The sequence below is a fragment of the Bubalus bubalis genome, chromosome 2 (genome assembly GCF_019923935.1).
Source record: "Bubalus bubalis isolate 160015118507 breed Murrah chromosome 2, NDDB_SH_1, whole genome shotgun sequence".
In the NCBI taxonomy this organism is placed as follows: Eukaryota; Metazoa; Chordata; class Mammalia; order Artiodactyla; family Bovidae; genus Bubalus; species Bubalus bubalis.
In genome coordinates, this window is record NC_059158.1 from 172499955 (window position 1) to 172783474 (window position 283520).

General features: G+C 46.0%; 3 protein-coding genes and 1 pseudogene across 9 annotated transcripts; 2 read left to right on the forward strand and 2 right to left on the reverse strand.

The window, feature by feature from the left end:
- Positions 1–28083: 28083 nt before the first annotated feature.
- On the reverse strand, positions 28084–30478 carry LOC102402891 (annotated as a pseudogene).
- A 12264-nt stretch (positions 30479–42742) lies between these two features.
- Positions 42743–162794, forward strand: PHC2 (polyhomeotic homolog 2). Of its 4 annotated transcripts, none has more exons than XM_044937967.1 (15): positions 42743–42836; positions 113891–114100; positions 116700–116858; positions 117952–118029; positions 118476–118640; positions 120960–121112; positions 122141–122453; positions 134495–134907; positions 135173–135338; positions 152837–153039; positions 154730–154859; positions 155674–155788; positions 156857–156998; positions 157941–158217; positions 161380–162794. In XM_044937967.1, exons 2-15 carry the CDS (start codon positions 113945–113947, stop codon positions 161532–161534), a joined length of 2625 nt encoding a protein of 874 aa, XP_044793902.1. In that variant the 5' UTR covers positions 42743–42836; positions 113891–113944; the 3' UTR covers positions 161535–162794. The 4 variants fall into 4 exon arrangements, with proteins under 4 accessions (XP_044793902.1, XP_044793901.1, XP_006054736.2 ...); XM_044937966.1 differs by lacking the exon at positions 42743–42836 and adding an exon at positions 43535–43672; XM_006054674.3 differs by lacking the exon at positions 42743–42836 and adding an exon at positions 43535–43672 and having other exon boundaries at positions 121026–121112.
- Positions 162795–167684: 4890 nt separating this feature from the next.
- A3GALT2 (alpha 1,3-galactosyltransferase 2) lies at positions 167685–173790 on the forward strand. Its single transcript, XM_044925323.1, has 5 exons — positions 167685–167766; positions 169585–169693; positions 169899–169988; positions 170256–170393; positions 172975–173790. The coding sequence occupies exons 1-5, from the start codon at positions 167685–167687 to the stop codon at positions 173660–173662; spliced, it is 1107 nt and encodes a 368-aa protein (XP_044781258.1). The 3' UTR covers positions 173663–173790.
- A 5508-nt stretch (positions 173791–179298) lies between these two features.
- Positions 179299–219875, reverse strand: ZNF362 (zinc finger protein 362). 4 transcript variants are annotated; one of them, XM_025278473.2, is made up of 9 exons: positions 219754–219875; positions 205513–205637; positions 200099–200162; positions 199674–199920; positions 195989–196310; positions 195099–195323; positions 184605–184683; positions 184345–184503; positions 179299–181127 (listed from the first exon to the last, which is right to left on the reverse strand). In XM_025278473.2, the coding sequence occupies exons 2-9, from the start codon at positions 205548–205550 to the stop codon at positions 181011–181013; spliced, it is 1251 nt and encodes a 416-aa protein (XP_025134258.1). In that variant the 5' UTR covers positions 205551–205637; positions 219754–219875; the 3' UTR covers positions 179299–181010. The 4 variants fall into 4 exon arrangements, with proteins under 4 accessions (XP_025134258.1, XP_006054735.1, XP_044793904.1 ...); XM_006054673.3 differs by lacking the exons at positions 205513–205637; positions 219754–219875 and adding an exon at positions 200899–205481; XM_044937968.1 differs by lacking the exon at positions 219754–219875 and having other exon boundaries at positions 181080–182592; positions 205513–206420.
- Positions 219876–283520: the final 63645 nt, after the last annotated feature.

The following is a 283520-nucleotide window of genomic DNA, read 5'->3' on the forward strand; positions in this document are numbered from 1 at the left end:
CAGGGCCCAAGAGTTCCCCACTTTGCCCCCAAAGCCTCTCAAAGTGTTGCCTAAGCCTGAAAAAGATAAAAAGTTTTTTAAACAGTGGAGCTTTTAAAACAGACTGCATGCACAATATGTAAAGGTGCTCCTTGGAGAAAACCCCCTCAGGGGGGTCTCACCCAGGCTAAGAGAAAAGCAGAAAGGTAAGGGGATTTAGCAACAATATTAACCCTTGACAAGCCGGTTACTCCAATTCCAATGGGAGTGGCTGGCCCCCTACCTGAGGGCATTGTAGGACTTGTGCTAGGGCGTAGCTCGCTTTCTGGAAAAAAAAAAAAAGAGAGAAAAGAAAAATTTCGGTGGTGCATGGTGTAGTAGATTCTGATTATATTGAGAAATTAAAATTTTGACCTCACCGCCTACTAAAACTGTGCAAATTAATAAAGGTCAAAGAGTAACACAGCTTTTGCTTTTACCTTAGTATCAGACAGGAAAAAAACTTGACTTCTCAGGCTAGGAGCCACAGAGTATTTGGATTTAGTGATCTAGCTTTTTGGGTGCAGGAAATTACAGCTCCAAGGCCTTTAAAAGATCTTTTAATTCAAGAAAATAAAATGTCAGGGCTATTAGACACAAGAACAGACATCTCTTAACATTGCTGGAAAAAACTGGCCCAGTTCCTGGCCCACGCATACTACTGAAAATAAGTTGGTGAGATTAGAGAAAGTGGTATGCAGGGTGGGAATGCTGTAGAAAAAAAGGTGAGGGAGAGTTTAAAACCTTGAGGAGTAGTGAGTTCCCCATTGCTGGAAGTATTCAAGCAAAGATTAGATGGTTGCTTGTCATATAAAAAGCTATTGACCAGATTTAGTTTACAAAACGATAATTGGAGAAGCTTATAAAGATGTTGTGCAACACCTCTTTACTTGCTTCTCATATTTAGGTGCCAAAAGTTTTGAAAATTGATAATGCCCATTTGAAGATTGTTTACTAACTTTAAATGATTTCCAAAAATTATTAGGGGACATTAACTAGATACGCCCACATTTAAAACTGACTACTGCAGATTTAAAGCCTTTATTTGATTGCTTAAAAAGCGATCCTAATTCCAGTTCTAAGGCTCTTGTTAAAGTAGATGAGACTTTAAGTGATCAGTTAATTAGGATTAATAATACCAAAAGATGAGATTAAATTATTCTTGCCACAAAACATACACCTACAGGGTGCTTGTGACAAAAAGGCCCGTTGGTTCCATCTACCAGTGACCCCAAGAAAAATAGTTTTATCTTATCCCAGCTTGGTGGCACAATTAATTATAAAAGGAGGAAAAAAGAAGTGTGGAACTTTTTACAAAAAGAAGTAACAAATATAGTAATTCCATTCAATAAGGATCAACTGCAAGTCTTTTACAAAATAGTGATGATTGGCAAGTTGCCCTGATAGATTTCAGGGGTCAAATTTTGTTTCATTTGCCCTCAAGCCCCCACAGTAGTTAAAAGTTCAAAAATGTTAGATTGGCAGTTTGAGGATACCTGTGGAACTTTCCAACCCTATGTAGTTCCTACGCTCCCCTTTACCCTATGGGAGAGGGACGTGCTGTCTCAAATAGGAGATACTCAGAGAAGGGTTTTTTCAATTTCTTATTTATCAACAGGCGGTACAATTAACAATACTATATATATTATTATTATAAATACATAATATAAATATATTTGCCTAATTACAGTTTGCCTAATTAGATATGGGTATACATAATTCTATTTATAGATCTATACTTAACTAATTTGTATATAAATTAAAATGTATACTATATATGCATATTATATATATACTGTATAATTAAATGTATATTGCAGTAATATAATGTGTGTGTGGCTGATATTAATTGGTATGGATTGATGCTGTGATGATATATGTTCTATATACTGTATAATTATATTATATATGTGTGACATGTATTATTGCAGTACATTGGTTTGTGTTGGTTGGTATTAGCTGTGTACGTGTTGTATTGCTGTAATATATATTAATTAACATATTATAAAGATTAATTCAAGTATATTGATTATGTCAATAAGTTTATACTTGTTGCCATATATAAATACATATATAAATACATTTTGCATTTAGGCATATCTATATACCAAAATGAGATAAGGAGTTTATACATTTATTATTTAAATTTATACAGAGACCTAAACTAAACATTAGACCTAAATTAACATATCCCTAAATTTATGTTGTTAAAATGTAAATTTTAAAAATTTAAAAAATTAAATTGACAACTGCTTGACAATTCCTTTACCATGAAACCCCCATAGGTGTAATTGGGGTAGCCAGACAAAAATTGGTTTTATGGCAAAACGGCCCCCTAGAGTGGGTCCATCTTCCCGCTCAAACTAAAAAAGTAGTGGCTTCTTATCCAGGATTGATAGCTACTTTGATATTAAAAGAAAAAAGCGGAACATTAAATTATTTGGTAAAGAGACATCAGAAATTGTAATTCCGTATAATAAGAAACAACTTGATGCTCTTCTAATGTTTGAAAATTGGCAGATTGCTATAGGAAACTATTTTGGTCAAATTTTTGCATCATTTACCTTCACATGTTTTGTTGAATTTTATATCCAGACATCCAGTTATTTTTCCTGTCAGATGTAAACAATCTCCTATTCCAAATGCCCAGATAGTTTTTACTGATGGGTCAGCAAATGGTAAAGCCTCCATAGTCACTAAAAATCACCAAAAGGTTTTAGAAACATGGGAAACTTCAGGTCAAAGAGCTGAAATAACAGCAGTCATAGAGGCTTTTGCTATGTTTGCAGATGAGGAATTTAATCTTTACTCTGATTCTCAGTATATTGTCAGGTTGTTTCCACACACTGAAACTGCGGTTTTGCCTGAAAATAAAACTACCATATTTCATTTGTTAAGTAAATTACAGCAACAAATTTGGAAAAGAAATAAAATATTTTTTATTGGACACATTTGGGCTCATTCCGGATTGCCTGGCCCTTTAAATGCCTTTAATGATTTGGCTGACTTGTTAACCAGAAATACAGTGGCTGCTGTGATTGAGGAAGCCAGAGCCTCCCACTTACTTCATCATCAAAATGCTACTGCTTTAAGATATCAATTCCAAATTCCCAGAGAGACTGCTCGAGAGATTGTGCGTTCTTGCTTACACTGCCCCACTGTTTATAATAGTTTACCTATGGGAGTTAATCCTCGCGGTCTCAAACCTAACGTACTCTGGCAAATGGATGTTAACTCATGTCTCTTCATTTGGAAAACTGTCTTTTGTTAATGTAACTGTAGATACCTTTTCTCACGTTATTATTGCAACTGCTCGTACAGGGGAAGTAGTTAAAGATGTGATACAACATCTCTTTACTTGTTTTTCATATTTGGGCCTGCCAAAAGCTCTGAAAACTGACAACGCTCCTGCTTACACTTCTAAGTCTTTTCAGGAATTTTGTATAAAGTTTCAAATTAAACATAATACTGTCATCCCTTATAATCCCCAGGGACAGGCCATTGTTGAAAGAGCGCATCAAACATTAAAAATCCAAATTCAAAAACTAAAAGAAGGGGAGTTTAAGTATAGCTCTCCCCATCAAATCTCCCCATCAAACATGCTCTTTTCGTAATAAATATTCTAAACACTGATCTGGCTGGAACTACTGCAATGCTTCGTCATTGGTGCCTAGAGCAATTAAATGCAAAACCATTAGTCAAATGGAAGGACCTCTTCTCAGGACAATGGGAGGGTCCTGACCCATTATTAACTAGCGGTCGAGGATGTGCTTGTATTTTTCCACAGGACGCAGATTCACCAATTTGGGTTCCAGACAGGCCAGGTTCGCAGCGCGCGCTCGCTCGCCCCGCCCACCAGGCAGCTCTCGCCTCCGCGCCTCCAGCCTCGCCCTGCACCCTCCTCGCTGCACCCCACGACCTAGAGCAAAGAAGTTTGTGCAGCAAGTGAGGGCCAGAGAGGAGAGCTCACCCGCAAAGTGCCATCCAGACCAGCGCAGCGCCCGCCAGCAGGGGAGACAAGATAAACATCGAGATCCCGGCGAGACTGACAGGGCTGCTGCAGCGTGAACTCCAACCAAAAAATAATTCTACTTATTCTGTTTTAGCTTGTCTACCCTTGCCTTATGTTTTCCTTTTTACTAATGACTCCAACAAACTTAATGTATTCATGAATTATTCAGGTGGACCTAACGTGGTAACTTGTGAACAATGTATGCTTTCATCTTGTTTAAACCCTCAATGTAATGTTTGCTCCTTTGTGGTGTTACAATGCCCATCCTATCTTATGGTGCCTATATGAAAGCTACGGTCTCTCTGTGTTACAACTACAGGATTTAATGCGATCGCGACGGTTTGTGGGCTTACTTATTTTAGGAATATCAGCTTTAATAGCAGCAATTAGTTCTGTTACTGCGGCAGCAATATCATTGACTCAACAAGTGCATACTGCCCAATATGTTGATACCATGTCTAAAAATGTTTCTTTAACTCTAGCGACTCAGGAAGCTATAGATAGGAAATTAGAGATGAGAGTAGACGCCTTAGAAGAAGCAATTATGCATATTGGGACTGAGTTACAGGCTTTAAAGGTGAAGATGGCTTTGACATGCCACACTGATTACAGGTGGATATGCGTGACATCTTTGAAGGTAAACGAGACAGATTATGAATGGGAAAAGATTAAAAATCATATCTCAGGTGTTTGGAATAGTTCTGATATTGGCCTGGACTTAGGGAAACTTCATAATCAAATACAGACCTTGGAACACTCTCGACTGGATTTTACCGCCGCTGGAGCAGCTAATGACTTTTTTCACACCTTCTCTAACTTAATTTCTGGAAAAAAAATTCTGTCTAATCTTCTCATAATCATTCTTCCTTGTATTGTCAGGATTCTTCGGCAGAACATTCAGAAGCTCGCGACTGAGCTGCATCTGGCTGTTTTAAGAAATAAAAAAGGGGGAGATGCCGGGAGCCGGCATATTGCATATTGAGTGAGGATCTGTAATAGCTCAACTGGAATTCTATCACTGCCTGGAGCCAGCGTGAGGCACTCCGCCCATGACAAAGGTCATGAGGAAGGAGGCTCGGCATACGCAAAGGCGGGATCGAGCCTCAGGAGTCCCCCTGGAAATCCTCGAGCATCTACCCCCAAAACCAGAGTCTGCCTACTTTCTGCTTTGTGCTTTCACCTACACCTCTGACTTTATGGGGGGCTGTCTCCCACTACCTCTCTCTGAAAAAAGAGTTAGCTTACAGCTCCAGTTAATAATCCCTGGGCGTGACAAGAGTGTTTTAATCTACAAACTCCTCTGAAGGTTCTCTAGCCTGCCTGACAGGCTTGTCCGGCCACATGTGATTGCTCACAGCCTCCCAACCATGAGAGGCACAAGATGCTTTAAACCTTCTAAAAACAGGTTCTTTAGAAAAGTTAGAAAATTATTAGTATAAGTGTAATGGGCTGATTAGAAATCGTATTGGTGAAGGGTTTTTCATTTGTTGAGCCAATGTTTACTGCTAAGTCTCCACATCCCCTGCCCTTATACACATTAATGAATATATAGAAGACATAAGTATTAACCTTTGATATTAATCACGTTAGACCTTAGGCTAAGTAAATTCTTTCCTTAACTAAAACCCACTACACCCTCACCCTATAGGAATGTAACTTTATTTGGGTGGCGTCTGTTTTAAGAATAATCACCCCTGGAGAAATAAGTGTCCTGGTTGACTGACCGCTGTCACAAGGAGAGGGTCGTAAATTGTCAGCAGGCCCCCTGGCCAGAAGATGATGTAACACCCCTAAGACCTCTGTATACATTTGTATGAAGCACCTGACTTTGATAAAAGTCAGGACTGCTGACCCCGCGTGACTTTTGCATAACACCTCAGTGTATAAAAGTAGACCATGGAAAATAAAGAATTGGGATCAGTTCCTCGAAAGACTGGTCTCCCCATGTCTCTCTCTCTCTCACTCTGGTTGAGTCTCCATCTGGAGCGCGGAACCCACCATGCTTACTAATTATGCCTGGGCTTCTAAGATCCGACCGGGGAGGCCTCAGTGTCTCCTCTCCTTCGGGAGAACGGAAGGACGCCTGCGGCCTACGTAAGTGGTGCAAGCTTCTTGTCTTGAAGTTTTATTGGTCCCCCGCGTAAACCAAGCTACTCAGCCTCTTTTCTCCACTGAATTTTCCTCACTGAGCTATCCTTATTCTATTCCTTAATTAACGTTTAATTAAGCAGTTGTTCCCCGACCCTCGCCTAGCCGTCTCTCCTTCGAATACCCTGGATCAGCTGGGGCTGGACCCCGGCAGGTAACCTTAGTGAATGTGGGGATCTCAGCTTGGCTCGTGAGGGACTGCTTGGCCTTGCAAAATGCACCAGGCAGTGCGGGCCTCGTGGTGGGATGACATACCACCACGTGTGCATAGTCTTCTTAAGTCTGATCAGATATCTACATCCAGCCACCAATTTACATGAAATGCAGAGAGCAGAGAAACGTAGTAAACTATATCACAGGGATAAAGTTAGCAAAATCCAGACTTAAAGAAAAACCTATGTCTTTTAGAGATAACATTCTGAAATATTTAGAGGAAATGATAACTTTTCTTAAAAGAATTTTCTCCAAACTTAAAAATAATTTCCTTTAAAAATCTTGAAAGCCAAAGAGCTCCTTTGGAATAACATTAAAGGAGGGTTAGATGGGGCTGTAGAAGGAGTCAGATGGACTGTAGACTGGGTTGATGGGTATAGGGGAGTTTCTTCTTGGTTGTTTTATATATGTTCAAAATTGTCCATAATAAAACATTAAAAAAAGTAAAACATTGAAATAAAAAAACCTTGTTTGTCTTACTGTACTAATACATACTCCTTTTTTTTTTTATTCTGGTATTGCTTTCTACATGTAAACACATTCTGTATATTTACTATGAATATGATACTTTTTCTGCCATTGTTGAATAATTTGCAAGTATTTATTGTGCTTAGCCTTCATACTTTTTAATGTACAAGTTGTAGACCAGTCCTTTCTTTTTTTGTTTTTGTCAATACAACTTAGCAATTTTGGGGACATATTTCAGTCGGTTCAGTTCAGTTGCTCAGTCGTGTCCGACTCTTTGCGACCCTATGGACTGCAGCACACCAGGCTTCCCTATCCATCACCAACTCCCAAAACTTGCTCGAACTCATGTCCATAGAGTCGGTGATGCCATCCAACCAACTCATCCTTTGTTATCCCCTTCTCCTCCTGCCTTCAATCTTTCCCAGCATCAGGGTCTTTTCCAGTGAGTCAGTTTTTTGAATCAGGTGGCCAAAGTATTGGAGTTTCAGCTTCAGCATCTTCCAATGAATATTCAGGACTGATTTCCTTTAGGATTGACTGGTTTCAGCTTTTTGCAGTTCAAGGGACCCTGAAGGGTCTTCTCCAACACCACAGTTCAAAAGCAGCAATTCTTCGGTGCTCAGCTTTCTTTATGGTCCAACTCTCACATCCATACATGACTACTGGAAAAACCATAGCTTTGACTAGATGGACTTTGTTGGCAAAATAATGTCTCTGCATTTTACTATGCTGTCTAGGTTGGTCATAGATTTTTCTTCCAAGCAGCAAGCATCTTTTAATTTTATGGCTGCAGGCACCATCTGCAGTGATTTGGGAGCCCAAGAAAATAGTCTGTCACTGTTTCCATTGTTCCCCCATCGATTTGCCTTGAAGTGATGGGACCAGATGCCATGATGTTAGTTTTCTGAATGCTGAGTTTCAAGCCAGCTTTTTCACGCTCCTCTTTCACTTTCATCAAGAGGCTTCTTAGTTCCTCTTTGCTTTCTGCCATAAGGGTGGTGTCATCTGCATATCTGAGGTTATTGATATTTCTCCCAGCCATCTTGATTCCAGCTTGTGCTTCATCCAGCCTGGCATTTCACATGATGTACTCTACATACAAGTTAAGTAGGCAGGGTGACAATATACAGCCTTGATGTACTCCTCTCCCAATTTGGAACCAGTCAGTTGTTCCATGTCGGGTTCTAACTGTTGCTTCTTGACCTACATACAGATTTCTCAGGAGGCAGGTAAGGTGGTCTAGTATTCTCATCTCTTGAAGAATTTTCCACAGTTTGTTGTGATCCACACAGTCAAAGCCTTTGGTGTAGTCAATAAAGCAGAAGTAGATGTTTTTCTGGAGCTCTCTTGCTTTTTTGATGATCCAATGGATGTTGGCAATCTGATCTCTGGTTCCTCTGCCTTTTCTAAATCCAGGCTGAACATCTGGAAGTTCACAGTTTATGTACTGTTGAAGCCTGGCTTGGAGAATTTTGAGCATTTCTTTGCTAGGTTGTGAGATGAGTGCAGCTGTGCGGTAGTTTGAACATTCTTTGGCATTGCCTTTCTTTGTGTTGGAATAAAAACTGACCTTTTGCAGTCCTGTGGCCCCTGCTGAGTTTTCCAAATCTGCTGGCATATTGAGTGTAGCACTTTAACATCATCTATAGTATTTGAAATAACTTAACTGGAATTCCTCACCTCCACTAGTTTCTTTCATAATGATGCCTCCTAAGGCCCACTTGACTTTGGACTCCAGGACATCTGGCTCTAGGTGAGTGATCACACCATCATGGTTGTCTGGGTCATGATCTTTTTTGCATAGTTCTTCTGTGTATTCTTGTCACCTTTTCTTAATATCTTCTGCTTCTGTTAGGTCCATACCATCTCTGTCCTTTATCAAGCCCATCTTTGCATGAAATGTTCCCTTGGTATCTCTAATTTTCTTGAAGAGATCTCTAATCTTTCCCATTCTGTTGTTTTCCTCTATTTCTTTACAATGATCACTGAGGAAGGCTTTCTTTTCTCTCCTTGTTATTCTATGGAACTCTGCATTCAGATGGGTATATCTCTCCTTTTCTCCTTTGCCTTTCTCTTCTCTTCTTTTCTCAACTGTTTGTAAAGCCTCCTCAGACAACCATTTTGCCTTTTTGCATTTATTTTTCTTAGGGATGGTTTTAATCACTGTCTCCTGTACAATGTCACAAACCTCTGTCCATAGTTCTTCGGGCGCTCTTGTCTATCAGATCTCACCCCTTGAATCTGTTTGTCACTCCCGCTGTATAATCGTAAGGGATTTGATTTAGGTCATACCTGGACGGTCTAATGGTTTTCCCTCTCTCTTCAATTTAAGTGTGAATTTGGCAATAAGCAGTTCATGATCTGAACCACAGTCAGGCCCTGATCTTGTTTTTGTTGACCATATAGGGCTTCTCCTTCTTTGGCTGCAAAGAATATAATCAATCTGATTTCAATATTGACCATCTGGTGATGTCCATGTGTAGAGTCTTCTCTTGTGTTGTTGGAAGAGGGTGTTTGCTATGACCAGGGCGTTCTCTTGGCAAAACTCTGTTAGCCTTTGCCCTGCTTCATTTGAATTTCAGGGCCAAACTTGCCTGTTACTCTAGGTATCTCTTGGTTTCCTACTTTTGTATTCCAGTCCCCTATATTTCAGTGCTTCTGTTGAATTTTCCTTTGGGCTAAACTACTGACTTGCAGTACTTTGGCTCCTTTTACCCTTGTTATCAATTACTTTTTAGAACTTTGGGCCACTCCTCGATAATCAGCTACTCTTGATGGTAGTTTTCCCAGAAGGAAAGCTTGCCATTTTTTGCTGAAGCTTAGCTCCTTTTAAAAATGGCAACCCACTCCAGTGTTCTTGCCTGGAGAATCCCAGGAACAGAGGGGCCTGGTGGGCTGCCGTCTATGGGGTTGCACAGAGTCGGACACAACTGATGTGACTTAGCAGCAGCAGCAGCTCCTTTTAAAAATAATAACATGTTATAAAATTGTGTTCCTCTTTTTCCAGTTTCCTTCCTTTGAGGTAACTTCTGTTATCAGTTTGAAGTATATTTTTACCTTCTTTTTTTCCTTAGCAGTAAATATGGGTTTTATATATTTTTCTCCTTGTACTTCACAGGTTTTTATTTTTTTCACTGCATTTTCAAATTCTCTACACTCATCATTAATTGCTTTTATTAAAAGTGAATTATCAAATATTGTGGGCATATATAAAAGTATCATTTTCTTTACAAGTATCTGTATTTTGCATTTTCTTTTGGGGAGCAAAAGAAATATTTTAAAAAATAGTTCGTTAAATATTAGGAAATCATTCTTGGACGTGACTGTTCTAGTTTATAATTCCACAAGTACTACTTGAGAATTTGCATTGTTTTACATACTTGCCAACAGCTGGCACTGTCAGATTTATTAATTTCTATTAATCCACTGATGTAAGTTGCTGTCTCACTTTTAATTACGTTTTAGTTTTATAGTTTGGAAAAATGTATCCCCTCCTCACTCCCTAAGCTTCTTAGGGACATGCTACGATCCTTTTTAAGTTAAGGAATTTCCACATGGTTGTCTACTTATTTCTCAATGAACTCAGTAAACTATTTTCTTAGTGAGCTATTACAGCAGATTGCATTAGAACTAAAATCTTGGATTCCTTGACATGTGACTTTTCCTTTCTGTTCTTTTGAAGAACTAAAGTCAAAATATTACGGTATATTCCTTTCTGTTCTTTTGAAGAACTAAAATGAAAATATTATAGTATATAGTATAGAGGAAATAAAAGGTCCTTACTGCCAGCACATTTGACGCTTTGTTTTTCTATTCTGTCTACTGTTTTAGGCTCTGAGCTCTGTCCAGCGGTGAGAGTATTACATCCCTCCCTTTCTCCAGCATTGCTGAAGTATGTGTTAGCAGACTATCATTACAGGAGAGAAGAAATGTTAGCACTTTTCCTTAAAGACAACAAGGTAAGAACGTAGGAAAGAGTTCAAAATTGCAAGTGCGATTTCAGAGTATGTACAGTTACGTGTTGATACATGAAATATCTATGGTTTTTCTCTCTTTTCTTCCTGTGTTGAAGCCTGCAGTAGTTCACAGAGGTTCTTCTAAATGATGCACTCTTTATGTTTCAGAGAAAACCTAAGATTTCATCACAGAAGTAGAAAGCTTCATGGAAGCAGGAGAGTGGTCAGGACTTAATGCTTTGTCTAACTGATTTCCAAACAGCCTTTATTTTTATCCCACTGTGATGGCTGAGAAATTTTTCTCTTCTCTTTATTGCATCTGTCATTCTTCTTTCCAGTTAGACCTTAGGAGCCAGAAGGGCAGATGCTTCTCTTGTTCTCCCCATTTGAGTTAAATATAAAATTTTTAGTGGGGAGAAAATCTTAAAATATGACACCTGATGTGAGTTACTTATAAATGATCAAAACTCATACAGTATAAAGTACACTTCTGTCATATGATTAGTGAGAAATAACATTTTCTACTTAAGTGTACTTTGTTTTTAACTTTATTAATGGATTAAGAATCAAATTTTAATGATGGTTGCTAAGGACAAATATGGTTGCTTGTAAAACTCTCCTTACCACCTTGTGCTTTGAGTTAAATGTGCACTCTGGAGTATCAGAGTCAGTGAAAGTGAAAGTTGCTCAGTTGTGTATGACTCTTTGTGACCCCCATGGACTATACCTGGAATTCTCCATGGAAGTCGTGGAATTCTCCAGGCCAGGATACTGGAGTGGGTAGCCTTTCCCTTCTCCAGGGGATCTTCCCAACCCAGGGATCGAACCCAGGTCTCCTGCATTGTGGCTGGATTCTTTACCAGCTGAGCCACAAGGGAAGCCCAAGAATACTGGAGTGGGTAGCCTATCCCTACTTCAGTGGATCTTCCCAACCCAGGAATCGAACCAGAGTCTCCTGCATTGCAGGCAAATTCTTTACCAACTGAGCTATCAGGGTCACTTTCACTTTTCACTTTCATGCATTGGAGAAGAAAATGGCAACCCACTCCAGAGTTCTTGCCTGAAGAATCCCAGGGACGGGGGAGCCTGATGGGCTGCCATCTATGGGGTCGCACAGAGTTGGACACGACTGAAGTGACTTAGCAGCAGCAGCAGCTGTATATCAAATCTGAGAGTGGTAGTCTGAAGGGAGGACGAGGTGAGTGACTGGGCTTTTTAATGTTTGACCCTGTCAGAATATTAATTGTGACTGAATAAGCTTTTATTCTGTATTTTGATAATTAGCAGCAGATAAACCAAACAATATTTTCTTGTTCTGACTTCTTAGAATCGCAGGGAGAACATTAACCTCATGGTCATGTGTTTGGTCAAACAGATCCCAGTGGGTATTGCCCTCCCCACCAAGGCCCAGAGCATCCCGACCCCCAGACCTTCTGGATAAGGATTTCTGCCTATCCTACAGGAGGAGCCCCTGCTGCCACTGGATCTGTGCCCTTCCCAGAAAAAGAACAGATGTGTGCGTAGCTTTGAGCCTCAGGTCCCACCCTTGTTCCTTCCCACTGAGACATAAAAATAGGAAGTTCCCCCATAGGCTCTCAGGAGTGTCCTTCCCCAGGTCTGCTTCCTTCTTACTCTTCTTGGCATATGGATGCCTCTTAGTTGACTGTATTTTGCTTTAGATCTGAGGCTGTTGAGTACTATGTAGAGATAAGGACGTGTGTTAGAATAGAGAGAAAAGGGTATTTTTCAAGGAAGAGGAGCTTCTTTTCAGAAACATGTAGTTTTTCAGAAGTGATCTGCTAAACCTGAATTCACACCAGTTTTTACCACTGAAAGAAAATATAAATATTCAGACCACAGTGTGCTTAAAACCATGCTTTTCTGTCACAAATGTTTTTTTTTTAACTTTTATTGAATTCGTTACAATATTGCTTCTGTTTTATGTTTTGATTATTTGGCCTCAGGGCATGTGAGATCTTTGCTCCCCGACCAGGGATCGAACCTGCACCCCCTGCATTGGATGGCGAAGTCTTAACCACTGGACTGCCAGGGAAGTCCCTGTCACAAACTTTTTAAATGATATTGTGAGAAAAAGTTTTGGGCTGTAAAGTAACAGGTTTTGTGTTTGTCCTATTATAGTATATGATGTCCATAGATAAATAATAGAGTTTCTGATTTTAAGGAACTGTGGTGATTATAGTAAAATAGAGATATAAAGAGCTTTGTTAGAATACCACTTTAAATGAGGAATCATCATTACTCTTTTTAAAAAAAAACTGCTTTATTGGGACCTAAGTTACATGCCATAAAATTTTACAATTTTGTAGTTTTTAGTATATGCACAGAGTTGTATAACACATCACCACTATCTAATTCCAGAACTTTTTTTCATCTTTATTTTTTTGTGACAATTCTGGGTGTTTTTCTGCACCCTTGCCATGCTTCACATGGTGAAGTCAGGCTATTAAGAAGGAAAAGTCTATTAAAATAACTCTCTTGAGACTTCCCTGGTTGTTCAGAACTGATGGGGAGCTAAGATCTCACAAGCCACAAGGCATGGCCAAAAAAATTAGACCTCTATTAACCTGCATTAAGTTTTAAGAAAGGTATATTTATTTGGTGACTTGGAGCATCATACTTTTATAAGTAATTTTGTTTCATTTGTAATTTCTCCTAAATCAGGTTTTGCTATATGCTTAGTTCCTCAGTCATGTCCAAATCTTTATGACGGCTTGGACTGTAGCCCACCAAGCTCCTCTGTCCATGGGGATTCTCTAGGCAAGAATGGAGTGGGTCGCCATGCCATCCTCCAGGGGATCTTCCCAATTCAGGGATCAAACCCAGGTCTCCCACCTTGCAGGTGGATTCTTAAACATCTGAGCCGCCACGGAAGCCCAAGAATACTGGAGTGGGTATCCTATCCCTTCTCCAGGGGATCTTCCTGACCCTGGAAACCAACTGGGGTCTCCTGCATTGCAGGCGGATTCTTTACCAGCTGAGCTACCAGGGAAGTCCAAAATCAGCATGGTAATTCTGTCTTTATTCATGAAACCCAGTATCATCTAGAGTTATCAGAAAATATTTTCATTGATCAAAAGGTGTTACCGTTATAAATAATACACGGGAAAGGAAGGGTCCTATCTCCAGTAATTGCTAGAAAGTTCCTTTTCAAAAGTGGTAAATTTCCTTTAAAAAAAAAATCTGACATCTGGTTTAATTTTTCTCAAAAATATTTTTATTTTGAAGCATGTCAAATAGTATAGAGAATATTATTACAAAGATCTGAATATTTTCAGCTCAAATAAATCTAATCTTAAAATAATCTGTGTATACCTTTGAAAAAACAAAATTTCTCATCCAGTTGAGACTGCCTGGGGTGTGCCCCTCTTTGCATTCCCAGGGATTACTATGAATCAGATTACTTTCATCATTCATGGTTTAATATTATCATTACATATTTGTGTATCCATATGCTCCTAAGAGTTTCATTTTATAGGGTTATAAATTTTACATGGACTGTAGCCTGCTGGGCTCCTCAGTTCACAGAATTCCTCAGGGAAGAATACTGGAGTGGGTAGCCATTTCCTTCTTCAGGGGATCTTCCCAACCCAGGGATCAAACCCAGGACTCCCTCATTGCAGGCAGATTCTTTAATACATAAGCCACCAGGGAAGGCCATACTGAAGATAGCTTACTGTATATTATTTCCTGCAGCTTGTTTTTTCTTTCAGTAATGCTTTTTAGATTTCATCATTTTTAGATTTCATATTCATACACATGGCTTCAGTTTGTTCATCTCTGCTATATAATGTTTCATATATGAGAAAAATCAGTAAAATACTTACTCTTTGGCTATAAAAGATATTCATATTGGTTGTAGAAAATACAGAAAATATGAAGAGGGAAATCTTAACCTATAAACTTACCATGTAGAAATAATTACTTGTTAACATTTAGTATTTTTAAGCAATTTATTTTTGTGTGTGTATCTTTAATTGTCAAAATACACCTGTAATACAGACTGAATCCATCAGCATATCAAAAGGATTAAACACCATGCCTCAGATCAGATCAGATCAGTCGCTCAGTCGTGTCCGACTCTTTGCGACCCCATGAATCGCAGCATGCCAGGCCTCCCTGTCCATCACCAACTTCCAGAGTTCACTCAGACTCACGTCCATCAAGTCAGTGATGCCATCCAGCCATCTCATCCTCTGTCGTCCCCTTCTCCTCTTGCCCCCAGTCCCTCCCAGCATCAGAGTCTTTTCCAATGAGTCAACTCTTCACATGAGGTGGCCAAAGTACTGGAGTTTCAGCTTTAGCATCATTCCTTCCAAAGAAATCCCAGGGCTGATCTCCTTCAGAATGGACTGGATGAATCTCCTTGCAGTCCAAGGAACTCTCAAGAGTCTTCTCCAACACCACAGTTCAAAAGCATCCATTCTTCGGCGCTCAGCCTTCTTCACAGTCCAACTCTCACATCCATACATGACCATAGGAAAAACCATAGCCTTGACTAGACGAACCTTTGTTGGCAAAGTAATGTCTTTGCTTTTGAATATGCTATCTAGGTTGGTCATAACTTTCCTTCCAAGGAGTAAGTATCTTTTAATTTCATGGCTGCAATCACCATCTGCAGTGATTTTGGAGCCCAGAAAAATAAAGTTCAACACTGTTTCCACTGTTTCCCCACCTATTTCCCATGAAGTGATGGGACCAGATGCCATGATCTTCGTTTTCTGAATGTTGAGCTTTAAGCCAACTTTTTCACTCTCCACTTTCACTTTCATCAAGAGGCTCTCTAGTTCCTCTTCACTTTCTGCCATAAGGGTGGTGTCATCTGCATATCTGGGGTTATTGATATTTCTCCCGGCAATCTTGATTCCAGCTTGTGTTTCTTCCAGTCCAGCGTTTCTCATGATGTACTCTGCATATAAGTTAAATAAACAGGGTGACACCATGCCTAAGTGGGGTTTATCCCCAGAATTCCAGGGTGGCGCAACATAAAATCAATATAACATACCCCGTTAATAGAATGAAGAAAAGAAAAGCACTTGATCACTTCAGTTGCCTCAGAAAACGCATTTGATGAAATTCAACACCCTTTCATGATAAGCAAACTTAACGAACTAGGAATAGACGTAAATTTAGTATAATTAAGGAAATTTATGAAAAACACATAACCTACATTATACTCAGTGATAAAAAATTGAAAGCTTTTCTTCTTAGATTGGAAACAAGATAAGTATATCTGCTTTCACTGATATTGAACATTGTGTTGGAAGTTTTAGCCAAGCTCTTAGGCTAGAAAAGGAAATAAAAAGGATCCAGATCTGAAGGGAAGAAGTAAACTTATCTCTGTTTGAAGATGACATGATATAGAAAATCCTAAAGAATCCACAGAGTAGCTATTAACACCAGTAAGTGAATACAGCACCGTTGTGTGCTTCAGAATCAGTATACAAAAATCAGTTGTATTTCCATATTCTGTGCACTTAGTCACTCAGTCATGTCCGACTCTTTGCAACCCCATGGACTGCAGCCTGCCAAGCTCCTCTGTCCATGGCAGTTTTCCAGGCAAGAATATCCGAGAGGTTGCCATGCCCTCCTGCAGGGGATCTTTGCAACCCAGGGGTCAAACCCAGGTCTCCACATTTCAGGCGGATTCTTTACTATCTCTGCCACCAGGTAAAGATAAATTCCAAGAATTTTTGAGTTTAAAACTCTCTTGTTAAATTGTTTCATGTGCCTAGAGTTTTGATATTTCATAGATCATTTTCCAGTATTTTTGTAATTGCTTCGTGCTTTACATTTTCCTAAGCTCTGTGTGTTCCATTTATCCAGAAGTATCAACTAAACATATTTTTGAATCCCAGACCTCCTGTCTTCCTGTGTCCCCTTTTCATGTTTGAAGGACGCCCACCCACTACTGTTCTTGTCATATTTGACCCTTTTCCACATTGACTGTGGGTGCAAATGTAGGCTAATGACTAAGTGATTGGGATATTGCTTATTCTTTTCAAGCATTCTCTTCTCCTACCCACTTCTTACTTTGCCCTTCCCCATTTATCCCTGATACCTGTCATTCTATTAAACACTAGTTGGAGTTCCTGATTCACATTGGTCAGCAGCATGAGGCAAAATGATCAATTTTTTTTTCTTTATCCTGTTACTATTGATTCAGACCTTTTGTGACTCCTGCTGATTTCCACCTTTCAGTAATTAAAGGACCCTTTCAAATCAGATTTCTTTTACTGTGTATTCTCTGTTTATTATGATGATGCATACATATCTTGCCTCCTTCTGGGTACATACAGAGCCTAACACGGTGTAAGGCATTGGTTGTTAATGTTTGTTGATCTGAAATGTTAATTTAACATTTTCAGCTAAAATCAGGTTTTGGAACATCTTGGTGTGTTGTGTGGTGATCGTTTCCCGTCGCTAGTAGTCATTAGATGCCATTTTATTGATGCAGTGGGAGATGGTGAGGAATAACATGCAGTTTTATCTGTTTCATCCATTTTTTTTTCTTTATTTTCTTTTTTTGGCAGAGAAACTTTTCCATGTCCATAAATAGTGCTGCTGTCCTGCGGTTGACAGGACGAGGAGGAGGAGGAACAGTGGTGGGGCTCCTAGAGGTCAAACTTCTTCGCAAGGGTGAGGTGAGCTTTCACGTGAAAAGAAAGTAATAACGGAACGGTGGAGACAGAGGAGAGGGTAATAAATAAATCACTTTAAAAATATTTTGATATTTGATTTTTAAAAACTGCCCTTTGACATTAACTGCATAATAAATGTCCTGAACATTTGTTTTCAGAACTATTTCTCAGTGTATCTACTCCACAACCGCTGGTTTGGAGTAGAAGAGGGTAATTCAAGCCTAGAGACTTGAGTGTGAATGATTCTAGATGGTCCTAATTCTCTTTGGCAAATATTCGTGATCCACATTCCTCACCCCCAGAGGACCTTACGCTGTGAGAGCCAGAGCTCCCTGAAGTGCCTTGGCTGCTGGAGTGGCACCCAGGGCCCTGCAGGCCTCTGTGACTCGGGTCTCCATATAAGGCCAGGTGCCAGGAGTGTCCCCAGCCAGAGAGAGGCTTTTGTAAAAGCCGTCTCCTCAGTATGAGACCTATTTTAGGGTGTAGAAGAAAGAAAAAATTATGCAACAATCCTTTATATAATCTGTACTTTTATAGATTTGTGTCTTTTCTTAGAAGAATAATTGATATTACTTGTTCTTTGAAATCTGCTCCCTACTTGGAGTTTGTTGATCTTCTGCTACTTAAGGGCATTCTTAATGTTTGTAATATAAATATTTACTTGGGCTTTTACTTCTAAGTTGGCCTAATCATAGCAGAAGTCTGACCATACCTTGCAATTTTAAGAGGTGCTTTAGGAAGAATTGGGTGTCTGCGAAAACAGAAGTGATTTTTGCCACAGCTTGCACTGTCCAGGTTGGCATGATCATGAGTGTGGAGTATCTACATTCTTTTTTCTTAAAGTTATGCTTTATGAATAGAGTGATGTATACACACTCTTTATAGAGACTGTATTAAATTGTGCATTCCTGTGGAGGGGTTTCATTCAGAATGTGGGAAAGCAGCTGTTGTGAATAATGAAGAGTCTACCTGCTTGTAGGTCAAGTGCTGTTACTGAGTTGTCCATGTTTCCTTCTGAATTTGTCAGTCTCTAGAATGGTGGTTTTTAACCTGGGGAGTTGTTAGAATCATCTATAAAACTCAACAAGAAATAATATCTGCAGCAGAATATACTGGGTGGTGAGATTTAAGCATGTGTGTTTCAGAAGTTTCACAGGCCGTTATCGTCTGAAGTCTGTGCTTCTTGGAGGCGTGCTGATGGTGTTTTGAGGATGGCTGTGGCCCGCTCCTTGGATGTTGCCCGTGTTTTTCTGCAGTGGGCTTGCACTGAGAAGAAGTTGTCCTTGGGGAGCTTTTCCCCCAGTGCTTTTCAGGGCATGACGGTGAGACGTCTTATTAATTAAGAAGTGTGGGCTGTTCCTCAAGTGAGCACCAATGTTGTATGTTGCAAGTACCAACCAATCTCTAAATAGGTGTTAAACAAAAAATTCCAGGTCAAGAAACTGAGGAGGGGTTGGTAAATTTCTTCCTGCCTTCTAGTTTCTTTGAAGCATATATTGTTATCACATAGGATAGAACTCTTACATTCAGAATTTAAATGAGACATATATGAAAGATAGATGCTGTGATAAAAACAGTGACTTAAGTAACATTGATATGAATGGATGACATGAAACTACTTAAATGAATGAACTGACTTAGTGAGAAATACTTCTGACACCATTGTCCCAACTGTGATTCTTAATGCTTTCATGAGACCTTTAATCTGTGGTTTTGTTTTCTTCGCTTATTGCTCAATTTTGACCTGTTAGTTAAATAAATAGTAATTAGTGTAGCTTTATTTTTTTTGGCATGAGCAGACCTGACATCAGATGACTGGCCTGGCTCTTTTCAACTTGAGAGAAGTTTGATGTGAAAATCAATTGACTTTCATACTTCTGAATATCATGAAACAGTAAAATGTAATAAATGAACAGGGAAATAACATGAATTTGTCTTTTTATTTTATCTGGTGAAGATGTTTAAAAATAAAACATCTACACAATTGTCAGTACTGTCTTCATCATTATTAAAGGAAATATATTTTAATCCCCCCAAAGAAGAGGGTGATCAGGGCAGTCATTTAAATTTAACTTTGTGAAAGATTCTCCATGTTATATTTACTTGCTTCTTGTCATATGGGAACTACTTTTATAGATGATTATGGGCCTTGCACTTTGAAGAGTGTTCCTTACATTTGACAAGTGGAAAGCTCTAGAATTAGGTTCTTTTTTTGTGCCCACTTATAAAGCTTTGGGCTCATAAGGATGACCGGTGCCAATGCTAGTCATAACTGGCAGGAAACATTTTGTGGTTTGCTTATTTTTCTGGCAAATTTTGAACACTGTTTTTCACAATCACATGTTTCCAGAATAAAATACTTTTTCAGGGTGCTTTGTGCTTAATGGTTTTCTTGAGAAAATTGTTCTCTAAAAGGACAAGGGAAATTTTTTCTTTCATCCTAAAAATATCTTTGTAGAGACCACCACAGTGTTACATAACAGTTTATATTAGACTGTTTTAAGATAGATCTTAAATAATACATCTGTATTTCCTAAGGATAGAGGTAGAAAACTGGACATGAAGTTCAAGTTAAGTTGGTACAACTGGAAGGTAACTTTAGGATTATATAGTTCAACTCTAGTCCTCACTTCCATTTTACAAGTGAAGATATTGAATCTTGGACTAGTTAAGAGGGTGCTCATTATTCTAAGATTACATACATAAAATTCTATGCATTATTCTTATATTCCATAATAAGGTCATATAGAAGTATTATTGTATTTGGAGCCAATTCTTGATAAATGATGCTAAAAAGTAGAAATGCTGTATGGATATTTGAAACAGGTATTCAACTCAGCTGTATTTAGCTTTGGAATGCATTCATACTTTTATTCAAGATTCATCATTTTTCCTTGGGTGGTTTTAACTGTTGGAGAAGTTGAGGTGGGGATAATGGCTAAGATTTTATCTAGGTATAAATACATGCCTCAGTTCACTTCAGTCACTCAATCGTGTCCAACTCTTTGCGACCCGTGGACTGCAGCATGCCAGGCCTCCCTGTCCATCGCCAACTCCCAGAGTTTACTCAAACTCATGTCCATTGAGTCGGTGATGCCATTCAACCATCTCATTCTCTGTCGTCCCCTTCTCCTCCTGCCTTCAATCTTTCCCAGCATCAGGGTCTTTTCCACTGAGTCAGTTCTTCACTCCAGGTGGCCAAATTATTGGAGTTTAAGCTTCAGCATTGGTCCTTCCAATGAATATTCAGGACTGATTTCCTTTAGGATGGACTGGTTGGATCTCCTTGCAGTCCAAGGGCATCCCTAAGCACAGTTCTTACCCCCCTCCCCCCAGTTTTCTAACCTATGTGTTGGATACAAATGTCATACATTAGTTGGGAAATCCTCACACTACACAGAAAATAAAAAGCTGAAAGTGCATACTGCCTTTTGCCCCCAGATGCAGCATTTGGATTTATATCCTTCTTGATCCTAACCATTCAATCATATCATTTATATACATGGTTATTTTTTTTAATATGTATTGCTCTTTGGCATGCTTTAGTCATTCAACAGAAAAATTTAGATTTCTTTTAATGATGGTACTTTATCTTTTGTGGCTTCCTAGTATTCTACTGAATTGCTTTATCAAAATTTACTTAGCCAGTCCTTTAGTGATTATGTTTCTGTTTTTTAAAAATTTGCAACAAAGATCTCCATATATATATATATATTTGCATATTTGTGCAAATATTTCTATTAGGATAAATTCTAATTAGAATGTTGAGTCAAATTTTGATAAATCTAACCAGATTGCCTTCAGTAAAGGCCAGTGTACATTTGAGCCAATGGAGCCTTTATAAATTCCTACATCCACACTTTCTTACCAGCTCTGTGGTTTGAATTTAGTGCTGCCTGATATTTTTCTCCAAGATTTGTGCAAATGGGAAAGAGTGCCTTTGGTTGCTGTGGAATATTCTTTAAGGAGTTAGTTCACAAAATTGATAGTTTAGAGTTGACCCTATTAAATTATCCTTTCTCTGGAATTAAAGAAATTAACATTTGTGCCTTGTTTTTGTACTTTATCTGTTCTCTTCTCAAACTCCTCACATTTTCCATTTTTATTGAAAATAATCCAATAGAAGGTTTCATTTGTCATAATGGTTTACTGTTCTTAGAATTCCACTATTGACTTTTCTGCTAAGGAGCTCAATGTTTTTTTTTTTAACTTGTTAGGAAATTTCTCTTTTTGATTTTTTTATTTTTATTTTTAATTTTTATTTTATTTATTTATTTTTAATTTAAATTTCTTTATTTTAATTGGAGGCTAATTACTTTACAATATTGTATTGGTTTTGCCAAATACCAATACAGTATACTAACGCATATATATGGAATTTAGAAAGATGCTAACGATAACCCTGTATGCGAGACAACAAAAGAGACACAGATGTATAGAACAGTCTTTTAGACTCTGTGGGAGAGGGAGGAGGGGGATGATTTGGGAGAATCGCATTGAAACATGTATAATATAATATAAGAAATGAATCGCCAGTCCAGGTTTGATGCAGGATACAGGTTGCTTGGGGCTCGTGCACTGGGATGACCCAGAGGGATGGTACGGGGAGGGAGGTGGGAGGGGGGTTCAGGATGGGGAACACGTGTACACCTGTGGCAGATTCATGTTAATGTATGGCAAAACCAATATAATATTGTAAAGTAATTAGCCTCTAATTAAAATAAATTTTTAAAAAAATGATATTCACTTTAGCTTATTAAAATATGCTAATGAATCAGCAAACTAAAATGGACTTGAATGGGTGAATTTAACTCAGATGACCATTATATCTACTACTGAGGGCAGGAATCTCTTAGAAGAAATGGAGTAGCCATCATAGTCAACAAAAGAGTCTGAAATGCATTGCTTGGATGCAATCTCAAAAACAGAATGATCTCTGTTCGTTTCCAAGGCAAACCATTCAACATCGTAGTAATCCAAGCCTATACCCCGACAAGTAATGCTGAAGAAGCTGAAGTTGAACGGTTCTATGAAGACCTACAAGACCTTTTAGAACTAACACCCAAAAAAGATGTCCTTTTCATTATAGGGGACTGGAATGCAAAAGTAGGAAGTCAAGAAACACCTGGAGTAACAGACAAATTTGGCCTTGGAATACGGAATGAAGCAGGTCAAAGGCTAACAGAGTTCTGCCAAGAGAACACACTAGTCATAGCAAACACCCTCTTCCAACAACACAGGAGAAGACTCTACACATGGACATCACCAGATGGTCAACACTGAAATCAGATTGATTATATTCTTTGCAGCCAAAGATGGAGAAGCTCTATACAGTCAGCAAAAACAAGACCAGGAGCTGACTGTGGCTCAGATCATGAACTCCTTATTGTCAAATTCAGACTTAAATTGAACAAAGTAGGGAAAGCCACTAGACCATTCAGCTATGACCTAAATCAAATCCCTTATGATTATACAGTGGAAGTGAGAAATAGATTTAAGGGACTAGATCTGATAGATAGAGTGCCTGATGAACTATGGACGGAGGTTCGTGACATTGTACAGGAGACAGGGATCAAGACCATCCCCATGGAAAAGAAATGCAAAAAAGCAAAATGGCTGTCTGGGGAGGCCTTACAAATAGCTGTCAAAAGAAGAGAAACGAAAAGCAAAGGAGAAAAGGAAAGATATAAACATCTGAATGCAGAGTTCCAAAGAATAGCAAGAAGAGATAAGAAAGCCTTCCTCAGTGATCAATGCAAAGAAATAGAGGAAAACAACAGAATGGGAAAGACTGGAGATTTCTTCAAGAAAATTAGAGATACCAAGGGAATATTTCATGCAAAGATGGGCTCGATAAAGGACAGAAATGGTATGGACCTAACAGAAGCAGAAGATATTAAGAAGAGGTGGCAAGAATACATAGAAGAACTGTACAGAAAAGATCTTCATGACCCAGATAATCACAATGGTGTGATCACTCACCTAGAGCCAGATATCCTGGAATATGAAGTCAAGTGGGCCTTAGAAAGCATCACTATGAACAAAGCTAGTGGAGGTGATAGAATTCCAGTTGAGCTATTTCAAATCCTGAAAGATGATGCTGTGAAAGTGCTGCACTCAATATGCCAGCAAATTTGGAAAACTCAGCAGTGGCCACAGGACTGGAAAAGGTCAGTTTTCATTCCAATCCCAAAGAAGGCAATGCCAAAGAATGCTCAAACTACCACACAATTGCACTCATTTCACACGCTAGTAAAGTAGTGCTGAAAATTCTCCAAGCCAGGCTTCAGCAATACATGAACTGTGAACTTCCAGATGTTCAAGCTGGTTTTAGAAAAGGCGGAGGAAAAAAAAAGAAAAGGCAGAGGAACCAGAGATCAAATTGCCAACATCCGCTGGATCATGGAAAAAGCGAGAGAGTTCCAGAAAAACATCTGTTTCTGCTTTATTGACTATGCCAAAGCCTTTGACTGTGTGGATCACAATAAACTGTGGAGAATTCTGAAAGAGATGGGCATACCAGACCATCTGACCTGCCTCTTGAGAAACCTATATGCAGGTCAGGAGGCAACAGTTAGAACTGGACATGGAACAACAGACTGGTTCCAAATAGGAAAAGGAGTACATCAAGGCTGTATATTGTCACCCTGCTTATTTAACTTATATGCAGAGTACATCATGAGAAACGCTGGGCTGGAAGAAGCACAAGCTGGAATCAAGATTGCTGGAAGAAATATCAATAACGTCAGATATGCAGATGACACCACCCTTGTGGCAGAAAGTGAAGAGGAACTAAAAAGCCTCTTGATGAAAGTGAAAGCGGAGAGTGAAAAAGTTGGTTTAAAGCTCAACATTCAGAAAACGAAGATCATGGCATCCGGTCCCATCACTTCATGGGAAATAGATGGGGAAACAGTGTCAGACTTTTTTAGGGGCTCCAAAATCACTGCAGATGGTGACTGCAGTCATGAAATTTAAAGACGCTTATTCCTTGGAAGGAAAGTTATGACCAACCTAGATAGCATATTCAAAAGCAGAGACATTACTTTGCCAACAAAGGTCCATCTAGTCAAGGCTATGGTTTTTCCAGTGGTCATGTATCGATGTGAGTTGGACTGTGAAGGAAGCTGAGCGCTGAAGAATTGATGCTCTTGAACTGTGGTGTTGGAGAAGACTCTTGAGAGTCCCTTGGATTGCAAGGAGATCCAACCAGTCCATCCTAAAGGAGACCAGTCCTGGGTGTTCTTTGGAAGGAATGATGCTAAAGCTGAAACTCCAGTACTTTGGCCACCTCATGTGAAGAGTTGACTCATTGGAAAAGACTCTGATGCTGGGAGGGATTGGGGGCAGGAGGAGAAGGGGAGGACAGAGGATGAGGTGGCTGGTTGGCATCACCGACTCGATAGACGTGAATTTGAGTGAACTCTGGGAGTTGGTGATGGACAGGGAGGCCTGGTGTGCTGCAATTCATGAGGTTGCAAAGAGTCAGACATGACTGAGCGACTGAACTGAATGATTCTGAACTTTCATAAGTAATGCACTTTTATTGAAAATATTGTAGATTAAAAAAAAAATCGCTCATGCTGTGTCTTACTGTCTCCCAGAACAGCAGTACTTAACTAGTTTGTTGAGACTCACTGACATACTGATCATTGTGAGGTGTCCTATGGCAGCAAATTAAAATAATTTAAATACTGAAAGTTCCAGAATGATTTGTTCTTTTTAAAGTTAGAGAGAGTTCTTATCATGTATTTGCTTCTTATAAAGTAAAGAAGTAGAGAAGTGGGTGCAATTATAGAAATCTGAGTAAGAATTGTGCATGACCCTTGTGAATACCCACAGGAGGATGTAGAGGCATCAAAAGGCCTGTAATACTCAAATTATAATTTCTGTTCATTAGAAATCATCTTACAGTATGATTCTGTGAGGATGAAATTAAAAGATCATTAAAGTAAAATCTAGGTGATATGGAAAGGTTCAACTCAGTGCATTTTGAAATACTTTGAAGCAGGCATAGCAATTTTTGGCTGTTAGGTTGCTGCTGGCAGTTGGTAATAAGGGTTTGTACATATATAAGGCACTTCCCTTGTGGCTCAGATGGTAGAGAATCCACCTGCAGTGCAGGATACTGAAGTTCGATCCCTGGCTCGGGAATATCCCACATAGAAGGGAATGGCTTACCCACTCCAGCATCCTTGCCTGGAGAATTCCATTGACAGAGGAGCCTGGTGGGCTAAGTCCATGGGGTCACAAAGAGTAGGACACAATTGAGCGACTAACACAACAACACACACATATAAAAGTGGGCTTTATGGGTTTTGGTATCTACTTGTCTTCAGTTTATTGGGACTGTTATGCTATCTGTATTGGTTTCCACAAGCACTTTTTAACATTCCATTGTGGTCTCCTGGATCATGTATCCGAGATATTGTCACTAACTTCCCAGGTGGCCCAGGTAAGTGAGCTATAGAGCTTAGTGTTAGAGGTGCTGGTCCCACCTTCTAGTAAATTTCTCCTCTTTCAGTTTGCACTCCATTCACCTGAAAGGATAATGGGGCCTTTGCAGAAAACTTAATCCACTTAACACAGAAGGTGTGATTCTTTGAAGTGAAAGAATCATTCTCTCATAAGCTTTCAATCTCCTAGACAGAAGTATTTGATTGCATTTTTTAGCTGTCTGTTATTGTATAGCATTAGTATACCAATGGAGTTTTACTGGGGGGAGTCCATATGTGTCTAAGGAAAGTCATATCTAATTTTCAGATGTAAAGTTTATGTATAAATAGTATGGTAAAAGATCCCTGTGGCTTGAATGGAGAAGGTACGGCATCTGTGCTGAGACTGAGAGCCCAGATAGGCCTGTTCACTTCCTAGTTGTGTTACTTTGGGCATCCTCTTTGTGTGACCTGTGTAAGTGATGTGGAGCTCTTAGGAAAAAACATACCATGTAAATCTTAAATACTACTTTATTTTAACAGGTTAGGTGAATCTTGTTACTTTATTATAGAAATAAGAATTCCTGCTGTCTGTCTGTGTTACAACAGTCTTGGGTTGGAAAAAAATCTGTCGGTCTAGCTAGTACTTAAGAATGCCTAAAATTTTTAAACCGCAAAAGTACTCAATAATTAAGTTTCTGTGTGATTGATATACTTTGCCATTATCAATCTTAGAGCACTCCAGAGTTCTTTATTTTCTTCTCCTTTTGGTCAAAGAATAGGAAAATGTGACTTCCTGCTGTGCCCTGCTTTTCACAACTGCTTGCCTTTACTGGCTAGTATTTACTTCAGGAAATGATTCCTGCGTGGGTCATCACCAGTGGGGAGGGTTCATCTTTCACTTTGCCCACATAGGCCCGGATGGGGGAGATTTCAGAAGAGCAGCAACAAATCTGTTTGAAATCTGATAGGGTGAGTTTTTTGGGTCTTGTTTTGGTTGAGGACAGTTTAAAATTTTTTTTTTAATGGAAATGACAAGTATACAAAGGATAGTCTTAAGTTAAACCAGAGGTAAGGGAAAGGGTTCGTCTTAGTATATGTAAAATTAAAACAGCAGAGAAAGCATAATTTTCATGGAGTATTAGATTTGGAAAGAAATAATAGTTTATCTAGTCCAACCTCCTACTGGTGAATAAACACTCATTTTGTATTTATAGAAAAACCTGTTTTAAGTTTGAAACAGAAACTTGGATTTGAAAATGCTTCATTGCCTAATTATTTTTTGCTTTTTCTAGTGGAGGTTTTTCCCCTGGAGCTAAATTATATCTAAACCTTTATATCTACAAAAACATAAATATATTTGCATCTATGAGGTTTTGATACTATTGAATGGATCCTAGGTAGAAAGGGAAGGTTTTTACTTTGATCAGAAGTCATTCAGGTGAATAGTTGTAATATTTAAATCACTATTTGATTAATGTGCACAATAGCTTTATTTCATTTTTTTTTTTATTTAATTGGAGGCTAATTACTTTACAATATTCATTCACATGAATCAGCCATGGGTGTACATGTGTTCCCCATCCTGACCCTCCCTCCTACTTCCCTCCCCATAAAGTAGATAAAATTTTGCATCTTTGCCTAATAGTACCCTACAGTTTCCATCAGGCTAGTGCTTGTTTAACTTGCTCTGATCGCTTTCTGCCACAAATATATGAATACGTAAGTGTGTTTGAGTGTCATGCCCAAATGCTTTTAGAGTTATGGTTAAATCTATTTTTTTGGTGTTTTCTTGTGAATTTTTGTTCTTAGCTGTTAAAAATTAAGGGAGGAATATTTGCTCCAGTTTGGTTTTATAAGGAACCAAAGGCATGATCTTTGTTGTCTTGAAAAAAGAGCAGTTTAAAAAGGATGTTCACTAAATATTGTGAAATCATCATTTTACCCAGGAAGCTAGGTTTGAAACTAGACTGTTGCTCTGACTTGCAGATGAAAATGAGAAGTTTATGACTGATTTTCCTGGAGTTCACTGTGTAAAGTGTGTCCATTTTTACCTTCATTACTGGTATCATACCACATTCATATAAACTCACCAATAGCATTTCTGTTGTTATACATATCTGTTACCGTCACAAGCATTGATTTCAGCAGATAACCATAGATAGCAACTTTGTATAATGTTGTATTTCCACAGTGTGTATTGTTAGCTCAGCCATTTTTTAATGGGTGGAGACTTGATTATCATGATGTAATCAGAAAGATGTAATCAGCATTGGAAAAAAACAAACAAACATGAGATACAAGGAGGAAAAACAGCTACATAACTGGCTGAGTGTATTCAATACATTAAAAAATAGGGTGCTAAAATGGATACTTCTTACTCTATGAGTCCTGTTTCAGAGATCTGAAAATTGTCAATGCTTTGTCCATTGATGTGGATGTCCAGGTCCGTCCTGTTTGGGCTCTCGGAGACCAAAGGAGTTTGAAATTCAGGAATAGTCTTGTCAAAATTCTCCATCTTGATTTGATATTCACCTTTGGAGCCTTTGGTCAACAGAGATGCAAAACAGCGATGTAACATGATCTCAGGAGGGCAGGTAGGTTGTCCTCCTCTGGCATGTTTCTCCAGTGCCTTCCTGCGCTGCTGAAAGGAACACAACTAATTCAAAGTGGGGAGGATTTTCATACTGGAGCAGAGTAGCCAGAGGACTTGATGGTATAATAGAGTGGTAGTAGGTGAGTGGAAAGGTAAAGAATGGGCATTCCTCAGAACTGATGCCGTCAAGGTGGAAGTCCACACTGGTCTGGTAGAGTTTGCCATTTCCTGATAGAGCATAGCTGAGACCCGAACTTTGGTTAGAGGGCTAGGCTGAGTGCTGGCCACTTGGAAAATGAGATTAGGTTTACCATCTAGGTGAGCTACTACTGCTAAGTCAGTAAAGCGAATTGAGGAAGCTCGATTTTTTGGCCGGGCAGTCTTCGCCACAAAGGCACGTAAATTAGAAACCATTGAGTTCTTTTTTTAGAATGAACACTAGAAATGTCATTACTTTTTCTGTATGACAAGGATCTAGCAAATTGTTATACATTTCTTCGTGTCATGCCTGCCAAATAAGTCAGGAATTGAACTTGTTAATTTCTCATTAGCCTGAAGCGTTTTTCAAAACAGTACATACATTCTTATTTTAAAACTGATTTCAAAATGGATAAGAAAAATTCATTTGTCACATAGAAATGTAAAACTTTCGAAGTTTGTTAGGAAGTCAGAGTCGTCATTGCCTATATCCCTACCCCTGCTTAAAAAAAAAATACAACAGAAAATAAATGCAATTTAGTTGCCATCAGATTACTTCAAGTTGAAATAGAGATTAGATTCATAGTAGAATGGTTTGGGGTAGGGAAGGGACCAGTGGACAAGTGGTCCATTGAAGAACTTTTAACTTTGAAATTTATAGAAACCTTTTTTCTTTTAAAAAGGCTCTGGCTCTAAGGGGATTTCAGTGTATGCTTTAAGTGCATCCTCCTTTGAACCCCACCCCCACCCCCACAACTCTAGATCAGGGTTTCTTAACTACTAATGTACCACAGATATTGGCAGGCTGGTGAGGTCTATGGACCTCTTATCAAAATTATGCTTTAAATGCATTAAAGTAGAATACATAAAAGGATACCAAATATATATATATTTTTTGCTGAGGATGTGCATTCTTGTTCTCCATCATGCAGTACTGACTGTGGTGCCCTGGGCTCACTAGTATTGAGTGAATGTTGAAAAAAGGAACTCAGGAGAAAATTCTAACCCAGTAAATGTTTAAAAAAAAGAACAAATTCCTCTGCTAGGTAAAATGACAGTAATATGCATTGAACATATTTATTCACTTATTTAAGAAAATATTTAGCTCCTTTGAAAAATTCCTTTTAGATTTTTTTGTTCATATGTTTTTGGCTAATATAGAATCAAGTTTTTAAAAATTTCTCCAGTTGTTTGACCCTTGACTCTTTCTTCTCAGTCTCAGGCATTACTTGTCAATAATGCAAATGAATTGTTCTGTAGTATGATTGCTTATAACTGATTATACCCATTCCAAAATATTCCTGTGTTTTTTTAAAGAACAAAGACAATTACCTGTGATAAAAGCCTCTAGCATGAGGCCTAGGAGCATTTGTATGGCAAGGAGGGCGACTGCACTTGGACAGTCACCACTGGGGAACATGGTGCCGTAACCAGTTGTGAGCTGTGTCTCCAGGGAGAAAGAGAATGCCACTGTGAAACTGGTGATGTACTTGACACAGATAGTGTGGTTTTCAGGTGGGGCATCATGATCTAGTCCCCGGTCACCATTCACCTCAGCTAGAACATACCAGAGTACTGCAAAGACAAGCCAGTGAATAACAAAAGAGGCGGAGAAAACCAGCATTATCTAGCGCTAGCACATGTACATTAGGATTCCCCAAGCGTCTCAAAGATACGCAAGACCTCTTGAAGCGTGCTGTGACCATCCCTGGTAACCATCCTCTGAGTCTCTGACTCAGGAGAGGAGCAGTAACTTTGCAGTGACTGCCATCCATCTCAGGCGATAATGCTCTGAAATCGAGGGTGCATTAGTAAACCCTTAACTGTTTCATAGTTAATATTAATAAATCCTGGTTTCGTAATTTTTTTTGGAATGCTTCCCCAACTACCCTGCAGGCTTTCCCAGTCTGATAGCTCTTTCTGTTTTCAATAAGGGAGCATTCACTGACTTAGTCATTTGTTTGATAGCTCATCATGGATTGCCTTGAGATATCCCTTACTGGTTCGTTTATGCTATGCTATGCTATGCTAAGTCACTTCAGTCGTGTCCGACTCTGTGTGACCCCATAGACAGCAGCCACCAGGCTCCCCCATCCCTGGGATTCTCCAGGCAAGAACACTGGTTGCCATTTCCTTCTCCAATGCATGAAAGTGAAAAGTGAAAGCGAAGTCACTCAGTCGTGTCCAATTCTTAGCCACCCCATGGACTGCAGCCTACCAGGCTCCTCCATCCATGGGATTTTCGAGGCAAGAATACTGGAGTGGGCTGCCATTGCCTTCTCCGGGTTCCTTTAAGGACTGTTAAAATACTGTTTGGCATTTTAACAAATCTCTGAAGGCTGGGGTTACCATTAATGTCTTTTCTGGTGCTTTTGTATCTTTCTTGCTCAAGTCCAGGCTTTCAGTGTGTATTGATTTGACCAAATGTTATGTGTAAATAACTTTTTGTAATTAAACTTATAACTGAATATTGAAAAGGAATATTAAATATGTGTTCCTTTGTTTAAATAAATGGAAATCATTTAGAAGTGTAGTGTTTAACTGAAAATGTTTTGAAGCCAAACTCAGTGCTAGCATAAGCTTTTAGACATCTGTAGTTCTATTGTATCTTTTATAATTAGCCTGTTGAAATTTTATAATTAGATTTTATTTGTTTTTGTTACTTTGTGGCCATTTTCATGGCGTCTTTCCTTCTATGGCTGGTGAATTGCCACCCTTTTGAATATTCTTGGTTCTGACTACATACTAGAGAGGTAAGAAATTCCAAGTAGAGATTTCAAGATAATATTAATTTTGAAAGTAAATGAACCGGAAGAAAAAGTTTTAAGTTTAATGAACTAAAATAATCATTAAGACATCAAATGGCAATTTTTAAAACATATTAATAAAACTAGTTTTTAACTGTAGTCAGTTTTCATCTATGTTTATGTTTTCTCTGGTGAATAGAAATCTAACATGTGCTTTCCATGTGGCCATCCTTGCATACGACAAAGGTGCGGAGGACTTAGGCAGAGGCAGCCAGAACAGAGTGGGAGATGCGGCTTTGCTTCCCTTGAGTGCTCCTTTCTTCTCTGCCTCAGTCCAGTACTTGGGGTTCATGTGTGATTCCTTTTGTTTTGGGTTGTTTTTTTTTTTTTTTTTTTTGAGGATTCTTCCTCAGAAGTAGATGCCCTCGGAAGTGTTGTGTATCACCTTCCTACCTTCTGAATGACAGTGAGGCACGTGGAGCTAGGTTATTGCTTGAGTTTACTGGACCCTCCTCTGTTTAGGAACTTTGCGGTTTTGGAGACTGCCTTCCCCTGTTGGAAATGGACCTTAGCAGCTGGGTAGATACTTTCCCTTTTGTCGTAAAGCTGATTTAACATTGCTTGCTGATATTAGAGACATTCTCTTAATTTTCTTTAGGCTTGAGCTGCTGATGGAACACTGGGATGACTGTTAAATTTATTTAGATTAGATGGTCATTTCAGTTTCATATTATAAATTGAAAAAAAATCTTAGGACCTTAATGTTTTATAATTTATTATCCTAACAAGTTGTCATTATCATTTTATTTAGTGTTTTTTTTTTTCTTGGCACAGATATTTAATGACTCATTTTACTAGATTTTTTGATGTTTTAGAAGACCTGATATCCGCCCTTTTGTAAATAATAATAACAATAAGAAAATATTCATAAGCATTGTGCTAGGTGCTTTCATATTGCATTGTCTCTAATTCTTTGGATCTCAGCAAAATAGATATTCATATCCCATTTTTCAGATGAGATCACTGAGGATCCACAGTGAAATTTTCACAGGGCATATGGATTATTTTCCAAATCTGGCTAACTTTATAGTTGTTGTTGTTTTTTTTTTTTTATAACTACAAGAAGCTGTCTCATTTAGAGAGTTTGGTGAGATAAGTCTTCTCAAGGTAATTGATACTGCATTCACAAGATAGTCTTTGACAGCCTAATTTTTAGCATCTTTAGTAATGCTTTAACGTCTCAAGTATCCATTTAAAATCATTGTTAGCTTTATTCATAATTTTTATGTCAATACTGATTAATTATATTAGCTAATATAAATTATTTATTATTTGCCAGGAGTCATACCAAACACTTCACATGTGAAGCCAACAGTAGTGCCAGATACAGAATAACCTCTTGGGCTATTTGTTGCTTTATTGGTATTAATAATACTTATGTGCACATGAATGCTTGGTCACGTCTGACTCTTTGCGACCCCATGGACTGTAGCCGCCAAGTTCCTCTGTCAATGGGATTCTTTAGGCAAGAATACTGGAGTGGGTTGCCATTTCCTCCTCCAGGGGATCTTCCCGACCCAGGGATACAACCTGTGTCTCTGTCTCTTGCACTGGCCACCAGGTTCTTTACCCCTGAGCCACCTAGGCAGACCAACGTTTCTTAACTTTCATAGTAATAAGTGCCATTATTAATGCAATTTTATAGGTAATGAAGCTGAGGTACAATGTGTTTCTTAAGATCACAAAAGTAGTAAGTGGTGGTGAATTCCTGCTCAGTCTGTAGACCAGAATCAGTACTATATTGCCTCAAAAATAGACATTTTGACCCTAGTAAGCCTAATTTTGTCCAAGAGCCCTACTGATTATTCTTCAGAAATGCTTAGGCTAAGACCTGTGATTTGTAGACAAGAAATATATTTTCAATTAAGGAAGACATCTTGCATGATTTGAAAATTAGTAAGGAATCTTCCATAAGGTTCTTATCCTTATCCATCAGAAGGCAGACAGAATGAAAACCACAGTCACAGAAAACGAATCAAACTGATTACATGGACCACAGCCTTGTCTAATGAAACTATGAGCCATGCCATGTAGGGCCACCCAAGACAGATGGGTCATGGTGGAGAGTTCTGACAAAATGTGGTCCACTGGAGAAGGGAATGGCAAACCACTTCAGTATTCTTGCCTTGAGAACCCCATGAACAGTATGAAAAGGCAAAAAGATAGGACCCTGAAAGATGAACTCCTCAGGTTGGTAGGTGCCCAATATGCTACTGGAGAAGAGTGGAGAAATAGCTCCAGAAAGAAAGCCGAGATGGAGCCAAAGCAAAAACAACACCCAGTTGTGGATGTGACTGGTGATGGAGGTAAAGTCTGATGCTATAGAGAACAATATTGCATAGGAACCTGGAATGTTAGGTCCATGCATCAAAGTAAATTGGAAGTGGTCAAACCAGGAGATGGCAAGAGTGAACATCGACATTTTAGGAATCATTGAACGAAAATGGACTGGAATGGGTGAATTTAACTCAGATGACCATTATATCTACTACTGTGGGCAGGAATCCCTTAGAAGAAATGGAGTAGCCTTCATAGTCAACAAAATAGTCTGAAATGCAGCACTTGGATGCAGTCTCAAAAACGACAGAATGATCTCTGTTTGTTTCTAAAAGTGGGTCTCTGTGTCATTCTCTCCCATGGCACCCTCATCTTTCGTTTTATAGCACTAATCGGGCTTTTATTGTATGTTTATCTACTTCCCTCCCAATTCTGTCTCTGCACTACCCTGGATACTCCATGTTAGTTTTATTCAGCTTATATCCTCAGCACTGAGTCCAGGCCTGGCATAAAGCTGCCATTCAATAAAAACATGTTAAATGAGTAGGTGAATGAGTAAAAGAATGACCTACTTTAGTTAACTTCTCTAAACTTCACTTTAAACAAGGCGGGTATTTAAAATATCTAACTAGTAAGGCAGAGGGCAGGAAAGCATCACAAAGCATGCCAAACAACAGAGTACTACTGTATAACACAGGGAACTAAAAATACAGTATCCTGTGATAAACCATAATGGAAAACAATATGAAAAAAATGTATATGTGTATATATGTGTGTGTGTGTATATACAGCTTCCCTGGCTCAGTTGGTAAAGAATCTGTTTGCAAAGCAGGATACCCAGGTTCGATCCCTGGGTTAGGAGATCCCCTGGAGAAGGGCATGACAACCCACTCCAGTATTCTTGCCTGGAGCATTTCATGGACAGAGAAGCCTGCCCAGCTATAGTCCATGGGGTCGCAAAAGAGTCGGACACAACTTAGCAACTAAACTAAACTGGGTTCAAGGTTGAGTGTCCTCAGAGGAAGACCCAGGCAGAAGCTTTGCTAACGTGGCCTTGGGAGTCAGATTCCTGGACTTTCTCTGCACTCTACTTGTTAGCAGCTAGACACTAAGTTCTGCCCAAGTGCAAAGGGGGAGAAATGAGATTGCACATTTGGTTGGGAGGAGAGCCCAAAAATTGTGGGCATGTTTTTATTTTTACTTATTTTTTAAAAACGTTTTGTTTTGTATTAAGATATAACTGATTAACAATATTGTGATAGTTTCAAGTGGACATGACTGAGCAACTAACACTTTAACTTTTAATGTGCATATATATGTGTGTATATATATATATGTGTGTGTCTGAATCACTTTGCTGTACCACAGAAATTAACACAACTATACTTCAATAAAATCAAGACTTTACTTCAATAAAATAAGTTTTTTAAAAAAGTAAAATATAGATGTATTTTAAAACAGAGAAGAAAGCATCCCAAGTGTTCAAGCCAAGTTCTAGAGCAGTGAGTATGCCAGAGGTCCCTGCTATGCTAAGTATTAACCTTTCAGTTGCCAGAAGGTGCAGAGGTCTGGGGGATCCCAGGGGAGAAAGTGGGGGTGATGGGAAGCTGGAGGGGCACTTAGGGGATTTGCAGCAGCAATCAATACAAACATTTCACTAATTTAGCAAGCATTTGAGACTGCACTGGTGCAAACCAGCTAAATGTTACCCCCGTCTGTGAAATGGAAGAACTGACAGCCAGCTGATCAAAAGGGGTGCTGGGAGAGGTAACATCAACCAGCTCCATGACATGCTAGGAGAGGCAGGCCTGAGGCAAAGAAAATAGCAACACCTTAGGAAATACTAGGACAGAAATGTCTGCTTTCACCTTCTTGCTTCCCACCCCAGAGACAGACAAATCCTAACAACCATGCCAAGTGTGGGGGGAATCCAGCTGCATTTGGAAAGGGTGCCTGTGTTGAAGAAACTGCAAATATGAAAAAACAGAACACAACCAAGTGGCAGGAGAGACTGAGGCTCTCCAGGAGTTTCCTTCTTAACAAAGGAAAGTTAGAAATTGCAGTCCCTCCATGAAAAGCCTCACCGGCCCCCTGACTAGTGTTCAAGACCCTAGGCCCTTTCCTCCTCTCTCTGCTTCTAAAGTGCTCTGACCCAAAAGCTCGTTCAAAGTAGGGGCAGAAGCTCCAGAGCTCTTTAGGTCTTTGGTCTTATCCACACCAAGACCTTTGAATTTGCTTCTCTTTTGAGCAGCCCTTCAGAAGCGGACTTCTTGAGCATGACAGAACCAGCTGCTGGAGGTAAACCTGCCTTCCTGGTGAAAACAAGAGATACCTCACATCTGCTGTCCACAGAAAGAGGACTTTACTATAAAGCTAGAAGTCGTGTTGCAGAATCCAAAGCTGGGGACTGCGAAAGGGAGACCATCAGAAACTTCAATCCAAGCACTGGCTTTGCTTTTCTTCCCAACGTCAGGCTGACTGGCCTTGTTTCTTGGTATGCCTCGTGGAAAATGCCCATTGTCAACATCTCCTTCGATTATAGGACCTCCGTTCAGAATCAGGCAAGGCAGCAGGGCTTCAGCACCATTCCAGGGTCCTGGAAATGGGACGTGATTGGTTGGCTTGAGTTAGGTGCCTGCCCTTGACCAGTCATCAGTGGCTTGGGTGAGAGGTGGACTCACAGTTACGTTTGGCTGTTCTCCCCAGTTCTGTGCACACAGAAGGGGTGTGGTGTTGCTAGATGAGGAATACTGGGCAGGCAGTAGATAGAAAGTACCCTGTAAATATGATTTATCCAATGTCAATCAGCTAGAAAATGGCATGCCAGGTTTAAATGACTCTGTGTTCTTCCATTTTGCTCTATTTTGGGGGTATGAAATGAAGGTTATTTCCCTGGGAGGTGGGGAGCATTGTTGGAGGGACACCAGAAGTGAAGCCCGCAGTCTCAGACTCCAGTAAGCGTTCAGAGAGCTGAAGTTAGTGAGTACAACAGTGCTTGCCAATCCCGGCTTCCAGGCTAGACTGTAAACTGAAGAGTATTGCATGTGTCTAGCTTGGGTCCTGGTAGGGAGGTGTTTTTTTTATGCTAAGTCACTTCAGTCGTGTCTGACTCTTTGCAACCCTATGGACTGTAGCCCACCAGGCTCCTCTGTCCATGGGATTCTCCAGGCAAGAATACTGGAGTGGGTTGCCATCCCTTTTCCAGGGGATCTTACTGACCCAGGCATGGAACCCGCATCTCTCTCTTACATCTCCTGCACTGGCAAGCAGGTTCTTTACCACTAGCACCACCTGGGAAACCCTGGTAGGGAAGAGTCCTTGGTAATTGTTTAGGGAAGAGAGGGAGGGAAGGAAGAAAAAAGGAAGGAAGGAAAGAAGGAAGGGAGGGAGGGAGAGAAGGATTGTGATTCTAAATCACTCATAGAGCTTGGTACAAAGAAAGATAATCTTAAGTAACATTTATTGAGCACTTAGTATTCTAAGACTTCGCATGTGTTAAATCATTAATCCTCACATACTATCAATTGACTGAATATTATTGTTCTCTTTTATTCTATTCTTTTATCCTATTCTCTTTCATAGATAAGATACTGAAGCTCATGAAGGTGAAGTTCACCCAGGTTCACCATGTTAATGGCAAAACCATTGCAAATCTAAGCAGTCTGGCTCCAGAGCCTCCACCCTGAACCACTGCACCACACAGTCTCTTTAGGTGTCAGTAGACCACTCAGAGAATCAGAATCTTTGGGGGTGAGACCTGGGGATCTGTATTTGAGCCAGGGTTCCCAGCTGATCCTGATGCATAACCAGCATTAGACCTAAAACCATAAATTTAAAAATTAGCAGCAGGCCTGGGGCCATGTGACTAAAACAAACAAGACTGCTTCCAGGCTTTTAAAGTTTATCTGATCATATGAACATGAGGCTTGCCAAATAATGTTGATTGATTGTATCCCCTTTGTGAGGAGGGAACCCAGACCCAGATCAATTACAAAGAACCCTCCAGGGACCTTTGAGCAGGCAGCCAGCTCAGGGGATCTGCCTATGAGACATTTTCCAAAGGGGCTCCAGTCACAGGCCACAGTCCTTGGGAGAGCCAGGATTGACTGTGTACCTGCCTAGTTCCTGGACTTTGATCTCCCATCTGACCTCCTTCTCACCCCTGCTCTCATCTGACAACTCCTGCTGGGTTGACCCCATCTCTGACCCCAGCCTGCCCCAGTTTTCAGCCTCACTGCTCCAGGCTGCGATCTCACATGATGACAGCTTGAGGCAGGACAATATTTGTATCAGCCACCAATAATAGGAGCAAAATACCATCTCTTCTAATAATGTAGTGACAAATGGAATATTCATGTCAAAAGAACTGTGTCTTTCAGAGTGGAATTCAGGTATCTTAAACCAACTCTGCAACTGTCACTGAAAATTAGATGCAGAAACAGTGAGAAATAAATGACCCTTGGTACTAACTGGAGCAAATGTTCTTTCATTGATTAAACAAATGGTTATTGAGAGCCAATTTTATGATGGTTTTTATGTTACCACTGGGGGCAAAAAAGATGAACAAGACATTGTGTCTGCCCCCAAGGAGTTCCCTCATGCTCATCTGCTGTGGGATTCAGAGAAGTGATGCTTCCAAGATTAGTCAATGGATGTGACTAAAGAGAAGAAAGGCTGCAGGATTGCACTGTCAGAGAGGGGATGGTTCTAGATTTGTCTGAAGTTCCAAAGTCCCTCAAATACTGGACCAGCCTATGAAAACTTGGAGGAGCCAGTAATGAGCCTTGGAACACAAACACCTTTTAAAAACCTAGTGTCTTTGTAGATATAACCAAGTTAAGATGAGGTTTTAGAGCTTCATTGTGGGCTCAGCTGGTAAAGAATCTGCCTGCGATGCGAGAGACCTGGGTTTGATCCCTGGGTTGGGAAGATCCCCTGGAGAAGGAAAAGGCTACCCACTCCAGTATTCTGGCCTGGAGAATTCCATGGATTGTATAGTGGACATGGCTGAGTGACTTTCACTTTCACTTTACTGGATTAGAGTGGGTCCTACTCCAACAGGACTAGTATCCTTATAAGAAGAGGGCAAGTTGGACACAGACATACAGGGAATGCTGTGTGATGATGGAGGCAGAGATTGGAGTGATACACGAATAAGCCAAGGATTGCTGGCAACCACTAAAAGCTAGGAGAGAGGCACTGATTAGATTTTCCCTCTTCACCCACAGGAAAGAACCAATCCTGCTGGCACTTTGATTTTGGACTTCTGGTCTCCTGAATTGTGAGAGTAAATTTTTATGTTAAGTCACCTGGTTTGTGGTATTTTGTTACAGCAGCCCTAGTAAACTAATATACTTATCCAAGGCCTTTATTTGGAAATGATCCCACTGATGGATATTAACAGAGCCTTTAAAAGCACCAGCGGCCCTGACATGTCTCCAAATGTTCATTGAAGATGAGTCATCATTGTGTCTCTCGTAGATCTCTGGGGAAAAAAAAGGCAGCAGCAGCCTGATTCCCCCAGGGAGAGGGAGGAAAGCCTTCCACATGATTATTTAGCAGGAAGAGGATGCTAGGAGGTAGGGAGGAGGGTTGCCAGCTGCTTCTCTTCCCCAATGGGGACAGTCCAAGAAAAAAAGGAGGCTTTCATCACTATAAGAGGATGTCACAGTCATTTACTTTCACCCATTCAGTAAACACACATGGAGCACTTACTGTGCTGGGCACTGCTAGCCACCAGGGACAGTGTGTGTCTGGATGGGAGAGGAATGCTAAAGAAAGAGAACTGAGTTCCAAGAGCTGAGCTGGAGTGGAAAGCCTGTGGCATGGAGGGTCATTAGCATGGACTTGGGTATTAGACAGTCCAGGCTTGAATCCTGGTTCCACCACTGACTTCCACTGTGTTTTTGGGCAAGTTCACATCTTGGACTGCAGGTGTTCATTCTACTCTAAGTATATATGATATATAGCACAGGGCCAGTGTAAGTGCTCACTAAATATTAGTTCATTACTGTAAAGTGAAGACATCACTAGAAATATCTCAGTAAAAGAGAAACGTGATTATGATTAAGAAGGATCTCTGTCCTGAGAGTAGGAGGCTCTCATCACCTCCTACCAGATACGATCTGACTGAATGCTCAGAACAACTCCAGGAGGAAGTAAGTCTCATTCTACAAATAATGTAACTCTGGTCTGAGGGTGTAAAATAACTTGACCAATTTCACAGAACAGAATGCGGCAGAGTCCATATTCAAAGTAGAGCCCTGAAGCACATCTTCTTCCTATTGCAAGTCAGAGGGGAAAGGGGCAGTATATAGTTAGGAGAGGGTCCAAAGCATTTTGCTTAGGGCTGCGGTCCCCTCTACAGAAAGTATACTGTTGTATTGGACTCCATGTTTATTTTGTTGAATTAGCAAACATATCTCCAGGGCTTCCTATTGGGTGTTCTAGGCACCTTATGTTAGTCACTCATTTATCTTCACAAGAGCCTGTAAGGTGGACACTGTATTTTTCCCACTTTGCAGATGTGGAAATTGAGACACAGAGAGGTTAAGTTTCCCAAGGACACAGAGATAGAGAATAATGGAAGCAGGGTTCACACTTGTTTCTTCAGCTGCAGAGACAATGCTCTTAAATACTGTCTATACCGCTCCATCTTTCAGGATGGTGGCAGATTGGCTGTTGAAGTGTGTGCGTGGGGGGACGGGGAAAGGATTAACATCCACCCCTGCAAGCCACCCTTTGGTGCTATTGCTGCAATAAGCCCTGAGTAATTTGACCCTATAAGGTGAATGGCAGGATGGGGGCTGTTTAGCCCTGGGATTCTCTGAGTCAACAGCTTCTCATCACTGCCCCACTTCCTGAAAACTCTTTACGCCTCAGCTTTGGAAACCCTTTGAGCACAAAGAACTCATTTCCTGTGGCCAGGAAGGTCGGGAAGAGTTCCTGATGACAGCTCATCTCCCTCATTAAGGCGCTCATAAAAGTGTTTCAAGAAGCCTGACTTATGGCTCCACTGTTTGTCAAGATCCTTTTCTGCAAGGAGCCACTCCGGTAATTTGGTGCTAGGAGATGTACAGGAGAAACCAGCTCCTTTGAGTCCAGGAATTATTTATGATCCTAAGAAGAGAGGATGTCATTTGGAGAGATAACAAGCCTTCACCAGCACAACAGGCTGTTTAATATGCCACAAGGGATGAGAGACAGCTCCAGAATTCCAAAGCCAGCTAGGAAACCTTGAGAGATTCTGTACACGTGGGTTGTCTGTTCCTGCGAAAGCTCCTGTGTCAATAACAGCTAACAATTATGGAGGTTTTACTTCTAAGCCATAGCTTGTGCTAAATACTTTTTGTTCATTAATTCATTTGATTCTCACACCATTCCTATCCTATTTTATAAATGAGGACATTGAGGCAGAGCAGTTAAGTAACTTTCCCTAGGACACACAATTAGTGAGTAGGCAAATTAGGATTTTAACCCAGTTAGGTCTGCCTCCAAGTTTGGGCTCTTGAACACTAAACATCACAGCTTAGGAGGAAATTGGGTTTAAAGTCAGCCCAATAAGGCTAAATGTACTTACAGACAAAATTACATTTGCTAATCTCTTAAAATGCCTATAAAGTTTAGTATATTTGGTTTGAGGTATTACTATTTTGTCCAATAATTAGTTAGAGATCCACTGAGCTAAACTAGGGGAAGAAGTAGAGGAAAGCCTAAATGGAGGTGCCTATTCTTTTAAGCTATTCTGCCTTCACCAAGCTATCAAATTCCCCAGGGGTAAAATTGAAGCACTGAGAATTATAGAGTGTCCTTAACCCACCTGCAGAGGTGACTCTGTTTTCCTTTAATATTTAGCCTCTGTGACCTTAACACATATCACCTGTCATGTAATATTTTGCAAGATTAATAGAGAACATGGTCACATCTTAAGAGGATAGGAGAGAAAGTTCTGTTTGAGAAGGAGTTCTGAAGTCTGAATCTAAATTAAATGAGCCTAGTCCCAATGAGACTCTAGGAGACTAGCTTTCGAGCCGGATAAACCTGGATTTGAACCCTTATCTGTTACTTCCTAGCTGTGTCACCGTGGGCAATTTACTTAACTTCCCAAAGCCTCAGTTTCTTAATATGTAAAATAGTCATAGCAATACCATCATATTTGAATTAAAAAGTTTATAAAGTAGCAAGCTTGAGTGTAAATCATAGTGATTAAGCACTAGTTCTTAATAGCTGTTTGACCAAAGATAGATCACTGTCACCTCTCAGAGCCTCATTTCTTATCTGCAATTTGGGCATCATTGTTCTGCCTACGAATCTCAAAGGTCATTGTAAGGAAACATTAAAGCCCTGTACAGAGTTTCTATGAGGATTCTTCCAGCTGCTTGGTATACCTGGAATTGTGAGGAGGTTCTGGGAGACCCCTACTGGAGAAAATAACTCGGGGGCCCTGAAGTCAGAAATGGGCTTCAATCTCTAGTTTTGTCATTCAGTGTGCCTCTGTGACTTTGGGTGAGTGACCTACCCTCTCTGAGCCTCCTCTTTCCCTTCTACCAAGTGGGGTTACAGACATCACAGGGTTATCCAGGGAATCATATTCTGCAGAAAAGTGTTAGACCCGTGGTAAACGCACGATAAATGTCTGCTGAATCTGAATACTTCTGAGAGGAGCCAAAGGAGCCAAATTCAGCCCCTCGCCTTCCACGGAGTGGAAAATGTGGGGATGCCTTCACACCAGCTCAGGTAGTGAAGATGCTCTGTGCCTCCCCTCTTCACACCCTCGCTCTCAGACGTTGCCATGGCCACCGGTTCAGGCCCGGAGCAGCACCTAGGCGTGTTCAACCCAATCCCCGCCTCTCCACAGTGCCAATTGGCTGGAGAGGCCACGTGACGCACGCTGGTATGCTAATATATGGTAATCGCCCCCACGCCCCTCCTCCCCAGGCCTTGGCCGAGTAGCCAGCAGGGTACGCGGCGCCGAGCCGAGGGGGCGGGCTGAGGGGCGGCCCCCGGGAGAGAGCAGCCAGGTGGAGGAGGAGCGCGAACGCGACCGCAGGTAACGGGCGGGCGCGTGCGCGCTGGGGCCAGCTCGCGGCGGACTGGCAGCGCGCGGGGCACTCCGGCCGCCGCGCTGCCGGCTTAACCCTTTGGGCACCCAGCTGTCAAGGCCGGGCCGGGCCGGGCTGCGCTGGGCGGGGCATTGCCGTGGGCACCGGCAGGCAGGCGGCGGCGGCCTGACCTGGGATCCGCGCCGTGGGGCCCGCGTGGGGGCCGAGCAACCCGGGCGAGCGGATCGACCGGCCGCCGCACGCCCTGGGGGTCGGGACGCAGCCGGGCGAGGACTGCGGGGCAGCTCTGGGGCCGGGACTCGCGGGGGGCTGCGGGGAACCGGCTGGAGTACCCTCACTCGCTTGGTTTCTCTGGGTGGGGGGGCCGAGTCCCCCACCCCCCAACCCCCACCTCCCAGAGGCCCGCGCCTGAGTAGCCCGTGGCCTTGCGCGGCCTGCGTCTACTCCGCGCGTCCCGCGGAGTGCGAGGAGACCTGGGGGTCGGGCCTGACCTCGGCGCTCCCTCCCAGCCGCGGCCTGACAGCCCAGCCGCCGGCACTTTTGACCCGGAGTCAAGCTGGGGCCCCGGTGGGACGAAGGCAAGAGCGGTGCTTGGGGGGCACCAGCCAAGGGACCTGGGGATTGTCGGTGCTGGGAGGAGCTGACAATCCCCTAAAGGAAAAGCAGGCCCCCCAAGATTTGCCAGGTTTCAGAAGGAGGGATGCCCAAGAAAGGCACTGGGCCCTGGTTTTCTGTGCTGGGTGATGGCCTGACACTCATGGGAAAAGGTCACTGCTGGACACCTGGATCGGGTCTGTCATGTCCAGAGGAAGCGGCTGTTTGCGTGAGTTTCTAACAAATTTCTTATTAGGCCAGGATTAAATTTATCTTCCTCCCTCACTCTCCTATTAGGTCTGCTAGAGAAGTGTGTTTTTTTAATTACCCACCACCACCAGTTCACTAAGAATGGTGGCAGCTTTAGGCTTACAGTGTAATTTAGCTTTCACTACAATGGAAATGGTAGGATGGGCCCTGTGCCACTAATACTAAGCTTGCCCTGGGAGCTTCTTGGAAGTGGTGGGGGGGTGGGGAGGGTGGCGCGGGGAAGACGGCTATTTCTCTCACCAGTGCATATGACCGGTGATATCAATAGAATTTCTTTATGAGTCTAAAGTCCTTTCTTCTGAATCAAGGGAAAGTGCAATTACACATGAAAAGTACCAGGACCCAATTTGATTTTTGCATGTGAAGTGCAAATTTCACTTTCATGTTGCTCTTGATGTCTTTTATCACACAATAACAAACTCTTGCTGTTTGCCAGGCACTCTGCTATGTCTTGGGGATGCAAAGATGAATAAGATAATTAATCTTTGTCCTCAGAGAAGTAGTAGGAGAGACAGAAATAAAATTGGCAGTTGAAGTGGTAACAGCATAATATATGTGTCCATAAAGAAGCACAGAGGAGGGAACAGATAGCTGTGTGAGATGATCTGGGAAGGCTTCCCAGAAAATAACACGTTTAAGTAAGGTCTTGAAGGATGAATAGGAGTTTGCCTTGCAGGGAAGATTGGGAAGAACAGAAAGAGCAGCCAAAGCAGAGGAAACTGTGAATATAGATGCTTTAGTTTAGTCTAGTCACTCAGTCGTGTCCGACTCTTTGCGACCCCATGGACTGTAGCCTACCGGGCTCCTCCATCCTTGGGATTTTCCAGGCAAGAGTACTGGAATGGGTTGCCATTTCCTTCTCCAGAGGATATTCCCAACCCGGGGATCGAACCTGGGTCTCCCATATTGTAAGCAGACGCTGTACCGCCTGAGCCACCAGGGAAGTCCTAGAGGCTTTAGGAGTATGGTATCTCTAGGCAACGGCTTTAATGCAGCCATAGCCTTTTTCCTTTCTTGACAAAGTAACCTCGAGTTTCTAATTCCCACCACAGTTACCAGTGATAGATTCCATCTTGTTGATCTTCTCCCCCACATTTTTCCCTCATCATTTTTTTGAGCTTCACTCCTGGTCTTTATCACTCATATCTTTCCAAGAAGGGTCCAACCATATGAAGGTGGGAAAGGAGTCATTTGCTATAGCTCCAAGGTGGAGGATTGGAACACTGGGCATAGATGTGATGCTAGAGGCACCATCCCAGGAGGGCAAGTCTAAACTATACAGTAAGGGAGCAATACGGGTCATACCCAGGGAAGCCATGCTGAACATCCAGTCTGTGAGGTCAGATTTGTGAGACCTTGAGAAGTGAGTAATCAGATGAGAGGCTGGAAGGAGCTGGACTGTGATGTGGGTCAGGACAAACAGTTTGGGACTGAGACCATAAATCATGCAGAGATGATAGAGCCTGCTGTTAGTGGTCCAGCCCTGGAGAACAGAGTTGGATCTGACAGCTTCAAGCAACTGAAGAAAAGGGCACCACCATCTCTTCAGTAGAATATTTCCAGTACTTCCTTCTTTCTGTTCTTACTTCTTTTTACTATTATCTTACTATTATCCTCTTTGATCCAGTTTCCACTCATGATTCACTTTCATTAGGCTTCTTTTACTGAGGTCTTTGCTACCAGAGCAGAGAAAATCCTGTTCTGCTGCCTTAGCCTCTGCTTCTAGAACCGTAAATAGTCCATTTTTCTCTCATAAGCCATCAACTTAGCCAGCCTGTTTTTACTTCCTGCTCCTTTGGAAACAGAGGAAGGGTGGACCCAGAGGTGGTCAAGTAGACCTCATCCCCAAAACTCACCTAATGTTTGACTCAGAGATGGGGCCTTTTAGCTTTGCTGAAATCAAAATTTATTTTTAGAATGGAACATGGTGAATTTTTGGCAAATCCCCCTCTTGAACTCAAGTACAGATCAAGCCTCATAAAGAACATGACACTGGGTTGATACGCTGAATTTGCTCTGCTGAGATTGACAATTCTGTAAGTGCTGAGACTCACAGGTGCTACTTAAGCAATCTTCTCAATCAGCATGTTTACTGAGCACCTGCTTGTGTGTAAATACTGTGCTGTATATGAGCTTTGGAGGAGACAGGAAAATGAGAGAGGTGGTATAGTCCAGGGGTTACTTTCAGCTAAACAAGGATTTGGATCCCAGTTCTAGTAGTTACTTGCTGTGTGGCTTGTGCATGTTATTTGACCTTGTTTCTTTGTGTGTAATAATGCCACCTACTTTATAAACTTGTGAGAATTCAGTATAAAGCATACTTCCGTAAATTTTCAAAGTACTAAATGTATGATATTATCAGAATTGTAAAAAGAGATAATTGTGGACTATGATTATCAAGGAAGGCTTTTTTTTCAGAGATATGGTGGATTTTGTTATATACAGAGAAGGAAAGTGGGAGGGATTTCTAGACAGGAGAAAATATGTTTATAAAACACAGGACTGGAGCATGGAGGAAAGTTTTCAGGGGTCAGTTGATGACACTGACCAATGTGGCAAGATCATAAGATTTAACTGTAGAAGTTGTAAGATTGGAAGTGTTGATTGAAGCCAGATTTTTAAAAATTTATTAATTTTTTAATTAAAGAATAATTGCTTTACAGTATTTTGTTGTTTTCTGTCTGAAACTAGATTTTAACAGGCATCGAATGCCAAACTAAGGAGTTAGGGCTTTATCCTGTATGATGGAAAGTCTGAAGGTGTTTGGTTAAGGAAATGGGGGTTATAAAAGTAGTATGTTAAGAAGACTCTCAACAACAGTGTATAGAATAAACTTTAGAAGGGGTAGAAAGAGAACTGTATAGCCAATTAGCTGGTTATTTAAATCGTTTAGATGCGAGGGGAGACGGAATTAAATTAGGATGATGGCAGTGAAAATAGAAAGAGGTAGGTTCAATAAGTGTTATAAAGCAGGGGTCCCGAGGCCCTGGGCTGTGGTCTATTAGGTCAGCTGCACAGCAGGCAGTGAGCAGCAGGTAAGGGAAAGAAGCTTCACCTGTGTTTACAGCCACTCCCCATCACGCACATCACCGCCTGAACTCTGCCTCCTGTCAGATCAGTAGTGGCATTAGATTCTCATAAGAGCTTGAACCCATCTGTGAACTTAGTATGTGAGGGATCAAGGTTGTGTGTTCCTTATGAGAATCATCCTGAAACCATCCCCTGACAAGCCCTGGTCCATGGAAGAAGTATCTTTCATGAAACTGATCCCTGATGCCAAAAAGGTTGGAGACCACTGTTATAAAGGAAGCATGAACAGTACTCTGACTGATAGATATGGAGAACAAGAAGGAAGGAAGAATCAAATATAGCCTTGAACTTGAGTGACAAGATCAACAGAAATAAGGCAGATGGAAAGAAAAGTCAGTTTGGGGGAGAAGAGGAAAAGCTAAGTGCTAGATATCTTGAGGTGATATTGGAATTTATAAGCGGGTACATCCCCTAATTATTTGGAAGCTGGTGGGGGAGGCACTAGTGTTCAAAAGAGAGAAGTCAGGGAGTCTTATATGTAGGAGATCATTAAAGCCATGTGATTAGTGTAGTTCCCGCTTGATTCTTAGTGGCGTGACAGCATAGAAATAGAGGCGTAGAGGACCAAGGCTAAGCATGGAGATTGCCCGCATTCAAGGAGGTAAGAAGAAATGGGGTCAGTATGGTGGAAAATAAGGAATATCACAGAAACAAGAGAATCATCTAATTTATTCATCCCACAAATGCATCCTCTTCATGGCCATTTATTTAGGTACCTGATAGATACCTATCAGACATGCTGTTGGCCATGAGGGTATAGTACTGTAGAAATGAAGCAAAAAGAGGGTTTCAAGCTGAAGCGATTGATCAGTATGAAATTTTACATAAAAAGTGGGAAATGTCCATTCTATTTAGTGAACAAGAGTCATTAGTAGCTTTTTAAAAATAACCTCAATTTTGTGGAGGATAGCCATAGGGCTATTAAATACCTGATTAAAGAGGATGGGGGCATGAGATGTGGGTAAGAAATGGAGACAGCATGTATTTACCTTCTGCATGTTTGGCAGTAAAAGGAAAAAGAAATAGGGAAGAGATTAGAGAAGGCAGAAGAGTCAAACAGATTTGCTCTTCCCTGTCTACTTCATTATTTTAGTTGTCCTGAAATATCATTTTCATTCTTTCATATCTTTAACAGCAGTTCAGCAATTCATTTCTTAAACTTACTGCTTTGAGAATTACCTGTACCTTTCATTGAACAATAATAGATAGCTAACATTTATTGAGTGCTTACCTGTGTTAAGCACCTTGTATACATTCTATTCATTATCCCATTTAATCCTCACAGTACTGGACTGTAACCATACAACCTACTAGAAGCACAGAGAGGCCAAGTGAATTGCCTGATCGCATAATTAACGAGGGGCAAAGATGGGATGTGGACCCAGCTTTGACTCTCAAGCTCTACGAAAGGACCATACTATACCGTCCCTGAAGGCCAGGCTAGCTTTACGGGTGTGTGACCTGTGCAGTCTCCCAGGGCCCTGAATTTATACAGACCCCACACTCAGTTGAATGCTCTGTTGTTGCTCTCTTGAAATTCTTGATAATTTTTTAACAAGGAGACCTGTCTTTTTATTTTGCACTGGTATGAAAGTGGTTCTACCCAAATGTATCAATACTCCTTCCTAAAGCTAGGAAAGCATTTTGTCCTGATAATTCCTTTTGCTTGCATAACCTGAAGTCCTTGCTATGTCATGGTACGCCATCACATTTTCCTGTCTTTTCATTTTGACTCCTGATATAAAGGGCAAAAGGGGGGTATTTTGAAATTCAAGTATTAATAGATATCCAGTATGAAAAGAAAAAAGAGGCAAGGAATTATTTGCCCAGAATGGCTTCTGGAACCTCATTCATCATATCATGAGAGTATGATTAGATCGAGTTACTGTCCTGATCTTCTTGTTACTCCCAATTTAAGTAAGAAATAGTTAATTTATATTTCTTGTGTAGTCAGAAGTTCCCAACTGCTAGGAAGCTGGGAAGACCATTTCATAACCTACTGAAACAGAAATTGGGGTCGAACAGGTATTTGCCCTGATCTGATAACTTCTTAACCAGAGTGGAGCCACTGGGGACTACCCAGCAGGTTTGAAACATGTGGCCCTGTTCCCCACATTTATCATGAATGTTACTATCCCTTTCTTGGCTTTTTTGCCCACTCTACTCCTTCATCTACCTGTAGGGATCATGAAAACCAGAAACACTTAAGTTTTGGTATTGTCTTTTGTCTTAGGCTTTATAATCACTACTTGGAACTGACAACAAGTTAAGTTTTTCTGGTTTTCATGGTTATTGCTCTCTAGAAAACAACATTTACTCATTCTCAGGCTCCTCCCACTCCCAGTCTCTCTGAGTAATCATTTGCCCAGGTACTGGCCAAATCCTGACACCACTTGACACTAGCTGACCGCTTGACCGAGCCTAGCACCGGCCAACATAGATTCCTTTGTGAAGGATCTCAGGCAGGATTTTGCAGTTGGGTCGCTTTCTCTATCACCAGCGTCATTCCCATTCCACAACAAGCTACTTCCTTTCACTGCACTCCCATCATGGGTCAGGTGAGCCTAAGAATCTGTGAAATGAAAGCCATGAAGAGATTTAGAGTACAGCCTGTAGTGCACGTCAGGCAAGCGTCTGGGTGGCCCGGTGTTCTCCACGGTCTCCTGCTCGTGCTGCTCACAGTCTCCATAAGGCACTGCAGTAATTATCTGTTGCTTAAACAAGCATTCCTGAATGTATCAGCTTAAAACAACAAGCTTTTCTGTCTTTTAAGATCAAAGTATTACATCTCGGAAGCATCTCCCAGTTTACTTTTCATGAGTCGTATCCTTCCTCTCTGGTCTTCCTTTGTGCTGCTGCTGTTCAGTCGCTCAGTCACGTCTGACTGTTTGAGACCCCAGGGCGTACAGCACTCCAGGCCTCCCTGTCCTTCCCGTCTCCTGGAGCTTGCTCAAACTCATGTCCATTAAGTTGGTGATGCCATCCAATCATCTCGTCCTCTGTCATCCCCTTCTCCTGCCTTCAATCTTTCCCAGCATCAGGGTCTTAATTCTAATGAGTCGGCTCTTCCCATCAGGTGGCCAAGCATCAGCCCTTCCAATGAATATTCAGGGTTGATTTCCCATAGGATTGACTAGTTTGATCTCCTTGCAGTCCAAGGGACTCTTCAAGAGTCTTCTCCAACACCACAGTTCAAAAGCATCAATTCTTTGGCACTCCGCCTTCTTTATGGTCTAACTCCCACATCTACACATGACTATGGAAGAACCATAGCTTTGACTATACGGACCTTTGTTGGCAAAGTAATGTCTCTGCTTTTTAATATACTGTCTAAACCTAGACCTGTTTGTAACATCTTATTAATAGCACTTAAAACATTGTTATAATTGCTAGGGACTCAGTCTTTTTCATACCTATAGCTTCAGTTCCTAAAACTCTTTCTTGAACATAGAGGATGCTCAATAAATGGTTGCTGAGTACACTTAAGAATGGCTGATAACCTTTATATGCTTTTTATTCATTTAATTTTTTATGTGCACTCTCTTCTTTAGTATGTATACTACAAAGTACCTAACTTTGTGCCCTATGATAAATACATTCTTCTTCATCTCTCTGTCTAGAGATGTGTCATTGTTGTTGAAGATATAAAGAAATCATTGTATATGTCAAAGATTTGGCTTGTCAACTCACCTTCTCCAAAGAGAACTTTTTGAGCTTGTTTCTGTCGGGAAGTTCCTGCTCCACTCTGAAACTAATTCTGGCCCTTGTAGGAAATCATATAATGAGCCCCTAGCCCAGAGATACTTGGTTCAATAACAAAGCCATTGCTGGTTCACTATTGAAATATTTGACTATAAACTTTATGAAAGCAAGACCTGGGTCTGGCTTATCCACTGCTATATTCCCAGCACCAAGCACTGTTAGATGTTTAATAAATACTTGGTGATTGAATTAAGGACACTTTATTCTTAATATTCATATCACATTCCTTTACCCAGGTCCTGAGCTCTGATCACCCAGAATCTTAGGCCTGAATTCATCATTTCACAGGGCCCAGACGTCTTTGTCTTGGTCCTTGACTCGTCTCTTCTAGCTCTTTATCATAGCTGATCTCGCTTAACTTAGAAGTAAAGTACATCCTCCTCTCTTGATCTTCCTTAACTAATAATATTGACCAGATGCCATTAGGAGAATTTTCTTTTCTTTATCTATAGCCAGAAATATCCAGCATACATATTTGAAGTGTTTTAAAATATTTGAACTGAACAGAATTACAATTCAGATTTCAAAAGAAAGGGGACAGTCCCCGCAAGAAGCGAGCTCTGGCTAGAAACCAAATTCTAACATTTTGTGAGTCTGTTAAACTGATTAACTTATAAGCTTCAGCGATTCAATGCAAATTAATTTTTATACCAACCAGCGAATCAGAGGAGGGGAGGGAATTGAGTGTGTAAATATGGTTGCCAGGGAAACTTTTTGTAACAGAAGAGAGAACCTCCCAGGAATTTATACAGGCCCAAGACACCAATGTAACCTGATCTTCCTGTGTTCTCTTTCTAATGGGGGAAGAAACCAATGTAGAAACTGTGGATACAGAGAAAGGTGGCTGTAGGCTTTTCTAAAGACTTGAGGAGTTGAGTTGTCCCTCTTGAAGTGGGAATGAATATTTTCTCTAGGGGAAAGATGACTATTATAAGGCACCCATTCCTTCTGAAGAAACATCTGGAAATGCAGAGCTTCTCTGAATCCATGTGTGAAAGAGTTTTCATTTATTCACATATTTATTCAGCAGGAAATATGCTTATAAGAGATTGGTAGTAATTTGATGTATTCTACTGCACATAGTGGATGTTCCTTAAATTTTGTCTAAATTAATCTTTTGAGGGTTGGGTGATGTGGACTTACATATTTAATGCTTTTTTAAAAAAAGTAAAATTATGTTTTTGTAGAAAAAGCATAAATCCAATTGTATCCTCAGAAAAGTGAAAGTGTTAGTCACTCGGTCGTGTCTGACTCTTTGTGACCCCATGGACTGCAGCCCGCCAGGTTCCCCTGTCTATGGAATTCTCTAGGCAAGAATACTGGAGTGGATTGCCATTTCCTTCTCCAGGGGATCTTCCCAACCCAGGGATCAAACCCGTGTCTCTCACGTCTCCTGCACTGGCCGGCGGGCTCTTTACCACTAGCCCCACCTTCACAGCCCTCGTCAAGTCTTCACCCTCCCTGTGCTCCGTCTTCTTGTGTGTAATGGGGATGATAATAGCACCTGCCTCAAAGGATTGTAGAATTAAATGGGTTAATACCTGTAAGGTGCACAGGAACACCTTTACTATTTCCTGTGACCTCCTGGAAATACTGTCAATTGCATTTTAAGGAGGAGACTGTTGCAATGTAGAGGGGTGTGATAACTTTCCTAACTGCTAAGTCACTTCAGTCACGTCCGACTCTATGCGACCCCATAGACGGCAGCCCACCAGGCTCCCCCGTGCCTGGGATTCTCCAGGCAAGAACTCTGGAGTGGGTTGCCATTTCCTTCTCCAATGCATGAAAGGGAAAAGTGAAAGTGAAGTCGCTCAGTCATATCCGACTCTTAGCGAAAGGGAATTTTCAGTACAAAATTAAGGATGAAAATATTCTGAGCCCAAAGTTAATGTACAACTATAACTTCCCTAAAGTTGTACATTAACTTTGGGCTCAGAATATTTTCATCCTTAATTTAGTACTGAAATTTCCCTTTCTATTCAGTAAGAGACAAAGAAACTGAGAGCATGACAGAGGAACTTGGCTTTTGGAACATTTTGAAATGGTGACACTGAAGCATATGAAAATGAAATTGCTTTCTCAAAGGCAAAAGGCGTGTGAGAAACGGTTGGGGAAAATATAAGATAAGAAGTACCATGCTGGGCCAGGCCTCCAGTATATCCAGCCCCAAATTCTGTCTCTGATCAGTAACAGAGACAATTGGAGGGGAGCACTGTAGCTGCCAGCCATGGCACAGCCTTCTAATTATAGGGAGGGACTTGTGCATCCCTAAGTGTCTCTTGGGCTTCCCTGCTGACTCAGCTGGTAAAGAATCCTCCTGCAGTTCAGGAGACGTGGGTTCAATCCCTGGGTTAGGAAGATCCCCTGGAGAAGGGAAGGGCTACCCACTCCAGTATTCTGGCCTGGAGAATTCCATGGGGTAAAGAGTTGGACACAACAGAGTGACTTTCACTTTCAAGTGTCTCTTAGTAGTACTGCTACATCTTGTTCACCCAAGTACTTAAGCTTTATTTCTACTTTTGGCCTTTAAAATCTGTTCTTTCCTTTTTTTGTTGTTCAGAAAACATTTTTGAAGCTTCCATACCCCCATACTAGTAGCTAGGGATGCAAAGATGACTCGAACCCAGTCCTGGCAGTCTGAAAGTTTCTGAAGGAAGAGAGACATGGAAACGTCAATCATGGTATTGTACTTAGTGCTCTAATAGACGTATAGACAAGGTATCCCTGATAGCTCAGTTGGTAAAGAATCTGCCTGCAATGCAGGAAACCCTGGTTCAATTCCTAGGTCAGGAAGATCCCCTGGAGAAGGGATAGGCTACCCACTCCAGTATTCTTGGGCTTCCCTTGTGGCTCAGCTGGTAAAGAATCTGCCTGCAATGCGGGAGACCTGGGTCCAATTCCTGGGTTGGGAAAATCCCCTGAGGAAGGGAATAGCAACCCACTCCAGTATTCTGGTCTGAAGAAAATTTCATGGACCGTATAGTCCACAGGGTTGCAAAGAGTCGGACATGACTGGGCAACTTTCACTTTCACTTTTTGAAAGGTTAGAGGAGGAATCACTTAGTGCTGCTTAGAAGTGTTACCATCTGGAGGAAGAGACATTTGAAATGAGGAGTGCCTCAGGCAGAGAGAGCACCTCAGAGAGGAGAGCGGCATGTGCAAAGGTGGGGGGTACATGTGAGACTGTAGTACATGTGGGGGATTTCAGTAGTCCTGTGTGATGGGAGCATGACATATGTTGGGCAGGGACACAAAGCTGAAAAGTAGGCCAGCGTCAAACACAGAAGGCTGGTTTTCAGGCCAAGGAATTTGGACTTCGTGCTGAAGGCCACAGGGAGCTGTTGAAACACTTTAGAAGAAACGTGATCAGAGTCTTCTTTTCAAAGGATCACACCCCCAGTGTGGAGGCTGGTTTGGACAGTAGTGAGACAGGAGGCAGAACCCTGGGATAAAGAGGAATTCCACTCCAGCTCAGCTTCTCTACTGCCAGTAGTTTTACTATCGAATATATATATTCACATCTGTTCCTTCAACCCGAATTTATTGACGTCATGCAGGGTGCTGGGCTAACTGCTGGGGATGTAAGACAACAACCGTCTGTATCTTGGAGTTGCTTGCGGAGTTTTGTTTGCCCTGAACCAAAGCTTTCCTGAGTTTGGAGCTTTTCTGGTCTATCTGCTACTTCATCTCAGCCCCAGTGCTGGTGTCTGGGGTGTAAAAGCATCTGGTGTGTGTTTGTCTTGTCTGCACTCTTCATGACTTACTATCCCCATCATAACTCCTACCTCTCCACCTTCATCTCTCCAGAGTGCAAGATGCCAACCATTTAACGAATTCCTGTAGAAAATGAATAGATTGTATCCCTTTTTTAGACTTTGCTGTTTAAGTCCTTAATTTTCTTTCATTTCCCCCAAATCTCCAGTGCTGTATGTTAGCACTCTCAGTCACACACTTGACTCTTCGGGCCCTACTTCTTGTCCTTTCCTGGCTTATAAAATCCTTACTTTCTTCGCTCTTCTTTTCTTGTTTCCCCAAAGATATGCATCTCAGAATTGCAGATTGCATTATTGTCTTTGCTTTTTTTATATGGTGTTAAGGCCTTTTACCCATGAGATTATAGTCCCCAAAGGAAAAACCCTTCTATCCCCAAAAATTAATAAATGAAGATTTACATTCTATTTACAATAGAATGAAAGAGTTTTATGAGAATAGTATTTGTTACATAAAAATAAATCATGATTACAGTTTATCAAGTACCTAATATATGTGCTCATCTCCATACTGGGACATAATGTGAGTTCTTATTTAATTCTTACAACTGTGCAAGGCAAATACTCTTCTTATTACTCCCACTTTACAGATGAAGAGACTAGCTCTACGGAGTGAAATGATCTGTCCACTATAATATTACTAATATATAATGGAGACAGAAACTCAGGCCTCAAACTCAGGCCTGATTCCGAAAGTGAAGTTCTTCACTATTCCCTGGAAGAGTTTATATATTATTGGTATTATTTCTTTTTTGAATCTTTAGTAGAATTCACCAGTAAAACCATCTGGGCCTGGAGTTTGCTTTGTGAAATGGTTTTAAACCAAGGAGTCAGGCTCTTTAATAAATAAAGGGCTATTCAGGTTATCTGTTTTTTCTTGAGTGTGCCTTCCAAGGAATCTGTCTCGTTCACCTAAGTTGTTTACTTTGTTGGCACAAAATTGCTTGTATTCCCTTATTACCCTTATAATATCTGCCAGATCTTTCATTCCTATTATTGATAATCTATGCCTCCTCTCTTTTATTTTTCTCATCAGTCTGACTAGAGGCTTATCAAATTTTATTAATCTTTTCAAAGCCAGCTTTTCATTTTGTTGATTTTTCTCTGTAGTTTTTCTGCTTTCAATTTCACTGATTTCCAATCTACTTAAGGTAGAAGCTGAGATTAATAATTTGAGATGTTTCTTCTTTTCTGATATATATGTTTAATGCTACAAAATTTTCTCCAAGTTGTGCTTTAGTTATAGTCTATAAATTTTGATGTGTAATGTTTTTCATTTCATTTGGTTCAAAATATTTTCTAATTTCCCTTTTGATTTCTTCTTTAATCCATGGATTAGTTTGAAGTATGTTGTTTTGTTTCCAAATATTAGGGATTTTCTCAATATCTTTCTATTATTGATTTCAACTATAATTCTTTTATGCTCAGAAAATGTACCTTGTATGGTTTTGATTCTTTCAAATTCATTGAGACTTATTTTATGATCCAGAATATGTGTATTCTGTTGTCATTAAGTGTAGTGTTCTAACTAAATTAGACTGGTAATGTTGTTCCAGACTTTTATACCTTTATAAATTTTTCTGTCCACTTGTTTTATCGGTTACTAAGATAAGAGTATTCAAATTTCTATAACTGTGAGTTTTTTTCTCTTTTTGGTTCTATCAATTTTAACTTTTATGTGTTCTGATATTCTGATGCTGAGTGCATACACAGTTAGGATTATAAGCCGTCTTGATGCGTTTGACCCCATTATCACTCTGAATTGATCTTCTTTTTCTCCTGGTAATATTTCTTGTTTTGAAGCCTACTTTGCCTGATATTGATTTGGTCATGCAGCTTTCCTGTGCTTTTTGTGTGCCTGGTATATCTTTTCCATCCTTTTACTTTTAACCTATATATGTTTTTACCTTTAAAATAGGTTTCTTTTAAAAAGCTTATAGTTGGGGGCTTGCTTTTTATCCAGTATTAAAATTTCTGCCTTTTAATTGGAATGTTTAAACAATATACATTTATTATAATTATTGATATGGTTGCATTTAAATTGACTATCTTGCTGTTTTATTTCTATTTATCTCATCTGTTCTTTTTTCCCCTCTTTTGCCTGAGTTTGGATTATTCAAGTTTCTTATTTCTTACTTCATTGTATCTTTATTATTGACTTGTTGCCTATGTCTTTGTTTGATCTTTTTTTAGTAATTGCTTTCATGTTTATAATATACATCTCTAGGTATCCTTGTTTATCCTCAAACAAGATTATATCACTTTATGTCTAGGGTAGAACTTTAAAACTGTATCCTTCCATTTCTCCCTTCCTGTCATCTGTGCTGTTATCATATATTTTATTTAATACATTACTACATTTGTCTTAAATAATTATCTTTTTTGAGAAACAGCTTTTATATTTACCTACTTATTTACTGTTTTGGACAATCTTTTTTCCTTTGCGTTTCCATCTTCTATCAATTTCCTTTAGCCTAAAGAACTTCCTTTAACATATTCGGTAGTTCAGGTATGCTAGAATTAGTTATTTCCATGTGTTTCTGTTTTAAAAGTTCTATTTTACATTCAGTTTGAGAAATTTTTCACTGAGTAAAGAATTATCAGTTGACAGGTTATTTTTTCTTCTAGTGCTTTAAAGCTGTCTGACCATTTCCTACGGGCTCGAATACTTTATGATAAGAAATATGCTGTAATTCTTATCTTTGTTCCTCTGTAATGTGTCTCTTTTCTCTGGCTGCTTCTAAGATTTTCTTTTTTATCATTTCCACCATTTGATTATGATGTTCCTTGGAACTGTTTTCTTTATATTTATTCTGCTTGGATTTGAGCTCCTTGGACCTATGGATTTATAATTTTCATCAGATTTGGAAAAATTTTAGTTATTATTTCTTCAGATGTTTTTCTGTGTCCCTTTCCTCCCAGATCTCTTTTCCTTCTAAAACTCCATGAGTGTTACATTGCTGATATTGTCTCACAGGTCACTGGTGCTCTGTCCATTTTCTTCTGTCTTCTGTCTGAGCTTCATTTAGATGGTTTCGAATGTGGTGTCTTTACATTTACTTCTGAGGTTCCTATTCTGTTGTTAACCTAATTCACTGCATTTGTAATTTCAGATGGTATGTTTTAATCTCCAGATGTTTGTTGTTTTGCATCTCTTTCCTCTGGTCCTCGTGTTTGTCTCCCTCCACTTCTTGAGCACGTGGAACATATTTATCATAGGTGTTTCAACAACCCCGTCTGCTAGTGCTTTCATCCTCGTCATTTCTGACCGTGTTTTTATTTATATTGTTTTCTTCTGGTTCATGACTTTTTTTCCTGCCTGGTTGTTTTTATTGGATACTGGACATTGTTAATTTTATATTCTTGTTTGCTATACTTTACTTTGGAATGTAGTTAAGTTACGTGGAATCAGTTGGATCCTTTCAGGGACTGGTTTTAAGCTTTGCTATGGTGGGTCCAAAGCAGTCTTTATTCTAGGACTAACATAGCTCCCACTACTCTGGCAATACCCTTCTGAAGATTCTCATTCCTTGTATTTTACAAGGTCTTTCTTTTTTTTTTTTTAATTTAATTTTATTATTTAACTTTACAATATTGTATTGGCTCTGCCACACATCAACATGAATATGCCACAGGTATACACGTGTTCCCCATCCTGAACCCTCCTCCCTCCTCCCTCCCCGTACCATCCCTCTGTGTCATCCCAGTGCACCAGCCCCAAGCATCCAGTATTATGCATCGAACCCGGACTGGTGACTTGTTTCATATATGCTATTATACATGTTTCAATGCCATGGTGGGATGATTTGGGAGAATGGCATTCAAACATGTACAAGGTCTTTCTACTCCGATGTGAACACAGCTATATCCAGCCCTGTGTGAACTCTGAGAATGGGTCTCCTAACTCGTTCACATAGTGGAATTGAGTAGTTTCCTCTCATGCCTGTGCAGATCTGTATTCAGCCAAAGACTCCAGGGAGGCCTGTCTATAAACAGAACTGCGGAGTGTGTGCCTCTCTCTCTTTCGCCTTCTCCAGTGTAGCACCCATCTCTCTGGTTCTCTGTTTCACAAATTCTAGCCACTGTGCCCTCCTGGATCTCTGATCTCGCTCTCTTCAGCCCAGCGAGACCACTGAGCTCTGTTTGGGTTCCCCATCCTTGGGACGTTCTCTGGAAACTGCCTCCAGGCAGTAAACTGATGCAGCCTCAGGGCTCACTTTCTCTTTTCTCTGATCACAGGCCCGCACTGTCTGTCAGCCAGTGTCTGAAAAACATTGCTTTATGTACTTTGTCCACTTTTTTAGTTGTTCAAGGAAGGAGGGTCCTTGTTTCTCCAGTTTTTAAGTAAAAGTCTCTTAACATCTTTCCTAGGGTCTTTACATGTTGATTGTTGAGTTCCTTTCTTTAAAGAAACTCTGTCACTTCAGACTTGGTTTCTGAATGGTCAAAAAGAAGATCTATACTTAAAGTAACAAAGCCATACACCAAGGTAAATCAAAATAGGGTTTGGGGGATTGAGAGACTAATTCATTGTTATTGAATGGCAGAGAGTCAAAAAGGAATTTCGAAATAGAGCTGAGACTGCCCAGATGGTGATTTACTGAGGTTCCATGGTTGTACAGAGCTGTAACCAGCTCCATCTTGGCTTTAATAAGCTCCTTAACTGCCCTACTATCTGTTTAAATTCCTTCTTTGTTGATGGTCTTCAGTGTTTAAATGTTCAGTTCCACAGCTCATCCCAACAGTCAAACAAGGAGTGAAACATTCAGAACCGTTGAGATAAAGATCAAAAGTGTAGTGAGGTCAAAGAAAATGCTGATGGCGTTTGAACTGTGGGACCTTCCACCGACTACTGACTGTCTGGCCCCAGAACTAATATTTTTCTCCAAGTTCTTACTGGCCTCACTGAAAATAAGTGAAGCCAATTATAGCAGTCTATCCTTGGGCCACATTATGGCCAATAAATCAACCTCAAGTATTAACCTTTGCACATGCATGAGTGTGTGTGTGTGTGTGTGTGTATGAGAAACAGAGTTAGTGAGTGTGGGTGTGTCATGGTTACATTTTTATTTAGCATTTTATATCTGCCAGGCATCTCATTTAATCTATAATAACCCTATAAATTCTGACTTTTATTGATGTTATACATTAGGTATTCAGTGAAAAAGCTGAGATCCAGAGATACCAAATGACTTGTTCAAATTTTCGCACCACACCATGCTACCTCTCACAATGCCACACTGTATTCCCCTCAGTAGCACCATAATTCTGTTGTCAATAGACCATAAACAGAGCCTTGGGCCATTCATGTTGCAACCATGTACTCTGGGCCACAAGAGGCACAAGACAGAGTTGGATAGACAATAGGTGTCTTTCATTAGAAGAAGAATTCAAAGTTCATAATTTACATGCAGTGAAACAAAGCAACAATAAGGCAATGAGGACAATATGTTATTTTCCACAGAGGCCAATTTAACTGAAAAAGCTGATCCATTCTTTGTACCATACCACTTGTCACTCAGAGACAGACATTTTAGTTTGAGGTTGCAGTCACTATTAGCAAAGCCCGACAGTGTTGCAACTCTGTATTTTAAACTTAGGATTTTCATAAAGAGCCTTCACATTTGAGATTGCTATCATGGAATGGTTTTTCTGTGGTTGTTTTCTAGCTACACCAAATTCATACAATCTTATCTACTTTCCTGGCAGTGATACTGGCTTAGAGGAACACTTGAGAGCCAGGCTGCCTGGGTTTGAGTTCTGGCTTCTCTCTTACTATTTGAGTCAGCTTGGTCAAATTACCTCTTCCTGTTATTGTATCCTGTGACTTTGATAAATTCACTTTAATTCTAATAGGTTTTTTTGAGTAGATTCCTTAGGATTTTTCTACAAACACAATCATGTTGTCTGCAAATAAGTACAGTATTACTTCTTCCTTTTTAATCTCTATGCCTTTTTCCCTAACTTTGTCAAGGACCTCCAGTATCATGTTGAATAGACTATTGAATCATTCCCAATCTTAAGAAGAACATATTTGGTCTTTAACTAAATAAATGTGATGTTAGTGGTAGGTTTTTGTTACATGGCCTTTATCAAATTGAGGACGTTTTCTTCTATCCATAGTATGCTTAGAGCTGTCGAAATTGGTTATTGAATTTCGTTAAGTGCTTCATCTTCATCTATAGGGGTCATCAGATCTTGAGTATTAACCCGGTGATTTCTTAATGTAAAAACAAGAAAATAGAGCTATTCCAGCACATATTTCCTTGCATTTTTTTTTGGAAATAGGCAATATCTTAAAGTAGTTTAACATCTCTAGGCTTATTCCCTAGTTTTCTCTCAATTATAAAGCTATATGTTGGGCTTCCCTTGTGGCTCAGCTGGTATAGAATCTGCCTGCAATGTGGGAGACCTGGGTTCAATCCCTGGGTTGGGAAGATCCCCTGGAGAAGGGAAAGACTACCCACTCCAGTATTCTGGTCTGGAACATGGATAATTTTCTCTCAGTTATAGAGCTATATATTAAAGACATAATAATAAACAGTAATACATTTTTCTGGAGAAGGAAATGGCAACCCACTCCAATATTCTCGCCTGGAAAATCCATGGACAGAGGAGCCTGGCGGGTTACAGTCCATGGGGTCTCAAAGAGTTGAACACAACTTATTGACCTTACAACAACAATACACCTTTCAAGGGATAAACAAATGATTATATTGAGTCTTCATAATTAATAATTTAAACACATTTTAGTGAAATCTGAATCAATGTCATGATAATGTATCAGTAGTATTTACACAGACTTCCTGCTTCCCTGATAGCTCAGTTTGTAAAGAATCCACCTTCAATGCAGGAGACCCCAGTTCGATTCCTGGTTCAGGAAGATCCTCTGGAGAAGGGATAGGCTACCCAGTCCAGTATTCTTGGGCTTCCCTTATGGCTCAGCTGGTAAAGAATCTGCCTGCAATGTGGGAGACCTGGGTTCAATCCCTGGGTTGGGAAGATCCCCTGGAGAAGGGAACAGCTACCCAGTCTGTTATTCTGGCCTGAAGAATTCCACGGACTGAGCAACTTTACTTTCACTTTCCTGATCATTTATTTCTCCTATAATCCACGGAAAAATAATCTTAACTCTATCAAGATCTTATATTTTAAATGAATATACTAGATAATGAAGCTAGCTGGGTAACACACAATTGTTGAGAAGTAGTTCTGTGCATATTTAGAAATTATTTTGGAGTAGTAATCATAATAAGCAGAAGTTTCCAGGTAAAGAAAGTCTTGGTTCTTCATCTGGTGATAAAGAAAAACAGGAAACCCCCCCTGCATAGTTGGGGCCTTGATTTTTCATTCTTGCTTTTTAACCGTGACCATTATATGATGTTCATTCTCTTTATAGGAAGATATCTTTATTGTTTGTTACTAGGTATTTCTGGGGCTGCTTTTTTATAGCATCTGCTAATTTTGTAAGGAAGCCTCTCAAATATAGTAAGAGTGATTCATCGCCTCCTTCTGCCAGTTCCAGTCCCACAAATGGAAAAGCACTGAAGGGGGACCTCAGCTGACTTAATCTTCCATTAAGGTTCTATTTGCATAGCCCATGATCTCGAAAGGCTTAGTGTGTTTTTGCCTGAGTCGACCTTTTGTACAAATAAAATTGAATCAAACAGATGAGTGGATAAGTGTGTCTGGAGAGCAGCCCTGGGTCTCACTGCCTGCCTCACGTGCATAGCTGCGTTTCCCAGACCTCTCTGTGCACACACAGCCCCTGGGGTCAGACCCAATGAGGTGCTCTCATCGACTCCTTTACAGGATTGGCCTTTTCAGCCTCAGAAGCAGCATGACCCGTTCCATTCAGCCGCCGCTCTCAGCCCATTCTTCAGTTTCTCCTCTCCTGTTCCCATGGAGGGAGGCTCTGGGCTTCTCCTGCACATGCTCCCTGAGCCAGTCATTCACAAAGACCAGTCTGCTCTCCAACGCATAGCAGCAGAGCCAGGGAGGAAGCAGACAAGGAGTCATGCCAACCAGGGTGGGAGAGGAAGGTTTAAAATGGCACTGAAATGGCATCAGTGCAGTTATCCTACAGGGGCTTGAACTGAGCTCAGACATTTCTCCTGGAAATTCCAGTTCATTCCAGGCATTTATTTTTCTTCTGTAAAGGCATGGGGGCAGGTCTCATCCGCTCCCCCCGACTGCCCCCCACGCAGGAGAGACCGTTAAGCCTTATTGAGCAACTCTTCACAGAATGGCCAAGTACATAGAACAGATTCACCTTCCAGGGACAGTGCATGAAGTCATCATAACCATAACTTTCCCCGTGGTGATTCTGTCAAAACATTTTTATATAGTTTGGGTATAAGAGAACATATAATGCTATAAGGATAGTATAAAATGCAGATTATTTGGTAGAAAATGATCATATTTGAAATATGTGATATTCTGTTACCATTATGTGGATAAATTTCTGACTTTAGCAATCTGTTTTCAGTTTAACAAATATCTATTTTATGAGCCACCTACCCACTCCTGATTACAAAATGTTCCTCTTTATTCTGGGCGGCCCAAAAAGCTGAGAAAAGCTGTATTTGGACTAAGCGTGGTAAAAGGATGGAATTAGGGGAATATAGACTTCTCTGCTAATTTGATGGACTGGACCCAGAAGTAACTGGTCTGAGGTGGTGGATTAGATGTATCCGTAAGCGAAAAGAACTCTATTTTATAATCAATCCATTTTTTTCTTATTATAGAATCCATTTTCATTATAGAAGGTGGGGGGGGGGTGGGTAGAAAGCAAAGCCAAGGGGAAAAAACCCTGCTATCCTACCACCCCAAAGTGATGCTGCTAACGTTTTATTTTAGATCCTCCAATGAGTATATGAGGAAAGTCATGGAAGCTGGACATCATTGTAAGCTGGACATCACTGGACAGCATCAGACTCTGTATTTGTATTTACCTATTCATGCATCCCTGCACTCTGATTAAATCCTCAGACTTGATGTGCAGTCATTTTCATTGCTCTCGTTATTCAGCTAATGCCCAACCACAAGTAGGTAGGAGATGAGGGAAGAGATGAATTGGAGAATGTAGTTCTCCTAAGGTGGCCTGAAGGCCCAGGAGGGTGACAAAGAAGACAAGAAGACTGGCTTTTATTTTGTCCTAGATCCTAGAGAAAGGAGTGGATGCTCACGAAACAAGGTCTTTACTTTTCAAGAGCTTACTTTCTAGTCTGGAGAAAACACACATTCCTGTAAAGCAGACGTGCAAATACCAAATTCACACAATTCAAACTGTTATTTTCTTTTCTTGGTTAATGTTTAAATATGTTATCCCTTCTGCTTATAAACAGAGTCTGACAAAATGTGACCAAAATAAACTTAGTTGATTACTTTCCTCCTTTATTTCAAAGTCCTCTATTGGCTTCTCGTCTCACTTAATCTAGGAATTTTCATATCTTATAATGGTGGGCTAGGTAATTAGGACCACTGAGGACAACTATAAAAGTTGAAAGAAATATTCTTTTTAATTTTTTTAAGTGTACTGAAGAGCTAACAAAATAGCAAGATTTGTAGACCTGAGTCAAAATCTTGGGTACAGCAAGAACTCAGAGATATAAGCTGAGCACTCAAAGCCTCTTTTTCTTTAAAAACATTTGCTAGTCTGGGAGGAATATCTGTGAAATCAAACTGGGTTGTTGGTAGCCTTACAGGACAAAGGAGACAGGAATCAAAACTTAAAATCTAATAAGCCCTTCCCTTCATAAACTGGGACCATGAAGAGCTATACCTTCAGTGTAAGAGTAAAGTGGAAGTAAACCAGCCCTGGAGCAGTTCAGATTTGTTGACGCAGGTGACCCAGGGAGCCTCACACTTTTATTAACTTAGGCCAGAATGAATACTAGTCATCTCCCCTGATGCCCAGCAGAAGTAAAAGAAAATCCTTTATAGAAGTCTGTACCATTATCCTAAGGACTCAACCTCAAAAATGATTTTTTCCAAGTATAATGACCAGCAGTCAAAGATAATCAGTTCTAAAACATAACAGGCTATGCTGAGTAATAACCAATAGAAATGGCAGACAACATAAAGTCCCACAAAAAACTTCAGATATTGTGGTTTTTAGGCAGACTCTAAAGCAACTCTGCTGACTACATGTAAATAATTTTTTTAATGGGCTTGAAAATATCTGCAGGAACTGCAATCTATAAAAAGTGTTGTAACAGATTGGAAAAATAACTAAATAGAACTTCCAAAATTGAAAAATACAATCACCAAAATTAAGAACTCAGTGAATATATTAATCAACACATTATACATGGCTGAGGAGAGAACTGAATGATGGTTCTGAAGAATTTACCCAGATTGCAGGAGAGAAAATGGTAGAACATATAGAAGATAGAATAAGAGACTAACTAGACTTAACATGCTTTTAGTGAGAGTCCCAGAAGGTAAAGAGAAGCAGCTGGAGACAGAGGCATATTTGAAGAGATGATGGCTGAGAATTCTTTCAAACTAATATAAAACAACAATCCACAGATTCAGGAAGCCTAATGAGTCCCAAGCTGGTAAATGAAAAGAAATACACACTCAAAATACATCATAGTAAAACTGCAGACAACCAAAGACAAACCTGTGATAAATAAATGTTATCTTCAAAGAAGTAGCAGACAGGCTGATGGCTAATTTCTCAGTATCGACAGTGGAAGCCCGAAGACCAAGACTTCCGTAATTGTTTCTGCAGATGGTTTGCTTTACAAGGCCCTCCTGCCAGGGAGTTAATGGAAGCAAAAATCTAGTCCTCATTCCAGTCATCAGAACCCTGCCTGGCTCTGAGCTGCTTCTGCCCAGAGAAAAAGGGTGCCTTTTTCTCATTCCTACAAGGATATCTTCCACTTGCCAAGCCATGTGCCGGGGGACAGCAAATGCCCGAAGGAGATGTTTTGGCTTGTGTAAAATCACCAGATGGCCTGGCAAGTGCTCTGCAGCAAAAGTAAAATCACATTGCCGTGCCTCTGGTAGTTTTGAAGATTTGCATTCTTTCTGTTCTCGCTGTCAGTAGACCAAAGCAGAGGAAAACAGCTCAGGTGAACATCCCAGAAGGAAACTGAAAGATATTTTGAGGCAAACAAAAGCTGAAAATTTACTAATATGACATTAAATGTGAATAGACTAAATGTTCCCATTAAAAGACAAAGATTGTCACTCTGAATAATAAGTGAGTTGTATACTGTTTACAGAAGACTACCTAAAATATCAGTATCAGCCAGTGTTTCTCAATGGAGGGTGATTTTGCCCCCAAAGGGACATTTGGCATGTCCGGAGATATTTTTGACTGTCATAACTGGAAAGAAGGGCGTGTCCTGTGGACAAGCAGTAGCTCGGGGTGGTGCTAGACTACAGTGTGCAGGGCTGCCCCCGACCACGAGGAGTTATGTGGTCCAAAGTGGCAACCGCGCCAAGGAAACTTTGACATAAGTAAACAGAAGGTTTGAAATTTTAAAAATGGAAAAAGCATATATCACGAAAATATACTCCAAAAGGAAACTGATAATGCTATACCAGTAATGAACAAAACTATCTTAAGGCAGGAAACATTTCTAGAGATAAAAGTCATCACTTCAAAAAAATAAAACTTTCCATTTACCGGGAATATATATAAATTTAAAATTTGTAATTACCCAATAAAATGACTCAAAATACAGAAACCAAGAATTTGCAAAACAAAAATTCACAATTGAGGTGTTTTATGTTTACATTTCTCTCACAGTATTTGATATACAAGCAGTCAAAAAAACAGGATATAGGGACTTCCCTGGTGGTCCAGTGGCTAAGACTCCATGCTCCCCAATGCAAGGGGCCTGGGTTCAATCCCTGGTCAGGGAACTAGATCCCACCTGCTACAACTAAAGATTACACAACGAAGGTCTTACATGCCACAACTAAAACCCAGTGTGGCCAAATAAATATATTTTTAAAAATAGAATATATAAGATTTGAATAACAACTAATTTCACTGATGGACTTTGATAGAATCCTGTACCCAACAGTGGTGGCTCAGTGGTAAAGAATCCGCCTGCCAGTGCAGGAGGCGCGCGGTTCAGTCCCTCTGTTGAAATCTCCCCTGGAGAAAGAAATGGCAGCCGGCTCCAGTATTGTTGCCTGGGAAATCCCATGGACAGAGGAGCCTGGTGGGCTGAAGTCCACAGGGTCACAAAAGAGTTGGACACAACTTAGCGACTAAACAACAACAACCTAACATCTAAAGAGTACGTATTTTCTTCAAGAGCACATGTGGAGCCTTTATAAAGTTGACCATGTATGTCCTGGACGTGGAGCTAGTTCAGCACATTCCAAGAGATTAAAACTGCACATAATTATGCTCTCTGACATCAGTGTAATTAAGAACAATAAGAAAAGGGTGACTGAAAACACATACTCTGCCCCAAATATTTCAATGTTAAGCAGTCCATTTCTATATAACCCCTGGGTCAAAGAACAAATCACAGTAGAAATTAGAAGTAACTAAATGATAATGAAAAACTCCTGGGGTACAAATAAAGTTGAGTTAAAGAGAATTTTATTCCTTTAAACTCACCCATCTCAAGAAGTAGGAGAAAAAACCAGCAAATTAAACTCCCAAAAAGTAGAAGGGAGGAAGTAAGGCAAAAACAGAAATTAATGAAAAAGGAAACATTCATAGAGAGGGTCAGCAAAACCAAGAATTGGTGCTTTGTAAAGACTAATAGGGCTTCCCTGGTGGCTCAGGTGGTAAAGAATCCAGAATGTGAGAGTTGTGGGTTCGATCCCTGGATCAGGAAGATCCCCTGCAGGACAGCGTGGCAACCCATTCCAGTATTCTTGCCTGGAGAATCCCACGGGCAGAGAAGCCTGTTGGGCTACAGTCCATGGGGTCACAAAGAGTCGGACACGACTGAGCGACTAAGCACCCAAAGACTAATAGGATTCAAAATCCTTATGCAGACTGATGAAGAAAATTAAAAGGCAGAGATTTACCAGTATCCAGTGGTTAGGACTCTGCACTTCCACTGCAGGGGGTACAAGTTCTAGCCCTGGTCAGGAACCGAGATACCACATGCTGCGTGGCATGACAGGGTGGTGGTGGGGGGGATGCAGAGAAAGAAAGCAAGAGCATCCCTATAGAACCTAGAGGCATAAAAATAATATATTTCTAAAAGAGTGAACCCCAGCTTCTTACCCTGGTTGTACACAGCCCTGTGTGATCTAAGCCTTGCATTCCTCTCATTTTGTACCACTGGCCCACTTGTCTTGTCTGCTGTGCAGTCATCAGTCATGCTAAGTCTGTTTCTGCCTTAGGGACTTTGCACCAACTCCTCACTTTTTCTGGAACACAATTTCTGTCTCCTTGTAGTTTGATCTCAATTTTAACCATAACCCTCCACAGGGCCTTCCCTGACCACTAGCCTAATGAAGCCACTAATCATTCCCCATCATGTGCTGCTAAGTTGCTTCAGTCATGTCCAACTCTGTGCCACCCCATAGACAGCAGCCCACTAGGCTCCTCCGTCCCTGGGATTCTCCAGGCAAGAACACTGGAGTGGGTTGCCATTTCCTTCTCCAATGCATGAAAGTGAAAAGTGAAGTCGCTCGGTCACTCAGTCGTGTCCAATGCTTAGCGACCCCATGGACTGCAGCCTACCAGGCTCCTCCGTCCATGGGATTTTCCCAGCAAGAGTACTGGAATGGGGTGCCATTGCCTTCTCCGACCCCAGCCCGTGACCCAGTTTTAATTCCCTAATGAGTGCATTACTATCTGGCTTTTTAATTGTTTGCTTTCTGCCCCAGATAAAAACACATGAGAGTAGGAATCTTATCTTGCTCACCACTCTGTCCCAGAGTGCACACAGTAGGTGCCCAGTAAATGTTTATTGGTTGAAGTAGCATCTTCTTATTCAGTCAGGGAGAGGTGAGCTGGGACAAACAGGAAAAAAAGTAGAAACAGATAATGAAGAAAAATCAAACTATTTAAGAACTTATTATGTACAAAACTATAGTGTTTTTTAAAGAGAAAAAGAAGAGACAAGAAAATGTGCACAATGGATTGAAAGGAGGAGGGTGTAAAATACTTTAATTATATAGGAGTACTGTTGTGTTTGAGAAACTCTTGTAATTAGAGGGACAGGAACTAACTTTACTGAGCTCCCTCTATGGAGGAAGCCTGAATTGCCAGGTGATGTTGTTCTTTGAAAGGTTTCATTTCTACTTAGAGCTGCAACCAAAATAATTTTCTTTGTTTTCAATTATTTTCTAGAAAAAAGAGAAAAGAGCAAGTTCTTTCATCTTATAGGAGGAAAAACAAAAGGCTATTTGCTTTCATGGTGTAATATTTGTCCAGGATTACTGGCAGTGCCGTTCACTAAGAGAGAACACAAGAACACCCATTTTGGAGAGAAATCATAAGTTTCCCGTTTAACAGGTTAAGATTTAGAGGGTTTTGGAATGTCCAAGTAGAGAGATATTGGCTAGATAAAGGATACATCAACCTAGATCTCAGAGGAGAGGTCTTCGCTAGAGATCTAAATCTTTGATGTACAGAAGATAATTGAAACCATGAGCATGGATGTGAATGTCCAGAGAGGAAGAGAAGGAAGTGTTAAAAATGAGGTTCCAGAGATGATCCTTGAGAAACTCCAGCATGGAATGCTTAGGTGGTGGGAAGCAAGCCCACTGAAGGAGCTTGAGAAGGAATGGCCAGATGTGGTTTCAAAAGAACCAAGGTTAGACACCATTCCAAGGAGAGAGGGGCGTCAGCAGTGCTGAATGCTGCTGAGACATCAAGGAGAACAAGGAATGAGCATGTTCGTTAGACTGAGTGCCAGTAAAGCCTGTGACCTCCGTGGGAGTCATTGTAGCAGAGTAGTGGTAGAACCTGAGTCAGTCAGCTCTGCTTCCACAGTGTCTTTGCACAAGGTAGACGCTGGATGTACTTGTTCATTTGTTTTACTGTGAATGTTTAATGCATAAATATGTATAATACGTGCAAGTAGGATATAAAGAGTAATTATAAAGTCAGTATATTTACTGATCACCCAAGTTGAGAGAAACTTAGGAGACACCTATCTGCCCCTCCCTGGTTGCATCTTCTCTGCTCAGAGATACCACTCTGCCAACCGTGGCAGAAAGTATTCCCTTGCTTTTTCTTTATAGTTTTACGACATGTGAACATTTCCCTAAACAATACACTGTTATTTTTACAATATACTTTTAGTTTTGACTGTTCTGAATTGTGTGTAAGTGGAATCTTACTGTATCCATTGCTTTCAGTCTTGCTTCTGTTGCCCAGCTTTCTGTTTTTCTTGTCTGTCAGGGGTGAGATGAGGCTGTATGTCACTTGTTTTCACTGTTGTATAAATATACCACCATTTATTTTTACATTTTGCTCTGATGGACATTTGGACCAGTTTCAGTTTTTGCTGTAACCAACACCACCTCCATGACCACCACTATGTGCTGCCCTATGAACTTGTGTGACAGTGTTTCTAGGATAGGTGTGTACACAGGAGTAGAATCTCTGGGTCACATGGGTATTTTCAACTTTACTGTGAAGTGCTGCCTGTTCCATAAAGTGGTGTTTCAGTTTATACTCCTGCCTTCTCAGAGTGAGTAACCTCTGCACTGAGCCTCCCCAGTGCTCGACGTTATCAGACTCTAAGATTGCCGCCAGTCTGATGGCTATGAAGTTTTACCTCATTGTGGCTTTAATTCACATTTTCCTGTTTATTAATAAGGTGAATCTTTTTTGTATGCTTATTGACCACACAGTATTTCACCAAAGGGAAAATCCAGTAGAGTCTATTGTCTGTTTTTCTGTTGTACCTTTTTCTCATTGGTTCATAGATATTCTTTAATATTTTGGATTCAAATTCTTTTTTGGTGATGTGAGTCAAAAACATGTCTATCAGTTATAAGGTTTGAATTTGACTTTATCATGCCTTTTAATGAACAAAAGTTTTTAATTTTAATATAGTCAAATTTATCAATCTTTTATTTAAAAACCCTTTTCTAGAGACTTCCCTGGAGGTTCAGTGGTTAAGATTTCACCTTCCAATGCAAGGAGTAAGGGTTTAATCCCCGGTCGGGTAACTAAGACTCCACGTACCTCAGGGCCAAACCAAACCAAACAAAACAAAACATTAAACAGAAGAAATACTGTAACAAATTCAAAAAGACTTTAAAAATGGTCCACATCAAACAATCTTTTCTAGACGTTCCTGGTGGTCTAGTGCTTAATTCAGTGCCTTCCTGCCGTGGTCTGGCTTCAGTCCCTCGTCAGTGACCTGAGATCCCACAAGCCACATATCACAGCCAGAACAAACAAACAAGCAAAAAAGCTTTCTTACACTGAAATCATTATGATTTTCTTCTAAAGTCTTATAATTTTATCTTTTCTACTTAAGCATTTAATCCACCTAAAATTAGCTGGGGGATTGGTGTGAAATGAGGTATCAGTTTCATTTTTTTCCTGCACAGATAACTGATTTTCCCAGCACTGTTTAATTTAATCCACCTAAAATTAACTGGGGGATTGGTGTGAAATGAGGTATCAGTTTCATTTTTTTCCTGCACAGATACCTGATTTTCCCAGCACTGTTTAATGAAATGTCCGTCCCTTCTTTCCTGATTTGACATACCCATCTGTCAGGTAACAAGTCTTCTTAAATGTGTGGATCTCTTCTGGGAATCCCTGTTGGGTTTCATTCAGGGATGTGCTGATGTATGTTTAGCAGGCAGCTCTTCTCTATCCTCTCTTGTACTCTCAAAAATGCCCTGACTTGCAGCATATGTTGATTTCTGGTGGGGTCTAAATACTTTCACCATGACCAGTTTCAAACTACCAACATGATGTCACCGAATGCAGACTTTGGAAGAGATGCCAAACTCTTGGGTTCTCAAGAACAGAGTATATTCCAGTGAGAAACCCAAACTCTCTTAATGATTATAGCTTGATAACTGGTAGCACAATTTCCCTACATTGTCATTCTCTTCAAGAGTGTCTTGCTTATTCTTCGTCTTTTGCATTTTCATATAAATTTTAGAATCAGGTTGTCATGTTTAAAATTTGAAAAAAAAACCTTGGGATTTATATTGAAATTACACTTAATCTACGGATTGATTTACGAAGAAATTTCTTCTCTATAATAGAGTTTTCCAAATCTGAATATAGTATATGTGTCCATTTGTTTGGGTCTTTTTAAGTGTCTTTCACTAAAGTTTTATAATTTTTCCCCGTAAGTATCTTGGACTCATGATAGACATTCAGCAGCATTTTTGGTTAGGCTTTGCCTAAGTACCTTATATATTTTTTTGTTTCCTTTTAAATTTCATTGTAAAATCTTTGTTTCTAATATAAAGAAATACAGTTGATTTTATATATTGATTTTGTAGTCAGAAATTTGAAAAACTCATATTAATTCTAGTCACAACTATAGATTCAGTTGGATTTTCTATGTGCACCATCATGTAATCTGCAAATAATGGCAACTTTGTTTCTTCCTTCCCTATGCTTTTACTTTATACATTTGAATCATTTTTCTTGATCTCTACTCTTGCCTGGAAAATCCCATGGACAGAGGAGCCTGGTGGGCTGCAGTCCATGGGGTCACGAAGAGTCGGACATGACTGAGTGACTTCACTTTCACTTTTCACTTTCATGCGTTGGGGAAGGAAATGGCAACCCACTCCAGCGTTCTTGCCTGGAGAATCCCAGGGACGGTTTAGCCTGGTGGGCTGCTATCTATGGGGTCGCACAGAGTCGGACATGACTGAAGCGACTTAGCAGCAGCAGCGGCAGCAGTACAATATTAACTAAATGGTGATAGCAAGCACCCTGTCAGTTTTCACCATAAAATATGATATCTCAATACATATTTATACAGTAGAAACATACTGAGGGTTAAATTGAGGTGTGACTTTTAAACTGAAGTGTGGATTGTTGAGGCGTGGACTAGAAAAGCTTTCAAGAAGAAAGTGCTCTGTTGGTCAAGAAAGACTCTTGCTTGACATTCTGAAATCCAAATTCTGATGTGCTCCTCCAGGGCAGGAGGAGGGGAATAACTAGAACAAAGGCAGGGATAAGCTTGGCATGTAGGTGGTAGAGTAAGAAGACTAAGTGATTACAGTTCCTTTTGATAACATCGGCAGATCCTACCAGCTAAACCTTCAAGATACATCCAGAAGCAGACTCTTTCTTTTTACCTTTATCACAGAATCCTAGTTCAAACTACCAATATCTCTTGCCCAGACAGTTATAAAAGTCTGCTAAGAGGTTCCTGCTTCAGTCTTTGCCCCTCTAGTCTGTTCTCCATGTGGAAACCAAACTGATACTTTAAAAATATAACCTAGACTCTGTTACCCCTCTGCTCACACCACAGGTGACTCTCCAGCTTGTTGTTGTTCACTCATTCAGTCGTGTCTGACTCTTTGCGACCCCATGGACTGCAGCACACCAGGCTTCCCTGTCCTTCACTATCTCCCAGAGTTTGCTCAAACTCATGCCCATTGATTCAGTGATGCCATCCAACCATCGCATCCTCTATTGCCCCCTTTTCCTCCTGCCCTCAATCTTTCCCAGCATGAAGATCTTTTCCAGTGAGTCAGCTCTTTGCAGCAGGTGGCCAAAGTATTGGAGGTTCAGCTTTAGCATCAGTCCTTCCAATGAATATTCAGGGTTAATTTCCTTTAGGATTGACTGGTTTGATCTCTTTGCAGTCCAAGGGACTCTCAAGAGTCTTCTCCAGCAACACAATTGAAAAGCATAAATTCTCTGGCACTCAGCCTTCATTATGGTCCAACTCTCACATCCGTACATGACTACTGGAAGAACCATAGCTTTGACTAGATAGACCTTTGTTGGCAAAGTAATGGCTTTGCTGTCTAGGTTGGTCATAGCTTTTCTTCCAAGGAGCAAGAGACTTTTAACTTCATGGCTGCAGTCACCATCCACAGTGGTTTTGGAACCCAAGAAAATAAAATTTGCCACTGTTTCCATTGTTCCCCCATCTATTTGCCATGAAGTGATGGGACTGGATGCCATGATTTTAGTTTTTTGAATGTTGAGTTTTAACCCAACTTTTTCACTCTCCTCTTTCACCTTCATCAAGAGATTCTTTAGTTCCTCTTTGCTTTCTGCCATTAGGGTAGTATCATGTGCATATCTGAGGTTGTTGACATTTCTCCCCACAGTCTTGATTCCAGCATGTGATTTATCCAGCCCAGCATTTCACATGATGTACTCTGCCTGTAAGTTAAATAAGCAGAGGGACAATATACAGCCTTGATGTACTCCTTTCCCAATTCCCAGCTTACTTTGAGTAAAACCCGAAGTTCCTGCATGGCCCTCCACCAGTATTTTTCAGCCTCAACATTATTGACATTTTGGCCAGACATCTTTTTGATGTAGGGGCAGTCCTGAACATGCGAGATGTTTAGCAGCATCGCAGGCCTCTACCCATCAGCGCCAAAATGCCAACATGACCTCAGCCCCAACTGTGACAACCAAAAAGATCTGCACACATGGCCCAGTATCCCTTGGAGGGAGAAATTACCCTCAGCTGAGAACCACTGGCCCACATGATTCAGTCTGGACTATTTCACACTCAGCCTCCCTGACCCCAGATCAGCCACACTGAGGTATCTTTTTTTTTTTATTTGACTCTTCTTTGAACACATGGAGCATGCCCCCACCTCAGGCCCCTTGCAGTCTTTCTTCTCTTGGCCTGGGATGCTCATCCTCCTGAGAGATCCATGGCTCTATGGCTTTCTCCCTGCTTTCTTTTGGGTTTCTGTTCAAATGTCCCTAAATGGAGAGGTTTTTTGTTACCACCCTATGTTATGGCTCCCCTGGGGCTTCCCTGGTGGCTCAGACAGTAAAGAACCCACCTGCGATGCAGGAGACATGATCCCTAGGTTGGGAAGATCCCTTGGAGATGGGAATGGCTACCCACTGTAGCATTCTTGCCCGGAGAATTCAATAGACAGAGCAGCCTGGCAGGCTAGAGTCTATGGGGTCTCAAAGAGTTGGATACAACTGAGCAATTAACACTTATGTGATGGCAGCCTCCCCTCCACCCCAGAGCCCTGTCACCTGGACCCTGCTTTACTTTCTCCAAAGCATGTGACACAGCCCAATACTCATTTCTGTCTCCCTCACCTGAAATGTAAACTTCACAAGGCAGGGACTTTGTCTGCTGTATCCCCAGTGTTGAGAACAGTGTCTGGCCCGTGACTGATGCTCAGCACTTAACTGAGTGAGTAAACAGGGATATTGGACGGGTGGGTCCCGTTGGGTGGCAGTTGCATGAATTCTTTCCTAAGGCTTCATTATTATGGTCTTTAAGGGAGCACAGCACAGCTGTGTCCAAAAAGTCAGTAAAAATTATAGACATATATAAATATTAAGCCAGTGAAGGTGGGTGTGATGAATTAGAGAAGAGGTGACATTATGGAGAGGGAGAACCCGTGAGAACTATAAGAGGAGCTCAGCCACGTGATGATGAGGGCTCAGACGAAGATGGCAGTCCTTAGAGTGCCAAAGAATTGAGAGAGGAGAGAAAACATGGACGAGGAGCTACCCACCGTACCAGGAAGAGGGGCACACGTTTGGTCTCATCCTGACACCCATCAGCTGTGCTGTGACTCCCTACCTACTATCTGCAGACTGGTCCAGACTTTCTTGACCTTCTGCTCACATTGCAGTTAACCTCCCCAAATGCTCTTGCTTCGTTTCTGTAGCTTGCTCTGTGCCACATATGGCCATTGCAACAATCCTCCCCCCCAAAATGTAATCAGATTGATCAGGTCTCTCTATAAACAAGTCTAATGGCTCTGTGTTTCACTGTATATCTAGATGTTTAGTTTGGCCTTCCAGATTCGGTACCCATCCTCCCCTCATTTCTTCAACACTCATTCCCTCACTACACTGCAGAGATCATTTAGTTTAGAAAAACCCACTGTTAAAATTTACATGGACAAGCCCTCCTAAACAAAATAAAGAGTTCTTTTTATTTTGGCTGCACCTTGCAGCATGTGGGATCTTAATTCCCCTACCAGGGATTGAACTCGTGCCCCCTGCATTGGAAGGTGAAGTCTGAACCACTGGACCACTGGGGAAGTCCCAGTTGCAGTTTTTACATTACAAAAGAATTTGTATCTTTATTGGGATTTGAGTCCTTTAATTTTCAGACAGTTCCCCAAATACTTTTCTTTCTTTCTTATTTTTTAAATATAAAGAAGTGTGTGATCACCCATTGACATATCTCCTTTTTATTAACACAGGGAGGGCCAACCAAAGACATTATTCTAATCTGGATCTTTTCAGTTAGTAATATATCTTCAAGATCTTTCCATAACAATGTGTACAATTCTAATTGTACAATCCTAATTCTTTTTAACTTATGCAGAGTGTTCCAGGGTGTGTGTATGTGTGTGCGTGTGATTAAGAACATGTGCTCCAGACCCTGTTAGGCGATGGCAGACAAGTTTCTTAACCTCTGTGAGTCTCATTTTCCTCATTTTAAAATGGGCAGTCGACAATACCTACATCAGAGTGGATGTGAAGATTAAATGAGATAATGCAAAGCATTAGAACCTGCCTACCATGCAAGTAAGTGCTCAATTAATATTAACTGCTGCTATTTTCATTCTTCCTACTGCTGATATTTTTATGATTCCCACTATGGAATTGCTTGGGCTTCTCTTACCTTGGTGGTGAGGTATCTCTTCACGGCCACTCCAGCAAAGCGCAGCCACTGCCCCTGACCTTGGACGGTGGGGTAGCTCCTCTCCGCTGCACTCGTGCGCTGCCGCCGCCACCACCATCACCGCGCTGGTAACTCAAGTAAGACGGTAGTCACTGAGAGAGGGCATCAGAGGACAGACAGACTGAAACCATAATCAGAGACAACTAGCTAATCTGATCGCATGGACCACAGCCTTGTCTAACTCAATGAAACTAAGCCATGCTGTGTGGGGCCACCCAAGACGGATGGGTCTTGGTGGAGAGGTCTGACAGAATGTGGCCCACTGGAGAAGGGAATGGCAAACCACTTCAGTGTTCTTGCCTTGAGAACCCCATGAACAGTATGAAAAGGCAAAATGATAGAATGCTGAAAGATAAACTCCCCAGGTTGGTAGGTGCCCAATATGCTACTGGAGATCAGTGGAGAAATAACTCCAGGAAGAATGAAGGGATGGAGCCAAAGCAAAAACAATACCCAGTTGTGGATGGGACTGGTGATAGAAGCAAGGTCCGATGCTGTAAAGAGCAATATTGCATAGGAACCTGGAATGTTAGGTCCATGATTCAAGGCAAATTGGAAGTGGTCAAACAGGAGATGGCAAGAGTGAACATCGACATTCTAGGAATCAGCAAACTAAAATGGACTAGAATGGGTGAATTTAACTCAGATGACCATTATATCTGCTACTGTGGGCAGGAATCCCTTAGAAGAAATGGAGTAGCCATTGTAGTCAACAAAACAGTCTGAAATGCAGTACTTGGATGCAATCTCAAAAACAACAGAATGATCTCTGTTGGTTTCCAAGGCAAACCATTCAATATCATGGTAATCCAAGTCTATGCCCCAACCAGTAATGCTGAAGAAGCTGAAGTTGAATGGTTCTATGAAGACCTACAAGACCTTTTAGAACTAACACCCAAAAAAGATGTCCTTTTCATTATAGGGGACTGGAATGCATAAGTAGGAAGTCAAGAAACACCTGGAGTAACAGGTAAATTTGGCCTTGGAGTACAGAATGATGCAGGGCAAAGGCTAACAGAGTTCTTCCAAGAGAACGCACTGATCATAGCAAACACCCTCTTCCAACAACACAGGAGAAGACTCTACACATGGACATCACCAGATGGTCAACACTGAAATCATATTGATTATAGCCTTTGCAGCCAAAGATGGAGAAGCTCTATACAGTCAGCAAAAACAAGACCAGGAGCTGACTGTGGCTCAGATCATGAACTCCTTATTGCCAAATTAATTCAGACTTAAAGAAAGTGGGGAAAACCACTAGACCATTCAGGTATGACCTAAATCAAATCCCTTATGGTTATGCAGTGGAAGGGACAAATAGATTTAAGGGACTAGATCTGATAGACAGAGTGCCTGATGAACTATGGATGAAGGTTTGTGACATTGTACAGGAGACAGAGAGCGAGACCATCCCCAAGAAAAAAAAATGCAAAAAAGCAAAATGGCTGTCTGAGGAGGCCTTAAAAATATCTGTGAAAAGGAGAGAAGCAAAAAAGCAAAGGAGAAAAGGAAAGATATACCCATTTGAATGCAGAGTTCCAAAGAATAGCAAGGAGAGATAAGAAAGCCTTCCTAAGTGATCAATGCAAAGAATTAGAGGAAAACAATAGAATGGGAAGGACTAGAGAGCTCTTCAAGAAAATCAGAGATACCAAGGGAACATTTCATGCAAAGATGGGCTCAATAAAGGACAGAAATGTTATGGACCTAACAGAAGCAGAAGATATTAAGAAGAGGTGGCAAGAATACACAGAAGAACTGTACAAAAAAGATGTTCATGACCCAGATAATCATGAAGGTGTGATCACTCCCACTCACCTAGAGCTGGACAACCTGGAATGTGAAGTAAGGTGGGCCTTAGGAAGCATCACTACGAACAAAGCTAGTGGAGGCGATGGAATTCCAGTTGAGCTATTTAGAATTCTAAAAGATGATGCTGTGAAAGTGCTGCACTCAATATGTCAGCAAATTTGGAAAACTCAGCAGTGGCCACAGGACTGGAAAAGGTCAGTTTTTATTCCAATCCCAAAGAAAAGTAATGCCAAAGAATGTTCAAACTACTGCACAATTGCACTCATCTCACAGGCTAGTAAAGTAATGCTCAAAATTCTCCAAGCCAGGCTTCAGCAATATGTGAACCATGAACTTCCAGATGTTCAAGCTGGTCTTAGAAAAGGCAGAGGAACCAGAGATCAAATTGCCAACATCTGCTGGATCATTGAAAAGCAAGAGAGTTCCAGAAAAAACATCTATTTCTGCTTTATTGACTATGCCAAAGCCTTTGACTGTGTGGATCACAATAAACTCTGGGAAATTCTGAAAGAGATGGGAATACCAGACCACCTGACCTGCCTCTTGAGAAACCCGTATACAGGTCAGGAAGCAACATTAGAACTGGACATGGAACAACAGACTGCTTCCAAATAGGAAAAGGAGTACGTCAAGGCTGTATATTGTCACCCTGCTTATTTAACTTATATGCAGAGTACATCATGAGAAACACTGGGCTGGAAGAAGCACAAGCTGGAATCAAGATTGCCGGGAGAAATATCAATAACCTCAGATATGCAGATGACACCACCCTTATGGCAGAAAGTGAAGAGGAACTAAAAAGCCTCTTGATGAAAGTGAAAGAGGAGAGTGAAAAAGTTGGCTTAAAGCTCAACATTCAGAAAACGAAGATCATGGCATCCGATCCCATCACTTCATGGGAAATAGATGGGGAAACAGTAGAAACAGTGGCTGACTTAATTTTTTTGGGCTCCAAAATCACTGCAGATGGTGATTGCAGCCATGAAATTAAAAGAAGCTTACTCCTTGGAAGGAAAGTTATGACCAACCTAGATAGCATATTAAAAACCAGAGACATTACTTTGCCAACATAGGTCTGTCTAGTCAAGGCTATGGTTTTTCCAGGTCATGTATGGATGTGAGAGTTGGACTATAAAGAAAGCTGAGTGCCAAAGAATTGATGCTTTTGAACTGTGGTGTTGTAGAAGACTCTTGAGAGTCCCATGGACTGCAAGGAGATCCAACCAGTCCACCCTAAAGGAGATCAGTACTGGGTGTTCATTGGAAGGACTGATGTTGAAACTGAAACTCCAATACTTTGGCCACCTGATGCGAAGAGCTGACTCATTTGAGAAGACCCTGATGCTGGGAAAGATTGGGGGCAGGAGGAGAAGGGGATGACAGAGGATGAGATGGTTGGAAGGCATCACCGATACAATGGACATGGGTTTGGGTGAACTCCAGGAGTTGGTGATGGACAGGGAGGCCTGGCATGCTGTAGTTTATGGGGTTGCAAAGAGTCGGACATGACTGAATGACTGAACTGAACTGATGGCATTGCTGATGAATATTCATTGTTTCTAGGTTTTTGCTATGACAGTGGCGGCCATCTAGTACATGTATCTTAAAATACTTTGGGGGTATATATGCTTGAGGGTAGATTTCTAGGAGCAGAGTTTCTTAAGATGTGCTTTAAAATGTTGATATCTATTGCCAAATTGTCCTCCCAAAAGGATATTCCAAATTACATTCCCACCAGCAAGTAGTATGAGAAATGTATTTACCCACCTTACATAAGCCCTGGTTATTAATCAAATTTCTGAATGTTTTCCAATCTTATATGTATTGTTTTGTTTTGCATCTCTTTAAATATGAGTGAGGTGAAACATCATTTTATAGGTTTATCACCTTTTTTTTAAACAAATAGTGATGAACTGCTTGTTCATATCCTTTGCCTATATTCCTTGTAAATCATACTTTTTTATTTTATTGAATATTGTTGATTTACAATATTGTGTTAATTTCTGCTATACAGCAAAGTGATTTAGTTTTATATATATATATATATATATATATATATATATATATACACTCTTTTTCATATTCCACAGGATATTGAATATATATAGTTCCCTGTGCTATACAGTAGGCCCTTGTTGTTTATCCAGCCTGTATATCTAGATTGCATCTGCTGATCCCAAGCTCCCAATCCTGTTACTGATTTCTATGAGCTCCTAGGATCTTTTAAATACAAATATTAACACATGAATTTTCAGAAACATAGTTACTTGGAAAGTAAGACTTAACTGTGAATTAGTTCCATTCGTTTAATATTATCTTATAAATATTTTAAAGCTACCTTCGTCCCCACCCCCGCCTCCACACATATCCTGATCATTCCCACCTAAGAGTTCTTGGGGTCAGGGTTGTGACTTCTATTCCTTTAGTCTCTCCTTTCCCCACTTCCCCAGTAGCATCTGCTTCTTTGCCAAATCCAATGACTGGTAGAGGAGCCTTGCTAGAGAAATTTTGAAAGCGTGGACCAAGTCACAATTCTAGGATATAAACTGCTCATCGGATCATTTACAGCCTGGGAAACAGTTGTCTAGAGGCGAAGCAGACTTGCCATATGTCCAAGAGCAATGTTCAAGTCTAACAGCAAAGAAAAAGATGGGCCTTTTGTGTGGCATCATCCAGGAAACCTTGGCACCAATGACTGAACTTTTTCATGTCCATTCACCTATAACTGTGTGTCTCCACAGAACTTTTTCTAATGGGGACAGTGGTGGTAGCGTCTGTAACGTGGCCCTCATGACCCTTGTTGCCTTAGCGTCCAAAGCAATAACAACTGCCATAGTTTCTGTGAATGCCTGCTATGTGAGCGCTGTTCTAGAAGTTTTACAGGGATCCCCTCTGTTGCTCACGGTGTCCCTTCGAGGGTGGTTATTCCATTTACAGATGAGGAAATAGTGACACATTAAGGTGTGGCACCTTGTCCTCAGTCACACTGGTGACAGCGTGTGTCCCAGGCCTGGGTAACCCCAAAGCCACTGCCCCATACTGCTTTGTTCCACCCTTCACTTTGTACGTCCGTGGTAGGATTCTCCACGTTGTGCCTTGCGTTGTAGTTCCCTGTATGTATTTCTATTGTCCTTACGATATTGTCAAAGTCCTTGCACTCAGAATCCACGTCTTTTCCATGTGCCATCCAAGCAATACTAAGTAAGGCTGATGAGGTGAATTGGGTTGAGTGACCTGCTGCAGGAACACTTCAGGGCCAGTGCTGGGTCAGGAGTTGCACTCTCTGATTGGAGGTGACCCAGGAGCCCAAGCCTCCCATCTTTGTGTGCTTCCTCACTCTGACAACGACCTGGTAGTCCCTGGAATGTCCACTGGCAAGTGTACTGGAGAGACGAGGGCTGCCCCCAGCCCCGGTCAGCAGGATGCCGTGGACAGACCTACACCTCCAGCATCTGAATGACGGGCCACACGTTGTTCAGATGGGGAATGAACTCCATTTACCTGAGATTTTCATTTTCCTCTTATGCTTTCTTCTAAGAATATTGTGATATTTAAGCCCAGATACTTTTAAAAATATAGGCAATTTGGAAAATAAATAAGCATAAATGAACAGACAAAAATCAGCAGTAACCATATCATCCCATGCAACCATTATTAACATTTTGGTCCATATCCTCCCAGCTAGCTATACATTCAGTAATGTGGGATTAACAAAATGAATTATGTTATGCATATTATGTATGTGATGTGCTTCATCCCCTTCCATTTTGACTGGCTGTTCCAAACCCAGTGAAACCCCTATTAGAGAAAAGTCCTCTCCTTCTACTCTCTGTGATCTAGTGGTTGAGGTGGGGTTAAATCATAATTACACTTATTTAATGTCATTAGGAGAAGGCAATGGCACCCCACTCCAGTACTCTTGTCTGGAAAATCCCATGGACAGAGGAGCCTGGTGGGCTGCAGTCCATGGGGTCGCAAAGAGTCGGACACGACTGAGTGACTTCACTTTCACTTTTCACTTTCATGCATTGGAGAAGGAAATGGCAACCCACTCCAGTGTTCTTGCCTGGAGAATCCCAGGGACGGGGGAGCCTGATGGGCTGCCGTCTGTGGGGTCACACAGAGTCGGACACGACTGAAGTGACTTAGCAGCAATGTCATTTAAAGGTTTGTAAAGCACTTCACATCCTAGTGAGGAAAAAAACTTATTCTGACTCATAATACAGAGGCAAAATCAATGTTTATATCTGCACACCAGCCTCAGAATCTTTCCACCACTGTTTATTCTCTTTCCACAAATGCTTTGAAGCTTCAGGTTTCAGGAGGAGAGAGGAAAAAAAAAAAGTACAGCTGTAAGTAGAGCTGGATGATCAAATGGCAGGGCCAGACGGGGTGTTGTTTTTAACTGCACATCTATCTAAGGTATTCTTTTTAAAATTATTATTGACTAATTTCTGAATGTTTTATATGCATAGGGAACAAAATTTAAAAGACATAAAGGATATAAAACAAAATTTTTATAACTTAAAAGATATTTGAAAGAAGTGAAAGCAGCCCCCACACAGACACCCTCTCAGCCTCTGGGCTCCTCAGCCGTGTAGTCACCACCTCTGGAGCATCCCTGTTAGCAGTTCTTGTGTGTCCTCATTCAAAGCTTTCTGAGTTCAAAGGGCAGGAGCGTGCAGAGGTGATCACGGGCGAGAAGAATGTGCTTCTGTATCTTCCTCCGTCACATCTGTATCCTCTGGTGAGGTCATTCAAGTAATTGGGATGCAATATTCCAAATGAAACGGAATCTCCGCCTACTAGAGCCCAAAGTGGATGTATCTCAAGGCAACGTCAAAACCACCACCACCGAAACCGCTGCAAGGGAAAGAAGCAGTGCGTGTGCCGCAGGAGGCACTGCTGAACTTTGGTCAGAGGACCGAAGCCTTGTCTGGGCTCTGCCCTGGGCTGACTCCAGGCAAGTTACCTGACTTTTCTGAGCTGCATGTTCTAACTAGGTCATCTCCAAGTCCCTTTATTCTCTAACCATGTAAGATTATCTTAGCTTGGGCTGCTATGACAAAATAGCATAAGATCAGATCAGATCAGTCGCTCAGTCGTGTCCGACTCTTTGTGAACCCATGAATCGCAGCACGCCAGGCCTCCCTGTCCATCACCAACTCCCAGAGTTCACTCAGACTCACGTCCATCGAGTCAGTGATGCCATCCAGCCATCTCATCCTCTGTCGTCCCCGTCTCCTCCTGCCCCCAATCCGTCCCAGCATCAGGGTCTTTTCCAATGAATCAACTCTTCGCATGAGGTGGCCAAAGTACTGGAGTTTCAGGTTTAGCATCATTCCTTCCAAAGAAATCCCAGGGCTGATCTCCTTCAGAATGGACTGGTTGGATTTCCTTGCAGTCCAAGGGACTCTCAAGAGTCTTCTCCAACACCACAGTTCAAAAGCATCCATTCTTCGGTGCTCAGCCTTCTTCACAGTCCAACTCTCACATCCATACATGACCACAGTTAAAATAGCATAAACTGGTAGCTTATAAACAGTGGACATTTATTTCTTACAGTCTTGGAGGCTCAAGACTGAAGTCAGGGTGCCAGCATCATAGGGTTCCAAGGAGAGCTCTCTTCTGGGTTGTAGTCAGCTAGCTTCTTATATCCTCACATGGCAGAGAGCAGAGCAGAGGAAGCAAGCTCTCTGGTGGCTCTTTTTTTTTTTTTTAATTGTTTTTAATTGGAGGATAATTGCTTTACAATATCATCTTGGTTTCTGCCATACATCAACATGAATCAGCCATAAGTATACATATGTGTACCCTCTTGGACCTCCCGCCCACCTCCCACCCCATCCCACCCCTCTAGGTCTGGTGGCTCTTATAAGGGCATTAATCCCATTTGTGAGGGCTCCACCCTCATGACCTCATCTAATCCTAATTACCTCCTAATGCCATCACACTGAGGGGGTAGGGACTCGATATATGTATTTGTCGGGGACACAAGCATTCAGTTCATAACAGGGGATAACTTAAAACAGTGTTTCTCAATTTTTAATATGTATATGAATCCCCCGGGAATCTTGCTACAAGGCAGATTCTGATTGAGGATGCAGCCTAAGAGTCTTCATTTTAAACCTGCTCCTACGTGATGTCATCTTGCTGATCTGAGGCTCAGGTCTTGAGTAGCAAGAACCTAGTTGGCCTGGCTAATGGCCCATGACCTATTCTAGGGATTAGACACCTGGGAGTTTGGAGTAACATTTTGATTTGAAGCTGAGATCTCCCTCTGGGGAATCCTGGTGCCTCGTTTCCTAAGATCCTTCTCTGCTGAACAGTGCTGACACCCCTTGAGCTCTACTGCATGCTGGGCTCTGTGCTGAGCAATGCTCTGAATACATTCTCTTAATCCTCACAGCTCCACAATAAAGTCAGCATTGTGACTGTCCCCATTTTACTGATGAGGACACTAACCCTTAGAGATGTTAAAGTGCTCAAGATGACATGGCTGGTAAGGGGCAGAGCAAGCATTCCAACCCAGATTATGATTCCAGAGCCCTTATCTTACTGCTGAACCAAGTTGCAGAATGGCATTCTTGGTTCCAGCCTTGGAAGTGAACACCACAGCATCACATGTGTGTGGAAGTGGACACCGTTGTCCATCAGTGCAGTGTCTCCTCCAAGGGAACACAGCTCCACTTGCAGATCCAGCCTCTGCCTCAGATTCTCTTGGTAACTCCAAGGAGGTCTGATGGCAGCCATGTCAGCCAGTGGGGTGGGAAGGCTGCTCTCACCCCAAGGAGAGGATTCCTTGGCTGTGAACAGCACTTAGATCATGTCATGGTAAGACCATGGACCTTAACAGGCCACATCCATTTTCATTTACCTTCTGAAAGAAGATTAAGGAGAAAATTCAATTTTGCCTAATGCTTCCCCCAAATGGCTAATTTATATGCTAATTAGCAAGATAAGAATCGATGAAACTGGTAATCAATATGATAGCCAAGGCACCAGTAATAAAATTCATCTGGAGATGAACCGCCAGTGGAAATGAAGCAATTACACAGAATAAATGGGGCAGCTCAGGGAATAGGGGTCCATATTGCTCTTGGCGGCATTATTCCCCCCATTAATCCTCCCCTCACTCTCTCTCCACCCCATTGAAATCAGCTGTCCACTTAGATCTTTCGGGGCGCCACACACCAGCTTCTCCCTCTCTAGTACCTGACCTTGCATGATCCCTGTGGATTTGTGGTCCAACCAGGAGAAAATGAAGGAGGGAAAATTATAGTCAGAAGATGTACAAGCTCTGGAGGAGAATTAGGGGCTGAATAGGGGCTTTTAAGTCAAATGCTGAGTCGTGAATAGCACTTTACTCTCATACTTGCTGAGTGTAGTTTAAAGCTTTCCAATTCTAGAGCTTAAATATAGCCACTCTATTGCCTAGATTTTCCAGAGCTGTCCTGATTCCAGACATTTTGTCTCATCACACCATATGTCAAATGATGTGTCCTATTTAAGTCCAGTGTGAAGTAGGCCATAGGGTTTCCATAAGATTTAGTCTGACTCTTGGAAGTCTTATTTCAAATTGCCCATTTATCCCAGGGCTCTAGGTTTTTTTCTTTTGTGTGTGTGTGTGTGTTAAGGGTGTGATTACAGTCATCTCAGAAGGTTAGTCACACAGCATTATTCATTTTGGACTTTTCAATAAGACATTTAAAATTTGTCTTTTATCCCAATGTCTGCTCACTGGTATCATCTGAGGATCTTTTTCCCCCAAAATGTATTTATTTATGAAAAAATTTTAAATATGAAAAAGTTGGAAGAATTGTGAAAACTAAGATCATGGCATCCAGTCCCATCACTTCATGCGAAATAGATGGGGAAACAGTGTCAGACTTTATTTTTCTGGGCTCCAAAATCACTGCAGATGGTGATTGCAGCCATGAAATTAAAAGACACTTACTCCTTGGAAGGAAAGTTATGACCAACCTAGACAGCATATTAAAAAGCAGAGACATTACTTTGCCAACAAAGATCCATCTAGTCAAGGCTATGGTTTTTCCAGTAGTCATGTATGGATGTGAGAGTTGGATTATAAAGAAAGCTGAGCGCCAAAGAATTGATGCTTTTGAACTGTGGTGTCGGAGAAGACTCTTGAGAGTCCCTTGGACTGCAAGGAGATCCAACCAGTCCATCCTAAAGGAGACCAGTCCTGGGTGTTCATTGGAAGGACTGATGCTGAAGCTGAAACTCCAATACTTTGGCCACCTGATGTGAAGAGCTGACTCATTTGAGAAGACCCTGATGCTGGGAAAGATTGAGGGCAGGAGGAGAAGGGGATGACAGAGGATGAGATGGTTGGATGGCATCACCGACTCAATGGACATGGGTTTGTTTAGACTCTGGGAGCTGGTGATGGACAGAGAGGCCTGGCGTACTGTGGTCCATGGGGTTGCAAAGAGTCAGACACGACTGAGTGACTGAACTGAACTGAACTGACACAGTGAATATTATATATGTATGTTCATCTAGATTCTACAGTTAGCATCTTACCATACTTGCCTTATCACATATCTATCCAACTGTCCATCTCCCCATCCGTTATGAGTCCATCTTCTATTTTATGCAATTTTAAAGTAAGTTTCAGGCATCAGAATGCTTCACCCCTAAATACTTCAGCGTAAGTGAAGTCACTCAGTTGTGTCTGACTCTTTGCAACCCCCTGAACTGTAGCTTACCAGGCTCCTCCATCCATGGGATTTTCTAGGCAAGAGTACTGGAGTGGGTACTAGAGTGGCCATTTCCTTCTCCAGGGGATCTTCCTGACCCGGGGATCGAACCCAGGTCTCCCTCATTGCAGGCAGACACTTTACCATCTGAGCCACCAGGGGAGCCCCTTCAGCATGCATATCATTAATTAGAGTTCAATATTTCTTTTTTCTTTTGAAGAAAAATATATGTATAATGAAATGCATAGATTTGAAGTACACCATTCTGTTAAGTTTTGACAGATACATACAACATGTATATGTATATACATGTATACATATAATATACATTAATATCAACCCCTATCACCGTATAAAACATTGCCATTCACCCTAGAAGTCCCCCCTGCCCAGTTGTCCACCACACCCCACTTCCAGAGGTAATCACCTGTCTGATTTTGCCCACCCTAGTTTAACTTTTCCTATTTCTAGAATTTCATGTAAATGGAACCATGCAGTATGCACTCTTGTGTAAGGTTTCTTTCATCCAGCATAGCATCTTTGAGATTCATCTGAGGAATTGCCTGTATTGAGAGTTTGTTCCCTTCTATTGCTGAATAGTAGTCCACTGTATGGATATACCACAGTTTTTAGCTAGTATGAATAAGGCAGCTAGGAACATGTTTGTATAAGACTTTTATGGACAAATGGTTTCCTGGAATAATTCCTAAGAATGGAATTTCTGAGTTTTAAGGTAGGTATATGTTCAGTTTTATAAGAAATTGCCAGACCATTTTCCAAAGCAGTTGTGCCTGGGAAGCTTTTAAAACACAACACCTCCCCCTTATCCTCAGAAATTCTTAATTAATTAATCTGGATTGGGACCTAGGTGTAAGTATGTCTGAAATAATCATCTGGTGGTTCTAATGTGCAGCCAGAGGTAAGAATCACTGGAGATACATTGCGCTATGCATGTGTGGGCTCAGTCGCTCAGACATGTCCGACTCTTTGTGACCCCATGGACTGCAGCCCGCCAGGCTCCTCTGTCCATGGAATTTTCCAGGCAAGAATGCTGGAGTGGGTTGCCATTTCCTCCTCCAGGGAATCTTCCCAACACAGGGATCGATCCCTTGTCTCCTGCATCTTTTGTATTGGCAGGCAGATTCTTTACCACTGCACCACCTGGGAAGCCCCATATTGCACTATATTAAATGCAAATGGATTTTTTTTTTTTTTTAACTTTGAAAAGTGGCTTTCTGTTGCTTTTTTCTTTTTTCCTTTATTTTTCCTGCTATAAAGACCTGGGCATGGTCTAGGATGATCTGAATGTCATAGTGCAGACTTCAGAGTGAGAAGACCAGCTTTCTGGTCCCAGCTTAACCACTTGTATCACTTGACCAAGCTACTCATCAGTTTCTTCTTCTATAAAATGGGGCTTATAGTATGATTTCCAAGAAGGATAAAAGTGCCGACTCCAGGAATTTTCTGAAATTCACCATAGGATTGGGATGGGAAGAGAATTTCCAGCCCCCTAGATGAATGAGATTCCTTAACCCTTGCCTTTCTGAACAAAGGCAGATTGACAGTTCTTTTCTTTGGTTCCATAATAGGGCTGTGGATGGTGAGGCTGTGAATGTCAGGGGTTGGAAAGCTGTCACCACCTCCCTGCAATGACTGAAGTCTAATTATCTCATCTTACAAATATGTAAAAGCTACAAGTCAGCAGTATAAGGATTCTGAGTTGGTTTTCCATCCCAGTGGTAACTTGGGCTGCTCTGTCTATTCACCAGTGACCAACAACACACCTTTGTGAGACTGCTGGCTGAGACAGCAGTAAGGAGCTATCCAGCAGCTGATTACTGAGCTTTGAGTCAACAATGACAACAAAACAAAATCACTGAAATCTGATCCCTACCATCTGAAGCTCACTCCCCCAGGGGAGAGACCTGGACTCTGTCTCCTGAGTTCACCTTTTATGACCCCAGTTTTAGATCTGAGTGAACCAGCCCCTGAGCCTTATAGAAAGCTGGTATCTGTGACTCCTGACAATGTTTTATATCAAATACTCAATCCTTGTTGGGAAAACAACAACAAAGATCTCTTTAAGGAGGTCTTCTGAGAGCTTCACTCATTGTTCAACCCTTTGAATAAGGATTTGCCAGTGGGCTTCCCCAGTAGCTCAGATGGTAAAGAATCTGCCTGCAATTCAGGAGACCCAGGTTCGATCCCTGGTTTGGGAAGATCCCCTGGAGGAGGGAATGGCAACCCACTCCAGTATTCTTGCCTGGAGAATTGCATGGACAGAGGAGCCTGGAGAACTACAGTCCATGGGGTTGCAAAGAGTTGGGCACGACTGAAGCGACTTAGCACACACGCACCAGGAAGAATGCAATTGTGAACAATGGGCTTTCCCACGTGAGACAGGCCAATATGGGCATAGATGAGGCTGTTTTAAAAAAAATTTTATTGGAGTATGAGTGCTTTATAATGTTGTGTTGCTGCTGCTACTGCTGCTAAGTCACTTCAGTCGTGTCCGACTCTGTGCGACCCCAGAGACGGCAGCCCACCAGGCTCCCCCGTCCCTGGGATTCTCCAGGCAAGAACATTGGAGTGGGTTGCCATTTCCTTCTCCAATGCATGAAATTGAAAAGGGAAAGTGAAGTCGTTCAGTCGTGTCCAACTCTTCACGACCCCATGGACTGCAGCCCACCAGGCTCCCCCATCCCTGGGATTCTCCAGGCAAGAGTACTGGAGTGGGGTGCCACTGCCTTCTCCAGTGTTGTGTTAGTTTCTGCTAAACAATGAAGTGAATCAGCTATATGTATACATATCTCCCCTCCCTCTTGAGTCTCCCTCCCATCCCCCATCCCACCCTAGAGGGTCAGCAAACCCCAAGCTGAGCTCCCTGTGCTATACAGCAGGTTCCCACTAGCTCTCTATTTTAACACAGTAGTGTATATATGTCAATGCTGCTCTCGCAATCCGGCTTACCTTTCCCTTCCCCCACTGTGTCCACATGTCTGCTCTCTATGTCTGCGTCTGTCTTCCAGGTCTGCAAACAGGCTCATCTGTAAAATCTTTCTAGATACCATACATAGGCATTCATATACTATATTTATTTTTCTCTTTCTGACTTACCTGAGAAAACCATAATTCAAAGAGACACATATATCCTAGTGTTCACTGCAGTTTTTACAATAGCCAGGACATAGAAGCAGCCTAAATGTATGTCAACAGATGAATGGATAAAGAAGATGTAGTACATAGATGAGGCTCTTAAATCAGCCTAGAACCACGAGGTTTTAGCTCCTTTCTGAACAGAGGGCTGTGGAGGCGCCTCCATCACGTCCTGCACAGACAGCTGCTGAGAATGCAGCCTTCTCGCCTTCCCAGGAAAGTAGGTTTCCAGAGCATCAGAGGTTGTCCTGCGCTCTGGTTATCAGTACAGACATTGAGGGTAAAGGATGGCTGCTAATGAGCCCCTTTTCAACTTTTTTGGCCTCCATGAGTGTCTGTCTGTGGAACCCTCATGTTCTGTTAGGAAGTGCAGGGCAGAGAGGGAAAGGAAAAGCAATCAGATTGCCTGCTATCTGAGCATGTGACTGGCTTCAGTCACCCCCCTTTTGGCTTGGTTTTATTCTGTAATGCGTCCCCTGAGAAGACAGACTAAGCAGCCTGGGTTACCCTGCAATTTCTCCAAACTATTTGCATGAAATACTGCAGGCAAAAAGCCCAGCCCCCGATTGGCTGTTGCTAGGTAACGACATAATCATCAGGAAATTAGGCTGTCTTTTTTTTTCCCCCAGCCCGGAGTATATGTGTGATTGCAGCATTGTGCAGGAAGAGAGAGGGAGTGAAACAAAGAGAGATAAAGGGGATGGTCTTGAAGGCGGGGACACCACAGCCACACACCTGCATCCCACGGTAGGACAATCTGCTTCGGGTTGGGCTTTTACTCAGTCAAGCCAGTATTGGTACATTTTCCTTTATTAAGAGAATGACAAAGCTAGCAGGTCCTGCAGACAGCAGGAACAGAAGCTATGGAAGCAACTCTGACATTTGAAGTGATTTTTTAGAAGCAGGAGATAGTGCTTAATAAATGAGAATGAATCCAGGTGATGATGAACAAATGAATGTGTCTGGAGAGTGTGTGCAGGCAGATAAGCATCCATTCACATGGCTGCAGGATGCCTGCAAGGAACAGACCTGAGAATGTGCGTGTGAATGAGGCATGAAACAGAGGAAAACCAAGTATGCTTTCCAATGTGTTAAGGAAGCCCCATAAACTGAAGTTTGGGATCGTGTCTGTGATGACCCTACCAATGTTTAGGCATGTGGTCTTATTGTTACTGAGCCAGGCAGTCCTCAGCCTACCCTTCTGCCTAGTTGGAATTGGCTGATGAATGAAGAGTAAGGTGAAGAGAACATTTGTGTATGTGAGTGTGTGTGTGCATGTGCACAGGCACACTTGAGTGCTCGTACACACACATGCATGCACTTTGGAGCACCTAGATCATTTTCAAGATCAGTTCCTTGAATAAGAGCATGGCAAGCCCTGACAGGTGTACAGCTACACCTGGACGTTTCCTCCAGGTAATGAGTTGCCATGGAGACTATGAACACTTTCCTTTCCCTTCCTGCTAGTCCCAGATGGCTTTCCCACCTCTAACCTCCCTTATCTTGTCCTCTTTTTGAGTTCCCTAGCAATGACCCTGCCTTACACCAGACTCTCCACTGGAGTACTGCATACTTCGTTGGCTGCTACAAACCCCAGCAAGCTAATTGCCTTTTGCTATTCATGTCTGCCAGATTAATGACTCCTCCCGTGTCTGGTTGGCCATAGCCTCCTCTAAGATTCCTCTGTGAACTCCCTCTGGCTTGTCTTTCCCTTCTTCACCTGCCTCTTCAGCTCAGTCTCTCTGAATTCCACATCTGAATTTTAGAAGTCACTCAAATCCCAAAATAAAGGCACAGTCATTTTTTTTTTTTTTTTGGCCTGATCAATGGAGGTAGTCCCCAGCTCAATGCAGTGGGGACAGTTTGGTAACAGTGATAAAAATATACAAATGTATCAGGAGTAAGACAGAATGCATGCCAATAACCAAGAGGCAGAAGGGAAGGCCCTCCCAAGCTCACAGCCACCAGCAGTGAGCAGCTGCCTCCAGTAGATGAGCCTAGCAAGGTTCAAAGCCCCTTCCTCAGAGGAAGAAGTCATCAACTTCAGTTCAGTTCAGTCTCAGTCGTGTCTGACTCTGTGAGCTGATGGACCGCAGCACGCCAGGCTTCCCTGTCCATCACCAACTCCCAGAGCTTGCTCAAACTCATGTCCATCGAGTTGGTGAACTATCTCATCCTCTATCATCCCCTTCTCCTCCTGCCTTCAATCTTTCCCAGCATCAGGGTCTTTTCCAATGAGTCAATTCTTTGGATCAGGTGGCCAAGGTATTGGAGTTTCAGCTTCAGCATCAGTCCTTTAATTAATATTCAGCACTGATTTCCTCTAGGATTGACTGGTTGGATCTTGCTGTCCAAGGGACTCTCAAAAGTCTTCTCCAACACCACAGTTCAAAAGCATCAATTCTTTGGTACTCAGCTTTCTTTATGGTCCAGCTCTCACATCCATACACGACTACTGGAAAAACCATAACCTTGACTAGATGGACCTTTGTTGGCAAAGTAATGTCTCTGCTTTTTAATATACTAAGTTTGTCATAGCTTTACTTCCAAGGAGCAAATGTCTTTTAATTTCATGGCTGCAGTCACTATCTGCAGTGATTTTGGGGCCCAAGAAAATTAAATCTGTCACAGTTACCATTGTTTCCCCATCTATTTGCCATGAAGTGATGGGACCGGATGCCATGATCTTAGTTTTCTGAATGTTGAGCTTTAAGCCAACTTTTTCATGCTCCTCTTTCACTTTCATAAAGAGACTCTTTAGTTCCTGTTTGCTTTCTGGCATAATGGTGGTGCCATCTGCATCTGAGGTTATTGATATTCACCCAGCAATCTTGATTTCAGCTTGTGCTTCATCCAGTCCAGCATTTTGCGTGATGTACTCTGCATATAAGTTAAATAAGCAGGATGACAATATACAGCCTTGACATACTCCTTTCCCAATTTGGAACCAGTCTGTTCCATGTTCAGTTCTAACTGTTGCTTCTTGACCTGCATACAGATTTCTCAGGTGGCAGGTCAGGTGATCTGGTATTCCCATCTCTTTGAGAATTTTCCACAGTTTATTGTGATCCACACAGTCAAAGGCTTTAGTGTAGTCAATAAAGCAGAAGTAGATGTTTTCCTGGAACTCTCTTCCTTTTTCTATGATCCAGTGGATGTTGGCAATTTGATCTCTGGTTCCTCTGCCTTTTCTAAATCCAACCTGAACATCTGAAAGTCCTCAGTTCACATACTGTTGAAGCCTCGCTTGAAGAATTTTGAGCATTACTTTGCTAGCATGTGAGATGAGTGAAACTGAGCAGTAAGTTTGCACAGTCTTTGGCATGGCCTTTCTTTGGTATTGGAATGAAAAACTGACCTTTTCCAGTCCTGTGGCCACTGCTGAGTTTTCCAAATTTGCTGGCACATTGAGTACAGCACTTTCACTGCATCATCTTTTAGGATTTGAAATAGCTCAACTGAAATTCCATCACCTCTGCTAGCTTTATAGTGATGCTTCCTATGGCCTGCTTAACTTCACACTCCAGGATGTCTGGCTCTAGGTGAGTGATCACACCATCATGGTTACCTGGGTCATGAAGATCTTTTTTGCATAGTTCTTGTGTGTATTCTTGCCACCTTTTCCTAATATCTTCTGCTTCTGTTAGATCCATACCATTTCTGTCCTTTATTATGCCCATTTTTGCATGAAATGTTCCCTTGGTATCTCTTACTTTCCTGAATAGATCTCTAGTCTTTCCCATTCTGTTGTTTTCCTCTATTTCTTTGCATTGATCACTGAGGAAGGCTTTCTTATCTCTCCTTGCTATTCTTTGGAACTCTGCATTCAGATGGGTATATCTTTCCTTTTCTCCTTTGCTTTTCGCTTCTCTTCTCAGCTATTTGTAAGGCCTCCTCAGACAACCATTTTACCTTTTTGCATTTATTTTTCTTGGGTATGTTCTTGATCACTGCCTCCTGTACAGTGTCACAAACCTCTGTCCATAGTTCTTCAGGCACTCTATCAGATCTAATCCCTTGAATCTATTTGTCCCTTCCACTGTATAAATCATAAGGGATTTGATTTAGGTCATATAATTGCACTCATCTCACACGCTAGTAAAGTAATGCTCAAAATTCTCCAAGCCAGGCTTCAGCAATACGTGAACCGTGAACTTCCAGATGTTCAAGCTGGTTTTAGAAAAGGCAGAGGAACCAGAGATCAAATTGCCAACATCCACTGGATCATTGAAAAAGCAAGAGAATTCCAGAAAAACATCTATTTCTGCTTTATTGACTATGCCAAAGCCTTTGACTGTGTGGATCACAATAAACTGGAAAATTCTTCAAGAGATAGGAATACCAGACCTCCTGACCTGCCTCTTGAGAAACCTATATGCAGGTCAGGAAGCAACAGTTAGAACTGGACGTGGAACAAAAGACTGGTTCCAAATAGGAAAAGGAGTACGTCAAGGGCTGTATATTGTTACCCTGCTTATTTAACTTATATGCAGAGTACATCATGAGAAACGCTGGGCTGGAAGAAGCACAAGCTGGAATCAAGATTGCTGGAAGAAATATCAATAACGTCAGATATGCAGATGACACCACCCTTGTGGCAGAAAGTGAAGAGGAACTAAAAAGCCTCTTGATGAAAGTGAAAGCGGAGAGTGAAAAAGTTGGCTTAAAACTCAACATTCAGAAAACGAAGATCATGGCATCTGGTCCCATCACTTCATGGGAAATAGATGGAGAAGCAGTGGAAACAGTGTCAGATTTAATTTTTTGGGGCTCCAAAATCACTGCAGATGGTGATTGCAGCCATGAAATTAAAAGAAGCTTACTCCTTGGAAGGAAAGTTATGACCAACCTAGATAGCATACTGAAAAGCGGAGACATTACTTTGCCAACAAAGGTCCGTCTAATCAAGGCTATGGTTTTTCCAGTAGTCATGTATGGATGCGAGAGTTGGACTGTGAAGAAAGCTGAGTGGCGAAGAATTGATGCTTTTGAACTGTGGTGTTGGAGAAGACTCTTGAGAGTCCCATGGACTGCAAGGAGATCCAACTAGTCCATTCTAAAGGAGATCAGTCCTGGGTTTTCTTTGGAAGGAATGATGCTAAAGCTGAAACTCTAGTACTTTGGCCACCTCATGCGAAGAGTTGACTCATTGGAAAAGACTCTGATGCTGGGAGGGATTGAGGGCAGGAGGAGAAGGGGACGACAGAGGATGAGGTGGCTGGATGGCATCACCGACTTGATGGACATGAGTTTGAGTGAACTCCGGGAGTTGGTGATGGACAGGGAGGCCTGGCGTGCTGCAATTCATGGGGTCGCAAAGAGTTGGACACGACTGAGCGACTGAACTGAACTGAACTGAATGGTCTAGTGGTTTTCCCCACTTTCTTCAATTTAAGTTTGAATTTTGCAGTAAGGAGTTCATGATTTGAGCCACAGTCAGTTCCCAGTCTTGTTTTTGCTGACTGTATAGAGGTACTCCATCTTTGGCTGCAAAGAATATAATCAATCAGATTTCAGTATTGACCATATGGTGATATCCATGTATAGAATTGTCTCTTGTGTTGTTGGAAGAGGGTGTTTGCTATGACCAGTGCATTCTCTTGGCAAAACTCTGTAAGGTCAAACTTGCCTGTAAATCCAGATATCTCTTGATGGCCTACTTTTGCATTCAATTCCCCATGATGAAACATCTTTTTTGGGGGTTAGTTCTAGAAGATCTTGTAGGTCATCATAGAACCAGTCAACTTCAGCTTCTTGGGCATTAGTGGTTGGGGCATAGACTTGGATTACTGTGATACTGAATGGTTTGCCTTGGAAACGAACAGAGATCATTTGCCCTGCACCACACTCATGCCCTTTAGTGCGTGTACTCAGAAAGGGGCACCTACCCAAGTACTGCATTTCAGACTCTTTTGTTGTCTGTGAGGGCTGCTCCATTTCTGCTAAGGGATTCTTTCCCAAGGAGTGGATATAATGGTCATCTGAATTGAGTTTGCCCATTCCCATCCATTTTAGTTCGCTGATCCTAAAATGTCAATGTTCACTCTTGTCGTCTCCTGTTTGACCACGTCCAACTTACCTTGATTCATGGACCTAACATGCCAGGTTCCTATGCTATATTGTTTTTTATAGCATTGGACTTTACTTCCATCACCAGTCACATCCACAATTGGGCATGGTTTTTGCTTTGGCTCCATCTTTTCATTCTTTCTGGAGTTATTTCTCCACTCTTCTCCAGTAGCATATTAGGCACCTACCAACCTGGGGAGTTCATCTTTCAGTGTTATATCTTTTTGCCTTTTCATACTGTTCATGGGGTTCTCAAGGCAAGAATACTGAAGTGGTTTGCCATTCCCTTCTCCAGTGGACCACATTTTGTCAGAACTCTCCACCATGACCGGTCTGTCTTGGGTGGCCCTACATGGCATGGTTCATAGTTTGATTGAGTTAGACAAGGCTGTGGTCCACATGACAAGTTGAGCCAACTTACAGTGGATTAAGCCCCTTTCTGTGTACGCGCACTAAAGGGAATGAGCCTGGTACAGGGCAAAGCTTCCAAGCCGCTATGTACAGATTTGAGAGATGATACGATAGTGGTGCCTGGACCACCTGCATCAGAGATCGGTAGGTGGGATTGGCAGTTAGTTTTGACAAACTCTCCAGTGGATTTTCAGGTATGCTAAAGTTTGGGAACCACCGTGGGCCTGAAAATTAGCATTTTTAATAAGTGCCCAAGTGATACTGCCTACTCCTTGAAAACCTCTGCTCTAAGAATAGAGAAGAGGGGACAGTGTGTAGTGGGGATAATCTCCTTCCCCCTAGAATGCAACCTCCCCACTTCCCGAGTCCCAGTCAAACCCATCTTTGAAGGCCCACTCCAAGGGAAACTTCTAGCTAACTCAACAGTAGGTTATCACATTACACCTTATTACATTTCAGGAATCAGCAGACTAGGAATGGTTGGGGGAGGGAGATCAAATAAGAAGTATGCAGCAGAGACCAGATGTGGCCCTCAGAGCCTGAGCTGTTTACTGTCTGGCCCTTTACAGAAAATGTTTGCCAATTCCTCTTATATTTATTTATGTACTTTTCTTATTTCTCCTCATAAACTGCTAACTCCAAAGTCAATATCTGAATCATATTTGTGTTTCATTAGTACCAAGCACATGATAGTTGCTCAACAAACATGGAGAGGATGGATGTTGGTTGGGTGAGCCAGTTTTGTGTTTAACCAGTGTTCTGAGGTCCAAAAGAAATGATCAGCCTTTCTACTTAGCTACCTTTGTAGCTGCCATGTCCACGAAATAAGAACAATAGTTTCTCATTTGAGTAGGTGATGAGAATCAAGAAGTTTACACTAATGGAATTTATTCTTTTTGTTAGTAACTTGAATGATGAAAACCAGTTAGGAGTTGTCCTGTTCCTTAAAAAACAAGACTAGCATTTTAGAATGTTCATAAATGGAAGTGTTAAAAATAAGCTAAAAGCTTGAATTTTCACTTGGATTTCTGGTGTCCAGTAAAAGATTTTCATGGTTACACACTACCAGAGTTAAAAAGAGACCCTGGAGGGACTTCCCGGGTGGTCCAGTGGTTAAGAGTTTGCCTTCCAAGGCAGGGAGTGTGGGTTTGGTCCTTGATCCCTGATTGAGGAGCTAAGATCCCACATGCCTTGTGGTTAAAAAACCAAAACATAAAACAGAAACGATATTATGACAAATTCAATAAAGACTTTATAAAATGGTCCACATTAAAAAAAAGTCTTTAAAAAGAGAGAGAGGCCCTAGAGGCAACACTGCATGGGTCCCACAGTCCTGGCTCACCCTCTGCTTGAATGCCTCCACCAACTGAAAACTCATTTCTTCACAAAGCAGCCTCCACTTTTAACAGCTCCAACTGTTAGTAAGCACTTCTTTTCTGTTGAGCTGAAGTCTATCTCCTTACAGTCTCCACTCTGTAGTCCTATTCTAGCTATCACAATTAGCTACCGAAGTTTTATAATTATGAGGGGGAAAGTAAGGTAAACGTATACTTGCCTGGAAAGAGTAGAAAGTTGAAGAGGATCTACCCTTATTTAGATAGTTTTCTTCTGCAAACAGTAGCAAGATGGTCTAAAAATACCAGAAGCTAAAAGCCAGCAGGTATGCCAAAAGAAATAAAGCAAACATATGGGTATAAAATGGGATAGAACATAACATTCCAAATACAATAGGAAGCAAGACTGGTGGTGACGGTAGATCACAGGCTGACCACAGACAGGCCGTGTTTCCGCTCGAGGGGAAGGTTAATAGCAATTAGAGGCTATTCTTTGGGACAAATGAGGGAAAGAGCTGGGCTGGGGTGGGGATGGGTGTGGGAGTGGGGGAAACTCTGAATTGCTTTGTGATCCCAAAGCTCTGAACGGGCTGCCAGGACAAGTTGCTAGGGCAGACGCACAGCAAGAGAAAGCCTCTTAGGAATGGCTGAGTCCTTTAACTGGTGGGCTGGGCCAAAGCAGCGAGGGCCTAAGGAGGGAGCTGTTCCAAAGGAGATGGGAGGAGTGGGCAGAGGAAGGAGGCCCAATACCTGTTCACAGTATAATGTTGGGTGAGTACTCATCCAGACACCTTGCAAACTGATCAGCCGATCACTGCATGAAAAGTAGCTCCAGGACCCATTTTTATTTTCATTTTTCTGTTCATTTTTTTTTAGAGTACAGTTGCTTTATAATGTTGTGTCAGTTTCTGCCATACAGCAAAGTGAATCAGTTATATGTATACATATATCCCCTCTTTCTTAGAGTTCCTTCCCATTTAGGTCACCAGAGAGCATTGAGTAGAGTTCCCTGTGCTATAAAGTAGGTTATAGCACTGTTATAACTTATTAGTTATCTATTTTATGCATGTGAATTCGCTCAGTCGTGTCCGACTCTTTGCGACCCCATGGACTGTAGCCCACCAGGCTCCTCCATCCATGGAATTTTCCAGGCAAGAGCACTGGAGTGGGTTGCCATTTCCTTCTCCAGGGGATCTTCCCAACCCAGGGATCGAACCCGGGTCTCCCGCATTGTAGGCAGACGCTTTACTGTCTGAGCCACCAGGGAATCCCATTCTATGCATAGTAGTGCATATATGTCAATCCTAATCTCCCAGTTTGTCCCACCCCATCCCTTGGTATCCATACATTTCTTCTCTACATCTGTGTCTCCGTAAGAACAATGTTTATTGATCACTTACTCTCTGCTTTTCTAAAGCACCGTTACCACTCAGAGCCTGGGGTTGTGTGGGGCACTTAATCTAAAACTAGCAGACGCTAATAAGCTTCTGGTCTCATATCATCTGCCTGTCTTCCCAGCACACATGTGCATGAGTGTGCATGCGTGAACCTGCCCCTCTCACACATACACACATTGTACATACCATGGTTAAATCTACATAGTTATCACCTCTTCCAATTTCACCTGTGTGATGGGATTTTTTTTTTCCTTTTTTTCCCCCACCCTTTGCTTAGGAAGAAAATACCTTAGATTTGAGAAAGGGGCTTTTCGGATGCTGGGGAAGAGTTTATAATCAAGCCTAGAATAGGAGTATGTTCAGTAATTGTAAAAGGTTAAAAGCCCAAATTGTTGAGAGTCTTCCCTTCTCCACATTCAAGGAGCTCTCATATGACAGTTGAGACTTGAGTTCTAGATTCAGACTATTCTGGTTTCTGCCATTTAATAGCTGTGTGATCTTGGACAAGCCACGTGACTTCTCAGAACCCGCTTCCTCAGCAGGTTCTTCAGCAGTGTTGGCTGTTGTTCAGTTGCCAAGTCATGTCCAACTCTTCACAATGCCATGGACTGTAGCATGCCAGGCTTCCCTGTCCCTCACCATCTCCAGGACTTTGTCCAAGTTCATGTCCATTGAATCCGTGACACCATCCAATCATCTCATCCTCTGTCACCCTCTTCTCCTTCTGATTTTAATCTTTCCCAGCATCAGGGTCTTTTCCAATGAATCAGCTGTTCGCATCAGGTGACCAAACTATTGGAGCTTCAGCTTCAAAATCAGTCCTTCTAAAGAGTATTTAGGGTTGACTTCCTTTAAGATTGACTTGTTTGATCTCATTGCTTCCCAAGGGATTCTCAGGAGTCTTCTCCAGCACCACAGATCAAAAGCATCAGTTCTTTAGCACTCTGCCTTTGTTATGGTCCAGCTCTCACATCCATACATGACTACTAAAAAGACCATAGCTTTGACTAGATGAATCTTTGTTAGCAAAGTGATGTCTTTGCTTTTATTACCCTGCTTCCTCAGCGGTAATGATCAGTAATTACTACTCCAAAACAATGCCAGAAAGAGTAAGCGGGTGAGGAGGCTGATCATTATTAAATGCCTATTCTGTGCTGCAAATTGTACTTGCATTTTATTATTCAATTTTTCCAATCAGTCTTAAAAATCTATATCAGTAGCACTGTTTACAAATGAGGAAAATGAGGCCCACGGACTTAAGTAACCTAAGGTTTCCCAGCTAGAGCAGAGGCAGGAATGGAAGTAGCCTTCTCTGAATACAGAACTCTTCCTTTTTTCTTCTAAATCATGTTGCTCCCTGAGACTGTGCCCGGCACATAGTGGGCTTTCAGGAAAGGTACATGTCCTTCATCCCCCAAATGATTTTGTAAACAATGCGAACAGGACCAGACTTATATCTAAATAAGATAATTATCTGAAAATAGGTACAGGAAAGGCTTACAAATGTTAGACACACCCTAAATCCAAGTGTGATTGCTGGGATACACAGAGGCAAGCCTGGGGAGAGTTACAGTTGACAGATCTGCTGTGTACTGACACCCTGCTTGAGATAACACCTGTGAGACAGTCTATCAGACAGAAGGCCATAGGTGCCAAGTTAAATTGGTAAGAAATTCACTGGCCCAGAGAGACCTAGACTGGAGTGCACATAAGTCACTCTGCCATTTGTATGTAGACTTGCAACCCTGGTTTCAGACCCTGCACATGCCATTTGCAAGTTCCATGGCCTCATGTAGCTTATTAGAGTGCTCTGAACCTCAATTTTCCTGTGGGAAGAATGAAGACATAATCCCTGTATCATAGGTCTATTGTGAGGAATAAATAAGATCATGCATTTCAGGCTCCTATCATTAAGCAGGTACCCGCAGAATGGCAAGAATTATCAGTTACCAGCACCAGATCTAAGGGCACTGGCCTCCTAGTGCATAAAAGATCATTCACATACAGACCAAGAGTCTTCATGACAGGAGGTATCACTTCTACCCCAGGCCATCTAGCTCTCTATAATATCTCAAAGCCCCATTTTTTAAGCTCCTCGTAGGGAATAATAAAGGAAACTCTGAAGGAGGAAGGCTACACTCTTGGAGTAAGCTCTGGGGGGAGCATGTTCAAATGGCAGTGCCCCAACATAGCCCCTGCTTCTTCAAGAGACTCTTGACCCTGGTGTTCATAATGTGAGCAAATGCCAAGAGTCAAGGGATAGCTACAGGGCCACCAATAGATCCAAGGTATATCCAGTTTGGAGTGTAGGACAAGAAGAGAAAATAAGTCTGGTAAAGACTTTATAGAGGGTCGTCCTTGGTGGTCCAGTGGTTAAAAATCCACCTTCCAGTGCAGGGGACACAGGTTCGATCCCTGGTTGGGGAATTAAGATCCCACATGCCTCAGAGGTACTGAGCCACACACGGCAACTAGAGAGTCCTTACTCTCTAAAGCCTGTGCTCCACAACAAGAGAAGCTCTTCCCTTCACACACATACACACACGCACACACACACCCCGCAACAAAGACTCAGCACAACCGGGAAAAAAAAAAAAAAAACACTTTATAGATAAATGTCCATGTCCTTGAACAGTTACTTTGAAAGCCTGGCTATTTCCCCTAATCTCTGTCCTAGCTCAGTTATGCTTGTCAGAAAGTAGCAATAGTAGACAGACTGGCCTACTGTGACTTAACCCAACATCAGGCCAGTTCAAGGCTGAGATGGGGTGGCAGAAAATGGAATGTGCTAGAAATGGGGAGGGGGATGTGAGCTTGGTGGAGAAACTTAGTATGGAGAGGTTTCTATAGAGGTCTTTTTATAGCCTTGGCTCCTGAGACTTCTGTGTACAAATCCCAGGAAGGCAGAATTCTGCTAAAACTACACAGGGGAAAACAGACTGAAACCATCAGATGAAGAGTTTACTTTGTCCCCAGGCATACAAAAGAAGAGTTTTCTAACTTTGAGGTTATTGGTGGAAATCAAAGTATCTTTTTCTCATAAAAGAGTCTTCTTTTACCCTACGATGGCTCAGTGGGTAAAGAATCCACCTGCAATGCAGGAGACACAGGAGATGCTGGTTCGATCCCTGGCTTGGGAAGATCCCCGGAGAAGGAAATGGCAACCCACTCCGGTATTCTTGCCTGAAAAATTCCATGGATAGAGGAGCCTGGTGGGCTACAGTCCATGAAATTGCAGAGTCCGACACAACTTAGCAACTAAACAACAACAACCTACTTTCTTTTGAGTCTGTGCCATGATCTAGGAGGCTGTTCAAACAACAGCCACTGTGTCCCATAGTTGTCCCATAGTTCTGGGGATTATAAGTCCAAAGTCAAGGTCTTAATCCAGGTCAGCAGGGCCATGCTCCCCCTGACAGGCTTCCTTGCCTCTTCCTGGCTTCTGGTGACCCCAGGTATCCCCTGGTTTATGAAAACGTTACTCCACTCTCTGCCCACATCTTCACGTGGCTGCTTTCTCTTCTTGTGTGTCTGCCTCTTCACACTGCAGTCTTTCATAAGGACACCAGTCATTGGATGAGGGGCCTACCCTATGCAGGTATGACCTCGTGTTAACTTAGTATATCTACAGTGCTTCCAAATTAGGCCTCTTTCTGACATGTCGGCATTAGGAATTGGGCATCTTTTTGAGGGGACACAGTTCAGCCCATAACAAGGAGTATTTGGAGTGAGAGAAAAAAGGACACAGATACAGAGTATGATGGCTGGCTGGGAAATTAAAGAGATGAATGTCCTAACATTAGGCACCAACTTAATGTAACAACTGGATTCAAGTTTGTCTGAACCAATAGAGTAGCATCCATCTTCAAACCCTGGAGTTAAGACTGAAGAACCTTTAATAATGTCAATAATAATAGCAATTAATAACAATCATGATAGCAGCAAATAACATTTATTAAGAGTTTACTAAGTGCCAGTTACATATCTAACTGCTGTCTCTGTATTAACTCATCTAATACTCCGAACAACCCTACAAGGTGATACTGTGCCCCAGTTTTACAGTTGAGGAGACCAAAGCCTGGATGGGGCGGGGGGGTACTTCCTAACTTTCTTGGAGTCAAACTGAGAAGCTGAAGGTGGAGCCCAGGCAGGCTGGTTCGAGAGCACACTACTCACTACGGAGATCAACCGTCTAAATCTTCTGTTCCTAAAGAGCCTTCTGGAAAAACGCCCTTTTAAAAACAGGCACAAATGTAAACAGATAAAACAGACCAGACCGTGATTCTTTATAAAGAGACTTTTGAATGTGACTGTGACTGATGATTGGAGAAGGCACTGGCACCCCACTCCAGTACTCTTGCCTGGAAAATCCCATGGACGGAGGAGCCTGGTAGGCTGCAGTCCATGGGGTTGCGAAGAGTCGGACACGACTGAGCAACTTCACTTTCACTTTTCACTTTCATGCATTGGAGAAGGAAATGGCAACCCTCTCCAGTGTTCTTGCCTGGAGAATCCCAGGGACGGGGGAGCCTGGTGGGCTGCCGTCTATGGGATCACACAGAGTCAGACACGACTGAAGTGACTTAGCAGTGACTGATGACAGAAACAACCTTTGGGATCTTCACTATTGACCACGATTAAAGTAATCATTCTCCAAACCCCCAATCAGGCTTGCCTCCTCACCTTCAGCACTTGCTCACTATTTGCTCAGTGTGACCCTCGGTGCTTTACAGATGTCTCATTTACCCCACAGAACCAGCCTATGAGGGAAATGGGATCTCATTTCTCTGCTGAAGAAACTGAGGCCCCAATAGATGATATAACTTGTGCAAGGACACGTGGCTAGTGTGTGGCCTGCTCAGAATTTGAACCCAGGTCTTTCTAACACCAGAACCCATGCTGTTGGCCAGCCTGCTGCAGGTGTGCAGTCAGCCGTGTGGGTCTGCACAAACCAGGGGCCCTGAAAACTACAGGCCACGCACCAAACCCAGCCCGCCTCCTTTTTCGTAACTAATATTTTATTGGAATACACCCACAGTCTTCTTAGGGCTTGTCCGTGGCTGCTTTTCCACAGCAGAGCTGAGTGGTCACAGCAGAGCCTAAAATATTTGCTCTCAGGCCCATTTCAGAAGTGCCGGTCCTGCCACAGAAGACGCAGGCTATATGGCTGCCCTGCCCTAGAGCAGTGGGACTAAGGCTGCCTCTATCCCCAAACACCCTGGGCCGACATAACATGGCGTTAACTGCATGTTCCTTCCAAAAGAGATCAAATCCTTTTCCCCCTTCATATTCTTCAGCCAACCAGCACCAGCTTGTTATAGAAACACTTTATAGAGTCTGCCGTCTATAAATTACAAACAAAACAATGGGGTTTCAGGAAAAGTTTGCTCATTTAAATTTATAGGGTTCTGACCTTAACCAAGTAACTGAGGTTAACATCACCTATAACATGTCACCCTGGAGATGAGGTACTGGGAAGGACACAGCAGCACTTTGCTGAAAAAACGCTAACCTCAATCTGCTGCTGCTGCTACTGCTAAGTCACTTCAGTCATGTTCGACTCTGTGCAACCCCATAGATGGCAGCCCACCAGGCTCCTCCATCCCTGGGATTCTCCAGGCAAGAACACTGGAGTGGGTTGCCATTTCCTTCTCCAATGCATGAAAGTGAAAAGTGAAAGTGACTTCGCTCAGTCGTGTCCGACTCTTCGCGACCCCATGGACTGCAGCCTACCAGGCTCCTCCGTCCATGGGATTTTCCAGGCAAGAGTACTGGAGTAGGGTGCCATTGCCTTCTCCGAACCTCAATCTAATCATGAGGGAAAAAAAAAAAAAACACCAAGTAAACTGAAATTGAAGGACAGTCGGGAGAATAATTGACCAGTTCTCATCAAAAAATGTCATTGACATGAAAGACTGGACAGGACTAAACTGTCACAGGTCAGAGGAGACTGAGGAGGCGTGAAAATCAAATGCTATATGGTATCCAGGACCAGTGGGGGTTCAGTCACTAAGTCGTGTCTGACTCGTGTGACCCATGGACTGAGCCCACCAGGCTCCTCTGTCCATAGGATTTTCCAGGCAAGAATACTGGAGTGGGTTGCCCTTTCCTTCTCCAAGGGATCTTCCTGACCCAGGGCCTCCTGCACTTCAGGCACTTTCTTTACTGACTGAGCTACTAGGGAAGCCCATTCCAAAGACTAAAAAGGGGACCAAATATGGTCTGTAATTTGTTTAATAACAGTGTATCTATGTGACTTTCCTGGTTTTGACGATTATACTGTGGTTCATAAGAGTATATGGGAGCTCTTGCCTATTCTCCCAACTTTTCTATAACTAAAATTATTTCCAAGTACAAAATAAAAGAGATGCATCCCATGGGCGTGCTTAGTCGTGTCCGACCCTTTGTGACCCCATGGACTCTTCTCTCCATGGAATTTTCCAAGTAAGAATACCTAGTGGGTTGTCATTTCCTCCTCTAGGGAATCTTCCCAACCCAGGAATTGAAACCGCATCTCTCAGTGCGTCTCTTAAAAATATTTTTTTTTATTTGTTGTGTTCTATTTCACAGTGAAATTGTTCTATTTTGATGGCTAGGACTACGTGACCAGTTTTAAACTCTCATCCTTCATTTCTGCCTTTGTGGGCCTTCTTTTATGTACTTGGGTTTCTAGAGACACTAAAGGAGACAACATATAGAGGACTGGGGAGAGAGAAGAACTTTTCACAGCGGTTTGAGCTAAATCCATCTGGGCTGTCTCCAGTGTATCAGTAACCTCAGACAGCTGCCAGAGGCATAATCACATTAGTGCAAATCAGGACACTTATGTTGATGCAGAAACTGTAGGGAGGTGCAAGGAGTTGTCCTTTCGGGCCCCTGAGTCTAGAGAGCTTGAACACTTTGCTAACACTGACTTGTACCTAGACAGAGAGGCAGCCAGAGGAGAGGCAGATCCGCAGCAAAGAGCACTGTCCCCTGCCTCTTCAAACTCCCCATCCCTGAGCCAGCAGCTCTGAAGGGCACTAGATTGCTCATCTCCCATCAGTCAGTCTCCACTTCCATTAGGGGAAGCCGACCCCACTCCACCCCCAAGGCTTTAAGCTCCATTTGGAGAGCTCTGTTTTCAGTTTCTTCTCCTCTACTTCCCTGGAACCCCGGTCACAGCTGTAATCCGCAGCAAATGGATTTATTTCCCTGACCCTTGGGACAAAAGCCTAGTGTTCCCCAGACTTGGTGGCTCCTGGGAGGGCAGAACCATCAGTGTTTCTCCAGCTGCTGGTTTCAGGCCCTCTGGGCAGCAGGGACCTGTAATCAGATCACTATCGGAGCCGGTTACAGTGAGCATATCATTCAAAGTGGTCCCTCACGGTGGGGAAGGGGAAATTGACTAAAGTACCAATTGCAGCGTTTGGAGCGCCAGCTCACACAAAACCGCACAGTGAGTTGGAACCCAGAGAAAAACAGACTGCCAGTTCTAGACGTTAGCCATTAATCAGATCTGGCTGGGTTTGCAGTGGGAGTCCACAGGGATGGGTGGCCTTGGGGGAGAAGTAAGGAACTAGTTAGGAGAAGGGAGGAATAAGGGTAGGAATTGAAAAGGAAATTGAATAGGGGTATGTGAAATGTTGAAAGCCGAGTTAAGTTTAAAGTGTTCAGATTTTCTCATGTGGGGCCCCAGGGTGGGGGTGTAAGGAGACTCCACCCGTGCCTCCGTGGCTCCCATGAGCCTTCAGGTCATCTGCTGCTTCCCACAGAGCAGGACTTCGGGGCAGAAGGCCCTGCAAGCTTGGCTTCAAAAAGTGGACTGTAGTCAAAAATGTCTAGAAGCTGCTATATTGTTCTACACTTACTAATTAATTCTGTTTCTTTCTAACCCTAGTTCCTTTCCACCAAGAGACCAGTGAGAAAGTGACATATGGCAGGACCCTAGCTTCAGACTTCTCCTTAGGACAAACTCCAGTCCTCCAGTTGAGCAAATTCAACCACAGCTCCAGTAGGTTTGCCAGGGGTGCCTCCATGTCCCTGCTTCTGGAGGACAGTCAGTGGAGCCCAGTCTCCTTAAGTGACTCACTTCCCCAAACGCTAGGCTTCAGTTTTTGCATAGGGAAAACAAGGGGGATTATGGTAATGTTTGATTTCTTAAATTGATTGGTGAGTGCCCTTGTGTATTATCCTTTGTATATTGTATACATGCGTGCTCAGTCCCTCAGCCATGTCGAACTCTCTGCAGCCCCATGGACTGTAGCCTGCTAGGCTCCTCTGTCCACGAGATTTCCCAGGCAGGACTACTAGAGTGGGTTGCCATTTCCTACTCCAGGGCATCTTGCTAACCCAGGGATGAACTCCCATCTCCTGCATTAGCAGGCAGATCCTTTACCACTAAGCCACCTGGGAAACCCATATTATATACAGAGAGAGGTTGTTTTGTAAGTATGCAACATTTAATAGACATTAATTAATCATTAGGGGTTAAATTCAGTGACCACAATTCTTTGCCACCTCTGAAAATCTAGTTTGCTCCGGTATAGACTTTGGCCAGTGTCATTGAAATAATTGCTCAAGCTGAGATCATGAATGACATCTCAGAGGGTGTAGTGTGGGAAGAGCTCTGGCTTTGGAGTCAGACTGAGTTTTGCATCCCAGTTCTGTGATGACCTTAGATAAGTTACTTTGATAAGTTCTTCATTGACAAAATTGGGATAATATCTGTCCCGTAAGAGAGATCATGTATATTTATAAAGCATCTACTATAGAGATTGATACATACTAGGTGCTCAATAAATAATCAATATTTTAGTGCAGATACTGATGGAAGGTACTGAAATTAAAACACCAGTGGTATATGCTTTAAAGGAGTTGGTGAGAATTCTGCAGATGAGATAGAAATTAAGCAAAGCTTTCCAGCAAGAAGTAGGATGGAGTGTGGTATGTTTCATGCAATTTTGTTCAACAAAAATTTATGAAATAAAACACTAGGTATAAATGGGAAAACAGGATATAATCCTTGTTCCCCAGAAGTTCACAGTCTAGTGAGAAAGACAGACATATAAGCAGATCAGTTTCATGTGACGTGACATTACAAGAGCTAGGAGAGAGGTAAGCACAAAGTGTCATGGAATAGCCAACCAACGGGACGGTTCTAAGGGAGAAATTAAAACCTAGTTTGAAGGAAGCAAGAGAAATGTTAGAGGAATCTGTGTTCAGTAAAATTTTCACAGAAGAGCCTCAGGTTGTTCTGATGATCTGAGGAGTTCGTTCAGTGACAAATGGAAGGCGGGCATTACAGGGGAGGGAATAACATAAATAAAAGCACGGAGGTCAGAAATAACTAGATGTCCGAAACCTCAAGTCTTTGGGAATCATGCTGTTCCCAGTGACAGTGTGGTGTGGAAAGTGAGGCCAGGGAGGCAGGCAGGGTCAGCTCATGGGCGTCCATATGCCACATTGAGAAACAGAGGGGAAACTGTGAGAACCCAAGAACAGAGAGAATGACCAAATGGTGCAGGGACAACAGGAATATCAAAGAATGGAATTGAGTGAAGCTGTTTGGTAGTTCCTCAGAAAGCTAAATATTGAACTCCCATCAGTTCAGTTCAGTTCAGTCACTCAGTCGTGTCCAACTCTTTGGGATCCCATGAACCACAGCACGCCAGGCCTCCCTGTCCATCTCCAACTGCTGGAGTCCACCCAAACCCACATCCATTGAGTCGGTGATGCCATCCAGCCATCTCGTCCTTTGTCGTTAGGGTCCTTTCAAATGAGTCGGCTCTTTGCATCAGGTGGCCAAAGTATTGGAGTTTCAGCTTCAACATCAGTCCTTCCAATGAACACCCAGGACTGATCTCCTCCAGGATGGACTGGTTGGATCGTCTTGCAGCCCAAGGGACTCTCAAGAGTCTTCTCCAACACCACAGTTCAAAAGCATCAATTCTTCGGCGCTCAGCTTTCTTCACAGTCCAACTCTCACATCCATACATGACCACTGGAAAAACCAGAGCCTTGACTAGACGGACCTTTGTTGGCAAAGTAATGTCTCTGCTTTTTAATATGCTGTCTTATGGTCTAGCGATTCCACTTTTAAGTATATACCCAAGAAGAATTGAAAGCAGGGACTCAAACAGGTACTTGTATACCCATGTTCGTAGCAGTGTTATTCACAGTGGCCAAAATGTGGAAATAACCCAAGTGTGCATCAATGGATGAATTGATATACAACATGTGATAGATACATACAATGGGACATTATTCAACTGTAAGGAGGGATGAAATTCTGATACATGCTACAAAATGGATAGACCTTGAAAAGTGAAAGTGAAATGTGAAAGTGTTAGTCACTCAATCATGTCCCACTCTTTGCGGCCCCATGGACTGCAGCCCACCAGGTTCCTCTGTCCCTGGGAGTTCTCCAGGCAAGAATACTGGAATGGGTTGCCATTTCCATTCTCCAGTCTTTGAAAACATGCTAAATAAAATAAACTAGACACAAAAGGTCAAATATTACAGGATTCCACTTATATGAGATATCTAAAAGAGACATTTATAGAGATAGAAAGTAGATTAGAATTCATCAGGGGCTGGACATTCAGTTATTGCTAAATGATGATGGAGTTTGTGTTTGGGGTGGTGAAAATTCTGGACATAGATAGTGGTTGCCCAAGGCCATGCAGCTAGTCACAGTAGAGCTGGCATTCCCAAAGCCAGGATTACTGGACGCCTAAGTCCATGCTCTGTCTTCTTTAGCATGTCTCCTCTCCTTTGACGATTGAGCACCAGAGAATGGGCAGAGGGAAAGGCTGGTGATCTGTTCACCTGCAGCAGTAACTACTCTGCATGTGCAAAACCTAAGGAAACCCTCCTTCTCTTTCCCTCCACCACACTGCACACATCCCTCAACACACCACTCTTCTGAACGCCAGTACATGTGCTCTTATCACTCATTTGGAACTCAGATCAGGGTGGGCAACATTATTTTTATTTTTAAATTTGTACTTTATGCCCAATCCCCACCAACTAAGAAACGGAGTCAGGAGTTAAGGGACAGGCTTCCAAAGATTCATTACCCTCTACAATTGTAAGCACATTTTTTATATATCTGTGCTTTTTTTTCTGGGCTACAGGGCTTAGGTGTCATCATTTCTGATATGCCTTCAAAAGTTATGAATGTTGAAATGAAGGTCCATGTGTCCTTTCAGTTCCCAGTACTTAGCAACCATACCTCACATGCTATAGATGCTTATCAGATGTTCAGGTTGTGGGAAAACTAGGAACGTGTTGATTGGGGAACATTCTAGAAGTTTTGACGAGTGGAAGGCAGAACTGGGCAGCTTCGTGCTTCGAAAGCAGAGATACAGTGTAGGTTTGGGCAGCTCAAATGTTACTTCTCCTTTGAAGTGATCCCTAGTCTTTATGGTAGAGTCTATTCTTCCCTCCTCTGTGCTCTGCAGGAGACTGCAAGGGAGCCAGAGAGAGAGAGAGAAACTGGAGAGACAGCGGTAGCCTTCAAAAGTGAGAGCTAGAACAGACAGAAACAGCCAGCAGAAAGGGAGGAAGAGGGAGTCTCCCTTCCTCTCCATGTGCCTGAGAATGAAAAAGAGGACGTGCCTGGTCAGGCCTGGGGGAGACAGAGAGCCAGGCAGGGGGACCGCAAGAGAGAGAAGAGGGAGCTGGAGCCCGGGGAGTGGGACCAGGAGTGAGCATCAGGGAGAGGGTGTGGGAGAGAAAGCAGAGGGGAGGAGTAGGGAGAGAGGGCCTCTGAGTAACTGGAGTAGCCAGTCAGGGTCCATGGGAGGAGGACAATGGGGTGAGAGGGAGGGGGGAATACTATTCAAGAGGAGAGGTGAGTGTGAGCACACGGCGGGGGGAGGGGGGGGGAGGGAGGGCAGCTGTGAGCATGGGGGTGAGAAAGGATGGGGTTGAGGGGGCAGCAACAAGAATGGGGAAACCAGGGGCTGGGGGCAAAAGTCAACAAGACAGAAGAGGGGTGCAGAAGCCAAGATTGAGGCGAAGAAGTGAGGAGGGAGAGGCATGCTTGGGAGCAGAAGAAACGGGCAGACGGGCAAGAGAGTTCAGGAAACACTGTGTCCCCATGTTGCTGAAGTCAGTCTCTTGCTCTTTCTCTTTCTCTTTCCCTCTCCTCTTTCTCTCTCTCTCTTTCTCTTTCCCTCTTTCTTTCCCTTTCTCTCTCTCTTTGTCTTTCTTTCTCCCTCTCTCTCTTTCCCTCTCTTTCTTTCTCTTTCTTTTTGTCTCTCTCTCTTTCTCTTTCTCTCTCTTTCTCTTTCTCCCTCTCTCTTTTTTTCTCTTTCTCTTTCCCTCTCTCTCTCTCTCACATGGGGAGCAGCTGCTATTTTGCCTGTGCAGTTTTTCCATAAACAAATGCCCTGCTGTCTTTAGAATGTTGTCTTCTTTTATTTCTCATCAAGAATTGAGTGTACACCGTGCCCAAGATCTGCCCTGGCCACTGCAAAAACACAATCACGCCAAGGCCTGACCACTCAGGATGTAGCCTGCCCCCTCCTTTATTTGCTGTGGCCGCTGCCTTGTTTCATTTTATTTGTTTATGTCTATAAGTGTACTACTTCCGTTGAGATTTCCTAGGGTGGGACGCAAAGCAAGAACTGAAACCCAATTCTGGTCAACAGTTTGGAAAAGGGAGGTGGGCATTGAACTAAAAGAAGACTTTGAGATTCTGTGGGATATTCCAAGTTTGAACATAACTCTCATTTACTGACTTGTTGCTTGGTAAGCCTCCTAATTCCAACAGAGCCTTATCTCTACAACTAGGTTGTCAGTTTCTGCAAGATCAGAAGTATGCCTTCTGTCTGTCGCTTTTTATTGAGCCAACCCTTCCTTCCATAGAACATAAGGTAAATTTCAACTGAGCGGAGCACAGGAAATACTTGTTGGCTTTGCTGTTTCATCAGCCTGCACCAGCATTATCATCATAAGCATTCTTAACAAGAGAGTGGCCAAAAAGAGTCCTAGAGCTGAGTGCAGTTCACGACAAAGAGAATTCATGGAGGGCGGCCTTGCCCTGTGGCAGTAAAAGCAGACATAAAAATTAGGAGAGGGACTTCCCTAGCAGTCCAGTGGTTAAGACTCCACATTTCCAATGCCAGGGGGCGCAGGTTCAATCCCTGATCTGGGAAATTGGATCTCACATGTTTTGTTTGTTTGTTTGAGTGTGGCAAAACCTTTATTGACAGCTCAAACCTCAGTAGACATCAGAAAATTCATACAGGAAAGAAATTATTTAAATGTGATATATGTGACAAAGTCTTCAGCCGAAATGCACACCAGGATCTCACATGTTGCACAGCATGGCCAAGAAATTTTTTAAAAAGAACAAAATTAAATTTTAAAAAGCTAGGGGAAATCACTGCTTAAGGACCAGGTCATGAGTATTGTTTGCTTTTCTTTGGAAGCCGTAGGCCTCTGAACTTCCACTTGCTGCCTTCCGCTGGGAGTAACCTGGGTTTCCTCACCTCCAACCTGCCTGTCTTTGAGCCTTCACCCATACTTTGTGCAGCCCGTGGTAAAACTTGCCCAGTCTGAGGACAGCATCCTGAGGAATGCTGACAACCTCCAAACTGAGCATGTTGGGAAGAAGATGGCAGGGCGTTATTAATGACTATTTTAGTTCTTTGCACTAAGGTTCTCTATATATTATTATTTTCTTCATTTATTAAGTTGGCATAATCTGCAAGCAGAGAATTGAATTCTATGATAGAATGACGAAGAAGTGTGGTTTTTAGATATAGGGAGGAGTGGGTAGAAGGAAAAGCTTATACACACACATATATATTAAGATTTTTATGAATAGCATGAAAGAAGACAAAGAGAGGAACTTGACCTGAGACCTGGGCATAACTTTCCCCCGACTCCGTCCTTTTTTCTCAGTTCTTCTCCACTCCCAATCACATTGCCTTGAAGGGATGCACAGCTTCCAGTTCTGAATCCCAAGCATACAATGGTCCCTGAAGGAATTTCTGGCACTTCCGTCCTTAGTGCCCAGGATAGAAGTTCCAGGAGACTCTGCCAGTTCCACCTTGGAAGAGGATCGATCTGTTGTAACTGGACAGTGGGAACCAGGCTGGGGACACTTTTAATAACCACAACGGCCAGTGCATAAGGAACTCTCAGTATATGCTCGACTCCCCACTTAGCACTCTATCGTTAATATCCTCCCAACAATCCATCAGTCTCGTGTCTGCCAGGTTAAGACAGAAGGTTAGAGAAGGGTGACTTGCCAAGGCTTCCCAGCTGGTAAGTGGCGGAGCCAGGACTCAAACCCAAGTCTCTCTGACTCCAAAGCCTGTGGTTTTCACCGCATTGCTCAACGTGGTGTCCTGCTCAGCACAGACCGGGGAGCACTCGCTGAGTACTTTGGGAAGGAAACAGACTCCAAACATACTCGAAGCTCTTCTGTCTTGGCAAACAAGACAAATACTACAGTTTATTTTACTGCCTCTTTCTCTCATTCTGTTCTCTCTGGATTTTTTTAATTCCCATGTCTTTCGAGAACTGCCTGTGTAAATACAGACAAGTAATAATTTTTCTGATGTCCAGTTTCTCCACCCACTGATGAAAAGGTTGCTGGTGCGAAGGATGCCCCCTAAGGAAGCCCAGCATAGGGGGTCCTCCCTGGCTGTCTTTCACCTCCCCAAGCAGAATAACAGGTCATAAGGTTTAGATTCAGGCTGACCTGATTTCACATCTTGCTTCTCGAGCCTTGTCCTGATGGCAGGGGTGGCTCAAGACCTCGGTTCGGAAGAGGTCCCACCACAGGCTGGGGGCGACAGATGCCTACTTGTGTGTTCTCTAGTTCGTTAAGCATTTCCCTCTGCCTCTTCCTCCCAGCACCTGCCTGCTCATCCGCTACCTGAGCGCCCTGACTGCGCCACCCCATCGGCCATGGAGGGCGAGCTGCCGGTCCCCCATGCACCCAGCAGCGCAAGTGTCAGCAGCGGTGCCGGCGGCGGCGGCGGCGGCGGCGGCGGTGGCAGTGGCCGGCCCACGGGGCCCCAGATTTCTGTGTACAGCGGCATTCCCGACCGGCAGACTGTGCAGGTAAGATGCCACCTGACTACTCATTAACCAGGAGGACGTGTTGGCGTGGTCCGGTCGGACAGCCAGGGTGCCAAGTCAAGAATGGGCACAAGGGCGTATGTTAGTGGCAGATGTCTGTGCCTCATTGGAGAAGCAGTGATGCGAGATGGGTTCCCTCAGGGAGGTCTGAGGAGAGTGGAAATACTTAGCAGAGCCGGAAAATGCCTTTCTTACCTGGTGACTCAGACCCCACAGGGCCATTCGGGGAGGAGAAGCGTGTGAAATTATTAAGGGCAAACAAGTGAAACTAGCAAACAGAAGAAAATGATCAGGATCAGCTCAGCTGCAACCTAGACCCACTATCTAAGTGACCATTGCCCCATGACAACTCTAAGTCTCTAACACATAGAGGACCAAAAAGGACCCCCAAACAACCCTTTGTCTTTGCAGCCTTCTGCCTTCTTCCCCAAAGCAGTGGTTTGCAAAATGTCATCCGTGAGGCCTTCTGGGTGACTACACACTCTTCCAAAATGCAGTCATGACCACACATTGCCTGCCATCTGCCACGCACCCCATGCTGTCCAAAGCATTTAGCCTATTTATCTTCTCCTCCAGCTGAGAGGAGGGTTCTTATTAGGCACAATTCTATACTTGAGAAAACTGAGGCTCAGAGAAAGTGGTGTCTTATCCAGGATCATGCAGGTAAAGACAAAAATGCTGAACCTGATTCTCACCCCCCACCCCCATCCCAAACCTGCGTTCTTATTCCCTACAATGTCTGGTTGAAGTTCCTGGATAAAATCGGCAGAAAAGAAAGACCGCAGCGAAGAAATGTGTTTTCTGATGGCTTCGCTGTTGCAGGTTGAGTGTACCAGATGAGTGTCCTTACCCTGCTTTGGCCCTAGGCCCAGATTAGGGGATGGAGAGGAAGCCACAGCAGATGGTGGGAGAGCTTGAGAAGTCTAGCTAGAGCAGACCCCATCAGATACTCTGGAGTCTTTCCTCTCCTAGCTATCTCTGCCTCACATTTAATAGCACCACGCTTCCATCCTTGCCACCTCCTCCTGAGCCTCCTCCCCTGGGCCCTTTGCACATGAGTATTTTAGCGTGTTTCTAGCTGCTGACATTAAGAGGTGCCCTCCTGCCCCTCCTGCCTCTCACCACAATTCCAGGCAAAAGGGATTTGAGATTTCTGCTCTGGCAAGTGGAGTGACCTGAAGTTGTGTTCCGCACCCAAGCAGAACCAGTGGGGTGCCTCCTACTTCCATTCGTTCACATCCTCCAAGGAGGAAGAGTCTGTCTCTGCCACTGCTATCTGGATGCTGTGAGGTGCTTTTAAGAGTCTAAGGAAAATAGAAAGGCTGGATAAAGGGAATAAGGAAAAAGAATTACGGGGAGAACAGGTATAAGAAAAACTGAGTACATGTAAAGCAGGAACCCCAGAGGGGAAAGTGCACTGAAGGAAGCGTATGGAGGAGATGGTATGTGGAAAGGTATCTGGGGAGATCCCAGAGCCCATGGAGAATCTGTGATATCAGTCTGTTTTTATAAAACCCCCAATCTGAGCCCCAAAGTGATTTTGTCCAAGAGCCACCAGCCCCTGGAAATCACTCTGAGCCAAAGAGAGCTAGACTGGAGGCTCACTGCCAGGGGGCAGAACCCAGGGTAGGAGCAGCCCTGTAGCCAAGGGATTCAGCAGAATAAGGGTGGGAAGTGGGCCAAAGCCTGGCCAGGGCCCAAGTAGGGCACCCTCCACCCTGGGAAGGTGGCAGGAGAGTGACCAGGTAAGAAGAAAGGAGGAGAATAAAGAAGAAGATACAGGGTCTCAGGGCTGGAGGACAGGTGTTCACTTTTCCTTGTTCCTGAGGGTGGAGGAGAGGCTTTGAGGAATGGGAGACTGGGAGGGGATCAAAGAGCAGCTGTTTGTTGTTTCCCAGAGAATGTGGCTCAACCAGTCCCATCCGAAAAGAGGGAATAGCAGTAAGACTAGCGGGAGATGGTGGCTCGAGAGAGAGAGCAATGGAGAGAAGGAGGGAGAAAGTAAAAGAGGAACGCAGCATCCTACGGCTACAGCAGCATCCTTGTACCTGTAGCATCTCTGTGGCTGTAGCATCCCTGCTCCGCAAGGCCAGAGACAGTCTCCTGAGGGACCAGTAGGACCTCTCAGCAGCTAGGGGCAGACCCTGCCAGGAGGGTGTTGCCCTTGGACAGATTTTAGTTTGGCTGGCTGGAATAGGCCCCCACTTCCAGCTTGTCTCTCTTTCTTCCCATCCCTTTCTGTCCTCATCACCCCTGTGGGCCTGTTACTCTCATCTGAGGCTGCAGAGTGGTGGGGAGGGTACCTAACAAGCCTGCCATAGGACCCGGTGGCACAGATCTCCTGTCTCCTGACCTGAGGGTTGTTGGAGGGGCATGTGCCCCCCGTATCCGGACAGAACAGGAGCGTGTACCCTGAAGAGAGGTGGAGATAGATCAGGTGGGAACGTGTGGAGCTGTGCAAACAGCCATCTCCCCTGCTTCCTGGCGAGTGGGGATCACAGACCTGGTCATTCGGGGGGAGGGGTTGGAGCAGGCCTGACCGCAGAAGGGGCTCTTCCCTCCCCCGCCCCGCCCTCCGCAGGTGATCCAGCAGGCCCTGCACCGGCAGCCCAGCACAGCAGCCCAGTACCTGCAGCAGATGTATGCAGCCCAGCAGCAGCACCTCATGCTGCAGACGGCGGCCTTGCAGCAGCAGCACCTCAGCAGCGCCCAGCTCCAGAGCCTGGCGGCCGTGCAGCAGGTGAGACCGAGGATGCCGCCAAAGGAAGTGAGGGAGGAGGCAGGTGCCCCGCCCCTCCCACACGTTCTCTAACTGCCTCCTCATGGAACCCCTGCGAAGTAGGCACCACTGTCAGCCGCGTCCTTCAGCAGGTGAGGCGAGAGGCTCTGGGAGGCTCAGACCTCCCCTGGGGTCCACAGAGCTCTCGAGCAGAGCTGGCCTTGCTCAAGGAGGGACTGCCGGCTGCCTGCCTCACCACAACACCACACCTCAGGGAGGGGACTGAGGGTGCGAGAAGGCGTCCACAGGAGAAGGCCGTCACCCATGCAGCCCACCTGTCTGCCCTCAGTGGCTGAGAAGAGCTCAGTCATCCAGTCAACAGAATGCTTATGCACCTACCGTATGCCAGAGGTCATGTCAGCCCCAGGTGCACCATGGATGCTGTCCTCCTGGAGCTTGTGGTGGGGAGACAGCAAGTAGACAGAAACCCAAATAGACAAGAAAGCAAAATAGTTAAATACCAGAGTGCTGACAAGCTCTCCCAAAGAGAAGAGTAACAAGGAGGCCCACCTTAGTCCGGGGGTGGGTGGGGGCCTATCTGCTGGAGGAACGGTGAATGAATGAATGAATGTCTGCTGGAGGAACGGTGAATGAATGAAGGAATGAATGTCTGCCAGAGGAACATTGAGCGAATGAATGAATGTCTGCTGGAGGAACTGAAGGATGAGAGGAAGCTGGCCAAGGGGAGGGCACAGGCTGGACATTCCAGACAGTCTGTGCCCGGCTCGCCACGTGGGAGCCTATGAGGTGGGTATAATAGAGGGGGCCGGGGTGAGGGGCTGAAGAAAGCTGGAAGCATGGGTGATGGTCCTTGCTGACAGTTGGAGTGCTTCTGTGTAAATGCTCGGCCTCGTGTAAGCCTTTCGGCAATCCTGCAAGCAGTCCCCACTGTATAAAAGAGGAAGCCGAGGCACTTGCTTGAGGGCCTGTCGATGAGCCAGAGTAAGGACATGACTCCTCATCACTGCCCTGCAGTGCACCCCATGGTGGGCGAGGGCCGAGGGCCTGGCTGGAGGAGGTCTGGGCCTCGGTGACAAGGATTCTTCTTTCCCAGGCAAGCCTGGTGGCCAACAGACAAGGGAGCACTTCCGGCAGCGGTGTGTCCGCACAGGCCCCTGCCCAGTCATCCTCGGTGAGTAGGGTGCGGAGCAGCAGGCCAAGCCCACGGTTCTAGGACCACTTCCTTCCTCTTTGACCAAAATGCTCATGAGCCTCCAGATGCAACGGTGGTGAATCCTCAGTCATGTAGAATCATGGCTGGAATCCATTACTCTCTCCAGAAAAAAAATATGTGCACCACTTTCTAATTTCTGTTAGTAACTCCCTGTCATCTTTACAATGTCAGGGCTCCTGGCTCACGGCTCAGCCCTCTTCCCATGGGGTCCTTCGGACAGCACTGCACACAGGCCAGAGACGCAGCAGTGCTGGGGGGAGAAACAGGACCCAAGAATCAGAGCTGGTCCTAAAGAAGGCTGAGTCCACCAAGGAACAGAGGAGGTGGAGAGAAAGAAGTGGATGAAGGGGTGCAGTTAAGCCACAGAAGCACCCGTTTCCTACTGCACACGTCTCTCTCCCCAGATCAACCTGGCAGCCTCCCCAGCAGCAGCCCAGCTCATCAACCGGGCTCAGAGCGTCAACTCGGCAGCAGCCTCAGGCATCACCCAGCAGGCCGTGCTTCTGGGCAACACGTCTTCTCCAGCCCTGACTGCAAGCCAAGCACAGATGTATCTCCGGGCACAGATGGTGAGTCCCCATCCTGGGCCATGGCTCAGGTAAGCCAGGAGGACAGAGGCAGAGAAGTTGGGAGCTGGGCTATTAAAGAAGGGTGGCAATTAGAGAAGGGTGGGGAAGAAGCACCAGGCGGACAGTTGGTAGGAAAGCAGGGGTGGCATAAAGAAGGCGGCCTGGAAGGTGGACGGGAGCTTGATAGTGGCTCCATGACTCAAAGAAAGGTAGGGTTCCAGGCCAAAATTAAGTTACCCGTGGTGCCTCCTTTCCTTTCCCTCTGAGAGTGAAACAGAATTATCCTCCTCTTATCAGAAACCACTCCCTAAAATTAGTTACGGTAGGGAACGCAAGGGTCTATGCCCAGGTGGTCTGTCCCCTCAGACACGTAAGACAAGCAAGTGCACGAACATCCGATACCCCACAGAAGTCGGGTCTTAGTCCGCTGGGACTATCCTGCAGGGACTGGCCACCACTAGTTCGGGGCCACGGAGAAGGCAATGGCACCCCACTCCAGTACTCTTGCCTGGAAAATCCCATGGACGGAGGAGCCTGGCAGGCTGCAGTCCATGGGGTCGCGAAGAGTCAGACACGACTGAGCGACTTCACTTTCACTTTTCACTTTCATGCATTGGAGAAGGAAATGGCAACCCTCTCCAGTGTTCTTGCCTGGAGAATCCCAGGGACGGGGGAGCCTGGTGGGCTGCTGTCTCTGGGGTCGCATAGAGTCAGACACGACTGAAGCGACTTAGCAGCAGCAGCAGCAGTTCAGGGCCAAAAGTGCATCCCGCCCCGGTGGTGAAGGCGCCGCCAGCTCCAGGAAGTGTGTCGCCACCACTGCATTCCCAGCCGGGCCTCCATCCCCATCAGGGCCGCCCGGTCAAGCATTCATCAGGTGGGCTTGCTCGGGCCAGATGTACTCAGGACGGTATCAGCCCTCCACACACATACCTAGAGTCCCGCCTTGACACCTGTCCCTAAGAGGTACAGAGGCCCATAAGAAGCTGAGGGGTTCCTAAAATGAAGCAGACTTTCCCAGGAAAGCAGCAGCATTTGTTCCCCCAAGGAAGCAGGCAGGTCTAGGTCTAGATTGGGCTCAGCCCACTCTGAGTCCGGTTCTCCCAGCCCTGCTCTGAATTGTTCTCCCGCCAGCTCCTTGACATACCATCCTGAAGGCTGTACGGCCCCAGCCCTCGCTTAGTTTTTGTGGCCAGAGCTTGACACTGGGAACTTTTCTGGTTCTGCTCCAGCACGTCAGTTCTTGACTCTGAACTCACTGAGGTGCAGCTCCATTCCTGGGGAATAGCCTCAGACACCCATGGGGACCAGACTTCCACTTCTCCAGGGAGCCAGGCAGCCCACGTGACACCACCCACACCTGCTCTGTCTTCAGTTCACCCCATCCCTTCTCTGGCTCAATTGCTCCCTCTGGAGCCCTGGAGCCTGGCCACCTCTCCCCCCAGAGTGGGGTGCCCTCACTCAGAGGAGCAGATATGCTGTCATGTACATGTCCAGAGCTGGACTCACAAGGGTGGGAGTGTCGCACAGAGACCCTCAGTCCCTGCGCGCCATGCAAGGAGATGTAGACACAAGTACAACCTGGTTCCTCTTGGTTCCTCTAGCACTGTTGTCTCTGCTCATGCATGTATAAACACACACACACACACACACACACACACACACACACACACAGCCTAATCTAAATTTGACTAAGAAATGGGCAAAAGAATCTAATCTGATCGCTTCTGGCAGAAGGTCCTATTCTGACCCACACCTAGAGTCCAGAGCAGATTAGATTTTTTTTTTTAATTTTTTATCTTGTATTGGGGTATAGCTGATTAACAGACAATGTTGTGATGGTTTCAGGTGAACAGCGAAGGGACTCAGTCATACATACACATGTATCCATTCTCCCCCAAACTCCCCTCCCATCCAGGCTGCCACAGAACTTGCAGGTGAGATTTAGAACATGGTTCCAGGGCATCTGTCTCAGCCCAGGGGCTCTGCTCCCCAGGATGCTGCAGAGAGGGACTTGAGGGTGTCCGGCCATCATTATTGGTCCCTTCTCTGGGGTGAGCTCTTGGCAGAGGCTTCTGAAGTACACCTGACTTGGTGCAGCCCCAGGGCAGCCCCCTAGCCCTGGCCCTTCCCTGCCCGGCCTGGATCAGGACTTGAGGGCCCTCTTGAGATTTTCAGGAGGCACCTCTGGACTCTCTCCCTCTCCCACCTCCCCCGCTTCCTCCCCCCAACCCCGTCTGCTCCCTGGCTGAGCTGTCGTGTCCTGTGGCTGAGCCCACATTGGGCAGGTAAAAGGCGCCTCGTTTCCTGTGATTCCAGGCCCAGCCAGGTAACCTGGTGCAGGTAGCTAGGAGCCTAGGCGGCACTGTTCCTTTGTCCCCTCAGCTCATCTTCACGCCCACGGCCACCGTCGCTACCGTGCAGCCTGAGCTCGGCACTGGCTCCCCCGCCCGGCCCCCCACCCCTGCCCAGGTGAGGATTCCATGCTTGTGGGCGGGCAGGGGGGTGGGGACCCCTGCCGAGGGGGCATTGATGCTGGGTCTGGGCCCGAGCCCTGGAGGAGCTTTGGACGTCTTGGGGTGCTCCAGGAAAGCAGGTGGGAGACGCTGTCCCATTACCCCTAGACTCACTCCTTGATTCCTCGCTGAGAAGGCCTCGGCCACTCTGGACCCTGCTTCGGGCCCCGACCACAGGGCAGGAGCAAGTGTGATTGCCAGAGCCGGTGGCCCCACTACCTTATACCCTCCCCAGGATGAGCTCTGCTATCATTGCTTTTCAAGAGGAAAATTCCACTCTGATGACACATGCTAGCAGCTCTAGGAATCAGGAAAAACAGCATGCAAGAGGGAGCAAGGATGAGTCCTGGGTCCCTTCCTCCTGCTGGGAGCACACAGACACAGCTGTGGCTGTAAAGATTCTGTGGGTGGTGGGGAGGAACCAGCCCCATCTAAGGGATGGGGGTCAGACGCAAGTCTGGCACAGCCTCCGTGTGTCCAGCAGAGGGTGCCAGGGACCAACTTGAGTCAGCTTGCCGGTCCTGATGTGTAAACCCAATCCTCAGGACAGGATAATCCTTCACCTGGGAGACTTTCACTTTTGCCCAGGCCTTTCCCAGTGTGGGAAGCCCCATGCCCTGCCATGATTCTAAGTGGTACGCAGCCCATCCTGATAGATTGGGGGAGGAGGGGAGGTAACAGGAGGGAGAAGCTGCCCCGGCCTCCCTGCCCCCGCCTGCCCCAGCCAAGGCAGACATCCCTGCTCAGAATTTAGTTTCTTCTGCAGATGAATCCAATGACCAGCACTCTGTCTGTCCCCTTTAGAAACTCTGCTCCTGGTTTCTCCTTCAGCCCCTTGTCTCGTCTCTCTCGCTTTCTTTCCGATCTAACAACTCTCACGTTCAGCACTCCTGGATCCATCCCTAACTCCTTCCCTGTCTGAACTATGTGTCGGCATTGTTCACACCCACATTCTCTGGACTCCTACAGACCCCTCTTTTCCAGGTACAGAACTTGACCCTCCGATCACAGCAGACACCAGCTGCAGCAGCCTCGGGCCCTACCCCCACCCAGCCTGTCCTGACCAGCTTGGCCCTGAAGCCCACGCCAGGTGGTAGCCAGCCTCTGCCTACCCCATCACAGGGCAGAAACACTGCTCAGGGTTCCCCTGCAGGTGCCAAGTCTGGCACAACCGACAGTGTGACAGAGCCACTCAAGAGAGGAGACAGCAATGGCAGTGTGCCTGGGAGCTTGGAGGGCCGGGCTGGGCTCAGCCGGATGGTGCCCACCGTGGCTACCCACCCGCTCATTGCACCAGGTAAGCACTCCAGGAGGAAGGATCCTATCCCAGAAAACTCAGAAGGACGATGGGTCAGGGGGAAACTTTCACACTCTCCTATTTCCCATGGGCAAGATAAGATGTCAGCCGTGGGTCTCTCTTTCCCCTTCTACAGTCTTGAGATGTTCTTCAGCTCCAGATTCTGTTTCATGCTTCTTGTCCAGCTTTAAAGAAGGAAGCCATGTTAGTGGAAATAAATGGGACCTTCTTTTTCTTTTTTTTTAAGAGGAGAACCTTGTTCATATAAATGGTCCATCATTTAATTTTCTTTTATTTGGCCACACCATGTGTCATGTGGGATCTTAGTTCCCCATCCAGGGATCAAACCCATGCCCCCTGTAGTGGGAGCACAGAGTTTTAACCACTGGACCGCCAGGGCAATCCCAAATAAGACCTTCTTCACAATGGGTACCATGATTCTCAGGGTACCAAATCATAGCTCTTCACCTAGGCAGTGGAGGTTTGGCAGTTACAGTATTTTGAAATTCTCTAAGAGTCAGCAAAAAAAGGATAGGGGCTAGCCAGAGGCATGTAAGAACCACACAGGGAGCTGAGGAAGTGAGAAGTTTATTTTCTCATCACTCAACAGACATTTGTTGACTAATATGCGTTGGTTATGTTGCCAGTTCCGGGGGTGCCGAGATAAATAAGACATGGGCCCTGCCTCCCAGGTGGGCAGGGTCTGGAGATACAGATGAGTACAGCCTGTCATAGATGTTAGCTCTGAGCCCTGGAGGATCACAGAGGCACCATCTAGCCTGGGGGAGAGGAGCCAAGAAAGGTTTGCCAGTAAGAGTGGTACTCAAGAATAAACCTTGCAGATTATAAAAGTAATAATCCAGCAGATTACTTAGGAGGCAAATTATATGAACAGGATGAATCAGTATTCCCTAGGGCTAGATTCTCCCTGCTGCTAAGATTCTCCCAGCGCTGCCTACTGAAGGCAATCTTTAATGAGGAAATCTGCCAACAGCCCTGGAAGCCAGACTAATCAGTCTCGGGAAGAAGACCAAGCTCTTATAGCACAGAAATGTAGTGATGGACCATGTGACCTTGCATTAAAGATAGAGTCACCCTGGTCACATCCCTGAAATAATGACTCCCACTCCGTCCTCACCCAGACCATTTTACCATCCAGTCTAACCTGCGTTTTTATTTTTCTTGAGAGCCTACTTTGTGCTTGTTACTAGATTAACCACAATGATCAAAATGTGATTTCTCACCTAAAGGAGGGTGCAGTCAAAAGGAGGGAGGTAGATTTTTAAGCAAATCCATTCAATTTCATAATTGCCATTGTAGGACTAAGTATGAGGTACGGGGGGGCCCAGATGGACACCTCTGTGCCAGGCAGGATGGATCAGAGATGCTGCCCCCCAAGGAAATGGCACTGGATATTGAAGCAGGAGTTGTTTCCCCAACAAAGGGGAAGATATTCTAGACAGATGACAGAGGCATAGGTAGAGCCTTGTGATGTGAACCGCGAAGAGCCTGAATTCAAGTCCTTTATTCACCCTCTGGAGGCTTCAAGGACAGAGGTGGTCTCTGCCTCCCGCGGACCCTCTGAGCTGAGGCAGGCCGCTCTCTTCAGAAGCCTAACCACCCTGTGACTCTGGGCCTTTCTTCCTGTCTGGCATTGCTTTCTCCAGAGACTAGTCCAGCTTCTTCCTTTTATGGAGAAAGAAACTGAGGCTCAGAGGGTAAAGTCTGGGTGGGGGGAGGTGGGATGTCTTAAAATGAGCTGATATCAGCTGAGACTAAAGCAAGGACCCCAAATTAACATTTCTCCTACCTCCTCACGCAACCTACAAACCATAGAGCAACATCTGCATTTGAAGACTTCCTGAGAATCCCGTTTCTACCCAGGTCAAAATGTAACCCCTGCCTAGATCTAAGCCAGCGCCCATTCTCCAGATTCTAAGGACCCTTCAATGGAAAGACTAGTTCTTAGGTTTCCTCCTAAGGCTCCTAGGCAACCCTGGGGCCTCAAGAAAACTGAACACAAAGGGGACCAGCACTGATAAAAACCTCTGATGTGTATTAGACAATACGCTGGGCTTTTTTATGTACCCCACCTCTTCTGCTTTTCAGAAGAACCCCCGTAGATATTTTCATCCATTTTACAGATGAGAAAACCGAAGTTCAGAGTGGTTACCCAAGAAATTACTATAAATATCACTCAAGGTCACATCACTATTACGTGGCAGAACTGGAAACCGACTCCACGTCTGGCTGAGTCAGACAGTGCGCTCTTAATCATCAAGCCATGTTTGCCTCTTTCAGCTCTTTTGGGGCTTCCTAGGCCTTTCTTATTCCTGACCCAAAGTTCAAAGAGCCTCGTGGTTCTCAGATTGTTCTGGGTTTTACAGAGTCTAGCAGAGGGCTCTCTTCTCTTGAGCCTGATAAAAGGGAAGGCCAGTGAGTTACAGACCGAGGCCCAGGGCCCCAGCTGTGGCCTAAGACTAACAGTATGTGGCTATAGGCAGTACAAGAACTCTCTGTGGAGCCGCTGTGAGTTGCAGACCACAAAGACTCTCTCCCCAGTGACAGGAATCAGTAGGCTTTGCATTGTTCCTGCCTCCCACTGTCCCTCCCTGTTCTTCCCTTCCCCTCCCACCCCTTCCTCTCCGTGGTTCTACTCCCCACCCTCAACAGCCCGAATGGAAGGCAGCAGGGAGGCTTAAGATGCTAACAGATCCTTTCAGGGCCTCTAGAACAAAAAAAGAGTCTGAAATAATTCTCCTGACCTGATGGGGGTGGGGAGGGAGTGGCCAGGAGCAGCACCTGCCCTGGGCCGCCACTGTTCCCCAGGCAGGAGGTAACTTCTGGCCTCCTGCCCAGCCAACACACTGTGAATGATCAGAGTGTGTGTGCATGCGTGTGTGTGTGTGTGTGTGTGTGTGTGTGTGAGAGAGAGAGAGAGAGAGAGAGACTGAGAGAGAGGGACTGGGGAGCGGAGTGGCAGGTTTTTGTTTGTTTTTGAAGCATTTTTTGAGCTGGCTGGCTGGTTGCCCCCAGGGAAAGTAACCAGTGGAGACTTGTGATGGGGGGCAGTGGTGGGGGTGGGGGGGAGAGCAGAGAGGAATGTGTTCTCTGGGGGCCATTCCCTCCCCAGCAGGCAAATGCTGCAGTCCCAGCTGGGACTGCTCCCACTGACAGCTGTTTGGGGGCAAAGCCCCTCCCCCCATGGCAAGCTCCCTGCTGTTCCTGCTCCTGTCACCTTGGCAACGGGCTTCTTTAGGCTCTGCAAATAGAAAAGGTCCCTTATGCCGGCAAGGGGCTGGGTTGGTGGGAGGGGGCGGAGAGCAGAGCAGAGAGGTTGGGCCTCGCAGTGTGATGGAAAGACTGAACCAGGAGGGCAGAAGAAGGGTCTCCATAGGTCTGGCCTCCAGAGGAGACCAGGGGGAGCTGGGTCACAGCTCCTGATAAAAGGCTTGGTTCTTGGAGTCCTCATTCTAGTGGCTCCACTCAAGGCCCCTAGACGTACACGCAGGCCCAAAGGTGAGAAGAAAGTGGCTGACCAGGAGGGAGATGCTGTCATAAAAGAGAGCCGTCCAGTCACTGAAAATCCTGGGCGCTTTTCACACAATTGTGCTCCAGATGCCGGGTCTTTGTTCTGTCTCTTCGTCCCTCCTCAGGTCTCTGGAAGGAGAGAGAATTCACTGTTGGGAAGGCCTGCCACACAGTGGCTTTGTTTTTACCACAGAGAGGGTTTTGTGTCAGGGAGCGGGGATTCTGTCTGTGAGAAGCTGGACAATGTGACGCGTGCTGATTCCAGGACCCTTGGGTACCGTATTTCCCTCCCAAAGCACCTGCCAAACTGCGGGGTAGAAACACTTTTGCTGAGAAAGTTCAGTAAAAACCAAAACATTACATGAAGTCCTGTTTTCTAGCTCCAACAATTTTAATGTTAAAATCAGGCAACCAATTATGACGATCATTTCAGTTACCCACTGTAGGACCAGATTGAGATTACTAACCATCTCCTCCTTGTATTAGGTCAGGGTTGGGAGAAGCCAGCAGATATCAGCAGAGAAGTTTTATATTTGCTGAACATTTCTCACCATGGGTGTGCGTGTGTGTGAGAGAGAGAGAAAGGGGAGAGGCAGACTGTGTGCCTTGGAACTGTCGGGAGTTCCTTCTTTCCCCAACTCTTTCCCCCTAAGCTCCTCTTACGTTACATCCATGGTTGCTGCCAGTAATAATAATTACCAACCAATAATGAACAACCATGTTCCAGGCACTGGACTAAACGCCTAACCTACATATCTCATTTACTCCTAGCAGTAATTATTCATCTCACAAATGAAGAAGGTATGGCTCAGAAAAAAATAATTAGTTACCATCTCCATATAGCTTTCCCTCATTAATTGTTCAATTCAGCTCCACAAATACTCATTTAGCACCTATTATGTGCCAAACACGATGCCAACCATATGGGCATTAGAGTTGAACAAGTGTAAAATCTAAGAGGGGCTATGGAAATTTGAGTCGCGCCTTGAAAACTGAGTATGTTTCCAGAACAGAAGTGAAGGGGATTATCTCAGCTGGCACCGGGAGGCATCTATGCCCAGAGTGCCCACGTGGGCCTGGGACCATCTGTGCACATAGGTGGGCCCTGCAGCTCCTTGCTCCTCCCCGGCCCCACCGCCATTAGCTGTGGGACTCCCAAAACGCTCAGTCCATCCATCCCCTGTCGTGTTTGACTCTGACACCTCTCTTCTAGCGGACCTTGCCTTTTTTTACATTTCAGATGCCTGCCCCCACCGTCCACAGATGACTCCTCAGTACACATCCAACTCTGCCCCCCACCCCCGCCCCCAGCGATTTCCAGCTGTCTATGGGATCCTCCCATGAGGATGTCACCCCACCTGCATACACATTTTTAAAATTTGGAGATTCATACATCAACCCCCAAAGCTGGAAGTCTCCCTCTTCAGAAAGGATCCCCCTTTCCCCATTCCTGGCCACTGTCCGCAGTCATCAGGTATTCCTGGACCCAGGCTTACAATCTCAGGACGGTTTTGATTCATTTCCCTTCAGGGAGGCAGGAGTGTTAGAATGGGAAAAGCATAGGCTTCACTGTGAGACCTGGTTTCAGACCCCAGCCTCATCACTTACTGGTTCTGTGACCAGCATCCAGTTACTTCATCTCTGTAAACCTTGATTTCTTTGTTTATAAGACTAAGATGGTTATTTTTACCACATGCTATAAAGATGGATGAGATGCGATGTGTCCAGCACTGAGCAGGCTCACAGTGGATACTCACTCCCTTTCACTCCTTATTCCCACCCTCCATCACCACCCACTTTCTCACCATGTTCTGACCATATTTTCTGTGTCAGCTCCCAGGTTTGCTTAAGGCCCGCTGACCAGATGAGGTTTAACTGACCGCCAGACCCTCCTCCCATACTTGCCAGAGTCACCTTCCTCAGAGACTTGCTCCTTGCTTGTTTAGAAACCTTCACTGCGTCTTTTATTTCCTGCTTCATCAGGTCACAGGAGGGATTCAATAATTAGCATGTTAATGACTTCTGACCACTGCCTCTGACTCTGGGTAGGGGCCTTCAAGACCCCAGAACCACTGTAATTGCTCAGGGCTTCCCCACACAGATCCTCCACCTCTCCTCCCCCAACCCCAACCCCTTTGTGACCAACGTGACCTGTGCAGACCTTCCACCTCTCCTCCTGGCATCACACTCCCCCTTCCTCATCCATCCAAGATTACCTCCAAAGTTCTCAACAGCCTCCAACTAACCCTTGAAAGCCTGCCATCTTAATTTGCACTTGCTGACTGCGCCCTTCACTCACCCGTCAGCATTTTTCAAGCGTTTATGAGATCCAAGACACCCTGCCTCATGTGTCAAATGAAGTCAATTTTCCCTGAATCTGCTGCATTGTAGGAGTCTCCTGGAAACAACTCCCCTTGCTCGTAACATGGGAACACTGCCCATTCGCCTCAGAGCCTGCTTGTAAGGAGTAAATGAGACTCAGATTATAAGAATGCTTTGAGAAGTTCAAAGCAATATATACATAGCAGGTAGTATTTTAAGAATACCTACCGTGTATTGTGCATCTTCTCAGCATGAACAAAGGCAGTGAACCTCTCCTCTTTGTGGTTGAAACATAATCTTCCATTTGATACTAACAGACTGCTCTGTGACGTATCACTGTAGAAGAGGAAATCAAGATTCGGAGAGGTTAAACAATTTGCCTTCAGTTGCACAGCCTGTAGGTGGCAGAACCAAGATTCAAACCAGATCTGTCTCTAAAATCCATGCCATTAGCCACTTCTGCTGTATTTTCATCCCTCTACCAAGGGTGGGTAGTTTCCTTTCTAATGCTGCAAGCTGTCCTACAAGGAATCCTGCCTACACAGGGTGTCTGGTGGTTTTGCCAGGTAGCTGCAGGGCAGGTCTAAAGATATTAGGGCATAGACAGCCCACCACAGCATGTCCCAGAGGTGGGCAACCCACTTGTTTCCTCTGCCAGGGAGACTCCCTCATCTCCATTTCCCCTCTCACATTCCTCCTAGGCCTCAGCCTGGCAGGACTGCATCTCAGAAAATCCGTGTGCCTATTTCTTCAGATTTTCCTAAAAGGAGCTTCCTTGTCTAGTTATGTGTATGTGGGACTCTGACCTCCAGAGTCAACCTCAATCTCAGTCACTCCCTGAGGCCTGATCACGTGAGGTATCTTTGGAGATGAGCAAGCTCTGAAGGGTGCTGGCATCATTTAGACCCCCCCACCCCCCGGCAAACTGCCTCCTCTCTGGCTGTTCTCACACCAGTCACCAGGGGTTCAGCTGCACAGGGTGCCCTGTAGGTCCCTGAAAGCACCATGGTATTTAAGGCCTCAGGTCTTCCCACGTGCTCTTCCTTTCATCATCTTCAGAACTCTGAATCATGCTAAATACTCACTTCCTCCAGGAAGCCTTCTCTGCTTTCCTTTCCAAGCTGAATCTCTTTTTCTGTGTTCTCAGTAGTGTGTGCTTGTCTCCTGTCGTTAATATTTACCAAGTGATGCTGAGGGTATCTGTTTACCAACTCTCTCTTGCTAAACTGTATTCCACTAAACCTATTCTAGGGACCAGGTTTTGGCCAGCACCAAACACAGCACTTGCTCTGTAGTCGTTGCTGTGATTTTTGTCGCGTGAACGAATAGCTGAAAGTATCTCTTCATTTAACTCTCTAAGCCCTAAAGAGTAGTAGGTAGTAGAAAGTTATGCCATTCCTCTCTCACAAGCACCCTCCCCTCACTGGTAGTCCAGGTAATTCCAAACTCTAGTCAAGTATTGCAGCTCAGAGAAAAATGTATTGAGCAAACCTCCAACCTACATCTGGGATGCTCACTGCTCCCATGTGTTTTGAGACAAGAATCCCAGCACTTCTGAACACTGAACTTTTTCCTGCATCCAGGAAGACTTAGGATCAATCGAGATCCATTACTGGTCACAAGTTCTGGCAGTGCATGCAGCAAAGGGGGCGTGTCGGTAAACGCTCACAGCCAGCCCTCCTGCACAGGGGCCCTTAATCCTCTTGCTGCTAACAACCAACCATTTAGGGGAACGGTGAATTGGTCTCTTCAGATTCTAAGGCGGCTGTCAAGGTTAAAGCACCAGACGGGAAAGAAGAGCTGGCCTAGAGTCTCTCCACTGAGCTGGGCCCTAATGTGGGGAGGCCCTAGGCCTGCCCCTCCTCTGTTCCATAACAGAAAGGGCTGACGAGGCCTTCCAGAGCCATGGCTGAGGTCCCACGGAACCAAGCTTTTGTTCCCTAGAAGCAGTGAGCCTTCTAGCAGTGGGGGATGGGGGCAGCCAAAAGAGCTCCAAGCAAAAAATGAAGCCCCTGGACTGTAGGAGGAAATAAAGGCCCAGAGAGATTTCTGTGCATTAATATTTCAAAAACTGACATGCCCCATCTGAGCTATAGAGAAGAGGGGTGCAGCCGCCTCTGGTATGGTGGCTTCAGTGGGAAGTGCCCATCGTCAACCACCCCACTGACCTCACTATGATCGACAGCAGATAGTTGCTGAGCATCTACGGACATGTAGATTATTGTGCTGGACAGTGTGGAAGGGAAAAGAAACATTGAACATTAGTTCAACTAAAGCACATCTCTAAAGTTGAAAAAAAAAAAGAAACATAAAACTTTGACTCAAAAAGCATATAATCTGGGCAGATAGACAGGAAATAAACACACAAAAGCATAAAAAGTATTCAAGTTTAAGATATCACTGACTGTAAAATGCACCATGTTTTTGCCTCTAAGAAAAGCACTACCAATTAAACCAGCATCATCAACTGTAATATGCAGCCTAATTCAAAAGATGTTAAAATGGTGGTGGGGGATAAGAATTTTTAAACATTGATGAAATACGTCTAGAAGATAGCACATGTTAAATCACAAATGAATCAAAGAAATCAGCAGTAAAAGCAAGAGCATTCAGGACTTCCGAGGGAAAACCCGTAACTGAGGGTCAAGGCAAAGAGAGAGAACATGAGCTGAGCCTGGGCCAAAGAAGCTTATGCCTTACTGAGATCACTGAAGCAGAAGGAGGGCATTCCAGAAAATGGAAGCGCTGAAGTTGAAGCCAGAAGGGCACAGTGAAGAGGAATGCTGTACAGACAGTGAGCAGAGCAGTTAGGGTGGATGAAGGTAAGGGCAGGCAGGCGGTGAGCAGAGGTTACAGAGGAGGAAGGTCTTCAGTAAACCAGAGTGCTGATAAAACCAAAATGGCCTATAGGGTTATCCCCAACTCATGCCTATCTGAGCTCTGAAGGGGAAGAGTTCTGTGGCACAAACAAGCTGGAGTTCCACCTTGCTGTCATTCATTCATACAGCCGCACTGAGCATCTGCTAAATTCTAGGCACTTTGGAGGAAACAATCCTAAATTCTGTCTATCAAAGCAGATAAGTCATTCACTGAAATAACTGTGAGTGTAGATATCATCGTGACCCCCACTCTAAAGATGACGAGCCAGAGGTCCAGAGAGGTCCAGTGATTGTCCAGCCTCCCACTGCTGGTAAGTGGCAGGAAAGGGAGGTTGTGAGGATTTGATTTATGGCACTCTAGACAGTGTGAGACAGGGTACAAACTTCTGTACAGGGCGCAGTGAACAGTAAAGATTGCTTGGATCAAAGAAATAATATTGAAAGGTTATTTTATGTTGTAAGAAGATCTTGAACACCAGGGTCCTTAGACAACCACAGACAGAGGAGAGTCCCTGATGGCTTTTAATCAGGGATCAGATCTGTGCCCTAGGAAGATTAATTTGTGATCTATCCACAAGTCAGATTATAGAGAGAAGAAACTAGAATCAGAAAGACCAATTAGAAATTTACTACAACGCTTTAAATAAAAGGAATTTGACTCAGCACAATGCTGGAGTTAAATCATGGTCTTTGCTTTTATTAATCTTGAAAGTTTAAGGACGTACATTCCCCCTACCCCAAAATATCCTGCAGTCTTTGATCTATGAACTTCTCTAAGCTTTCATGAGCTTTGTTTCCAGCCTCGGCATATGCTAGCATCATTTGTCCTGAAACAATGGCCTTCCACAAGCAGCACAGGGTTGGGGAGAGTGGGACAGAGAGGAGGTCCAGGGATGGAGGGCTGGGAGGCCAACAGTTGCTTCTCCCAATCTTGGTGAACACATGTGTACTGTGCCTAACTGTACTCTTTATGCACTATAGATCTAGAACCTTCTCTAAACTTCCTTTTTCCACATTATAAATCCTGAATTTTAAACTCTTTTCCTATGATAGCCACCCTGCCCCCATCAGACTGTATGATCATCTAGCCCAAACCTCTTGTCTCACAGATAAAACCCTGAAGTCCTGGGAAGGAAAAGGACCTGTCTCGGGCCACACAGCCAGTGGGTGGCAGGACAAGCCTCTGACCCTCTTAGCCTCTCTGACCTGTACCATCTCCAGCTCTCGGCTCAAACCAGCAGCCCCTAGATGGACTCTGTTCCCAGGATAGGAATTCATGGTTTGGGGATAAGGGAGAACAAGTTTCACTTGAGTCTTCAGTGATACTTCCCCTCATCTGCAGATCTTTTTGAGTGCTAGAGCCTATCCAGGCACTTCATGGCCTCTGCAGTATCTCTTGGGTGTCTTAACAAGGATCATCTTAAAAATCCCTGATTACTAAGTTTGCCTGATTAACAGTCTTTACCTGATCATTAAGTTTTGAGCTGTTCAGGGTGAAATTAGGAGACAAGGCTCAGGTTGGGGTCAGGGGCAATTTATAATCACCAAATGCCTGCTGGCATTTCCAGTTGGATGCTCTACCATCACCTGAAGCCCCACACATTTCTCTCAAAACCTCATTACCGTCCATGTTTCTCTCTGCCACTGTTCACCGTCATCCAGGCTATAGCTGCGGGCCATCCATACACCCTCCTCCTCTGCCTCCAACAGTAGGTCACCAAGGAGCATTTTGTGTCTCTTTGACACCTCTTGTTTCTGTCCTCTCCTTTCCATTCCTGCTGACATTCTGCTTGAAACTCCACATGGGCTTGTGATGAGATAGCTGGGAACCTATGTGTAATATAGACAAAATTTAAGAAAGAAGGTACCTCCCCTAACTGTGTGTGCAGTCTGCTTCCTTTGCACCTGTGTCACAGGATCCTTTTACATGTTAGTTCAGGACCCAGAATTGGCATTCCCCTCATTGGCTGGGAGCCTGTGGTTGTAAAAATCCACTTGCGAGCTTCCAGCCGTGGTCCTCTGTGCATTTGCACAGCACAGCCTCTCTCTGCCGGCCCTCCAGCTATACAAGTCTCTGCCAAGGACAGCTTTTTTAGGCAAGACCAGTCCAACTGAGAGGCCCTCATGCTAAGCTAGCCTGGATGCCACTAGTGAGAATGCCCAATCTCTGAGCTGAATTTCCTGAACCCCTACTGTCCATAAGGCATGAGCTGGGCACTGGAAGGATGATGAGAAAATATAGGAATCCTCACCTCCACAAGCCAGCCTGGCTAAAAACGGAAGAAAGGGCAAGGAGCAAATGGCAACCCCTGAACCCCAGTCCATGACAATACATTTATTTATTCAGCCCTCATCTACTATTAGGTATCATACGAGGTTCTAGATAAAGCCATATGTGATTGTTTCCAATCATCAGGGGTTCATGACCAGTAAGGGAAGATAGCTAAGAAACAGTTCTTATCCATTGCGATACACGTCATTATGGTAGAGGTAAGCCCAGGACACTCAAAACCTAAGCTAAGACTGAAATAACACTTTTAATGATGTGATTGAATATACAAATTAAATGACTGACCGTGACCATGTGCCAGGCACTGTGCTGTTCACATTATGTCATTTTTCTCATTTTATTTGCACAGTTTTTTTGTGTTGTTTCTTTTCTTTCTTTCTTTCATCCTTACAACTTTCCGGGCAAGAGCTTTTTTTTGTTTCTGGTTTTCAGACAAGACATCTGAGGCCTTGAGAGGTTAAACAGCTAGCCCAAGGTCCCCCACTTGTAACAGGAGGAAACTGTGGTCCAGCCCAGGCTGCCTCCCGCCAGAGTCTGAGGACTATGCGTGCAGCAGGCCCTCCCTGGAGAGGGCCTGGCCCGAGCAGAGCCAGGAGGGTGACTAACAGCCATCCGTACAGAGCTGGGCTGGGTGATGGGCTGCACCTGTTGCAAACATGGAGCAAAGCAAGTGCAGGGCGTGGAGGAGAGATAAAATGTAGCACCCTCCAGTATCCAGGGTTTCTCTGAACAGCTGGAATGATCCAAGAAGGCTTCACAGAGGAGGTGAGCTTTGCATTGGGCTTAGAGGGCCAGCCAAGGGCCCAGTGTTTCTGAATAGGAAGAAAGCAAAAAAACAGAGAAAGTCAGGCCCTAGCAATGGCCAGGCTAAGCTCTTGGCAAAGGAGGAAAGAGATGAAAGCAAGAACGTTGAGTTTGGAGAGCCTTCTTTATATGGATGTGGGAGGGGGTGCAGATGGGGGGACACAGTAGAAGACCAGGCCAAGCCATGCCACCTAACCTGGCCTCTCCCTCTTCAGCCTATGCTCAGCTGCAGCCGCACCAGCTCCTCTCCCAGCCGTCCTCAAAGCACCTGCAGCCCCAGTTTGCGATGCAGCAGCAGCCGCCGTCACAGCAGCAGCAGCCGCCCCAGCCATCACGGCCGGCGCTCCAAGCCCCATCCCATCCCCAGCTGGCCTCGGTCCCTCCGAGCCTGGCCCTGCAACCCAGCCCAGAAGCCCATGCCATGCCGCTAGGCCCAGTCCCATCCACCCTGCCTCTCCAGTGCCCCACTGCCAATCTGCACAAGCCTGGCAGCTCTCAGCAGTGTCCCCCTCCCACACCAGACACTGGGGCTCACAACGGATATCCCGAGGGCCTGGCCCACACCCCTCAGCGCAGGTTCCAGCATGCCTCGGCTGTCATCTTACAACTACAGCCTGCTTCACCGGTGGTGAGTAAGCCTATCCCAAGGCCCAGGGAACAGAGAGGGAGGTCACCACTCAGGCCATCCCGTGGCCCCCATTGGGATGTGTATCTGTGTGGGCTGAGCATCAAAGTCCTTGTTGAGTACTCCAGGAAAGAAAAGGGGCCTCTCCCTAACTTGGGGCTGGCTGAATCTTAATGTCCTTCTTCCCAAGCTCCACGGAAACGGGGGACGCATCCAGAAAGGTAGAGACAATTCACGAGCAAATCATATCTGTCCTGTCCTTCAACAGCCCCAGCAGTGCACCCCCGATGACTGGAAGGAAGTGGTACCTGGGGAGAAGAGTGGGTCGGAGACTCGGTCTGGCCCATCACCACATCAGCAAGCCATCGTCACTGCCATGCCAGGTGGCCTGACTGTGCCCAAGAGCCCGAACATCCAGCAGTCCCCAGCTCATGGTATGAAGTGTAGCGGGACCCTTGGGGGAGGGGAGAGAGTCAGCCCTCCTTGCCACCCCCTGGCGCATTGCACTTGGGCCTCTAGAACGGGAAGGAAACTATAAACCCCAAGTGGCAAGAAAGAATTTGGATAGGTGGGATCAGAGAGTGGATTGAGAAGATGAAGCAAGGATAAAGAAAGGGGACCCAGAAGGTATAAAAGGATAGAGAAAGAATTGAAAGTTCTAGATGAGGCTGGCCTGTCCCTGCTGTCAGATGTATCCGCTGCTGCCATGTGCTAGGTTGAGAGTTCACCCAGGGATCCAGTTGTCTCAGTCCTCTGCTCTGCTTGATATGAGAGAGTGTTCTTGAAGTTGGCGATATGACAAGGCGGCTGCATAGCACACAGATGAGGGCAATGCCTAAGGGGAACTAGCAGGGGATTCATGGAAAGCCTCATTGAAGGAACAGGCAGCTCTGCTCTGGGCTCCCCCACTGAGCAAGCGCTCAGTGGCAGTCAGGCTTCTCTAAGCCCTGAGTTTCAGGAGGCTCCACTGATCCCTCTACCCTGACAGGAGAACCACAGTGGTACCTCTGCCCCCACAGCAATCCCCTCACTTTCCTTTCCTTCTCTGCCAGTGTGTGCAGCCATCTTGGCCCAGATCTCGATGACATTCTGGGCCATGGGCCACGTATAACTCAGGGAGGCAGTTCCACTGTTGAACTCAATGTGCTGGGAGTGGGGGTGGAGAGAACAAGAGAAAGGGGGTTTTGGAAATGGAAGAAAGAGAAATGAGAATAAAAGAACTCTGGGGCAAAGTAGTTATAAATGTCCTATAAGGAATGGAAGAGGGATCAAGGAAAAGAAAAGCAAAGGAAAGCAAAGAACATTCGAAAAATTAAAAGAGAGGAGATCAGAGTTCTCTTGGCAAACTGCAATGAAAAGGGGTTCACCATTTTGTAAAGCAGCCCATTCCACTGTGGGTTTGCTCTAATTATCAGAAAGTGGCTTTTCAAATTAAGCCAAAATCTATTGTGCTGGAACTCCCACCACTGGCTGTGAGTCCGTCTTGTGGATTGCAGTGGAGTCCATCTCCTACCGTGTGTGTAGACAGTTATCATGTCTCTTTCTTCTCCCCATCCCCCCCACATTGAAAAAAAGAGAGAGAAAGAGAAAAAAAAAAAAAAAAACATCTCCAGGCTAAATATTTGAGATTTATTTCAATTTTTACCTATCACACATCAAGACCTCCCATTTCCACCATGCTGATCATTCTTGTCTAGCCACATTCCACCTTTCCATGAATTCTCTTAAAGTGTGATTCCCCCAAATGAAGCACATTAATTCCAAATATAAAAAGATGCTAGTGACCCAAGGTTGGCACCTAGACCTAGCTTTATAAGCCCTCCAAGAGGCAGAGCTCTGCATAGTATAGTAGAGAGGAACTAAAATTTATTGAACACCTACTATGTGCCAACTTGTGTTTTCCTTTGCTCACTCATGACATCCCTGAGAGATCATTACTATTGTCCCCATTATTTAGAGGAAGAAATGAAAGGCTCCAGGTCTCACAGGTAAGAAAGGGCAGCCCCAAAATTCTGGCTTCAGGGGTAATGCCCTTACCTGCCTTCATCAGGACATCGCACCTATGACCCCATGTTAACTCCCCCAACCCAAGGGAATGATACCCTTGGTTAACAGAGCACTGTGTCTTGTGAATCCCAGAGGGGTTGGGCTTGGTTTTGGTTTCTGTTTTTGTGGTTTCTTTTTATGTGAACTGCTATCATTGCAGGTCCCCTCCATCTCAAACTTTACAGTTTATATTGTGAGCCAAAATGTTATTAATTATGTCCATTCAATGGTGTCTTGTGAATTTAGCCCACAGTTCGAGGCACACCAGAAAATGGTAACAGTTAATAGCTAGCATTTAATGAGTCCTCTCTGCCAGCTTTACATGCATTTCCTCACTTAATCCTGCCAGTAACTCTCTGAAGCTGAAACTTTTATTATGCCCATTTTCAAGATAAGAAAACTGAGGCACAGAGAGAATAAGTGGTGGGCCAGGAATGTTTTATATCTGAATTTTGTCACTCATTCTACTAACGCCTCTGCTTAACTTTGCCATTTGTATATTATATAGCATGTCTTTAACCAATTTGCTGATAGAAATGTTGAATAGGACCTGACTGAAGACACATGCCCTGTCTGCAGGTTGGTGGTGATCAACAGTCTTTGTTCAGTTATTTGTTATCCAACAATCTCTGAATGAACTGACATTTGCCTTCCTTTCTCCATCTTGTCTATAAAACTCTCAAATTTTTTTTCTGAAATCTAGTCCAAATGATACACATATAACAAAGCACCCTGTTCCTAACGTTCTATCTCATGAGAAAAGTAAGTTTTGCACAGTGGGAACAACTGTCAACCACCCAAGATTTAAATATCCATTCTGTATTATGTTTGAATGCCTGCTTTGTGCAAAGCACTGTGAAATGGGAGGTAATCCACAGAGAAAGGAGGTCTGTACCCTACCTTCAAGGAGCTTAAGCTCCTCTGGAAAAGATGGGAAGTGCACAGGAAAAAAATAAAGTAAAGGATAAGATATGATAAATGTCATAGAAAGATTATGGGTAAGTGCTTTAAAAAGTAAGAGAGAAAAGTTACTGCTGAGTAGAGATTATCTGGGTAGATTGCAGGGGGGGGAAGTGGCATTATTCTAGAGCAAAGGTTGGCAAACTACATCCTAAGGGCCACATTCATCATATTACCAGTATCCCTACAGCCCACAAGCTAATAATGGTGTTTTACATTTAAAAAAAATTTTAAGACTCAAAAGAATATTTTGCGATACATGAAAATTATATGAAATCCAAAAGTCTGTGTCCACAAATAAAGTTTTATTGGAACACAGCTGCATACATGCATGTAGTGTTGTCTGTGGTCACTTTCCTGATGCAACAGTAGAGTTGAATGTTGCAATAGAGACCACATGGCCTACAAAATCTAAAATATTTACTATCTGATCTCTTACTGAAAAAGTTTGCCAGCTACTTCTCTTGAGTCTAGACCTTTAGGAGAGGTAAGACCTGGACATGTGGAGCTGGGCAGACGGCATTCCAGAAGGGACTAGTGAAGTGGATAAAAGTAGGGAGGGAGTAGTGTGGGCATGTTTATAGAACAAAATACAAGTGTAAGAAATGTAAGGACAGAAAGGGGAAAGAAATGTGAATATTAATGAAAGAAGGCATTGAAAAATGGGTGGAGGGAGAGGGAAAGAAAAAGAGAGCAAAGTAAACCATCAGGGAATATAAAATAAATGTAAAATGTGGGAACAAAGAGAGATGAGGCCTGTGGGGAAAGGGATGGGGGGATGAATGAATGCTAAGAAAGGTAAGGATATGAGAAAATGTTGGAAATAGAAGCATGGAGAGAGAAATTCGGATCATCTATTCAGCATGAAGCTGGGCATAGGGGGTGGAGGCTTGTGAAGGTCTCACAAGCTCTTGCACGTCTACTGAATGAAGGTGCTTCCCCACAGTTCAGTTTAAACCAGCGTGGTTTAGGAAAAGAAGTAACATTTACTGGGCTCCAACTGTGTGCCAGGCACTGCAGGCAATTTGTGTAAATGCCCTCAGTTAACCTGCATAGTAAGCCTAAAGAGGAGGCATTATCCCCATTTATGGAGGTGTAACTGGGGCACTTTGGTCATTAGTTAACCTCTCTGATACTTAGTTCCCAGTGGGGAGGATAATGACTACTTGTGGGGTTATTGTGAACTCTTTTAAGTGAGAGGAGAGAGCGAGCATGTAGGGCTTGACACAAATTAAGCACTCAATTAGTGCTAGTCGTTATTCTTCCTGCCTCCGACTTGGCCAGGCGGGAGTCACAGTCCATCACCGCACTGGGGACTTCTGACGAAGCGAGGGCGGAAGTCCGCGCGGCGCGGCGCGGCGCCTGCCTCCCTAAACCTCAACCGGACGTCTCTAACCGGCCACCGGCCTCGCGGCGCCCTCCCGAGGGCGCCGCGGGGGCGGGGCCGGCGCGTCCGCACAAAGGAAGCGCGCTGCCCAGCTTCCGCGCCGGCGCCCCGCCTCCCGGAGGCCCCGCCCCGCGCGCCCAGGTCCCGCCCCCGCCCCTCGCCCCGCCCCCGGCGGAGGCGGCCGCGGGAGCCCTGTCGGGACGCGCCGCATTGTCTCCGCGGCGGCTGCAGCCCTAGAGCGCCCGCCGCGCGCGCGCGCGCAATCCGCCGCCGCCCGCACCCCCACCCCGGCCTCGAGCCCCTGCCGCCCTTTGTGGACACCAGCTCGGCCGGTGCAGTCGGATGCGCCGCGGCAGCCCCGGGCCCCGGCTCGGAGGCTCCCGGCGGAGAGGAGGCGGCCCGCCCGGGCCCGGGACCCCGCGCGAGGCGGCGCCCGGCCGAGGGGTTGCGTAGGCCCCGCCCGGCCAGGCCCAGCCGGGCCCTGGACAGGTCAGTGCCCGTGGCGGGGGAGGGGTTCTCGCCCGGAGGGGTCCCGCGGCCCACGCGGCTCGCACCGGACAACGGCCACCGCCCTCCGGTGCCATTCCCGGCCCGGGCCTACTCGGCTGCCAGGCCGTGCCAGCCCGCGACTCTCGCCCTCCCGGCGCCAGGGAGGTGCCCTGCGCCTCCCCCGCCTCGTCGGGGACCCTGCCTGCCCCTCACTCCCCCGGCAGCCGTTGCGTCACCCTCGGCGTGCCCAACGCTTCCGTTGTGTCCCCGCACGCCCCCACCCCCGCTTCGGTCCTCCGGGGACGGCGTTTTCCCGGGGATGGACGGTCCGCTTAGGGACAGGGCTGCTGGCATCCGCTCTACTTTCTGGGTAGGCGACTGCCTATCTTGGAGGGCCTGCGACTTCGCTGGAGAGTTTTGTTTTTAATCTAGTCTCACGAGGCTTTTAATTGGATGGAAAGGGACAAGCTGTTCTGTGTCCTCCTCTCTTCCATTTTTAGAAGAGCGTTTTCTCTCCTTCCCATGCCAAATGAAGGCATATTGTATTGTGTGGGCTCTTTACATTAAAAATAGAGACCTGTGAGAGTCCGTCGTTAAATTGAAGTCCACAGGGAGGGAAATAATCTGCCCAAGGTCAGGTTGCCAACTAACGGTGACCCTGCAGTGATGAGAACTCCTAGTCGGCGACTGCCGTATTGCTGGATACCAGTTTGCCAGTGAGAGCTCCACCGTCACGGTCCTCACCTCCCTCCCCCAAGGCCGCTTTTGAGACCTGAACAGATTTCACTGACACAGTTTCAGTTCTAATCAACTTTCCTTTCCTTCCTGCTCCATACCTAGAATGTTGACCTTGTTGCCTTGCTGTCTACAGAGACACAGTTTTTTATTCCTTTTCCTGCTTAACAAATCAGTGACAGCTCTCCCCCTTAGATCTCCCATCCCAGATCTTTAATCCCCTTCCATTAGCATATTGGACCCAGAGGATCCCTTGTTGTGAAATAAGCTACCGACCTAAATCCACCATATGTCCCCAATTTTTCTAGGACAACCCCAATTTAAAATATTCCATCCCATTGTCTTATCAGCCAAGTGTCTCAATTTTTGGTTTAGAAAATAGTGTCATTTTAACCGTATCAGGCCCTCCCTGCTGTCCTGGCCTTTTCCAGCTATTTGACTCTGGGGCATAACTGGGTAATCCAATTACCGTTCACCTGGGATTTTTTTTATTCCTCACCCCCACCCCCAGTCAACCCAAACGTTGGAACTGCTAGCATTTCTAGATGAGTCTGGAAATTGCAGGCTAATGAGGCAGGGAAATTCCTTCTTGCTCCTATATGTCTGCCCCTGCCCTCCCCAGTTTTTATTCTGTGTACAGGGCCTCAGACCTGTGGCAGTGTCTGTTGATTTAGGGCTTAAGTTGAGGTCACATGGGATGTAGGGCTTCATAGCATTTTGACTTTAGAAGAGAAAGAAACTTACTGTGTTGGTTACAGGGCAAGAGGTTCTATCTCGTATCTTAAGATACCTGTACAGCTAAGTAGTTTTGTTTCCTCTCAGATTTCACACACCTTGTTTGCCCTCCCGACCCCTGCGAAGCATTGTCCTAGGCCCTGTGGAGAATACAAAAGTGGTTTTCCCCACTTCACCCTCAACATCTGGATCTCTGTGTGGAAATAACCACACTTTTGAATCAGCTGATGCCTGTGTGTTTCCCACTGTTTCTGTCCCTGAGTTCCAGTCCCTGCCAGACGGGAACCAGAGCTTCTGGCTCGGCTCCTTTACAAGGGCTGGCTTCTTTCACAGAGGGCCCAGCAGATGGGCAGTGGTGCTCGTGCAGCACCTGCCCTTTCCAGGCACTCGCCATGGGAGCTCTGCCCCTCAGCCCACCCAGGATCTGTTTCCAGGCTTGTCCATACACATTGGGAAGAAGAGATGCCTTTTTTTCCCTCTCCAGCCTTAATCTCAAGTCCACTTTCTGTTGTTCTTGAGCTGCTTTTTCAGTTGTCGAACTGCATTTTTGTGAGCCATAGCTCCTGTTTTCATCACCTTCCCCCCACCCCCAACCGCCGCCTTTTTAAGCTGTTGTATTGCTAGGTGGCACAGAGATACTTAATGAATATTCGTATTTTTCATGGCCTCCTAGCCCCGTCCACTTCTCTGCCAGGTCCTGGCTTAATTTCTAACTTGCCTTTGTCAGGTGCACTCAAGATATTATTTCCACTGCCCTCAAAGTGAGGAGGAATCTCCAGCTCTTCTTCCTTCTGTGCCAGTAATGATTCTCCTGGCTGTGGGCCTCTTCAGCCCTTGTTGCTCTGCATTGCAGTGGAGCAGAACCTCTTGGGAAGGTGTCTCATGCTTCTCCAGACATCCCTCCTCTGACACTGACTTTCTAGTCTAAACTGGTGACCCTGAGACTTCTCTTCCTGCCCCAGAGGCCCCTTCCCCCATCTCTGACCCTGTGCCTGTGCCTTGCTCTGGCTCAGCCCCAGAATCCACTCTTTTCAAACCACATCCTTTTTCCTGCCTTACTCATTTCCTGTCTCAGATACTTTGGATCCCTTGGATCTTTCAGTGGGAGAGAGAATAAGGGGAGTAAATAGATAGATGATTTTATGAAACTGAACTGTTGGTGCCTCTGGTCTTGCATGCCCTTCCGCGTCCCTTCTGTAGGTTTTCTTGTTTTAGGGGAAAGAAAACACTTACTCAGAATTAAGAACCTTTCCCTGAGTTTGTGAATGTCTTTTTGTCTCAGTTTTTTCCTGTTGTGATTAAGTCTGTCCTCTGGGCTGTGGGCCTCTCTCTAGGCATTCAGTAACTTATTTGCTGAATAAAGTTCACCCCTTTCCTGTCAAAGTCCTTCCCTTTCAGCTCACATTGATAGGTAGGTAAGCCAACATAAAGTTTAAATTGAAAAACTAGAGAATAGAATAGTGGTTCCAGTTCTAGAAAGGCTGCTCCATGGAAGTGTGACATTCACAGAGAGTTTTTACCTCCTCTTGGTTAGTCCCAGATTATATTATTAAAGTTCTTGCAGCTGTGCAGTGCCATTTACTCTCCAGGAAGATTTGATTCCCTCCTGTAAAAGATTCTCCTCTGAAAAGCTACATCACATCTACTAGAAATAAGAATAAGGAAGCAAGACGCCTTCAGAAAAGCATAGTTTCTCTTTTATTCCCTTTCTTTGGTGCCAGTTTTTGCAACTGGAAGATGAAGATGATGATTTTCTGTGGTCAGGAGGAATCTCACAAAAGTGGTTGTAGAGATGCTTGGGTGTTTTCCACTCCCTGGAGAAAAAGTGAGGACTAGCTGCCTTACGCAATCTGCTCCCCTGAGGGCTTTTGCCAGTAACAAAAATGACTCTGCAGTGACTTACTAGCACCTGTCTGATGGAAATGAAAGCTGGGACTAACCCCTCGAGGAAGAGTGATGAACATATACAGATTTATGTTTTCAGTGTTTTAATGCCTGCTTTAAACTGCAGTGTGAGTCACCAGTTTAAAAGACTCGGTTTGAATATGTGTTCTGTTAAAAATGTTTCAAGTGGGCCTGTTGAAGATAACTTGAAATACTTATCCACAGTTCAAATAGATGCAGGTTTCATTTTAAGCATTGACTTACTTAAAAATTTCAGCTTGAATTTAGTTACATCAGAACACAGATATACTTGTTTAAAAAAAAAAAAACTCAGAGACAAACCATCTTTAATTCAACTTTATGACATTTTGGGAATTGTTAGGAAAAGAATCAGCCATTTGTTTATCCAAGACAACAGTCTTACAGACTCAGGGCTTTTTCCCCCATTAGTTACAAAAGTAGAATATAATTGACATGAATAAAAAAATGTTTTTTTTTATAGTTAATCCAGTTATATTATGAAGAATGATTAGTTTTTGAAGATATATACTAAAAAAATAGCATATGATTTAAATAATAAATTATTACTGTGTGATTCATTGTAAAATCATCTAGGCCAGCATATTTAATGGTTTTTTCTTTTTCCTTCCCCTTCCAAATTATTTATAGTTAGTGAAAAGGGATGTGTTTTCCTATACTTTAAATTTCCAAATGATTTTTTTTTTTAGTTCAATCCAAAAGAAAACATTCTCTCTACATCTGCCAAAGAAGTGATTGCTGTTAAACAGGGATTGCCAGTATTCTAAGATAAATCCAGATGTTGAAGAGAGTCCCAGTCTGCCATTGGGCTTTCTGTAAAGCAGAAACCTGTCTTGGATGATTTTCTTCTTAGCAGTGAAATTGGTCATAGCTTCTCTTAAGAAAAGATGGCTTTTAGATGCCATGTCATAACTGACTCTTCTCCAATAGATTAGGAGGAGTAGGCCTGATGCTGAATATTGGAACTGTTGGCAAGAAAATGAGAGTTCATGACTGCTAGGAGTTATTTTTAAAGCCCTAGTTGCATGGCTATTATGTCTCAAATACAGTATAATTATCCCTAGTTACTGATATCTTTAGCATATTTGAAACCATCCATATGTGGCCTAAATCCACACTGCTATATTAAGACATTTTTAAACAGCCCAAGCAAATGACACTAAATTAAAATTAATGTGAGCCAAATACTATTTTTTTTAAAAATCAATTAAGTCCACATTTCTAGGCCTCCAGTATTAATCTCTTCGGTCAGCTTATTGGTAGCAAAGTAGGGTGATTGAAAATTTAGATGATGGTTATAAAAGGGAGAGGGCAGTGTTTTCTAAGAACAGAAATGATCAAGAAGATTGATTTGCAAGATAAGAATAATCGATCCCATTATATAGACAAGGACAACCAAGGTTGGCTTTCTCTAGTGCATTCTCTCTCTCTCTCTCTGTCTCTCTCTCACCCTCACCCATTTCTCTAAAAATATTGTTACTTCTGCAGCTGGTAGACAAAAGAGTCATATCCAGCAACATGGTGGCCTTTCCTTGTTATCAGCCTAAAAATAGAGAATTTTCTAAACATTTGTGGTGGGTTTTTTTAACTGTTACAAATCCATCTTCCATGATTTTATCTTCAACTTTTTAAAGTAATTTCTTTTCACAGGCTAAACCACCTCCTGGCATTATAAGAACCACTGGGAAAAAGTGGTTCTTCTTTGGCTCCTAAATTCTTTGCTGGTTTCTGGGGTTCCTTTGATACCCTGAGACTCTATGAAAAAAATGCATGGGAAGGTAATCTGGCACTTCTCATGTCCTTTGGATTAATGACTGTTGAAGGTGAATTGAGATGTGTGATCTGCCTTCAACGGCAGGTATATTTCCCTAGTGTTGCAGTTCATTGTCAAAGCGGAAGTATGATTTCTTCCTGAAGCCTGAACTCAGGAGTGCCAGGACAGGATGCTGAATAGGCCACCGCATCTGAGGAACATGAGTGATACCTGAGTTTGGGCCAGTGAAAGAACAGCTGTGCTCTGGAGCTGCAAGAGGCCAGGCCCAGTGCACTGAGCCTGGGGCGGCTTCCTGGCCTCTTGAGTCTCAGTGATGGGAGCCCTCCAATGGCAAGTCAGGCCTCTTGCACTGCATTGTAACTGCAGTATCACATTTAATCCTATGAGACAAAGATAAGCATCCCATTTTACAGATGAGGAAATTGAGGCCTTCAGTAACTTGCCTGGAATAATCTAAGATTTGCTGTTTAACACAGCTTCCAGATGTAATCAGTGCCAACCAAGCATTTTACATGTATAAACTCTGCTATTCACTGTCAACCTGCAAGACAGGCAGCATGATGGTCATTTATATAGATGGAGACATAGACACAGAGCAGGTACCAAGTGCTTGAAGCTGCCCAGGTGATCAAAGATGGAACCAGAGTGTGAACCCAGGTCTGCCCAGAGCCGGTGCCCTTTCCACTCTGCCATTTTTCCTGTCGTCTCCAGTGATTCTGATGTCCCTAGCAGAGGGCCTCTCATGTCCGTTCCACACCTTTTGCCTTGTGAAATCGCAGCATCTGCTAGAGAACTGTGACATCAGGGTATCTGGGAGCCCTCCCTGGGCGCTGGAAAGGAGGACTGGCTCCAGTAAGTGGAGCTCTTGTTGAGAACTCCCCCTGGCTCCCTGCAGCCGGAGGTAGTCATCGCACGGTGCTCCTTGGCCTGAGCTGGGCAGCAGTGTTGCAGCTGTGTGGAAATCCCCCCTGAGTCCCGGCCCGAACCGAGCGGGGGCGGCTGGCTGTTCACTCCATTGATTCCTTCCTCCAGAGCTGGGGGTGGCCGCTTGGAAAACATTCAGCTGTTTACAATTCAGCTTATGTCCACTGTAGCTGGGGCCTGTGGGTGAGTCAGAAGGGCTGTGCGCTCCGCCTGTGTCCAAAGAGACAGGCTGAAAGTCAGCTAGCTGTATGGTAATGGCTGCAAGGGAAGAGGATCCCTCCTACCAGACTTGATGCTTAAGATCCAGGAAGCCTGTCTGCTCTCGAATCCTCTTAACCCAGACTTAACAAGGTCACTCCGAAGTGACACGGAGGCCCGTCTGAGGCCACCTGGCCCAGCTTCCCTGGCGTTGTGCCAGCCAGCTCTCCGCAGAGCCGGCCAAAGGGATCTTCCTGTCACAGTCCTTTCTTCCCTTCTGGGGAGAGGCTCCCAAGAGCAAAGGTGCTCTGAGGGCAGGATGGTGACAGCAGCTCTGAGAAAAGGCCACAGCCTTTTGTGTGTCTGACGTCTCGGTCCTTAGCAGAATTGCACAAGCTACAAACATTTGGCCTTGGTGCCGCCTACCTTCTGGGTTCTCAGGGGAACCCAGGGTGGGAAGCGAAGTACAATTTTCCCACCTCTAAGAGCTCCTTTTATGCATGGTTTAGTGGGTGGTGGTGGTGTTTATTTGCTAAATCACATCCGACTCTTTGCAACCCCAAGGATTGTAGCCCACCAGGCTCCTCTGTCCATGGGATTTCCCAGGCAAGAATACTGGAGCGGGATGCCATTTTCTTCTCCAGGGGATCTTCCCGACCCAGGGATCAAACCGGGTCTCCTGCATTGGCAGGTGGTTTTCTTTGCCCCTGAGCCACCAGGGAAGCCCGTTTTAGAACGTAGTCTCTTCATTTAGGTGGCACACACTCTTGCCCTCATTCTGAAATGTAGACTTAATTACGCACCCTTTTCCTCCTCTGGAAAATTAAGATGTTAGACCCAGGACCCTCCTAACCCCAGTCCCAGATCAGAGGACTAGTGCCCCTGATCCAAAATATCCACTCTTCATCCCCCGTGCCTCTTTCCAGACCTTCTGTCCCTAAATGGGGAGGAAAGCGCTCAGCTTCTCTAAATGATTCACAGCCAGGTGTGAATGACTGCAAGTGTGTATTTGCATTTTAAAGCAGGTTGTTAACCAAATGCATCTCTTTAGTTGACTACTCTGTCAGGGTCCCAGGATGGAGCTACGATTCCTCTTTCCCTCTCTCTTCCCCCTCCCACCTCTCCCCACTAACAGATTCCTCTTTCCCTCTCTCTTCCCCCTCCCCACCCTCCCCACTAACAGATTGGTACTTAACGAGATTTTGTACCTCCCTCACTTTCGGAGCGGCACTGATGTCTTCAGGGGCCCAACTATAATGAGATTGTAAAGGGTGGCCACAGCCTTTGCTGAGGGCTCACGGGGCCTCAGCTTGCCGCCCCATGTTAGCGCCGGTGTGCTTGGCCTGCATCAGCTGCTCTCCGTCTGGGATGTGGCTTCCCTGGGTGTCCCTTTGCAGGCGCTCCGCTCAGGGTCTCTCCAGAGCAGGCAGTTGCTGAGGAGCCCTGCTGTCACCCCTCCTGCCCATGGGACTGGCCTGCCAAGCTGAGGCCCAGTGAGCAGGACTTCACAGCCAGGGGCCTGGAGAGAACGCTCTGTGTTGTGTAAGCGACCTTGTTTTGCCATTTGCCGAGCAGAATTTGCTGCAGGAAATGATCCGTGTTATCACCTACTATGCCTCCTTGAATCCTCTATTAACTTCATTAGCTTTGTCTTACTCCTGCTGCTGCCAGGCACGGGTAGTTAGAAGTCTTGGAAATTAAAATACTTCTTTTTCCTCATGTCTGTAGAAAGTGGAAATGGCCACTGGCCAAGCTGAGGGGTACAGGGAGAGGCCCTGCTTGCTTTTCATCTCCTCTGAAGTCAGGTCTTCAAGGCTGCTTATTTTCAGGGCAAATAGAAAGACTTGGTCAGGCCATCTGAAACACCCACAATAAATGTTAGTACTGAACCATATTTTAGCGTAACTGATGATTTTTGCCGTATCTGTGCGTATAAAGAGCATCTGCTGCTGCTGCTGCTAAGTTGCTTCAGTCGTGTCCGACTCTGTGCGACCCCATAGACGGCAGCCCACCAGGCTCCCCCATCCCTGGGATTCTCCTGGCAAGAACACTGGAGTGGGTTGCCATTTCCTTCTCCAATGCATGAAAGTGAAAAGTGAAAGTGAAGTCGCTCAGTCGTCTCTGACTCTTCGGGACCCCATGGACTGCAGCCCACCGGGCTCCTCCGTCCATGGGATTTTCCAGGCAAGAGTACTGGAGTGGGGTGCCATTGCCTTCTCCAAAAGAGCACCATAACTGGTTCCAAAGTGGCCCAGATGGAACCTAGCTAGGGCTAGCCCGACCTCTGTCTTCGCGGGCAGGAGAGCTCAGCCTCTCTGGACACCTACCTCCTGGCCCTGGGGGCAAGGCTGTTTCTATAGGCGCCTCTGGCCTCTGCTCCTGGAGGACATCATTCCTTTCTGAATGCCTGGAGCCAGCATCAGTGTTTCAAAGCGGGCCAGGGAACCCAGAGCTGCAGTCTTTGGAGCTGATTTAATGCGAAATTTCCCATCCACTAAGGAAATCCCCACTCTAACAAGAATAAATGGGCTGAGAAGTAGCTCTTATTCTTCAGAGCCAGGTAGCCAGAAATGCCATTCTTGTAGGCAGGCACCAGCCTAGCTGCTCTGTCTCAGTCATTATCGCCTCAGAAAGTGACTTGCCAATCTCAACTGGTGGTTGCTGTTGGAAGACTAGGGAGAACAAAACTGTGGTCAGCCGTGAAGATGGAGACCACAGTTTCCACACGCTGTGGTTCAGCACCTATTAAATGGCTGTCATGTGTTGGTCACTGGGTTAGCCCTGAAGATACAGACGAGACCTGGACAGCCCTGCCTAAATAGGGCCCCTGCTTTGCCTAGCAGAGAAGACTGGCCCTGAGCAGATAATTTCACAAATGGGGCCCAGGGAATGGGGAGGGGATTCACCCTTCCTGTTTTAATCCAGTCCCTATAAGGACTGTTTCTGCCAGAGCCTGAGAGCAGATTGAGACGCAGCCTACAGGTTGAGGCCTGTGTTATGTAACGACGCCCCCAGAACACATTGCTTTGTTCATTCTCATCCGAATACTTGGCCCTTTGTGGTCAGCTTCAGTCAAATGCTAGATTCTACCTCTCCCTTCCCCCGCCCCCACTGGAGCTTGGTTTTATTTCCTTCTTGCAGCTTCTCCTTCTCAGGGTGTCCTGGCCTCTGCCTTGCGGACCCAGGTCCCTCACTCTGTATAAAGGCATTTGAGACCTGTGAGAATCCCAGCAGCACTTACAGTCTCGGGACCAGTCAAGAGAACTGAGTAAGGAGGAATTCCAAAGATAGAGGACTTCTTTGTCTCTCTCTCATCTGGCCTCAGGGCCAGCAGGACAGGTTGTTGCACGTTTAAGCTGCTTTCCCTTAAGCAGGCCGCAGAGCAGTCTGGGAGAGGGGGAAGCAGATTAAATTAATCTCAGAGTGCTGAGCTTGGCAGGGGGTGAGATCGTGTATGGTCATTCTAGAAATAGCCCAAACTCCTTTGTTACTAGAGCAGATGATGAGGGTTTGCCTGCAAGATGACTGCAAAACAGAATCGTTGCAAACCTCTGTACAAGTTGTAAAGCACTCTCCTGCCCGTCCCTGGGACTCTGTCTGTCCTGCAACCAGCCAGAGTTATAACGGAGAGTGATCGTTCTAAGGATGTAGTGAAAGGGCTTATTAGTTTGTTCTCTTGCTTAATAAGATCCCTTTTTTTTTAGAACTTAAATTCAAAACAGGTCTTTTTCCAGAGTCAAGCACTGGCCCTGTAGCCCCTGCACTGGTGAATGTCTCTGCTACTGTATTTGGCATAAGGAAAGAATCTGCCCTCGGGAACCACCACCTCTTTGCAGTGTACATTAATCAGTAGGGTAGAGGGGCCAAAAAGAAGAGTCCAACAAGGTTGGAGAAATCTCAGGGAGATAAGGTATCAGCACCCATTTGGTGATAAATATCAGTGAAAAGCGGCAGGCAGGCATGATCCCAGAACGAAGAGGAAAACGGATCAATTCCATAGAAGTGCTGTGAAGTGAAGTCGCTCAGTCGTGTCCGACTCTTTGGGACCCCATGGGCTGTAGCCCACCAGGCTCCTCCATCCATGGAATTTTCCAGGCAAGAGTACTGGTGTGGTTGCCATTTCCTTCTCCAGGGGATCTTCCTGACCCAGGGATTGAACCCAGGTCTCCCGCATTGCATGCAGACGCTTTACCATCTGAGCCACCAGGGAAGCCCCAGAAGTGCTGTGAACTAAAACAAGGGAGTCACTCATTGCCCGTCTGTGCTCTCCAAAACAAAATTCTTACAAACTGGATCTCTTAGATCAATACTTGATATGATATGTTAGGGTTGACTACCTGACTTTAAAAAATGCTGACAGAGATGACAGAGGGTGATGAACTTGCAGCCTTTCAGATAAGAAGTAGTTGAAGGAGCAGAGAGAGTGTGGCCTGGAGGAGAAAATATGTACTGGGGTCATGAGTGCCACCCTTCATGACACCAAGGGCATTTCTTGAGCGTTTCCCAGTGTGCTATTCATCGTCTCACTTAGCCCTCATAGCAGGGCTATAGAGTGTCGTCTTATCATCTGTATTTTCTAGCTGGAGAAACCGAGGCTCAGAGACGGATAAGGACATGCTGCTAATCCTTGAGTGATAGAGACCAGTCTCTAAGCCAAGTCTAAGGCTGTGTTTTTACCATTGTGCAAGTATGATTGGCCTTGTTCTGTGTGGTCTTAAGGAATAGAACTAGGATAAGTAGATAGAAATTAACAGATGGATTTTTGGCTCATTGTAAGGAAGAACTTCTTGAACTGTCCAAGCTGGGGACAAACTACTTCAGAGGTCGTGAGTTCCTTTGTCATTAGAGGTGTTCAAGCAAATGCCAGAAAATCACTAAGTGGGGCTGTTACAGAGAAAGGTCAAGCATTGGTAAGGGCTTGAACCTAGGGAATATTTATCTAGGCTCTAATTAGAAGGAAATAGCTTCCATTTAAAAATAGGATTTTAATTTAAATACTAAGCTTTCTATCTTAACATTTACTCATTTTTAAAAATACATATTTGTTTTTTCACGTATTTAAAATTTAAAAGCAAAGAAACTTAATTGATTGCATAGTTAACTCAGTCCTCCTAGTTATTCATGGATTGTTAAGGAAAGATTTTTTTTTTCACTTCCTAAACACCTTTACAATTTAGAAACACTGAATCCAAAGTAGAAAATTTCCATCCCTATAGAAAAGTCAAAACTGTCCAAAAATTTTTTTTCAAAGGAGACTATAAACATTGAAATGAATTTTTCTTAACTTGCTGGTATGACTGTGTCTCCAAAGAATTATTTTAAAATCTCATTAATCACATCTCTCAGGTAACTCCTGCTCAGCTCTGAAGTTCATTACAGTTGAATTATAGAAGTCTGAGTACTGAAGATGTATGTCATGATTAACTTTTTTTTAACAAAAAAGATTTATCCTGGTTTATTGTACGCTAGGACTACTAGTAACAAAGCCAGTTATAAACCTTTCCTAAAATGAGTTTACTTTGATTTCTCCATCCTATATAATTAGGCCTTGTAAATTCCTCCTCTGTGGTGGGATTTTGGATCTTTAACATGAAATAAGAGCATCTTCCTATAAATTTTGTGCAAAAATTGCTTTAATAATTATACTGAAATCGTTTTCCAAAGTGTGTACACATATACACACTGAGTTATGCTTACTGGCAGTAGGCTTGTTGCAATAAAGAAATGGCTTTTTCTTTCTTTCTCTTTTTTTCTTTTTTAGGAAGTTCCAGTTTAAAAGCAGCCTCAGCTCACACAGTTGGTGGTGGTAGACAATGGCCCTGGGAAGGGGTGGGAAGAGAGTTACAAAAGTGAGGAGATAAAAGTTGTTTCTCACACAGTGAAGCAGCTCATGAGAGGTACTGTTTGAAGTGGAGACGAGGAGGTCCCTCGCGGTTCCGTGGAGGCTCCCCTCACACTCTTTGGAGCTCTCTGTCAGGCCTTTCAGAGCAAGGCTGGCAGGCCTATGGGGAGAACTTAGGCAGCGCTGTCCATGGAGGAAGGAGACTGTGGTCGGCCAAGAATCAGACTGAGTGTGAAGCTAGAACTGGATAAGAGGCTTGACTGGAAGCACAGGACCTGCAGAAACAGCATAGATAACCTCATCTCTGCCTGGTAGCTTCCTTGGTGGAGAAATAGAACACACACATATCTTAATGCAGTGATCCCAAGCAGCCAGTCTTTGCATAGGCAGATCTGTGTTAAAATGTTTACTTGGGGTTCAGTACTTTGCCAATTCACAGCATGCTTAAAATTGGATCCTTGCCCGAGGAACTTCATAGAAGGTTCCTTTAATCTGTCTTCCCCCAAACCCATCAAGCCCCAAGCCCTCTACCTAGTTCAGCTTTTTTCATCCTGGTTTTAAATGGTACCTTGAATACACTTTTCTCCCTTGAGCTGAACGTTAACTTGTTTGTCCAGATCAATATTGACCAAGGTCTTCACTCCTCCAAAAGGCAGAATCCTTGTCTGTTTAACCTAGTCGAACTATTCTTAGCACAGGATAAAAATAAGAAACATGTCTGGTTGTTTAGCTTCATTGTTGTAGAACGGACGAGACTCACGTGGTGGTTTGTCCACAGAAACTGTGCCACTTTGGGTCACGGAGGGAGGGGACTGCCTGGTGTGCATTATTGGGCGAGGTGGAGTCCCTGCTCTCCTTCTGCTGGCCTCGACCTGGTTCTGACCTCATCTGCTTGTGTTCTCCTGCTTTCCTTGTACAGAGACAGGGCAGGGCATTGTTCATGCACTGACCGACCTCAGCAGCCCCGGCATGACCTCAGGGAACGGAAACTCTGCCTCCAGCATCACCGGCACTGCCCCCCAGAATGGTGAGAATAAACCACCACAGGCCATTGTGAAACCCCAAATCCTGACGCATGTTATCGAAGGGTTTGTGATCCAGGAGGGGGCGGAGCCTTTCCCGGTACGGACTACTTCTTTTCCCCTCTTTTTTTTTTTTTTTTTTTTTAATAAGTATACTTTGGATGTGTATTAGAATATTTTTACATTTCCATGTAAAATTTCTAAAAATGTGAAAAAAAAATTTGCTCTTTCCTTGCTAATTTCCCCCCAAAGGAATGTCAGAGTCATTTCTTTGTAGGATTGAGTGTCTTCCTAAGATCCAGAAGGGGTCAGTAATTAAGAATAATTGGCATGACCCCTTCAGTTAGAAGTTTCCACAAAGACTCAGCTGTGTCCCCACCTGGTGAAGTGGGAACCCGTTGGTTAGAAGGAAGTTCACACTGGGGTGTTGGGTGCAGGATGATGGACTTTGGGAAATGAGACCTCGTTCAGGTTTGAATGCTTCAACTCCCAAATGGCAACACTTTAGCCCGTTAGCAAACGGAACCTGTATGGAAGAGAATCCTCAAGGTCTATCTGAATGGAAGATAACTGATCAGAGTTCTAGCCTGAAACTTCTTTTCTGGGGACAGAGCCTTGAAAGAGGAGTGAGTGAGAGTAAGGGGCATTTCAGAAAGGGGCATTTCATCAAGTGTCTCAAGCATTATACCGCAGGGAAATACAGAAGCAGCAAGAAAATGGCTCATTAAACGCAGCACCCAGCGCTGGTGGTGCCCGTGTAATTGGTGAGACAGGTTGCCTGCTCCATAGGTGAGAGGAGCCCAGAGCCAAGTGCACTCCAGCCTCTCTCATGATGAAATTAACTGGTAGAGACACAGCATCTTCATGGGATGCCATCTGTCTTTTGAGCTTTCTTTGGATCCATGAGTGGTTTGAACAGTCAGTCAAAGCCTCTGAGCTTGATTAACTGCGATGGGTGGACTGCCCTTCTGAAATGTCAGAAGATAAAAATGCCTGGGCTGGTTCTCATCTGCTTTCCCTCTGGAGGTCTGTCAAGGCCTGTGGCCCCTTAGCTACAAGGAGCTTTAGCCCTTCACATCCCCTCCCTCGTTAGACTCCGTCCTCCCTTTGGCTTCCTAGAGAAACACCAGAACCTAGCTGACCTCACAGTGTAGATGCAGACGGGGTAGCAGCCCCAGTCTCCCCGCTAGAGGTCTGGCCACCAGGCTGCCTGAACAAAAGGCAACAAAGGCAGTAAAGCAAAGCGTGAATGAGCCAGTCCAGGGTTGGCCTTTCAGTGTGGCCCCGCGTCCCCATGTTCCTCTTCTCCTCTGGCTGCCTGTCCCTCTGACTCGGGTAGGGCAGTGGTAAGGGAGAGAACAGTAAGGGATCCAGGAATGGTGGCCAGGACTCTGTGTCACCCATACACTCACATGCAGCCTCAGTCGTGTTCCTGCCCCAGGACATGGGAGGGCTGGGGCCTGGCCCTGGTTCCAGCGATGCCGGAACCTGACCCGTGTCTCCACCTGTGCGCCTTAGACAACTGGGAAGAGGAGATATTCTCCTGACCTCTAAACCATCCGTCAGTCCTGGGCTGAAGCCATTTTCATCCCTGTCCTTTGGTGGCCAGTGGTATCTTACCTCATGAGCTAAACAGCAAAACAGGCCTTGAGCAGGGTGTGCCTGGATGGTGGGGGGGTGGGGGCTGGCCTCTGCGCCTGGGTGCTTTATACTTGTGATTGTGATGAGGCTGAGAGCAAGCGAGCCTGCCCACCTGACCCTCACGGCCTCCCTGTCGCCTTGTCCTCTAGGTGGGACGCTCGTCCCTGCTGGTGGGGAATCTCAAGAAGAAGTATGCACAGGGGTTCTTGCCTGAGAAACTTCCGCAGCAGGACCATACCACCACCACTGACTCAGAGATGGAGGAGCCCTATCTGCAAGGTAGTGTGCCAGACCCTGAGTGCCGGGGCTTCGGTTGGGGTGGAGCGGGACATCAGCAAGGATGGAAGGTCCTTTCCTGCTGTCCACGGAGGGTCTTGGAGCCAGAAATTATGTGAACATGGCGGTCGACCAAACGTTTCCCCCAGTGTGCACTCAGCCCTGTCCCTCGAAAGCGGATAGGAGCCCCTGTCCCCGGGGAAACGTGTGTCCTCCTCTCCAGCCCCGGATCCCCGGGAGTTACTGCTGAGTTATAGGCCAGCCGGCAAGTTGTGGCCTTCCTCCACTGCTTCAGGGGCCTGCTCTCAGGAGAGGGGCCAGCGCAGAGGCACACTGGAGCAAGTAAGGGCTGCACTTGCCACAGGAGCCCCTGGCTAAATGGAGGCGGGTGGGGTGCCTGCGTGGCTACCATCTCCTGGGCTCTGATACCCAGGCTGGCAGCCAGCCGGACCCCCCTCCCCCCCCCGCCCCCGCCCCAGGAAGGGTAGAGTGATCGCAAAGCGGCAGTGACAGCCGTAGCACTCGCCTCTGGAGGGTCGCCTGCTTTCTTCTAGGGTTAGGCTTGTGAAGAAGGGGCGCTACCCCCCCCACCATGTTTTGTCTCCTAGCCCCTAAAAGAAGAAACTCTCAGGTGTCCAGGGTACGAAGCCATAAAACAGCAGCGGAAGTGGGTTGGCACTATCCAGGCTGCTGCGGCAGGGCACAGCTGTGGGCACAAGGAACAGGCTGGGCAGAGTGTGAGAGGCCCCAGGGCAGGCTGTGGACAGTCCTGTGGGGACCACTCACTGTCCGCACTTACCAACTTTCATGCTTTCAGAGTCCAAAGAGGAGGGTACTCCCCTCAAACTCAAGTGCGAGCTCTGTGGCCGGGTGGACTTCGCCTACAAGTTCAAGCGTTCCAAGCGCTTCTGTTCCATGGCTTGTGCAAAAAGGTATGCACCCTCACTCCGCTGCTGTGCCCAGCCCCTCCCCTCCTCTCAGGGTTGCACCTTGGTGCCCAGCTCCCTATTTCCATGCCCTGCCTGGAAGCAGTGTCCTGTCACTTGTTCACCAAGAACTCCATGAGCAGGTCCAGGCAAGCAGCGTTAAGCCCACATGGAAGGAAGAGGCATTTAGCTTGTCTGGCCCTCCTTGGCACCCCGGCACCTGGCTTTGGCAGCTCCCATCTCCGTAGGGTTTACCTAGGCCCCCACTGGAAACGCTGCCCTGAGCCCTGTACTGACTGTACCTCCCTTGTGAGCGCCACCCGACTCAGAAGACAGACGCTCACAGCAGGCAGCAGTGCTTACCGTGGGCCTGCCGCACGCAGGTTTCTGTGCTGAGCGTTGATACGCATGGTGTCATCTCGTCTTCAGAGTAACCCTGTGAGCCAGGATTGCTGTCAGGCCCTTTGTACATGATGGGAAACTGAGGCACAAGAAGTACTTGTGCCTAAAGTCTTTGAGCTGGGGATCTAGACGTCTGACTCATAAGTGCTGTGTGGTCCTTGTGCCAAGGTGGAAGGGGCCTGAGCTCCCAGAAGAAGGGACTCTAGGCCCCCAGGCAGAGGGGCCCTGCGGACCAGTTAGAGTAGGGTTGCCCCCAGCCCTCCTTCCCTTCGGGCTATGCTGGAGGTCCTCCTGGCACCTTTGTGATGCTTTGCCAAGCTGTCCCCCATCAGAACAGGGGACACTAGCTTCTTGGCACAGGTAACGTGTGGAGTAGAATAGGGCAGCCCTAGGTTCTCCCGTGAGCCAGGCAGTTGTGTCAAGCACAAGCTTGTGTAACTGCCAGACCAGTTACAGAAAGTGAGCGGTGTCATCCCCAACTCCAGATGGGAAGACAGAGGCTCAGGGGCTGAGTGACTTGCCCAGATTCACACAGCCAGTCCTGAGTGATGGACTTAGGATTGGAATGAGCAGACAGACTCAGATTTTGCCCCTTGGCTGCTCTTACTCCTCCTGGGGCCTGTGGGCACCCTGCGACTGCCCTGACCTCCCTTGTTCCTCTGACTCTGGCAGGTACAACGTGGGGTGCACCAAACGAGTGGGGCTTTTCCACTCAGACCGGAGCAAGCTGCAGAAGGCGGGAGCCACGACCCACAACCGCCGTCGGGCCAGCAAAGCCAGTCTGCCGACACTTAGCAAGGATACCAAGAAGCAGGTGAGAGGCCAGAGGAGCCTGGAGCTCATTCTCTCAAGTCTCCACTGACTCCCCTTCCTAGCACAGCCCTGGGCGCCCACCGTCCTTTCTGCTGCGGCTGTCAGTGCTCCATCATATTCTCATTTCTCCTGATGTGTCAAGTCAAGCCTTCCCCGTGTCCCTTCAGAGAGCTCTCATTTAGACCCATGGATGCTCAAGAGGGACCCAGGGTCCCTCTTCTGCGACCTTGCCTCTGCTCACCCCGTTCTCCCAGTCTGCCTCCATCTTTGACTTCTGGGGCTGCACGTGAAGACATAGGCTGTCCCAGGTAGCTACGCCTGCCTTACCTGAAGGGCTAGGGGAGAAGAAGCTAACACCCTTCATCTCCCCACCTTTTTGCTTCTCTGTGCATCAGAGCACTGAATCCTTAAAGGTCTCTATCAAAAACGGGGTGTTCTGTTCATTAAGTATGTTTCAGCACCAGCTATGTGCCAGCAACTGTTGGGCACTAAAGCTCTGAATTGTGCTGTAAGAACTCACAGCCTAGTGTGATGCTTTAGACCATGTGTTTTGCTGGTTATTGTTATTGTTTTGGCCTTAAACCTCTTTAAGAATCTGATGAAAGCTATAGTAAAAAATGGATACACGTAAGAAAATCCACATGCTCTTTCAGGTGGTGCACAGACCAGTCCCCAAAACCCACAGAGCCCTGGTTAAACCCACGCCCACGAGAAAGAATGGGCCTATAATGAGCTTATTGCAGTGCAGGGTGCTATGTGCACCAGCACTAGGACTCTGCTTAGGATCAGAGAGAGGACGTTGCAGAAGATACTTTTTGATCTAGAATTCAAAGGTGCATAGCAGCCAGCCAGACAGAATGGGGAGACTATACCTGCTTTTGCCCAGCTCTCTTGTAGAGGCGGTTCACTCCCCCATCCTGAGGAAAACTGTTTCTGCTCCCAGCCAACAGGCACCGTACCCCTTTCAGTTACCGCTGCCCTGCAGCTAACACACAGCCAGGAGGACTCCAGCCGTTGCTCAGATAACTCAAGCTACGAGGAACCCTTGTCCCCCATCTCAGCCAGCTCGTCCACCTCCCGCCGGCGACAAGGCCCGCGGGACCTGGAGCTCCCTGACGTGCACATGCGGGACCTGGTGGGCATGGGACACCACTTCCTGCCAAGTGAGCCCACCAAGTGGAACGTGGACGATGTCTACGAATTCATCCGCTCTCTGCCAGGTAAGGCCCTGGGAGTTCCATGCCTGCCTGGAGTAGCAAAGAATGAGAGGGCGTGAGAGGTAGGAGAGGTCTCTCCTACCCCCAGGAGAGACCACAGGTTCAGTGAGAGATGCAGGTTCAGGAACAGGGGGCAGGGATAAGCGTGAGGAGATTACTGCCCATGAGAGCTTACCTTCTAGCACAGAGCCCTGACTGGTGTCCTGTGGCCGGACGCCAGCATATCTGTGGGCTCTGCGAGGGGCCCGTGTGGCAGATGATGATGTAACCTACCCTGTGTGTCTCCAGGGCACGTTGGGGGGCGTGTCAGGTGGGAATGAAGGGAAACTGTCAAGGAGAACGTCAGAGCTCAGGACACGGACACCAAGTGGCAATGGACACGCAGGCCCGTGCCTGATGGAGAGGTTGCACCAGGGAGCAGCCTGGACAGAGACGCAGAAGCATGTGAGGGAGCCACAGGCTGCCCGTGACCCTGGGCATGCAGGGTCTCAGGGCGAGGATCTAGAAATGAAGCTCGAAAGACAGAGCTCGCATCTCCACGGCTGTGCTTGTTGAGGCCCCAAAGCTTTTTCACAGTTTCTCCTGCCAGTCCTACCCAGCCACTAGCCGGGTCAGGTAGTGATGGCAGCCATAAGCCAGTTCATTCGGAGACTAAAGTGGGCTATGGTGGTTGAGAGCGAGCTTCGGACTTAAACAGAACTGGGCTCAAATCTTGGCTCTGCCACTTAACCCAGTGTGTTGGTTATCTGTCGCTGCAGCCCCACCATTTGTCAGCACACAGGTGGTTGGGGTGGGCATTCTTAGGCGGCTGTGGTGTCAGCCAAGGCTGAGGCCATCTGAAGGCTCAACTGGGGCTGTTGGCTCCATCCTCAGGTGCCTCACTCGTGATTCTCAGGGAGGGGATGGCCGTTGGCAAGAGGCCTCGGTCACCGTCCACACGGGTCTCTTCAGAACACTCATGCTCTGGTATTCTCGTGATGTGGCAGCCAGTTGACCCCCCAGGAGGAGATCTAAGAGCTCAAGGTGGAAGCCACCTGCTGTGCCCTTTATGATCTAGCCTCAGAAATCACATATTGTCACTTCAGCAGTATCTTATTGACCACACAGGTCAACCCCATTCATTGTGAAGGCCTCATGAAGGCATGAAAGCAGGGGTTATTGGAGGGAGCTACTTGGAGGCCAGTTAGCGTAGTTCACCCCAGTGATTCAGGTTCCCCCCTCATGCAGCACCCCCACCCCCACCCGAGGCCCCACAGGTCTCATCCCGTCACAGCAGTGGTTCAGGGTCTTAAGATCTCAGCATCTGACTCAGGTCCAGGCCCAGATGAAATTCGCTGGGTCCAGCTCCTCCAGGGGAGTTCCCCCAGTCTTCACATCTGAGAACGAGGAGGGTCTTCGTTTTCCCTCTACTAACCTAGGAGATGTTGGGACGGGCACAGGGCCATCACGGTAGGTCTGCCTGTTGAAGAAGGGAGCACACAGGAGGCCGCAGGAGTCACCAGCCCACACCAGGCGTGTGTAGGCGTTTCCTTGATGATGAGGACGCCAAGCCTGGAGTGGTCCTCCTCCTCTCTGGGTCCTACCTGACCCATCCTTCCTCTCCTTGGAAGGAGGTGGCTGGTGGAGTTGTTTGCTCAGCCTGCTTCCTGCTGCCTTTATTTCCTGTCACCTCTGGCCCTTGCAGTCCAAGTGAGCAGTGTTTCTGCCAGATGAGTCTCTCACTCTTTGTGGGCTTTTTAAATAAATCTTATCCAAAGGTGTCTTCAAGACAAGCCCTACTCCATATTAGGCTTCATCTGAAGCTGAGGGACTGAGGCCTTAACAGTGTGAGGAGCCGGTCTGTTGAATGGAGAGGCTCTGTGAGTCACACCCATAAAATCCTGAGAGAGCATTTGATCCAGCAGTTCTCTGAGGCCACACCTTAGAGATTTCTGCAGTCTTAACAGATGATTTAAGACACCCCCGCTGTCTCATCTTTAGACTGTTTTTTTTACTGCGTCCTGGATTTGGTCTTTGCCTGGAAACCATCTTTTTTTTTTTTTTTAAGATTATGTGCTGCTGAAACAAGCACTAGAAACCATTTCTTAATTTTAGTGTCATTTGCCATCTGGAGAGGCTGAGGATTTTCAGAAGCAGCAAATCCAGGCTCTTTCCTGTTTCCCAGTTTTCCCCCTCGCATTTCCCACGGCCGCGCTGGGAAGCCAGGCGGTACCTGCAGGCTCTGCCTGGGGTCCCCTGAGCCGGAGTGCTGGTTCAGTGGGAGTCTCACGCTCACCAGGTCACCACCAGGAACAGTGTGGCTGAATTTTCCATTTCATACCAAGGATCCCTCTTCTTCCAGTTTCCAGTAAGCATTTCCTCACTTTGCTTTAAGCCTCCCCAGCAGTCTCCTCAAAGGCCATCAGGCTTCTGTGAAGTCTCTCAGGAAACCTTAGATATTCTTCTCGAAGTCACTCCCGCCCCCACCCACTACTGCATCCCAGGCCACACCCACACTGTTAAGGGGTGGTGATGGCAGCACCCCCTCTTCCAGGTACCAAAATCTGCCTTAGTTATTCACTGCTGGGAAACGTTATCCCAAGCCTAGTGGCCTATAATAGTCAACATCTCAAGAGTCCTGGGGAGTGGCTTAGTGGGCACTTCTGGCTTGGGGCATCTTTCAAGGGCCCCATCATGATGGCAGCAGGAGTGCAGGTACCTACAGGCCTGGAGCTGGAGGAACCCCCTTCCAGCCGCAATCCCAGGGCAGTGGGGGGCTGACTCTGGGCAGAAGGCCTCAGTCCCTCTCCAAGTGGGCCTCTCCAGAGTGCTGCTTGAGTGCCCTCGTGACATACTGGCTGACTCACTCCAAAAGAGATTATCCAAAAGACTAAGGTGAAGTGCTGTGCCCTTTATGATCCAGCCTTGGAAATCCCATGCTGTCGCTTCCCCAGGGTAGCCCTGGTCCACGGAGGGGGTGGTGGGTGAACAAGGACACATGTAAACAAGGAGGCCATGGTGGAGTCTGGCCACCCTGAGTAAGTCACTCAGCCTCCCAAGCTGTAAAGTGAGAACAGCATCGGCTTCCTCAAGGGCTGGTCGTGAGGGTCAAGTGAAATGGGGCTTCTGAAGGGCAGTGACCACTTGTAGCCCTGGTTGACACTGTCTTTGGTCACATCCCCTCAGGCTGCCAGGAAATCGCAGAGGAGTTCCGTGCCCAGGAGATCGACGGGCAAGCTCTGCTGCTGCTCAAGGAGGACCACCTGATGAGTGCCATGAACATCAAGCTGGGGCCAGCCCTTAAGATCTACGCACGCATCAGCATGCTCAAGGACTCCTAGGGCTGGCCGGGCGCCGGGGCTCCTCCTCCCGACTGAGCAGAGCCGGCGGACACTCCTGGGGGCCCAGAGCAGGGCCAGTCGAGGGAAGGGCCCCCGCTGCGGGGCGTAGCTGGGGAGGAGGTCTCGGGACCTCCTTGGTGGCTCTCAGGGGCCTTTCTTTCTGTGGGAGGGGCAGAGAGGTAGGTGGCACAGAAGCTGGGGCTTTATGCTTGTAAATATTGAGAGCACTGGCTTCCTCCAAAGTCCCACGCCTCGAGCCCCGCTTCTCTTCCCCTCTTTCTGTCCCCCATTTTCCAGGGGGTATGTGGTCAGGGCTCCCAACCTGAGTTGGGTCACTTCCCAGGGCAGCCGTCGGGCCTGGAGAGAGGCCTCGGAAGCCCTCGCCTGCCTTCCTCCTCTTCTTTCTTGGGGCCCAGCTCGCTCTTCCGTTGCCAGCTTCTCCCACTTCAGCCTGTTACTGAAGCCGCCAGAAGGGTTCTCCCCTCTCACCCCTGCAGGTGGAGGGAGAGAAGCTGGGCCCGGTTTGGCCACACCTGCTAGTACAGACGCCTTAACGCTGTGTGTGTGACTGTGTGACTGTGTGGGAGCCTGGACTGACTGACGGGCCGAGAGCCCCCCCGGCATCTCCGGGTGTTTTGTAGCAAACAGCCACTTAGTGCTTTGTCCTGGACTCCACTCAGCCTCGGGATGGGGAATAGGAAAAAGGGCTGCCTCGGTGCAGAGGCAGGATCAGAAAGCGATGCAGGTTAGCAGGAGATTTTCCTTTCCAGATTGTCGTGGTGTCTCTGCAGCCCTTTCCTGCACTGTGACGCCCCCCGCCCCGACTGCCCTGCTGTGTCACAGACGGCATTAAGGAAGCTGCCAGTGGGCTGGGCCAAGCTGCGCCTCCTGGTCTTGCCTGTCCACCCACCCTGAGAGCCCAGTGGTGGGGCCCAGAGAACATCCAAGGGCGGAAGAGCTGGAGTGACTGCCGAGGTGAAGAAGGCAGCCTTCGGCCTCGGCTCCCACACTTCTTTGCCTCTGGAACTTGCTGGCAGCAGTGTGAGCTGCCCATGGAGGAGGCGGGGCAGGAAGGGCGAGGGCCGGCCTCTGACCTGCCCCGCACACTGCAGGCTCCCGGGGAAGAGTTGGACTCTCCCCAGGGGAGGGTGGGTGCCCTTCTCAGTTCGTGCTGTTCCCCACTCACACCCCCAGGCAGGGTTGGAAATGAAGGACTTTTTTAACCTTTTTTGTTTTTTAAAAATAAATCTGTAAAATCCATTCCTTCTGTGCCTTTCTCCCCGGGGATGCCTTTCTGTGATCCTGAAGAGCTACTTTTCACCTGCAAGGAGAGGGTGGGTCCCTGGGCTGGTAGGGGGATGACCACCTTGACTGGACAGCGTATCCTCCACGCTTTGCCACGTCATCTGAGGGCATACTCAGCCCCGGTTCAGATCCCACCTGTTCTTCACGGGTATTCCTTGGGAGTGCAAGGGTCCAGGGCCCCTTCAACTCTGAGCCTCCCGACCCTCCACTGCCGCTGGGGAGACAGGACGCTGTTTGTCAGGAATACCTGGCACACCGGAGGCGGAGCCCAGAGCTCCCCACCCTCACGCGCACCTGTGGTGGGTGCGGCTCCGTGTTCAGCACCGCCCTTGGGGTGACTGCCTCACTCGACAGCTGAGCATTCTTTGGATGCTGGAATAGCAAACTATTAGGAGAGTCTCTGCCACAGGAGGCGATTACCTAAGCCTCAAAGAAGGGGCCTTCCAAGCACAGGCCGCTTGTGCACTCAATTAGTCTGTAACAGAGGGGGTCCAGGGAGATTGATTAGCAGGGCCCTTCTGAGAACTAATACCCACATCTTGATGACAACTCTGCAGAAAACCTTTAAGATGTAACTACTTCCTGGAGGAAGAGGAGAAACAAACAGCTGACTAGTTGACCACCCACAGGATGGAGCTAGGACTTGGGAAGTCTGGTCTACAGAAGGTCGGGAATGGCTAGCCGGACAGGGGCCAGCATGGAACCCTGGGCTGAGGGGGAGTGGGGAGGGTCCCCCATGAAGACCCCCGTGTTGCCCATCCCGCTCCAAGACAGGGGAGTGGGCCACTGTGGCCCATGCAGCTTGGCGAGTCCATGCTGGACCTCGACTTTCGCTTTCTGGAGGACAAAGCCAGGCCCAGCCAGAGTCTGTCCTTGTATGTGAGGTGGGAGAGGGAGCTGGAACTCCTGAAAGAGGATCGGGTGGATCTGTAGGGCTGACTGACAGAGGTAAACACACCCCTGCTGTCTCCACTCTGGCTGGAAGGCCTCAGTCTGAAGGGTGCTTCCTTCAACATATTCGCTCCTGATGTTCATGCTTTACACAGAATTTTGCAAAACTTTTGATTATGACTGACAGTTTGTTCCCCACCCTCATATATGTACTAAGATGTATGTAACTGAAGCAAAACAATAATACCTACCCTGATGTATAATACATTCTGATAATTTTCAGTTCATGTTCATAATTTTAAAATCTTGGTCATGATCTATGAGATTGATTTCTGATGAATCATATTCTGCACTTGAAAAAAAAAAAAAAAAAACCGCCTGGTGTAAACCTTTCCAGAACCTTTCCATCTTACAGTCTTATGTTGCCCTTACCCTATCCTGGCTGACTGGTATGCACACCCTGTTTTACTGAAGAGGTCAAGGGCTCCTGGAGGTGAACTGTGCAAAGTCTCAATCAGGTACCCTTGAGTTGTGGCTGGAACTCTGCAGAACAGGGTTCTCGCTGAGTGGCAAACACCACAGAGGACCTGAAGAGGGGCACAAGGACCCGCACCACCACCACCACCCCCTCCCAGGGGAGGAAAAAGCCTTGGGACAAACATGGCTCAGTGCCTCTGGCCAGTTCATCCCACTTGGTCCTGGGGGCGTGGTTTCTGACACATGGCCTGGAACGGCTTTGTTCAGTCACCAGGTCATTTCTTCCCTGGCTCTCGGCTGAGGTGGTTCTCGGAAGGCTGTCCCACCTGCTCCTTGACATGGCTTTCAGGGAAGGACCCAGGTGAGCAGGGATGCTGCCAGTGTCTGGGGGAAGATGGGGCATGACAACTGTCCTGAGAGGAGTCCAGTCTGGTGGCCAGAACAGTCGAGGAGGCACCAAGGCTGGCCCGCTGAGAACGAGATGAGCCATAGAGGTCCTTGGGGGAAAGTGGCTGGACGGGCATCGCCATGGGGTACAGACGGTCCAGGGCATGAATGGGGCGGTGGGGGAAGACAGCATCCTGGGAGATCTCGTAGCTTGTAAAGGGTATGGTGACTCTCCTGCTGCCCTTAACTCTGACCCCATGGTGAACAGAGAACAGACTTGGGGGTGCACTTCCCACTGAAACACAGCTCTCTATTCCCACTGGGAGTGACCATCCTGGTCTGCAAATTTATTCCCGCTTAGGAACTAACAATTGATCTTTAACCACCTCCTGAAAGTGAGGAGGGTCCAGGAGCCAGTGTGAGGCGGCCTTGAGAGATGGCCTCCTGCAGGTGGGAGCTGGGTGGGGGGGTGGGGGTCCTTTTAAAATTATCTGAGCAAGGAACTGGGATGGCTCTGCCTGGCTGCCCTGGATGGAGGGACTGGCTAACAGCATGGGACGGCAGAGAAGGCTCTGCTCCAGCATTTCCTGCCCTTGCCAACCCACCCACCCCATGGTGTCCCTGTAGGGGGCAGTCTCGTTTCCAAGAGCAACTGTAAAATAGCTCCGTAATGTTTATATTGATTACATATTGAAAGGATATATTGGATTAAATTATTAAAACTTCAGTTTTTTCCACTCTTAACTTAACATGGCTACTATTATTAGAAAAATTTAATTTATATTCCTGGCTCACACTATATTTCTATTTTCTCTTATGTTTTTATAAAAGAACAGAGATGTACACGTCTGTGTACATTTTATAAAAGAACACAGATGCACAGGTGCACGGTACGGGAGCCTTCCCCTCACAGAAGTGAGGTCGGCCTCTATGCCCAGTTCTGTTACTTACTCTTCCACTGAGTCCCTTAGGCCCTCTTTTCCAGAGAGCACGTATCCACCGACCTCATCCTTTTCAATGGCCAGGCTGCTCTCCGTTGCACAGGGATGCATTACTCAATTCACCCTCCTCTCCACGGACCAACACTGGGGTGGTTTATCTCCATCTGCTTTTTCCAGCAACACTCGGAGAACCACCTTAGCCTGCCGGCTGTGCAGTCTCGTTTCCAGAAGGGTAAAGTTGGGTCTGGTGTGAGTGTGTGAAATGATTTTGTAGGCCCTGTAGGCAGGACTGAGAGAGGTGGACTTCACCTTGCAGTCACTAGAAAGGCTTAAAACCACTTGCTCTTTCTAAATGGCTCTGTATTTTTCCTTCATTAAAAGAAGCAATAAAAGCACATTAGAGACAGGTGGGAGGAAAAATAAAGGAAAAAAACCCTCCCGTAACCTATTACACAGATTCTTCTTACTTTCAGTCTTCTGGTGCATGTTTTCATTAGTAGACCTGTAATCACAGTGCCCATAAATTTTAGATCTTGCTTTTTCCATTGAAGGTTTTTGTGTAAGATCTTTCCATGTGACTACAGAATTTTCATAAAAAGTTTACTTCGCTGGACACTGGGGCCTTTTCCAGTTTATCTGAGCAGCCCGTGCAATGCCTTCTCCACGGGTGCTCTCCAGCCCTTGTTCAACCAAGCTCAAGTCTCCCTATGTAAAAGAAACACACACGCCTCCATCAGTCCCAATCCCACAACCTGTTCAGTTCCCATCCTTTCTCTTTCCTTTTACACAGACTTCTGGGAAGAGCCCCCTGCCCCTCCCTCCATTTCCTCCTCTGCTCACTCAGCCCCCTGCCCGCCCCCAGCCATGTCCTCGGTGCTGGGTCCTGGCTCTCCGCCCCGGCTCTCTCCCTCCTCCACAGCATCCTTGCCCTCCGTGGGAATCCCAGAACTCTCTCCTGAGGCTGCCTGCCTGCCTTCTGGGCTCCTTAACCCCAATCAGACTAGTAGCCTTCATCTCCTTTGCTAGTCCCCCAGTCCTGCCCACCCTACCTCGACAGCCATTCATCACCTACTCCTCCCAACCCTCTGCCAACACGGACCTGTCTTCCTGCCTCCATGCCCCCTGCCTCGCACTCCATGTCCAGGCTGGAGTATTTCTCAAATAAAAATCTGGCTGCACCACTTTTTTAAGGGAAGGCCCTGAAAAGGGTTCCCCAGGGCTTCAAGATGAAGTCCAAACCCCTTAGCCTAGAATGTGGGTCCTGGGTGATCTGGTTCTGGCTTATCCCCAGCCTCACCTCTCATCACTCCCCATCCACACTCCACCCACCCCTGTGGAGGACCTACAGTCCCACATGCTTTCTAAGCTCTCTCACTTCCTCACTTCTACACATTGCTGTTCCTTTTTCACAGACCTCCCTTTCCCCTCCACTGCCTTCTCTGCCTGGATAACTTCTAATCCTTCAGGTCCTAGATTTAAGGGCATCTCCTCCAGGAAGCTTCCCTGACTTCCTCCCCATCTGTCCAGGCTCAGGTGCCATCCACTAGTTTGCCCTTAATGCTATCTTGTATTTACACTAATCACAGCCTTTGCTATGCTGTTCCACTCCTCTCTTTGCCATCTGTCCTCTGACCCCATTCCCCTCTTTCTGGCCATCACATCTTCCTGACCCTGCTCCTGGAAGACAAGGTCTGTGTTTCGCTCACCTCTGAATCCTTGACCTAGCGCAGTGCTCAGTTCTGAGCTTGTGACCACTAAGCGTAGGCTGAATGCATGAATGAGCAGAAACTAGCGAACATCTTGATGCATAAAGTTTTCCCATGCTGAAGATGGTCTCCTTTGAACGGGTTCCCAGAAGCTGCAGCGATTGGATTAAAAGGGATGACTGCTGAAAGTTTCAATTCCCACAGCTAAGGAGCTTTCCATGAAAGCTGTAGTGATTTACATCCCACCAGCAGGTGTAAGAGTGCTTGTCTCGCTGTATTCTCACAGCGTGGCTATTTTCATTTCTTTTTAAAAAGTGCTCATTTTATAGGCAAAACATCTCGCCTGGTTCTAATCCATAAGTCTTTGATTACTGTAAGGGTGAACATCTTTCCATATGTTTGCCTACTAAATGCATTTCCCCTTTGAGGATTTCCCTCATGCGATGTGGACACAGTTAAGGCAGCTGGCATTTTATGAGCTGACTCTGGGGGCTGTTCGGGGGAGGGGGAACTGGGAGCAGGCAGGTCCTGGTGGGGATGAGCAGGCAAGGTCACTGTGGGGGTTGGGGGGATAGGTGCGGCAAAGAAGGGGGAGATCAAGGAGGCAAAGCCAACACACCCTGAGGACTTGCAACAGACAGTGGGCGAGGCAGAGGGAGGGGTCAGTGCACCCAGGTTTGGCCAACTGAACAGAACCACGCGTCCAACAGAGATGCACGGATGAGTATGTACATACACAACTGCAAGGGGCCTCTCTGACCTATTTACTGGATACACCTACTGAGGAACAGTGACATGGGGCAGCAGGAAAGGCAGGGGCATGAGGGTCTGATTGGGCTGCCTTCTTGGAAGAGACCGGAGGAGGCAGATTTTGGAAGGACTTTATAGGGCAGGGAGGGGATCTGGGAGTTTGTGCTGAGAATCCTGAGGGCTTGTTCAGCAACAATAATATGGATGATAATCAACGATAGCTAAAGCTTATTGAGCTGTTACTGTGTGCAAGGCCTTGTTCTAAATCACTTAGCAGGTATGAACTCAGTAGCCACCGCAGCCCTCTAAGGTAGGTAATCTTATGAAGTACATGTCTAGATGAGGAGACTCAAGTGTAGAGGCCCGGAATCTTGCCCGAGGTCAGAGAGCTAAGAAGTGGTGGCCTGGGATTCAAACCTGGGGGGCTAGCTCCAGTGGCCAGGCTCCTCACCACAGGGGTTCTGTCCATCTAGAGACACTGGACCCCAGCAGGGGTAAGGAGAGCTGGAGGAGACCCCCTCACCCCCTGCTGAGGAGCTCATTAAAATTCTCAACTTTCAGAGCCCTTCTGGAAAACAAGCAACTACGGACAAATCGCAAAGTCCACCTCCTTGGAGCCAGCAATGGGGTTGCTGAACTCTGCTGGAGGGACCCCACTCCATGACTGGAGCCACCACAGACACACAGTCCCCTGACTGCAGCCTGCCCTCCAGGAAGCCCAGCAACTCATCCCTAAGCCCCAGATGCTCTCAACTCCCAGCCACAAACTTCCCTGCATCCCCTTCCAGACTCTTCCCTGTCCAAGTTCAATCCGACCCAGGCGAAGCACCCTGTTACTATCCCCCATATCTGCTTCTGGGAAAAAGCAAAAAAAATTACACATCTACATGCTCATCAGAAATGACCTGGTTAGGCAAATGATGCCATCCCAATCAAAGGCATATTAGGCAGCCAGAAAAGAGGGTGAGGAAGCACTTCAAGAATGCAGATGGACATAATGGTCCATGGAAAATGCAAGGTGGAGCGACCACTTGTGGGGGGAAAGCCAAGGAAGGGATGGAGGGAAGGAGAAAGAACTTGCTACCGTATTTATATTTGCCTGTCTATGCATAGACTAGCCCCCTGCAGAGGGGACTGGGTGGCTAAAAACAGGAGAAACTGCACTATCTACCCTCTTCTGTACCTTTCAATGTCTGTGCCAAATGACAGAATAATATATTCATATCAACATTAAATCACATCATTTTTCATATATAAATGTATATGCGCGATGAGTTGCTGATGCTCCTTCCAGCTCAGTCGATAAAGAATCTGCCTGCAATGTAGGAGACCTCTGTTCAACTCCTCGGTCAGGAAGATCCACTGGAGAAGGGAGAGGCTACCCACTCCAGTATTCTTGGGCTTCCCTTGTGGCTCAGCTGGTCAAGAATCCACCCACAATGCGGGAGACCTGGGTTTGATCCCTGGGTTGGAAAGATTCCCTGGAGAAAGGAAAGGGAAAATACTCCAGTATTCTGGACTGGAGAATTCCATGGACTGTATAGTCCACGAGGTTGCAAAGAGCTGGACACGACTGAGCGACTTTCACTTTCATTCACTTTCACTCCCCACCTCCCAGGGCCTGGAAGAAAATCTTCTGGCAGCTGATCCTACTTGCACTTGGCATCTTAGGGCTGCTCCTGTTCGGGCTTCCTGTACTCAGGTATAACCCCTTCCCCAGCCCTCACAATGGGACCAGCAGGCGCAGGGTCCAAGTGGCCCTTTCCAAGTGCCCCCTTGAGGGATGGGGAGTGGCAGCTGTCACGGCTGCACAAGCATCCTCGGGGGCTCTCCCCCCTTGTAAGTAGCAAAGAGAGAGGGCTCCTGAGCAGGCTGGCACCCCCCTCACTACTGCTCCCACCCCACAGGCATCTGGAAGTCCTCATCCCTATGGGTGTCTGCCCTCTGGCCAGAACGCCCCTGCCGAGAGACAACTTCACGGGTCCCCTGCATCCTGGGTGAGAAGCCACCACCTCTACCACTCTGAGAACACCCCCACACCCTACTGAGCTCTGCCCCAGTGTCCCTGTCCTCCTCGCATCCCCGACCCTGGCAGGGCTAGGCACTCCACCCAGGGCCCCCCTCAGGTAGCACATCTCCCACTACTCTGCTGACCTGGGGCAGGCCTGGGTGGTCCCGAGGGTCCAGGACTAGGGGGGGTGGCAGTGAACATTCACCCAGCAGGTGAATGGATGAACCTGTCTCTCCCTCCCTGCCCCGGCCAGGGCCCGGCCTGAGGTCCTAACCTGTACTTCCTGGGGGGCTCCCATTATTTGGGATGGCACCTTCGACCCAGATGTGGCCCAGCAAGAGGCTGTACAGCGGAACCTCACCGTGGGTCTGACTGTCTTTGCTGTAGGCAGGTAAGGCCTGGGGAGGGAAATGGTGGCATCCTAGCAGGAAGGAGTGGCGGTGCATGTGATGTAGCAAGTGGGGCACCCCATTCTCCTGGGCCATAGGATGCCAAGGAGAAGCAGAGACAGCACCCCTTGTCCAGACTCCCATGGTGAGGGCAGACCCCTCCTCCCTGGACACCAACGCTGTGGAGTCCACCCGGCACAGGTAGCCAGTAGCTCAGAATCACAACCGAGAAGGAATCTGCCCAGGGTCTGGGGCAGATCCATCCGGGGGCCTTGGGTTTTCGGTGAGAAAAGGGTCTTTTCAGGTGAGACTTGTGAGAGCAGATGACAACGACTGGGTAAACAGAGGGGCTGGCCCGGTGGCAGAAGGGCCCGTAGCCAGTGGCTCATGCACAAGCACCCAACAAGGGGAAGCGGGAGGCTGGCCAAGCAATTCTGATGGCAGGAGAGGGACTGGGGAGCTGAGGGCTTTTGCAAGGGAGCGAATCTGGGCTGGGTAAAGAGGGATGTGAAGAAAGGGAGATGCTGAGAATGGCAGCGTCAGCAGACCAGAGGACTCTGAGGAAGGGCTGTTGGGGGTGGAATCACAGGACATGGGCTGGAAGGATGGGGGCTCCCAGAGTGGGACATGTGAAGGCTGCAACTTTGGCGGGGGGCCCAGACTGATGATGACCAAGTGGAGAGAGAGGCCATGGGGGCAGCTGACTGAGTGGGGAGGGGACAGGATCAGGACAGGAGGCCAATCGAGGATATGAGGGGCCCCCAGGTATGGAGAAGGAGCCCAGAGTGGTAGGTGGAGAAAAAATCTCAGGGCACTGACTTTTTCATCTCCCCATTATGGACAGCAGGCTCTCCAAGCTGGTATTCACCTTGCAGTAGTGAGGCAAAGTTCTGGCTAAGAGCAGCAATCAGATCCTGCAATCTAAGGGCACAGAGAGGTAGAGTTTAAGGCAATCTAAGGAAAAGTTTCTAATAATGGAACGGGCTGCTTTGGGAAGGCAGTGAGAGCTTTGCATCCAGAAAAAGATATCTAAAAGTCTGGGGAAGGAATTCTGTCATCAGATACCCCAGACAACTGCTCAAGGTTCCTCCAAATTTGTACCCCACACTCTGGAAGGGAGAGAAAGTCAGGAGGGCCCCTGGAAGGCCAGGGAGCAAACAGGACAAGGGCTGACCAGGCAGCCAGGCAGGCAGAACTATGGCCTCTCCAGGACCTTTGTGCCCCCACTTCTGTTCTGGATGCTGAGTAAGGGGTTTCTCCACCAGCCTTCAGAGCTCAGTTGGTAAAGAATCCGCCTGCAAAGCAGGAGACCCTGGTTCAATTCCTGGGTCGGGAAAATCTGCTGGAGAAGGGACAGGCTACTCACTCCAGTATTCTTGGGTTTCCCTTGTGGCTCAGGTGGTAAAGAATCTGTCTGCAGTGCAGGAGACCTGGGTTCGATCCCTGGGTTGGGAAAATCCCCTGGAGAAGGGAAAGGCTATCCACTCCAGTATTCTGGCCTGGAGAATTCCATGGACTGTATAGCCCATGTGGACGCAAACAGTCGACACAACTGGAGCGATTTTCGCTTTCACTTTCCACCAGCCTGAGGGACCCAGAGTCTCTGGGACCAGAAATTTCAGGGTCCTAAGTTCCAAGGTTCTATAAACCCAACATAAGACGCTGAGGCTTCTAAGTCTCTAATTCCAGCTTCTCCCAGTTCCACCCAGAATACAGCAAGTGCAGGTAAGGATACAGGCTCTAATGCCAGGCTGGGTTCAAATCCTGGTTTCACACTTACCAACTGTGTGTGCACTTGGACAAGCTAATAAAGCTCTTTGTGACTCAGTTTCCTCACCTGAGATAAAGATAATAATGGTGAAGATTAAATGAGATAAGGCACATTACTTTGAAAACTGTCTGCCACATGATTAATGTTCTAAAATATGAGGCATTATTACTATTATTTTAGGACCCCAGGATTCCAAAGTGTGTTTATAGAAAGTTACTAGTATCGCAAACATCCCACTTACCTAGGTTTGTGGTTTGTCACCACAAACTCAGTGACAGAAAACAATTCATTATTACCATTGCTCACGGTCTTGTGGCTCAGGAATTCCGACAGGGCTCAGCAACTGGGGCCCCTCCCTGCTCCCAAACTTTTGGGTCCCCACCAGGCCAGTAGCCTGCAGAAAACCAGAGGGCGCTTTTCCCCATGGCTAGCTCAGGCTCTCTCACTTCGTGGCAACCTCAGAGTGCTTAAGCAAAGGGCCAGAGCTCTAAAGAGACAAAGGCTAACGGGCCAGTCCTCCCAAGGACCAGCACAGCATCCCTTTCTTGGGACTCTACTGACCTAGGCGGTCAGGGAGTGCCGCGTTCTAGGGCAGGGACACAGAGCCCCTGTGGGCAGGGATGGCAAACAATGGGCAATGATTTTTAATTCACCTCGGACGACTCTGGGGCTGAATAGTTCTGGAGTTCCGGGGTCTGGGGTTGCAGGATCCCAGGAAGGACACGGGGAGGGCTTGTAAGCCCGACGACTCCTCGGACTCCGGAGGGCGCAGCGGCCAGGCTGATTTGGCCTGGCCCCGCCCCGCCCGGCAGGTACCTGGAGAAGTACCTGGAGCGCTTCCTGCAGACGGCCGAGCAGCACTTCATGGTGGGCCAGCGCGTGATATACTACGTGTTCACCGAGCGTCCGGCCGCGGTACTCTGCGTGCCGCTGGGCCCGGGCCGCCGGCTGCGCGTGGAGCGCGTGGCACGCGAGCGCCGCTGGCAGGACGTGTCCATGGCGCGCATGCGCGCGCTGCACGCGGTGCTGGGCGGCCGCCTGGGCCGCGAGGCGCGCTTTGTGCTCTGCATGGACGTGGACCAGCACTTCAGCGGCACCTTCGGACCTGAGGCGCTGGCCGAGTCGGTGGCGCAGCTGCACGCCTGGCACTACCGCTGGCCTCGGCGGCTGCTGCCCTTCGAGCGCGACGTGCGCTCGGCCGCCGCCCTGGGCCCCGGGGAGGGCGACTTCTACTACCACGCGGCCGTGTTCGGGGGCAGCGTGGCGGCCCTGCGGCGGCTGACGGCGCACTGCGCGCGGGCCCTTCGGCGGGACCGCGCGCGCGGCCTGGAGGCGCTCTGGCACGACGAGAGCCACCTCAACAAGTTCTTCTGGCTGCACAAGCCCGCCAAGCTGCTGTCGCCCGAGTTCTGCTGGAGCCCCGACATAGGCCGCCGGGCCGAGATCCGCCGCCCGCGCTTGCTCTGGGCGCCCAAGGAGTATGCCTTGCTGCGTGGCTAGCGGGGCACTGGGCCCCGGAGGTCCCAGACGCTGGCGGGGCCCCTTCTGGAAGCGGAGTGGCGCTGGAGGGGACGGAAAGACTGCATGAAAACCTGCCTGGCTGCGGAGATGGGGGACAGGGGGCTGGAACAGGCCCGGCCTTGGGGGAGTGCCTCTCCGAGGCGGGCGGTCCATCCCTTCCCCAACTTGGTACAGCGACCCAGGCACCACCAGCTCCCTGGAAACGTTTCACTTCTGCCCTTACTGAGTTCAGCAGAGGCCCCACCCCCGAAGAGATGTTTTAGCCCCTTCCTCATACCCCCCACTTAAAAAAAAAAGTGGGACTGAGGCCCAAAAAGGGAACGTAACTGTCTAAGGACCCAGAGCATCTGTGAGTCAGTCAGTGAGGTCAGCAGCTGGAAAGTCAGGACGGGCCCACAGGCCAAATAGAGCTGCCGCTGGGCAGGAGCCCCAGATGGAGAAACACAGTGGCATCCGGTTCACCTCCCCCGCTCTCGGCAGGGTTTGTACATATTTAAGCAATACGATAATAAAATACATTAGTCCACAGTGTCCTTGTGGCCCTTTCTCCTGGAGAATCCAGATTCATAAAAAAAAAAACATTTCCTCGCCATGGGACCCACGGCTGTTTAGCCACAGTGTCTGGGAGATAAATTTCCTTATCCGTGGCTGCTCCCCAGACTCTTCATCCTCAATAGAGAAAGATGCACGTTCCGAATGGGAGCATGAAGTCATCAGGCCTTCCAGGAAAGGTGGTTCCCTCCGGGAAATAGCTGCAGAGTTGGGGAAGTTATCTGCTGGAAGTCCCTGAGATATTGTCTTAACAGCTGCAAACTAGAGGCCTGGAGAGGGTGGGATTTCCCTCCGGGTCTCCTGAACCATTTCTGTAGTGTTCTCATAGACCTTCAATTTTTAACAGCCTCCACTGGTCTCAGGTGGGACAACAGTTCTGTAAGCCAACTCTGATGGCTTTTACACAGTAACCATTTTTTCAAACAATTTTTACAAACATTTTATCAACACAGTTAATGATGATCTCCCCTCTCCAAAGCAGTTCCTAGGTCCCAGTGTCTCCTTCCTAAACTAGATTAGCAGAACCCAGGAGGCCTTTTGGACTCTGGGTTAGAGCTACGAACAGGCCAGGTGTGCCTGAGAACAGGTTATTACTTGATGACTCTAAGCTGACATCCCTTCCTCTGGTGGGAGACGGTCCACCCTACCCTGCAGCATTCACTAAAAGCCACACAGACCAACTCCGTGGCCAGCAGAGACCTGAGTTCGGACAGGTAGGATCTGGTTAGGAATCAGCCCCCTTCTGACTGTGCATGGCTGTGGACTAGATCCTTAACCTTTGTTGAGTCTGTTTTCTCATATGTCAGGTGGGGATGCCAGTCACCCTCCGTGCAGGTGTTGTGACGCTCCAGAAAATAACTTGCCTTCTCCCGCTCCTTGCCTGCTCCTTCTCCAGCAACTTCAAGGAGTGCAGAGGAGTCAGCAAAGGCCAGTCATTTCCTGTTTTAAAGAGGAAGTGATGGCAGGAATCAGGGGTTTTCTGGAGCTGGGCTGGAGCAGCCTCCTGAGGTGGGTTGAGACCTTTCTGAGGAGGGGGAGGAGTCAAGGAAGCTTCAGGGGAACAGAGTGGATGATCACTTGGTAACAGGTCGTCCTTTGTCCCAGAGGCCCACCATGGGGGTAGGGCTGTAGAGGCAGGAATAAGCTCCTTCTGCAACTCCTCATCAGTATCTCTGTCAATCATTATCCTCAGTACCCATCCTGCGACCCTCAAGGACCCAATAAGCTCCTGAGAGCTTCCAGGTGAGCCGGTGAAAATCAGACTCCCAGTCCCCCTAGCGTCACTGCTACATGCAAAATCTTCACCTGTCCAGCCATCCTTAGTGCCATGCCAGCTCAGATGTCATCCCCCCAAATTCCCAAACGTCGACAGCCCTCTGTAATCAGAGTTTACTGATCATAAAGGACATAGACTCATCAAGGCTACATCAAATAATAACAACAGTTACATTTATTGGGTACTTACTGTGTGCCAGACACAGTTCTAAGCCTTAGATATCTATTGATTCATTCAGTCCTCATATCCACCCTATAAATTACTATTATTTTCTTCATATTACCCATGAGAAAATCGGGCACAGAGAGGTTAACTAACTTACCTGCTGCTACACCATTCAGTTCAGTTCAGTTGCTCAGTCGTGTCCGACTCTTTGTGACCCCATGAATTGCAGCATGCCGGGCCTCCCTGTCCATCACCAACTCCCGGAGTTCACCCAAACTCATGTGCATCAAGTCGGTGATGCCATCCAGCCATCTCATCCTCTATCATCCCCTTCTCCTCCTGCCCACAATCCCTCCCAGCATCAGGGTCTTTTCCAATGAGTCAACTCTTCGCATCAGGTGGCCAAAGTACTGGAGTTTCAGCCTCAACATCAGTCCTTCCAATGAACACCCAGGACTGGTCTCCTTTAGGATGGACTGGTTGGATCTCCTTGCAGTCCAAGGGACTCGCAAGAGTCTTCTCCAGCACCACAGTTCAAAAGCATCAATTCTTTGGTGCTCAGCTTTCTTTATAGTCCAACTCTCACATCCATACATGACCACTGGAAAAACCATGGCCTTGACTAGACAGACCTTTGTTGGCAAAGTAATGTCTCTGCTTTTTAATATACTATCTAGGTTGGTCATAACTTTCTTTCCAAGCAGTAAGTGTCTTTTAATTTCATGGCTGCAGTCACCATCTGCAGTGATTTTGGAGCCCCAAAAAATAAAGCCTGCCACTGTTTCCACTGTTTCTCCATCTATTTCCCGTGAAGTGATGGGACCAGATGCCATGATCTTCGTTTTCTGAATGTTGAGCTTTAAGCCAACTTTTTCACTCTCCTCTTTCACTTTCATCAAGAGGCTTTTTAGTTCCTCTTCACTTTCTGCCATAAGTGTGGTGTCATCTGCATATCTGAGGTTCTTGATATTTCTCCCGGCAATCTTGATTCCAACTTGTGCTTCTTCCAGCCCAGCGTTTCTCATGATGTACTCTGCATACAAATTAAATAAGCAGGGAGACAATATACAGCCTTGATGTACTCCTTTTCCTATTTGGAACCAGTCTGTTGTTCCATGTCCAGTTCTAACTGTTGCTTCCTGACCTGCATACAGGTTTCTCAAGAGGTAGGTCAGGTGTCTGGTATTCCCATCTCTTGAAGAATTTTCCACAGTTTGTTGTCATCCACACAGTCAAAGTCTTTGGCATAGTCAATAAAACAGAAATATGTTTTTCTGGAACTCTCTTGCTTTTTTGATGATCCAGCTGATGTTGGCAATTTGATCTCTGGTTCCTCTGCATTTTCTAAAACCAGCTTGAACATCTAGAAGTTCACAGCTCATGTATTGCTGAAGCCTGGCTTGGAGAATTTTGAGCATTACTTTACTAGCATGTGAGATGAGTGCAATTGTGCAGTAGTTTGAGCATTCTTTGGCATTGCCTTTCTTTGGGATTGGAATGAAAACTGACATTTTCTAGTCCTATGGCCACTGCTGAGTTTTCCAAATTTGCTGGCATATTGAGTGCAGCACTTTCACAGCATCATCTTTTAGGATTTGAAATAGCTCAACTGGAATTCCATCACCTCCACTAGTGATGCTTCCTAAGGCCCACTTGACTTTGCATTCCAGGATGTCTGGTTCTAGGTGAGTGATCACACCATTGTGGTTATCTGGGTCATGAAGATCTTTTTTGTTATAGTCCTTCTGTGTATTCTTGCCACCTCTTCTTAATATCTTCTGCTTCTGTTAGGTCTATACCGTTTCTGTCCTTTATTGAGCCCATCTTTGCATGAAATGTTCCCTTGGTATCTCTAATTTTCTTGAAGAGATCTCTAGTCTTCCCCATTCGGTTGTTTTCCTCTATTTCCTTGCATTGATTGCTGAGGAAGGCTTTCTTATCTCTCCTTGCTATTCTTTGGAACTCTGTATTCAAATGGGAATATCTTTCAGATGACCATTATATCTACTACTGTGGGCAGGAATCCCTTAAAAGAAATGGAATAGCCATCATGGTCAACAAAAGAGTCTGAAATGCAGTACTTGGATGCAATCTCAAAAACGACAGAATGATCTCTGTTCATTTCCAAGGCAAACCATTCAATATCACAGTGATCCAAGCCTATGCCCCAACCAGTAACACTGAAGAAGCTGAAGTTGAACGGTTCTATGAAGACCTCCAAGACCTTTTAGAACTAACACCCAAAAAAGATGTCCTTTTCATTATAGGGGACTGGAATGCAAAAGTAGGAAGTCAAGAAACACCTGGAGTAATAGGCAAATTTGGCCTTGGAATACAGAATGAAGCAGGGCAAAGGCTAACAGAGTTCTGCCAAGAGAACGCACTGGTCATAGCAAACACCCTCTTCCAACAACACAAGAGAAAGACTCTACACATGGACATCACCAGATGGTCAACACCGAAATCAGATTGATTATATTCTTTGCAGCCAAAGATGGAGAAGCTCTATACAGTCAGCAAAAACAAGACTGGGAGCTGACTGTGGCTCAGATCATGAACTCCTTATTGCCAAATTCAGACTTAAATTGAAGAAAGTAGAGAAACCACTAGACCATTCAGGTATGACCTATGGACAGAGGTTTGTGACGTTGTACAGGAGACAGGGATCAAGACCATCCCCATGGAAAAGAAATGTAAAAAAGCAAAATGGCTGTCTGAGGAGGCCTTACAAATAGCTGTGAAAAGAAGAGAAGCTACACCATTTTCAATTTATAAATACTGAATAAATTCACTGATGTGAGAGCAAGCAGGGAATTAGAACTAGCCAAAAGATGGAGACAAAGTCAGGGGCTGAGGGTGCCACTGGCCCTCGGTCTCTTCTGTCTATCTCTGCTTCTCTGCCTCCTTTGTCCTCCTGCTTGTCTCCCGCACAACACAGCCCACCCCACCCCACCCCACCCCTGCCTACATAGGATTTTCCATATCAGGTGCCCACCAGCTCCTAACTTGTCCCTAACACCCCAAATGGAGATTTCTGATTGGAGAGTCAGCCAGTGGTGTGCTGGTCAACGTTTAGCAACTGACTCTTGGAGGAAAACAAAAGGACAACCCGAATGATGATTTACTGGCTTATGTAACAAGTCAGTGCTGGGCTTGGGCCAGGTACAGGACTCCGTGATGTGTCTCCGGCTCTCCTCTTGGCTTTGTTCGGAGTCAGCTTCATCCTGGGACACCTGCAGCAGCAGCAACAGCAGCTCGTTTCACACCTCCAGCTACCCCAGTGACTGAGGGGACCAAGAAGGCCCCTTCACACACAGCTTCCCCATGGGGGGTCTGGGGGGGGGGGAGGGTCAATGGTTTGATTGCCTAGGAGGGAGATGCAGGAATTCCCCCAGAGCTTAGCAAGCCTGGCCCTGGGAGAGAGAAATTGACTCAACCATGAGTCACCATGGAGGGCTGCACTCCTTGGAGTCCTCGTGGTTCTTGGCTGCAAGTGATGGACACGTGAAAGGCCATTTCCCTTCCTTCCCAATTCTGGAGGGGGCGGCGCGGGGGAGGGGAGAGGAGCGTGGAAAGGTGCCCCCCGGCCCCGCCCTCGCACAGAGCACACACACCGCTGCCACCCGGCTGCAGGTACAGTTTATTCTTCACAACAGAGAAATACAAAGAGCAGAGGGGTTTGGGATTCCTGTTTCTTGCCCCCTTTAGTGTCTTCCCCCACATTTGACCTTTTTCTCCTCCCCACGCCTTTTCTTAAATAGAACGCAAACTGTGTTCCTGAAGCGCATTGCGGGGGAGCACCTGCCCTCACCTCCCTGCCACCACGATGCAGACTGAGAAGCCAACAGACTGTTTTCTCTTTTTTAATAAGGTAACTAGTTCTAAATACGGTGGCCTGGAGGTCCCATAGAAAAAAAGCAAAGGGTGTTAACAGTATGTATAACAGCGTATTTACAGGGTAGTAACATGCGGACGAAAAGCTACAATACTGAGTATCAGACGACGCAAGTCAAACAAAGGGGTGGGGGCGGGGCGGAGAACTCCGTGGGAAAAGAAACCCCGGGAGACGTTAAACTGGTAAATCAATGGCGAGTTAAGGCTTAAAAAGTGTATAAAAATAACACAGTTAATATTCAAAACGGAACTCCAGATACAGAATATATAGATGAGTTTCTGTCTAGTTTTCTTTTTTTTTTTTTCCCCAGGGGATGTAGAGGGGGCTTCTCCGGGCTCTGTACATAGTTCCTATATACACGGACACGCATGGCTTTCAGATTGGGGTGTGTCTGTGGGGGCTGAGGGCAGGGTCTGCTCTTGGGACCCTCCTCCCCAAGGATCCGTTCCCTGCCGAGCGGCCTAGGGCCTGGGCTGGGGATCCCCCTCCATGGCAGGGAAGACAAGTAACCCCTCCTTGGGCACTGCCCCAACCGGAGGAAATTCTGCAGAGCGGAGGGGGTCCTTGGCCCAGGCCCACTCCCTCCCCCGCTGCCCACAGTCTGGGATGGTGGGAGAGGTAGCCGATAGGTTTCCTGGCCAGCACTGAGGTAGACTGGGGTGGTCTTCAGGGCAGTGGGGGCACCGGGTCTTACCCAGCCCGCCCCCACCCCGTGTCCCTGGGCCTGCGCCCAGCCCAGCCAACCCTGCACCCTTTGGTCCTGCGGACCTCCCGGCCCCTCTCCATCTGTCTCCTGAAGCCCGGGCAGCCCTGGAAGCTGCCACGTCCCTCTGCTCAGTGATGCCCAGGGCACAGCTCTTGGAGGCTCGAGCTGGCAGCCGGCGGGGGGCGAGTGGCTCACTCCAGCTGCTTCCTGCCCCTCCCACCGGGGAGCCCCACTGCGGTCCAGACTCTCAGGCCTGCGCCTTCCCCTCAAGACCCAAGGCTGCGGCAAGAGAAGGTCCCACGCTGCCCTCTGGGTCTCTGTGTCCATCTGTCCGGTTCTTTCCATTTCTCGGTCTTAGCAGCACCAACTTCTTGGCCAATAAATATCTTTTTTTTGTTATTTTCCAAAACAAACTTAAAACAAACAAACAAACAAAAAAAAAAAACAGTGAAGCAAGTGAAGGATGGGGGAAGAAAAGGAAAACCCAGCGGAGAGGTTCAAAGTGCTCTGAGATCGTCTTTGGATGCCACCAAAACAGTCCAGAATCTTGCAGTTGGCCTGGCCGCCCCCGGAGCTGGACCGGGCAGGGCTTCTGCGGCCCAGGCTTTCTGGAAGGTCAGGAAGGTCATGAGAGAGCTCGGCTGTTCCTGGAGGGCCCCTGGAGGGAGTCGGGCCGGTGCTGCCTGGGTCTGTGTCTGCCAGTGGGCAGGACGGGGCGGCGCCTTGGGTCGGCTCAGATGAGGGAAATTCGCACCGGGATGCTGGGGGACTCCGTCCTCTGGGGCGAGTGATGGCTCACCAGGTGCTCCACCACTGTGTGTTTGGACATGTGCTTCATCAGGTAGGTCTCCTGCGGGCAGGGGTGAGATTCAGAACTTAAAACCAGCTGCTGGCAAGGGCGCAGGGGGAGCTGCAGTTCCTATAAGCGGCCACTGGAGGGCTCCTGGGTAGATGAGCCGGCTAGAGGTGGACAGCCACAGCTTTGGGGGTGCCAGATGGGCATTGGCATTGGTTGCAGGGATACTGCATTTCTGCCAGTGGTGGGGGCTGGTTCATTTACCAGAGTCGGAGCCCACTGTGTGCTGACTAGAGAACAGGCAGGCATCAGGATCGTCCCTCAGCAGTGACCACCTGGAACTCTCTAGGACCAGGCCATTAACCAATTGGCTGCAGTGGAATCCTGTCCAGTGGAGCAGACCTGCCCCCATCTGGCCGGTGCTCCCCGTGAGGGTGGAGCAGTAGGCCTCGGTTGACCCTGGCTCTGCCATTTCTCAGCAGTGGAACGTTGGACCAGTCATCTCACCCCTCCAAGCCTTAGTTTCCTCCTCTGCAGGCAGGGATGGGGAAGGAAGGACTTCACAGGGTAGCTATGGTGATGAGGGTAAAGCTCTTAGCAAGCAGCAGGGCTGAGGGGACCACTGCTTCCCTAGTCTCTACATTTCATTCTAGGTGGTGATGGGAGCCCCAGCAGAAGCATCCCCAAGCTCTCCCCTCCCTTGGGAAGAATTGGAGCCTGATCTGACTGGTGACTTTAGAAGCATAAACTGGGCATGCTCGGTTCGTCCTTTGAGCACCGCCCCAGCTTCGGCTGAGTCTGACCTGAGGCACCCAAGACTGGGTGGGTGAGGTGACGCAAGGCTCACCTGCAGACCCACAGGCCCTCACACTAACCTGCCCGGTGGTGCTCTGGTTTCCATCTGCCACTTCTTGGCTTCCTACCTCAGTTTGCTCAACAATGGGCAGAGGAAGCCGTCAAATGCGGTGACAAAGTGCTATCAACCACCACCAAAGGGAAGCAGTCGGCAAAATCCAAACGAGGAGACCATTCTTCAGGGAGTAAGTGGCAAAGAAAAGGCAGTTGGGATCAGGGTGGGGACAAGGAAGAATAGTTTAAAAGCTATACTGACCCAGTGCAATGTAAGAATTTTATTTGGATCTTGATTAAAAAATAAAATTTATAAATAAATAAAATTATAAATTATGCCATCCATGAGACAAATGAAAATGTGAATACCAACTGGGTATTTGATGATATTAAGGACTATGGTGAATCATTTTAAAGTATTATAAAGGTATTGTGGATAAGTTAAGACACAAAGTGAAAATTTTCAGATGGAACAATATGATGTCAGTTTTATTTCAAAAAAACAGGGATATGGATGAGGAAGGACTGGTTGATGCCAGGTCCTGGGGTCTGATGGCAGCCTGGCATCTGGTGCAGTCTGATGCAGTCTGGGGTCTGATGGCAGCATGCACGCTCAGTTGTGTCTGACTCTTTGCGACCCCACAGACTGAAGCCCGCCAGGTTCCTCTGTCTATGGGATTTCCCAGGCAAGAATACTGGAGTGAATTGCCATTTCCTCCTCCAGAGGATCTTCCCCACTCAGGGATCGAACCCGGATCTCCTGTATCTCCTGCATTGGCAGGATTCTTTACCTCTGAGCCACCTGGGAAGCCCCAACGGAAACATGAGGGCTCACTATTCACAAATGTTTCTTTTATGTATTATAGTAGTTTAAACGTCAATCCACTAAAATGTTTTTTCAGAAAAGGTAATTATTCTTGTTCTGTGGAGTCTAGTCAGGCCCAGTTCAGGGTGGGGCCTTAGGCCAGGTGAGATCTGACAGCCCCTTTCTCCCAGAGTTCAGATCCCCTCTAAGAACCATGGCTCTGAAGGTTGGTGACCCCTCCTTTAAGGTGCAATCCATCTGCCCCCTCCAGCCAAAGTGAACTTTCAAAATAACCCTCCTGGACAGTCTTCTCCCCATGGGTCCCCACTCCACCTGGGAAAACATGAGAACTTCCTAACAGGGCCCCACAGCCTCATGTGACCTAATTATTCTTCAGTTTCTGGAACACACTGCGTTGGTTCCACCTAGGGTGTTTGCATTCACTGTCTCCCTGCTTGGAAAGTTCCTCCCCTCCTCTTCTCCTCACCTGGCCAATTATCCCCTACGCCTTCTTCTAAATGCTACTTCCTTACACACCTACCCCAAACCATCTCCCTTCCCCAAGTCCATTTTATCCTCCCTGCAGCTGTCTTTCAAAACATATGTTTCTTTTTTTCCTTTATAGCTGAGGTTCTCAATCAGAGGCAATTTCTCCTCCAAGGGACATTTGGCAACCTCTAGAGGCATTTTCCAAGAGCGGTTGCTAAGTGGAATGTGGCCAAGGATGTTGCTAAACATCCTATAATGCTCAGGGCAGCACCCCCGGAAAAACGTCAGTGTGGGCCGAGGTTGAGAAAGCCTGCTGGAAAGCAGTTGCCGTGGCCTGTCACTACATATTCACTTGTGTGGTTACTTGTTTAATGTCCGTCTCCAGCAGTAGACTCTTAACCTGCCTGGGGGCAGAGAATATGTCTGTTTGATTCATCCTGATTCCCAAGGGCTTGGCACAAGTGTTCAGTAAACACTGAGTAAATAAATAACTGTGTTAGCTGAGGTCTGTCAGGCGCTGACTCTGCCAGTCAACAGTCCTATGAGTTAACAACTATTAGCTCCTCCATCTTACAGATGAGGAAACTGAGGCTTGGGGATCACTGGGTACATGTGGGGGTTAACCAGAATATCTGATTAGGCTGAAGGACACACATGAGTGACTCACCTGGACTCCCTCCCCTGGGTCTGAAAGGCCCTTGTTTAGGGAAATCCCCACCGGAGGACAGGGGATTGGCACCTTTCTGGCCCTGTTTGGACCTTTCCTGGTAGATCACCTTTCCAGGGCCAGGTCAGTATGCCCCCTTGTGGCCATGATAGGAGTTGCAGCTTCCCCAGTGGGGAAAAGGCCCCTCCCTTCCCTGGCCCTGGGAAGCAGGGTGACAGGCCCCCCTCCACCACTGCCTGGAGGAAACCACACCTCTGGCACCCAGGCTAAAAGGCTGCCTGAGAGGAGCTTAGCCTGAGGCAGCCAAAAACAGAAGGGGGAAGTGGATGGCCCAGCTCTGACATTCACTGTGATCTTACCCTCTTCCAGGGCCTCAGTTTCCTCATCTGGAAAATGGGAGCATCAGTACAGGTCTGAGGGGGCTGGGGTGAGGGAGAGGCTCCCAGGGGCCCGGCACTCACCGAGGTGTAGGCCCGCCCACACATGCTGCAGCAGTAGGCCTTGGCGTGCTTGATGGCGTGGGCCGAGAGGTGGATCTGCAGGGAGGCAGAGTCCGAGTAGGCCCGGTAGCAGTTGGGACACTTGTAGGGCTTGTCCTTGTTGTGCTGGCGCTGGTGAGACTGTGGGGAGCACAGCGAGGGTCAGGAGGCAGCTGGGCTCCCCTGGAGGGGGTGCAGGGAGCCGTACACCTAGCAGGCGGGGTGGGCAGGCAGGCACTCACCTGGAGGTTGGAGAGCTGAGTGAAAGCCTTTTCGCAGCCAGGATGTGGGCACTTGTAGGGTCTGTCGCCTGTGTGGATTCTGCAATGGGGAGCCCAGTGAGGTGGAGTCCCTGGCAGGTCCCCCAGGCCAGCTCCAGCCCCCAAGCCCTTGGCTGGCCTGCCCCACACCTCTGGCCCCCCAGCCTCCCAGGCTCCCTGCTCCACACACTTTCCCCTGACCCCGAGTGAGCCCCAGACAAGAGCTGGGACTTCAAAGGCCAGCCCTGTCCTTTCTTCTCCAGCCTCCCACTGCTGGTCTGTGACCAGAGCCTCCAGGCTCCTCACAGGGCCCCACTAAACCCAGCCCTCCACTAGCACCCACTCAGGCCTCGCAATCACTGTGGTGGGCTTACTTTGACTGCATTCTGCCCCTCTTCTAAAAAAGTCACCTGCAGACCAACCCACTGAAAAGAAGAGATTCACAGCTTTGCCAGGACCTTTCCTGCCTGCCTGCTTCTCTCAGGAGACAACTCCCCAATTGGCCCCCAGTTTCTATGTCCTGCCCACCCCCACCCCCACCCCCAATGTGGCTATCTGGTCACCCCAGCTACTGAGAGACTTCAGGGCAGGGTGGCCCTGAAGGTCAGCCCCTCTGTGTCCTTCCTGTGAGCCCCTTTTTGTTCTCATCCTGGCTCCACCATTTACTAGCCGGGTGACCGTGGTCAAATCACTGAGCCTCAGTTTCCTCATCTGCAAAATGGGTATAAAAATGCAGTCGTCCACCTCACTGGGTAGGCTTTGTGAAGATTACATTAGATAATATGCAAAGGGGCTTAGCCAAATATTAGCACAAAGTCAGCACTCCATCACCACTTACCATTATTATTATTATTCATTCAACAATGACTATGGCGGGCACCTGTGTGCCAGGAACCACCCTGGGTGCTCAGAACATATAAGTGAACAAAAGACAAACTCACTGCCTTGTGGAAACAAACAAGCAAGCATGAAATAAGTAAGTAAATCATGTGTAGAAGGTAATAAGTGCTCTGAGAAGAAAGCGGATGAGAGGGGTCATGTCAGGGTATAATCTTAAATAGGGTGGTGGGGGTCCTCACTGAGGAGACTTGGGAGCAGTGACTTCAGGGCTGTGGCTGTGCTTTCTGATGGCTGTACGTGCACTCGCCCAGCAGCCAGGTGAGGATGGAGGGGGACTGGGATCTAGTGCAAAATGGGCTCAGGAGCGCTGCGCACACACAGGGACGGGAGGCCCTCCCTGCTCTCCTAGGCTTGTCTTCAGTCATCTGCTCCGCAAATCCTGTGCCAAGCAGGTGGGCAATGAAATGCAGGCTAGACATGGACCTCTTTTGCCTAAGTTGCCAACAAGCATTAGATGAGAGGGGGAAATCCAGCTCTGACCATGTGGTCCACCTCCTTCCCAAAAGCCCCAACCCCCCTGGTTTACTCTGCCTATCAACAGATTCATCAAACAACTAAGGTCCCTCTGGCCAGGCCCTGTGCTGACCAGGCTGGAATAAGGAACACTCCCTGCCATCAGTGAGCCCATGACCTTGACTGCCCACTATGAATACTGACAGTCCAGATTCCCTAGAATACCAGTCAGGGCCCTTCACCTGTGGTCAGCCTCACCTCTCTGCTCCTGCACCCTGCATCCTGGTAGGAGGACCATTTCTCATCTGCAACCATGTCTGATGGATGCTTCTGCTCACCACCCCTGTGCCCTGGCTGCATCCTCAGCACATGACCGCCCGCCCCCTCCTCTGTTTTCTCTACTAGATGGGGAGCCCCAAGGGCAGGGACAGCACATCTCAGGCTGCATGGAGACAGGCCAGGTGGCGCTGGGCTGCAGTTCTGAGGACCTCTGTTCTACCTGCACATTTAGGGGTGTCACATGTTTGGGGACATCATCCCAGGCAGCTGCACCCCATCTCTACAATGGGAGCACCTTAACGGTCACCTGGACCAGTTGCACCTGCTGCCAGAAACCTTCCATTTCATCCTATCCTTGTCCCCTCCAGGGCTTGGAACTTGGTCAGCTAAGGGTCAGATGGCAGAGGGGACCAAGGCACCCCAGGATGTATGCTGATTTAGTTTTAAACCCCACAATGCCCACCCCAAAGTCCTTGCCTCCCACTGCTGCCCAGGTCATGCCTCTTCCCCGCCCCAAGGCTCCAGCCCGGCCGCCTCCCCTCCACCCCACCCTGAACATTTCAGGTCCCTTCCTACCTTCGTCTTGTATCCAGACTGCTCCTCTTCTAGACACACTCTCCCCCCAGCTCATACCTGGCTAGAACCTAGACTCCAGGTCCCAGTATAAAAGCCCCTTGATCGGGGAAGCTTTTCCTGATGCCCCAGACTAGGCCTGGCCCCTGCACCTACCCCTGAGCAGAAGTCTGTGTGTGGGCACGTGCTTTGTCAATGTCTAGTCGCTGACACTGGCTGCCTCCCGCCTTGAGAGCAAGAACGCTCTTGGTCCCTTCACCACCATCATCCCAGGGCCTGGCACAGGCTCCTCAGAGAGGACTTGAAACACAGGAAGGTGAGTTCTTTCCTCCTGAAGTCAGTCACTGACAGCAGTACTACGCTTCACATCATCACCACCACCTACTCCTCCGGGTATTTCGTAAGTGTTTGTTGACTGACTGACTGACGGTTCTCCAGGGATACCAGGTCCTTGCTTTGGACCTTGCTCCTCTGGCCTCCACCCCGAGTGCCCCAGCTGCCCAGCCTCCTTCCTAGACTCTCAGTCGCAGCCTCTCCTCTCCCGACCTCCACCAGAGCAGCAGTGTGGGATCTGACCTTGTCACAGCCCTGCTTCACACCCCCTATGTTACCCCCTTTTCTGGGACAGAATCCAAATCCCCAGCCCCCCACCAGCCTCTGAGCCTTTGCTCATGCCGTTCCCCTAGTTGGGAACACCATTCCCATCTCTCACTAGAAAGGGCTATGGACCCTTCCACACCCAACCCAGATGATCCTCCCCAACCTCCATCACATATTTCCCGCTTTCATGGGATTTTTCACATCCATCGGCCTCCCAGGTCGTGGTAGGAGTTCCTTTGGCCCAGAGCCTGGCTCTGGCCACTGATCTCTCATTATGCATGGCACTCAGCACTGGGCTGGCTCAGAAGGGCTTCAGGGAGCCACAGTTCCCCTGATAACTGGCCCCCAAGTTCTTCAGCCTCTGAAATTCAAGTCAGGGCCATGTCCTCAATTCCAAAATGAGTCATCTCTTTGTAGGGCATCTTCCCACTAGGGGAGCACCTGGCCCCGACTCCCAACATCTGTGGTGATGGAGGGGGAGCGCACCACCGACTCCAGGCATGGGCAGTGCAGGGAGGCAGAGCTGAAATCAGTGCCTCTGGGCTGCTCCTTCACCCCACTAACTGCCCCAAGCTCACCCTGGCATCCAGAAGACTCGCCTTGCTCTCCTGCCTGGACCTCGCCCCACCTTCTTCTGCAGCCTGACTTCCCAACCCCACCCCCCTCCACGCACCCCCACCAAGCCACAGGCTGCTCCTTGGCACTCTGGCTCACATCTCACTTCTGCCTCCTCTTAGCGGGCTGGCCTTGGGCAAGCGACTTTGCCTCCCTGAGCTCCAGTTTCCTCACCTCTAAAATGGGGATAACAGTAAGGATTGTAGGGACTTTCCCGGTGGTCCAGTGGTTAAGAATCTGCCTTTCAATGCAAGGGATTCAGGTTCAATCCCTGGTCTGCAAACTAAGATCCCACGAGGCAACTAAGCCCGCGTGCCACAGCTCGAGCCTGTGCTGCTGCTGCTGCCAAGTCGCTTCAGTCGTGTCCGACTCTGTGCGACCCCATAGACGGCAGCCCACCAGGCTCCCCTGTCCCTGGAATTCTCCAGGCAAGAACACTGGAGTGGGGTTCCATTTCCTTCTCCAATGCATGAAAGTGAAAAGTGAAAGTGAAGTCACCTGTGCTCCCCACGAAAGATCCCACGTGCCGCAACTAAGACGACGCACCCCAAAATATTTTAAAATATGGATTGTTAAGGACTGTAACTTACAGAAAGAGCGTTCCTAAGACATTTTCACAATGTTAGCTTTTCATACACTCATGTCTCTTTTAAGATAATTTATGAAAAACAAAGGGGGAATTTATTCTGTTTAAATAGAAATATCGAGAAATCATTAGTTACCATTTATCCTCTATCCTCCAGGTAAGAAACGGCATGTTACATTGAGTGGCTTAGTCCCACTGTGTTTTGTAACTAAAACCATGATAGACACAGTAAAAATGGACCTTCCTTGAGATGGTTCTCTCTGGCACTTTTCAGATTCATTGTCTCTTATTGAGAAACAGGTTCATGCTGTGTAAGGACTTTATGGATACCCTGTATGTATACAAAGTAGGTATAAGGCGTACCTCGCGTGCCTTACGCGGGAGCGGACGCTTGGAAGCCCTCTGACAAGGAGCGGTTGCTGCTAGGATGTCACTGTCATCGCGCTTGAGAAACCGACCCTGCCGCAATTAGCATCACACACGCACACATCACAAAGCCAGGAGGAGGGAAACAGGCAAAGCCCACTCCGCAGCCTGAATGAACAGGCACAGCCAGGCTCACTCTGTCTAGCAGGTGTTCCCCAAACAGGTAAAAACACCGAGCCCTTTCTCAGACCTCACAAACTAACTCCCTCAACAGGGCTAGTTTATGAGGACTAACCCCCTCATAAAACAAGGTTACCCCTGACTTCTGCGTCATGGCATCTACAGCTGTGTTACCTACAGATGTGTTACCTCATCTACAGAAACACAAGACATCTGCTGTATCTCTACCATGAATAGACTCACTACAAATTCCTGTTCATTTTCTCCTTAAAGACACGTGGTATTTATAACCTACAGGGCTCACCCTTCTGAAGTCTGGATTTCTGCGAACACGTTGCGAGTCACCATTCTCATCTTGTGCCTTCCTTTCACAGATGGAGGTCCCACCCAGACGCTCCAGAGCTGCCAGGCCACTCAAACTACACGAGCCCCCACATGCTTCCAGGCACCTCTCTCTCTCAACTCCCAGGGGGATCCTGCTCAACCTGCTTCTAGCTCCACTTTTATTACTTGACCGGGGCTGGTTCTGTTTTGACATGACCTTCTTTTACCCCCTTTATTGCTGGCACAATGTTGGGAAGATGGATTTGATTATATGCCTTGACCGTCTGGTTCTCGATCCAGGGGCAAAAAACAGGAGTCTCTGTGGAATAGTGGAAAACAAGAAACCTGGAATCTGGTTGCTTCTTTATGTTTGGCTTTTTTGGGTTTGTTTATCTAAAGGATTCTGGGACTTGCGGGCACTGGGGACACCCACCTCTTTGTCACTGGGTTAGGACACATTGGTTTAATTATATACACCACTGCGTAATGACTAATAATTTGTCCTAAATGTTGATAGGACCCTCTTATGTTGCTTGTTTACTTTCCAACCACTATGAACTCAAGTCACTCGGGAAAAAAGAGAGAAGGAAATAAAAACTGTGCCCTCAAGAGCACAGAGCAATCCCTGAACTAGGAACATTCTGACAAAACACTCTCCCCTCAAGGGCCTGTGAATTTTTTGTTTGGTCACGGCCTTAAATAATATTTTCAAACAAACAGCTATTTCTGAAAACACTAGGATTCTAATTATCACTTGCTACTGAGTTTATTTCCTACCAGACTGACGCTCCGACTCTGCCTCCTCTGCCAGCTTTCTCAAATCTAGGCCCCCAATTCAGAATAATAAATTATCAAGGTATCTTTTACACCCAGATGCTCTTGGGAGTTTCCAGCTGGCCACTGGGCAACACCAAAGATTTGCTCCCCAGCTTTACAAATGCTCCCAATGAGGGCACGTTTTGTACTCTTCTCATTTTATTAATTAGCCAAACACTAGAGTACCCGCGGTCTATGAAGTTTCTAGCATAAGAAAGTTGGCAAATCAAAAGAAAAGAAGCTCAATCTCCCTGAGTTAATTTTATGTGTGTATATGTAATTACACATAATTTATATAAATATAATATATAGTAATATAATATGTAATATATAATTACATGTAATATAAATATATATATTTGTGTACTTTTTAAGATGGAGAAAAAAAACACAACAATTTATTTTCATGTACAGAGAGACCAGCACTAGAAGTATCCACAGAGAAATGTCTTTGAAAAAATTTTTCTCCTAGATTTAACTACTTATTGGTGCCAGTCATAACACATGCTTTGACAGTGACCCCAACCTTTTCGGCACAGTGACCAGTTTTGCAGAAGACACTTTCTTCACAGAGGGGCAGGGCGGAAGTCTCAGTATGATTCAACCCGATATATTTACTGTGCACTAGATTTCTATGATTATCACATAATACATAATAAAATGATATATGGTGCATAATATATATGATGACATATAATGAAATAATTATTCAACTCACCGTTATGCGGAATCAGGTCATCAGGCATTAGATTCCCATAAGGTGCACACAGACTAGACCCCTTACATGCACAGTTCACAGCAGAGCTCCAACTTCTTTAAGAATCTACTGCTGCCACTGATCTGACAGGAGGTGGAGCTCAGGTGGCAACGCAAGTGATGGGGAGTGACTGTAAATACAGGTGAAGCTTTGCTCGCTTGCTCACTGCTCGCCTCCTGCGATGCAGCCCAGTTCCTAACAGGCCATGGGTTGCTATCGGTCCATGGCCTGAGGGCTGGGGGCCGCTGTTTTATAAGATCAATTAAAAGATCATGATGATGACTCAGTGCCTTTGCTGCCTATAATATGCTCTGTGGGAATGTGAACTGGTACAGCCATGATGGACAACAGCAAAGAGGTTCCTTAAAAAACTAAAAATAGAGCTACCAGATGACCCTGCAATCCCACGCCTGGGCATATATCTGGAGAAAACATGATCCAAAAGGATCCATGCACCCCGATGTTCACTGCAGCACTGTTTACAACAGCCAAGACCTGGAAGCCACCTAGATGTCCACTGACAGATGAATGGATAAAGAAGTTGTGGTACATATACACAATGCAATATTACTCAGCCATTAAAAAGAATGAAATAATGCCATCTGCAGCAACATGGATGGATGCAGAGATTGTCATCCTGAGTGAACTAAAGTCAGACAGAGAAGGAGAAATATCGTATGGCATCCCTTATATGTGGAATCTACAAGGAAATGAGAAAAATGAACTTACTTAAAAATAGGATAAGGCTCACACTTAAGAGAATGAACTTATGGTTGTCAGTGGGAAGAATGGGGGGAAGGGATAGTTAGGGGGTTTGGGATAGACATGTGCACACTGCTACATTTAAAATGGATAACCAACAAGGACCTACTGTATAGCACAGGGCACTGTGCTCAATGTCATGTGGCAGCCTGGATGGCAGGGGAGTTTGGGGGAGAATAGATACATGTATATGCATGGCTGAGTCCCTTCCCTGTTTACCTGAAACTATCACAACACGTAATCGGCTATACCCCAAGACAAAGTAAAAAGTTTTAAAAAATTTGCTCTGAATCTGAACAACTGATTATACATCACACCTGAACAGAGGACCCCACTTTCCTCCACTCTGATTTTGTTGAGTATATGATAAACAGACCAGAGTCATTCAATCTTGGCAACACATCTGGCTCTCTGCCTCACACTTGCGTAAAGCCCTGCGCTTCAGGTCAGAGCTTGAGTCTTCTAAAAGAAATATCAGAAGCGCATGGCCTCAGGAGAGGACTGGACCAGTGCACTGGCTCTTTACACTTTGGGAAGAGACCCAGGGCACAGGCTTCCAAGATGCCCCATCACCATGACCTACACTGCCTGAGGCCAAGGCAGCCAGGATCCAAGTCCTTAGTCCAGAAGGAGATAACTTCGCAAAGCAGACTAACTCCCCAAGATCAGGGAACAGGAATTACGACCTGGGACTGGATAAAAGTGATTTAATTGCAGTTAATATTCTATCTTCTAACAGAAATAGCTGCTAACTCACGTCCGACTCTTGTGACTCCGTGGACTGTAGCCCACCAGGCTCCTCTGTCCATGGGATTTCCCAAGCAAGAGTACTGGAGTGGGGTGCCATTTCCTCCTCCAAGGGATCTTCCTGACCCACGGGTCAAGCCCGGGTCACCTGCACTGCAGTCAGATTGTTTACCAACTGAGCCATCACCAATATACGAGAAACCCCCCTTTTCTTTCCTTTGATCTACCACTATTATTCAGTTTAGGAGGCTATATTTGAACAAACTGGACTAGAATATTCCTTAAATGGTTCCTTGCTCCAGTTAGTCCTGCAGAATCTATACAAATTTAACATAAAGTGATGAAATATCAAGGAAATTTAAAAATGATAGTTCTATTAAAAAGACATGTAATTGGCCATGTCTGCAAATCTACCCAGAACGATTGCTAAAAAATACTCAAAGTGCCTTTACTGAGACTTGTCCTTCGTAGAACCATTCGTTTCTCTAAACAGGTTCACTGAGAATCTGTCCTCCTTCCTAATGGGATATAACTGGGTAAATCAAATTTTGTAACCATGACCATGCCAGAAATGTCACATTTGAAGACAAATTTCATTGAATTAGGCATGGCAGCGTGATAGCAAGAAACAAGGCCTGTACTTCATAAGTGGGAATACAGCCTCCACAGGCTTCCAGGAAACCGGACTGAATCTATTCCATGGCTTGTGGAATCCTTGCCTTTAAGGTTATGAGCAAAGTCATTCCTGCCAGCCCAGAAACACTGACCAACGAGGGATTCTCCAAACAGATGGTAACTTTCCCATTATAGGTTGTATAGGCACAACCTGAACAAGAGGTGAAATCTGATGGGTCTAGGTTCCTAATCTTACATAGGAACTTAGATAGATCTTTGATTAGATAACACGGTAAGAAAAATCTTTTCACACATACACAGATTAAAATTATAGCCCGGGGATTTAAAAAATCTCCTGACAGAAGTTACCTTTCAAACCTTGGGGGTCACATGCTCTCATTTTAATAACCAAACAAGCAGAGGGACTTTGTTTACTGATCAGCACTTCACTGGGCTTTCCAGGTGGTGTTAGTGATAAAGAACCTGCCTACCAATGCAGGAGACATTAAGAGATGCAGGGTCCAGATCCCTGGGTCAGAAAGATCCTCTGGAGGAGGGCATGGCATGGACAGAGGTAGCTACAGTCCATAGCGCTGCAGAGACTCCAACGCAACTGCAGCAACTTAGCACGCGTGCATGCATATCCATAAAGCTAGCCAAACTTCAAAAAATAAAGTCATGACAAAATCAGAACGTTTCTGAAACTAATCTATGTGGTCAAATCCATGCCTTAGGAGGCATGGGGATGAGAAAAGCAGACTGATGCCATCTTGAGGTCATCCTGTTATTTGTTCCTTACCATCAAACCTACTCATCATGCCTCAAAGTCCGAGAAACAGACCTAACATCTTGCACTCTGGGACAAAGCATACAAAGACAATGGACAGAGATGGATAAATTACAACAACAAAACCAAACCTCAGGTCCCTCTGTCTAGTCTTAGTGCCCAAAAGACAGAAACCCCTGAGCACTTTCTGTGAGTTACGAATTCTGCAGCAGAAACTATTTTATCCTGACTTTCGCAATGCTGATATTGGCAGACAGCCGTGCTTATAGGTACAAGAACCATCATGCGAGAAAACTGCTGGGCTTCTTTCCCTCTGAAGAGATGAACTGTAATTTGGTAACCTTTAGTTTATTTCTTTAAATACTATGGTGTTTTTATTTGGCGAGCCAGTCTGATGCCTGTACTCCCCTGCAAAAACTTTTTTCCCTTAAAACATGTCTATCTCTGAATCTCCCTTTCACATATTCGACTAGACTGCACACCCTAAGAGGGCAGGAATCTGTCTCTGTTTTGTTCACTGCACCGAGGGGCATGCCTGCACATGGTGGGGGCTGTGTAAATATTCATTAAAGGGATGAATCACACGCCCTGGAAAAGTCAGTTCTATTTATTCCACAAATATTAAATAAGTGCTTCAATGCTTATTATGTGCCACCCACTAGGGATGTGGAAATGGAGGAGACTGGGCCCTCACCTTCAAGAATCCTCAATATATTGGGGGTGGTGGGTAAATAACCAGGCAAGTCGAAGACAGTCTACCACTGCTTGGATGGGGAAGCCCAGGGGCTATGGAACCAGCACAGGGGGCCAGGGAGGGCTTCCTGGAGGAGGCTTTACTGAGAGATGGATAAGAGAGGGCCAGAAAAACAAGGGAAAGGAGGGGGATGGTGCATCAGGTAAAGGACACAGCACATGCAAAGACCTACAGATGACAAATGGTGGGCAGGGCAAGTAGTAAGAGCTGAGGCCAGGGAGGACCAAAGAGGCTGTATCACAAAAGGGCTTGTATGCCAAGCAAAGGAGTCTGGGGAAGGCACCTAGAGAAGGGCCTTGCATCGGGCGCAGGGGCTGAGCTGAAGCCAGCTGCAGCGGGGCAGCGCCAGGCTGGCCACTCACCTGGTGTGCTGTTGGAGGTGGGAGAGCTGTCGGAAGGACTTATCACAGTAGGAGCAGTGGTAGGGCTTGACGCCTAGGTGGATGCGCAGGTGCTGGGCCAGGTAGGAGGCGTTGGCAAAGGACTTGGAGCAGTGCGGGCACTTGTGGGGCTTGGCCTCTGTGTGCGACTTGGAGTGGATCTGCATCTCGGACTTGGTGAAGAAGGTCAGCGGGCATACCTTACACCTGCAGGCAAGAGGCAGCTTCACCCTGGGAAGATCCCTCCAACCATGCCTGGAAAGCTGAGGGGAGACCCTCTCTGTCAGAGAGACCTTGCACCAGGGCCAGAGCTTTGGGAGGAGGGTCTGGGGTAGGGGGCCTACAGGCAGGCCCCCAGCCTGGACATCCTCCCAGCGAGGCACACTGACACCAGGCTGGGAAGCAGGCTTCCACCTCACCGGGAAGAGCTTCCTGCTAGGCCGTGGTTCTGGGAGAGGGGCTCCAACACTTGGTGAGTTCTCTGCCCTGGCTATAGACACTTTAGAATCATCTGGGGAGCTTTCTGAAATGGCTCATCCCAGGCCCTCCATATGCCTCCCCTTGATAAGTTAAATCAGAATTTCTGGAGGTACCGCCCTGGCACTGGCATTTCTGAAAAGCTCTCTAGATGATCCTAACATTGAGGGTTGACAATACTGCTTGAAGAGAGAAGGAAATAGACTCTCAAAATCCCAGGCTGTGGGATTTTGGGTGGGAGGTGTCAGGAGAACCCACCCCTCTGGACCACAACCTCCACGTTCAAGCCTCTGGGCCCCCCTCTTTGCAATCCCCCACTGCTAGGCTCCGGAGGCAGCCCTGAGACACCAGGTTCTGTCCCAAGCCCGCTGGACCCCTCCCACAAAGACCCCCACCTGTATGTCTTGCCCTCCTTGGCAGTCTCGCCCGAGGCCAGGATGGGGTAGGGGACTACGAGGACAGGCGGCCCCCCTGGGTTCTCCGCCTTGATCTTTTTCCGGCCGCGCTCGGACTTGGGAGGGCCAAGCAGGCCGTGGCCCTGGATTGTCTTGATGGAGTCCAGGAGGGGGGGGCTGGTGATCCCTGAGATGAGGGTGGGGGACGAGGCGATGAGGCGGCTCTGGCTCGTGGTGGTGGGTGTGGACGGGCTGCTGGTACCCGTGCCCGCGCTCGACTCCGACGTGCTCACAGCCGGGGTCCGGGAGGAGATTCCCAGACCTGTGAAGACATGGGGGTGGGGACAGGGGTGAGGGGCAGCCAGAGGTCAGGTCAGCCCCCACCACCCAGCTGTGTGTCTCTGAGAGGTCTCCAGCTTTTCTGAGCCTCCCCTTCCCTTTGCAGAGTTTTACTCAGGGGTCAATAAATGAGAGCCGTGTAAGATTCTTTAGATATCTAAGGACTGTTGTTAAGTCACTAAGTCGTGCCTGACTCTTTTGCAACCCCGTGATCTATAGCCCACCAGGCTCCTCTGTCATGGGATTTCCCAGGCAAGAATACTGGAGTGGGTTGTCATTTCCTTCTCCAGGGGATCTTTCCCACCCAGAGATGGAATCCCCTGTCTCCTGCATTGGCAAGTGGATTCTTTACCACTGAGCCACCAGGGAAGCCCATCTAAAGACCAAATGAGTCTGATTATCTATAACAGGGGCACTTTGGAAATCAGCCCAACAAAAAACAGACAAACAAAAAACTCTGAAGCACAAAGATGTTCACTACTATGTCATTTATAACAGCAAAAATCAGAGGCAACTGAAATATGCAATATTAGGAAAGGTTTCAATAAATTGTGATTAATTTTCTCTACTGAACATCAACTGCCCGATAAAAAGGAGACTGTAAAATTAAAAAAAAAAAAACATTTAAGGCACAGAAAAAGTTAAGTAGGAGATGGAGATGCACCAATATGTGATATGGATGGTGGAATTAGGGGTAATTTTAAAACAATTTTTTTGGCTTAACTTTCTGATTCTTTGACAATGAACTTTTCTTTTTTTAAGTTCTGTATTAACAGCTATTATTTTAAAAACAAAGGGACTAGAAACATTTATAACATCAAGAAAAGTACACCAAAAAATGAAAATGATATCTATCATACAGTTAAAACTACACTTTAAAAAAAAAAAAAGAAACCCCAAATTTGTGCACTGGAAAAGATAATATCCAGAGTTGACACAGGCATTTGGCGTGTGTGTCATACATGCTGGAGTGTATGCTTATCAACCTTAATAATAAAGGGTGCTTTGGCAACAGCCATTAAAACTTCAAATGCACATAACTTCTGACAAAGTAATTCTAATTCTAGAAATTGCCCATAAAGAGATATTTATTTGCACATAAGCACAAAGATCTGTGTACCTGGACCTTCCATACAAAACTATGATCAGACAAAACTGGACACAGTTTGCTTATCCTCAGTAGGGACTGTGTAAAGAGATGTGGTTCATCACAAGATGAAGAACAGGGAAACCACGAAGATAAGACAGACATGCAGTGATGAGGAAAGAATGCCAAACTGTGCTGCCAGGTGAAAATGCAGACCCTACACAGCATGAACCCACCTCTTCAAAAAATACACGCATCCAAACGACATATGTATGTACAGACAATATGTGTGTGTGTGTGAAAGCACAGGAACAGATCTGAAAAGAGACACACCAAACTATGTGTAAATTGTGCTTCTCTCTAGGGAGGGCAAAGAATTTGTTGGTAAAAGGAGATTTTTCATACGTTATCTGCTTCCATATTATTTGAATTTTTTACCTGGTGAATTCATCCATTTTTTACATCTGTGATTAAAGGATAAAATAAAATAAATACAGAGAAAACATGAAAATGCTAACAATAGTAGGACAAGGGTTAATTTTTTTTCTCCTTTCAGCTTGTCTGCAATTTCTAAATTTTCTATAATGACTATGAATTACCTTTATAATAAAAATGCACTGAATATGTTTATGATAAAATGGTGAGTAGGAAAAGAAATTAAAGGCATGGGTACAGCCTTACCACAAACTCAGCAAAACACACCCCCTGCACATTAAATAACAAACAAAAACGATGGAAAAAGAAGGAAATGGACTAAAGGCTCTCTAAGCTGCTGGGTTACAAGCTGGGGATTATGAGTGATTTTTTTTTTTCTCGGTTTCTCTTTTTTTCCAAATTTCCCTTAATATGCTTATATTACTTTTTTAATATTACTTTTATAATGAAAAAATAAATTTAATAAGGTCATAATAAGGAGGGAATGTGCAGAGGGTGGCTGGAGGAGGCCTGGATAGGGAGGCTCATGGGGCCCCAAGATTCTTGAGCATCTCTGAGAGGGAGGCAGGAGACGCGTCTGGCTGGTGGCAGGGGCCAGCTAGAGGAGGAACAATGGCCCAGTTGCAGTGGCCACCGGGAAAAGCCCACCCAGCAGGCTGAGGTGGGCACCATGTAGCCCAGCCCCATAATATTGCCTAGGATGTCTTTCCAGCCCGCAGCCTCAATCTATCCAGGACTGGGCTCACAGTCAGTCCCCTACCCCGTTCCTCCTATGATTCCATCTCACTGGCAATGCCTGGGTGTCCCCGGTGCCCACCCTCCCACTCCTCACTCCTTCATCCAGCCCAGCACCCAGCCCTGTGGGCTCTTCCTTCTCAGCATCCCTCAGTTCTTTTCCCTTCTCTCCATCCTCTCTGCCGCTGCCTGGCCGACGCCACCACCCTCTCCTGCAGCTCTCCCTGCCTCCATGCCAGTCTCTCACCAAGCCAAGTCTCCACCTCACAGCCAGAGACCTAGCTTTCTAACCTCACCTACTTCCACGGGCTCCCACTGCCTGAAGGTAAAAATCCAAACTGCCCAGGTGGCCCACGGGGTCCTTCACAATCTGGTGCCTCAGCAGAGCCCCGGCAGAGCGACAGGGTTCACGCCTGGGCTCTGGAACCACACTGCCTGTCTTGGCCGCTTACTGGCTGTGAAACTGGGCCTCAGTTCGCTCATCTGCTGAATGGAGACGTTAGGGTGAAGCACAGGAAGCTGCTGTTTTTTGTACTTTAGTCTGTAAAAGGCAGCCACCTCACCGAACGGGCGGGGAGTGATAACACGGACACCGATGAACACAGATGCTCACCTGGAGTTAGCTGCCACGTGATGGTGATGAGTTTCATCACCCTTTGACCTTCGCCACCTGGACGCTGTCCTACTCTTGCTTTCGACACACATCCTCGCTTTGCACGTGCTGCTCTATTTTCCCTCGTCAACCACCAACTCTTCCTCACATGGGGACCCACCCAAGGAAGTCTTCCCTCACCCTTCAATCCCCCACACAAGTCTGGTCAGGGTTCTCCTCTAGATTCCTGAAATTCGCTGGAATTGGCTTCCTTGAAATTCCTGACTTGGCTTCCTTGACGGGCAAGCAACCCAACCTAGGCCCCCTCCGGCTGGCTTGCTGAAGCAGGTCAACAGGTTACAGGATGGCAAGGCTGGAAGCTCCACCCCCGCCCCAGGTCCTGCCTGCCCCGCCCCGCTGCGGGAGACATGGCCACGCCCCTCCCCGGTAGTCCCCGCCCCGTCTTCGCCAGCCCCGCCCACCCGGCCCCTCTGTACCTGTGACCGTGCTGGTGGCCGGCCGCGCGTGCAGCGCCACGTCGGGCTGCGGCACGGCCTGCGGGTGCAGGCCCGGCACCTGCTGCAGCTTCGGCAGCGACATGACCGCTTGGCTGCTCTCGGCCGGCGCCGGTGGCACGAGCAGCGGCTGCTGCGACGAGGCCGATGTAGGCGGCAGGTGAGGCGGCCGGATCTTCTCCGCCATCAGCTGCTCCTTGATCTTGTTAATCAGGACCAGGTTGTCCAGCTGCAGGAGGGAGCGGAGAGGGTCTGAGAGGGCTTGGGCCGTACCCGGCCCCGGCCCCGGCCCCGGCCGCCTGGCCACCCTTGAACCCCTCGTCCAGCAGGCAGCAGCCAAAGCCCGGCCCAAACCCAAGCCGCTCAGAGAAGGAGAGGGCGGCAGGAGGGAAGACGCTCCGTCTTACCTGGCTAGGCATGGTGGGAGGAGGGGGCCAGAAGTAGGGGTTGTTAAATCGAGGCTCGGCCATCCTGCGGGGAAAGAGCGACTGTCACAGGGAAGAGGGCCCTCCCCATCGGCCAAGGGTGAGCTCCCATCAGCTATGCCCGCTCAAGTCTGGGCCAGTGTCTGGGATCCCTGTCCCCGTGGGACCTTCACCCCACAGCAGAGCAGGACTTCCACCAGGCCCAGAGAACCACACCTCCAGTCTGAAGCTCTGGAATTCAGCGTTTCCCACAGTGGGCCCCAGAGAGCAAGGTCCTATCCCGAACAGAGCACCCTCCAGCCCAAATCACCCCTCCCAAATCACCCTGATGCCAGTGGACTAATCCCTGTCCCCCCACAGAGACCCTAGGCTGCAGAGCCAACCCCATGGATTAGACACACAAGTCTGCTGCCCAGGGACAAACTGAGGAGTCCTGGGGTGACCTTGTCAATGGCCGCAGAGCAGAGGCAACCGCCCCTCCCTGATCCCTGCCCTTCTGACCCACAGAACACAGTGGGCAACTTGGGTCACCAGGTAACTGCCTCTGTGTGTGAAGGGCAATTTGGCAGGATGATTTATGGGGACTCAAATGGTTACAGTTTTGCCCTTTGACCCAGGGAATTGTACCTCTGGAAAGTTCTCCTCAAGAAACAAGCATGGCCAGGTACAACATTCTGCTTATAAGGATGTGTCAGAACACTGTACTTAAGAGGGGAATGAAGAGGCTTGAGGCTTGGGACCCTTCAGTAGAAGAATGTGACCATTTGTCTGGTGGCCCTCACCTCTGGCAAGTTCCTGTGCAGTGAGAAGGGCTTTGCAACCAGGGCACTATGAAGGGTGGGCCTTCAGAGTTATCTTTGTCTTCCAGAGGATTCACGTCTTCCTGTGGCCCTACAGTAAGTCAAGAAGTGACTTACAGAGACTGTGCTGGACAGGGGTATTCCATGAAGTCTCGCTCCCTATCAAATTTCTCTTCTTCATCTGTCCCTTACAGAAATCACTAACTAAATGCCTACTGGTATTGGCCGCTTACATGGAACTGCTTCTTTTGACAGGCAAGGCTGAAATGAAGTGTCTTTAACCTTTTTTTCCTGGCTCTACAAGCAGGAGAAGCCCTACTGGAATTGCAGGCAGAGGGTTTCAGGAAAAAAAACCCTCTGGAAGGATACAATCTAATCTCAACACTTTAAGAAAGATCTTTTATATAAATTATTGCTTGTGATCTCTACTTGAAGAGTAGTCACAGGAGCTATTATCCCACTTTTTGGTGAAGAAACTGAGGCTTGGAGAGAGGGGAAGAGACCTGTCCAAGACCACAGGGCTAGGGTGCCAAGAGTCAAAACTAGACATCAGATTTGCTCAAGCTGTTTCCTCCGGGGAATGTGTTTTGCAAACCCCAGCCCTTGGTGGAACAAATATCCACATGCATATGACTCAATACCTGTATATAAAAGTCTTGCCTCTCACTCCCAGCCTGGGGGTCGGTTTGGGTCTGAGTCTGGCCAGCTGGGAATCAGAGTGCCCTCCTCCTGGGTGGCCGGGCAGCTCTAAAAGCCCTCCTGTTTCCGCCACCCACAAACACCAAGCTGCCCTTCTCTCTACCCATCCAACCCAGCCCATCCCTCATAACCCAATACCAGCACATCCTGCCTGGAGTTCTCCCTGACTGCTCCAGGTCCCTGGATCATCTCCTTTCAAAGAAAGACCTCAACACAGTAAAACCAGTGAGGAGGCTGCCGTTTACTAAGTACCCACCTTGTGCCAGGCACACTGACACTAAAAGGCAGGTACGCTCCTCATCCCCACTTTACAACTGAAGTTCAGAGAGGTAGAGTGACTTGGTCAAGGTCACACAGCAAGTAAGCAGGGAGCTGAGATCCCCACTCTGATCTGCCCAATTCCCAACGTCCAGCTCATCAGTCCCTCCAGCTGTTCGGAGGAAGGACAAAGCATCCCAACTAGGATTGTGGACAGGCCCTGTGTTAGGACGGCATGGCACCCACTACCCTTCCATTCAGAAGTCTCAGACCTGTCCCTCCCCTGCTGTTGTCCACTGGGGAAAATGTGAAGTCACCTGAGCTGTAGAGCCAGGGTAGGGAGGCTCCAGGGCTGAGGGAAAGGGGAGGTGGGGAGCTGCCTCAGAGAGGACTGGGAATTGAAGACACCTGTCTCATTCAGCTTGGCATCATCAGTGCCTAGGCCCAAAGGTGATCAACAATGTGAGTTGCGGGATAGAATGAATAAATGAAGGAATAAATAATCAGACTCATTTTAAAGGCAATCCCACACAATTATCCACCACCACTGATGGTGTACAAGGCCCTCTTGTACCCAGCAGCATTCTCACCAGAGCCCCAGGAAGCTGGCAAGATCTGCACCCCCATTTTGCAGAGGAGGAAGCTAGGCCACCACCAGGAAAGCACTTGCTCCTGGCCACACAGATGGGGAAACAGAAGGAAGCACTGCCCTGCAGCATTGGGCATCGGCAATCTGAACCTCCATTTTTCTCATCTGTAAAATGGGATTGACACAGGCCCCTGTGCCTCCTTCCTGCCCTGGCCCAGCGCTCTGCCCACTGTACCCAACTGTTCCTTGGACTGGTCCAGGGGAGCTGTCCTCTCCTCCTCTTGAGTTCGATGCCAGGTCCAGGCTTTCCAAAGCCCCTCACTGGTCAGGAAGGTAGGGGGTCCTATAGCTGGGATAGAGCATCCTCTCTGCCACTTATCAGGCCCCTGATCAGGGAGGGAACCACCCCTAACCCTGGACAGGGAGCAGGGTCTGCCCTGGGTCCTGGAATCTGATCCACACAGCATTCACTCCTCTGTGTCCTTCTCGGGCTGGGCTTAAGGAACTCCATGACTTGGTCAGTGCTCCAGATCCTGGTGTACATCTACCTGTGTTAGGGAAGGCAGGCAGGGGGAGGGGTGGATTTTCTGAGCCCTTATTGAGGGCCCGACTCATTGCCAGACGCGCATCAAGAGCATCTCACATGAGCCCCTCAACAAACCTTCGAGGTGAGTGTGCGTCTGTGCAGTCCTAGTACCTGCAAGACAGGGTGGGAAGGTGGCTGAGGCCAAGCTAAGCCACACAGACCTTGTGTTGAGAGAGATTTTAAGCAGGAGAGAGATGGCTGGATATCTGCTTAGGACAGGTGTATAAGGCAGAAGGGCATCCAGGTGGAGGCAACAGTTTGAACAGACATGGAGCAGGTTTGGGACAGTGAGCAGCTACCCACTAACACCAAAGAGAGCTGGAGAGTGGTGAAGTGGGGAGAGACGGAAGCCAGCCAGCAGCGTCCTGAAGGCTGTGCTAGAGGTTGGGAAGGAATGCTGGCTGTGAGGAGGCATCAGGGAGTGTGCTGGGCGGGGCAGCCAGCTAGCTCAGGACCAAGGTCAACAGGAGGAGCCCGAGGACAGCACCGGGGGACAGAAGAACCGGGGGCAGAGGAGGCTAAGTGTCTAGGCCAGACGGGCAGAGGAGACATGCTGGCAGGACATGCAGACTGGGCTTCAAAGCTCCAGACAGAAGCCAAGACTCTGGGCGGTGGGCCCCAAGATACACAGCCCTGATCCTTGCAGTAGGGCGAGCAAGGTGCCATTTTATTTTTCTTGCTCAAAAAGGTAAAAAAAGTCAGATGGGTCAATGAAACACCTTCTAGAGCCACCCACCCGCCCATCCACCCATCCACTGGTTCTGGATACATCCTCTGAGCCAAACTGGGGACTGGTGCTGGGGAATCGAAGGCAAAGAGAAGAGCCCTGTCCTCTGGGGGCCCTGACCTAAGTGGAGGAAGCAGACACGTGACCCACAAGCTTCTGTGAAAAGAAAGAATTTTGGCCTATGAGACCTGCCACATGCCACCAGGGACCTGGATGTGTTCAAAGCCAATGGGCCACCTCCCAATCCTATCCTTCATGGCCTCCCAGCCACCCTGACCTTTGGAGATCAGTGCTATGAGCCCTGGGTTCCACATCTTCTCAGTCTCTTTCCTAGCTTGCACCTCCACAGCCTAGGCTTCTCGGGGTGAGCGGGAGCCTCCTCCTTCCACCGGCCCCAGTCCCTGGATGGTCCATCCACTCCAGGACTTTAAATACCAGAAAATCCCCAGGTCTGCACCCCTGGACCTGGCTGCCCCCTGAAGCTCCAGGACCACCTTCCAGTTACCTCCCTGATCGCTCATGGGCTGTTCAGTCTGGAGTTGGCCTTCCCCTGGGATACGTAAACCCTCTAGCCACCCCCTCTGAGTAGGGCATCCCAACCTGCCCAGATGCTCCTGCCACGGACACTGACCTCTCCCCTCCCAGCTCAGACCCACCACCAGCCACATCCCCAGGATTCCATTTCCAAACTGAGATCCACTGCATCCTCTTCACAAGTCCTAGCTACTGTCCCCTCACCTGGACCATGGAACAACCTGCCTTAGTTGGAGCCCAGGGCACCCAGGTTCAAATCTTGGCTCCAAAACACTAGCTGTGTGATCTTGGGCAAGTCACTTGTTCTTACCCCCCAAGTCAGGGATGAGCAGCCCAGAGCTCAGGATGCAAAGAAAGGATCAGAGAGGACTTCCCAGCAGAGGTGATACGTGCTTTGGGTCTTAAAGGATGAGTGGAAGTTAGCCAGGCAAAGAAGGAGTGGGGAACATTGCTGGTGGAAGCAGCAGTCTTAACAAAAGTCCCAAGGTGAGAAACAGCATGGTGTGCGAGGGCAGCTAAAGTGATCAGCGAGGACGTGAGACAGGACATGAGGCTGAAGCCATTGGCCACTGCTAGACTTAGAAAGGCAGTTCCTGAATTCGAGGCCTGGGGTCTAGACTTGAAGAAGTTGGGTAATGGGACAGAATCTGTGGTTTAGAAAGGCCCCTCTGCCTGCTGAGCGTAGGTGGGACTGGAGAAGCCAGGAGAGGCGGCAGTGGGAGGGAACCGGTTGAAGGTCCCCAGGGAATAGAATGGAGGTGAGAGGCAGGAGCTACCCTGGGCCAGGGAGGAGAATGACCAAGGAGGCCTGGCTATTTGCTTAGAGCTGGAGACCAAGGAAGCATGCAGGTTGCCCCCCAGCACCACAGTGTGGCCTGGGAGGTCCCCTGGATACCAACACAGACAGACAGAGTCACAGGAACATGCAGACAGACAGCACCAAACTCTGACAGACACAGATCTGTGATCCCAAACATGAACAGATGGGGACACAGCAACTCCCGTGAGCGGGACCCCACAACCTCCAGGACAGAGTCACAGGTGGATGCTATGACAGGAGGGTGGGGGCACAAAGCCCCCAAGCAGACCCAGAGGGAGGCGGTGAGGGGCACTCAGGGGAGTTGGGATGAACACGATGCCTCAGTCACCCAAAGAACAAACCCCTCATTGACAGGTTTCAACCTGGAATCACAGGCTCCTTACCTAGAGTGTCCTTTCCCACTTGGTGAACTTCTACTCATCCTTCAAGACCCAGCTCAAGTGTTCCCTCTTCTACGGAGCTTTCCCTGAACCCCCAGTCAGTCACTCCTCTGTGTTCCCAACAGCACCTTGTATATGGGAATAACAATAACAGTAATAATAAAAATGGCAGCTACTACTGATTTCAACACCTACTAAGTGCCAGGCACTGTGCTGAGTATGTTGCACACATCATGTCACCATGAGACAGGCACCTAACAGAAGAGGAAACTGCAGCTCAGAGAGGTCGGCCAATTTGCCCAAAGTCACACAGCTAGCAAGTGATGGAGTCAGGATGCCACCCAGATCTGGTGCAGCAGTGCAGGGGTGGTCACATTCTGGTGCAGTCATGTTTCCCTGGGTGACTTCCCCACCAGACTGAGCTCTGTACACAGGTAGAGCTGGTGCTCATTCACTTCTGCCATTCCAGCATCTAGTCCAAGGTGGTCTCAGAAACTCTTTGCAGAATGAGAAAGTACAATATCAACCATCTTTTCCTGAACACTTACAGTAGGCCAAGAAAGGTATCAGGGCATTTAATAGCCATTAAACTGTTGCAATAGACCCATTGTACGTATGAGAAAACTGAGGTCCAGAGAGGTTAAGTAACTTGCCTGAGGTCACAGAGCTGAGTCTGGATCGCAAACCAAGTCAGTCCATCACGCTTTCCCAGGAGGGTGGCCCCTGAGGGCAGCCTAGCAAGCTCCACAAAGGGGAACTAGGGGCAGGGGCACTGAGGAAGGGTTACACCAGGTGCCAGGCCCTCCCACCTGGGGAGGTTCAGGCCTAGACAAACAGTCACAAAGAAAATGGGGCAGCCCAAGGGGAAGGTGATTAGCTTTGCCCACTGCAGGACAGAGGGTATATTTAAGCAACTTTTGTCCCACCCACCCCATCCCCAGGCCAGCCCAGATACGTTAAAAAATGAGATTTGCCCAGACCCCATGGCCGCTAGGGAACTAGCTCCCAACAAGCAAATGGGAGAGAGCAGGACCCAAAACTGTCCAGATACTATGATTACAAAGAGGCAAAAATAAAAACCTGCGTCAGAAAAAGCAAGCTGTGGGGAACCACGCCCAGAGGGAGGCTGGCAGTGCTGGGGGAGGTGGCTGGAGCTAACCTGGTTTTTTTGTCTTTGTTTCTCTGATTTCCAAATACTCTGCAATGTTGTTGTTGCTTTTATAATGAAAATAATAAATTTATTCTTTAAAAAAGGAGAGAAAGAAAGTGGTTGGTAGCCGGGGGGAGGGGTGGAGCGACAGACAAGGGTCTGGAGGCAGCGGGGAGCAGGTGGGATCAGGGTCAGTGATGGTGGGTGCTCAGCTGATAGTCACATGCTGAACCCCGCACAGGCCCCATCCTCCAGGCACACAGGACCGGGTGGGTCCTGGCAGGTGTTGGCCAGGATCCATCCGGGAGTATTTCTACCACCTTCCTTGCCCTGGTCCTGGGCCCCTTCTGCTCTGGCCTCAGCTATTCCAAGAGCCTCCTCCGAGGGACCCTCACCTCTACCCACGCCTCACATTCTGTTCTCCTATTGCAGTCCCTCTGCTATTTCTTTTTTTTTTTTTTCCTCTGCTATTTCTAAAATACAAATCAGATCACAACATTCCCCTCATGAGAATCTTCAATGGCTCCCTCGTTCCTTCCAGACCAGGTCTTTGGATTCCTGAGGCCTTCCGTGACTGGCCTCTGCTGACCTCTTTGGCCTCACTGGCTCTTTCCACCTTCTGCTCTGCCCAGCCAGACCAAGGGCTTCCCCAGTGCTCCACTTCCCTTCTCACTTCCTCACCTCTCCCTGGAACTCTCTGCCTTCCCCCATTTCACTGGTTAACTACAACTTACTCCTTAGGCCCCAGTTTAAAGGCCACTTCCTCCTGGAAGCCTTCTGGGACTGCGAGACTATGTTGGGCGCCCCTCTTCTCTGTTCCCTCTGTGCCCTGCATTTCCATCATCAGACACCTGTCATTCCATTTTCTGTCTGTTTTCTCATCCATCTCTGCAGTTGGACATGCTCTCTGTCAGGGCACAATCGAGGCTGAGTCATTTACCTTTAAGCCAAAAAGTACCTGATAAATGTTTGAATGAATGAATAGTCTAAGTAGAGGGAACTGAAAGTGTCATGGCCTAGATAGAGGAAAGTCCCCTCCCCCTCCTCTGAGTCCCCACCACCCACTCTGGCACTACGTTGTCCCCTGTGTTATACTCTTCCCTATTTCCTGTATCTTAAGCCCTATCTTCCTAATTGATCTGAGAAGAGATTGTGTGCTGTAGACTGCTGCTGCTGCTGCTGCTAAGTCGCATCAGTCGTGACCAACTCTATGCGACCCTGTAGACGGCAGCCCACCAGGCTCCCCCGTCCTTGGGATTCTCCAGGCAAGAACACTGGAGTGGGTTGCCATTGCCTTCTCCAATGCAGGAAAGTGAAAAGTGAAAGTGAAGTCGTGTCTGACTCTTAGCGACCCCATGGACTGCAGCCCACCAGGCTCCTCCGTCCATGGGATTTTCCAGGCAAGAGTACCGGAGTTGGGTGCCATTGCCTTCTCAGTGCTGTAGACTAGCAGACCCAAAAAAGTTATTAACATCTAATAAACATAGAACTGGTTCTGCTTCCCTAGCAGCGAAAATTAAATGAGCTTCACATGTTAAAATAGCAAAAAGCAATAAGAACATGGTAATGCTCAATGCTGGTGAGGGTATGGTGAAATTGGCACTCTCCTGCATTATTTCTGGGAGTGTAAATTGGAAGTCATTTCTGAAAACAATCTGGCAATAATGTGTCATGAGCTCTATAAAAATGTTCAAACTTCCTGGTCTAGCGATCCTATTCTTGGTCATCTGTCCCTAGAAAATACCCCAAATATAGACAAAGTTTTATGCACAAAGCTGTTTGCTTCAGTGTTTGTTTGTTTGTTTTTTTTCAGTAGCAAAAATCTGGAACAGCCAAATTTTTAAACAACAGGGGGATGGCTCTGTAAATCATGTTAAACAGTGACACAGGCTATAGTCGTTGATAATAGCCAATGTTTACTGGCATTGTAGTGACTCATTTTACATTCATATCGACCTCACAAAGATCTGAGGCACAGAGAAATTAGGTAACTTGCCCAAAGTCATGCCGTGTGTGTGATCTGAACTCAGAAAGTCAGGCTCCGAAGCTCATGCTCTCCACCCTGACGCTAGATCCATTAGAAAGGATTAAAACCACCCTGCAGTCATTTAGAAAACACTCGTGATACAACAATAATGGGGGTGGGGGGAGAGTTTGAAAGTATTTGTATAGATAGAGCAATGACATCTATATAAAAACCAGGTGCTGGAAGAAAAGATAGGAAGGAAATACCAAAATACTAGCACTGTGTGTTTCGGGCTTGGGGTGGGGACAGAAATGGGGGTAGGTTTTGGTTTACTTCATTTCTCTATTCTTGACTTTTCTGCAGTGTGGCTACATGACTTTTTAAGGAATATTTTTAATAACACTAACAGTTCAGCCAGCTTTGGCCAAGCAAGACACCCCAGCCCCCGCCTATGGTCCCATTAGGATTCTGGCCTCAGGACCTGCAGGTTTACCCAGGAGACCTGAGCTCAGAGAGGGCCAGGAGCTTGTTCGAAGTCCCACAGTAAGCCTCGAGCTCCACTCCAGACTCAAGCCAGGAGTGCAGTCAGAAAGGGATTCCCCTTTCCTATCTGGGGACTTTGGAGCCAAAGTCAGACAAAGGAAAGCCTGTCCACTTTCTCACTCACTCTCCTGTTTAAAATCCTTATTGGGTTGCCATAACTTTGGGAACACAGTTCAAACTCTCCAGGGTGGCCCAGAGGCCTTTGTTAAGGAGGCCTTGCTGGTCACATGCATCCGGACAGGTACATCCCCACAGCATCCCTCCCTCCAGCCTCACTACACTACTCTCAGGTTCCCAAAACAAACTGCTCTCGTGCCACCGTGACTTTGCACAGGCTCTGCCCTTCCATGTGGGGGCCATCACCCAGCGGCTACCTTGTCAGATACCCATCAACCATCAGGAGTTAGGTGAGGTGTCACTGCCTAGAGGAAACCTTCCTGATCACCACCCCCGTCCTAGGCTCTATTTGCAGCCTCTCCCCTGAGCTCTTGCAGTGTCCTGGGCTCCTCCTCCACTGCAACCAAAGCACTGATCCCACTACCCTAGAACTGCCTGGTGACTTATCTGCCCGAGCCCCAAGGTGGCTGTGAGCTTCCCAAGATCAGGGCTTGAGTCTGGTTCTTGGCTGAGCGACTTCCTGGACAACCCTATACTGGGACTCAGCAGCACAGCCCACTAGGGCTCTTCCTTCAGGTCTCAGCTGAAGGTCACTCTCTGACCCTCTCCTGTTATACACACCCCATAGCCCTTTACACTTCCCCTCCCCTGCCTCTGTATCTTGGCTCTAAACATCCCGCTCCCCACCGCTGCTACCCTTGAACACAGGGTTGAGAACCTGCCACAACCCCAGAGCCTTGCACGGGACGCACAGTAGGTGCTTAAGTGCCTAGTTCACCCTAGCTGCTGGATAGATGTTCACTGAAGAAACACATGGGAGGAGGAGGGGATGTGTCTATGTGGGCCTCAAAGATGGGGACGTTTGCCAGGAAAGCGAGAGAGCAGAGGGAGAGCATTCCAAGCAGAAACCACGGATGCAGACATGGGAAAAGCTGCTTGCTTCTTAGGACAGCAATGTGTTCAAAAATATGTTCCCTGCCCCAGAGAGGGGGCTTCCCCAGTGGTTCAGCGGCAAAGAATCTGCCTGCAATGCAGGAGATGCAGGTTTGATCCCTGGGTCAGGAAGATCCCGGGAACTGACAGCCCACTCTAGTACTCATGCCTGCAGAATCCCATGGGCAGAGGAACCTGGCAGGCTACAGCCCATAGAGTCACAGAGTTGAACACAACTGATCTGAAGTGACTCAGCACGCAGGCATGCCCCAGAGAGGGGCAACAAGGTACTGCTGGGGTAGGGCTGGACTAGGGGTAGGAGTGCTCCTGAGAAGATGAGCTCATCCCACTGAGGGATGAACAAAGACTGCATGAAGGTATAACTTACTGTTGGAGGGAAGGGGAGATGTCAAGAGAGATGCCAGCAAAGGGCAGGCTGGGTGGGAAGAACTGTATGTGCAAAGGCCCTGAGGCAGGAAAGCACACAGCATCATGTTGGTCTGGTGTGAGCCCAGTGTGGGCTTCTCATGGGCTTCCCTGGTGGCGCAGTGGTAAAGAATCCACCTGCCAATGCAGGATGCAGGAGGCACAGGTTCAATCCTGGGTCGGGAAGATCCCCTGGAGGAGGAAATGGCAATCCACTCCAGCATTCTTGCTTGGAAAACCCATGGAGAAAGGAGCCTGGAGAACTTACAGTCATAGGGTCCACAAGAGCCCAGTGTAGGAATTCCCAGGGGAAGGAGGGAAAGGTAGCCAGGGCAATTCACAAAGGGCCAGAGTTCCAGGCTTAGACACTTAGATGAAAGGCCATGTGGGACAATGTTCAGGGGTCCCTGAGCTGAGAAAGGCCATGGTCAAGGTTTTCAGTAGACAGGTCATCATGGGGCCAGGAGGATGGCCTGCATGGACAAGCAGGAGTTGGTCTAGGAGAGAGAAGCTGAAGTTTCCCGTCTTCCCAGCACCTTGAGACCCCATTCCCACGACCCCTCTGCCCTCCATATGCCCCTACTCTACACAGCCCGGAGTCCCGAGTCCCAGCTGCTGCACCCCACCCCATCCCCAAGACCCAGGCCAGCCTCGGAAACTTGCTCCTGGGAACTTCCTGTGAGGAACTAGGCTCCCGAGGGTCCTGGATCCAATTAGGCTGGGTTTCCGCAGCCCTGCAGGGCTGGGAAGGGCTGTTTTCATTGAGGCTGGGGCTGATCAGAGCGGAAGGGGGCTGCTGTCTGCGCCCTGGTCAGTGGGAGCTGGGATGCCGCACCCTCCCCTCCCAGTCCCCCCTCTCCCACTATCGGCCACCCAGACACCCAGGGTGGTAATCCTCTCTGGGAGCCCCAGCGTCTCTGCCAGGGAACAGGCCATGACTGCCTTCTCAGGGCTGAGAGGACATTCCGCAGGCTTTGAACCCATGCCCTCCTCTGCTGCCACGTCCCCTGGGGACCCCCAGCTCCCATCCCCAGCGGGAACTCCTTCTGCCAGTGTGAAATGACCATAATAATAAGTCACTGAGCGCTTCTTCCCTCCCAGGCACCGTTAGGTGCTTTACAAGCATTTCTCACTCAGGCTCCTAATGACCCCTGTGAGGTGGATGCTGTGAACATTTTGAAATATAACACAAATTCAGGAAGATGCCTGGAACAAAAATGAGCAACTTGACGACTTATTACAAAGCCCACATCCAGGGTGCCCCAAAGCCCCCACCCATGTCTATTCAACATGTCTATTCAAAGTCCCCCACACCCCACAAAGATTCCACCCTGCTGGCTTCTAAGGCAATTTCTCCCTTGCCTGCCTGGGTTCATGAATGAGACTTGGAGAGGATGTAACCTGCCAACCATGCAGCTGGTGGGGGCAGAGGGAGCCCCTTCTGTCCGCTCACTGTGTGACCTTTAGCAAGTCCATTTCCTCTCTGGGCCTTTTTTCCTTCCTCTATAAAACAAAGAGATGCAACTAAACCACTGCCTGGGTTCTTGGACCCTCTGAGGGGCAATGTGGCCACTGAGTATTGAAAGTACAGATTCTGGAACAAGACAAGGTCAAAGCCACAGAGACTGTTATCGAACTGGGATGGTAACAGTATCTCCTCAGCATTGCTGTGAGGATCTGATGAGTTAATAGGTATAACATCTTTAGAACAGAGCCTGGTCTGTGGTAAGGATTCCGTGGTGGCTGCTACCATTTTGCTATGAGGTTCTCCAAGGCACATGGGAGCCTTTCCTAACCTTCTGAAGACTCCTGGAAATGGGACCAACCAGAGATGTCAACTGGGCTGGGGGCAGGGAGCGGGGTGCAGTTTCTCAGGACCCACAGGGCTGCCCAGTGGCCTGGTAGAGAGTCAAGTCTGGGATTAGCTCAGAGCAAGAGCCAGCTGCTGAACCCCAGCTGCGGCCTGGCCCCCAGGAGCTTTCTAGATAGGTCCTTGGGGGTCCCAGGCTGGGAACCCCCAGCAGGTGATCAGAGCCTGTACTGGGACTGTATCTCAGGACCCCTGGGGGGCAGCCTGTGGGGCAGGACAGATGGGGCCCAAGGCTGGCGTGGCAGCCTGCAAAGTGGGCCCTGAGCAGGGCAGAGCCGCGAAGGGAGGGCTGGGCTGATCAGAGAGAGGGATGGGTTGGGTCTGGGCTGGACATGTGGGTGGGAGGGTCAAGGCCACGGAAGACCTAGCACAAGCCCCAGCAGACCAGGCCCACCTCCCCCAGGTCTCAGGGCCACCACCCTCTCCGTGGTCCTTGACTTCCCACCTCGGGCCCTTCACTCCGGCTCTTCCCTCTGCCTGGAATGCCCTCACCCGGAAAACTTCAAGCCAGATCACTTCATCCCTGAAGCACCTCTCCCCTATACACACCATCATCATCACTGGTTACAGTAAATGTAAAAGCACCAAGCTATAGGACAGCCCTCGTCATAGGAAAGTGGTTCCTTTCCAGCAGGTAATGGAAAGTCTGTAATCATATCCTCAGCTGTGTTTGCCTCAAGTCTCCAGACCAGGGCAGGGACAACATTGGTCCCCCCCACCGGTGTCCCCAGCATCGAGCAGGGGGCCTGGTACACAGTAAGTGCTCGAGAAGCATTGATGAGTGAAGGCGGGAGGTCCAGGCAGGCTGCAAGCAGATCTGGGTGGGGCATGGGCACACGTGAGTGCACAGGTGTGCGGGAGGGATCCTGGCCAAAGGATGTAAGGCCCGTGTAAGATGCACTGATGTGTAAAACACACATGTGCAAGATTATGGCTGCATGCAGGTGATCAACACAGCATGCACGTAAGCGTGGAAGGACCTGAGCAGGGGCAGGCAGGCGGCTGTGTGTGGGTTCCTGGGAGGTACACGCGGGTATATGACTACCACGTGTAATCCGTGGGTGGCAGGAGTGCATGCGTGTATTCACATGTGTGGACACACACTCTAGCGGACTTGTCTTCTGAATGCCCAGCTCCTATAGCCCCAGTTCAGGGCATCTCTGGTAGTGTTTCTGAAACAGCAGGGCAGCCCCTCAAACTGGCAAAAGTGGGGTAGCAGAGGTAGGGTCAAAGGTGGATGTGGAAGGACTGGGGGTGTGAATATGTGTGTGCGTGATGTCTGGAGGGTGTGTCCACCCCAACCAGGTGCACCTGCATTGAATCCCAGAAGCTAAAATGGCTAGACGGTCCCCTCAAGGAGCATGAAGCCTTTGCTCAAAGGTCAGAGATGGACTCAAATGGTGAGGACTACCCCCACAGACATTCTGCCACATGGATGAGGCAGAGACAAGGCAGGATGCTGTGGGCCCCACAGCCAAATCCCAAGGCCCTCCCCACACACCATAACACTCAACACACCACTCAGCCCCCTCCCCAAATCCTTACCAGCTTCTAGAGTCTGACCATAGTCCTGGCAGTAGGAAGCTGAACCCACAGCCCCCAACACACTTCCACGCCACCCACCTCCCAATCCCACCCAAGTCCAGGTAGGATGCTGGGCCCTCTGCAGCCCTGTGCATCGGGGAACATTCCCCACCAAAGTGGAGATAAGGAAGGCGGTGTGACAGAGGGAGCAGCTCCCCTACCAGGGCTGTTGCTGCCTTTGACCCCAAGACACATACCATGGCAGCCAAGTGACACCTGGGGAGAGGAAAGCCTACCACGCAAGGCACCCAGAGGTGTGGGTGGCCCTGGACAAGGCCCATGCCTCTCCTTTCCCGCTGCAGTCTCCCCAGTGGACAGACTGAGGTTTGGCTGGCTAATCTGTGAGGTCTGCCTCTTCAATTAACATGTGACTTTAGATCGAGTGGTTCTCCAAGGACTGGGTACATATGGGGCTGCATGGAGATGTCACTGTCCTGTTGCCTTAAGTACACCAAGCCTGTCCAATACCCTGGACCAGGGCCAAGCGCGATGCTACAGGGACAGGAGGGGCTCGGGAGGCATGTATGCTTGGTGCCAGGTCACACATACAACACCAGGCACCAGGTGGCCTGCCCCCAGGGAGCTCACAACCCAGTGGGGAGAAAGAAGCTGCTGAAGTCACAAAACCACAAGGTCAGAAGCACTGGGAAACCATAACGCTAACATCACTTCCCAAGTGTTATTCACAGGGTGGGAGCAGCACTTTGCCCTCTGTAAAGACGATCTTTCCAGAAATGACGATGGTCTGACAAAGGGAGGCTGAGGGGCCTGGTCAGGAGGGAACTCCCCATCACTCTAGCAGAGATCAGAGGCCCTCTTGTCAAGGATGGGGGAAGGGGGTTCCCGCTCTGCGGAGGGGTCGGGTGAGTTTGGACTTGCCCTCAACAGCTGTGGGGTTCTAAGGCGGAGTCCTGGAGTGCTGCGTTCAAGTCACACAATGTGCCTGATGAGCTCTGTGGACTTGGCTGTTATCTCATGTCTCTGTGCCTCTGTTTCCTTAGCTGTAAAATGGGAGTGATAACAATGAGGATTAAGCATGTCCATGTGTACAAAGCCTTTTGGAACATGGCCTGGCACAAAGTGAGCACTCGGGGCCACTAAACAAGTAAGGCAGTGAAGAGCCTCTACGTAAGGGTCTAAACCCCAGATCGGGGCTTCCCTGGTGGCTCAGTGGTAAAGAATCCTCCTGCGATACAGGAGGTTTGGGTTCGATCCCTGGGTCGGGAAGATCCCCTGGAGAAGCAAACAGCAACCCACTCCAGTATTCTTGCCTGGAGAATTCCATGGACAGAGGAGCCCGGGGGGCTGCAGTCCACAGGGTAGCAAAGAAGTGGATAAAACTTTGCGACTAGACAGCAACAAAAAACCCCAGATTGGATCAAATGCGGACTCCAGTGTCAAAGGTTCTGAGTCGGAAAGCTTCTCAGATGCCAAGTTCTGAGATTGGAAGAGACTGGGATTCTTAGATCCTGTGATTTAATCATCTCATTATTTCCTGACAACAGCCTGGAGCCTCCCAGGGGAGAGGAGGGCAGAGAGCTCGGTGTCACTTCATCTCCCAGGAGCTGCCCCGCTGCAGGGTTTCCACCACACCTGGGCTCCCTGGCATCTCCTCACCTCCATCAAAGCCACAGCCACCCCACACTAGACCCACCTGCCCACTCGCCTGCATGGGGTTTAAGCACCTGCCAGCCGTGCAGACAGGCAAGAAGTGCAAATAAATAAATACAGGAAGAAGTTTCAGATACTGGTAAGAGCTGCAAGGGATGATGTGACCATGAGTGACAGTGGGAAGCTGTTACAGAGCAGGTGGTCAGGGAAGCCCCAACTGAGTCGAAGCCGGTGAAACAAGAAGGCACCAGCCATGCAAGCATTCTAGGTTTGGGTGGATGTGCAAAGGCCCTGTCAATAGGCTTTGTAAATTCAAGCTGCAGAAAGAAAGTTGGTGTGGCTGAACATGGTGAGACTGGGAGATAGGGGAGCTGAGATGGAGGGGCGGGCAGGCCCAGACCATAAAGGGCCTTGTGTGATGTCCTCGGTCACGTCCAACTCTTTGTGAACCCAAGGATTGTAGCCTGCCAGGCTTCCCTGTCCGTGCAAGTCTCTAGGCAAGAATACTGGAGTGGGTTGCCATTTCTTCCTCCAGGGGATCTTCCTGACCCAGGGACTGAACCTGTGTCTCTTGAGTCTCCTGCATTGCAGACAGATTCTTTACCACTGCGCCACTTGGGAGGCTCATAAAGGGCCTTGTAGGCCCCTAAAGGACATTGGGTTTTTGGTCTTTGAAATGCTTAGGAAATATGAGAAGAGTTTCAGCAAGGGAATGACAAGGTTAAACAAGGTTTTCAGGGTCCCCAGATCATTGGGCTCATTCTGAAACCATAATGGTTTTCAAAATCAAGGCAGGGCCTGAATTAGTAATCAACAATCCTTCTCGATATACACCAAACTCCTATCACGTGCCTGGCCAGGGCAGGGAGATCGTAGACACTGTTGTGGTGGTTCCCAACAAGCCATGAGTCATAGAGATTACCCCATTTAAAGATCAAGAAGTAGAGGCTCTGAGAGAAGAATGTGCCCAAAGTCATACAAGCCATATACCACACTGTGAAAAAAAAAAAAAGGATCTTGGTCCCAGCACCCAGATTCACCATCACAAGAGTATTTTCACGCCTCTACTTCTCAGAGAGACCTTCCCTGGGAACTCATGTGGCGCCCACAAATACTGCCTGAGCTAGTGCTTTCTGCACCCTACTGGCTTTGGAGCCCTCGAAGACTGTACTTGTATATCACATGGCTGTCCAACCCGGACTAGGGAAGCTGGGGATTGAATGGAGGGATGGACAGATGGACGGGCAGATGAATGACTACTGAAATGGCTAACCAATAAATTAACAAATGTACAATGAAAGAATAAAGGAATAATCTAGCAAACTAATGAATGAACTAATGGGTGGAGATGAAGGAAAGAAGGGAGGGAGGGAGAAAAGAAGGAAGGGACTCACTTTACAGAACGGCAGGGAAGTATCTGCCCACGGAAGGGCTAGAGATAGACTAGTGCTGGCCATTATAATGTCCCCGGCCCCATCACTACAACAACCAGCAACCAGTCATGTCCTGGGCCCAGTGGAGTCTGGCGACTAGGTAAAGTGGTTCCCTCTCCCTCTGAGTGTCTCACAGAGAAAAGAAGACAGGAAACCATGGCTCTGCTCCTAGCTGGGACCCAAATCGCTGGGTGACTTCAAGCCAGTGGCTTCCCCTCTCTGAGCCCAGATGACCTCTCCGGGCCTTACCAGCTCTGATAGTCTTAAGGGGGCGGGCTTCTACATTTTTCTTTTTTTTTTTTTACACAGTCACTGAGGTCAGTAGATGAATCTGAAAAATCAAAAACTAGAAGTTAGGAAAGACACCTATCCACAAGTACCAAAATCTACCCAGGAAAAGGCTCCCTGGACAAGGAATCCAGAAGCCTGAGTTTAAGCCCTCCTCTGCCACTGCTCAACCTCTCCAAGCCTCAGTTTCCTAAGTTTTAAAATGGAGTTGAGTATCCTCACCTTAACAATTTCACCCAAATGAGTTTCTGGGAGAACCTGATGTGATAACAACCATGCTCTACACCCAGGCAGGATTATGATGTTGGGGGCAGGGGGACAAGTGAAGGCGGACATGCTCTTCCATCCCAGTCCAGTTCTGTCCAAAATGACTCTTCCAGGAGTCAACCCCCACCTCCCCTGCCACTCTGCCAACAGAGAACAGTGGAGAGACCCCAGACGTGAAAACCTGAACATCTCTGTCTCAGATCTCCTAACTGGCAGTGTGACTTTGGGCAAGTCACTTCCCCTCTCTGGACTTCAGTTTCTCCATCTGAAAAATGCCTAGCTTAGTTCCCCTCTGGCTCAGACACACCAAGTTCTGCAGCCCTGAATCCCTAAGTCTCAGCCTTCAACCCCTGGCTCTGCCTGAATTCAGCTCACCCTGCCCAGTGGAGCCTTAACACAGGAGTGACTGGAGGGGTCTTGCCTCCATGAGACCTTGGGGCAGGGGTTAGACAGGCTTAGGGTCCTCCTAGGACAGACAGACTTTTCCATAAGGGCAAGACCAGGCCCAACCTGCCCAGGCGCCTTGGACAGCGCCAGCCACACCAGACCTTGTAGACCTTGAGAACCCTTCTGTAGCCTGAAAGCCAGCAAGTCCTGACCTGTCCAGAGGGATGCTCCAGGAACTTCACCCAAGTGTAAACTCCCTTCAACAGGGAGCCTCCAGGATGCAGGGCAGAGGCGGTAAGAGCATACCACAGGGAAGAGGCTCAGACCACCCCCACCACCAAACTCTCCTGCCCCTCCCCTCAGACAGGACCCACTGGGGCTGCCCGCCTGCCCCCAGCCAAACAGCCAACCACCTGAGGGCATTCACCCAGATGGTACCTACCAGGGCCTGGAGGCCCACCAGGGGAAGGGGCTCTCCGGCGGGAGCCACCCCAGCACTGAGGACAAGATTTCCGCCTACAATAGGGCCCTGGCCACCCATGAAGGAGACAGGCTCACCCCCCCCACCCCCACCCCCCACAGAGCTCACAGCTCTGAGGGTTGCACACTGCTCCAGGGCACGGTGGCAGACAGCAGGATTATTTCCTCATGCCAAGGGTCTTAGCTGGAAACCGGGGGTCCACTCAGAGCCCCTACTGCAAACCCTTTCCTCCAAATTTGAGAATATAGCTCCTTACAATGCCTCTTCCAAAAGACATTTCCTGGTCCCCGAAACCCCCATCCCCAACCTTCCACAATCCCCCCCGCAGTTCTGAGGAAATGGGCAGTTAACTTTTCCCAAAAATCCCGCAAAGGCGGCTGGCTGGGGGGAGAAATGCGCCCCGAGATCCTTTCGCGGCATTTCACCGCCTTCCAAAAAAAAAAAAAAAAAGCTTAAAAAAAAAAGAAAACTTTCGGAGTTAACTTTAAATTCCCAACCCTCCCCCCCAAATCGCCCAGCGGCTTCCTTTTTTTTTTCTCTTTAAGTGCTATTGCATTGTGTCTCACCTCCCCGAAAGGCTCGCGGCTCTCGCCAAAGAAAAGGAAAAAAGCCAACCCTTCGGGTGCCCCCTCTGCTTCCAGCCGCCTCTCCCACATTCTCAGACAGTTTTATTAAAATTTTCAGACAAAAGAAAAACAAAAATGGCAGCCTGGCTTATTTTTAAAACAGGACAGGGACGCCATATTCTGCAGATCTGCAAAAAAAGGGAGAAATCCGGCACTGGCCGCTCCACCGGGCCGGCTGCAAAGTGCGCGAACCGCGCCGTTTGCAATCCGTTTATTTGCATTAAGCCCCATGAATCATTGTTTACCGGAGAATTGCAGCAGGTTTGAATAGCCCGGCTTAAGAAAACACACACACGCGCGCACACCACACACACACACGCACACTCGGAGAACAGACCAGACACGCCGCCGGAGACACTTCCTACCCCGCGCGCCGCTGTCGCCACCGCCGCTCCGGGCCCGGCCCGAGGCGCAGGCGGCCCCGGGCCCTCGGAGCGCCCCGGCCCGCGCTGACAGCGCCCGCGCCCCGGCCGGCCCCCCGCCCGCAACTCGGCGCAACTTTCCCGCGGGCGAGTGCCCGCTGCCGCCGGGCCCGCTCCCCGCGCCCCGGGCCCGCACGGACCTGGCTGTGCTGGCGGCGGCTCCGGGACGCGGCCGCAGCCCCGCGCCCGGCGGCCCGAGCAGGGCCGGGCTGGGGCTCCGGCTCCGGGCTCCGGCTCCGGCTCGGTGCGGAGCCGCGCGCAAACCTTCCGGGTCGCCTGCTGTTCACTTCTGGGTTCTGCAAGCGCCGAGGCGGCGGCGGCGGCGGCGGGAGGCTGGGTCTGCAGCGCCGCGCGGCCCCCCGTGCGCTCGGCGAGCCCCCGCGCCAGGCGCCCGGCTCCGGGGGGGCCGCGTCGGGCCCCCGCCTCTCCAGCTGCGCAGCCCGTCCGGCCCCGGGGGCTCCCGCGAGTGGGCAGCGCCGGGCTCCGGCGACGGCGCGCGAGGGGAGGGGGCCGGGCGGGGGGCGGGGGCGGGCCGCGCGCTGGGGGCCCCGCTCGGGCCCCGGGGCCTCGTCTCGAGCTCGCCGCCGCCGCCGCCTTGCAAAGTTGCGCGGCGCCCCCCGCCCGCGCCGCGCCGGAGGCAGAGCCACAAAGGAACTCCTCGCCCCCCTCCGCCCGCCCGAGCCGCGCGGGGAGGGCACCGGAGCCCGCGGCCCTAGGCCAGCCCCTTCCCCAGCGCGGGGGCTCCCGGGGCCCCGGCGGCCGCGGCCATTGTCCCGCCCAGGCCCGGCCGTCGCCTCGCCGCCCCCTCCCCGGCGACGGCGGGCTGGGGGACCTGGGCCTGTCGTGCCGCGGCCCGGACCAGGCCGAGCCTGCGCGGGGCCAGGCGGCACCCGGGGGTCTTCCTCGCAGACCGCAGGCAGGAGGGGACCCCTAGGATGGGCCCTCCACACCTGATAACCAACGACCGCGTTCAAAATCCAGCCTAAGATTTTTTTTTTTTAAGTCGAGGACACGGGGATGGGGGCAGAAGTTTGTACATGCCAGGCCACCCCTCCCTCATTAAGCTCCAGCCCTCCCTGGCCCTAGGCCCGAGCCCCCAAAGGGTGGGGCCGCCGGAGGCTGTCAGCGGCTCTCCTCGCCGAGTCTCTCAGAGGTGGCACCGGCTGTCCCCCAGCTCCAGACCTCAGAGCCATCTGTGTGTGACTCCTCCTCCCGCCTCACCCTCCCCAGCCAATCAGTCACCAAGTCCTCCCGATCCGGCCTCCCGGGCTGTGTCAGCTTCCAAACTTCACTTCTACCTGAGGCGGCGGCCAGTCCCCGGGTCCTTTCAGGGGCTCAGACCTCCCGTGACACTCAACTGCCACTCGGCCTCTAGGTCTCAATGAATCGAGGCTGGCCTTACCTCAGGGAGCACCCAGTCCCTGGGGAAGGACATACATAAACAATCACCTGCCAGTGTTTGCCTTCCTCCAGGAAGCATTTCCCAATTGGCTAAATGGTGATTAAGGGCCTCCTATCAGACACCCTGCTGGTTGGCTGGAAACACAGCTGTGAGCAAATTGGACAAAGTTCCGGCCCTCATGGAGCTTCCAGTCTAGCACAGGATGTCAAGGTTGTGAACAACTAGAGGACTCATGTGGACCGTCTGTGATAAGTTCCAAGCACAGTACGTGGCGCAGAGCAGAGTACAATACATATGCCGTGCTGCGTGCTAAGTCGCTTCAGTCGTGTCCAACTCTTTGCAGCCCTGTGGACTGTAGCCCGCCAGGCTGCTCTGGGATTCTCCAGGCAAGAATACTGGAGTGGGTTGCTGTGCCCTCCTCCAGGGGATCTTCCCGACCTAGGCATCGAACTCAGGTCTCTTATGTCTCCTGCATTGGCAGGCGGGTTCTTTACCACTTTCGCCACCTGGGAAGCCCTACTATAGGTATGTGTAGTGGCAATTAGTTGTAATTATAAAGGGGAAGGACTTGTAGAAGACAGGGAGAAGGTCATTCTTTTTTTCCTCAGGGAGCTGGAGAAGCTTTTCAGAAATTAGGTCCGGAGTGAGCTGGTTGGGAAGAAGGGACAGTTTTCTGGTTTCCGGGAAAGTAGGGATGATAAATATCAACCCACGTTGAGAAGTTCGGGGAAATGATAAGCTAAGAAATGGAAGAGGAGACAAATATCTCATGCAGAAGAATTGAACAATACTGTAAAGTAACAATACTCCATTTTAAAAATACACATTTAGGACTTGCCTGTTGGCCCAGTGGCTTCCCTGGTGGTTCAGTGGTAAAGAATCCACCTGCCAATGCAGGAGTCACAGGTTTGATCACTGATCCAGGAAGATCCCACGTGCTTTGGAGCAACTAAGCCTGTGAGCTACAACTATTGAGCCTGTGCTCTAGAGCCCAGGAGCCAAACTGTAACTACTGAACCCCCAGTGCCACAGTTACTGATGTGGCAGTAACTGTTACTCTAGCTCATGTGCCCTAGAGCCCATGCTCCAAAAGGAGAGAAGCCATGGCAACAAGAAACCCACGCACCACAACTCGAGAGTGGCCACCACTTGCCGCAACTACAGAGTAGGCCCCCCCCTCCACAATTAGAGAAAAGCTCACGAAGCAACAAAAACTCAGCACTGCCATAAATAAATAAATTTTTTAAAACTTAATTTTTTTAAATGCACATTTTAAAAATGAATTTGAAATAATTTATGTAGAAAGTCAAGGAGGTGGAAGATAATTCCCCACTTTTTGGGGATGGGTTACAAGGGTGACTTCCTTCCAAAGTGTACAGTATAAAAAAGGAGGAAAAGAGAATAACTTCACAGTAGAGAAACCTGACAACTGCCTCAGCCAGGTGATTGAGACCAACATCAGCAGTCACAAATCACAGTGACAGTATGTATGCTTGACAGTATATGACAAAAATGACACTTACCTCTCTAGTTTTCCTCCCAATAACCTGTAATTTCAGTCATACTAGATAGAGTAGTAGTAGAAAGTAGAAAGTGAAGTCGCTCAGTCGTGTCCGACTCTTTGTGACCCCATGGACTGTAGCCTGCTAGGCTCCTCCTACCAGGGGATTTTCCAAGCAAGAGTTCTGGAGTGGGTTGCCATTTCCTTCTCCAGGGGATCTGCTAGAATAGTGGGGCATCCGAAAAAAATACCTAACTAGTACTCCTCAAAACTTTCAAGGTCATCAAAAAACAAGCCAGGTCTAAGAAACTGTCACAGCCCAGAAAAGTCTAGAGAGACATAACAACTAAATGTCATGTGGCATCCTACGTGGGATTCTGGAATATAAAGGCGACATTAGACCAAAAACTGAGGAAATCTTAATAAACAATGAACTTGAGTTGATAATAATAAATCAGTAAAAGTTTTCATCAATAATTGCAACCAATTTTTAAAAAATATAACATACTAACATAAAATATAACTAATAGGGAAAACTGGATGGGGTAGGGGGCATACAGGGACTCTTAATATCGTCTCAATTTTTTTGTAAATCTAAAACTGTTGTAACAGATAAAATCTAATACGAAAAATTACTTAAAATACACACCAATCCATGTGATTGTTGATGTCATTGTTGTTCAAAGAAATGGTGCTTGACACAACACCTAACACATTTTAAGAGTGCAACAAATGTTATTATATTATCATCACCATCCTCACTGTAATTCTAGGCACTAATATCACAGGCAAAGGCACTGGAGTTTATGGGGGGGAGGGAGATGGGAGATAGAACCCTGAAGGCTTCGACTGTTGCTGAGCTGCAATCTTTATAAGGGGTTTATAGAGGAGGGTCACATTATCTGGCCCTGCCTCACCAGCCTCCTGTCTAACCACCTGGAAAGCTATGCTTCAGCCAAAGTGAGCTGCCATCTCAGGCCTGACCCTTTGTCTTCCAAGGCCTTGGCACCTGCCATTCCCTCTGCCTGAAATTCCCTCCCTTGTCCTTTCATCTCACCCTTCCTGGTCACTTTTACTTAGATGTGCTCTAAAAAGCCTTCTGGGACCATCCCAGAGGTTTTTAATATCATCTGAATGGAGTCAGTGTGGGTTGAGGTGCAAGCCAGATGTGAAGAGATTGAACTCATCTCTTTGCCAGTGGTACCCAGACCCCTTGCCCCCAAATCCCGGCACACTGGACCCTGCCGCTTCCCTGAACACATTGTGCACCTTCTTGATTCCAGGTCTCTGCTCATGCTGTTCCCTCTGCCTGGGATCCTCAGTTCTTTTCACCCGTCTCTTATCTCTCTGGCAAACACCTACTTATCAAGGCTTGGCTCAAACATCACCTCCTCTGGGAGGCTATTCAAGGTCCTCTGCATGCGGAGAGACACTTTCCTCTGGTTCCCAAGAGTACCAGAGCCCGCTGGCCACACTGCTGGTAAAGCACTGAGCAGGTGCGTTAGAATATATATTTGCTGGATGGAAGGACAAATGACAGAGTGAACAGCAACACACCCTTATCCTCTCCGGTGCTTCCCTTGTAGCTCAGTTGGAAAAGAATCCACCTGCAATGCAGGAGGCTTGGGTTTGATCCCTGGGTCAGGAAGATCCCCTGGAGAAGGACACGGCAACCCACTCTGGTATTCTTGTTTGGAGAATCCATGTGGACAGAGGAGCCTGGCAGGCTACAGTGCATGGGGTCACAAGAGTCAGACATGACTTAGCGATTAAACCACCACCTTATCCTCTCCAGTTCTTCAAATCCTCCTTATTCTCCTCCAGGAACCCCTCCATGACTACTCCAGCCCATTGATCTGCCTCCCTTCCTCTTCTTTATCTTTTTTGGCCATGCTGTACAGCATGTGGGATCTTAGTTTCCAGACCAGGGATCGAATCCATGTCCCCTACAGTGGAAGCATAGAGTCTTAACCACTGGACCACTGGAGAATCACCTCCTTCTTCTTTAATTTTTACAATTTAGTCTCTGGTTATATTCTAACTATGTGTGTTCCAAGGGACACTGGAAGACTGTTTCTCTGGAAGGTGAAGAGAAGTGGATCTTGGTGAGTTCTCCCACCATCTGTTCTAGGAGACAGAATTTAACAAATAACCAAATGAATAATTAATTCATCTCATAAGAGTTTCAAAGGGGAGGTTGGAAGCCTGTGAGGAGGGGATAAGAGAAGATCAAGGAGAACTTCCCAGAGGAAGGCACACTGAAGCTGAGACCAGGGAAGAGATAAGAGAAAAGCATTTCTGGCAGAGAAAACAGTATGTGAAGGTTCTGAGGCAAAGAGAAGCTTCCTGTATCCCAAGGCCAGAAAGACAATTGCGTGCAAATGGAATGAGGGGGGCTGCAAAGGGACACTGAGGATTAGAAGTCCCAGACAGGCTCTGGCAAGGATTTAGGATTTTAGTTTAAGAGCAATAGGAAGTTGTGGAGAGGTGAGCGTTAAGCAGAGAAGTAGCCAGACTTCTTCTCAAAAGGTCTCTGTGACTGCTGAGGAAAGAATGGGCTGCAATGGGGCAAAGCAGGAGGGCAGGTGGCCAGGAGGGGGACTTTCAAAGTCTGCCAGGTGGGCAATGGAGATGGATTGGACCAGGGTGGCACTAGCAGAGGTGGAAAAAAGTGGACAAACGTGGGACATATTAAAGACTTCGTGTCACCAGGACTTGGTGGCAAATAGACGTGGGGAGTGAGGAAGCAGGAGGTGCCCAGGTGAGTCCCAGGTGAGCCCCAGGTGAGTCCCAGGTGAGTCCCAGGTGAGTCCCAGGCACCGCAGCCCCATTTGGCAAGTACAAGGCTGGCTTCATAGCATTGCATCCCCAGCCTGTTCACAGTGGGACCCTTGATGCCATGAAATTTCCATCTTCCTCTCCTTGCCCTTCAAGCTAGCTGCCTCTTAATCCTGCAAACAGGGGTGTACCTCCCATCAGAACCAAAAACAACAACCTGGAGCCTCATCACACATCTTCTAATTGCACCCCCATAGGATCCATGGAAGGATGGCTGGCAGGATGTTACCCCCACTTCACAGATGGGAAAACTGAGGCCCAAAGAAGGAAAATGGTTGGCTAAGTTTGGGGTCAGGTTTTCAGCTGAGGTCCTTGGACTCCTGGTGCAGAGCTCTATTTGCTGCAGGGCCTGGTGCCTGGTGAGAGCTTTGTGGTGTTAGCTAAGTGAATGAATGAATGAGCATGTGAGTTCTCTGCCCACCCAGTTCTCTTTACCTTTGCTCATTTTGTTTCTCTCAAGATGGTCATAGACTTTAGAGTTAATAGATTAGGTTTAAAAGTTCAACAGAGCTAGGTTGAACCTCAACTTTTTCTCTTATAGGCAAGTTTTTTCTCTCTCTAGCCTCGGTTTTCTCATTTGCAAACTGAGTATGGCAATACCTACTTCACAGGGGAAATAGGAAGTGAGATCATGTGTGGGTTAGGCCATTGCAATGTTAACTACCCGTACTTATTTCAGGAATCCACTCCCACCTTATCTCCTCTGGAAAAAAATCTTCCTTGAAAACACTGACCCCCTAATAGGAACTTCTGGTGTCTTCAGGATGCTGCCATAACTCTATAAATTTCTCCTTTTGTGCACACTTCTCCCTGATGTAATTCTGCATTCATATTGCTAATCCTTTCACTGGACATCAGATGGCAAATTGGATAGTCCGTACATATTTTTGCATTCATTCGTTCAATTAAAAATAATGGGGATTGAATTTTTGAAGGTGAGGAGGTTCAGAAAATGAAATATGTGAGCACTGTCGTGAAATGTGAGGATGAGCAGGAAAATGGAAGAGCTTGAGGAGAGAGGTGGCCAGTGAATAGGGGGCTGCAGGACTTGTAAGCACAGTGATATCTATTATTCAACTTTCTGCTCATTGTGTCGCTTTGATACAACCCCCATTCTGCTTCCTTAAGCTTTTAGTAAGATGAAGTGTATGCTGAATGATAGGTTGGTACTAGTTAGCCTGGATTAGCAGAGAGGAAAGGCAGGGAAGGAGAAAGTCAGAGCTGGAAGGGACCGGGACTCTAACTCACTGGAATTTGAAGAAACCTTGAGGACATCATTGGATTTCTACCAAGTGTGAGGTAGGAAATGCCAGTCAATTTTTATTTAGATCTCAAAGGATTAGGAATCTGGCCTTTAGTCAGGAAGAATGTTGTGACTTTTTACTAATGAATGTTATGGGCTGGGCGAGGCTTCTTCAGGAGTTTCCAGGTCCACAATTAAGCTTAGCACTTGCAGATGATACCATACTAATAGCAGAAAGTGAAGAGGAGCTAAAGAACTTCATCTTAATGAAGGTGAAAGAGTAGAGTGAAAAAGCTTTCAAAAAACTGAGATCATGGCAAATAAAGGCGGAAAAGTGGAAAACAGTGGCAGATTTTATTTTCTTGGGCTTCGAAATCACTGTGGACAGTAACTACGACCATGAAATTAAAAGGCGCTTTCTCCTTGAAAGAAAAGTTCGACAAACCTAGACAGCATATTAAAAAACAGAGCATCACTTTGCTTACAAATGTCCATATAGTCAAAGCTATGGTGTTTCCAGTAGTCATGTATGGATATGAGAGCTGAACCATACAGAAGACTGAGTGCTAAAGAATCAATGCTTTCAAACTGTGGTACTGGAGAAGACTCTTGAGAGTCCCTTGAACAGCAAGAAGATCAAATTAGTCGATCCTAAAGGAAATCCACCCTGAATATTCATGGGAAGAACTGATGCTGAAGCTGAAGCTCCAATACTCTGGCCGCCTGATGAAAAGATCTGACTCATTGGGAAAGACCCTGATGCTGGGAAAGATTGAGAGCAGGAGGAGAAAGGGGTGACAGAGGATGAAATGGTTGGATGGCATAACTGACTCAATGGACATTAGTTTGAGCAAGCTCTGGGAGCTAGTGAAGGACAGGGAAGCCTGGCGTGCTGCAGTCCATGGGGTCACAAAGACGCATACATAACTTAGAGTCTGAACAACAACAAGACTATGTCTTAGTCGTCTATGTGTCTCCATCGTCAGTAATGAGCTGGGGGTGGTAGGATAGAGGAAGGTACAGAAGGAAAGCCAGGGATAGGGGGAAGAATAGAGCCAGAAGCAAGTCAGACCCCCAACCAGGCAGGGCAGGCCACGTAGATCCTGGTCCTGACTCTGTTAATAACATCAGTGAGCTGGGGTAAGCCATGCTGTAGCTCTGGGCCTCAATTTCTTCAACTGTGAAATGGGTCAAGAGCACCTGGGGCAAGTTGTCAGTGAAGAGCCTGAGTGCTTTGAGATCAGACACACAGGGCGCAAATACTGGCTCCCATGAGCTTTAGGACCAGAGGGCACCTTAGTCTGCTCCTTTATCAAATGAGAATAACCATCCTTGGGTTTCCCTGGTGGCTCAGATGGTAAAGAATATGCCTGCAATGCAGGAGATCTGGGTTTGACTCCTGGCTTGGGAAGATCCCTGGAGAAGGGAACGCTATCCACTCCAGTATTCTGGCCTGGAGAATTCCATAGACTGTACAGTCCATGGGGTCGCAAAGAGTTGGACACGACTGAGCTTTCACTCACATTCTTATTTCACAGGGCAGTGTGTCAGGACTAGAAATTGGATACAGCACCATTGACCAAGAATTTACTATAAGGGAGGCCCCTTGCTGGGTCTTTTATGGGCATGATCTCACCTGGAGAATTACAACACCCAGAAGCACAGTGCCTAGGACCTGGAAGAAGCTCAGGGAGTGTTAATTCCCCCATCCCTACAGGGTCTAAGGAGTTCATGGGTATGGAAAGGCCTTATCATCCACAAATCACCTTCAGAAAGTGATGGCAGTGACTATTTTATTTTCAGCCCTTTTCCCTAGCTGGTCTCCACAAACCTTCAGCAACTGGCTGTCGCAGCAGATCTAAACCCAGCTCTTTTTTATGACTGGCCCAGGGGCTGCCAGAGGAAAAGGGCAAAAGTGCCATAATGAAAGGGCAGACAATTACCTTCCCTTATAATTACCATTTGCAGTAATTAAATAATAATAGTCTTTTGTAGGCCCCAAGAACTCAAAGCAGCCCACATGGGTAACATCTGGCTCCCTTTTCCTCTGCCAGGAATTGTATGCCCACAGGGATGGGATGGGGAAATTGAGGCAGAGAATAGAAGAAGGCCAGCCACTCCAAGCCACTCACAAAGCAGCATGTCAGAGTCATGGAAAAGTCCGTGAAGACGTGACTCAGTGGTGGACAATTAGGGGCTTGCATTTGAAGTTCTGGCTCCACTGCTCATAGGCTTTGTGACTCTGGATGCCTAACTTCCCTCTCTGGTCAGCTGTCTCCCATAGGTAAAATGAGACAGAGCCAACATGTGACCTGATGTGAGTCTATTGTACTAGACTTCATTCTGTTCACAAATAATACCAAGCAGTTCTTTTTATACACTTTAGATGGCAAGAAAGAGAACTCCATCTCAGGCTAGCAAATAAGCAGGAGAAAGGGGTTACTGGCTCACAGAATTCAAAAAAAGCTAAACAGCCAAGCTGTACAAGAAGCAGAGGTCTCAGGAACAATCAGCCCAGGGACTAGAATACCTCAGGCGCCTCTCCTCTCAGCCTCCCTAGAACCAGTGCTAATCTTTCTCCAGAGTGCAAGGGCACCAATGGCTACTCCAACCTCCAGATCAGAGCTTCAGCCTCTTAAAGGAGTCTGCTCTCATTGGCCCGGTTTGAGTCAGGTGTCCACTTTTGGACCAATAAAGTGCAGCCGGTAGGGCAGCATCTATAGCATCCCAGAGGAGCATTAGCGAGCCAGGAAGAGAAGGGGCAAGTTGCCCGGGCAGAAGTAGGGGGCACTAGGCAGGCAAAATCATGGTTATTCACTAAAAACAAAAATCCCTGCAAGACTGAAAGGGAAGGAATGCCATTAAACCAAAGCAGTGGTATAAATCCCTGGGAATGCAGAAATACTAGAGGCGCACCGCTGAGGGGGGGTGGGGAGGAAGGAGAGAGCTTACAGGCTTCACTTGAGACCCCAGTCCTGTCTGAGCATCTGAGCTGAGTACCCAGTCCTATCTGATCATCTCTTCTCGACACTTCATCCACCTGGAGAGAGGCAGTTTCCAGGCTTCTCAATGGCCTGGATGAAATACCTGTGTGCGGACATCAATTCATACTGCCTACTAGGCTGTTACCTTCTATGAGCACAACAGCCTCCCTCTTTAAAGAAATTGCTGTGCTTCTTATTCCAGCCAGGTGGTTCCAGCGGGGACCAAAGGGTCACATAACCCAAACCAGGCCAGTCAGAATCCTTTTCCTGGACTTTCCTTGGTCACCTAAAGCCATGGCCCCAGAAGAAGCCATCTGAGAGACTAGACATCTCATGCTGAGAGGGTTAGAGTCCAAAGAAGGTGCTGCAGCACCCCAAGACCTCAGCCCAGCCACCACAAAGTTCAGCCTAACGGCAAGCCCCTCCCTGGGTTTGGTACAGTACGCTAGTTTACACTTGGGCAGCTGTACGAGTGTTTCAGGGCTGTTGTGACAAATTATGACAAACTTGATGGACTGAAATTATTCCTCTCTCAGTTCTGGAGGCCAGAAGTTTTGAATCAAGATGTGGGCAGGGCCACACTCCCTCCTCAGGTTCTAGAAGACAATCCTTCCTGGCCTCTTCCAGATTCTGGTGGCTCCAGGCATCCCTTGGCTGTGGCTGTAAGCGTCCAATCTTTGCTTTGATCTTTACACAGCCTTCCTCTCCTCTGTCATTTACGGGCCCACTTGTCATTGGATTAAGGGCCCATCCAGGTACTCCACAATGCTATGCTATGCTATGCTAAGTCACTTCAGTCGTGTCCGACTCTGTGTGACCCCATAGACGGTAGCCTACCAGGCTCCCCATCCCTGGGATTCTCCAGGCAGGAACACTGGAGTGGGTTGCCATTTCCTTCTCTAATGCATGAAAGTGAAAAGTGAAAGTGAAGTCGCTCAGTCGTGTCCGACTCTTAGCGACCCCATGGACTGTAGCCTACCAGGCTCCTCCATCCATGGGATTTTCCAGGCAAGAGGGGAGAAGGGTTCAATCCCTGGTCTGGGAGGATTCCATGTGCCATGGAGCAGCTAAGACCATGCGCCACAACTGCTGAAGCTCGTGCACCCTAGAGCCCATGCTGTACGACAAGAGAAGCCACCACAATGAGAAGCCACGCACTGCAAGTAGAGAGGAAGCCCCGCTCACAGAAACTAGAGAGAGCCTGTGGGCAGCTGCGGAGACCCAGTACATAGATAAATAAATTAATTAATTCAAAATACTTCCAGGAATGCAGTCCCTCTCTCAGCCTCAGGTTTTGTTTTGTGAACCTGGGACCATCTATCTATCCACAGGGATGCTGAGTGGATTAAAGGGAGGCTGAGTGGATTAAAGCAAGACCCAGCCCCACTGGTTACACTCCACACAAGCTTGTCGCCTCAGGTCTGAAGGTAGACCCAGTACTCAGGTCACTACAAAGGAGACACTTGACACCTGATTTCTTCATCGGGATCGCAGGAGTATGAACCCCTGGACCTGACAAAATCAAATTTCTGTTCCTGCAGAGCTGAGGGCCAAGGAAAGATACCTGAAGGCTGATTAAATGAGGTTCATGGCCATATGGGGGAAATCCCAGAGATAAGAAAAACACAATATTGGTAGCTCTTCCCTACTAGGTGCCTCCTCCAAGCCAGGCTCCACACTCAGGCAACTGATCCCCCTTTAATGCGTCCCATAATCCCATGAGACAGCTTTGGTGATCTCCATTTTTACAAACCATGCTGCTGAGGCTCAGAAAGATGAAGTCAGTGGCCAAGGTCACACAGCAAGTGAATGCTGGGGACTGGTCTGACTCCGTTTCCTCTGCCTGTCTCCTTCTCACCCTCATAGTGGCGTGGGGTGCTTAGAAGCAGGGAGGGAGAGCATTCTGAAGCATCAGCTGAGGGGTTCCCCTTCTAAAATGCCCTTGTGCCTCCAGTCCTTTCTCCACTGGGCTTTGATTCTCGGTTGTATGCCTGGTGCCTGAAGCAGTGCCTGGCACACACCTGGCACTTGATCAATATTTGTTGCATGAAATAATTCCATTAGCTAGGGCACTCCTGTGGTTAGTGCCTCCGGGAAGAGATGACATGAAAGTGGGGGTGACAAAGGGCTCGTGTTCTGGACTTTTGTGTCAAAAGCCTAGGCCCAGATCTAAGATCGAAGAATTAAGAGAACATGTGATAATCTCAGAGGCTGGCAAAGACATGGTCTCTGCACTCACCAGCCTGCGAGGGAGGGGAGGTACAGAAGGATGAGAGGGGAAGGGGAAACAAAGCTTAGAATGCGGAAGCCCTCCCCCGAGAGGGGAACTCCAGAGGGCTCTTGGGATCTGATAACTGAGGCACATGTGCAAACCCGGTGGTCCTGGTGCCCTGCATGGCGCAAGTGGGAAGGAAATATAGCCTCAGGGCTACCAGTGCACAACCGGGAATAGAGTACAGCTAGGACCCACTCCAGTGTTCTTGCCTGGAGAATCCCAGGGACGGGGGAGCCTGGTGGGCTGCCGTCTATGGGGTTGCACAGAGTCGGACACGACTGAAGCAACTTAGCAGCAGCAGCAGGAGGGGCTGGGAAGATGCTGGGATGCAGGTCTTACTGAGGCTTGGAGCACCCACAGAGCACAGAGGAGATTTAGAGCCATGCTCTCTGGTTCTGTGTGACCTTGGGAAATCCCCTACCCTCTCTGTGCATTACATTCATAACATGAAGATGACCATAATATCTCCTACTTCACAGGACTCGTGTGAAAGTGAAAGTCCCTCAGTTGTGTCTGACTCTTTGCGACCCCATGGACGATACAGTCCATGGAATTCTCCAGGCCAGAATACTAGAGTGGGTAGCCTTTCCCTTCTCCAGGGGATCTTCCCAACCCAGGGTTAGAATCCAGGTCCCCCGCATTGCAGGAGGATTCTTTATCAGCTGAGCCACCAGGGAAGCCCAAGAATACTGGAGTGGGTAGCCTATCCCTTCTCCAGTGGATCTTCCCAATCCAGGAATTGAACCAGGGTCTCTCACATTGCAGGCAGATTCTTTACCAACTGAGCTATCAGGGAAGCCAAATAGGGACTCACGTGAGAATGAGCTAAATACCAGGCACTTTTGCTACTTAAATGGTTTTTGTTATCAAAACATGAGCTGGGCCAGCACCCACTGTCAACCCCTAAGGGAGATCTCCCTTATACTGCAGTGATGGAGTTGACCCTGGGTCCCATCCAGCCAGCAAAGTCTACAAATTGAGATAATGTTTATAAAAACACTTTGCAAAACAGAAAGTGCTCTAGAAATGTCAGCGATTATTCATAGCAACTGCATTTCTGCTTCTTCCATCCCATCCCTCAACAATTCTTTCACCAGTCTCCAAACTCATAGGCACTTTTTCAACTTCCTTTTCCTTTAAAAAATTTTCTTTAATTTCACTCCATTATAAAAGCAATTCATGCTTATGATAGAAACATTTAAATCTATGAATTAATAAAAGTCATAGGAGGAGGGGAAAATCTCCTTTGATGGCTAATATTTGAATGTATACACCTCCAGTCTTTTTGTAGCCCAGGCCTTTTCACAAAGGCATTTGTCCGAACTTTCATATAATTATTTTGAATATCTTTCTTCTCTTATTATAATACATGAATAAAATTAGTACATAAAGAAAAAGAGAAAGAAAAAAGAAATGTTAACCTGAATCCTCCAAGTCAGGATTCAATGCACTCCTAGGTCCCTCTCTCCACCACCTACTTGGTCATTTTCTAGGACTTGCAAGTTTTATATGGACTTTTTTAAGACAGAATTGTGGAGACCACACTCTGGATCCCCAAAAAGCATAAGCTTTAGAAGCACAGCTGCCCTTTTTTTCCAATTGCAACATACCTTAAGTGTCTGCCCCAGGGACAGAAAGGGAAGGAAGGATGAGATATTTACAACCTGCCCTTTCCTATCAAATATCACTTGTGCCTTGCTAATTCCACCTCTTAATCCACTTCCCTCAGGTTCTAGTCAATAGGAAGTCTTGATTCCAATCATGGCTGGAGTTCCAACCTTGGTTTTTGACGTCTTAATGAATTTTTGTCCTTTCCTGAGTCTTAATAGGTATGTTCTTGGGGTTATTGCTAACTGCTTGCTAGGCTCCACTTTAAAAGCCTGTTGTCCTATTTGACTTTTCATGGCATTTGTCCCCAGTGACCATTTTCTCCTGCTTGACATTCTCACCTCCCTGACTTCTGGGACACCAGTGTCATTAACTCTCCCTTTGCCCCCTGATCACTGCTTTCCTATTTACTTTACAGACCTCTCTTCTTCAGCCAGCTCTGAAATCTTGCTCTCCCTATGGTTCGTCCCTCTTCTCTCTTCTCCGTGAAGTTTAGTCCATCCTTTCCAGGACTTGCACAAGGTTATTCTCGCCACTCTGATAGGTCCTTCCAGCACCAGGACCACATACCCAGGGGCTGAGATTCCACCTGTTCACAGCCTCCTCGTCACCTTCCCGTAATTCTTCTTGCTGAATTGATATATTCCGCCCACCTTTTTCTGTTCACCCATAACAGATGGCTGTATCTTCTTCCCGTTACCTCACATACCACTGGGTCCAGCTTAACCTGTGTAGGTATTCTTGGTTTTGTGGGAAGGGGGTAAATTTTCATTTTGAAATAATTTCAAATTTATAGAAAAGTCGCAACAATAGCACAAGAAACTCCCAAATATCCTTTACCCAGTTTCACCAATTGTATACATTTTGCCTCATTCACTCTAAAAAGAGTGTATCTTTTATCTGTATATAGATAAAAATGTATATCTATCTATGTATACATATATCTGCATACGCACACACACGCACACACACACACACACACACACTCATATGCCCCTTTCCATTAAATATTTTCTAAGGAAAAAAGTACTCTTAAAGAAAATAACACAATCATCAAATACAGGAAATCTAGCACTGGTACAATTCTGTTTAGTCCACAGTCCATGTTCAAATGTTGTCAATTACTACTCCATTAATGTCCTTTGTAACTATTCTTTCCTAGTCCAGGATCCAACCTACAATGGCACATTGCATTTAATTGTATCTCTTAAGTCCCTTTCTGTCTGAAACAATTCCTGAGTCTTTCTTTGTTTTTCTTGACCTTGACATTTTTAAAGATTCATGGACAAGTTATTCTGTAAAATGGCTTCAGTTTTGGTTGTCTGATGTTTCTTCATGATCAGAATCAGATTATACACTTTTGGCAGGAATACCACTGAAGGCTGTATCCTTCTCAGTGTCCTACTTGGGCACCCAACACCCAGAACAGACTCTCCTCGTACATATGACACAATTATTTTCAGAGATGCTCATGAAATGGTATGCGTGATAATAATGACCCAGAAAAGAAACACAGAAATGCCAATGAAAATATGAGGAAACAGAAATATTAAAACATATTCTAGGACCAAAAAATTTAATGGATTAATGATTTTTAATTACATCAGTGTAGTTTTTAGAAGAAGGGAGAAAAATATACCTACATATTGGTCTGTCACTGAAATGCATAATAACTTAATAGCTTCTGTTTCTGTGCCTCAACTGCTATAAATTTATCACATCTTCAGCAGAATTGATCTTATTCATATTTTCATGATTAATGGAAAGCATAACTAGATTGAGAAATCTGTCCTTTTAGTTGTTCCAAGAATAGTTTTTATTAATTTTAATTTAGAAAAGTTTCTTTCATATGAATCAACAGATAAACAAATAGAAAAACGGAAGTTTCTAAGACACTCAAGAAAATCCCCTTTCACAATAAATCCAAGAAATTTCAGTGCTGCTCATGGTTTTGTTTCTTTCAAATTGATACTGATTCAAACAGCTCCACAGTGGAAATATTTCTATTATACTTGGTTTAAAAAAAAACTTCCACAGTTTTTCTTCTTTCATGAAAAGGACAAAATGGCTGAAAATCGACATTCTATGATACATTGTTTTTCAAAAGTATCCAGTTCTTGGAGAAAATGATTGCAGCATCCAGACATCTCCCTTTTATTTTTTCTGGCCAGGTAAGACCGGCATCTTTTATTTTTTCAGCTCTATTTTTCGAAATCTGATGATCATTTCTATGTAAATGGTCACTTCCTCACATTTGTTGTTGCATAGTTAATGAGCTTCTCCACAATTTCTGTCCACCAACCTTCAAGAAGCAATTTCCAAGCTTGATGTTTTACTGTATAGGGATCAAGGCTGATTCCAGCTGCTTCAGATATTTCTGCGTCTGATGGACCTCACTGAAAACTTCACAATTGATCAAAGATAACTCAGGGGAAAATTGTCACACACCGCAGAAAGCAAAATCTGAACTGGTTCTCCTTTGGATCGTGCAGTTCTTCAAATGTTGAGGTTAACTTTTCCAGCCTTGTTTCTACTGCATGCACAGCTTCACGGGGAGCAATCGTTTTTGTCTGGGAAAGTCTTTTCACGGTTCCTCATTCTACACCATTTTCCATCAATGAAGTGAACCTGAAAAGATGACTACACTTTTTCTAAAGTTCAAAAAAATGTCACACATGGGGGAAAAACTCCAGGTAGTCACACAGAATGTCAGAATTAAACTATCTTAAGATCAGTTTCTTTGCCACCCCTCTATTATTGCTTATCTTGAGTCTACTATTTAAATACTGGAATATATAGTACAATAGAGGTTGGGGGCACAAACGGCACCAAAGTTAGCTCAGATGGTTTCAAGAACTGAAATTGATGTACTCTAAAAAAAAGTGGAAAAAACCCCCCACATTTTTCAGAGGCCACATATGCCAAGGTCAGCTGTATAACTGGGAATTCTCCAAATACACTTCTGCTTTGAACTCAATATTTATTAAAAAAAAAAAGTCACTAAAATATGTTCATATGAAACATATGTGTGTATATACTAAATATATAATTAAAACTCAAAAGCAACAGTAACAATTGCTTAGATTATTTTCCAATATTTTAATCCCCAAACTGCTGGCATGTGGTCATCACAAACAGCAAATAAATTTTAGTCAGTTTTACCGCTTTTAAATTCTTTAGAAATACAATCCATCTCTTTATTGCCTGCACCCAGGGCACTGGACACCCCACCAGATAGCTCCATCTTTGGTCCACCACTGATCCAGGACATCATACCAGAAAGCACAGCACGTCAGCTTATCCCAATATTGATGATGTTTACCTCGACACTAGGTGAATGTAGAAACCACTGGAAAAACACACTAATAAATAACAAGTGGAAGTACTCTGAGACCCCACTAATACCTTGTTCCTCATCAGGCTTTTACCCACCGGTTCTATAATACCATCCCTTGGTGATTTTCTAACTCTCATTCTATCCATATTTAGTAGTTGTCATTCTATGATAAGGAAAAAACCATTTCCTTCTCATTCATTCATTCATTCATTTGTATCAACAGGGATTCAGGTTGCTGTTTTACTCGATGGTGTATAATCCATTACTATCATTTATTATTTTGGTTTTCAGACTGTCCCTGATACGGCCAGTGGGAACCCCTTCAAGTTAGCTCCTGTGTCCTTTGAAAGTCTCCTCATTGTTTGGAGTGCTTTCTTACTTTCTGTGTAACAATATGCATAATGCATGGCAATGTGTGTATAAATACCTGTATTTATCTATGTACCAATATGTATATATGAGTACCAGGAAAATAGACCTAAGGGGTCCCAGAGGGAATGTTGGGGGTCCCCATTGGAGCCCATGTGTTGGGTCTTGCCAAGGATGTTGAAGCAGGAGAGAGCAAATCTGAGATCTCCTTTCAATTTTTGTCTACAAACCCCCCAGAGTAAGTTTGTGGCCATTGTTCTATCCAATGATATAATTATCAACCATTTATAATCCCCTATCATTAATAGTATTTGATAATAATACAACAGGGGCTTCCCTCATGACTCAGTGGTAAAGAATCTGCCTGCCAATGCAGGAGACACAGGTTTGATCCCTGAGTCGGGAAGATCCCTTGGAGAAGGAATACTCTAGTATTCTTGCCTGGGAAATTTCATAGACAGAGGAGCCTCACAGGCCACAGTCCATAGGGTCTCAAAGAGTCCAACCCAACTTAGCAACTAAACAACAACAGATTAAGGCAGCTGATACAGATTGGGGGATGGGGTGGGTGTTCCTTGGCTCACAGTGGTTCTCCCAGGGTTAATTCACCATGTTTGCTCACCACGTTAATTCACCCAAGCCCGCGAGCAACACACAACCATGTGGAAAACCCTCCTCCTGTATTTGCCTACTCAGACCACTGTAGCACGATAACAAAAAGACTGGGTGGCTTAAACAGCAGAAATTCATTTTCTCATGGTTCAGGAGGCTAGAAGTCCAAGATCAATGTTCCAGAAGGGTTAGTTCTCAGTGAGAACTGTCTCCTCCGCTTGCAGACAGCACCTTCTCACTGCGTCTTCACATGGAAAGAGACAGTGAGTCCTATTGTCTCTTCCTCTTGTAAGACCAGCAGTCCTATGGGATTAAGGTCCCACCCATCTGTCTTTACTTAACCTTAATTATCACCCTTCCTCCAAGCAGTTACATTGGGGGTTAGAATTTCAACATGTGAATTTTAGGGGGACACAGTTCCGTCAATAACACCTGCTTTGGCTCTGGCTTTACATCTTTTTTTATACAACTTTGCCTTCCTTGAGGCATTCATTGGCTGAGGGACAAGGGCCTGATCTAAGCTTGGCCAATCACAGTGTCTTGTTCTCCTCAGCTATGATGATTGGTCCATCCATAGACACATGGTTCAATATGACTTTCTAAGAGAATTCATTTTACAATTTGGAGCTGGAATCCTAATTTTTTAATGAAAGTATAGACAGTAAATATTTTCAGTTTTGAGGGAAAGGGAGATATGATCTCTTTCAGAACTCTTCAATCGGTGCTAAACTCTGTCCTTTTAGTCACTCAGTCGTGTCTGCCTCTTTGTGACCCCAAGGACTGCAGCTGGCCAGGCTCCTCTGTCCATGGAATTCTCCAGGCAAGAATACTGGAGTCTGTTGCAGTTTCCTTCTGCAAGTGAAAGAGAAAAAGGCAATATGTAAAGGAACAGTCCTGGCTGGATTTGTCCCATGGTGGGCTGGAGTTTTCTGGCTTCTGATCAACAATATAGTAAGACGGATAAAATGTGGGCTCATGACTTAACCATGTTCAAATCCTGACTTTATTACCTGGTATTTTTGCAAATATATATATATATTATTTAACATCTTGGTGCATCAGTTTGCTCATCTGTAAAACATGGACTAAAAAATGTTTGTATTAAACAGACTGGATGATGCCAGTTGCTATAATAAACAACTCCAGCACCTCAGTGGTTTAGCACAACAAAGAAGTTATTTCTTATGCTGTTCATAGTCCACTGCTAATGGTCAGAAGCAGGTGGCACCGTTAGTAGCAACTCTGCTCCATGAAGTCATTTGCAGATCACACTCATTCTACCATATGGTTTCACCATTTTTAACATCTGGCTTTAAGGCTGCCCTGTCTTCAGTCAGCAGTCAGATTAAAGAACGAGAGAGCATAGAAGAGCATTCATTCTTAACTGCATTGGACCACAGGTGACTTCCACACATATTCCATTGGCAAGAACTAGTCTTGTGGTCCCACCTAGATGCAGGGGTTCTGGGAAATGCAGTTCACTTGTGGGTCCAGGAAGAGAAACTGCATCTGATGAGCATCTAGCCAATCTCTGCTCTGGACTCTAGGTTACCATAAGGACTGAAATAGAAAAAAACTGTAGTGACTTAGAACAATATCTGATCCTCAGAAGCACTCAGTACATGTTAGCTATGATTATTTGTAGTAAAGCCATATTGATGGCTTATTAGAATAGCTGCTTAGAACACCAGGAGCTTCCCTGGTGGCTCAACTGATAAATAATCTGCCTGCAATGTGGGAGACCTGGGTTCGATCCCTGGGTTGGAAAGATCCCCTGGTGAAGGGAATGGCAGCCCACTCCAGTATTCTGGCCTGGAGAATTCCGTGGACTGTATAGTCCATGGGGTCACAAAGAGTCCGACATGACTGAGTGACTTTCAATAGAACAGCTGTAGCTATGGCTCCTACTGAATGGGAAAGCTGGAGTGAGGAAGAGACGCCAACACACTGAAAGAGGCCAGAGAGAAAACCCTGATGGCACTGAAGTGCCTGCTACAGGCAAACCCGTCCTTCTCCAGTCTTGCTTGTTTGCCATGAATAATGACGATGATAGTAAGCTAATATTTATTGAGGCCTTATTACGTGCCAGATGTTGTGCTAAGCTCTCTTTTTTAATGTGGATTCTTGTTTTTATTTTTTTAATACCCCAAACATTCTGTATTGGGGTATAGTGAGTGACGTAAGTCAGACAGAAAAGGAAAACTATCATACAACATCACCTATATGTGGAATCTAAAAAGAAACGATACAAATGAACTTACAAAACAGAGACTCACAGACTTAGAAAACAAACTTATGGTTGCCAGGGGGAAAAGGGAAGGGATAATTGGGGACTTTGGGAAGGTCATGTACACATAACTATATTTAAGATGGATAACCAACTAAGCTCTTAATAGATGTGAATTAATTTTTAAACTCAAACCACAAGCCATGGCAAAGGGAGGGATCATGAAATCATTTTAAGGAGTTGCTACCAATACTTATTTTTTCAATAAACAAAATAGACTAAACTAGAACTGGGACTAGACTAAGCTACAAAAGAAAATACCTGAGTATAACACACATAAGAAGAGAAAATATTGTTTTACAGACGCTTGTTTTTTAGTACATGTGTACTGGGTCATGATATAAAGTACCTTTCTTACTGTGGGTTGCTGTCACTGCCCTAATTCATTGACCCTTCCCAACAACCTATTGAAGGAGGCATTATTATAAGCTCCATCCTATAGGTGGAGAAATTAGAGCACCGAGAAGTGACCTCATTGGCTCCTCATTTGCTGTAGGCTGCACTGTTAGGAGTGGCACAGTCAACATTCATACCCCCAGAGTCTGGTTCCTGGTTTCACTCTAAAATCTACCCTGATATCCTTCTAATAAACCGATGACTTCCTTTTTGACTTATGCTTCTTCAAGTTGGATTTCTGTGCTGCACAAAGCCAAGAGCCCTGACCAGGGGAAGCAGAGAGGTGAGAGCATGGACAGGCACTGGATGTGGAGAAGGGAGGTGAGGGTCCTAGACTGGGCTCAGCCTGGAGGTGCCCAGAGACTTTTTCTTTGTGGCCACACAGCTTGCGGGTTCTTAGTTCCCTGACCAGAGATTGCACCTGCGCCCTCGGCAGTGAGAGCTCCGAGTCCTAACCGCTGGACCGCCAGGGAATTCCTTGCCCAGACACCTTCAGCATCTCTCATCCTCCCAAGTCTCTGTTCCCTCTTGCTGGAAAACAAAGACGGCAATGATGTCTGTCTCAGAGGCTTTTACCAGGATAAAGTGAGATGACCTAGGAAAGCACCAATCCTGTGTTTGGCTGTGAGTACCTGGGAGAGAAGGAACGCAGTGCAGCAGGGCAGGGACGGGATCTGTAAAGCTGCAGAGGTGGCACTGAGCAGAGGCAGGAGAAATCAAGCCGCTAGAGCCAGCCCGGGCAGGTGGCACTGGGCCTCAAAGGCCAGGTGAGGGATGTGGATGGGATCCCCTACCAATGCAGAGTCCAGGGAGGTTCCAGAAGGCCAGAGAGTGGGAAGTCCCCAGTGTCCTAAGGCACAGACAGACATTTCCCATGAATTATACTTGAAGAATACACAGCACGGTGCCTCCATCACAGGTGGCTAATGGAGGAAAATGGAGTCAAGTATCTCAAACCTCTGACTCAAGACTGGGAGTTGGGGAGGTGAGGAAACTTGATGTTGGGGCGGTGGCCTCCGCAGTTCCCAGGGCTACACTGCAGGCTCCATGCAGAGCAGGAAGCCCGGAGCTGCTCCAGAGGGCAGGCAGCTGGGAGGCCTCCTCTGGTGGAGCCATCCTTTGATCTCCCCGGCCCGCCGGCAGCCAAGGGGTCCCACTTCCTGCGTCCCAGAATGCCTGCTCCGGAAGAGTCCTCAGAGGTCACAGAGTCCAACTCTGTTGGACAGATGGGGCCCAGGGAGCCCTGAGAGGTGCAGGAGCTGGTCAAGGTCACCGGGGGAAACCATAGTGCTCACCCAGGCTGTCTCTGCTCCTCAAAGCTCCTCCTGCTTCCTCTCTCTCAGTGGGAAGCAAGCAGGGAGGGCCTGCTCTTTCCAATCTCTCTGCTGTGGGGGGTCCATTTCCCGTCAAAGCTGAGTAAGTTCAAAATACCCAGGAATGGTGTGTGTGTGGTAGGGGGGAGGCGGGGTGGGCCTGGACAGCTCAGGGTGGAGAGTGGGCCTTTAAATCACAAAGACCACTTTATCCTTTGAGATTTTGAGTGGCCAGAAGCCAACTTCCTAACATCCTTTCTTCTGATGTAGCCCTTGGCAAAAATTATGACATGGGGTGAGGGTAAGGAAACTTAAGGTATTTGAGCCACTAATATATTCTGGGCTCTGTGCCAAGTGAATCTTTCATAGACATAACAATCTCTCAAGGTAGGGATTGGCTTCCTCATTTTACAGAGGAGGAAATGGAACCCAGTGAGGTGAAGTAACTTGCTTGAGGTCACACAGCTAGGATTTGAGCCCCTGTGTCTGATGTAAGAACCTTAATAGTGTTTAACTTCAGACCACACCAGTGCCCAAGGGTATTGTTCTGGGTAACCTAAATTTCAACTCTGTATTAAGGTTCTCCATAGGAACAGAAATAGATAGATAGATAGATGTGTGTGCTTGGTCATTCAGTCATGTCTGACTCTTTGTGACCCCTTGGTTTGTAGCCTGCCAGGCTCCTCTGTCCATGAGGGTTCTCCAGGCAAGAATACTGGAGTGGGTTGCAATGGGAACCGTGGGCATCAAATCCAGGTCTCCTGCATTGCAGATGGATGCTTAACCCACTGAGCCACCAGGGAAGCCCAAGAATATTGGAGTGGGTAGTCAATCCCTTCTCCAGCAGATCATTTGGACCCAGGAATCGAACCGGGGTCTCCTGCATTGCAGACAGATTCTTTACCAGCTGAGCTACCAGGGAACCCCTAGATAGACAGATAGATGATGTTTATTAAAGGAGTTGGCTCATTATGGAATTGTGGAGGCTGAGAAGTTCCCCAGTCAGCTGAAGAAGCAGGAAAGCTGATGGTGCGTTTCCAGTCCAAACCCAAAGGCCCAAGAACCAGGAGAATCAATTATGTCAGTCCAAAACTGAGTGCAGAAGACCACAGTTCCAGCTCAAACATTCAGACTGACAGCAAATTAATTTCTTCTTCTGCCTCCGCCCCCACCCCAGGTCCTCTTCAGATTGGATGATGCCCACCCACATTGGGGAGGGTAATCTGCTTTACTCAGTCTATTGATTCAAATGTTAATCTCTTCTGGAAATAACCTCACAGACACACTCAGAAATATTGTTTAAATAGATACCTGGATATCCTATAGTCTAGTTAAGTTGACATAAAACTAACTATCACAACTGCTCCATTCATTCCTTTAACAAATTGTCTGGTAGGTGCCAAGTGCTTGGAGTACAGAGGTAATAAAAATAGACAAGATTTATTGAGAACTTGCAATGTGCCAGGCAGTGTTCTAAGTATTTTACATGAATGAACTCATTTAGTTCTCACAAAAATTGTGCAGGGTAGAATCTATTTAATATCCTCATCTTATGGGGAGTGAAATTAAAGCACAGAAAGATGAAGGGATATACAAAGTCCCATAGCTGGGAAGCGATGGAGCTGGCAGTCACATTCAAGTCCCACATTCTGAACTTATGACCTCTGCACAACACTGCCCTGTTAAGCCTCTAGAATCTTACAATCTCATGGGAAGATAGACATGACTTCAGGCAACTATACAAAGGGTGAGGGGTGATGGGTGAGGGCATTGTGGGCATGCAGAGAAAGGGAAGACCAAAGCCAGTTCAGGTGATCGAGAAAGGCTTCTGACCGTAAAACTAATGCCCAAAGAGTGAAGAATTGTGCAGAAAGGAAGTGGATTATCCTGGGCAGATGGAGCAACATGTGCAAAGGGCACAACAGGGAAACTGATGTTTGGTCTGGCTAGAGTGAGATGGGGAATGCAGAATGGTGAGACTTGAAGCTGAAGAGGGTAGAGAGGATCAGGGATCCTGAAGGGTACTGAATGCTAGGGTAAGAAGCTTGGGTTTTATCCCATGAGCAAATAGCAATGTCTGTGTGGTCCTGGACAAATCACTTTACCAGATAGTACTTCAGTTTCCCTATCAGCATTGGAATTAAAAGTATCTACTTTGCAGTGGAATAAATAAGACAATGCATTTGTATTAGGAACCTCAAATGTTAGTTTCCACCCCCTAAATGAGGACTTAATGTGAAGACATGCAGCTGATCAACTAGACAAATGCCATAGGAGCCAGAGGCTCCATGTGTGCCAATCAAGAGTCTTTGAACAGCAAGAAACTCCAACTAAACAGATTTCAGCCATAAGCAGTTCATTTTCTTACATAACAAAGGAGAAACATTCTAGAGTTTGGAAATTCGGTGGCTTGGTGATGCCTTTAAAGATGCACCAGCTTCCTTCCCTTCTTGGCAATAGCTTGCCTCGTGGTTGCAAAATGGATGCAGCAGTGCCTGCCTTCATCTGCAGACATGACAATGTCAGATGAAGAAGGTGTTTCCTCCTATGTATGTTTAAAAGAAGAAAACTTTTATTTGAAGCATCTCCTCAAAGTTCCCCTCAGTTCCTATTGACCATGATTAAATCATGTACTTTTCATTAAGCCAAAACTGGCAAAGGGAGTATAATCACCACGATTGGCTTAGGCCCATTCATGCCCAAGCACTGAGGAGGGGCCTGTCTTCTGAATGCTTGACCGCAAGAGGGTGGCATCCAAATAAAATAGGCCTTTCCAACAAGAAAGACATAGGAATGCATTTGGCTAGTCCATGGGCATTATCATAACTCCAAGGACCTGGATCCGAGTTCTGGGCAATAAAGGTAATTCCAGGCTTTTATTGCCAGTGGGCTCAGGTGCTGAGATTATTTTATGACTCCTGAAGTTAAGACAGGCCGAGCCCAATGCCCTGAGCCTTAGAAACTGCCTCAGTGGGGCTGCATCCCCTGGGTCTAGCTCAGTGCCTGTGGCAGAATCCATCATTCACTCATTCAAATCCACAAATAATAATTAATCACCTGTTTGTGGTGAGACAAATAATGAGCAAAACTCAATACAGACCTTGCCCTCACAGAGCTTACCCTCTAGTTGGGAAGACAATCCAATAACCACACCAGGTGTGTGTAAAATGACAACCATGATCTAGCTGTGCTCTGTTTCAGGCACATGATGCTAGGAGAGGAAACAGCAAGAGGACTTGACCCAGACAGGGAGGTCAAGGGTTTTGGATTCAGCAGGTGTCATTTTGAAACCATGGTCAGCTACTTACTGGCAGTGTGACTCCCAAAGGCAATTTGCTTGACATCCCTATGCCTTGGTCTTCATTGGCAAAAGCAGAAATAATGGTAATCATCCCCTGGGATGGGTAGGAAAACTAAAGAGATGCTATGGACTATTTCGACCATCATGCAAGAACAAAGAAATCTCATGGTATCAATGATCCAACGGTACAATGAGGTTGAGACTTCTGGCTCAAGTCAGATCACATGTGTTTAAAGCCCAGCTCTGCCTCCTTCTGGCTGTGTGCCATTGAGCATTTGTCATGTCTCTCTATGCCTCAGTTTCCCCATCTGGAAAATAGCAATAACAAAGTGGTTGTAAAGATTAAATAGATTATGTATATAAAGCTCTTAGCATAGGGCCTGGCACATAGTAAGTTCAAGAAAGATTGATGAAGGCTGTTACTGTCATTATTATCATTGTGTTGTTGTTTTGAAATTAATCATAAAAACGAATGTGAAAACGGGCAGACTACAAACTTTCAATCTAGCCATTGCAAAATCATTTTCCTTACCGATATTTTAATGATAAAGCTGCTTACCCTAGCAATATGTGTTCAGCAATGAATGTTAAACATCTCTGAGCATCTCTGGGTTTGATTCCATCTAGATATTCCTCTGGAGTACTCGCCTTCCTATTTCTATCACCTCCAGCACCATCAGGAACACACCTTAAGAAGCAACCATTGTTAGGATAAACAAAGCCAGACCCAGCCAGCAGCCGAACGCAGCTGCAGCTTCCGGCAGCTTCCAGCTTGCAGTTGTGTATAACCAATCACAAGCCTCGGGATGCAAATTGTGTTCTCTAATTGATCCATCAAGCTCTGTGCAGTTCAGGTTATGAAAATCGGCGCTGTGGGAGGACTGCCTGCTCACGCAAACACTTAGCACTGGGCCCAACGGACGTTAATGTTCAGGGAACACCAGCTATTGTTTTTGGTATTACGAATCCTCCAGATGGTGGGAGCATCAGACTTTCCTGTAAACTAGAGAGAGCCCTCACCAGCGTTGCTGTCTCTTTCCTTTGTGAAACCGCTGCAGCCTCTTTATGTTACTGTGTTACCGTTATAACCACACCTTCCATTGTAGCTCAGACGGTAAAGAATCTACCTACAGTGCAGGAGACCTAGGTTCGATCCCAGGGTTGGGAGGATTCCCTGGGGAAGGGAATGGCAACCCACTCCAGTATTCTTGTTCAGAGAATTCCATGGGGAGAGGAGCCTGACAAGCTATAGTCCATGGGGTCGCAAAGAGTCGGACACGGTTGATCTACTAACATACAGACACACACACACATACACATATAACCACACCAACTTCATGGGGTGAGAGCAAGGACTGTACGAGTTCAGTGCATGTAGCATGTCTGGAAATGTGCCTGTCCAGCATAAGCAATCAGAAACAGCAACAATAACAATAGCTAATGGTTATTGAGCACTTACCCAGCTCACTGTTCAGATTTAATCCTCACAACCCACAAAGAAGGTAGGTATTAATACCATTCCCATTTTATGGGTGAGGAAACAGGCATAGAAAGGTGAAATGACATGCTTAAAGTTACATAATAAATTTAAATGTTAGCTGCCATGATGATAGGTTTCTTCAAAGTAGAGCATTCATTGGAGAATTGTCAGAAGCACTGGTATTTTTACAAAATGCAGTAGCTTATGCACACAAAAAGACTGGTAGGAAAACACTTCAAAATGTAAATAGTGCTTGTCTCTAAATGGTGGGGATGTGGGTGGGTTTTTTCCCCTCTTTTTTCATTGATATGTGTCTTCTAAGTTTTCCACTGGCAATATGTATTTTTACATTATTTTTATATTGGGGGAAAATAATCAAAATTAATGTTTTAGGTGGCTGAGGAAGCAGATGGAGGGACATTGTAATAGACAGCTGTGATAATTGAAGCAGCAGGACCAGGGTGCTGACTCGGGGGGTGTGAAGGCGGCGATGGGTCCAGGAGAATATAGAAATGACTTTGTGGCTGACTGGACATGGGTGAGGGAGCTGGTGGCATCATCCCCTCATTCCACAGACAATTATTAAGGAGCCCACTAGTGATCTAGGAGCTGTTCTAGGAACCAGCATGTGCAAGACACATAAAACCCTAAGCTCTCAGAGCTTCCATTCAGCTGTGAGAAAGCAGATAATAAACAAGCAAGGCCTGAGGAGGCTGGTGTTAAGTATTATGGAGAAAAGCAAAGCCAGGTGAGGGGGACAGAGTGTGCCAAGAGGGGGTGCGCTGGAGGGCCTCTAGGGAAGGACTCTCTCTTAAAAACAGTTGAGGAGAAATGTGTAAAGCCCAAATACTAGATGAGAAGTGAAGTGAAAGTCACTCAGTTGTGTCCAACTCTGTGACCCAATGGACTATACAGTCCATGGACTTCTCCAGGCCAGAATACTGGAGTGGGTAGCCTATCCCTTCTCCAATGGATCTTCCCGACTCAAGAATTGAACCACAGTCTCCTGCATTGCAGGTGAATTCTTTACCAACTGAGCTATCAGGGGAAGCACTAATGAGAAGGCCCAAGGGTAAGTATAGAGAAGATGATTAGAGGGTTTCAGGCTTGAGTGACTGGATGGATGGTTTTCCTTTTTCAGAGGTGGAAAAAATGGGAGAAGGGACAGGTTTTAAAGGGAAGATGGTGTGTTAGCTATGCACACACTGATTTGAGGGGCTCTAGGACATCGGAGAAGGCAATGGCACCCCACTCCAGTACTCTTGCCTGGAAAATCCCATGGGCGGAGGAGCCTGGTAGGCTGCGGTCCAGGGGGTCGCTAAAGAGTCAGACACAATGAGCGACTTCACTTTGACTTTTCACTTTCCTGCACTGGAGAAGGAAATGGCAACCCACTCCAGTGTTCTTGCCTGGAGAATCCCAGGGACAGGGGAGCCTGGTGGGCTGCCGTCTATGAGGTCGCACAGAGTTGGACCCGACTGAAGCAACTTAGCAGCAGCAGCAGCAGGACATGATGACGGACAGGGAATGGCCTGGCTGGCAGTCAGGTCTCGAGGTCATGAGCTCAGGAGAGAAGTCTGAGCAAGAGACAGAGACATAGGGTAACTAAAGCTCAGCAAATTTATGTAAAAGAAATGCAAATCTATACAAAGCCAATTCCTTTTCCTAATTCCTAGTGTTAGGGCAAACAGGTGTCAAGGCAGGTGTTCTAGGTATTAAAACAGGAATTTGAACTCACCGGTGAAACTGTCAACCATATATAATGTAAGGGGAGCACCCTAAGAAAAGAACTGAGTGAGAGGAAAAGAAGGACCCTTGCCCTCCCCAGTTCCAACCATCATCTGCTTCTCCAGGGCACCTGAATGAGGGACCTGGAAGGAGTTAGATGGAACGGAGATGGGACTGGTAGGAGGTGGTTCTCTGGTTTTCTAGTCAATCCTAAGGGAAATCAACCCTGAATGTTCATTGGAAGGACTGATGCTAAAGCTGAAGCTTCAATGCTTTGGCCACCTGATGTGAAGGGCTGACTCATTGGAAAACATCCTGATGCTGAGAAATTTGAAGACAAAAGGAGAAGAAGGGGATGACAGAGGATGAGATGGTTAGATAACATCACTGACTCAATGGACATGAACTTGAGCAAACTCCAGGAGATAGTGGAGGACAGGGAAGCCTGGCATGCTGCAGTCCATAGGGTCGCAAAGAGTCAGACATGATTTAGTGACTGAACACCAACAACAATGGTGGGAAGGGTTTGTCCCTGCTCCAAGATGTCTGAGGCTTCACCTGGGGAGACTCCAGTGGCTGGGGACAGAAATCATCTGGAGGCTCCTTCACTCACATGTCTGGCTCCTGGCCTTGGATGGCTGAAGGCTGAACTTAACTGGGAAAGTCACCTGGGAGTCTTATTATTTGTGGCCTCTCAATATGACTTCAAACAGCATGGCAGTTGGATTCTGAGAGGGAATGTTTCAGGAACCAGTGTCTAGAGAGAACCAGGTGGAAGCTGCTGAAAGGTGGAGCCTCCGATGTTATGCATGGTCACTTCAGTCATATTCTATCGGTCAAAGCAGTCGCAAGTCCACTCGGACTCAAGAGTAGGCTACACAGACTCCATCTTTCCATAGGAGGATTGTTTTTCAAACAATTTGCAGCCAATTTCCTTGTTAATAGTTTGAGATAATATTCACATGTCATATGATTCACTCACTTAAAGCATACAATTCTTTGGTTTGGGGTATATTCACAGAGTTGTCCAATCCATCACTGCAATTTTAGAACATTTTCATCACCCCCAGAAGAAACCCTATATCCTTTAGTTTTCACCAACATTCCCTCTTCCTGACTACCCAGTCCTGGCAACACCTGATCTTTCTGTCTCAGTGGATTTGATTTTTCTGGACATTTCACATAAATGGAATCACATATGTAGTGTTTTGTGCTGTTGAAGCAAGTATCAGAACTTCATTCCTTTTAATGGCCAAGTGATATTTCATTGTTTGCAGATAACCATATTTTGTTTATCCTTTTATCAGATAATGGACATTTAGGTTGTTTCTGGTTCTGACTCATGTCAAATACTGCCGTGAGTATTCATGTGTGAGTTTTGTGGCCAGTTTTTTAAACCATCACAGACCCGCAGGCAGGACACCTGTGGGTGGACCCCAAATAGAATCTTAACATGTCTTAGCTCTATGTTCTTCAGCAAGTCACCCAACATCTCTGAGCTTCATCTGCAAAATACAATGATAAAATACCCCTGGACAGGTAAGGATTAATGAGCTCAAGGATGTGAAGTGACTATTAAAATGATAACCTGAAAGATGCTATGTAAGGAATCTTATGGGTTGGTTGCCCACCCAATTGCACTCCCTTTCTTGGCGACAGAACCTTGATTTTGATCCAGTATCAAGCAACCATCTTCCTCATGAGTCTGAACCATTCCTACCATAGCAGACAAGTCAGGGTCAGTCTAAGCCAATCATAATAATCCATTGTCTTTCCCTGTAAATTGTTTTATAATGGCCTAGTGATGCGGTCCTGGTCAATGAAACAGGAAAGAGGTCTGCTGGGAGTCATGCAGAAGACGAGTCTCTTGGTCCTTAAAAGAAGACGGCGAGGGACTTCCCTGGTGGTCCAGTGGCTAAGACTCTGAGCTCCTAGTGCAAGGGGCCCACGTTTAATCCCTGGTCAGGGAACTAGATCCCGCATGCCACAACTAAGACTGGGTACAGCCACATAAATAAATAAATAAAAGAAGATGGAGAAGAATAGACTATTCCTCTTTAGCAAGATATTTTCATGTCTTCTTGTGAAACAGTGTAGCAACCAGCCTTCTGAGTGTGATAAAATGTGAAAATGGAAACCTAATTGATGTTAGCCTCAAACTAACACAGGCAAAGCCTTGTCTCCGGATGACTTCTTATATAAGATAATAAATTTCTTTTTTCTCTAAGGTCACTTGTAGTTGGGTTTCCTGCAACATGCGGCTGAAAACATGCATACTTAAGCACCTATCAGTTTCTCTCCACCTGTCTATCACTCTCATCTGTTCTAGAGAGGATTAGTCTTATCTTACAGTAAAAGACACAGGGAAAAATCAGAACAGGATAAACAAATAAAGAAGGGAGACTTCTGTTTCTGGCATCATGGTATACTAAATATCCTTAATGACCCTCTTGAGTTTAAAAACGCTGAAGTTATTTTAAATATATTTTAAATGAATCAATTGCATTTATCAGCCTATATTTAAGTCAAGGGAGAGAAAAAATCATAAAGTATTTCTTGGTGGCTCAGACAGTAAAGAATCTACCTGCAATGCAGGAGACCCAGGTTAAATCCCAAGGTTGGGAAGACCCCCTGGAGAAGGGAATGGCTATACCCACTCCAGTGTTCTTGCCTGGAGAATTCCATGTACAGAAGAGCCTGGTAGGCTATAGTCCATGGAGTTGCAAAGAGTCGGACATGACTGAGCGACTAATACATTCACATTTTCACTTTCAATATGCCAGAAGGTAATAATATAGAGAGAAAATAATTCAAGGAAGAAGAATCAACAGTAAATGGATTACAGGCTAAAATAGGGTTTTATAAAGCAACTGTACCCCAACAAATAAATAAAATAGGTTGTCATTAAAGGAACTATATTGTTGTCTAATCGTTAACTCATGTCTGACTCTTTGTGACCCCATGGACTATAGCCCACCAGTCTCCTCTGTCCATGGGATTTCCCAAGCAAGAATACTGGAGTGGGTTTCCATTTCCTTCTCCAGGAGATTTTCACACCGAGGGATCAAACCCATGTCTCCTGCATTGGCAGGCAGATTCTTTACCACTGAGCCACCAGGAAAGCCCCAAAGCAACTATACCCCAGTAAAAAATAAATTCAGTTCAGTTCAGTTCAGTTGTTCAGTCATGTCCAACTCTGCAATCCCATGGACTGCAGCACACCAGGCTTCCCTGTCCAGAACCAACTCCCGGAACTTACTCAAACTCAAGTCCATCGAGTCAGTGATGCCATCCAACCATCTCATCCTCTGTCATCCCCTTCTCCTCCAACTTTCAATCTTTCCCAGCATCACAGTCTTTTCAAATGAGTCAGTTCTTTGCATCAGGTGGCCAAAGTATTGGAGTTTCAGCATCAGTCCTTATGAATATTTGGGACCGATTTCCTTTAGGATGGACTGGTTGGATCTCCTTGCTGTCCAAGGGATTCTCAAGTCTTCTCCAACACCACAGTTCAAAAGCACAAATTCTTCAGCACTCAGCTTTCTTTATAGTCCAACTCTCACATCCATACATGACTACTGGAAAAACCAAAGCTTTAACTAGACGGACCTTTGTTGGCAAAGTAATGTCTCTGCTTTTTAATATGCTGTCTAGGTTGGTCATAACTTTTCTTCCAAGGAGCAAGCGTCTTTTAATTTCATGGCTGCAGTCACCATCTGCAGTGATTTTGGAGCCCCAAAAATAAAGTCTGTCACTGTTTCCACTGTTTCCCCATCTATTTGGAATGAAGTGATGAGACCAGATGGCATGATCTTAGTTTTCTGAATGTTGAGTTTTAAGCCAACTTTTTCCACTCTCCTCTTTCACTTTCATCAAGAGGCTTTTTAGTTCCTCTTCACTTTCTGCCATAAGGGTGGTGTCATCTGTATATCTGAGGTTATTGATATTTCTCCCAGCAATCTTGATTCCAGCTTGTGCTTCATCCAGCTCAGCATTTCTCATGATGTACTCTGCATATAAGTTAAATAAGCAGGGTGACAATATACAGCCTTGACATACTCCTTTCCCAATTTGGAACCAGTCTGTTGTTCCATGTCCAGTTCTAACTGTTGCTTCTTGACCTGCATGTAGATATCTCAGGAGGCAGGTCAGGTGGTCTGGTATTCCCATCTCTTCCAGAATTTTCCACAGTTTATTGTGATGCACACAGTCAAAGGCTTTGGGGTAGTCAATAAAGCAAAAGTAGATGTTTTTCTGGAACTTTCTTCCTTTTTCGATGATCCAGCAGATGTTGGCAATTTGATCTCTGGTTCCTCTGCCTTTTCTAAATCCAGCTTCAACATCTGGAAGTTCACAGTTAACACGTACTGTTGAAGCCTGGTGTGGAGAATTTTGAGCATTACTTTGCTAGCGTGTGAGATGAGTGCAACTGTGTGGTAGTTTGAGCATTCTTTGGCATTGTTTTTCTTTAGGATTGGAATGAAAACTGACCTTTTCTAGTCCTGTGGCCACTGCTAAGTTTTCCAAATTTGCTGGCATATTGAGTGCAGCACTTTCACAGCATCATCTTTTAGGATCTGAAATAGCTCAACTGGAATTCCATCACCTCCACTAGCTTTGTTTGTAGTGATGCTTCCTAAGGCCCACTTGACTTTGCATTCCAGGATGTCTGGTTCTAGGGGAGTGATCACACCATCGTGGTTATCTGGGTCATGAAGATCTTTTTTGTTATAGTTCTTCTGTGTATTCTTGCCACCTCTTCTTCATATCTTCTGCTTCTGTTAGGTCCATACCACTTCTGTCCTTTATTGAGCCCATCTTTGCATGAAATGTTCCCTTGGTATCTCTACTTTCCTTGAAGAGATCTCTAGTCTTACCCATACTATTGTTTTCCTCTATTTCTTTGCACTAATCACTGAGAAAGGCTTTCTTATCTTTCCTTACTATTCTCTGGAACTCTGCATTCAAATGGGTATATCTTTCCTTTTTTTTCTCCTTTGCCTTTTGCTTCTCTTCTTTTCACAAGTATTTGTAAGGCCTCCTCAGACAACCACTTTGCCTTTTTGCGTTTCTTTTTCTTGGGGATGGTCTTGATCACTGCCTCCTGTACAATGTCATGAACCTCCATCCACAATTCTTCAGACACTCTGTCTGTCAGATCTAATCCCTTGAATCTATTTGTCACTTCCACTGTATAATCATAAGGGATTTCATTTAGTCATACCTGAATATTCTAGTGGTTTTCCCTACTTTCTTCAATTTAAGTCTGAATTTTGCAACAAGGAGTTCATGATCTGAGCCACAGTCAGCTCCCAGTCTTGTTTTTGCTGACTGTATAGAGCTTCTCCATCTTTGGCTGCAAAAAATATAATCAATCTGATTTCCATATTGACCATCTGGTGATGTCCATGTGTAGAGTCTTCTCTTGTGTTGTAAGAGGGTGTTTGCTATGACCAGTACATTCTCTTGGCAAAACTCTATTAGCCTTTGCCCTGCTTCATTCTGTACTCCAAGGCCAAATTTGCCTGTTACTCCAAGTATTTCTTGACTTCCTACTTTTGCATTCCAGTCCCCTATGATGAAAAGGACATCTTTTGGGGGTGTTAGTTCTAGAATATCTTTCAGGTCTTCATAGAACCATTCAACTTCAACTCCTTCAGCATTACTGGTTGAGACATAGACTTGGATTACTGTGATATTGAATGGTTTGCCTTGGAAACAAATAGAGATCATTCTGTCATTTTTGAGATTGCATCCAGGTACTGAATTTCAGACTCTTGTTGACTATGAGGGCTACTCCATTTCTTCTAAGGGATTCTCGCCCACAATAGTAGATATAATGGTTATCTGAGTTAAATTTCATCCACTCCAGTCCATTTTAGTCTGCTGATTCCTAAAATGTCAATGTTCACTCTTGCCATCTCCTGTTTGACCACTTCCAATTTGCTTTGATTCATGGACCTAACATTCCAGGTTTCTATGCAATATTGCTCTTTACAGCATCGGATTTTACTTCCATCACCAATCACATCCACAGCTGGGTGTTGTTTTTGCTTTGGCTCCATCTCTTCATTGTTTCTGGAGTTATTTCTCACTGATCTCCAGTAGCATATTGGGCACCTACCGACATGGGGAGTTCATCTTTCAGTGTCTTATCTTTTTGCCTTTTCATACTGTTCATGGGGTTCTCAAGACAAGAACACTGAAGTGGTTTGCCATTCCCTTCTCCAGTGGACCACATTCTGTCAGACCTCTCCACCATGACCTATCCATCTTGGGTGGCCCTACACATCATGGCTCATAATTTCACTGAGTTAGACAAGGCTCTGGTCCATGTAATCAGATTGGTTAGTTTCCTGTGATTGTGGTTTTCATTCTGTCTGCCCTATGATGGAGAAGGATAAGAGGCTTATGGAAGCTTTCTGATGGGAGAGACTGACTGAGGGGGAAACTGGGTCTTGTTCTAATGGGCAGGGCCATGCTCAGTAAATCTTTAATCCAATTTTCTGTTGATGGACAAGGCTTCCTCCCTGTTATTTGACCTGAGGCCAAACTATGGTGGAGGTAATGAAGATAATGGCAACCTCCTTCAAACGGTCCCATGCACGCACTTCTGCACACAGTGGCCACAAGTCTGCAGCAGGCCACTGCTGACCCATGCCTCCACCAGGGACTCTTGGACACTCATGGGCAAGTCTGGGTCAATTTCTTGCAGGGTCACTGCGCCTTTCTCCTGGGTCCTGGTGTGTACAAGGTTTTGTTTGTGCTCTCCAAGAGTCTGTTTCCCAGTCCTGTGTAAGTTCTGGTGGCTCTATGGTGGGGTTAATGGCGACCTCCTCCAAGAGGGCTTATGCCATACCCAGGTCTATTGCACCCAGAGCCCCTACCCCTGCAGCAGGCCAGTGCTGACCTGTACCTCCACAGAAAACACTCAAATACAGTTTTGTCTGAGTCTCTGTGGGGTTGCTGGTCCTGGTGTACACAAGGTTTGTTTGAGCCCTCTGAGCATCTCTGGCACATATGGGATTTGATTCTAAAAAATAAATTAATTAAATTAAATATGGTGTTCAAGGTTGACCTCATTGAAATGGTGACTTTGAGAAAAAGACTTGAAAGTGATGAGGGCAATAACCATATGAATATCTAATGAAGGATGACTCAAGTAGAGGGAACAAACAGTAAAAAGAACCTATGGTATGAACATGCCTATAATATATAAAAAAGAAACCAGTATGACTTAAACTATACAAGTGCAGGGGAGAATAGATGAGGTCATAGTAGTAATGTATATAGAATTCTAGATTGGCAGTTTTTTCTTTCAGTAATTTGAGATTCTCATTCATTCCATTGTCTTCCAGCTTCCATGGTTTCTGTGTAGAACTCTGCTGTAAGTCTTATTGCATAGTCTTTTGAAATACAATATTTTTTCCTCTCACTGTTTTTAAAATTTTCTGTCTTTAGTTTTCAGAAGTTTTGTTATTATGTGTCTGAATTCAGTTTTCTTTGTATTAATTGTATCTAGATTTCTATCTCAGAGAAGGCAATGGCACCCCACTCCAGTACTCTTGCCTGGAAAATCCCATGGATAGAGGAGCCTGGTGGGCTGCAGTCCATGGGGTCACTAAGAGTCAGACACGACTAAACGACTTCACTTTCACTTTTCACTTCCATGCATTGGAGAAGGAAATGGCAACCCACTCCAGTGTTCTTGCCTGGAGAATTCCAGGGACTGGGGAGCCTGGTGGGCTGCCATTTATGGGGTTGCACAGAGTCAGACACGACTGAAGTGACTTAGCAGCAGCAGCAGCAGCAGCAGAGTTCTATCTAGAGTGCTTCATGCATCATGTGACTTGATGTCTTTCTTTGGCTTTGGAAATTCTCAACCATCATTTCTTTGAATATTGCATCTGATCTATTTTTTATTTCCTTTCATGAGATTTTAATTATGCATAATTTAGACATTTTCACTGTGTTTCATACGTCTTTTACATTCTTTCTGTATTTTTTCATCCTTTAGCCTCTCTTTACCTGATAGCTCAGTCAGTAAAGAATCCGCCTGCAATGCAGGAGACCCCGGCTCAATTCCTGGGCTGGGCAGATCTGCTGGAGAAGGGATAAGCTACCCACTCCAGTATTCTTGGGCTTCCCTTGTGGCTCAACTGGTAAAGAATCTGCCTGCAATGCAGGGGATCTGGGTTCAATCCCTGGGTTGGGAAGATTCCCTGGAGAAGGTAAAGGCTACCCACTCCAGTATTCTGGCCTGGAGAATTCCATAGACTGTATAATCCATGAGGTAGCAAAGTGTCAGACATGACTGAGTGACTTTCACTTTACTTTAGTCTGGATGTTTTCTTTTTGCCTTTTTCTAGCCCACTAATTCTCTCTTCAGTTGTGTATAATCTGCTGTCATGCCCATCTGTTGAGTTCTTAATGTCAATTTTTATATTTTTAAGTTATAGAATTTATTTTTAATAATTTTATATTTCTCTGCTGAAATTATCCATCTTTTTATTTAATTTATTGATTATATTAATCACTGTTATTGAAAAGCCTGATAATGCTAATAACTGGATCTCCTTTGGATCTCTTTCTATTACATATTTTTTTCTCTTGATTTTGTTGGTCAATTCATGTTTCTTTGTGTATCTTAAAATTTTAATAAAATTTGACATTATGCATTAAAAAATGTAGAGATAATATGAAGCTCTGGCTTATGTTGCCATCCTCAAGAAAGAATATACTTTCACTTTCAACAAATATTAGAGGCAGATCACCTTAATGCCATTAGAGATTGAGCTGACCTGAAGCTGGTATACAGTGTTTACAATGGCTAATCTATTTGTAATTCACTTAAAATCTCAAACCATGAAAAGTGTCATGAATGAGGTAAACTGAATGGTGGAGAGAAATTTGGGATTGGAGTGAGACGTGGATGCTTTCTTAGCTAGGGCACTCAAGGAAGGCCTTTGTGAGAGGTGATATTGAGGTGCAACCTGAATGATGAGAAAGAAACATCCATGTGAAGATGTAGGTTCTTCCAGTAAAGTGAGCAGTAAATGCAAGTTCTCTGAAACAGAAATGAGATTGGCAGCTTTGTGAAATAGAAAGAGGACATGATGGCATTACAAAGTGCCAGATATTAGGTTCAGATATAAGTGTCAGATATTAGCTTCCCTGGCAAAGAGCATGAATTTCATTCCAAATGCAATGGGAAATTATTGAAGAGTTTTACACAAGAGAGTGATAAGATCATTTATATTTTTGAAAGATTTCTCTGGTTGCTATGTGGAGAAATATTTATGACAGAACAAGAATTGAAGCAGAGAGACCACTGATAAGGCTATTTGCAGTCACCCGAGTGACAGATGATGGTGGCCTTGACTAGGTGGCAGTGCAAATAAAGAGAAATGGATGGACTTGAGATAAATGTTGGAGGAAGGATTGGCAGGGCTTGTTGCTGGGTTAGGTATGGGGTGGGAAGACAAGGGTTTGAGTAATTGGGTGGATGGTTGTGCCTTACATCAAGATGGGGAAGTGCAGGAAAGGCATAGATTTGGGGGATAAAAGTCAAGAGTTCCATTTTGAAGACATTTACTTGCTCTACAAGTGGCATTAAGTTGGTGTCTTTCAGTTGTAAGTATCAAACTGGCTTAAGCAAAAATAGGAAATCATTGGCTGACTCTGCTGGGAAATACACCCTCATAAACAGCTAGATCCAGGCACTCTGTCATCACAACACACACCCACACTCACACACACACACACACACACTCTCTCTCCGTTATGCTCTTCTCCTCCTCCTTCTCAGAGATGATTTAAGACTTGAATGACTGCAGTCATGCCCCTCTCACCAGGGAAACTGTCCACAGTAGGAAAAAGGCAGTCATCCCATCACCAGTGCTCCTCTCGCTGTATTCTTCTGCTCCATCACTCACACTGTGTGAGATTACCTAGCTATCTGTTAATTCCTCTAGGAAGAGGCTGGACACCCCTCAAGTGTAAGAACCACATCTTATCCCCTCTGAACCCCTAGCTTAGTAAAATAAGTGAGTCAGCTTTGGAGTCAGACGCCTGGATTCCACAAAGCTCTGACATTTACAGTAGTAGCTGTGTGGCCTTGGACAAGTCACTTAACCTCTCTGAGATTTTCCTCATCTGTAAACTAATGGTTAAAAATATGTAATTGGGTAGGTTATGAGGATTAAATAAGATCTTGAAGAGAAATGCCTGGTACAGTTCAGGTACTCTATGGTTTGATAAATGAGGACATAACAGAGGTTGTAGCACCCACCCTGGGTTTGATCTTTGAGAAACAAGTGGGGAGATGTGAAGCTGAGTAGACCTTGGCAGTTGGGGAGGGAAACCAGCTTGGGGCAGTGGGCAGGGATGCCTGACACTCACTGTGCAGTTTTCTTGATCGGCCCCACCCCAAACCTGGCCTCAGACCAAACTTGCCTGGTGGGGACCTTCTGAGGCTCCCCACCCACACCAAGACAGGCCCTGTCCTGTACCCCACTCCTCTGCCTGCGGCTGGGGTTTGCTAAAGCCACATAAATTCCTGAGGTGTCGATAATATTCTGGAAGGCACGCCTACCACCCACTGCCTACCTCAGGCTGGATAGGAAAGGAGCACATGCTGCCCCCCTCCATACAGCAGGGGCTGCTGGCCAGGACACATGCACACCCCTGCCCCTTCTTCCCAGAACCACAGACAGCACAGCTTTAAGGAGCCCAAAAGAGTCCCCAGCACCCTCCTTCACAGATGCCCGTGGCCCTGCCAATCTGTGAAAGGCCCCACCACATTCCCCTAGTTAGCACCAACCAGCTTCAGCCTCCCCCACGAAGCCCACAAATTTTAAAAACGTACTCAGAACCCTTTGACATCAGGGAAACCATGCCTAGGGTGATGGATGAATGTACCGATCACTGTTTGGGTATCTTTACCTTGACGATAGCTCCCAGGACTCTGGGTGCCCGGGACCCAGGTGGAAACCCACTCATCTTCATGGGTGTAGCACACAGTCCAACCATGACTGAGGAGGGTGGTGCAGAGAGAAGATGGGAGTTCTTAGCCTCTGGGGTCAAACAGAGGACAGTGCCCTGACTCCCTGACTGCACTGTGACCCAGGGGCAAATGGTTTAACCTCTCTGAGCTCCTGTGACCTCCTCTGTAAAACAGGGCTTGACAACAAGGCAAGCAAGGATTAAGTAAAGTAACATTTGTAAAGAAGTTAGCAGGAGGCTGGACACACAGTAAGCAATCTATAAAGTGAAGATCATCGTTAATAGAAACAAAGGAATAAAAGTCTATGATTCCTGTCTCAGATTGGGACCAGGTTGGAGATTGAACAAACCTCCCCCTTCCCAACCCTGCCAGCATTGTAGAGTTCCAGGACCTCATTACCTCTTACCTGCCCACCTCTCCTCCCCCAGAAACCCACAGCTTAGGGTCCTGGGCCCAGCCCTGTCCTCCAACTCCTGCCCTCTCTGCCTGATGACTCATCCCAGCTCCAGGCCATAGTTGTTCCCATCAGAAACCCACTTTTCTGGTTTCCCCTCCTGAGTCGGGGACCCCTTGGGCCCTGCCTTGCTCCTAGCTTAAGGGAGTGGTAGGGGACCCTGAATCAAATACAGGTCTCTCTCTTGTCCCCCTCCCCAGACCTGGGACCTCGAGGGAGCTGGGGGAGCCAGGGGAGGGGAGAGATGGGAGCCAACGCAGGGAAGGAAATGATCCACTTCCTTGGCCTGAATTGTATCTAGAGCAGCTCTGATTCCTGGGCAGGGATGGACCCAGATTTTGCAGGCCTAGGAGGAGTGGGGAGGTAAGACAGGGAGGAGGGGAAAGGTCAGGCTAGAGCTAGAATTTCCCACTGCTGGGGGTTGGCAGGGGCGGGGGCGCGGGGTGGGGGGCGATGCACTGGTCCTGGAAGTCCCTCTAGCATGTCAAACTCGGCAAAATGCAGGCAGAACTCTTCTCCTCTGTGAGCAATCTGCACCTCCCCCAGTGGGCCCTGCAGTCCCTCAGGTAGAACTCACCGCTCATCCAGCCTTCCTCTGCCCAGCGCATCTCATCCGTCGCCAGTGCCGGCCTTTTCTAAAGCCTCTCTCTCGCTGGTCGCTCCCACCCACGTCTTCCCCACTGCCTGGTGTGGATCTGTATTACCTCTTCCCCTCCTCCCTGGTCTCCTCTCCTGCAATCTCCCTCCACACAGCCAGCTCACCAGGGATCTTCCTTACACCGAACCGATCAAACATGGGGCAGGCTTGGGAAGGAGCAAACACAGCCATGAGGGCAGGAGCCAGTGCTTCCCTCTGTTCAGTCAGTTGAGTTATGGGGCAGGGGAGTGGGGTGGGGGGTATGGGGCAGGGGAGTGGGGTGGGAGGGCCGCGGGGAGGGAGACGGGTGGCCTGGGCTGTAATCTCCAAGCACACGCACATGCCAGACTACAGTGTCCCTCTGTTCACTGTTCCTTCATCACACCCTGGGAAGGGTATCATTGGACCCATTTTACAGATAAGAAAACCGAGAGGTAAAGAGGTCATAAAGGTTGTGCCCAACCTACAGCTGGGAGGTGACACAGTTGGAGTTTGACTCCAGTCTTATTTTAGAACCGGATTCTCTTCAATGTTCACAGCTGTCTCCAGAGACTAAGGAGAAAAATCTGTGTTGGGGGCCCCTGAAGTGTCAGTGGACCAATTGATTTCCTGAGAAGCTCTCTGAAAGGGTCTTTGTGTGTGTGTGTGTGTGTGTGTGTGTGTGTGTGTGTGTATGTGTGTCCTGCTCCAGGCAGGCCTGAGTGTGTCCTGCCTGAAAATGAATCTTGCCCACTGCTGCCCTCCGCTGACCAGAGGCAGAATTGCTTCAGTCTCTTGGGAACCTGACTGCAGGGGACCATGTTGCCCAACTCTAAGGACCCTGAAAAACCAGGTGGTCTGAAGTTAAATCTCTAATATATAAAGAGCTCTTAAAAAGCAATAAGAAACAAACAGACCCAACAGAAAAATAGATAAAGGACATAAACAGACCATTTGACAAAAGAAAATATTCAAATAGCTAATAAGCAGATGATCAACCTCACTAACAAACCAAAGCAATGAAAATAAAAACAATATCCAACCTAGACAACCTAGACAGCATATTGCAAAGTAGAGACATTACTTTGCTGACAAAGGTCTGACAAGTCAGAGCTATGGTTTTTCCAGTAGTCATGTATGGATGTGAGAGTTGGACCATAAAGAAGGTTGAGCACCGATGAATTGATGTTTCTGAATTGTGGTATTGAAGAAGACTCTTGAGAGTCCCTTGGACTGCAAGGCGATCCAACCAGTCCATCCTAAAGGAAATCAGTCCTGAATATTCATTGGAAGACTGATGCTGAAGCTGAAACTCCAATACTTTGGCCACCTGATTGCAAGAACTGACTCATTGGAAAAGACCCTGATGCTGGGAGAAATTGAAGGCAGGAGAAGGGGATGGCAGAGAATGAGATGGTTGGATGGCATCACTGATTCGATGGACATGAGTTAGAGCAAGCTCTGGGAGTTGGTGATGGACAGGGAAGCCTGATGTGCTGCTGTCCATGGGGTCCCAAAAGAGTCATACACGACTGAGAGATTGAACTGAACTGAACTGAAGGACCCTGAAAAACCAGGTGGTTTGAGGTTAAATCTCTAATATAGAAAGAGCTCTTAAAAAGCAATAAGAAACAAACAGACCCAACAGAAAAATAAAGGACATAAACAGACTATTTCACAAAAGAAAATATCCAAATAGCTCCAAATAGCAGATGATCAACCTCACTAATAAACCAAAGAAATGAAAATAAAAACAATGAGGTTACATGTTCACCTATAGATTAGAAATGCTTAATGCTTTCTGTTTAAAAAAAAAGATGTTGACCAGGGCAATCTTTATATGTAAGTTTTATTTTTTGTAAGGCTTACAAAAACTGCTACCCACCAAAAAAAGGGGGGTGGTATTGAGAAGTGGGCACTCATATTGTTGGCAAAAGTGAGAACTGGTACTCACTTTGGGGAGCATAGTTGAGCAATATACATAAAAATTTTAATATTCACATTTTGAACCCAATAATTCCACATCTGAATATTTCTTCTAAAAATGCAAAAGGATGTATGTTTAAAGATGTTCATTGTAATAGTGTTCATAGTCCATTCTTTGATAGAGGAAAGTAGGAAGCCACAAAAAATAAAGAAGTGACTAGGGTTTGCCCATGTTCATGCTGATCACATTTATGCATTGCATAAATGTCATGGTATATTTTTATGTGAGTATGTAATCAACATTTTAAAAAATTAAATAACAGAATATTTTTCCATAGATTTCATGACAATTTTTTCCATTGAGTGGAAAAAAATAGATTTTTTAGATTAGATTATAACATAATTACAACATAGTTAAAATATTATAATTTTATCACATCAAGTTGTATGTGTGGATATTTGAAGTATATATGTGCAGGTGTACGTGTGTGTGTGTGTGTGTGTGTGTGTGTGTGTGAACAGAGTGAATAGTCTAGAAGACTGTGGTCAAAATCTTAATAGTGACTACCTTTGCATATTAGGATTGCACTTGAATTTAATGTTCTCCCTTATACTTCTCTTATGGCTTAAACTTTTAACAATTAACTCATGAAAACAGTAATGCTATTTTCATTTTAGGAAAGGAAGAAATCAGAGAGTCTTGCTTCTCCAAGAGATGAAGCCCAGTGGTGGGGTTGGGACATGCTAATCCCCATGGATTGGGGCATGCTTGGGTTGCCCCCAGTGCAACATGGTTGGGGCATGCTCACCCAGTGGGTTGGGATATTAAGGAGAGACAGAACTGGAGCCAGATCTGCAGGCTGATTGTGAAGGTCAAAGATGGGAAGGCTTGTCCAACACCCTCACTTTAAGGGGGGAGTTGACCGATTAGGTGGTGCTCAGAGAGGGCAAGGGACTTGGTGGAGGTTACACAGCGAGCCAGTGCTGACTGAGACACCAGAACCCAGAGCTTCAGGCCCAAGGCCAGGGCTCTTTGCTGGCTGCTCTCATGTCACAAGGCAGATCTGGAGGTCAGAAGTTAGGTCACTTTTAAATAGCATATTTCCACAGTTATGGTGCTGCCAGCGATTTGCTGGGGAAACAATTCTCTCCAACTTAGTCTCATAAGATGCCTGGGGACATCTTAGCAAATGGCCTGTCATTGATGGTGAGCAGGAAACTGAGTTGTAGGAGAATGAGAGATGGTTTCTTCCCTCTGTTTCCACAACCTCCCCTCAACCCTCTCACCACCTTCCCTGCCTCCAGTGTTGCCGCAATAATTCATTTTCTATACCACCCTCCAGGGAAGTGAAAGTTGCTCAGCTGTGTCCGACTCTTTGTGACCCCATGGACTATAGTCTGCCAGACTCCTCTGTCGTTGGAACTCTCCAGTCCAGAAAACTGGAGTGGGTAGCCATTCCGTTCTGCAGATCACCCTCCAGGGATGTGTCAAAAACACCCTCCAACCACAACACCTCAGGTTGGAAAATCTTTCTGGGGTTCCCCCTCTGTCATCACTTCGGGCCTTTAGTGAGTGGTCCCTCAGTTTGCAGCCTCCGGCCCCTCCCCAGGGCTCACATCCTATGTGCTGACTCTAGCATGTCTTTTTTTTTTTTTTTTTTTGGCTACACTGTGTGGCATGACGGATCTTAGTTCTCTGACCAGGGATCAAACTGTGCCCCCTGCACCACAAGCATGGAGTCTTAACCACTGGACTGACAAAGAAGTCCATCTAGCTTGCCTCTTTATCTCCCCATGCATTTGCTAATGCAACCCCCTCTATGTATTATATTTCTGCTCATCCTTTAAAACCATCTTAAATAAATGTCCCCTTTTCCAGGAAGCCTTCCTAGTCTCCCACAAACATTTTTAAGGGGGTGCATTAAGCTATTCCTACCTCCTTTCCTGTGACTTGAGCTACTTCCTGCTTTTTCTTTACTTCCTTTTTCTTATTTCACATTTTTGTAATTGATTAAAAAAAATCCCCTCTCTTTGTTCTCTCAGGTACCATGAAAGTGAAGCATGCATAATACACAGTTAAAATAGAGAGTTGAATAAAAACCCCTTGCCTGATTTCTACCACCCAATACAAAATCAGATGTTTTCAATCGATTTTATAATTCTTATCATTATGGCTTATTTAGATTCACCAACACATTTGCCAGGTTCTTTGTTCATCATTACCTCTCGCCTCCCACACTTTTCTTCTGGGATTGTTTTTTAACAGTTTTATTGAAGTCTAATTGGCATATGATAAATGGTGCAGAAAAATTGCATGTATTTAAAATGAGCAATTTTGATAAGTTTTGACATATATACCACCTGTGAAATCATCACCCCTGTCAAGATAATGAACATCACCCCAAAAGTTTCCTGGTGCCTCTTCGTAATTTCTCCCTCCTTCCCTCCACTCCCTGCCCCACCCAATCCTCAGGCAACCACTGATCTGCTTTCTGTCACTATAGATTACTTTCATTTTCTAGAATTTTATTTGAATGGAGTTATATAGTAAGTGGGCTTCCCTGATGGCTCAGTGGTAAAGAATCTGCTTGCCAATGCAGGAGATGTGAGTTCAATCGTTGGGTTGGGAAGATGCCCTGGAGAAGGAAATGGCAACCCACTCCAGTATTCTTGCCTGGGAAATCTCATAGACAGAGGAGCCTGGCAGGCTACAGTCAGTGGAGTTGTAAAAGAGTTGCACACGACTTAGTGACTACACACAACTCTTTTCTATCTTTTCACTCAGCACAATTATTTTGAGATTCAGCTGTGTTGCTACAAATATAAATAATGTGTTCTTTGTATTGCTGAGTAGCATTCCATTTTATGGGTAGACCACAGTTTGTGTATCCATTTACTTGTTGATTTGAGACTTTTATTTCCAATTTGTTGTTGTTGTTTAGTTGCTAAGTCAGGTCTGACTCTTGCTACTCCAAGGACTGTAGCCCCCTAAGCTCCTCTGTCCATGGGATTTCCCAGGCAAGAATATTGGGTTGCTATTTCCTTCTCCAGGGGATCCTCCCAATCCAAGGGTTGAACCCACATCTCCTGCATTGGCAGGCGGTTTCTTTACCATTTGAGCCACCAAGGAAGCCCTACTTCCAATTTGGGCTATTATAAATAAAGCAGCAATGAACATTTGAGTACAAATCATCATGCAACAATGGTTTTATTTCTCTTAAACACCTTGGAGTAGAATGGCTGAGTTATGTGGTTGGTGTATTTTTAACTTTTTAAGAAACTGCTAAACTGTTTTCCAAATTAGTTGTACATTAAACAATTTCTCCAGCAATTTAAGAAAGATTTTGTTATTCCACACCCTCACCAGCACTTTGTATGGCCTTAGGTGTTACAGTAAGTGCATTGTAGTATCTCATTGTGGTTTTAATTTGCATTTTAATGATGACTAATGATGTCAAACATCCTTTTATGTGCTTATTGGCCATCCACACATATTCTTTGATGAAGCGATTGTGCAAATCTTTTACCCATTTTGGGGGAAGTTGTGTGTTTTCTTTTTATTGAGTTTTTATAGTTCTTTATATTCTGCATAAAAGTCCTTGATTAGATATGTGATTTGCAGTTATTTTCTCCCAGTCTGTGGCTTGTCTTTTCATTATTGTAACAGTGTCTTTCAAAGAATAGATTTTTCTTAATCTTGATGAAGTCCAGTTTATCAATTTTTCCTTGCATGCTGTAACCAATGTTTTAAAATTTCAGTACTATATACAGGAAATCATTGCCTAACTCAAGACCAACAAAGAATTTCTTCTGTTTTCTTCCAGAACTTTTATAGTTTTATGGCATACATTTAAGTCCATGATTCAAGTCTTATTTTTGTTTTCATTCTTTGCCTATGGATGTTTAGTTGTTCCAATACTATTTTTTGAAAAGATTATCCTTTCTCAATTGAATTGCCTTCACATATTTTCAAAAATCAATTGACTAAGTGTGGCTCTCTTTCTGGAATCTCTATTTTGTCCTATAGATCTAAGTGTCTATCTTGAAGCCAATACCACACTGTCTTGCTTACTGTAGCTTTATAATAAGTCCTTCAACATTCACATTCTTTTTCAAAACGGTTTTTACTATTTTACATCCTCTGTATTTTTATATAAATTTTGGAGTTAGCTTGTCAGTTTGTACACACACACACACACACACACACAAAGTCTACTAGGGTTTTCATTAAGATTGTTTTGAATCTATAGATGAATTTTGGGAGAATTGATTTAATATTGAGTCCACTAATCTAAGACCATGGTATAGCATCCCATTTGTTTAGGTCTTCTTTAATTTTTCTTAGCAAAGCGTTGTTATTGTGTATAGGTCTTATACATTTTTGTCAGAGTCATCCCCAAGTATTTAATATATTTTACTATTAATAATGTTTTAAATTTTAATTTCTGATTATTTGTTTCTAAGAAACAGAAATAAAATGGATTTTTTCATATTAATCTTGCGTCAAACCTAACTCACTCACTTATTTGTTCCAGTAGCACTGGCGAGAATCTCTAGTATAATGTGCAATAAAAGTGATGAGTGCTGACATCTTTACTTTGATTCTGATACTAGGGGAAAGCATTCAATCTTTTACCATGAAATATGATAGAAATTGTAGGGTTTTCATAAATGTCCTTTATCAAATTGAGGAACTTCCCTATTATTTCTAGAGCATTGAGGGTTTTAATCAAGAATGGACTTGACTTTTGTGAAATGTTTTTCCGTTTATTAAGATGATCACATGGCTTTTCTTCCTCAGTCTGTTAATATGATGGATTATATTGACTATATTCCTGGGGCATATTATCCTTTTGACCATGATGTGTTGATAGTATCCTGTTTATATATTGTTGAATTCAATTTGCTGGCCTCATAAAATAAATCAGGTAGTATTCCCTCCTCTTTGATTTTATGGAAGATTTTCGTAAAATTAGTATTATTTCTTCCTTATACATTTGGAAGAATTCCTCAGTGAAGCCATCTGGAGTTGGAGTTTTCTTTGTGGAAAGATTTCAACTATAAATTCAATTTATTTGTGTGTGTATATATGCTCAGTTGGAGAGTCGTGTCCAACTCTTTGCAAGCCCATGGACTATAGCCCACCAGGCTCCTCTGTCCAAGCAGGAATACTGGAGTGGGTTGCCAATTCCTTCTCCAGGGGATCTTCCCAACCCAAGGAGTCAAGGAACCCTCATCGCCTGTACTGGCAGGCAGATTCTTTACCACTGAGCCACCTGAGAAGCCCCAATTTATTTAATACTTATAAAACTATTCAGGTTATCTCTTTCTTCATGAGTGAGCTTTGGTCATTTGTATCTTTCAAGGAATTTATCGTTTTTATCTAAATTATCAAACTTAGGTTGGCAGAGTACCTTCAATATCTTTGAAGATCCGCTATCTTCTAGCTTTTATTGTTTCCAAATACAAAATCCGCTGTCATCATTCTTTGTTTTTCTGCATGTAATGTGTCTTTTTTAAAAAAAATATTTTATTTATTTATTATTTTTGGTTGTGCTGGGTCTTCGTCGCTGCACATAGGCTTTCTCTAGTCAGAGCGAATGGGGCTACTCTCTAGATGTCGTTCAGGGGCCCCTCATTGCAGGGGCTTCTTTTGTTGCTGGAGTACAGGCTCTTGGCAATCTTCCCAGGTAACATTAGTGATAAAGAATCTGCCTGCCAAGGCAGGAGATGCAGCTCTGATTCCTGGGTCAGGAAGATCCCCTGGAGGAGGGCATGGCAACCCACTCCAGTATTCTTATCTGGAGAATTCCATGGACAGAGGAGCCTGGCGGGCTACTTACAGTTCAGGTCCATCGGTCATGAAGAGTCGAACACCACTGAATCGACTTAGCATGCACACCTGTGCAGGCTCTAGGCACTCTGGCTTCAGTGGCTGCAGCTGGCAGGGTTTGTTGCCCCAGAGTCCTTCTGGAGCAAGAATCAAACCTGTGTCCCCTCCATTGGCAGGTGGACTCTCAACCATCAGACCATCAGGGAAGTCCTGGCAGTGTGTCTTCTTACTCTGACTGCCATGAAGATTTTCACTTTATCGCTTGTGTTATGCAATTTGATATGCTGTGTCTTGCAATTTTCTTTATGTTTCTTGTGTTTGTGGTTTATTGAATTTCTTGGATTTGTGAATTTATAGTTTTAATCAGACTGGAAAATTTTCAGACATTTCTTCAAATTACTTTTGGTCCCTCCCCTTCTCCTCTCCCTCCAAATACACATATGTTAGGCTTTAAAGTTAGGCTTTAAAGTTATCCTGCAGCTTGTTTATGCTCATTTCATTTGTTACATCTTTTTTTTTCTTTGTATGTTTTATTTTGGATAGTTTCTATAGCTATGTCTTTAGATTCACAAATCTTTTCTGCAGTATCAAAACTGTCATTAATTCCATTCAGTGTATTTTTCATTTTAAACACAGTAATTTTCATCTCTATAAATTTGATTTGGCTCTTTTTTATATCTTCCATGACTCTACTTAACATACTTAATCTTTCTTCTAGCTTCTTGAACATATGGAATTCAGTTATAAATATGTGTTTTAATGTCTTGTCTCCTAATTCTAACATGTGTCACTTCTGGGTAGTTCTGACTGATTTTTCTCTTCCTGATAAGTTGTATTTTCCTCCTTCTTTACATGCCTGGTGCTTTGTTTTTGGATGCCAGACATTGTGAGTTTTACCTTGTGGGTGCTGGATCATTTTTGTATTCTTATAAATATTCTTTAGCTTTGTTCTGGATATGGGTAGGCTCAGTTCAGTTCAGTTCAGTCGCTCAGTCATGTCCGACTCATTGCAACCCCATGCACTGCAGCACGCCAGGCCTCCCTGTCCATCACCAACTCCCAGAGTTTACTCAAACTTATTTTCATTGAGTCGGTGATGCCATCCAACCATCTCATCCTCTATCATCCCCTTCTCCTCCTGCCTTCAATCTCTTCCAGGATCAGGGTCTTTTCCAATGAGTCAGTTCTTCACATCAGGTGGCCAAAGTATTGGAGTTTCAGCTTCAGCATCAGTCCTTCCAATGAACACCCAGGACTGATCTCCTTTAGGATGGAATGGTTGGATCGCCTTGCAGTCCAAGGGACTCTCAAGAGTCTTCTCCAACACCACAGTTCAAAAGCATCAATTCTTCGGCACTCAGCTTTCTTTATAGTTCAACTCTCACATCCATACATGACTACTGGAAAAACCATAGCCTTGACTAGACAGACCTTTGTTGGCAAAGTAATGTCTCTGCTTTTTAATATGCTGGCTAGGTTGGTCATAACTTTTCTTCCAAGGAGCAAGCATCTTTTAATTTCATGGCTGTAGTCACCATCTGCAGTGATTTTGGAGCCCAAAAAATAAAATCCATCACAGTTTCCACTGTTTCCCCATCTATTTGCCATGAAGTGATGGGACCAGATGCCATGATCTTAATTTTCTGAATGTTGAGCTTTAAGCCAACTTTTTCACTCTCCTCTTTTACTTTCATTCAAGAGGCTCTTCAGTTCTTCTTTGCTTTCTGCCATAAGTGTGGTGTCATCTGTATATCTGAGGTTATTGATATTTCTCCCAGCAATCTTGATTCCAGCTTGTGCTTCATCCAGCCTGGTATTTCTCATGATGTACTCTGCATAGAAGTTAAATAAGCAGGGTGACAATATACAGCCTTGACATACTCCTTTTCCTATTTGGAACCAGTCTGTTCTTCCATGTCCAGTTCTAACTGTTGCTTCTTGACCTGAATACAGATTTCTCAGGAGGCAGGTCAGGTGGTCTGATATTCCCATCTCTTTCAGAATTTTCCACAGTTTGTTTCTCTGTGATCCACACAGTCAAAGGCTTTGGGGTAGTCAATAAAGCAGAAGTAGATGTTTTTCTGGAATGCTCTTGCTTTTCTGATGATCTAGCGGATGTTAGCAATTTGATCTCTGGTTCCTCTGCCTTTTCTAAATCCAGCTTGAACATCTGGTTAGGCTACTTGGAAATAATTTGACCCTTTCAAAAGTCTTGCTTCTAAACTTTTTGGACAGGATCAGAGTAGTATTTAGCTGAGAGATAATTCTCCCCATTACTGAGGTAAAATTCTTTTGATTTCTCTACTCGGATTCCCAAGAATTATGATATTTTCCTCTCTAGTTGGTGGAAATGGCCTTTTTACTAGCTATATGTGAACTCTGAGAATTTTTTCCTCAAATCCTTCTGGGAGGTCCTTTCCCCTACCTTGGGTCCTGTCCTCATATCCGTACATTGATCAATACTCAGTATTGGGCTAGCACCCTAGCTGGTACTTTGTCCTGTAAACTCTAGCTTCTTTGGCCTCCCTGGACTCCCTGATCTCAGGGATCTGTCTCCTAATCTCAGGAAGACCTCTGGAGTCTGTCTGAGGTCCCTCTCCCTGCACTGTGGCCTGGAAACTTCCTCTAGGCAGTAAGCTGGGGCAACTACAGGGCTCAGTTTGTTAGTTTCCCATCTCTCAGAGATCACTGGCCCTTAGAGCCTCATGTCTGATGCCTTGAGAACCACCACTTCATACATCGTGTCTAGCTTTTCTTAGTTGTTTCAAGCAGGAAGGTAAGCCTAGTTCTTGTTATTCTATCTTGACTGGAAGAGAAGTCTTTTCCACTGCATTTAATTTTCTTCTTTCTGAAGTTCATCCTTCATAAATTCATGCAGCAACGTCTAAGATAAGATTCCCTTATCTCCCAGTCTGTAAATCTCTGAAAATTTCTTTACTTTACACTCACATTTCAATGCTAGTTAGCTGAATGTAGGATCCTAATTGTTTTTCTGTTCACTCTGAAGTTTTATTCCATTGGCATCTATTGCTGCTGATGAGAAAATGGCTTCAGGCAGAAATCATTCATTTATAGATAACCTTCCTCTCTAGCAGTTTTTCAGATTTCTTTCTTTATCTTTATTATTTTCCAATTTCTTTACAACATCTCTGGGAATGACATTTTAAAAACTACTCAGAACTCAGTGTTTTCATTTTAGGGGCTCATTTTTCTTCATGTATAGAAAATTCTCATCATCATTTCTTGAAATGTTGCTTCTTTCCTATTGTCTCCATCTGGGACTGATTAGATAAGTGTTGGAACTTCTTGCTTTCTCCACCATGACTTTTAATTTATCTTTCATATTTTCCTTTTCTCTATTATATTAGATAATGTTTACTGAATACTTACTACGTGCTATAAGAACTATAACTCAGTGATAAGAACCATAAATTCAATTAATCCTAATGGTTTAGCAGTAAAGAATCTGCCTGCAGTGCAGGAGACCTGGGTTCAATGCCTGGGTCGGGAAGATCCCCTGGAGGAGGAAATGGCAACCCACTCCAGTATGCTTGCCCGGAGAATCCTGTGGACAGAGGAACCTGGTGGGTTACAGTCCATAGGGTCACAAAGAGCAACACGACTAAGTGCATACACAACAAACAGGTATAGTATGTCTTCATTTTGCCTTTGAGAAAACTGAGCCACAAGGAGTCTTAAAAGTATGCCTAAGGCCTTATAACTGGGCTTCCCAGGTGGCTCTAGCGGTAAAGAACCCACCTGCAAATGCAGGAGACATAAGAGACAAAGGTTCAGCCCCTAGGTTGGAGGAGGGCATGGCAACCCACTCCCGTCTTCTTGCTTGGAGAATCCCTTGGACAGAGGAGCCTGGCAGGCTATAGTCCACAGGGTCACAAAGAGTTGGACATGACTGAAGCGACTTAGCACGCAAGGCCTCATAACTAGTAACAGAGTTGAAATTTAATCCCAGGTGTGTGGCTTCAGAGCCCCTGCACTCGGTTGATATTCTTTGCTAGCTGTCATAATTTCATTTCTTTGTGCTGCTTTGTGCTACAGCCTGGGTGATGTCTTCAGGCCAATCAAGTTTACTCATTCTCTCTCCAGCCTAACGTCTAGTCTACTTCTCAAAACACAAATGAGTTTTCAATAGTTTATTTCTATTATCTCTATTTGGTTCTTTCTTTATTTTAAAAAAGCTGTATGCCTTCTATTCCTAATTTTATCTCTTGAAACATACTTCTATTCTCATCTTTCAGACTTTTCTGTTTTGGGCATGTGCACCATTCAGATCTCCTGTCATTAAAAAGAAAAATTCACCCCATTCAACCACAAGGGGTGCAGTTAGCTGACAGCCTGGGACTATTAGTACCTTTACGACCTGCCTGGGCTTTTGAGTTGAGACCATGCTCTTCCTTGACGGTCTCCAAGCAATGACTGATTAGAAATAGGGAACTAGTGTCTCACCGTTTTTGTTCAACATGGGACTCCTCCAATGTGCAATATTTGCTCTGTAATTCCCCTTTGGGTTAGCAGCCAAGGCTTTGTCAAGTCTGCATCATGTCCAAGGCTCTCACTGCCCAGTCTTGCTTCCTCCCCTCTTAGCCTTCATAGGCAACACCCCAACTCCTAACTCCATCCCTGCCTTTATTTTCTGGAGGACACAACTAACACAGCTTGCGAATTATCCAAGTTGTTTCATCTTCTAACTTTTATCTCCTAGAAGTCTTTCTCTTCTTATACTTTGTAATGGTTTACTAGTGGGAGTTGGTTCTAAAGAACTCCTATGTGCCCTGCATTGCAGAGGAGTACTTTGGGTAGTTTCACAAGAAACTTCATTCATTTAACCTGCTCCATGACAAATTTTCTTTCAATTTCTTGGTTTTCCCCTACCACCGACACCACCACCATTGTATTGTTAATACAAACTTAACCTTCTGCTGCTGCTGCTGCTAAGTCGCTTCGGTCGTGTCCAACTCTGTGCGACCCCATAGACAGCAGCCCACCAGGCTTCCCCGTCCCTGAGATTCTCCTGGCAAGAACACTGGAGTGGGTTGCCATTTCCTTCTCCAATGCATGAAAGTGAAAGGTGAAAGTGAAGTCGCTCAGTCGTGTCCGACTCCTAGCGACCCCATGGACTGCAGCCCACCAGGCTCCTCTGTCCATGGGATTTTCCAGGCAAGAGTACTGGTGTGGGGTGCCATTGCCTTCTCCGAACTTAACCCTCACACCCACACTATAGCAAGCTGTGATTGCGATTATTCCTAGGTGACTCTTTTCTGCCTACAGTTTTTTATCTGAGCTATGTATTTAAAAATACATTTATTATATTTTATCAATCATTTCTATTTATTTACAGTAGGAGGTGAAAGGGACTTCTTCACTGGAGTACCCCTCATACTTACTGAAATCAAACCCCAAAACACACAATAAGTACATGTAGTCAGTTAATTGCATGCAACTGGTTTCGCTGGTCATCCTATTTTTTTAACTTTTAATTTTGAAATAATTATAGAGTCTCAGGAAGTTGTAGAGAAGTCTTACATGCTCTCCAGAGTTTCCCCAAATCAGGAATCTGCATTTTAACCAAATAATCAGATACGTAGATGCTGTCAGTTCCACATGTGTATGCCTTGGACCTTTCCTATCAACTGCTAGTATCTGCCCATAACCAGTGATGCTCAGAGTTGGTACATAAAACACCTCGTGGGGCTTCCCTGGTGGTTCAGTGGCTAAGACTCTGTGCTCCGAGTGCAGGGGGCCTGGGTTCCATCTCTCATCAGGAAACTAGATCCCACATGCTAACTAAAGGTCTCACAAGCTACTACTAAGACCTGGCACAGTCAAATAAATAAATATATTTTTTTAACACATCTGCTTTACCCCTCACATAGGTTATTTCTGAATAACATGTCTTTTACCATTTCCCAGAGTTTCCCTGCTAGATGAAGCTTTGATTACCAACTGGTTGTCTTCCTTTCCTTCATCACCTCCCACTTCTCTCCCAATGCAACCGACACTTCCCAAACAAGTGAACTGAACTCAAATCCTTGTCAAATCTGGACAGTCTGTACCAGAAGTGGTATTAGGAATCAGATCCTTAGGATGGAATTCTAGAGTTGGGTCACCTGGCAGTCAGCAGTGACAGGACCCCGTAGTTGGAAGTCCTTGACGTGCCTTGAACTTGGTCACCTTCACTATAAAAGGTGACCAACTGCTGTTATAAACACTCTTATCTGTGGCGAATGGGGGGCTCAGATACAACTGTAAGGGGGTGTGATGGTTTCTGTAGCCTCTCTAACATTTGGGAGATATGGAGGCAATGGTAATTAAAAGAACTTGTGGAATTTGCTGGTTGTTGTTAAGTACCATTGATGTGATGAAAGAAGAAAATGATAGGCTGTAACTAACTAGCCAACTAACCATCTAGGGCGCAGCGCAAGAACCAGAAGACTTCTATGACAGCATTTAATGATCTCCTAATCTCCTTCGCTGGAGGGAAAACCAGAACCAGGATCCAATGATTAGAGCGGCAGAAGTGTCCCACTCCCCTTTGTTGGAGGGTAAGAGGCTCCCCCTTCTTGCCTAGAGACCAGGGAGAGGCCTCACCTAAGGCAGGTATGTTGCAAGAAGGATACTTGCCCTCTCGGAGGCCTGCTACTACTCCCTCTTGTCACTTCTGGCCTAATCACTAAGGTCAAGTCCTAGCATAGCACCACTGAGGAATTACTACCTCTGCTTGGAGACTTTTACCAAAAACAAACAAACAAAAAATGCTAATAAGTAATTAGCATTGTAATCTGACTAATAAGTAGCAACAGCAATCTGGGAATGGATTTTGAGGGTGTTGAGTCGGGACCAGAATGGAACGTGGAGTTGGATTACAGAAGTTTGTTGAGATGGAAATACTTTCCTGGGTCTCTGGATCTGTCATCCTGGCAAAGGCACCTGGAGCTGGGATGGCTCCTTGAAACTTGAAAAAAATAATGATCTGGGTTCAATCAGGAGGCAGAAACCTCAACTCTATTTTAATAAAATCTAGTATGGACAGAGGAACCTGGCAGGCCACAGCCCATAGGGTCACAGTCAGACACAACTGAAGTGACTTAGCACATTGGATACACATAAAGTATTAAGTAGGCAAGAAGGGGGAGCCTCTTACCCTCCAACAAAGGGGAGTGGGACACTTCTGCCGCTCTAATCATTGGGTCCTGGTTCTGGTTTTCCCTCCAATGAAGGAGATTAGGAGATCATTAAATGCTGACATTAACTAGATAACTGGAAAGGTAAAAAGAGCGATTGCTAAGTTATCACAAAGGCAGCAATTACAAGAGTAGATGCCATGTCCAAGGCTCATGAAATAAGGTAAGGGGGTGGAATTACAAAAATTGAAAAGCTTGGAGGAGGGATTCCAAGAAACTAAAACTCAGACCTCCAAGGAGAGGAACCAAAGTGTTGGAAACTGTTGCTACAGAATGCTGGAAAAACTGCAAACTAGATTCAGCGGCCGCAAAGGCACTGCTGTGCTAGAAGGAAGAAGTAAGCCCCTCCTTCATGCTTTAGCCTTGTCAACACCCTGCTGTACTCCTTATTGGCAGGGCATAATGGGGAGCAACTGGAGATGCTGACATGATTTTCTGAATCCTGGCTCCAGTACTAAACAACAGGGTATAGCATTTATGGCGTAGTGGTAAAGAATCTGCCTGCTAATGCAGGAGACGAAGGAGATGCAGGTTCAATCCCTGGGTCGGGAAGATCCCCTGGAGGAGGAAATGGCAACCCGCTCCAGTATTCTTGCCTGGAAAATTTCGTGGACAGAGGAGCCTGGCGGGTTGCAGTCCATGGCGGAGTGCAAAGAGTCAGAGATGACTGAGCAACTATGCAAGCAAGCAGGTACATGTAGCATTTAGGCAATAGTTTAACAACTGACAGAAAGAATAGCTACAATCAGCGATAAAGCAACACATGAACTGCCAGAACTGGAGGAAGCAGTCAAAAGGTCGAGAGAAGTGGGCTCCCTGGAAGAACAGCATTACCTAAAACAAGAGGACCCACTAGCTGAGATGTTCTCAGTAAGCTGCTTTCACTGATGCTCAAGGGAAATGAGCTTATGAAAGGGACACTGGCCCCGTGGAGCAGCTCAGTGGTGGCTGTCCTTTCTAAGCTGAGGACTGTAGGGAGGATGTTATGTGCCTGGACTCTGTAGTGTTTATATTAATGGTGTGACAGTGGGATTCCAGAACAGCAGAGGCCAGGTGGCAGCACTTGAGCATCAGAGGTCAAAGTGGATGGAAGGTCTACCAAGGGGCCCTGATCCACAGGGACCTGAGGGATCACTGATAGACCTTGGAGTTCTAAACTTGGTTCAAAGGGGGAGGTGGCCTGCGCACAAAGGTCACTCCTGGGCAGTGGTGATGGCTTGGTTGGTTAATCAGGAACCTGCAAAGGGCAAGACTGAAAACTTGGAGTTACGGAAATCAGGAGAAGAAGCTTGTGGATTAATCTTGGAGAGAAGTTACAGAATGTATGGATCTCAGGCTCCTTTCAGTGTCTACTGGACAGTGCCCATTGTAGAGGAGGCATGGAATAGGCAGGTAGAGAGCACAGTTCACCCCATAGAAATGAGCCATCCTCTAACCTCAGAGCATGCACAATCGGCCAGGGAACCAAGTAGCCATGGCAGCAAGGATGGAAGCCCTGCATGGCCCAAAGGCATGGGCTCCCTCTTGCAAAGCCAATCTAGGTACTACCACTACTCAGTGCTCAGTCTGTCAGAGCTAAGACTGATATAGTTGATAGGGTACCACCCCTGAAGGAGGGCACAGGGTGCCAGGCTGATTACAAAGAACCCAACCATCCCAGAGGGGCCATGATTCATCCACGACTTCTTGGGATTGATGCAGGCTTGTCTTCTCAGTTCATAATCTCTTGGCTAGCATTACTATCTGAAGGCTCCTGGAGTGTCTAATTTATCATGATGGGATCCCCCAATAACATGACCATGGAGGAAGTGGGCAGGACCATATTAACCAGTGGTCCTACTATATACCATATCAACCAGAAGCTGCCATCTTGAGAAAATATTGGGATAATCACTTGAAAGTATAACTAAGGCATCAGCTAGAAGATAGGGTCAAGATGCTGTCCTTAAGATATATACCTTCAGCCAGTAGCCATTACATAAATACATGCTATATTCCTGATCAGTAGACTATACAGCTCTGGGAACCATGGAAGTGGCCCTTCTCACCTTTATTCCTGGTGTCCCGTTTGGTAAATTTATGCTTCCTATCCCCAAACCTTTAGGCTCTGCTAGACTAGAGATCCTATTTCCTAGAGGGTAAGAGAATACTCCTACCAGAAGCCACCATAATGGTTTTTACTAAATCTAAAATTATGTATGCCTCCTGGCAACTCTGAGCTTCTCATGTCAGAAGTACAGGCAAAGAAAGGAGTTACTGAACTGGCAGGAGTAAGGGACCCCAGCTGACTCAGGTGAGAGGCATCTAGAATGGGTGGTAGAGGGACTTCCCTGGAGGTCCAGTGGTTAAGCATCCTTCTTGCAATGCAGGGGATGCAGGTTCAATCCCCGGTGGAGGAACTAAGATCCCACAAGCTATAAGATCCCACATGCTGTGGAGCAACTGAGCCCGTGTGCCACAACGAGAGAGTCTGTATACCACAATGAACATCCTGTGTACTACAGCTAAGACCTGACACAGCCAAATACAGTTTTTTTTTAAAGGGTGGTAGAGAAGGAAGCTGACGAGCATCGCTTCATCTCAGGACCAACGACAGCAGTGGCATTTTGGCTTGTTCCACTAATCCTCCTGTTGTCTTCTTTTTTAAAAAAAAATGACTGGTTACCACCTTGAAGAAGCAGGGGCAGGACATGAAACTTGAAGTGGGGTGCTAGTTGATCTGAGGGTGCGTAAGGAGGGCCGTCACAGACACTACTGTTGCCCTGTCCTCATCCTTCAGCCCCCAGTGGGCTAGCATGTGTACCGTGGCTGAGGGATCTTCTCCCCAGAACTGCAGGAAGCTGACTACATACATCACAGGTCACAAGTACTGGGGAGCAGCCTCAACACTCTGAGATGGTGTATAAATGCCCACTTTCCTCGTCCTTGGGGTGGGATCACTGTGAGGCATGTTTTTCCCCACTTCCTAGAGGCTTCCCTGCAGGAGAAACTGTCACTTGCCCTCTGTGCTAGCTGGCTTGATAGTACAGCCATAGGGGGCTGCCTCCTGTTCCCTGTATCACTCTCCCACTTCTCTGTAGTGTTACTTAAAAACATCTCCCAAATAAACTATTTTCTCAAGGTCAGCTCCTGGAAGGCCCTATGCTAAAGACACATGTGGCTCAAGAAAAGAAATGATTTAGAGAGTGAACTCATTTCTATTTTTTAAAAATCTCTCTCTTAATTACCTTAATTTTAAAAAATATCCCTCTCTCCCCCTCCCTCTTCCCTTCTTCGTGTGTGCATGCATGCGTGTATATGTGTGTGTGTGTGCGTGTGATAAACGCCTATGAGGATATAAGCCAAGTATTAACAATAGGTCTTTCTGGGTGGTGTAATCATGAATATTTCAAAGTTTCTCTTAATTTGTCTCTGTGTTTTGTTTCTCTGCAGCAGCAGCTATGTATTAGCAGCTATCTTTAATTGGCAATTAGGAGGTTATTAGTGAATTCGGTGGAATGGTGGGGAGCAGGGCCAGGCTGCCATGGCTGATGAATGGCAGAGGAGGGTGGGCAGACAATTCTTCCAAGAGGCTGGGCTAGAGAAAGGCAAGAAGAAATGAGATGGTCGCTCAAGACGGGGGAAGTAGAGAGAGGGCTGTTTTAAGAGAAACTTGAACCTGTTTATTGGCTGAGGGTAAGTAGTCAATGCCAAGGCAAGAAATGAAAATACAGGGTGGAGAGGGAGAGAACTGAAGGAGTCAGATCCCAGAGGAGGCCTGAGAGGATCCAACTTGGGCCTAGGTGGAAGAATTAAGGCAACTTCATCCTCAGACTAGAGGAAAGGAGCTGAGGATGAATCAAGTTATAAATGCACTGCCTTCATTCCATTTGTTTATTTTACACTCAGCTTCACTGCACAAAGGATGGATATAGGCTGAAGGGGAGTGGATGCTAAGAAGGCCCCCTGGAGGGACATTTTTCCTAGTATGGGATGCTTGGTCCCCCACTGAGAAAGAAGCAGGGGGTGTCTATGGAACTTGAGCAAACAGGCAAAGGTTTGGTGTGGTGGAGAAGGGAAGAGAAAGGGAGGCTAGCTGGATAGCTTATAAAGACCATCGGATAGAGCTATGGGCCCAGGTGTGACCCAGCTCCAAGATGCACAACTGTGGAATCTTCTGTCCAGTATCTGGGGGTGGAAAAGTCTGTGCCTTTTACTTGCTCTGGTTTGAGGCAAGTCACATCTCCCCTTTGAGCTGGAGTTTTCTCATCTGCAAAGGGGGAGAAAAAGGACAAGTCTGGAGGGCTGTTGCGAGGATTAAATAAAAGTCATGGACACCAAGCACCCAGTGCAGGGCCTGACACACAGAAGCGGCTCAACCCGTGGTCATTCTCTTCCGCTCCCCCTTTGACAGACCTGAGCCAATGTCGCTTTGTATGCTACACATTCTCTGTGTCCCGGAGCTCAGTCATGTCCGACCCCGTGGACTACAGCCCACCAGGCTCCTCTGTCCCTGGGACTTTTCCAGCAAGAATACTGGAGTGTGTTGCCATTTCCTCCTCCAGGAGATCTTCTCAACCCAGGGATCAAACCTTCATCTGCCGCTTTGCAGGCAGATTCTTTACCGCTGAGCCACTGGGAAAGTCCTCAAGCCAATGTTACCTGGAGGGAAAGGGGCATGGGGTTTGGTACCTCCTACTGAGGCGTGCTGCGATTCATGGGGTCACAAATAGTCAGACACGACTGAGCAACTGAACTGAACTGAACTGCTGTTAGACGCAACTTTAAGTACAAGTGACTCTTGACATTCACATAGTTATGTTCCACTAAGTCGCTGCAGAGGCTGAAATAGGGAATATTAAGCCATTGCCCCTTGAGGAAATACAGAGGCAGGTTCCTGGGAGCCTCTGGCCGCATTTTTGTCAACCAATCAATACATAATCTTGTTTTAAGTGTGTTTCTGTTTAAAAATGCCTTATTTAATATATGTTGTTGATTCACTAATGTTGAACTCATGGCCAACAGCACTATAACTTATGCCTGAATGAAGCTTATCAAACACACTCCCCCAACCGCCTCCAACCCCCAAGGCCCATCACAGCCTTGGTGCACTTGGGAACATAAGACAGCACTTTAGTACCATGCTTCGGAGTTATTTTAAAACAGCAAAATCACCAACAAAAAGCCCCAAACGTGAGGAAAAAAAGTGGTACTGAAAAGATCATGAAAAGTTGATCGTAAGAGAGCTGAAACAAGAAGACTGGTTCCACCTCTGTTGTGTATCAGACAATCTAAATGTTTGCTACCCTGGACCTCTGTATGTCCACAAATGACAGTGAAAACACCTCAAGTGTTGATTGGAGGGCAGGGGTTACAAGTAAATGAGGGGTAGGTGAATTTGCAAATACAAAAGCTATGAAGATGAGAATCAACTGTGTCTTTTTTTTTTTGAAGTACAGTTGATTTACAATGTTGTGCTGATCTTTATTGCAAATCTTTTTTCTGATTATAAAACTAAACAATAAGCAAATAGAGCTATACAGTGTCATAATTAAAGTCCACCCCCCCCCAGCCTACATGTAAACACAGTTAGGATTGCTATAGTGGTCTACAGATTTTTGCTATACAAATAATGCCTGTGAGCATGCATAGGACTGCATGTGCCCATGTCCATGTATCTGTGTGTATGGGGTCTCCTTCTGCCTTTTTTTTTTTATCACTCAACAACATCTCTTGGATGCATAAAAAAAATTTTAACTCCTGATATTATTCTTTAGAGTATGAATAGACGTGGTTAGCATACCCTGCAGTCAGGATCACAAAGTCTTGGTTGACTTCTCAGCCACATCAGGTTGGAGAAACATATCCAGAAAGAGCAATGACTTGCCAAACAAATATAACTAACAGCCTGCAGGAGTGTGGTGCCCAGGATCTTGGTGGAAATGGGGGTAAATTCAGAAGAACAACAACTCAAAGGGCAAAAAGATCGAAAGCTGGAAAGAATTGTCATGGGTCTAAGAGACTGCAACTTTCAGCCAGAGAAAACCATGTTCTATACTCTTTAGAAGAGATTGGTGCTAGATTAAGAGGAACTTAGCTATTGAAAAGATTTAGACAATAGCATAAAATAGTACCAAAGCCTCTTCTAAAAACAGCTATGAGTAGCATGGGGTAGACTAAGCTGCTACAACAGAGTCCCACATACAAAGGCTTCTAGAAAGAGGAAGTTTATTTCTCACTCTCTAGTCCACATTGGTGGGTGATCCACTCCATGCAGTTATTCAGGAACCCAGGTTCCTTCCTCATCTTTGCTCTGTCAGCCTCACTGAAGCATTACTGAAGCTGGGTTCCTTACACATCTGTGTTTCAACTGAAAAGTCAAAGTGTTAGTTGCTCAGTCATGTCTGACTGTTTGCAACCCCTGGAGCCCACCAGTCTCCTCTGTCCATGGGGTTCTCCAGACAAGAATACTGGAGTGGGTTGCGATTTCCTTCTCTGGGGGATCTTCCTGACCCAGGGATCAAACCCAGGTATCCTGCATTGCAGGCAGATTCTTTACCATCTGAGATACCATGAGGGAAGAGGAAATGGAACACACAGAAGAGCATGTGCCTTAGGACTATTTCTATTACATTTTTATTACAAAGGATTTAGTCACAAAACCACACTCAGCTGCAAGAGCAGCTGGAAAATGTGGCACCTAGCGACTCATCCTTTATCCAGCTACTATATTGCTATAGAAGAGGAGGATGGATTACATATTGAATAAATGAAGCCCACTGCTTCATCCATCATCAAGCCTTTTTTCATTTCAAGTGCTTCAATAATTTAGACCCTGCCTTCTTTGTAAAAAAAATGAAGGTGCATATCAGTGTATCATTTGGGATTCTTTTGTTTGCCAAGAGAAAGCACAGTGCTATTAAACCTGCTTAAGCAGTAAGACAGACCATCTCATATATCCAAAAGTCTAGACTCTCCATCAGTGCACCAGCTCCTCTTCCCCAGGATTCTCCTTGCCTCTGTCATGTATTGGCTGCATCCTCAGACTGGGAGCAATTCCAAGTATCACCACCAAACACATACAAGTATATCCAGCAAAAAGGGCAGACTGGTTTTGATAGGGAAGAGACCCTTTGCAGAAGCTGTCTCCTTGCCACAAGATTCCCCTCTGGTATTTAAGGCCAGACCTGCATCATATGTCCAAACCTAAGCCATCACTGGCGAGAGGAATGTAACCATCATGATGGATTTGGACTGAACAGGACTTATTCCCAGAGCTGGACTGGGGTCAGCCAACCCTTGATCACTTGGGGAAGGCGGGGGGCACCACCTGAACAAAATCAGGGCTCTGACTGCAAGGAAAAATCCATGAATAGTTGTTACATGGGCTACCAACTTATTTCTGGCAATGATGGAGACAATAAACCAGGTAACGATGTGATGGAGGACACATAAATAGCAGAGGGGTAAATGTCAAGCTTTTTCTTAAATTGTGCTTTGATAAAGTTTAACTCCAGTGAAGACGTTGCTGGAGGAGCCAGAAACTGCAGGGAACCACCTTCATGCCTCCTTCTTTCTCACTCCATAGTCAATCCATTACAAAATTTCAGAGTGTCTATACTTTCAGTATCCTGTCTTTCTCTCCTTACCCACTGTCATGGTGCCAGCTTAGGTCTCATCACCTGCAGGCACTATGACAACATGAATCTACTGCTGCCCGGTCTCTCTTCTTGAAACCCACATCTTTGCTACTGTTATTAAGCTACACACCTTCACTGTTCACAGAGCACTGCACATATGTGGACAAATCAAAAAGTCCGCTTTCATCTTGCCAATGGGCTAATAAGCATCACCTTGACTTCCTGAAACCCACATCAGACCAGGTCAGTCCCCTGCTTGAAAGCTCAATGCTTTCAGGAAATCTTTCAGCAAGACCCTCAACGCCCTCCACCCCACTCCAGCCCCTTTTCCACCCCAACCCCAACAGTAGAGAACCACTCACACTTCCCCAAAATTTTCCTCCCCTTTCACACCTCCATGCTCCTGCACATGCTGCCCCCTCTGCCTAGAAATCCCTTATCCCCTCTCCATCTAGCATGCAGACCAGGTCTCCTATTACTCTTTCTCCCTCTCCATAATACAGCACGCATACTATAGCACTCCAGAAATGCTTGCTAAGTGGAGACAACTCCTTGGGTTAGTTATAAGTCAGGGCCAGGAC

Bases quoted from the DNA above. Each gene is read 5' to 3' on its own strand.
- PHC2 (XM_044937966.1), top strand. From the start codon at position 43,550: ATGCCCAAGAAAGGCACTGGGCCCTGGTTTTCTGTGCTGGGTGATGGC. The intron at 153,040-154,729 runs GTACGGACTACT...CTTGTCCTCTAG, and splicing joins AGGGGGCGGAGCCTTTCCCG to GTGGGACGCTCGTCCCTGCT. The intron at 154,860-155,673 runs GTAGTGTGCCAG...TCATGCTTTCAG, and splicing joins GGAGGAGCCCTATCTGCAAG to AGTCCAAAGAGGAGGGTACT.
- A3GALT2 (XM_044925323.1), top strand. From the start codon at position 167,685: ATGTGGACACAGTTAAGGCAGCTGGCATTTTATGAGCTGACTCTGGGG. The intron at 167,767-169,584 runs GTCCTGGTGGGG...CTTTCACTTTCA, and splicing joins GGGGAACTGGGAGCAGGCAG to TTCACTTTCACTCCCCACCT. The intron at 169,989-170,255 runs GTGAGAAGCCAC...TGCCCCGGCCAG, and splicing joins ACGGGTCCCCTGCATCCTGG to GGCCCGGCCTGAGGTCCTAA.
- ZNF362 (XM_025278473.2), bottom strand. From the start codon at position 205,550: ATGAGTAGAAGTTCACCAAGTGGGAAAGGACACTCTAG. The intron at 184,684-195,098 runs GTGAGTGGCCAG...TCCCCATTGCAG, and splicing joins CACCTCCAACAGCACACCAG to AATCCACACAGGCGACAGAC. The intron at 184,504-184,604 runs GTGAGTGCCTGC...TGCTCCCCACAG, and splicing joins CTCAGCTCTCCAACCTCCAG to TCTCACCAGCGCCAGCACAA.